This window comes from Crinia signifera, chromosome 8 (assembly GCF_055691185.1).
Source record: "Crinia signifera chromosome 8, ASM5569118v1, whole genome shotgun sequence".
Taxonomy (NCBI): Eukaryota; Metazoa; Chordata; class Amphibia; order Anura; family Myobatrachidae; genus Crinia; species Crinia signifera.
In genome coordinates this window covers 25,981,298-26,228,386 of record NC_139224.1, presented here as the reverse complement: position 1 = coordinate 26,228,386, position 247,089 = coordinate 25,981,298, and the positions used below count along the sequence as shown (strand labels likewise).

The window sequence follows — 247,089 nt, the reverse complement described above, 5'->3', positions numbered from 1 at the left end:
CGCTGCTGATGGAAGGTAGTGATCGATTCATAAACCAACATTTAAGACCATGTACATCATAATTTTTCTATAAGACATTTAACTATTGTTAGACATTTACGCACCATTGCAAATCATGTTTAAATACATTTTAAAGGTGCGATCGCCTTATATATCAAATACCTTAGTGCAAATGATCCATCTGGAAACAGGCGTACGCACAACCACCGGTGTAGATGGCAGTTCCGTCAACACACGCTCTCAGAACTATGTAATTAGTGGTGCCGCAGGGCCCTGGTAAAAAAAGGGGTGTGGTCAAACAACACCTGTAAAAAAAAAAAAAAAAAAACTTAGCAGGGGGTGCAGGCAGCTCAGGGGGAAAGAGGATAGGCTGTCCCTGTAGCTGCCTCTCTCCCCCACTCAACACATGGCACTGCTCAGTGTGTGCTGGGCTGGGGAGAGAAGCTGTGCTGCAGCGGCAGCTTGTCCTCTCTACTCACACTGCCCTGTGTGGAGGGGGGAAGTGGGACCCAGGCCGCTCCATCGGACCCGAGCCCGGGTAAAAAGTACCCTCCCCCCATCTCAATGCCACTGTACATGATGACACTCTGTTACATCCCAGTCCTGCCTACTCCAAGCAGCAGCACGTGTGCAGACTCTGGGTGGGCCCCCTCCTCTCCATAGTACCGTAGACTCTGGCTTTTTAAAGTCTACTGCCCATGCGCAAGTGTCCGGAAACATGGCACCCGCCATGTTCCGGAGACTGAAATCGATACTGCGCATGCAAAATGTTGGCGGCGATTTTAGCCGTGAATGCAGCGGCTGCTTCGAGACTCTGGTAGAGGTATTAAAACATGGGTGCAGTGTGTGCGATGTGGGGCCCATGTACACCGCACACATTGCATCCATTATAGAAAGCCTTTGACTCCACCATCAGTGGAGATGCAATGAGATGAGGCTTGCATCAGCTCAGATGCAAACCCCATTATTCTGGGATACCCCAGATGCCCTTTAACACTTGCTCTGAGTATAAAATAAAATAAAATACAAAGAGATTTATTGGTAACCAACAAAAAGGAAGAAGTTAATCGCACAGGAGAGTGATATGTGTATATCTAGAAGGTGGACCCCAAGGTACTAGTTCAAGGATTGATGGAGGACCTTAATGAGTGGGGTGTGCTACCACTGGACATAAGTTTTAGGCAGAGAAATTATGCAAGAGCAAATAAAGAAATGTCTCTATGTGGTGCACCTAAGAACTGACACATTAATACATAACTTTTAATTGTATTTGTATTAAAACTTAAGCGAAATAAAAGAAACAAAGTACATACAAGACATTCAGACACGGACATGTATTTTAAAAAAAAGGATAAAATATCCTTACAACATGGGGCTCCAAACCCAAATATAATTATTCAGAATTATTGTGTAAATATAATGTTCTTTTGACTGTAGTGATCACAATAAACTTTGCAGTGGTGGCGCGTTCTCTTACACGTTTACAGAGTTAAATCGGATATGATGTCCAATATTTCAGCTTTTATTAAGTGGCAGGTTGGCAGATTGGAGCGATCTTATAGGCAATCAAGATAAGATCATGCATGTATAGCATATGGTAAAGACCCTTATTGTGCCAGTACTAATAACTCTGACCCGACCCGCTAAGTGCAGCATGGGTACGGGAGAGCCGGCTGCGCCGGGTAGCAGCGTCACTCGCTGCGCCCGGAGGGATTGCTGATGGTGGCTACTTGTAGTTCCACTCATACACCCGCTTAGCCAGAACTGAGTCGTCACAGTGTGTGTAGTAGCACACCGTGATTGTTAGCGGTGAGACTCACTGAGTAGGAGCCTGCCGGCATGCACCTCTGCTGTCATAAAAGTTTTACACTAAACAGATCAAAATGCATAGATATGTGGAGAGGGGATGGAGCTCACACACGAGGTGTACGGTCGGCGTATGCTTCGCTAATGAGCGTCCTGAAGAAGCTCATTAGCGAAGCATACGTCGACGGTATGCTCAAAAGAGCATTATATTTACACTACTACAAATAATTCTGAATAATTATATTTGGGTTTGGAGCCCCACGTTGTAAGGATATATATATATATTTTAAACACATGTCCGTGTCTGAATGTCTTGTATGTACTTTGTGTCTTTTATTTCACTTAAGTTTTAATACAAATACAATTAAAAGTTATGTATTAATGTGTCAGTTCTTAGGTGCACCACATAAAGACATTTCTTTATTTGCTCTTGCATAATTTCTCTGAGATTTATTGGTACTTGTGTATTTTCACAGCACCACTGCCCGTGGATCGCATCGTATGCAAATTGCATCAGCGCACGTGGATTACTTGACGTGTATTCCACGCCCCCACATGGGGCAAGCTGCAATCGCAAAGCTTCGGGTTAATTTTCCGCAGCCACACGCAGGGTTCGGTGGCTTGCTGTGCTCACCACACTTTATACAATCAACTCCACGGTGACGTGGATAGTGGGTGTATGAACAGGTTGGGAGGATTTAGCACACCCCCACTATCCACATCAGCCCAAAGCATGGCGAGCGGACGCTGTACGCGTCCTCCCGAGCTGTTCATACCCCCACTATCCACATCGGCGTGGAATGGATTTTATTAAATGTGGCGAGCGTAGCGAACCACAGAGCCCAAAGCATGGCGAGCATCCGTGGAAAATTAGCCCGAAGCATGGCGAGCGTCCGTGGAAAATGAGCCCGAAGCGTAGCGGTCAACCTTACGTATGTTGACCTTTATACTGTCGACCTAGCAACCATAACCCGCTCTAGGCTTTGTGGTTCCAGAACTCATAGCTGCATAATTTTGTAGCATTGGCAGTTTCCAGGGCCGCCACTAGTAATGTTGGGGCCCGGGACTGACCTTAAGTCCGGGCCCCCAGTGGCACCCCCCCTCGCGTGCGCCGGCACCCCCCCTCACGCGCTGGCACCCCACCTCCCCCTACCCCCCAATTACTATTACATACCAGCAGCGGCGCAACATCTCCCAGGCTCAACATCTTCGCAGCATCTTCTCCCTCCTTTATGTCGGGATTCGGAGCGCTCACTGCACAGCGCCAAGCCCCTTTGTATCCTAGGCTCAGCGCCCTGCAGGCTGCACTGTGTATTGTGCGTGCCTGGCCGCCGGCATCGGGTGGGGGATGCATTGTGCGGGTGGGGGGTGCAGTGCCACTGTGGGCAGCTGCCCGGGCCCCTCCAGAGGCCGGGTCCCGGGACAGCTGTACCCCTGGCACCCCCCTGTCGACGGCCCTGCCAGTTTCATCACAATTTCCCCTTTAAATACGATAAATGTAATTAATACCAAATATTTTCTAAGCTCAGATTCAGGTTTTTTTTCCCTTTCAAGAACTCGTCGGTGTATTTGTTCCAGCATTATCATGTAAGATATGTCTGATTGTCTTTAGAGAGATCGATACATAAAAAGTCATTGTCTTTCTATTAAATTTTCTTTCTTGCCTCATAATCAATTCACAAAAGAATATAATTGGTTTTATAAAAATAAGCGATGCATGACATTCCATTGTCAGCTCTTCAGCGTCTTCCTCAGCATCCGAGGAATAGCCGGCAAATTAAAGATCATTATTACGGCATTATAATCCAGAACACAAACATGCCGCTCTAGAGATAAATTCTCCAAAAACACAGCCAAACAATATTAAAAGCAAAGGACAGGGGATTCTTATATTCATTACCAGTCACAGGTTATTTTTTTTAATACAAATGTAATCAGTGGGTATCAGCCCAATTGTAGCAGATTTGCAGAGTTACGGTAATTATATTCTAATAGCAGCAAAGGATTTAGATTTGTCTTGGAAATACAACATTTTGGAACTCATTAAGATGACATAGGTCGAGGGACCCATTTTGAAAATACTCTTGTAACAAGGGCTACGATAAACTTTTGAGTTTCAAGATGTAACTTATACCGCTTTCGCACTGCCAAAACTTTTCTAAAACCGGTATTTTTAAACGGTATTTAAAACGGGTCTGAGCCTTCACATTACAGTAGATTACCGTTTTAAATACCGTTTAAGTACCATTCACATCAGTCAACCCGTTTTATCCCCTGAACATGTTTCAAGGCAGAAACATAGAAACATAGAATTTGACGGCAGATAAGAACCACTTGGCCCATCTAGTCTGCCCCTTTTTTTAAACATGTTACCATACCTCCCAACTTCTGTGTTGGGGAAATAGGGACACTCGCGCGCCTAAGCCGCGCGAGCGCCCGAAAAGGGGGTGGGGCGTATGCAAATGAGGGTGCGGCTTATGCTAATTAGCCGCAACCTCATTTTCATACGAGAATAGACGCGGTGCGCATGCGCACAGCGTCTATTCTATTAGATTGGGGGGTCTCCCAACTGCCACCCCCCGCAGCGGGACAATGCCTGCCGCGGGTGGGACAGCGGGACAAGACCCGAAAATCGGGACTGTCCCGCTGTAATCGTGACAGTTGGGAGGTATGATGTTACCTCAAACCATATTTGATCCTTATTTTTTTGTAAGGATATCAATATGCTTATCCCAAGCATGTTTAAATTGTACTACTGTATTTGTGTCTACCACCTCTGATGGTGGGCTATTCCACTTATCTACTACTCTTTCTGTGAAAAAATTCTTCCTCACATTTCCCCTGAATCTTCCTCCCTCTAGTTTCAGTGCATGTCCTCGTGTTCTGTTGCTCCTCTTTCTGTGAAGAATGTCTCCCACCTGTACCTTGTTAAAACCCTTGATATATTTGAAAGTTTCTATCATGTCCCCCCTTTCCCTTCTCTGCTCTAAAGTATACATATTAAGATATTTTAGTCTTTCCTGGTACGTTTTGTGATGTAGGCCATGCACCATTTTAGTTGCTCTTCTTTGTACAGTCTCTAATGTATTTATATCCTTCTGGAGATATGGCCTCCAGAACTGAACACAATACTCTAGGTGAGGTCGTACCAATGACCTATACAGTGGCATTATTACTTCTTTCTTTCTACTGCTGATACCTCTCCCTGTGCAACCAAGCATCTGACTTGCCTTCTTCATTGCTTTGTTACATTGCCTACCTGCTTTTAAGTCCCCTGAAATAGTGACACCTAGATCCCTCTCTTCCTCAGTAGTTTCCATTATAGTGCCATTTATACTATATTGAGTCTTTGGATTTCTGAGACCCAAGTGCATGATTTAGCATTTTTTGGCATTAAACTGTAGTTGCCATTCTCTTGACCATTTCTCTAATCTACCTAGATCCTCAATCATTTGTTTTACCCCTCCTGGTGTGTCTATCCTGTTGCATACCTTTGTGTCATCTGCAAAAAGGCACATTTTACCCTCAATTCCATTTGCAATATCACCAATAAAGATATTAAAAAGCACCTGTCCAAGTACAGATCCCTGGGGTACTCCACTTGTAACCTTTCCCTCCTTTGACTGTACTCCGTTTACTACAACTCTAGGGGACAGCCTATCACAGGTCTGTAATCTGTTGTTTTTACTAAATACCGTTTCAGGGCCATTCTCACTGCATAAAAAACGGCTCTGAAACGTGTAGGACTCTGCTTTTTAAACGTTTTGAAATACCGGTTATCTTTAACCGGTAAATCAACTCTGGCGCTTTCCACTGCAGCCTTAAACGTTTTGAAATGTGAAAAAAACCCGTCAATATACCGTTTAACAAGTGCCGTGTGAAAGGGGTATTATTTGTTCAAACAGCTTGACCTGGAATTTGTACTACAATAGGTCAATTCCTTTAATCCTTTGAGTGTCAACGTCTCTGTGAGAGATGCACAAAATATCTGCTAAAATGCCAACCTTGCTCACATTTGTTTTTTAAATTTAAATAAAAATGTTGTGTAAAAAAAAAAGATTATATTTCCTATATAAGGTAACATTACAGGTCATTATGATGAATTAAAAAAAGTTTGCTTGGCAATTTTCACACCTATTCGGACAAATTCACTTGGCACAAAAAGGGTTAAATTGGGACTGTGCAGCAGAGCTCAAGATTGTGGGTCATGGCGCTGATGTGGTGCATACGCATCACGGGCGCTAACAAAACAACAAGAGAGGACATATATGTAGTATAAAGGACATCTAACCAAATTGATTAATCTCAAAACATCTTAAAGAGAATTTAAAGGGGTTCTGCAGTTATATCTAGTAAAAAAAAATCATATTGATAAGTAATAAAAGAAAATTACAATTATCTCTTTTGACTAGACCCCTTCTGCTTTCTGTATAAAATGTCTTTATAATAAAATTAATTTTGCTTAATATTGCAATCATAAAATATTTTTGTTTTTGATCATTTTTTCCATTTTAATGTTGTTGTTTTTTTCTTGTGTCCCCGATATATTTCTATGTGCCCCCTTCATGGATATTTTTTATGTTTTATCTCCAACCCATCTGTTCTTTACCAGATAGTCTTCCCCCTCCAATTGCCATATTTTGTTGTAGACTCCCATACAGAGGCAGATTGGGAACTAAAAGTGTCCCTGGAAATTTGATGGAAAAGGGCCTCATGTGGGCAGCACCAGAAGAGGGTGATTACGAGATTCAGTGGGTGATGTGACGACAGTTAGCAAAGCAAGGGAGAGGCAGTGGGTATGGAAAGGGAAAGGGTTATGGGGAATGGCAGTGGTAGACAGGGATAGGCAGAGGGTGATGGAGAAATAATGGGAGATGGAGAGACAATGGTTGACAGGTGAAGGCAGAGGGTGACAGAAGAGGGTGACTGGTAGGAAGTCGCCGATGACCATTAGTGAGAGGGAGACATGGAGAGGATGACAGGGAGAGGGTGAGGCAGAAGGTGCCATCTGGGAGAGGCAGTGGGTGATAGGGAGAGAAGAGTAGGAGATGGAGACACAATGGGTGACAGGGAGAGGATATGGGTGGAAGGAGATTGTTACAGGGGAAGCAGTGGGCAAGAGGTTGACAGGGACGGGGTGACGGTGAGACAGAGGTGGACAGGGAGATAAAGTCATGCTGTGGAGAGGCAGATGTCGGTATCTGGGAGGAAAAGAGAGTATACAGAGGTGATGTCTTGGAGAGGAAGTGGGTGACTGAGAGAGGCAAAGTGTTACTGGAGAGGGGTGTTTCCCCATGGTAACGAGGTGAAGCAGGAAGTGCTATAGCGAAATGATATGTGTCATATGTCTCCCAGAGTCTAGTTAAAGACCCACAATATGCCCTGAAATAATGTCATTTAGTATTGACGGTACTTGTTTCCTAGCACAGCGCCCATCGCATCGTATACCATAACACTAAATAAGGTATACGATGGTATGCGATGCAATGTTGTACAATAAAATATCGCATCGCATCGTATGCCATACAATGGCATACGATGCTATCATATACGATTTTTGATTGTACAAGCACCCTGATGGGTCCTTACAATGTGAAATGGCCCCCCATAGTCAACGCCACCCCCAGGATCAACGCCAACCCGAAGCGTGGCAAGCACAGCGAGCTCGCTAGGGGCGGCAGTACGCGTCCTCTGATCTTTTCATACCCCCACTATCCACGTCGGCGTGGAGTTGACTTCAGATAGTGTGGCAAGCGCAGCGAGCCACCGAGCCCGAAGCGTGGTGCGCGCAGCGTGCCCCGCGAGCGGACGCGGAATACGAGCCCGAAGCGTGGCGAGCAAAGCGAGCCCTGCGAGGGGACGCGCAATACATGTAAAGTAATCTGTGTCCGCTCACCACGCTTCTGGCTCGGTGGCTCGCTGCGTTTGTCACACTATCTAAAATCAACTCCATGCCGACGTGGATAGTGGGGGTATGAAAAGATCTCCCTCGACCTGGGGCTCCATGCAAGATCTCACCTCGCGGGGTATCAATGATCTAGAGAACGGTGAGGAATCAGATCAGAACTACACGGAGCTGGGACCACAGTCACAAAGGTTACCATTAGTAACACACTACGTCATCATGGATTCAAATCCTGCAGCACCCGAAATGTCCCCCTGCTTAAGCCAGCACATGTCCAGGCCCGTCTAAAGTTTGACAAAGACCATCTGGATGATCCAGAGGAGGATTGGGAGAATGGGTGCTGGACAGGGCCCTGACAGTCGGGATCCCGACAGTCATTTACTGGACGTCGGGATCCCGACAGTCAAAACCCGACACAAGGGGGCCCGACGGCCACTGGCTATTCTCCCTTGCGCTCACCGTGCTGTCAAGGTCCGGCCAGTCGGGATCCCGACGTTGGGATATTGACTGTCGGAATCCCGACTGTCGGAACCCTATACCACACCCAGGAGAATGTCATGTGGTCAGATGAGAGCAAAATAGAACTTTTTGGTATAAACTCCCCTTGCCGTGTTTGGAGGGAGAAAACTGATGAATGGCATCCCAAAAACACCATACCCACTATGAAGCATCGGGGTGGAAACATCATGCTTTGGGGATGCTTTTCTGCAAAGGGGACAGGATGACTGAGAGGATGAATGGGGCCATGTATCGTGAGATTTTGACTAAAAACCTCCTTCCCTCAGTGGAGGGAAGGTGGAACGTGGCTGGGTCTTTCAGCATGACAATGACCCAAAACTAAGGAGTGGCTTTGTAAGAAACATTTCAAGGTCCTGGAGTGGCCTAGTCAGTCTCCAGACCTTTACCCAATCGCACTGTGGGGGGAGCTGAAAGTCCGTGTTACCCGGCGACAGCCCCAAAACATGACAGATCTAAAGAAGATCTGCATGGAAGAGTGGGACAAAATATATGCAAACCTGGTCAGGAACTACAGGAAATGTTTGACCTCTGTAATTTCCAACCAAGGTTATTTTACAAAGTATTGGGTTTTTGATTGTCCAAATATTTATTTTCCGCAAAAATATACAAATACATTTTTTTTAAATCATACAATGTGATTTTTTTTCTCCACATTCTGTCTCTCACAATTGAAGTGTACCCATGATGGTAATTACAGACCTCTCTCATCTTTTTAAGTGGTTCAACTTGCACAATCGATGACTGTCAAAATACTTTTTTGCCCCACTGTATGCAATGAATCAGCAGCGGCTTCTACTTACATTGAGCAGCGGAATGTTGCTACCCTCATGCCCACAGAGGTGACAGCTGCCAGCATTTTGGGGGCCAAATCCGGGGATCCCACCGATCCGGATCCCAGGATTGGCCACCCTACACGTGACATATCGAGAGAGCTGTACTTAAATATCAGATCAGACTGAAAGAACAAGTATCAGTGGTTGTCCTTACTTTTGCATTTTTTTTAAATAATAAGATGACTTTGCCTTTTATCCCTAATACAAGTGAATGTTCCCTGGCAGCATGTAACAGATACATGCCAATTACAGGTGTGGAAGGGCCGGGGAGGTCCCGGGGAGGTACCGTATCATGCAGATTGGGAAAGTTTTCGGCGTGATTCATTTTATCATTGCTGTTTTTTTCCTTAAAAGCTGATGCGGGGGGGGGTCTAGTCATCGCAAGGTAAGGGAGGAGGGTGCCAGGATGCCTAGCCTAAATGAGGTGACCCTGGCTATGGCATTTGTGGTCTACAGTGTCTAGGTAGACAGTCAATAAGTCAACACCAAAAGGTGGGCTTGCAATAGATCAACACAGACAAAAGGTCGACATACAGTAGTAGAAAATTGACAAAAGTTCATTGTGAAGCTGGTCGACACTGGCAAAAGGTCGACGCAAGTAAATTGTTGCCATGACAGTGGTTGACACATGAAAAGGTCAGCATGGCTTTTTATACTTTACCATCCACGTGGACAGTAAAGTGTGGTGAGTGAAACGCCAGCAAAGTGAGGCACCAGGCCCCAAGCACGGAGAGCGTACTCGCTACACTAATTGGGGGTCCATGTCGACAGGTGCTGACATTGATACAAAAAATCTGTAAAAACCTAGTCGACCTTTTCCACGTTGACTTTTTGCTTGTGTCGATCCTTTGACCATGTCAACCTATTGCATCTCGACCCCTTGACTGTGTCGACCTAGTGCAGTGAAGGCTGACCTTGACACTCCAGATGTTGTTGAACTAAACATCCCAGCATGCCCTGTTAAAGTTTTGCTATTTGGCCATGCTAAAACTGATGCAGGGGATGCTGGGATGTGTAGTTCTACAACAGCTGGAGTGTCAAGGTTAGCCATCACTGCCTTAGTGCATGTAGACCTTCTTTCTGTCAGGAACAGGGGGGGGAGGGGGGGGGCATTGGCTTAACTAGCTTTTCTGCGCCCCCCTCCCCGAATATTTTTTTACCGCCCCCCCCCCCCCCCCCCCCCCCCCCATGCCCATACCTGCCCAGCCACATCTCCTGTCACAGTCCCGTCTCTCCCGGCGCGCCGGCTCCTGCTGCTATAATGAAAAGGGACTCTTAGAAAATGGCTGCCCCCATACTGCAGACAGAAAAAGCCATTTTCTAAGTGTCCGTTTTTATTATAGAAGCAGGAGCCAGCGCTGGGAGAGACGGGACTGTGCCGGCACGCAGGGAGGTACCAGCAGACAGCGGCGAGTAACTATAGCCCCGCAGACCCCCGGCACCCAAACTTTCTCTGCACCTCCCCGCAAGCGCGGGGGCTGCGGAGCTATAGTTACGCCACTGGGGGGGGGGGGGGGGAGGGGGGGGAGGGGGGGGAGGGGTTGGGGAGTCAGGACTGGCTGCTGCCCTTGAGTGGTAAGTATTGGACAAAACTGCCCTGGTAGGTTTGTCCTGTCCCAGCAAATCCCACCACTCAAGAGGTTAATAGGATGAAAGATTCACAAAGAGAGAGGCTTGGTAAGAAATCTCCAGTTTTTTTAAAGCGGTCAATCATTTACACTGCAAAATCAATGGGTTTGCAGTGTAAATGATTGCAATTTAAAAAAATAAAAAAGTGGAGATTTCTTACTAAAACTCTCACTTTCTGAATCCTTATCTTATACTATTACATTTCTCCCAGTATGCCCCCACTTCCTAGCTGCACAGAACTGTCTGCATGTCCTAGCAGCAGCACTGTATGTCCCAGCAGCTGCAGCAGCACTGTAAGTCCCAGTAAAAGCACTACATGTCCCGGCATCCCTGATCCCTCCTCCTCCAGCTGGTGACACATCACCCAAAACACCGGGAGAAGCTCCACCTTTTCGATTCCAAAAGGAGAACTACATTTCCCGGCATCCTCTACGGCGCGCCACCAATCACATCGCAGACCGGCCAGCTGGAAGCGCTATGATTGGTGGCGAGAAACATCCGGGCTCTGTAAAAGGAAGTAAGTGACGTTTTGTGCTCAGGCTGGAGCCGGAGGAGCAGGATGGCAGCGGCGCAGGGAGGTGGGTTACTAGGGGTGCTGGGGCTAGTGGGGTACGTGCTGTGACGGGGTGGCAGAGCTGAAACAGTTGATATGTTCGGGTGTTACTCGCTGGCAGGGTTGTGTGTTACTCTCGTAGCGTCTTGTGTCCTTATTACATGTCTCTCATATCCAGCAACGCACCCTCATATATCACCTCTATGCAGGAGGGAAGCCATGTACTGTTCTATCCACTGCACCCTAGGGCCTTCTCCCCAATGTCCATATCCCCCCCCCCCCCCCATGTCCTGCCAAATAGTCCCTCATACCACTCTCCCCAGTGTCTATACCCCCCCCCCCCCATTCCTGCCAGTGGTCCCCACGAGGTATACCTTCCCCGTCGTGCCAGGTGGTCCCCACGAGGTATACCTTCCCCGTCGTGCCAGGTGGTCCCCACGAGGTATACCTTCCCCGTCGTGCCAGGTGGTCCCCATGATGTATACCTTCCCCGTTGTGCCAGGTGGTCCCCATGAGGTATACTGCCCTCGTCGTGCCAGGTGGTCCCCACGAGGTATACTGCCCCCGTCGTGCCAGGTGGTCCCCACGAGGTATACTGCCCCCGTCGTGCCAGGTGGTCCCCACGAGGTATACTGCCCCCGTCGTGCCAGGTGGTCCCCACGAGGTATACTGCCCCCGTCGTGCCAGGTGGTCCCCACGAGGTATACTGCCCCCGTCGTGCCAGGTGGTCCCCACGAGGTATACTGCCCCTGTCGTGCCAGGTGGTCCCCACGAGGTATACTGCCCCCGTCGTGCCAGGTGGTCCCCACGAGGTATACTGCCCCCGTCGTGCCAGGTGGTCCCCACGAGGTATACTGCCCCCGTCGTGCCAGGTGGTCCCCACGAGGTATACTGCCCTTGTCGTGCCAGGTGGTCCCCATGAGGTATACTGCCCCCGTCGTGCCAGGTGGTCCCCATGAGGTATACTGCCCCCGTCGTGCCAGGTGGTCCCCACGAGGTATACTGCCCCTGTCGTGCCAGGTGGTCCCCACGACATATACTGCTATTGTTATGGTAGCTGCTGCTGAGGATCTCTAGCGTTGTGCTAGGTGCTCCCCCAGGTTCTATACTACTTTATTTTCAGTATAACTTCCCCCCCCCAATATTCATGCTACTTCTCTATCCTTCTAGCTGCTCACAATCTGTATTACCACCTCCTGCTAGCTGCTCCTCCGTATCTACAGTCCCTTCTCCTGCTAACTGCTCCCCAATACCCAGTCTGCCCTTTGTCCTGATAACTGCCCAGAATGCTGCTTTCATACTGACCATGATCTACATAGGCCTGTCCAACCTTTAAAAAAAAAAAAAAAAACCCTATCAAAAGGCTGGCCGCGGATTGGCTGAGAGAACTGTCAGCCAATCGGCTGGCCAGTCTTTTGAAAATGTTTTTTTTAAATTCTGTCGCTGCCCGCTCAGCCCCTCACCACCGCCTGCACATTGGTGTGTGCCAGCAGTGCTTCACTGCTGGCACACACCTACAGAATTGGACACCATACATAATGGGTGCTAAAAAGCACCCGCAATGTGCTGCTTATGGGTCCAATCCAATAGACTTTTATGTGCAGGAGGTTTAATCTGTAGGATCTGATGTGCTCGGGAGCCGGCATCAGATCAGATGTGCTGTCAAACATATGCAATTTGGTCCAATTTATCAGCCCGGAATTGGGCAAAATCACACTAGTGTATGGGCACCTTAACATACTTTGGGAGTTATTCTGGTTGATACGCAAGGCTGCAAATTCGCAGCCTTGCGAGTCCACCCAACCCCGCCTTGCGAATGGTGGCCTTGCCACCACCATTTCGCAGTGTGTGTTTGCACGCACTGGCTGTGAATGGATGTTTTACATAAAAATCCATACGCAGCCTGCAGAGGAACACCCACATCATTTGATGGTTGCGAAAGGCGCACGCACATCTAAGTTTGCTCAGAGAAACCTTAGATATGAGTGTCCACTCTGAGGGAAGTGGGCGGGCAGCTGACATCCGGAAATGTCAGCTGCCGCACCCACGTCATAGGCCCATTAGCAAACTATGAAATGTTGAGTGTTCCCATATGCAAATAGAGCGGACCTTCCACCCCCCACCCCGCCCGCGCACTTGTGCGAAATCTGTTCACCCAGTGTGTGCACATGCGCAGAAATGACCCTGCGCATATGCTCACCATCGATGCCCTTGCGAAGATTCTGTTCCATGCGAACAGACCAGAATAAGGGCCCTTATGTCCTGCTGGTGTCTTGGTCACCATCTCTATCCTAGCTCATACATTCCAGTGCCTTCCCAGCTCTTATCTGCAACTTGTGCCCCCATCCTAGCAGTTCCGTGTACTACGACCACAAACCTTTTCTATCTGCACTTTGGTCATTTTGACACCACAACATTCTAGCACCACTACTGTACTGATTGTGTTTCATGCCCGCGGTGGCCTTGTTCCTCGCACCAAGCTTTGCCTAAACTTGGACATAGAGGGCTTCTGTGATTTTAAAAAGTCTAAGCTCCAGCTAACATTCCAGTGGGAAGTACAGGTTATTCTAGCTTGCCTGTCAAACTGTCTGCGGGTAGCCATTTTGGCTGATTGAACACCATAGTCTTAAGGCCCATACACACGGGGCGATTTCAGCCCAATTTCAAAGCAATCTGAACAGATTGCTTAGAAATTTGGGCACGGATCGCTATGTGTATGCCCTGGGTGGTCCCGCGGGTCGCCAGTGCTCTCACAAGAGAACACTGGTCAGTACACATCGCTGGTACATAGCATGTGTCACCGATGTGTGCTATACTACATTGCTCACTGTGGGGGGTGTGTGTGTCTTTAATTGTGCTTTTAATAGCATTTCTATTTATTGGTGGTCATTCTAAAGCTGATGAACTTGCGTGAAGAATTGTTTTGCAATGAGCTGCTTGTACATTGAAGTGTAGAGGTGGCCATACACACGCAGATCTGTCTGGTTGGAACAAAATCCTGGTTATGGATGAGAGCAAATGACAGTTGACCATTTGCATGGAAATGCTGGAAAACTGACAAACTGTCACTCATCCATAACCATGTTTTTGTTCCAACCAGCCAGATCTGAAGATAAATCTTACTAGTGTATGGGCACCTTAAGTGTTTCTTAATTATCTTTGTTTTTCTGTTTTAGAAGTAGCCAAGTTTTTACCAATGCAAAATGGGATTTCCTCGACCAGTCCAGTTAGCAGTGGGATGGACCCTTACCATGCCTGCAGTATCCTCCAGCAGCTGAAAGCAATGTACGATGAATGCAAGCTGACAGACATTGTTGTAGAGGTGGATCATGGAGAACACTTTTCTTGTCACCGGAACATTCTTGCAGCAATCAGTCCATACTTCAGGTATTGTATGCGCTCTCCTACTCTACTTAGAGGTTTTTGAATGTCAGACTGGGGCATGAATTGATTACCAGGACAGTGCTGTGGTAAGCGACCATGCCTAAGGGGTGTGGCCAGCCATTACGGAAGACATACAGCGCATCCAGAAAGTATTCACTGCAAGTTACTTTTTCCACCTATTGTTAGGCTACAGCTGCATTCCAAAAGTCATTTTTTCCTTTGACCTCAAATTGGGGTGACTGTGTACATCTTTCAGCAGGACAACGACCCTAAGGCCGGTTTCACACACTCCGGCTCCTGCCAGACGGTGAAATCCGGCGCGGCAAGGGAGCCGTGCCGCATACAGTAGATTATCATGGTGGGGATGGCCACAGCCCGGCAGCCGTGCCTTCCAGTGGCGGGATCCGGCTGCAACCGTGCGGCCGGGCTGTGGCCGTCCCGTGTGAATGGACACAATAGTGTCCATTCACAACTAATGTGTGCGGCACGGCTCCCTGGCCATGCGGGATTTCGCCGTCCGGCAGGAGCCGGAGTGTGTGAAACCGGCCTAAGAACACAGCTAAAATGTCTGAGATGCTTCAGGGCAACTCTGGATGGGGATTAAGTTCCAGCCATTTAGCTCCTTACTGCCATGTTACAGGTTGTGTTTGAAAAATGACAGGAGCTTTTTGGTTGGTACTTTATCTCCGTCATTATTATTATTATTATTATTATTATTATTATTATATATATTTTTTTTATTTATTATTATTGTCCAAGACCATATCATAAAGGTACGTAGTATCCCAACTTCTTTTGACTAATGTTGGCTGATTCACATTTACATTGAGTACACTTCCAATCCCATGCCTACTGTCTAGATCAGGGGTAGCCAACTCCAGTCCTCGAGAGCTACCAACAGTTAACATTTTCTATGTCTCCTCACAGAATCAAACGTGAAGTAATTTATCTCCACCTGTGGATAGTTTACAATGTATCAGTCAGTAATGAGTGCACCTGTGTACCTGCAAGGTGAGCAGGAGAACGTAACCTGTTGGTAGCTCTCGGACTGGAGTTGGCTACCCCTGGTCTAGATTATATGCTTGCAATCAAGGCCTTCCTACCGTTTTGTTTTAAACTACCCAGTTTGTTTTACAACTGTTTCCAAATGTAAAGCGTCACAGAATTTGCTGCACTAGTTAATACTATTAACATGCAGGCAATCTTCAGCTTACATTATGTTGCTGTCATTCTTGCTCCTTCTGTGGTCTATCCTGACCTTGTATCTCATGTATTGTTACCTCCCTGCGCCATCTGTTTTGTCTCCTGTCTGTTCCCAGACCACCCCTGCTCCGGTTTTCTGTCCTGCTCCCCCTCCCTATAGTTGATTGGCTCCTTTCCCCTACTACTTGTCATATTTCTACAGAGAAGCAGAAGGTTTGTGGTCTGTGCTGCTAGGTCTAAAGCTGGTCTGACTTGGCCACTTTTCACCTAATTTCCTACAGATCAGGCCAAGAAATCTGATAAAAAGTGGCCAAGTCACAGCTGTTTGACGTAATCCGATGTGCAGTCCCGTGCGCATCGGATCCGAGTCCTAGGTCGAATCTGCTTGTATGTCCGACTCAGACAGCCTCCCTTCAGTGGGGAATAGGATCGCATGCGATCTTGGTGGCTCAGGAACAGCTGCGACTTCTCCAGGGCAGAAGTCGCAGTGGTACTTTATATACTGTTTGTCTCTTACAAGGGATAGACGAGAGGCAGGCAGCAGCCAAGTGTGCAAGTCAATGGACTGCCACGCTCACTCCTTACTGGTACTTACCTGGAGGGTCACACATTAGTGATAAGGTGACTGTAATATAACAAAAGCTACAGCCAAACTGTGCACTACCCATGCTGTATTGCGCTTCTTTGTTAGGAATTGCATATTGTAACCGTTGTGATCTGTTCTCTTGCTCCACAGATCTATGTTCACTAGCGGCCTTACAGAGAGCACACAGAAAGAAGTGCGTTTAGTAGGGATAGAAGCAGAGTCCATGCAGCTTGTACTGAACTATGCATACACCTCCAGAGTGCAGCTGACGGAGACCAACGTCCAAGCTTTGTTCACGGCAGCTAGCATCTTCCAGATCCCTCCCCTCCAGGACCAGTGTGCCCAGTACATGATCAGCCGGCTGGACCCTCAGAACTGTATAGGCGTCTTTATCTTTGCAGATCACTACGATCACCAGGAACTTAAGGACCGCTCTCAAGAATATATCCGGAAAAAGTTCCTGCACGTCGCCAAAGAGCAGGAGTTTCTGCACCTGAAGAAGGACCAGCTCATAAGTATACTGGACAGTGACGACCTGGATGTGGAGAAGGAAGAGCACGTCTACAACAGCATCATCTGTTGGTTCGAACACGACAAAGCCGAAAGGGAAACGGACCTTCCAGAGATATTTGCCAAATGCATCCGTATGCCCCTGATGGGGGAGGAATTTGTGGAGAACATTCCTCCCATCTTCGCTCGGGCTTTGCCTAAAGACCACACACAAAAGGGAAAGATTAGTGCCAATAACTGTAATCAGCGCCTCGGCATGACCGCCTTGGAAATGATTATCTGCTTCGAAGCCGCCAACAAGCACTCAGGGAAGAAGCAAACTGTGCCTTGTCTGGATACACTATCAGGAAAAGTGTATAAACTATGCAAACCCCCTGGGGACTTGCGAGAAGTCGGGATTCTTGTGACGCCGGATAACGAACTCTACATTGCCGGCGGCTACAAGCCGAGTAACAGTGACTTGTGCATAGACCACAAAGCCGAGAGCGACTTCTGGGCATACGACCATTCGAACAATAGGTGGCTTGCAAAAGCGCCTCTGCTCAGGGCACGGATAGGTTGCAAACTAGTTCACTGCTGTGGTAAGCAATATGCAATAGGAGGACGTGTTTACGAGGGCGACGGACGTAATCCGCTCAAATCCGTTGAGTGCTATGACGCTAGGGACAACCGTTGGACGGCTGTGAGTTTAATGCCTGTGGAAATGGAGTTTCATAGCGCTGTAGAATATAAGGACAAGATATACGTCCTCCAGGGTAAGATCTGTTGGTAAATGTAGAATTGGTGGTGGTCATGCTCAACCGTCTGTCAAAATACAGCTGGTATTATTTTAAGAAAACTGGCAGTTTTCCAGCAGGATATGTTGGGGGTTTATTTAGACCTGATTTACGTGTCTGTGAATTTGCAGGCCGGATTGATAATCGATACACTGCGCATGCTCGCAGCAATCCTGTTTTTAAAAAAAATAAATAAAATATATATATATATATCACATATATCACTGCCCGTATGTGAGGTGATTGAAAGGTAGCCAGCTGGTGTTTGTCACCCGGCTGTTTTGGTCCCGCTCACCCTGACATCTATTGCACCGGCCGGGATACGGTCACTAGGTCGACACAAGCATTAGGTCGACATGTATTTCATGCCTTACCATCCACTAGGGCGTGGTGGGAGAATAAAATAGCGTGCCGGGCGTAGCGAGGCACCATGCCCGAGGGGATGCGGTGCACTTTAAACTGTGTCCATGTCGACTGTGTTGACATTCAAGTGAAAAACCCCATGTCAACCTTTTCACTGTCGACCTAGACCCATGTCGACCTAATGGCTGTCGACCATCATGCTGTAGACCAAATGATCCCAACCTGCAAGGAAAAAAGGCTGAAGCCCAGAGCTATCCGCAGCACCCCTGGGCTGTGACTAGGGGAGTCATTCTGGTTGGTTCACTGCTTAGTGAGCCTTCTAACTTGCGAATACCCTCCCCCGCCACACTCTGAACATCAACGCTGCTTTGCGAATGGATATTTTGACAGCCATTCGCGGGGTAACATATGGGGGCAAAATCATTGGATGGTTGCCGACCGTCTAATAATTTTTCCCATTCTCGCAAATCTACTGTAAGTCGGTCTGGGCTACACTTCATTGTCCATTTCGACTCAAAAAAAGTGAAAAACCCCATGTCGACCTTTTGACTGTCGACCTAACGCTTGTGTCGCCTTTCCCGTTATGTCAACCTTAATGCATGTCGACCTAGTGGTGTTGAGCCGTACTCAATCGGCGGAGTAGGTCCTGGGCTATGCACACACTGGAAATATCATTTGATGGTGAGTTCCGAATAGGTTTGCAGGTCTGGCTAAATGGCGATTTACCTAATCGCGGGGCTCTGCAAATTATCAGCTGTGCAATCCGATCTGAATAACCCCCAATGTGTGACAATCCAGGGACCCACAAGATATGGGCTGAGGGCTGGAAAACCTGAGAGGTTCTTCTTGAATGTGATCATGAATCAGCCTCCGCTACAGGTGTGTCCTTATACACTGATCGTTTTTGCATCCTAGTGCACAAGCCCCAAAGAGCGACTTTTGGTCTTATTTCTGAATTTCGCATCCTATACACATAATGGTTGCATCTATATTCTCTTATGGTGTCCCTTGCAGTTAGGATCAGTGTTTGGTTGCTCTTGCCTCTGTGCACAGCAGCTGCATGCGGTGCCATTGTCCAGGGCGGTCATGCATTGTAGGTTTGATGCAGATAAGAAGCGTTACTTATACAAGAGTGTAGCAGGACACCTGGTGCTGCTTACAGACCATGGGCAACCAAACATGGCCGTACAACATAAAGACAGGTATATGGGGCTTGGCGACTGCAAAATAACCAGGTAGGTACTTGTTACGGCTTATCAAATTCCAGGGTGAGATTTAATGGTAATAAAAATTTTGACTATTTAATGAGATGCAAATTTGTGCCCAAAAAAAATGCGATATGGTGCAAATTTTAGTCATGAAAATGAGCGATTTTGGAGACGTGGTAATATGCGTTTTTGTGTTGCAAAAAAAAAAAAAAAAACCCCAGGCTCAAAGCCGGCCCTGATTAAAAAAAAAAAAAAAAAAAAAAATCATGGGCCAAATGAAAGTCTCCCTTGAAATTAGTTTTTTTTTTTTAAACCAGCATCAGGCTCAAGGGCCGGGCCTGGTAGGGGTCCCCCGTATTTTGCACATTTCAAAAAGCCAACAGGGTAATGTCACAGCCGGAGGAAACTTATTACGCAAGTTCCCCCGGCCAAAGCATTCAGCCCTGTGGCTGGTCAGTCCCGGCAGGGACCCTGGAGGATTGGGGACCCCCAATAAAGGGGTGATCTCTGCCCATGCTGAAGCCCGGGGCTGTCCTCAATGCCCCTTGGATGGTTGGCATCGGGCTGATAAATGGTTAAAAGTAGAATACACTACTGTGTATTGTTGAACTACAAGTCCCAGCATGTGGGGCAGTAAAGGCCCAATGGAACATGTAGTTCCACACCAGTACAAATGGTGAATTCAAAACACACACATACACACAATAAGAGTATAACTATATTACACATTGAGCCCATTCATACAGATACTTACCTACCTTGAGATAGATAGATAGATAGATAGATAGATCTATCTATCTATCTATCTATCTAATGGGGGGGGGGGGGGGGGGGTTGTTCTGGACAATTTAACAGTCATAAATGGCTGAGTTATTCTAACTGCAAAGCTCCAGCACAGAATTACTTTCCGATCACAATTTGGGGTGTCTTTCCTGTATTTCCAACTAGCATCTAGTGTGTGTGTGTGTGTGTGTGTGTGTGTGTGTGTGTGTGACCAGGAGCTTTGGGGAAGGGGATTCATATGTAAGTAGGTGAGAGGTACATATACAAGACACATGATTCTGTGTGGAAAGAGCTCCCAAAGGAATGTTCAGGGTAAGAAAAACCTTTAACACTTGACATGTGACGTCACTTACAAGCGGGAGCTTTAGAAACCGTAGTGCATCTGCCCTCCCACAGGCTCCTGATAGTTACAAGTAGTTTCTATTGCTGAAAAATGGCTCGGTTGTGAATACACTGGTTTTATTGAGCCTTAATAGTGAGACTTAATAGTGAGACTGCATTACTCAAGCAAATATTTTTAGATTTGAATTATTGATTTAATTGGACATAGGCTGGGCATATACACCTCCTTCTTCTGCGGCATTTCCCCTCCCCACGTTATGACCAACTGGCTATCCTCCCATCAGTATCCACACACTCTTAAACTTGTGTACCCCCCACCCCCCTCAAACCTCCACACATTTTACTAGACTGAATGCTCCACAAGAATGTTGCACTTATGTATGAAAGTATTTCTGTTTACTATATTATAAAAACAATTGACTATCCTAGGCGGAGAGCTTCCTAGTGCGATAATTAACAAAACAAAAATTTGAAATTGATGTGTATCTTTTTGGTTCAGTTATGTGGTGGCGAATGTGGCTGCACTAATGTTTGTCCACGTACTATACTTACAACAAGAGCAGCAAGCACTTAAGATAGGAAACATTGGAGGGGATGGAGAGTGTGCGTGGGTTTTGTAGTATAGGAAAGAAAAAGGAGGGGAAACAGAGTGACTGAAGCTCCATTGAGGCATACACCAGGGAAGCCCACACACAGTAGGTAGACGAGGCACACAAAAAGTTAGAGATGGGCGATTTAATACAAATTTGGAGATGGACAACTGAAGGAGTAGACAGGATGGGTAAGGAGTGGAGGGCTGGATTGGGTAACTTGGGTTTTAAATTTTAAGAACCTGACCCTTTTATAGAGAGTGGGATGATTGTCCTGTCTGATCGTTCTTAGTGTCTCATCACTGGTCCAGTTCCTAATGTAACAAAGACCTGTAACAGACCCTCATCGCACTGGTCCCCGTTTATCTTATTTTTATGAAACCTCTACTCATTTGAGTTTTGAGTAATTCTATGGAAACCGGTCAAATTAAGTAATAATGTGTCTAATTATTAAACTCTAACTCCTATTTCAAATTATGTTCAATTTTCATAATCCAAGGTTCTTACATCTCTGTCCTTTTGAAACTAAATCTTTGTACTTTCCACACAGGAGAAATCTTTCTATGCTACGATCCCGTGAAAGATTACTGGTGTTACTTGACACCCATGACTGTACCGAGAGTTCAAGGGATGGCAGCCGTGTACAAAGATTCCATCTACTATGTAGCTGGAACGCTGGGCAAACATCGCGTGCTTACTGTTGAGGCTTATGACGTGGAACAGAACCGGTGGACTAAAAAGAAAGATCTTCCATGTGAACCGTCTTCAAACCCATACATCAAACTCTTGGTGCTGAAGGGTAAACTCCACTTATTCGTTCGCGCCACCCAAGTCAGCGTGGAAGAGTTCGTTTTCCGAACCAGCCGCAAGAATTGTCTTTACCACTACGACGAGGTGTCCGACAGCTGGAACAAAGTCTACGAATCTCCAGAGAGGCTGTGGGACCTGGGCCGCCACTTTGAGTGTGCCGTGGCCAAACTCTATCCTCAGTGTCTTCAGAAAGTCTTGTAGACTGTAGAAATATTGGCAGCTTTATGTCGGTGGGAAGAAAAAAATTTAAAACTGAAAAACCAACTATTTGTCAGTATTTAATGTTTGTTATAAAAAAAATAAGAAAATAGGGGACATCTTCCTGTACTCGTGGACTGGTGCTTTCATAGTTGCCGTAATAAGATTGTGTAAGGGTGCGGCTAGTTTAAGTTTCTCACCACTGTTTCAGTGAAACCTGAGTTTACAAAGTGCAATTATCAGCATTATTTTCATAGTGTACATTGAATCATGCCATTCTGTCGTTTTTTTTTTTTTTTTTGTAGGAATTGTTTAAAGTAATTTATTGATTTGCTCTAGCAAAATTGTTATCTATGCATTGTAGTTGGCGAATCCACGATGGGAAAAGAATCTGCAGACACCAAGGGTTCTTGATCGTGTTGGGACTTTTGAAACCTACTTTATATTGTATGGGGCAGTCTTACTTGATTTTACTCTAGCAGTTTTTGTTTTTTTGTTCTTATTCTATTTAAGATGTGTATGATATGACTTTTTTTTTTTTTTTTTTGAAGCCCCTTTTCAACTTTGCTCAGCTGCCCCCTGTAGTTTTTTTGCTCTTGCATGAATGCAGTCAATGCTGGTTTTCTAAATCCTATTTAATAGAAAAATCTCACGTGATGCAGACATTTTAAACTATGTCCAAGCGGTACTGCATCTTAAGTTTGAAGACTTAATACGGGTAAAATCTGTGGCAATATCACTAGGCTTTACATTTTATTTTCTTTATTACTATAAAACACTAGATATTGAAACATCTACTCCCACCCCGCAAGATCCACATACTTCAATCTCCTCCCATTGTCTCAGAACTTACAATACACTTTCTCTAGTGCTTTTTGTTCCAGGCTGACCAACCCCCCCCCCCCCTTCAGTATGGCTTTCAGTTCCATAGATTACTTACTGTATGCCTACATTTAAACTGTTGGAAAAGCACATGTTAGAGCAGGCTATCGTTTGGTCACATGCTTTAATTCTGTATTTCATTGGTGCTATTATTATTATTATTTTTTATCTAAATAGAGCACAAACTAACTTCAAGCTCTACTAAAATAACTTTTTTTTATTTTTTATTAAAATTTAAGAAGTCCACAATAGCTTTGACATTGTATGAACGTGTAAGTGTATGTAGGAACACGTTGAGCGTGAAGCAGTCCTTTTAAAGCTTGGGTTTGATGTGATCTAGATTTACACTATTCTAGGAATGTGTGGAAGAAAGTCTCTAAAGCTGTAGGTGTTTGGTTGGGCAGCCTTGCTAAAGAGGTTGACGTAGACTTGATCCCAAAAGCTGTCTTTGTAGTCGGTGTAAAAGAGGTGTCCTTTAATGTCACTATTCTATATAGCTTGGTGCTAAATTAGGCGTTTGGAAAAGTGTTCACAGTTGCAGTAAAAAGCCCATAATACTTTTCATGGGCCTGTCCGGTTCCAGATTATTTAAACAAGAAGCTACTGCAGAAGACCTTGTGACGCCACAATTCGGCATACTGTACCTCTAAAACTACTTCTACAGGAAGTTCTGTTTGGTGCTTCATAAAGGCATTCGTCTTAAAGATTATCTAGCCACGCTGAAACGGCTGTCTAGGGTTTTTCTTCTAGGCTTGTGGCGTTGCCCCAACACCAAATCCTTTTCCTACAAATTGTCCCACCTGCCTCCTCCTTAAAGCATCCTGGAAGTTCATATTTAATAGCTGCAAGAGTCAACTTCTGCACTCGCTTGCATTGGTGGCCATATTGAACGCATCTGGTTATTGGATTGTTGCTCTCTGAGAACTCCGCTGAATGGATCTAATCATTGCTTGTAGTGAGAGTTCAATGGTTTCTATCCTCTGGAACATTCAAGCTGAGGTCAATAAATGTATGCTAACGGATCATCCATTGGGCTCCCCTATTCCTTTGGCGGATTATGGGTGAAGCTACTGGTTCTAAGTTTTCCTTTTTATGTGTGGTTATTGCTTTATAAAATGTCTTTAACTGGAATTGGGATACCTGCTATACTGGAGGCTTATTAAATTTTTTATTTTTTTTATTTCTCCAGTATTAGGCGTCTCTACCTTCCAAGTGTCGTAATAGGGTGTGCTGTGTCTGCAGGGTGGGTGGGGTTCTTGTAACGGCTATCTGCTTTTGTTATGGATCATACCCACTGGTTGCATCGTTTACCTAACTCTTCTATTTAGACACATTAGTTGGCAAGTTTGGTTCTAAAACACCAGTGTGTATGTGACCATCTAAGTGTGTGTGATGGAGATATATCACACACTGTATAATCGCCTAGTTTTTTGCACAAAACCATACTGTGAAAGAGCTTTGACAATTCTCATACCTCATCCTTTCTCTTCTGAACGTTGTGTGCTGCATAAGAAGCTGCTGGCGCTCCTCCCCTCGTCTCTTGGCCACATGATTCCGCCATTCTCCGAGATAAGTGGTTCCCAACTCTGCACCTCCTACAGGTTACGTTTTCCAGGTCACTTGTGGGTTTTGTTTTATCTAAATGACCGTTGGTGACACAGTGTACCGGGTGGGTGACTTGGAAAACCTGAACTGTTCCAACCTTGGCCCTCAAGTACCCCCTATCATAGACTGAATGCTTTTGGGATGTGGTGTTTTGCGACCTTCCTACACATTGTGTAGGTTTTGAATCTCTCGCTTCTGGACAATCTTCTGTTCGCTGGCATCTCTCTCCAGTCCATACGCTGTTGCCAATAGTACTTGAATTCTGGGGTGCATCATATGATTTGAGCTACTTCCTGAGTGTGTTTATTTTTCACTTTATACAGATACATTATTTTATTTTTGAGCCTCAACTTTGCTTTAATTTAGTTGTTAACCACCAGTTATTTTTTTTAAAAGTTTTGGTTTGCATAAACAAAGTGATGTCCTATGTATGTGATTGGGTGTATATAAAGCATAGATAAATAATAATAAAAAAAGTTCAGAAAACAACTTGCATTTGTAGAGCACCGTTACAGGTTGTTCTTCTTCCTCAAACTCCGCCCCGACTAATCTGGTGGAATGGGTAACTGCCAACTTTGCAATAATGTCTCCACTTGATGGCCCATGAACAATACACTGAATGCCATTTTAAAAGGAATATGTTGTTGGATGAATGAATGGATGTTTACGCACCAATTTAAATTTGTCTCCAAGTCTTCCTGCAATTACTTACCCATCTCCCAGTTGTAGAACTGGGTGTTTTGTAGTAGGTCTTCCAACTGCAGTAAATAAGCATGCATTGTTACCCGGAGGGGACAGGAGGGCAATATGTATTTTACTGTACTTTCTATTCCCTTTTTTTTTTTTTTTTTTTTTTTTCGCCGACAAAAAAAAAAAACACCCACCTTCTTATTGTTTTTATGAAAGCTTTTAGCTGTGATCTCAAAGAAAGACATTCCCCATATCCCTGCTAAATTCTGTTTCATCCAAAATTTCTACCTAAAATATATATTAATATAATTTTTTTTTTGTCCTTTTTACTTTGAACAACTTGTGTGTGTAATGTTCTGTGCTCAGGTATGTAGGGGTGTACTGTAGTGCAGTTACAGCAAATATTGAGAGGTGGTTTTTGGTGGGGTGGCCGTTGGCAATTAAGGTTTATTTTAGTATTCTGACATCTTGCACACAGCATTTTATGTGATGTTCCTTTTCTGAAAATAAATTGTTTTAACATTTTATACTTGTGGTTTTTTTTTACTATTTAAATAAGTTGAAGCAGTAGTGTATGATTGCTGGCGAATCGGCAGACTGTCTCCGCTGGCGATCCGCCAGCAGCGAGGTGCTCCATCTGACAGACGTGCGTCTCAGTTTCCGGGCGACGGGAACCTGTCCGTCTCCACTTCAGGGAGACGGACAGGTTTGGGGGGGTGCGGGGAGGCGGTGGGGCCCCGGGTGACAGCCGTCGGAAGGGGACGCGCGCGTCCCCTTTCGCAAATACAGGTGGGGGATGGCGGCTGGTGATTCTGCCGCCATCCCCTGCAAAGACCAGCCCGGCTCCATCTGTAACAATGGCTTACAAAAGTATTCAACCCTCTAAAGTCAACATTACTCTGTTTAACGAATGACTGGATTGGTAATTTTTTTTTTTTTTAACCTGGGGGTGTGGGGTTTGTTAGTTTTTGAGTGCCAAGTGAATTTGTCAAAATAGGTGTGAAAATTAGCAAACTAACATATTTATTCATCACAATGACCTGCAATGTTTACCCTTTTTTTTTTTTTTTTTATTATAAATGTATTTTTTTTTTCACAACCCTTCTTTTTTTTTTTTTATATAACAAATGTGAGCGACACAGGTGATTTTAGTGGATATTTTGAACATCTCCTGCAGAGATTTTTGGCACTCAAGGGTTAAAATTTTATTTTAAATTTGCATACATCTCCTGTGTGGGTGTGCCCAGGAAACCACTGGTCGTCCTCATGCAAATTCGGGCGGCTGACGTCACAGGATATCCCCGTTGAGCATGGCTACGGGAGATTGAATAGCCCCCTAAAGTTAGCAGAGACTGACTTAGATTTGCGAGCACTATAGAAATTATTCACTGGTTGGTGACCATCAAATTATTTCGGGTCCCCACGCTACTCTGCAAATGGATGTTTATGCAAAACATCCATTTGCAGCGCGGTGGGCATATTCGCTGGGGGTGGTATTCGTGTGGGCGGACTATAAAGGCTTACTAAACGGACTGCCGCTGCTTAGTGAGCCAATCAGAATCCATCCCTGTGTGTGGTACTTTTGCATACTATGTATCATGTGCAATCCTTTTCCTGGCTGCGGGATCTGGTGGATCCTTGGTGCAATGGAGGAGGAGGATGATGATGATATGAGACTGGAGTCACATATGACTGGGCAGTGTGATGAGTAAATCCTATTGTGTGAATGTACACTGACCTAGATACTAGGACAGTAAAAATTCTATGTCCTGTTTCTGGGTGGCTGCATCTAATGACCGGAGCGGCCTGACACTATCTAAGTTGCACAATATAAAACATAAGGACCCCATATACTTGTGAGGGGCAGTGCATGCGCCAACATCGCAGCTTTGTGGGGGCTGGATCATGTGCTATAGATCGTATGTAAACCTAGCAAGGGCGGGTCTGATAAATCTATAGTATGGTACTTGCGATCTGATCTGAGGTAAAACAGTATGCGGTTCGCTTTTTTCATCTGCTTTATTGACAGAAGCCTCGGACGGACGCGAGGGGCTGCGGTTCACTTCAAACTGTGTCCATGTCGACTGTGTTGACATTTCGGCCAAAAAAACAGTGAAAAAAACCATGTTGACCTTTTGACTGTCGACCCAATGGCAGTGTTGACCTAATGACATGTCGACCTAGACACTGTCGACCTAATGGTATGTCGACCTAAAAGCATGTCGACCTATTGAGTTGTCGAACTAATGGTGTTGACCTAATGGCTGTCTATCTACTTGTTGTCTACAAATAGTCCGGATACCCTGATTCAGATCTGATCGCTCACCTGCAAAGTTGACTGCGAGTAGGTAGCTGCCGCCCAGACAGAAGGAAAACCTGTCCTGTGCAAAGCTGTGTGCGCATTGTGAACATATCACTATCCGCTAGCCTGTCGCACATCCCCATACACACATTGCGATGAGATCTTTGTGATACTTTGGCTTGCACACGCGCGCTACGATCCATGCGCAGAAATAATCATTCGCTAACCGAATGCATTGTGACTTTGCACATCTTCAGTAACCACCAGTGATGGGAGCTGCCGTAGCAGTCCCTGGAAACCGTCCGCATCTTAGTCCTGCGGAGTGTCAAAAATGGGCATTCAGGCCTTGAGGAAACTCACAACCGTGTAAAACACACCCACTTATTTGCAGCGATGCCCTGGGGGAAAAAATTGCAGACTTGCACGGGGTGGGATTTTACTCTGTCTGACTGGTGGCTATCTGACCTGAAGACTCTGCAAATTCTCACTGCAGCGATCTGGTCTGAATTAGGCCCATTATTAAACTACTTTTGATCCTAATACAGCTTTAAACAGCAGCTTAAGCCCCATACATACCCTTTATTTAATTTTAATTAATTAGTGTCTAGATCTTGTCACATAAGAATTAGAAAAAAAACAACGGTACTTGTGTAGTTTCACGGCGGCACTGCCCGGGGATCCATGGGCAGTGCCGCCGTGAAACGACACAAGTAACAAAAAAAAAACACACACACTTGTGGCGCTGCTTAAACATTGCTGTCCATCTGAAATATCTGCCTTTGTTTCGGTCTCCCAATTACAGCTTCAGCCACCCTACCACAACCAGGCTAAACTCTCGTCGTCCGTGTCCTGTGCATCTGACCCTCGGGCTTGTTATCTGTGTCCTTGCTATGACTTGTGTTTGTTTCGCAGCTAGGTTATCTTCTACCAGGCTTGTTATTGTTTATTGCACCTTGGTGCTGCGAGTACATGAAACACGCTGTCTGTGTACATCGCAGAAAGTCCGGAATACAAATAACTTCTTATTTATGGTCAACGCATTGTTGTTTAGCGGCTGTTGGCCGTAATTGTAGTAGACTGTGTTCTAATAATCTTCTGCAATAGTTACCAATGTTTTATAATAGCTTCTAGGGTTTCTAAGCAGCTGAGTGGGACCTACATACAAAGGACGGGCAGCTGACATCCGGTGATGGCAGCTGCACACCCACGTCACTCCGCCATTATTTGCATGAGGACGCCCATGAAATGCTGGACGTTTCCATGGGCGTGACCCGTGGCTGCCGTCCCACGCCTCCCACCCGCACTGGTCCGTGCGAGCGGGCTGGCCACTATGCAAGGCGCCGCATCCGTTTGCAAACAGTGCATGCGCATAAATGCTTATTCGCATGCGCAGCAGCAAAACTTTGCTTCCCCTTGCGATTGTGCGGGGGGGGGGGGAATAAACCAGAATGACCTCCTAGGTGTACACGTACATTCGATAAGCATGCACATTCATTTGCAAGGTGGGATTTCACTGAAGCGGGGCAGTGTCTTCCTGATCGCTGGGCGCTGCAAAATAAAGTACATTGAGAGTAAAATCCAAGCATATCAAAATGATTCAGATACAAATTTTATAGTTTTAGATTAAAAAAGATTACACCATAATTGAACAGCTAGAAATAAGAAACAAAAATAACCATTTTCTATAGCGCAATTGTCATTTCTGTTGTTGTAAGTTCAGGAGCATTAAGAGCTTTACACAGTTATGTCCTGGGAGCTGTAGGCTGCTCATGCACTTGCATTGTAGTTTTACTTTAATCAATTATAGGTACTTCTTTACTTTCACGGCGCCACTAGATTAGGACAGATAGGATATCGCGGTCATCGCGGGCATTGAATGCACTAAAAAATCGGGTGCGACGCGATGCCCGCGATTTCCCATAGGGACCAATGTTAAATTTCTCAATTGACACGATTTTTCTGTTCAATGCCTCAATTGACACGATTTTTCCATAGGAATCAATGTTAAATGGCCCACAGAGGCCAAATAGACACCCTGAAGTGTGAAATGGCCCCCACAATTGTTAACGCCACCCCACGATCAACGTGAACCCGAAGCGTGGCGAGCGCAGCGAGCCCATGAGGGGCGGCGGTACGCGTCCTACGACCTTTTCATACCCCCACTATCCACGTCGGCGTGGAGTTGAGAATAGAATAGTGAGCACCGAGCCCGAAGCGTGGCGAGGGGACGAGGATACCTGTGAAGCCCGCGAAGGGACGCGTTTACCTGTGAATGTATCCGCGTCCTCTCGCCACGCTTCGGGCTCGCTGCGCTCGCCACACTATTCCATTCTCAACTCCACGCCGACGTGGATAGTGGGGGTATGAAAAGGTCGGAGGACGCGTACCGCCGCTCGCCACGCTTCGGGTTCACGTTGATCGTGGGGTGGCGTTAACAATTGTGGGGGCCATTTCACACTTCAGGGTGCCTATTTGGCCTCTGTGGGCCATTTAACATTGTTTCCTATGGAAAAATCGTGTCAATTGAGGCATTGAACAGTAAAATCGGGTCAATTGAGAAATTTAACATTGGTCCCTATGGGAAATCGCGGGCATCGCGTCGCACCCGATTTTTAGTGCATTCAATGCCCGAGATTTCTAGTGGCGCCGTGAAAGTAAAGAAGTACCCAATTATACTTTATTTCACTGGATTCAGTATGAAATCCCGGTGGTCTGAATCCCAACGGTCGAAATATCGGCGCCGGCATCCTGACCGCCGAAATACCGACAAGGGGTGGTTGTGGATTGACCCCCCTTGCGGGCTCGCCACGCAGCGGGCACACTCTTTTATATTCCCTCTATGGGTGTCATGGACACCCATAGAGGGATAAATTGCGGTGGTCGGGATTCCGCCGTCGGCATTTTAACTGCCGGGATTCTGATAGTGGGGATTTTGACTCCATCCGGTAGTGCCAGTTACATATCATGTCCCCAATAGTGCCAGTTAAACATCATGTCCTCAGTAGTGCCAGTTACAGATCATGTCCCCAGTAGTGCCAGTTACAGATCATGTCCCCAGTAGTGCCAGTTACAGATCATGTCCCCAGTAGTGCCAGTTACAGATCATGTCCCCAGTAGTGCCAGTTACAGATCATGTCCCCAGTAGTGCCAGTTACAGATCATGTCCCCAGTAGTGCCAGTTAAACATCATGTCCCCAGTAGTGCCAGTTACACATCATGTCCCCATTATTGCCAGTTACACATCATGTCCTCAGTAGTGCCAGATACATATCATGTCCCCAGTAGTGCCAGTTACATATCATGTCCCCAGTAGTGACAGTTACATATCATGTCCCCAATAGTGCCAGTTACAGATCTTGTCCCCAGTAGTACCAGTTACAGATTTCCCCAGTAGTGCCAGTTACAGATCATGTCCCCATTAGTGCCAGTTACAGATTTCCCCAGTAGTGCCAGTACATGTTCCCCCACCTGTTTATATTGTTTATACTGTATGTTGTTTACTTGTTACCCACCCGGCTGCTGCACAGCAAACCGGAAACACATTCCTAGTATACGCAAGTATACCTGGCCAATACAGCTGATTCTGCTAAATAACAGGAGCCTTTAGTAACTAATCAGCAGCTGTTGGAGCAGTAGCACAGGGGGGACAGATATGACCTGTGCTGCCACAGTCACTGACTGATCGTTTTACCTTTCATTTTATATAAGATAATGCCAATACAAGAACTGAGTAATCAGCTCCTGCTACAAGCAGAGGACAAAACAGAATATCTTACTGTGCTTAAGGCAATATGTATTTATAAATGCTTACATTCCGTATTTACAGTGCATGTCCGTAACGGAGTATTGCAGGGACGGTTTCTCAAAGGGGAGTCTGGAACTACAACTCCAGGCGGCCTCCACGTCAAAATAGTCCTGTCACCATGACAACATGATGATGACAAGCTGCCAAGGTATAAATCATAAGCATTACAATTCTAGTTCAATTTTACTCGGAAAAAATTAAGTATTTAGGGAGGCATTGGGGCCTGGAGGTGGACATGCACACACATTGCTGGAGGATGAATTTACAGAGCCACCAGGGATATACAATGTCAGGCTTCCCTGAGAGGGTCTACCCGTTGGTAGGTGTGGTTATCAGATGGAGGGGGTGTGGTCATCCCACCATGGATGGTTTCACTAACCGATGGTCACTCCTGCTTTAAATATATATAAAAATGTTTCCTATAGTAAATTTTCATACCTCCCAACAGTCCCGATTTTATCGGGACAGTCCCGATTGTCAGGGCCTGTCCCGCTGTCCCACCCGCGGGCGGCAGTGTCCCGCGGTGAGGGGGGCTGTTGGGAGTCCCCCCTGTCAGCTGCTAAGCAGCAGGGAATAAACGCTGTGCGCATGCGCACAGCGTCTATTCCCGCAGCCAGGGGGCTGGGGGCATGGCTAGAGGCTCACAGAGCCTCTGGGTCATGCCCCCATAGCGGCAAAATGGGGGCGTGGCCTCGCGGAAGAGCCGCGAGTATAGGCCACGCCCCCCGAAAATTTCGGAACGCCTCCGGCGCGCAGCAGCATCGTCCCGCATCCTAAGGTGACAAAGTTGGGAGGTATGTGTTTTAAATATAATAAACCATACATACATTTAGCACATTATACATGTGGTAATTCATAGATATAATACATCATACCAGAACCTAAAGCAGGGTTGCCGACCCTCCCGGAATTTGCGGGAGTCTCCCGAAAATCGGGTCCTTCCTCCCGGCCCCCGGAAGGGTGGGCAACCCTCCCGGAATCAGGGGGACCCCCACTGAGCCCCCCGATCGCGGCATTTATATGCCGCAATCCGCGGGTCTCAGGGGAGGGGGCGGAGCTAAAATGGCACAATCGTGACATTTTAGCTCCGCCCCCTCCATGGAGAACAGTTATTTCGGCTATTTGTCGTTATGGGGGCGGGGCTTAATGATGTCACAGTTAAGCCCCGCCCCCAAAACGCGTAATGCAAGATTCCTCTCGGCAACCCTGACCTAAAGACTGTCAAACTTTTCACTGTCGACCATTCGGCCGCATACCGCAGTACGGATGGTGTAATGTTAGCATTACTGCCTCACAGCACTGAGGTCAGGGGTTTCCACTAAGGCCCTAACTGTGCGGAGTTTGTATATTCTCCCCGTGCTTGCGGGGGTTTCCTCCGGGTACTTCGGTGTCCTCCCACAATCCAAAAATATACTGGTAGGCTAATTGGCTCCCAACAAAAATTAACGCTAGAATGTCTGTGTGTGCATGTACATGTGGTAGAGAATATAGATTGTAAGCTCCACTGGGGCAGGGACTGATGTGAATGTTTAAATATTCTCTGTAAAGCGCTGCGGAATATGTGTGCGCTATATAAGAAACTGCTAATAAATAATAAATAAATAAAACCAGAGTTGGTGGCTGCCAATCAAAAAATCTGTGGGCAAACAGAAGCATATCTGGCACCATCCTTCCTGGGGGTGAATAGGCGGCAAGCGCAGTGAGCCCTTGGGCTTGAATGCACTCGCCCCCCTGTCAGGCTCCTGACAGTTGGGATTCTGTTGTCTGAGAAACCACAGTCGGAATCGCAACTGCCGGCGGTTATACCATAACCCCTGGGGGTGCAGTGAAAAATATTCTGATGCTCAACAAAAAGTTTAGGACCCACTGCATTTAGTTACAGTAGAGAATAGTATAGAAGGAACCTGCAAATCTAGAATTTCCAGATAGTTGCAGAATTGCGTCTTGCTCTGCCTCTTAGAGACTTTGTGAAGGAATCTCCAATAAATGACGGGTACATATATGCAGGGCTATTTTTCAGCAGGCTCCAGCAGGAACTGTGGCCCTTATTCTAGTTCACTCTTTCTGACAAAATATTCCTTAGATGGACAAAACCATGTGCACTGCAGGTGAGGCAGGTGTAAAACCCCACCCAAATCTAATTCTCTCTGCACAAGTAACACCTGCCTCACCTGCAGTGCACATGGTTTTGTCCATCTAAGAAATATGTTGTCAGAAAGAGTGAACTAGAATAAGGGCCTCAGTTCCTGCTGGAGCCTACTGAAAAATAGCCCTGCATATATGTAACCATATAGCACTCTTATTATTACTGACTCCTTTTGTTACAAACATGTGCTGGGTAGGTAGTTAGTAACTAGGGATAAGACATGACAGATTGCATTGGTTACTTCAATGGTTCAGCAGCAACACACTCTTCTGCAGCTGCTGCAGAACCTCTTGGGTCATCTCCTATATATTTGGCTACATCTGTCACTCAAAGTGGGTGTCTGTGTCTATAACGCTCTGTTCCTGGACTTTCCTCTTAATGTGTGATTGCCTTCATCTGTGCTGAACACCTTTCTGAGAAATTAACCTGTTTAAAACAGGTGATGGCAATCATACATTAAGGTGAAGTCTAGAAACAGAGCATTGTGTCCCTCCTAGAGAGGGTCATGTTGGGAGGTATGTGACAGAGAACCAGCCCAGTGAGCCCACAGACAGTGCCAGACACCCACTGCCTTCCCATGTTCCCCAGCACTGCTACTCCACAGCCACCAGGTGAGCGCCCCCCTCCCGCGATTTGCGGCAAACACCCCCCCCCGCGCCCCCCCCTCCCGCGATTTGCGGCAAAAATACCCGCTCCCCCGCGACCCCCCCTACCGCGATTCGCAGCAAAAAGAACCCCCCCACGACCCCTCCCGCAATTCGCGGCATAACCACCACCCCGCGACCCCCCCCCCCGATTCGCGGAAAAAACACCCCCCCCCGCGACCTCCCTCCCGCGATTCGCGGCAAAAGGGACCCCCCCCCGCGACCCCCCCTTGCACGATTGGCGGCACCCCCCCTGCGACCCCCCTCCCGCGATTCGCGGCACCCCCCCCCCCCCCCGCAATTCGCAGCAGCCCCAGGATTAAATGGCACATGCAAAACACTGACATGGCTATGGTCGACAATGAAAAAGGTTGACATGAGTTTTTGAAGATTTATTTTTAATTTTTTTAATTTTTTCATATTCATTGTCATGTGTCGACATGGACACCAATGAAGTGGCACACTTATGTCAACATTTACATGTGTTGACCTTTCTGTGTTGATTTTTTCTTGTGGCGATTCGCGTCACACCCCCCGCAACCCCCCCTCCCGCAATTCGCGGCACCCCCCGTGACCCCCCACCTCCCGCAATTCGCGGGAACCCCTGTGAACCCCGCCATCCCGCGATTTGCGGCACCCACCCCCGCGACTTCCCCTCCCGCAATTCGCGGCACCCCCCCCCCGTGACTCGCGGCAGCTCCAGAATTAAATTGCACATGGAAAACACTGACATGGCTATGGTCGACAATGAAAAAGGTTGACATGAGTTTTTGAAGTTTTTTTGTCATTTTTTGAATATTTTCATATTCATTCTCATGTGTCGACATGGACACCAATGAAGTGCCACACTTATGTCAACATTTACATGTGTTGACCTTTCTGTGTTGATTTTTTTCTTGTGGCGATTCGCGTCACACCCCCTGCAACCCCCCCTCCGGCGATTCGCGGCACCCCGTCACCCACCCGCGACCCCCCCCCCTCCCGCAATTCGCGGCAACCCCCCACCGGAACCCCCATGAACCCCGCTCTCCCGTGATTCGCGGCACCCACCCCCCGCAACCCCCCCCCTCCCGCAAATCGCGGCACCCCCGCGATTCGCGGCAGCCCCAGGATTAAATGGCACATGCAAAACACTGGCACGGCTATGGTCGACAATGAAAAAGGTTGACATGAGTTTTTGAAGATTTATTTCATTTTTTGAATGTTTTCATATTCATTGTCATGTGTCAACATGGACACCAATGAAGTGGCACAGTTATGTCAACATTTACATGTGTTGACCTTTCTGTGTTGAGTTTTTCTTGTGGCGATTCGCGTCACACCCCCCCGCAAACCCCCCTCCCGCGATTCGCGGCACCCCCCGTGACCCCCCACCTCCCGCAATTCGCGGCAACTCCCCCACCGGAACCCCTGTGAACCCCCCCTCCCGCGATTCGCGGCACCCAACCCCGCGACCCCCCCCTCCCGCAATTCGCGGCACCCCCCGTGATTCGCGGCAGCTCCAGAATTAAATTGCACATGGAAAACACTGACATGGCTATGGTCGACAATGAAAAAGGTTGACATGAGTTTTTGAATTTTTTTTTTTCATTTTTTTAATGTTTTCATATTCATTCTCATGTGTCGACATGGACACCAATGAAGTGCCACACTTATGTCAACATTTACATGTGTTGACCTTTCTGTGTTGATTTTTTCTTGTGGCGATTCGCGTCACACCCCCCCACCCCCCCGCAACCCCCACTCCCGCGATTCACGGCACACACACACACCCCCGCGATTCTCGGCACCCCACCCCGTGACCCCCCCTCCCGTGATTCACGGCACATCCCCCGCGACCCCCCCTACCATGATTCGCCGCAACCCCCGCCCCCGTAACCCCCCTCCCGCGATTTGCGGCAACCCACCCCGCGACCCCCCTCCCGCGATTCTTTGCAATCCCTCCCCTCCCGCGATTCGCAGCATCCACCCCCCCACAACCCCCCCTCCTGCAATTCGCGGCACCCTCCGCAACCCCCCCTCCCGCGATTCGCGGACACCTAAGTTGCAATACAGGGCATCTTTCATACAATTCTAACCATATTTCTCATATACAAACGTTCACAAATTAAGGGGGCGCAGCCCCTTACGACGGTGTGAAGAGCGCCCGTAGGGCGCGATGAATCACCTAGTAATTAATATGTCCCTGGAAGCAGCTGCAGCAGTCCCTCCCCCCCCCAAGATGTTCTGCAGCAGCTTATTTATTATTATTGTTGTTTTGACTGTAATATATGGAGAAGAAGTTGCATGAGGTATGCTGATGTCTGCAGCTGCTAACTGGACCAATCATGCTCCATACCCTTGGCCCCCCTTCCAAAAAAGTTTTACAACAGCCTGCCCCTAGGTGAGAGAGGAGAAGCCTGGCTCCTCCCTGCATCCTGCCTCCTCTCTTCAAGTTCACATAAGTCCTGCATCTGATTATAAAGTGCTGCAAGCCGGCTTCTCCTCTGCATGTTGCTGGCACCTCCGTCCACGTCACCCAGCAGCAGCCCCAGGTAAGTGCATAGGGGTCCCAGCGTGCAGCTTACTAGACCTTGCTGTAATAGCGTGGTGACTGTGCAGCACACGTGGTGAGGGCAGCCTGCTCAGACAATGGGCACTGTGCCAGGTCCCCTGCACGGGACCGTCCTGGGGGCATTAACTCCATCCTGGATGACTATGGCATTAGTAACTATACACTGTAGGATGATTTGGGATGGACTCTGTGCCAGTGTAGGATCTGCAGTCTGACCCCTGTCTGCCTTCCTGGTGACTATATCCTTGGTGTCTGCTGTGACTTCTGTGCCATTAGTTTGATGTCTGCTGCATCCCTTCCTCTCAGTGATATGTAGATTAAACACGAAATATATAAATTGAGAAATAACAAAAGATGAGCTGATAACTGTGCTGTCACTGTGCAGGAAGCTGGGATGGTACAGGATAGGATACTACTGGTTCCTTCCCACAGCTTTTCATTGTACTGTAGTTATTGTTTGGTTTCATTGTTATCTTAATGTAGGAGATGTACTAAGCCGTGGGAAGAGTTAACGCACAGTGATGTATCTATAATGGGTGCAGTGTGAATGATGCACCCAGCTGGGCCCTTTAGTCTCAGGGGGGCCCACGCCGCATACGCTGCACCCATTTTCCAAATACTTACCCTCAGAGTCCAGCAGCGGCGGCAGGACTGCTAACGAAATTGCTGGAAAAATGACGTGGCAGCCATCTTTCCAGCGATCTCCACAACGCTGCATACTGTACCTCCCAACTGTCCCGTTTTCTGTGGGAACGTCTCGTTTTTTGGTGACGTTCCGGTCTCCCGCCCGGGTCTGGCAGTGTCCCGTGGCAGGGTGCAGCTGGAAGTCCCCGCTGCCTCCTGCTTGTCAGCGGTGTATAGATGCTGTGCGCACAGCTTCTATTCCCCGCAGGTAGAGGAGCAGCAGCGCCAAAACAGGGGCGTGGCCTCGCATGAGTGACGCAATTTGAAGGCTTCGCTACGGAGCCAATTTTGGGGGTGCGTGAAGGTCCCGTTGAGCAACCAGTGAAAGTTGTGAGGTACAGGTTGAGTATCCTGTATCCGTACATCCCTTATCCGAATTATTCCAAAAACCGTGTTTTTTGGAATCATTCAAATTTTTTTTTTTTTAACCCCCCTAACCCTCTTCATACTTACCAAGTCCCCGGGCGTCCACAGCAGGCCTCCGGCATCTTCTCCAGGGTCTCCAGCGGTCCCAGGAATGCATTGCGCGAGTGTGCGCGCGCGCCGGTGACGTCACCTGTATGACGCTGCATTGCTGCCGGCAGCCGCGATATGAAAATTACCAGTAAGATGTCACTGCACTATTTTTCAGGAGATTTGCGCATTCGGAGTAGGGATTGAGCGCTATTGTGCTCAGATCCCTACTGCTCCCATCGCTGCACGCGGTGCGTCACTCTTAAAACATCCCCAATAATTCACCAGCCAAACAGCTCCTACCTGCCATGTCACAGGCTGTGTATGCAAAATTACAGTATTACAGTAGGGAGCTGATTGCTTGGTAGTTTATCTCTCTCCACTTTATCACTGTCCATGGCTTAGTACATGAGCCCCAGAAGCTCATAATGTAAAAATGTTTACAAATATATATATATATATATATATATATATATATATATATATATATATATATATATTACATGTGCAAGACCGGCAGACCTACCCCCAGTGCTGCCACAGCCTAACCCTGACGCTTCCCCTAATACCCCCCTTTTTATTGTCTAAACCTAACCCTTCCTCCCTGCACAGTGACCTGAACTCTCGCATCTGTGTCTCTAACCCCCCATATGCCTAAATCTAGGCCCCCAGCTGTGCGCTAAGTGATTGGGATTCTGGCGTTGGCATCTCCGGGGATGTCGGAATTCTGACGCCGGTGTTGTGGCCATTGGTCACAATTCTGGCACCAGGCTTTCAACCGCCGGAATGTTAATTGCCCACATGCGAAATGTATCTATCTATATATGAATATGCTGCATGTATCATTCATGCCTGTGTGAGAATGCAAAATCTATCATGCGATGTATGTATACATATTTATATACCGTATACATTGCAGAAATAATAATCTGTGTGTGTATTACATGGAACATAGCATTTGACAGCAGATGAGAACCATTAGGCCAATCTAGTCTGCACATTTTTGTTGGGAGCCAATTAACATACAGTAGGACCAGTATATTTTGGGATTGTGGGAGAAAATAGAGTAAATCAAACCCATGACCTCAGCGCTGAGAGGCAGTAATGTAACCATTACACCGTCCGTACTGCCCCGTATATATAACACATGGTGGGGATAGAACCCATGACCTCAGCGCTGTGAGGCAGTAATGTAACCATTACACCGTCCGTACTGCCCCGTATATATAACACATGGTGGGGATAGAACCCATGACTTCAGCACTGTGAGGCAGCAATGCTAACCATTACACCATCCGTACTGCCTCATATATATAACACATGGTGGGGATAGAACCCATGACCTCGGTGCTGTGAGGCAGTAATACTAACCATTACACCATCCGTACTGCCCCGTATATATAACACATGGTGGGGATAGAACCCATGACCTCAGCGCTGTGAGGCAGTAATGCTAACCATTACACCGTCCGTACTGCCCTGTATATATAACACATGGTGGGGATAGAACCCATGACCTCAGTGCTGTGAGGCAGTAATGTAACCATTACACCATCCGTACTGCCCCGTATATATAACACATGGTGGGGATAGAACCCATGACCTCAGCGCTGTGAGGCAGCAATGCTAACCATTACACCGTCCGTACTGCCCCGTATGTATAACACATGGTGGGGATAGAACCCATTACCTCAGTGCTGTGAGGTAGTAATGTAACCATTACACCATCCATACTGCCCCGTATATATATAACACCTGGTGGGGATAGAACCCATGACCGCAGCGCTGTGAGGCAGCAATGCTAACCATTACACCATCCGTACTGCCCCGTATATATAACACATGGTGGGGATAGAACCCATGACCTCAGCACTGTGATTAAGTAATGTAACCATTACACCATCCGTACTGCCCCGTATATATAACACATGGTGGGGATAGAACCCATGACCTCAGCGCTGTGAGGCCATGGGTTCTACACCGTCCGTACTGCCCAGTATATATAACACATGGTGGGGATAGAACCCATGACCTCAGCCCTGTGAGGCAGCAATGCTAACCATTACACCGTCCGTACTGCCCAGTATATATAACACATGGTGGGGATAGAACCCATGACCTCAGCGCTGTGAGGCAGCAGTGCTAACCATTACACCGTCCGTACTGCCCAGTATATATAACACATGGTGGGGATAGAACCCATGACCTCAGCGCTGTGAGGCAGCAATGCTAACCATTACACCATCCGTACTGCCCCGTATATATAACACATGGTGGGGATAGAACCCATGACCTCAGCACTGTGAGTCAGTAATGTAACCATTACACCATCCGTACTGCCCCGTATATATAACACATGGTGGGGATAGAACCCATGACCTCAGCGCTGTGAGGCAGCAATGCTAACCATTACACCATCTGTACTGCCCCGTATATATAACACATGGTGGGAATAGAACCCATGACCTCAGCGCTGTGAGGCAGCAATGCTAACCATTACACCGTCCGTACTGCCCCGTATATATAACACATGGTGGGGATAGAACCCATGACCTCAGCGCTGTGAGGCAGTAATGTAACCATTACACCATCCGTACTGCCCCGTATATATAACACATGGTGGGGATAGAACCCATGACCTCAGTGCTGTGAGGCAGCAATGCTAACCATTACACCATCCGTACTGCCCCGTATATATAACACATGGTGGGGATAGAACCCATGACCTCAGTGATGTGAGGCAGTAATGTAACCATTACACCATCCGTACTGCCCTGTATATATATAACACATGGTGGGGATAGAACCCATGACCTCAGCGCTGTGAGGCAGCAATACTAACCATTACACCGTCTGTACGTCCAGCATACGGTCATTTGGTTTACAGCATGATGGTCCACAAGCATTGGGTCGACACCATTAGGTCAACATGGGTCAAGGTCGACATGGGTTTAGGTAGACAGGTCATTAGGTCGACACAATCATTAGGTTGACAGTGTCTAGGACGACAGTCAAAAGGTCGACATGTGGTTTTTCACAGTTTATTGAGCCGACATGTGCCGACAGGCGGTATTTCATGCCCTACCATCCACTAGGGCGTGGATGGAGAATAAAATAGTGTGCCGAGCGCAGCAAGGCACCGGGACCGAAGCCTAGCAGCAGCATGTCAACTTTTGGGGGCACTGCAAGCGGTACATGGTCGTTAAGTTGACACTATTAATGTCGACATACAGTGGATAGACCACCGGAGGTCGCCAGACCTTAGGTCGACACATGGAAAAGGTTGTCTCTCAATCTTTAGGTCGACATTGGAAAAGTCTGTAGTCAAAAGGTCGACAAGGCTTTTTCGGGGTTTTGTTGAGCCGACATGTGCCGACAGGCGGTATTTCATACCCTACCATCCACTAGGGTGTGGAGGGAGAAGAGAATATGCTCGGCACCGAGCCGGAAACATGGCGAGCCACGCGAGGGGACGCAGTGCACTTTTTCTGTCGACATTAGGGACAAAAGAACGTGGAAAACCTTATCGCCCGTTTGACTGTCGACGTTCCCAATGTCGACCTAATGCGTCAACTTTTTGACACCATCGACCCGGCTTGGACATGTCAACCTTTTGACCCTGTCAACATTAGACATGCCAACCTTTTTCATGTGTCGTCTCAATGTATGTCAACCTTAATTTGTTTGACCTGAAGACCCGTTCCCCTGGAAGCATCATCGGAGCCCTGTTCCTCCACATCCACAAATCTATGCGGCAATATCGTTGTTTTACATACATCTCAGAATCGGCCCCAACGTGCGGTTAGTTGTGTATTGAGGTACACAGAACAGAGCAGTTGCTGCGAAAGCGACCACGGAGGAAGCACCGGTTACATGACCCGATCAGACCGTACAGACAGTACATTTTATCAGCTAAAACTGTCAGTGTTCTCTAATATCGCTTTGCCCTAACTTGTCTTGGATTCAGCTGAAAGGTTCCTTTGTGCACAGAAGCCACCAGCGTCTTTCCTGTGTCCCGGCTTATTACATTTGATTTGAAACGATTTACTGGTAACATGTGACCGGGAGCTGTAACGTTGCTCAGCATTTACTGTGACCTGTTCAGCGTGATCACAGGGGCCGTCCCAGTGCCAGCTTTTGGATTATGTCCTAACTAATTCAGATGGGATTCAATCACAGCCGCTTTGCCTGTCACCAGAGTATAACTGGGAAATAACAACTCCCCAGGAGGACCGGTAACACTGGCCCTTATTCTGGTGCGGTAATATCCGCGTGCGTTCGTGCCGCCGATGTTTTGTGTCTGCGCATGTGCAGAGGCGTCTCTGCGCATGTGCGAGCGGGGCGTACGGCCAAATCCCGCATGAAATGTGAACACTCCAGACAGGGGGTGGAGAGGGGCGTGAAGGGCTATTTGGGCTCAATACCATATGCATACGCCCCGCGTTTCATGGGCGTTCCCATGCAAACGCTGGGCGTACGTATGGTAATGCGGCCGTGACGCAGGTGTAGGGGGCGGACATATGACATCGCCGGATGTCAGCTGCCCGCCCAGATCCCTGCTTTTGCACTGAAAAATGTCCGTGTGGTCTGAGGTTGCGGGAGCTGGCGGACCACTCGGTCCTGCATTCGATGGTCTGCAACCATCGAATGATGGGGGAGGTTCCCTGAGATGGAGGAGGCGTATTCCATGAAAAATACACGTGCGGTCCGTTCGGCCAGCTTCTTACCGCGTACGGACGGAGTTGGCGATCCGTATGGAAGGCGGGATTCTGCACGCACGGTCCTGGCCGCATATTCGGATCCAGCCGCACCGATCAGAATAAGGGCCACTGAGCAGTCATATAGCAGCAGCTTATTCTGAAGCTCTTATTATAGTTCTATTTAAGCATATAGGGGTCAATTACACATGACGTCAGCGCCCCCATATTCGGAGGACAGTGGCAGCATGCGCAGTGCGAAAATATCGGTCCCTGGTGTGAATAGGCCAGGGACTGTGCAAACCTGAATCAGGCACAAAGGGCCTTATTCTAGTTCACTCTTTCTGACAAAATCCTTCTTAGATGGACAAAACCATGTGCACTGCAGGTGGGGCAGATGTAACATGTGCAGAGAGAATTAGATTTGGGTGAGTTATTTTGTTTCTGTGCAGGGTAAATAGTGGCTGCTTTATTTTTACACTGCAATAGAGATCTCACTTTGAAGTAAAACCCCACCCAAATCTAATTCTCTCTGTACAAGTAACATCTGCCCCACCTGCAGTGCACATGGTTTTGTCCATCTAAAAAGGATTTTGTCAGAAAGAGTGAACTAGAATAAGGCCCAAAGTATCAGCCAATCAGCTCCTAGCTTTCTCCTAGCTTGATTTTTCAAGCACAGCCTGTAACATGGCAGTTAGGAAGTCATTGGTAGGCACTTTATCTCTCTCCAAACTTTGCTTTTGTTTTTTTCAGCTCTAGATTATAAAAAGAGAAGAGAATATCCAATCAGATTTTAACAGATAATTATAAAAAATTATTTTGTTTATTAAGAAAGCGGCGAACGTAGTTTTGGGGAGTGTTTTTTTTTAATAAAGTTTATTTTAAAATGTGTGTGTTTGAAAGTGTTCAACATTCCTACTTATGGGGCGCAAAACATTCTTTTTACAATTCGTTGGGACGATCCTCAGTACTTTGCACTATATATTTATCGCATAGCCAAGCCTCCAGCGAACTGTATACGGTGTATCCTATCAAGGGCGTAACTACCATAGGTGCAAGAGGCACAGCTGTTATGGGGCCCAGAGCTGAAGGGGCCCATCTTTGCTGTCTTAGTAATATGTTTTACATACTTTTATCACCATCAGTTGCTTAGGGGCCTACGAATATCTAGGTACGCCTCTGCATCCTATGTAGTCCTCCCAGCAGGGCCGCCAATAGGGGGTGCTGTGGGTACAGCTGTCCCAGGCCCCGGCCTCTGTAAGGCCCCGGGCAGCTCATTTTGCCCACCACAACCCCCCCCTTCCTGACTGCCTCCGCTCCGCTGAACAAAGCAGGTCCCGGAGCGCAGGCTTATTAACCCAGGATGCCAAAGGCCAATTAAAATGCTGCACCGGCCTTTGAGCCAATCAGAATTCTCGTACCAGCAGCCAATCGATTGCCGTACGCGAGCTCTGTGCTACATTTTAATTGGCCGTCAGCATCCTGAGTCGAAGAAGCCTGCTCTCCGGGAACTCTGGGCTGCAGCTCAGTGGAAGAGGAGATGGGGGAGCAGGAGCCGGGTTATGGTAACAAGTGAGTAAGGGGAGGGGGGGGGGCCCGGGGCCTGGACTGAAAATGAGTCCTGGGCCCCAAAATTCCTGATGGCGGGCCTTCCTCCTGGGCGGTTCAAGGGGGATCACAGGTGACTTCTCCCCTCGTTACTCTAGTGCATGGCCACCTTTTTATTTCTGCACATGGAAAGGGTTGTATGGAAGTGTCAATGTCAATGATCTGTAAAAGATTTGCTACATAATGTGTAAAACATTTTTTGGTACTACGTTTATAATATATTTACAATGCAGTGTTAATGTCTTTTAGGTCTATGAAAGCAGTGTCTTCATTTTAGAATGGCTGCAGACTTGGGGTACACCCCCCCAGATGGAGGCTGGGGGTGGGTGGTCGTTCTCGGAGCCTTTATATCGATGGGATTCTCCTATGCCTTTTGTAAAGCTGTGACTGTTTTCTTCAAAGAAATCCAGGAATATTTTGGAGCCTCTTATAGTGAAATAGCCTGGATCTCCTCATTACTGCTGGCTGTCATGTACGCTGGAGGTAAGTCTGTCTGAAAACCAGATACTCTATGGTTTGTACAGTGGTCTATCCCAGCAATCCATACTCTATTGTTAATGATCACAGCTATATCTCCAGGTTGTTCACAGTTCTATAATGACCTGTTATTTGTCTATACTTGTCCCTATTTTCTCTTCCCATCTGTCTGCCCCTGCTCCGCCTATCCGGATCATGCAGTGACATAGTGATTGGGAGGGTGAGTTGGTGATTCCTGCAGTAAAGGTGCCCATATACTACTGTGATGTATCGCATGTGACCTGCTCCCCGCTGCTGGGAGGGGGGCCGAGTCGGAGGTAGGACGAACCTGAGGTAGAGTTACCACCTTTTGTGTTGAGAGATTCCCGGACAGTGGCCCGCCCATAGACCCGCCCCATCCCTGCCCCTAGACCCGCCCCATCCCCTCCCCTTGACCCACCCTATCATTTTTTTTAAACTTTGCTTCAATTCCATTCTTGATTTTGCACACCGTAATGCCAGTTACACATTACATCACACACTGTAATGCCCATAACACTTTTATGCCACACACCGTAATGCCCATTACATGTTACACCATACACCGCAATGGCCATTACACGTTATGCCACACACCATTCTGCCCATTATTGATTGTTGAGCCGCCCCTGCCCCCCCCCCCCCCCCCCTTCCTCAGCCACAGGCTAGCCCGCCCACCATACTCCTGATCCTTTTCGAGATTCCGGTGCCAGCCTTCTAAACGCTGGTATCCTGACCGCTAGAATGCTGACCGCATCCCTTGTGAATAGCGCACTCCAGCATAGGACACACAACATACAGGATTATGCCAAAGATATATATATATATATATATATAAAATGATCACATTGAGTGCCAACGTTGCTATGAACGTTGTGCAAAATAGCTATCCTAAACCAAGCACACTCATAATATATTAGTTGTAGACTGGCACTGCCTAATCAGTGTTGTGGTCTTACGCTCTGTCTGTGCCACAGAGGAAGGTCACCGATTTGGCCAGGATCATATTTAGCCGAGCGTGGGACTTGATCTGTGCATCCTCTTGGGAATCTCAGTGCTATTGTTTCATTTTCACTGTTGGTAAATGCCGCGCTGCATATAATTAAAAGCTCTAAAAACGACTAATACACCCCAAAATGTAAATGTACAAATATCAGCCATGGAGTTAAACCTGGCTCTCTGTCTAGAGGTACAGAATTACCCCTCCCCTCTTATACCCTTTTCACACAGCACCCCGAACCTGGTAAGTGCCGGGTCGCTGGCGTGTTCACAGAATAACCCGGGTCGACCAACCCGGAAATTTGACCAGGGTTATAAGAAGGGTTAAACCCGGGTTGCCCTCTGTATAATGGGCGACCTAGGTTTAATGTGAAAGCGCCATTCCCGGGATCGAGATCCTGGTTCTGACCCTGCAATAGTGATGTGAAAGAGGTATTATTTAATTAAATTTATTCATTTCATTAAGGCACAACAGAAATTCATATTTAAATAGTAGATTTACTTTAACAATAACATTGCTTTATGTCTAGAATTTGAAGTAAGAAAGTAATACATTAATTCAGAGTGGGGTCATGGCCTTGCACATGTGGTAAGGTTGGGATCATTTGGTCTACAGCATGATGGTCGACATGGGAAAAGGTCGACATGGGTCTCGGTCGACATGGGAAAATGTCGACTTGGTTATAGGTCAAAAGGTCATTGGTTCAACAGGTCGTTAGTTCGACAGGTCATTAGTTCGACAATGTCTAGGTCGACACACAAAAGGTCGACATAGGGTTTTCCACTGGTTTTTTTACCTGAATGTCAACACAGACGACATGGACACAGTTTAAAATGCACCGCATCCCCTCACATCGCTCGCTGCACTCGCGATGTGTCGGGCACACTATTTTACTCTCCCACCACACCCTAGTGGATGGTAGGGCATGAAATACCGCCTGTCGGCACATGTCGGCTCAAAAAACAGTGAAAAACCCCATGTCGACCTTTTGACTGTCGACCTAGACATTGTCGAACTAATGACCATTCAACCTTTTCCCATGTCGACCTAATGGTGTCAACCTAATGACTGTCGACCATCATGCTGTAGACCAAATGACCGCATCCCGTAAGGAGGGGCTGGCACCCACCTCCCCATCTTCTCTGTGCCTTCATTCATTCTGTCTCTCAATGTTGCTTCACCTTAGACTTTAAAACCATACATATCTTTGGGCTCAAGAACGGTTGGATGTCAACAAAATTTACATCCCCACCCCCAATACCCCCTCCCACCATCGCACAAATTTAGTTTGTTTTTTTCTAACACTACTTATGTCCCAAACGTTCTTAGGTGCCTTCTCACAGACCTTAGAGGAAATGTAATAGGGTCAGAGGTTGCAAGATGCCAGACAATCTTTGTGTTTTTTTTTGAAGTGGCAAACATTGACAAGGCATAGTTTTCCCACCTTGTCAATGATTGCCATTTAAAAAAACTTCTAAAATCGGCTATCATCCCTCCTGTGAGATGCATTTTTCACTTTCACTAAGGTGGACAGAACACGTCCTTGCTGGCCCAGGGGGTCCTGTGCTCTGGACTTGAACCTTCAGAATGTTAGGGGCCCACTTGAGGAGGTCACCTGGCTGTTGTAGTTGAGCCCATATTTTTTTGCTAAGAACCTCAATTTTACACCATATTAAGTTGGAGAGTTTTTATAATTCTTCTGATTATCAGTGTACTTCATGCTTAGAGCGTGCACCTGCATTTTCTCTTTCTGTGTAACCTTAGGTGGAAGATGGTAGCGATGGTGATCCGATGCTTCTGCATCCAAAGGTGCATCTGCGATGCTCACTGCATCCATCTCCGAGTCACGCCCTGAAATATTTCATGTCCTCATGCAATTTCATCCCCGTAAGAAGAAATTTTATATCCAAATATAAAATCTTTTATTTTCTCGTTAAAAATCACATTGCCCATATAGTGAAACATAAATTCCAACATATAAATTCCTCTGTCTAACAGTCTTTGACATTTTTTCCTTACAAGTTAAACTATTTACATGTTAAATCTGTAAGAACATAAACTGCTATAGACAATCATTCACGGGCGTGTGTCTCTACTGAATACGTGGGTCACCTTTGTTTCTCCTTCCCGACTTTGTCAAACCCTTCTGCATAATCAGTCTACACAGAACCACATGACTTAACCCAAAAATCTCTGGATTGTCCGTCCTACAAAGAGGGAACAAATTCTGTTTAGTTCTTCCTGTTTTCTTGAGCTTGACCTCTGGACCTCCAGGTTTAAAGGCTCCTGTTGTTGGTAAAGTGTCTACTCTTCCAACAGCATCTCCATATTGGCCAGCCCTTTTCATCAAACTTGTCAGAAGAATTTGAATATATCGTCTAATCAAAGATTCCTATTTTGGTCCGCATTCTCTTTCTTCCCTTATGAGATGCTCCTTTAAGGTTTCAAGATCTTCACATGTTCTACTCATTATTTTGAGCCAAATCTGCAATTGACTCTTTCATTAAGATGGCCGTGCCATAGGTTTCTCAAACATGCACTGCACACTAGCGTAGACACTATCTGACTCTCGTCACATTGTCACATTGAAGAGGTCAGCTTTAGTCACAAAGTTTTTATGGCGCTCACAGAGGCCACCAAAGAGCCATGATCTTCTGTGACTACAAGAGTGGTCCGCAACTGCAGGAAGGATTTGACCAACACGAGCTACCTTTGGGCAGGAAGCAACATCCCTGCATTTGAGTGGTTTGCAGAATTTTGGTGTGGAAGACAAGGAGCGCTGCAGCTGACCTGTGCCCTCCGAGCACATTGTTGATGCTTTGCAGGCCATAGTTGATGTGAATGCCAGGGTGTCCATGGCCCAGTTAGAGAATATGATCTCATGGGGGTCAATCCACTTGATACTAAATGAAAAGCTTGGTCTAAGCAAAATTTTTGCATTCTGGGAGAGCAGAAGGAGGCTTGGGTAACTTCCTGCCAAAACATGCTAGACATGCTGGCCAGATGTGATAGTGGTCGCTCAAACTTTTTGTGGCACATCATTAGTGGGGATGACCCAAGACCAAACAACAGTCGGCCCAGTGGACTCTAGTAGGAGGTGTGCTGCTACAGAAGTTTTAATGTGGGTGCATCATGGCCAACATGATGGTTGCTGTCGTCCAAGAACTCTTGCTTGTGGTGCTCTTCTCCATAATGACAGTGCACCTCCCCACAAGTCTAGCAAAGTGGTGGATTTTCTGGCCCATGAATGCATCTAGGAGCTTGGTTATCCACTGTACAATATAGTCCTGGTCGAATGCGATTTCTTCGTGTGCCCGCAAATCAAGCGCAAGATGCGCAGGATTTGTTTGGAGTCACCGGAAGCTGCAGTGGAGACCTTCATCCTAAAATGTCAAAGGCATACCTGATTTGTAGAGTTCGGGGGTGTGACTCTGCACTTGGTTTTGATGAACCAGTCGTATAAATACGTTGCTGCTCACTGAAAGTGGGTGTATACTTCAAGATACCCCAAGGTAACAATGTGGGTGGGTTGGATGACCTTCCAAGTACATCCTGTATTGGTTTCCAAGACTTTGCGTGCCCCATTTGTGGCACTGGACATAGTGAGCATGTGAGATGTTTACGTGACGCCTTCACGGCACGCCGGCGGGATAGATTGATGTGGCTCCATCTGTATATTACTAAAACATTAACTGCTAGTTATTTGCATATTAATGGTGGACATAAATTCTTCTTATGGGAATCCTGGAAGCTGAGTTTCTGAAAAGTAAAACTATTTACTGTTACGGATTATTTGACATGATATATTGATAAATGGATGTTGCCCATAGCAACCAATGATATTATATCTATTATCTTCTAGAAGGTGCTAAATAAAGAAGTAGAATATGATTGGTTGCTATGGGCAACATCCCATCTTCAATAGAACTCCCATCTTAGTAAATTTACCCCAAAGAGAGAGGAGACGTCTACAGGTGATATCAATATGAGCAAATGCTTATCAGCATATTAAATGCAGACATTAGAGTTTATCTTGGGGAGGTAAGGAGCTCATACACTATTGGGATTTGGGCCTTTACGATCCAATCCGGTCCCGTATGTCGTATCCAGAGATTGTCACCGCTGCAGTAAGTATGTATCATATCCTGGATCGGTAAATGGGATTGCATGCGACGCAGCATTTTAAAAATGACTGCATACGATGTATCACATTCGATCCACCTGCCAAGGAGCTGCCGATGCTTCGCATGCAAGGCTAGCATGCGATAACTCGGCCTAGTGTATGGGGGCCTTTACACATACATTTAAGTTAACAGGGTCCTGTTCTGCATAAATAAGAGAAGCAGCATGATTGACATGCTCTAGTGTTTGGGGGGAAGTCTTCCGTGTGTCGGTTGCGATGTCTGTTGATGATCACTGATGTGGCTTGTGCAGTTATGTATGACCTGGTTGGAGAGTCTGTGTGTCGGTTGCGATGTCTGCTGATGATCACTGATGTGGCTTGTGCAGTTATGTATGACCTGGTTGGAGAGTCTGTGTGTTGGTTGCGATGTCTGTTGATGATCACTGATGTGGCTTGTGCAGTTATGTATGACCTGGTTGGAGAGTCTGTGTATCGGTTGCGATGTCTGTTGATGATCACTGATGTGGCTTGTGCAGTTATGTATGACCTGGTTGGAGAGTCTGTGTGTCGGTTGCGATGTCTGTTGATGATCACTGATGTGGCTTGTGCAGTTATGTATGACCTGGTTGTAGAGTCTGTGTGTTGGTTGCGATGTCTGCTGATGATCACTGTTGTGGCTTGTGCAGTTATGTATGACCTGGTTGGAGAGTCTGTGTGTCGGTTGCGATGTCTGTTGATGATCACTGATGTGGCTTGTGCAGTTATGTATGACCTGGTTGGAGAGTCTGTGTGTTGGTTGCGATGTCTGCTGATGATCACTGTTGTGGCTTGTGCAGTTATGTATGACCTGGTTGGAGAGTCTGTGTGTCGGTTGCGATGTCTGTTGATGATCACTGATGTGGCTTATGCAGTTATATATGACCTGGTTGGAGAGTCTGTGCGTTGGTTGCGATGTCTGCTGACGATTACTGATGTGGCTTGTGCAGTTATGTATGACCTGGTTGGAGAGTCTGTGTGTTGGTTGCGATATCTGCTGATGATCACTGTTGTGGCTTGTGCAGTTATGTATGATCTGGTTAGAGAGTCTGTGTGTTGGTTGCGATGTCTGCTGACGATTACTGATGTGGCTTGTGCAGTTATGTATGACCTGGTTGGAGAGTCTGTGTGTTGGTTGCGATGTCTGTTGATGATCACTGATGTGGCTTGTGCAGTTATGTATGAAATGGTTGGAGAGTCTGTGTGATTGGTAGAAACACAGGTTCTTTAGAAATGATTGTCTGCAGAACGCCAGGAGGTTTACTAAACAGGTGACATAATGTACTATATAAACCACAACATTGACACTGAGTATCCTCAGGCTACAAGAAATGTATAAATGTTACAAAAATAGGCCAGAGAGCTAGAACTATGGACCCTATTCAGGTCCATCCGCTCCTCTGCGGGTTCGCGCCGGGGGAGTGATGGCCCGCGGGGGGAGCGATGGTGTGCGACTGCGCATGTGCATAAACCGTTATGAGCATGTGCAGCCAATTGGTGCCAGTGGCCATGACAAATTGAATATTTGATGGCCACTCACACACAGCACTGTGGGTGGGGGGCGGGGGCGAGCGGTCGTGCCCATGGGAACATCCAGTGTTTCATGGGCGTTCCCCTTAGAATGCTGGGCGTTCCCATGGAAATTCAGCAATGATGCGGGTGCGGGGGGGGGGGGGGCGATGTCAGCTGCCTGCCCGCTTTCCACACAGGGCACCCATAGACCTAAGACCACAGAGGTGTCTTAGGTCTGCGAGCGCCTTAGAAATCATTTAATTGTTGTCGACCATCAAATGATTTCCTCCCTGCACGCAAGCTGCGAATGGATGTTTATGCAAAACATATGCAGGGAATCGCGGCGTGCGAGGGGAAGCGGGCGGCTGTGCGAGGGGGAGCGGGCGGCTGTGCAAGCAGGCAGCGTTTTTAGCACTTTAGAAGCTGCTGTGCTGCCCCCAGCCTCCGGCACAAGCTTTTACCCAGGCAGCGCTGCTGTCTACATAGCAGTGTGCTGTGTCGCCCGAGGAACATTGCAGTTTGAGAGATATGGGCACACTATAAATAATTCCTTGGTCAGACGACCCGGGTAACCCATTTACATTGCCCCTTAACTCAGGTCCAGCCCTGGTTGCTACCCAGGTTGGATTCCTGGGTAACTGGGAATCACTGAGCAAACACCCGCTTTCATGTGCACAACCCGGATTTTTCCAGTGGCGGCACCAGAGGTGTTGCTGCAGCACAGTCCAAAATTGAAATAGGGGAGACACCCCAACCAGTGCCCCTATGTGAATTTTGGACTGTGCTGGAGCCGCCACTGATTGCGACAGACGCATTTCTAGATAAAAAAAGTTTGACGCCAGCCAGCAGTGTTCCATGCGAGCGGAGAGAGCTTACTTGGCGCAAGTGCAGGTACAATGAATGAGGACACATCTATAGTCTGTCACCTTATGTATTTACAAAGATAAACCGACCTTGTAAATAATTGCCGCTTCAAAAATACGTTCAGATGCGCAGAAATTCCCAAACAGACCGGACCTCACAGGCTATTACATATTGGGGGTTATTCTAGTTCACTCTTTCTGACAAAATCCTTCTTAGATGGACAAAACCATGTGCACTGCAGGTGGGGCAGATGTTACTTGTGCAGAGAGAATTAGATTTGGGTAGGGTTTTACTTCAAAGTGAGATCTATATTGCAGTGTAAACATAAAGCAGCCAGTGTTTACCCTGCACAGAAACAAAATTACTCACCCAAATATAATTCTCTCTGCACATTTTACATCTGCCCCCCTGCAGTGCACATGGTTTTGTCCATCTAAGAAGGATTTTGTCAGAAAGAGTGAACTAGAATAAGGGCCATTGCCCCTTAAGTGTAGCTTGCATTCCTGCACCTGTGAGCGATTCTAGTGTGGTTTCTTTCATCACACATGGTGGTCACACATCACTGAAAATTATAATCATTGGTCCCTACAGGGAAAAAAACGTCGGAAGTCTATGGGCATTTTTCCAGCTGTGGACAGCCAAACATCACAGCATGGATCAAAGCTCTCAGTTGTTTGCCTGGCCAAACTTTGGAAACCACAGTAAGTTTGCAGATGTTAATGAAGCCGTAATTATTAATAATTAATTGAGGTTATAAAAATTCCAAGATTCAAGCTGGTGTCACAGTTACCTCTGTGGTAAAGGTCCCGCGGATGCAGTGGTGTAGCTGGTATTTGAGTGTTAAAAAACAAACAAACTCCAAATAGCAAAAAAGTAATTGTGTGCAGTTCAATACAGCTGACCTGTGCGGGGAGGAGGTTGGGAGCAATTATCCGACAAAGCCTGGTCATAACAAAAATCACTCAAAAAAGGGATCTAAAAAAAAAATTGGTACTTGTGTATTATCAGAGCGCCCAAGATTTCCATCGTACGACATAGTTTTGGTCGCAGCAACAAGGAAAGGAAAGAATGTCACTATGTGGTGCACAAGAAGGTTGACTTGATCTAAAATCTAACTTTTATTAGGATTTTCTAAAATAGTAGCGAAGTATAAGACACAAACATCACAGAACATGAAACATAGAGTGATTTTAAAAAGGATAATATATCCTAATAGGTGTGACTGCAATACTTTTCTCCTCTTATTGGACTGGTTTATTAGATGTCAGTCTCCACGTCTGTATAAATTCAATTGGTGCCTACCCCCTAAACCTGTCTCAAATAGTTTTGGTCGCATCGCATGCTATCCGATCGCATGCTACCAAATTGAACCCGATTTTTAATTGAACAGGCACCCTGATGGGTGATTACTATGTTAAATGCACCCCCATTGTTAACGCCACCGCCACTATCAATGGCCACCCGAAGCGTGGCTCGCGGCGGCGGTATGCGTACTCCGACATTTTCATACCCCCACTATCCACGTCGGCATGGAGTTGATTTTAGATAGTGTGGCGAGGGGACGCGGAATACGAGCCCGAAGCGTGGCGAGCAGACGCGGAATACATGTAAAGTAATCTGTGTCCCCTTGCAGGGCTCGCTGCGCTCGCCACGCTTGTGGCTCGCTGCGCTCGCCACACTATCTAAAATCAACTCCTCGCCGACTTGGATAGTGGGGGTATGAAAAGGTCGGAGGATGCATACCGCCGCCCCACGCGGGCTCGCTGCGCTCGCCATGCTTCGGGTTGCCATTGATAGTGGGGGTGGCGTTGACAATGGGGGTGCATTTAACATTGTAAGCACACATCAGGGTGCTTGTACAATTAAAAATCGCATTGCATCGCATGCCGCTATATTGCATGCGATGCGATTGTGTTTCCTAACATTGTGATATGCAATGCAGTCGCTGCGGGTATGGATTGGTTGATCGACCTAAAGATTGTCGACAGTCATTAGGTCGACATGGGACAAGGTAGACAGGTCATTAGGTTGACACAAGCATTAGGTCGACATGCTTTGGGCTGTTTTATTCTCCCACCACGCACTGGAGGATGGTAGGGCATGAAATACTGCCTGTCGGCACATGTCGGCTCACAAAACAGTGAAAAACCCCGGTGTCAACCTTTTGACTGTCGACCTAATGCTTTTGTCGACCTAGTGACCTGTCCACCTTGTCCCATGTCGACTTAGACCCATGTTGACCTTGCAGTATGTTGACCTAGTGATGTCGACCTAATGACTGTCAACCAACAGGTCGACCATCAGTCCGTATCCCGTGTCTGCAATCTAAAACATGTAAAACATACAAGTATTGATTTTGCCATACATATGTGTCCCAGTACATGTGTGTACTTTTAAACTTACATAGGACAGCATTGCATATCACATTGCATGATGTTCTCTAAAATGTGTGCACGTGTGTTTCTGTAGTTTAAACCAGTGTATGCTGTTACCAATGTTTACATTCACCCTTACCCATTATGCCCCTATTTGGACACATGACACACTACCTACAGTAATAATATGTTTCAATTTTGGCTAATGCAATAGCAAACATTCAGTCATTTACCATATGTGCCCTTTACCCTAAAAACACACACACGCACACACCAACATGTATTCATTACCCTGCACTTTTGTGCACATATATAAATAATATTACACATGTGTATATGCACCTATTTACAACTCCATTACAAAATTATGTTACATATTTGTGCAAAACTCAGACAAATTCTAAATGTCAAAAAACTTTATTTGCATAAAAAAAAAAAAAAATCAACGCAGCAGGATCCCGCAGCTGGCCAACAATATTTGCTGCTTTCTGGAGGGTGTTCTGCAGCGCCTCCAGTGTTCTCTGGACGGCCTCTTGCCTTGTGTACAGGTGTGGGCATGCTGTTGGGATGGAAAATGTTGTTGTGAATTTGTGTAGGTTACTGAAAACTCATTTTAAGTGATAAAGTTAAAATTAGCTGTAACTGAAATATGAAGACAACACTCATTTAAGACCAGGAGTGAAGGGGAACCTGCTGTGAAGATGTTACAAACTACTACGATGGACACACACACACACACACACACATTACATGCATTTAAATCAGGTGGGCTTCAGCTTCTTATCAGGATGTACGCAGGCCAAGATGGCCAAGGCTTATGCCAGGGGAAACAGGACAAACCTCAGACGTAAGCTATGCAGTGGAAGGCTGATTACATTGTTGGCCCTAGCCAGTTTCAACCTTCACAAAGGCCCTTATTCTGATTGAGTTGGACGGCTGAGTGTTCGGTCTGACGGCCGATGTTTGGTATTTGGGCATGTGCAGAGGCATATCTGCACATGTGCGAACGCCTCACACGTCCGAACACGACGTGAGGTCCGTGCAGAAAAGGATCATACGGATCCACCCGAGCAGGGGGTGGAGAGGGGCGTGAAGGGCTGTTTGGGCTCATTACCATATGCGTACGCCACGTGTCTCATGGGGGTTCCCTGGGCGTACGTATGGTAATCCGTCCGTGACGCACGTGTGGGGGGCGGACAGCTGACATAGCCGGATGCCAGCTGCCCGCCCATATCCTGGCTTTAATACGGAAAGATGTCCGTGTGGTCTGGAGCACTCAGAGCTTTCTGACTGCTCGGTCCATCATTCGATGGTCGGTGACCATTGGAGGATGAGGGAGGTTCCCACAGATGGAGGAGGTGTTCACATGAAACATCCACTCGCGGTCCGTTCGCTCGGCGTCTTACCGCAATCGGGTGGTGTGAGTGATCCGTACGGTAGGTAAGGCTAAGAACACTCAGTGGCCGTCCGAAAATACGCATCCATCCGAGTCAACTAGAATAAGGGCCCAAGTGTGGCAGAGTGTACTGACGTAAGGTTTGGGTTTCATTGAAGGGGTTCTGCCTGGCCACACACAGGCTATACCAAGTGACCCAGTGTTCCTGGAGGAGGACCCACAACAGTCCTTGGGGGAACCGGAGCGGGACGGAGGGACTACCAATGGTTTGGAGTGTGCACATATAAGGGTGAATGCAAATACAGATGGCCTTGTATGTGAATGTGAGGAGTGTAAAGAATGTTCGTAGTGAAATGTGTGACACAATTGAGTCTAAGTGGAGTGGGTGAAGTGGAGCTGTGTGCGAGGAAGATAATGGTGGGTGTGGAATGTTGGCCAGATAGAGCACATGTGCCATGGAGGCAGCAGAGTGATGACAAATGTGCTTTAGAACATCAGGCATATTGGTTTCTTACGGCTGTCATCTCCTTCCGTGATGCGGTCTGTTGGTCGACCTAAAGATGGACGACAGTCATTATGTTGACACCACTAGGTTGACATACTGCAAGGTTGACATGGGATAAGGTCATTAACTCGGCATGGTCTAGGTCGACAGTCAAAAGGTCGACATGGGTTTTTTCACTGTTTCTTGAGCCGACATGTGCCGACAGGCAGTATTTCATGCCCTACCATCCACTAGGTCGCGGTGAGAGAATAACATAGTGTGCCGAGCGCAGCGAGGGGATGCGGTGCACTTAATCCTGTGTCCATGTCAGCTGTGTCGACATTCGGGTAAAAAAAACAGTGAAAAACACCATGTTGACCTTTTGACTGTCAACCTAATGCTTGTGTCGACCTAATGACCTTTCGACCATGTCCCATGTTGACCTTGCAGTTTGTCGACCTAGTGGTGTCGACCTAATGACTGGCGACCATCTTTATGTCGACCATACAATCCATACCCCTTTTGTGGCCGCGCCCGTCCATACGCCCATGTTACGCCTACTCTGCACGAGTTCGTTCCCTAGCGTATTTCTACTCATAAGGTCGCGAGAATGATTCACTACCTGGTGCTTTAGATTAGAGGCGCCCAGCTCTGAACAGGGTGGGCAGCTGACATCCAGTGACACCAGCTGCCCTCCCACGGAAGGCTAGTCTCTGTCCCCGTTCACATAGGGACGCCCAGCGTTTTCATTTGAACGCTCAGGAAACGCAGGGCACTAGGTTTAGGCACTAGCAGGGAGGGTTAGGGTCAGGCTGCAGGGTTAGGATGCTAGACGATAGGGTTAAGGTTTGGAGGCGGCAGGGGGAAGGGAAGTATATTTACGGGATTCCTTCCTCCGGTATGCTGGCGTTGGTATTCTGAAACCATTAGCTATGTGCTAATGAGCGTTACATAAATGAAAACTATGGAGTGTGCGTCTGCATTTTGTTCTTTCCAAGGGCGGTATCCAATTACCTGCAATCATCGACCGCGGTTAATTGGCTCTCTGGGGGCTATTCAATTAGCCCCAGTACGCCGACACATCTGAGGCAAATTAAATCACACAGGTTTCCCTGAACCTGTGTGTTTACAGGAGAAAATATGTCTTTAATTGGGGGATCTTATTGGATAGCCCGATAAAAAAAGCATTGGGCAAAACATCAAGTAGCACTTGCAGGAGGGTTCCCCTCTATAAATCCCACTGTGACTTACATGTCTCGTGATTATCGAGACACATGTGACTACTATGGAAGAGGGGCGTGTCTCTGTGTACGTCCTGATTGGATAGCTGCAGTGCCATCCACTCTGGATCTTTGGGGGTTCTTTTCTTAAGCCCCGTACACACGGTACGATTCATTTTCTATTTAATCTGGATTTGATCGGGATCGAATCGCACAGCGCTGTGTACACATTCCATTTGGACTATGTAGCACAGATATGTACTAAATAGTCTAGCCGGCACAGTCTATTTTTCTTTATGATTTCGAGGCAGTGCATCGGGATCGAATCGGCACCGAATGAGGCTGAAAACTGTTCAATGTCTATTCGATTTTAACTATATAGTCAACATTGAATCGAAACCTAACCCTTATCGCACTGTGTATACGGGGCATTACCCCGGTGCGGGAAACAGTGTTAATTAGGAGGTAGAAGCCTACAAGCAGTATAGGGTGAAGTGTGACATCAGGAGCAGGTTATTAAGTCACAGTGACATAGTTACTAGGTTATAGGGCATGTCACATAGTATATTGCTTTGAGCCTAAAGGTTATACAATATTACAGCACCAATTTCTGTTTTATATGTGATTTTTATTGGTTCTTTTATATAAGTGCCCAAGGTCATATGCGAGTACAGTAGCACTCCCTGTGGTCCTCTGACCTTCTGTCTAACACTTGTGTAACAGATGCAGTATACTCACCCTCACCCTGCCCCACCTAGCCCTACCCCCCCCCCCCGCCTCCTAAACCTAACCCCCCAATCCCCTGCTGCCCGCTCTCTAGCCCGGTTACTCACCGATCGGCGTGCCGGCTGTCAGTATTCTCACATCGGCATCTGAGGGTGATATTTAATAGGATGAGAGATTCAGAAAGTGAGAGATTTGGTAAGAAATCTCCATTTTTTTTTTTTTTAAAGCGGCAATCATTTACACTGCAATGAGTAAGTGATTGCCGATTTAAAAACAACTGCAGATTTCTTACCAAATCTCTCCCTTTCTGAATCTCTCATCCTATTAAATTTCCCCCATGATCTATTCGGAGTTCCAGGACCGGTTTCCTGAGGGCAGTTGAGATTCCAGCATCGATATATCGAACGCCGCCATCTTGACCGCCGGGATGTTAAACGCGTCCCAGTCAGCTCCGAACGCTCATTTTTCTAACGAGCCTGTAACACATCAGTTTAATAGCTGAATGGCTGCAATTTTATCACTCTGCACGGCTTAGTACATCTCCCCTAATGTCAATAAAAATTGCTCCAATTGCTTTATGCCAATCACATGTTCTCTCCACTATTTACACAGTGTTTATTTTAATGCTCACAACCAGCATACGTATAGAAGAGCAGCACGTAGACTGGAATACTTCAGCTGCTGATTTCAATCTCTTTTTGCAGAGGACATGTACAGTATGCGGATAATGTCACCTTGGCTGTTACAGTCCTGTATAGCGGCACCTGACATGTGACACAAGACTGTAATCAGGATATAGGGCAGTAATAATGCATGCAAGTCTCCTACACGTAGGGCTGATTCTGGTTCACTCGCAAAAGCAAGCTCATTCTTTAATAGACAAAGCCATGTGCACTGCAGGTGGGGCAGATGTAACATGTGCAAAGTAAAGGTGCCCCTACACGGTACAAATAATGTATACAGTATCGCATCTCGTTGCATCTCGGTTTTGCGACGAGATGTGATCTAGTACAATAAGAATGTGCTGCACATCATAAGGTCGACATTTACATTGTCGACAATTCTAAGTTCAACACCATGATGTCGACGGGCCTTTTCTTCATGCTCAGCAGGCCCCCTGTTTCCTCCGCATGTGATTATCACATGCAAATTTATCACATGCAAAATTTATTTCATGCAAAACTTGGTACATGAGGTTGCCTAATCGCGTGTGACCCTCCTGGGAAGCTGCCGGGACAATCAGGTCTAACATGTCCTTAGGACAAGTAGGACTAATGTATGGAAGCCTTTAGGTACAGTACACGCTATAAGGGACTGTATCTAATGAGCAAATCAAGTTCTTTTATCGTTTGGTGAGTGTGCAGAACAATGGGCAAGTATTCTCAGCTATCTGAACACGTAAGCTGCAGACACACTAGGCGATAAAGGCAGACAGTGATATTGTTACCGATTTCTCTTGAACTCTGAACTATTGGGGTAATTCAGACCTGCTCGCTAGGCTGCGTATATTCAGAGCCTAGTGAGCAGGTCAACGTCGCACCGCCGCACGAATCCCATCGGTACGCTGCGAGCAGATGTGTACACTTATACATCCGCTCACAGGCGCCCACGCAGAGGATTCTCACCACTTTTCCTCCGTTCGCAGCTGAAAGGTAACGCAGGACGTTTTGGGCTGCACGTTGTGGTACGAATTGGGGGCGGGTGCTGATGTCAGACAGACAGGGGAACGCCTGCGTTCCATGAGGCCCGTCCATGTTTCTATGGGCGCGCCCACCGTTTTTTTGTTCACACCCATATAAACGCTTGGTGTCCACCCCGGATCGCCCCCTGGCTGTCAATCACTGTGTGGACTCCCCGGCAAGTGAAAAATCTCACCGAATATGTTTGCAGGTATGAATTGGCCCCAATATGCACCTATAAGTCATAAACGACATGAGCAAAATTTGCCTGCATGTACAGATGAGAAAGGGGGTCGCTAAGGATCCACGGGGGCGCACATCATTATTGTTTGTACACACCGAATGATATGCACTATAATATAGTTAACGATATCACTATCGCGCATATCGTCTGCCTTTATAGTGTATTACAAACATGACCATTGGGTTGTCAGGTTGTGTTGGGACTTATAAGGGTCATTTACTAAAATGGGGGTTCTATAGAATATAGGATGTTGCCCATAGCAACCAGTCAGATTATTTTGTATAGCACCTTCTAGAAGATAATATATAGCATCTGATTGGTTGCTATGGGCAACATCTCATTTTCAATAGAACTCCCCTCTTAGTAAATTTACCTAGTCCTATCGGTTATCCCGATGCGAGACAAGGGCCGCAGCTGGACGCACGTCTTGCTCCTGCATCCTATGAAGTAACTTATCACAATTTCCCAGCACCTTTTGCTCCTCAGATCATGTGACAGATGAGTCCGTCCGCGTGCCACAAATCAGTATTAATAATAGGCCCCGTACCACCAGAGCAGAAACGGAAAGCGTGAAATCCTCAATGATCTCAGCCAATGATACGTGACGTGTTCTCCTCATGAATAATTGCCTGGGAAAAGCCTGGGTGACCAAAGTGAAAAATAGACGGGTTCAGTGATTTAAAGAGCCTGATATGTCTAAACTGCGTGTCCTGGTTATTAGCTGCGTGACTGCTCATTGCTGCTCACGACGGCTGATTGTAAGCGACGCTAGTAATTATGCAGCTCACTAAACAGGATAAGCACAATTACATTCAGCGCTAATGGCCCTCGAGTCAGTAGAAATGACACAGCACCAAGAGGGACAAACAAACGCGGTTTAGGAAAAGCAACAGTTAATACGCCCGGAAAATGAATATGATCATTCAGCGACTCCGGCTGCCAATATATCACATAATGAATTATCTGACCTTTGGACTGTCGTATAAGCTTTTTCATTGAGTTTGATAGAGCACCAAAGGCCAACTAGAGAAACTGAATGTGGTGGGAAGGTGACAAACATCATAGTTGACCTTAAAACAATGAAGATCAACTAGAAATTAAAAGGCGAGTCAAAGAATTATTGGGCGGTACGCCTGTGTATATTACTGACTTACAGAACAGATACGGAGTAATGGAAGTACTTGCATTCTCCAGCATGCTGCCTGCTTAGAAGAGAATTAAAGGGGAGTAGGGTTCAGGGTCAAAAGGTTGACAAGGGCAATAGGTCGACATTGAAACAGTTGACATGAGATATAAGTCTGGCAGCCTTATCATCCTGGCCCCCTGGAGCTCTGAAACCCCTTGCACTGCCCAGGGCTGCATCTGATCCCTCTGCCGCTGCCCTGACCCACTGACTGCAGAGGCTGCAGTCCCTTCCCTTCTCACTGCAGGGGAAGCTACAATTCGTTGCCACCAAAGCTCCTTTTGCCAAAGTGCCATATATATCTATTCAATATATGGCAGCTATCTGCTTCTGGTGAGAATTTGTCTCCATCCAGTGTCCACAAGCTGTTCCTGCACCCATAAGTCAGTGCAGATCACAGCAGGAGCTCCCCTATAAGTGTGAGTGTACACCTGAGATCACCTGGACAGGCTCACCAATGTGAGCTGGGAGGGAGACGGCGGCCAATTCATCTTACACTATCACCTTGAGCTGGGAGCGCCGTGGGAGTCGACACAGTTCTCGCCACCTTAGTACACCTCCATGTTACACAAAGTACACCCTGGTGTGCTGACGACTAAGGTTAATCACCCTGCCATGCCTGAATAGTTTCCTTCCCTGGTGTCTCCTGCCTCCCGTTTTCCAGCAACTGATCTGTGCCTGGCCTGCTGGACATACTCTTAATAAGCCTCGTCCCGCTAGTATGAGTGCTCACTGCTGACCTGCTGAACCTACGAGCCCCGCGATCCGCACTGTCCTTATGTAAACCATAGAGTCTACCCTGAATGTGGTTACTCTGATTGATTTATTTTGAATATCCCTGACTCAACCTGCCTCTCCTCTGCAACTAAAAATCTACTTCGGTTGGCCCTATATATTGTTATACTAGCCAGTATGCCTTCCAAGAGGTCCAAAGTGTCCAAGACAGTACCCCAGGTACCCTTCTTCAAACCATCCCCCAGGAGACCCGAGGGCGGGTTAGTAGCTAACACCCTCTCTACACGACCCCCGGCAGACTCGCCCCCTCCACAGGGTGCCCCATCGGGCCCCCCAGCCCGTTCAGAGATCCCGGACGACGCTGCCCTGACTGTGGGTAACTTGAAGATATTGTTAACACAAATGAGAGATGATGTAATGAATGAAATTCGCACCTCCATTCAGTCCTGTCAACGGTCAATTGACAATCTGGGGGAACGTACGGACGCACTTGAGACCAAGATGGGTGAGATGGTGGGCTCTCATAACGAACTAATAGACTCCCACGCTGCTCTGGAGGAAGAGGTTGCGACACTCAGGGAGAAACTAGTCGACATGGAGGACAGATCTCGGAGGAATAATATCAAAATCCGAGGCATTCCTGAAAATGTCTCCAACAGTAGCCTCCATGATTATGTTCTAGACGTTTTCAAGAAACTGCTCCCATCAGTTACCCCCGCTGACCTCTTGTTAGATCGAGTGCATAGACTGCCCAAGGCTAGAACGGCACCGGAAGAGGCTCCAAGAGATGTGCTAATGAGGGTACATTACTTTCATATTAAGGAGGCCCTTCTGAAAGCAGCAAGGCCCTCGGCGGAGTCCGCCTCTGCCCTAGGGCCCCTACAACTCTTTGGAGATTTCTCCAGGGCGACCTTACTCAAACGACGCTCTCTACAACCCGTGACACAGGCCCTCAGGAAGGCGAACATCTTGTACCGCTGGGCTTTCCCAACCCGACTCCTGATCCAACGGGAAGGGTCCACAGTATCGGTCTCATCTGCAGAGGAGGGGATGAAGCTCTTGACAAAATGGAAGCTGAATGAAACAACCCAGGGCGGGTCTCCCGCACAGCGACTTCAGCAGGACTGGTCGCTGGCGGGATGATGGCCCTCTATTTCTGACCAGGGACAGACGGTCTAAGTTAACGTGTTGGGTTTTCCCCTTCTGCCTATTTATGTGTAACCTAACTAGCATTTCGAATAAGTTTTCGTTACAGCTTTACGGATCTTCAGCTGGCCGTGTTAGGCTGAACTGACCCAGACAAGCTAAGTTATATTGTTGTTTGCATTAATAGGCCGGTAATAGACCACAATTAATCTATATTGCTTAAGTTATAAGTCTAAGTACTTAGATCCTGTTTGTCTATGGACACTCTCCAATTGCATATATGTCTAGAGTCAGGTCTCTAACAGAGCCGTCAAACTTTAAGAACTGTATGGGACACTATGTGACCGTTATCTAGCTCAAGACATTTTAGTCTCCAGAATATATTGATCCAACGGTCACTACCCTTATATAGGATGGACTCATTATTCACTATTCTACTGTTAAATTGTGAGGCGGTGGGCGCAGTGCTGATTGCGGGGCCAGGGCCCACTACCCCCCTTGATTAATGGTTGAGGTAACCCCGGGATGGTACCTCACTTCGACCCACTCATGGGTCGCTAGCTATGTTTTCTTTTTTCTTTCTCTCTTAACTCTTCTTCCCTCTTTGTCCTCCCCTAATGTGTCCTGTCCTGTCACCTCTTTGCCCCCAGAGAACTCACACAGCTCGACACTCCTCTCTTGCATAGTCCTGGAGATGTTACTAAGAGGTTTCTTAGGCATTAACCAAAATTTCAAGGATGGTTAAGATAGTATCATTGAATGCCAAGGGCTTAAACTCACCCCAGAAAAGGAAGCTGGCGTTGGCTTATTTTCATAAATTGAAAGCACATGTTGCTGCTGTGCAAGAAACCCACTTCACCAAAATTTCCCCTCCAAAGTTCTATGATAATAGGTACCCACAATGCTTTACAGCAAATGGTCCCCAGAAAAAAGCAGGAGTGGCGATACTGATATCTGCTTCTTGCTCTTTTAATGTAGGTTCACAAATCGCTGACCCTGAGGGCAGGTTCTTGATTTTAGTAGGTCAACTAGAGGGAATCGAGACTACCCTAGTCACGTGCTATGCCCCGAACACCAACCAAATAGCATTTAGCAGGAAGCTCCTCTCGGTAGTACAGAAACACTCTAAAGGGGCCCTTTTGATATTGGGAGACTTCAATCTAGTTTTAGACCCGGTTATGGATAAAACAGGCTCACCTAGACGTGGTGTTCGCCGCCCCCCTGACCACTCAAAAAGATTTAAGCAACTTATTAACGAATACGACCTACAGGATGTTTGGCGAGCGAAGCATCCTGGTACTAGGGACTATACCTTTTTCTCGCATCCTCACCGGACGTACTCGAGAATAGATCTGGCTTTGTCCGACAAATGGACTCTGGCTTCTGTCAGCAAGGCCGAGATATTGCCCATTACATGGTCAGACCATTCCCCGGTGCTGTTGGTGTGGGATCTGAGATCTTTCCGAACCCCCCCTGGCCCATGGAGGCTGGGAGGCCTGGCATTGATTCACGCAGAATCAAGGAGGGCTATACAAGATGCTCTTTCATTATATATGTCTACCAACAACATAGATGACACTGGAGCTTTCAACCACTGGTGTGCTCTGAAGGCTGTGGTGAGGGGTTCCGCAATTCAGGCAGCGGCCAGATTAAAGAAAGCAAGCGCTAGGGAATTGGCTAAGGCGGAGGAGGACCTTGTTAGACTGGAGGCAGAACATAAGGCTAATCCTTCTGATAGAAACATCTATGCGGCCCTGACTCAAACTAGAGATAAGATCAATGCTGCTTCTCTACAAGAGGTACAGAAAAATATCTCTAAATTGAATCAACGCTATTACCTACTGGGCAACAAGGCGGGGAGACTCCTGGCTAGGAAACTGAGAGGGAGGAGGGCCAGGGCCAAAGTTGACCTCCTGGTCAACTCCAGAGGTGCTAGAGTTGTAGACCCCTTTCGTATAGCAGACACCTTCGCGGAATACTACGCTGAACTTTATAACTTAAATAGAGATTCGCACACTTCTCAACCGACTAAGACGGATATTAATGCCTTTTTAGATAGCATCAATTTGCCTGTGTTAGACTCTGGGACCTGCCGGGCCTTGGATAATCCCTGGACGTTGCTTGAGGTTGAAGCGGCAATTGATAGCCTGCCAAAGGATAAGGCCCCCGGTCCGGATGGTTACCCATCAAATTTTTTTAAATGCTTCAAGAAGGAACTAGGCCCAATTTTGCTTAACGTTTTTAATAAAGCCTCTCTGACAAAAAGCTTTCCTAAAGAAATGCTTGAAGCCCGAATAGTAACGATCCCGAAACCTGGAAAACCTCCCACCTCAGTGCAGAACTTCCGCCCCATAGCCTTATTGAACACGGACCTGAAATTATATGCCAAACTGATAGCGAACAGATTGGCCCCTCTATTGCCGTCACTCGTAGGTGACGACCAGGTGGGCTTTGTCCCGGGCAGGCAGGGCCCAGACAACACACGAAGAGTGTTTGATGTTGTTGAAGTGTGTGAACGTAATAAAACTCCACTGCTACTGCTTTCCCTGGACGCCGAGAAGGCGTTTGATAGATTACATTGGGAATACCTGAAGGAGGTGCTCTTAAAGTTCGGCTTTGGGGGGAGATTTCTGGACTCTATACTCGCGTTGTATTCATGTCCTTCCGCGAGGGTGTTTGTGAATGGTTGTCTCTCCTCTAGTTTTTCGATTTCTAACGGCACTAGACAGGGGTGTCCCCTGTCCCCGCTTATTTTTGTCCTGGCCATGGAGCCTCTTGCGGCTAGAATCAGGGCAGAAAATCGGATTGTTGGCCCGATTATTGGCGGCTTATCTCACAAAATATGCCTGTTTGCTGACGATGTCCTCCTCTGCATACAAGAGCCTGAAGGATCTCTGCCAGTGTTGCACGAAGTATTGGAGGCATATTCCTCAGTCTCCTATTATAAGCTAAACACGTCTAAGACAGAGGCTCTGCCGTTAAATATCCCTATTGCCTCTGTAGCTCGCATGAAGGACCTTTACAGATATGCATGGCAGGCGAAAGCAATTAAATATCTGGGAGTGTACGTCACCAAAGATTCATATGTAAATGAATGTAACTATATGCCACTCCTGGGAGCACTCAGTAAGTTAATTTCGGAGTGGTCTATGCACGAAATCTCTTGGCTGGGTAGACTGGCGGCCTCAAAAATGATCCTCCTCCCTAAGCTTATTTATCTATTTAGAGCAATACCTAGGAGACCCCCCAGATCCCTGTTCTGCAAATTTAACGCCCTGTTCACTAAATATATCTGGAAGGGCGCAAAACCCAGAATATCCAGGAAAATTATGGCTCTACCAAAGGTCCTGGGAGGAGTCGGATACCCCGATGTGGAAAAATATTATTCTGCCTGTAGATTGAGCCAAGCTAGGGACTGGCTGGACGCCAAGAAATTGAAACCCTGGGTAACCCTAGAAAATTCGTTAACATTGGGCGTCCCTTTGGGGGACCTCCTCTGGATTCCCCCTCGGGCCGTACCTAATAAAAATGAACTTAGCTCGGCCACTAAGACGACATTGGAGGTGTGGTCGGAGGTGCTGGGAGACTACGGGGAGGTCAGCCTACCATGTGCTGAATTATCGCTATCCGCTATCTCTACATTTATCCCAAATTTAAGACTAGATACCTGGCTGAGAGCGGGGATCACCTCTTTGGGGCAGATGGCACGGGAGGGACACCTGCTGCAGTTCTCCACACTGCAGGAGGAACATGGGCTACCTAAAAATGACTTTTATAAATATCTCCAGATACGCCACTGGCTTATGTCCATACGTACTGGCCCCACGGTGATTCAACCTGCCCCCAAAATCCTCACCTCCAGACTGTTACGCCAGACCCATAGGGGGGGGATCTCCCGATGGTACGACCACCTCATATCAAACACTAAACAGGGTAAGCTCCCAGCCCAGTTGAAGTGGGAAATAGACCTAAACGTTACATTTACTGAAAAGGAATGGGACTCCATATTACACGCGGGCTTCAAAATGTCCAAATGCTTGACTCACGCCGAAATGTTTTTTAAGTTATGTCACAGGACATATTTCACACCTACTAGATTACACGCCATCTGGCCACATGTTTCGCAAATGTGCTGGAGACAATGTGGAGGAGTGGGAACCATACTACATGTGTTTTGGGATTGCCCAAAGCTGAGCCCATTATGGAATGAAATAACTTCCCTTATTAACACTGTCCTTCGAACCACGGTGCGGCTAGACCCAACGCTGGCACTCCTGCACCGCTCTGATTTGATTTCCGGCAGCGACCTGTACATCCTGAGACATATACTAATCTCTACTAAAGCAGCTATTGGTCAATGCTGGAAATCAGTAGAGGTCCCATCGGCCCGGCAGATAGTTGATAAGGTCCATAAACACTTCCTTTTCGAAACCACAAATATCCACTATACCTCAGCAGCCACTTCGATCCACTTGAAATGGCTCAAGTGGAGTGAGTATAGAGAATCCCAGGGGATGTCCCTTGCTGAGGATGACACCTGGACCGTCTTGACCTTGAACTCTCCGAACCACTTATAACACTCTAGACCTTACTCTCTGCTTTGAAAGGTCCCTATACACAGAGTGAGTGCTGTCTTATGGAAATTGCTCTTTATATGCATTCCCCTATATGTCTGTCCCTCTCTCTCTCTCTCTCTCTCTCTCTTTCTCTCTTTCTCTTTATCTCTCTATACTTCTCTTCCCTTGTTTAAAGTTCCCTAAGTAATTCCTGATAAATATAGGTCATAATATATCTCGTATGAGCATTGTTATCAAATTATCTCTAATTTCAGAACAATTGACTGAATTACATGTTTCAATGCCTAACATATAGCTACTTGTATGTACTATGTCTATATGTATATCTGACCTAATAAAAATTTATTATATAAAAAAAAAAAAAAAAAAAAAGAAACAGTTGACATGAGTTTTTCATGATCTTTTCCCGAAAACCAACTTGTTCATTCTTTACCACCCCAGTGGGCATAGAGAGAATAAAATAGTGTGCCGAGCGCAGTTCGCCATGCGAGGAGATGCTGTACACTTATTTGGTGTAAATGTCGACATAGACACCAAAACAATGTGAAACACTCATGTTGACCTTTTTCACGTCGACGTGGACGTGCTGCTCATCCGACCTCTGACTCAGACAGCTTACCAGCAGCGGGGAATGGGAACGCATACGATACCAAATACGATATATCGTAGGTGATCCTGCCACCCAGGAAGCTTTCGGGCGGTTCAGAGGCATCAAATACAAATTCTCCCCTCTGAGAAGTCGCATAGTGTATGGGGGAGGGGTGCCGGACGCGTTCCCGACAGTCGGGATCCTGACAGTCATTTACCCGACGTCGGGATCCCGACTGTCAAAACGCCGACAGCCGGGTGCCCAACGGCCACCCGCTATTTTCTATCGTGGGGGTCCACGACCCCGTGGCGAGCGTAGCGAACCCGCAAGGGGCTTTTTTGCGCTCGCCATGCTGTCTGGGTCCAAGCAGTCGGGATCCCGACGTCGGGTTAATGACTGTCGGGATTCCGAATGTCGGAACCCCATACCACACCCTGGGGGATTTATAATAACTGTTACTCCCACCAGTACCCTGCTAAGATGCTCTAAAGCAGTGGTGTCAAACTCATGACCCTCCAGCTGTTGTGGAACTACACATCTCAGCATGCCCTGCCACAGAGCATGCTGGGACATGTAGTTCCACAACAGCTAGAGGACCATGAGTTTGACACCATTGCTCTACAGATAGCGCCTTAGCACATTGGGATGAGCAGACTCATCTTGGATGTTTAAGCTTATTTTTAACCTTGAATATCTAACTTTTGTTGGATTAGGAACAGTGAAAAGCACCTGAAAGTAAAATATTTCACTTTTGTTGAATTTCTGAACTTTGCACTAATTCAAACGGATAATACAAAGCCGACTAAACTCGACGTGACGTTTGACTTTGGAAGTAAAAGTTTGACTTCAGTAAAAGTTTTACTTGTGCAACTGAGGAACCTTCTGACTTGCCAAGCTGATTAAAGGAAACTACAGACGAGAGACGCTCTTTACATGTGTTCTGTACATGTATAGCGATGTAACTGAGCATAATGCTGCTTTGCTTTAAAGCTGACCACTCCTGACCATAAGTGACTCAGTCTGATTTGAGGGTCAGCTGTTGGCTGTGATGATTACAGACACCGGAGTGTTTTTAATAGTAGAGAGGTCTAATTAAGATTTGTACTGGTTGAGCTTTCATTGTTATGTTTAAAGTTTAACTTGGTGGTGGCAGCTACTTAAACCGGTTATGTAATGAAAAAGTAGTACAGTAATGTAGGAATGGCCAGCAGGGGGAGCACTGCCTCCGCCACCACCGCGCAGAATAAACGCACAGCATGTAGACTTCCTCCAGATACATCATTTTGAGAATCAGATTTGTTTTCACACTAGAAGGCTGGTTATTAAGGACCAATCAGGCTCCATACGGGGGTTGTATGGGACCCTATCTTGGCAGAATGCATCGTTAATGATATTGAGTGTACTTACTATTACTCTTATATATTTGGCTACATGTGTCAATCATCCTCAGAGTGTGTCTATAACGCTGGGCAGGGTCACACATGAAACTCCACCCCCCACCCAGCCTTATACATGCACACCAAATATAACATGTTGCCAAATGTAGCCACATATATAAGAGATATTGCCCCTGCACTACACCCCCCCCCCCGCGCAATAACGCACACCTATAATACACCCCCCGCAATAAACACACACATAAAACACAGACACGATCACTCTGCCCCGGCACCTGAGCTCTGGGAAGTCTTGCGGGATCTTGTGCTACCGCACACGCACTTTAAAGGCAGCACAATCCAACTCTCGCGGGAACTCCCTGTGCCACCCCAGCACACGCTCCGCACAGACAGTGCAGACCCATGCGCCCGCTGTTTCCTACTTCCTCCTGCGCCATCCCGAAGCGCTCATCCCGGCACAGGCGCCTTTACCCTGCGCCCGCTGCCTGCCACCCCCTCCGGCCACAATAGTACTGTGGCCGATGCCTGCCACCACTGGCCGCCGCAGACACTAAGCTCCCTCTCCCCTCAAACCTGCCTGTTCGCCGACACCAGCCCAGCACCCAAGAACAGAACACTGGCCACTATACCACCAACAGATACCTTTTTGGCTATATTCTAACTAAGCCTACACTGTGCACATATGCTACCTAGCCTGCACCACAACAACTAACACCCCTTAATGGTCCCACAATCCACCCTCCATACAAAACTAATACCACACACCCACTCTCTTTCCACCACTATACCACCAACCCATGCACTTTACACCTACCTAAACTTACAGCACAGCAACAAAATCCATAACCCAACATACCCTCCTCCACAACACCACACCCCCACCACCCCCACACACAATTCAACCACACACTATCTTTCAATCACTGTAGCAACAACGCTTCCACTCTACACACAGCCAAAGGCCCACATTTATCAATATCGCATTTACAATGCAATCTGCCCAGAATATTAACGCCCACGATTGCATTGTAAAATGCAAGCATTTTGGCCCAATGTATAACCTGCTGGGCACAGGGACAGGGAGCCCTGTCCCTGCGATGCCCAGAGCCTGGGGCTCTGCGCATGCGCCGTTACGCGCTGAATCCCACCCCCCTCCCCCAAACCCGCTCACCGCACTGCCCCTCGCCCACTGCCATGTGTAGCCATAGGCTACAATGGCCTATACCCATCCCAGAATGCCGATAGCCCCGGGGTGCAAAGCCGCCCTGCCCGATGTTCATACATCGGGCAGCTTCGCATCTCCCATATAAACCTATGGGGGATGCGTCCACCGGCGCTGCAGGGGGGATACTTTATACCACACACCTATAATTTTGCTACATATATAACTATCGCTCTTCCCCGGCACCTGCACTCACCCCTGTCTTGCGGGATCTCGCCCACCACCCACACGTTTAAGCCTGCACTATCCCACTCTCGCGGGAACTCCCAGCACGCACCGCACACACAGTGCCGTCCTGTGCACCCGCTGCCTAATACATCCTCCCGCCCCCATCCCCAAACCCTATTTATACCAATAAAACAAGCAACAACCCATTGCCAATGATATTTCATTACATCTTTTAATATTTCTTCTCTCACTACAATAGACATTATACAGATTCAGACACAAAATACAAACATAATTCCAAAATAAAATTAGTTAACGGTGTGAAGAGCGCCGGTAGGGCGCGATGAATCACCTAGCATTGTAATATATAACTCTCAGACAGCCCTTTCTGTGCAGTATCTTCTACTCTATCCTAAAGGGCGGGATGTATTAACATACATCACCCCCCTCACCACGCCCCTTCCACGATGCTAGCGCATATGTACTAACATATGCGGCTAACATCACGGTGCGGTGACGGAGGCCCCCCGCGATACCTGTGATGTGGTGTGGGGGGTCTCCATTACCTCCTGGGCTCTGCGGCGGTCCCCGGCGTCTCCTCCCCCCCCCCCCCTGTAGCTGGAAGGACATCCCGGCTGTGACATTCTGCTGGGTGAGGAGGAGCAGTTGCACGGAGGACGGGGAGGAGGGTCTGCATCTGCGGCATGCGACGGATGCCCATAGGCTTCTATAGGGTATCGCCACCCCAAGGTACATTAGAAAATGCGGTAAAACCCCCGAAAACAGGGGTTTTACCGCATTTTCCAATTAGCACATTCCGCCCCTAAGGTGCATGGGGCTATACACGATCTTCCCCATCTGATCAATTTGGAATGCAGATAAAGGTGGACATTACTTTTTTATGATTATTATTTTTAAAAGGCTTGTTCTTCACCGCACATGTTGGCACAGAGGGTGAATACAATAGTGTGCGGGGCACTGAACCCGGAGCATGGTGACACTAATTGGGGGCCATGAAAAAAACCTCCTGTGTCTACCTTTTTCCTATCGACATTTTTACCCTGTCGACCTTTCCCATGTCGACCTTTTGACCATGCCGGCCTATAGCATGTCAACTTTTTGGGGTACACCTACTGACTGTCTATCCAATAATCCACACCCAGCCTGCACACGGGCACTCTCCTCTCTTAAAGCGCCTCCTTCTGCTTGGCATAATATGCATTGGGGGCAGCGCTAGACACATCAGTTGTTCTAGATGCCCCCTTGGTACAGATTATCCCTCTCTTTTGGGCAGATGTATCAAAGCTTGTATGTATCAACACATTGGCTCCTAACTGTCATTTTTCAAACACTGCCTCTAACATCATAGTGTGATGCTGAGTGGTTGGTTTATCTGTCTCCAGTTTATATCTCTGCAAGCCTTGATACATCTCTCCCTAGGTTTTTTGGGGACATCTGCTGAGATGAGCCTTACCTGGGGAGTGTTGCTATAAACGTACGCCAGGTTATACCAGCACTCCCTTATCTAGGAGTGCTGGCCTGAAAAACTTATACCAGGTTATACCAGCACTCCCCTCATCTAGGAATGCTGACCTGACAAACTTATACCAGGTTACACCAGCACTCCCTCATCTAGGAGTGCTGACCTGACAAACTTATACCAGGTTACATCAGCACTCCCTCATCTAGGAGTGCTGACCTGACAAACTTATACCAGGTTACATCAGCACTCCCTCATCTAGGAGTGCTGACGTGACAAACTTATACCAGGTTATACCAGCACTCCCTTATCTAGGAGCGCTGACCTGGCAAACTTACTGTATACCAGGTTATACCAGCATTCCTAGATGACCTGACAAACTTATAACAGGTTACACCAGCACTCCCTCATCTAGGAATGCTGACCTGACAAACTTATACCAGGTTACACCAGCACTCCCTCATCTAGGAGTGCTGACCTGACAAACTTATACCAGGTTATACCAGCACTCCTAGATGACCTGACAAACTTATACCAGGTTACACCAGCACTCCCTCATCTAGGACTGCTGACCTGACAAACTTATACCAGGTTATACCAGCACTCCCTCATCTAGGAGTGCTGACCTGAAAAACTTATACCAGGTTACACCAGCACTCCCTCATCTAGGAGTGCTGACCTGACAAACTTATACCAGGTTACACCAGCACTCCCTCATCTAGGAGTGCTGACCTGACAAACTTATACCAAGTTATACCAGCATTCCTAGATGACCTGACACGTATACCAGGTTAGATCAGCACTCCCTCATCTAGGAGTGCTGACCTGACAAACGTATACCAGGTTACACCAGCACTCCCTCATCTAGGAGTGCTGACCTGACAAACTTATACCAGGTTACACCAGCACTCCCTCATCTAGGAGCGCTGACCTGACAAACTTACACCAAGTTATACCAGCACTCCCTCATCTAGGAGTGCTGAGGTGACAAACTTATACCAGGTTACACCAGCACTCCCTCATCTAGGAGTGCTGACCTGACAAACTTATACCAAGTTATACCAGCATTCCTAGATGACCTGACACGTATACCAGGTTAGATCAGCACTCCCTCATCTAGGAGTGCTGACCTGACAAACGTATACCAGGTTACATCAGCACTCCCTCATCTAGGAGTGCTGACCTGACAAACGTATACCAGGTTACATCAGCACTCCCTCATCTAGGAGTGCTGAGGTGACAAACTTATATCAGGTTACACCAGCACTCCCTCATCTAGGAGTGCTGACCTGACAAACTTATACCAGGTTATACCAGCACTCCCTCATCTAGGAGCGCTGACGTGACAAACTTATACCAGGTTATACCAGCACTTCCTCATCTAGGAGTGCTGACCTGACAAACTTATACCAGGTTACACCAGCACTCCCTCATCTAGGAGCGCTGACGTGACAAACTTATACCAGGTTAAAGTTCATGTCGGGCAGCTTGCTAAAACCCAGAACAAACTAAAGTGTTCCTTTGTCAAACACAGATAAAAGCAAGTAAACTAAGGAAATATGAGGAGTGAATATTGAATACCCCCTTCTGTCCCGAGTATTGCTCCCGCTAGGTGTGTGACAAGGCTTGGCTGCTGTCGTGTGTGTGACTCAGCGTCTCTGCGATCGATCAAGTTATAGTTTTTCCTAAAAATAGCTATTATTTAATATTCAATAAATCCTACTGGAACTGTTTAAACTGTCTCCACACTGTGTAGGCAGACATATTGGCCTGGTTCAGAACTGCAGGTAAACCGATGTGTGCGCTTACACATGCGTCCGCACGGAGGCAAAATAATCATTCGATGGTCTCTCACCATTGTAATGAATTTTCCTCCCTTCGTGGATAAGTCTATACTTACTTTTATCCTGGATGGAGATGGCCGAAATGGGGGCGGGAGCTAATGTCATGTGACGTCAGCCGCCCTTCCCAAGCTGCCATGGACATGCCTGCGTTCAATGTGCGCGCCCATAAAATGGTGGGCACCCCCTGCCATCCCATAACCTCCCACATGACCCATTCCATTAGGTACAAAATGCTCTGTCCCTGGACTTCCCTGCCAGTGGCAGTTACAGAGGTTGGACTCCAGCACAGTCCAATATTCAAAGAGGGGGAGTCCTAGAACAGTGTCGACCTGTTCTAGGTCACTGTTCTGGGACAAGGTTGACATGGGTCTAGGGGGACAGGGGTTTAGGTCGACAGGTCAATAGGTCGGCACAAGCATTTGGTTGACAGTGTCTAGGTCGACAGTCAAAAGGTCGACATGGGGTTTTTCACTGTTTTTTTACCCAAATGTCGACACACTCGACATGGACACAGTTTCCAGTGCGCCGAATCCCCTCGCACACAGTATTTTATTCTCTCACCATGCCCTAGTGGATGGTAGGGCATGAAATACCGCCTGTCGGCACATGTCGTCTCTAAAAACAGTGAAAAACACCATGTCGACCTAATGCTTGTGTCGACCTAATGACCTGTCGATCTAAACCCATGTCGACCTAGAACCATGTCAACCTATCCACAATGTCGACCTAACGGTGTTGACCTAATGACTGTCGACCAACTTGCTGTAGACTCAGTGACCGTATCCCTCTGCTCCTACCCTAAATCTCTGTCTTCACAGCTCCATATCCAGTAAGTTTGAAACACATCAGTGTCCCTGCAAAAATTGCTCTCACTTTCTGTTATGACACCTTTTAGCACGCAAAGAAGTCATTTGGTCCGTCAAGTGGCCTCTACTGGTCACTGGGGGTACTTCACCTCATAGAGGTGAGGAGTAGTTAGCCATATATATATATATATATATATATATATATATATGACCGAATGAAGGGCACACAGGGTCTTCAGATAGGTGAAAACAAACGGACTGGTTTATTACACAGTCATAGGTATGTCAACGTTTCGGGGTCGCCCCCGTCGTCAGGACAAGTAAAGGTGAATGAATGTATATATAGATAAGTTGGCTGATGGTGAGACCCCTTTAGTTGCAATCCACAAAGAGTTTTATTTTTATATTGTCATCGACATCGCTGCACATTTAATTTTGCTTGAAAATGTATGGTTGCGCTGTTGTTTTGTAGCCATAATGGCTTCCCCGCGCGGCTTTCAGATTTAGTACAGAACCTCCACAGGATGATAAACAATTTCCATGTATCGCTTCAGAAATTAGCCTCTTCCTCCCCTATCGTCTTTCTCTTCCGGAAATAATCCTGTCAGGTTATTTATATTGGTTTTACCTTGGTGAGAAAATTTCTCTTTATATATATATATATTCGGAAAAATTGTGCTTTATTTGTTTGATACAGAAAGGCCGCTTTATTTCTTTAGTAGTAATCTGGCGTATCGTGTTACATTGCTGAGTGCAGAGGGAAAAAGCCATCTATTGTGTGGGTAATGGGGCTTGGCTTGTATCACCGCGGCATTTAGGCCTAGTTACTATCGGAAAACCTTTAACTTGATTTGATTTCTGCAACTTCTATCTTGGTAAATTGCATTCATGTTTATTAGTTTTTTACACTGGAAAAATTTTACCAACAGGAGAATACAGGAGAACGGATGTACCATACATACAGTGGCACCCATTGGGGGGGGAGGGGGGGCAGGGGGGCAAACCCTATTGGATGGCACCAGAGCCGAATTTCCCATTAGGCACGTGCCTAGGGGCGGCACAAGTTTGGGGGCGGCACTTGGATGCCTGTGATGGTACTGTCAGCCCGAAATGTACCAATAACTGCAAAATATCCACTGTACTGTACTATATTCCATCTCAAATAGAGTGTAAATGGATGGGACATGCAGATACTGCCCCTGTAAACTGTCCTACTTAGTAAATATGTATTCATAATAAAAGAACATGTCACAGTTAGTGGCTTTTTTAACCCCTTCCCGACATTTGACGTACATTTACGTCATGGTCGGGAAGCACTTCCCGACACATGGCGTAAATGTACGTCATGGATTTAAACTGTCACCGCGTCCCTGACAGCAGACATGTCCCTGCATGCCCAGGGGGGGCTGCGATGCCGCCCCCCCGTCGGCGATCGCTGTGATTGGCTGTTCAGTGTGAACAGCCAATTACAGCGTTTTCCTGTGTCACCGGCGAATAACGTTCGCCGGTGACACGGGATCGGAGGTGATTGGTGCTGTAAAGTACAGCACCAATCACCGCGGGGTGTAAGGGTGACACTGGTGTCACCCCACCTCACCCCGCCCGCCCCCAAAGGCCGTGATTGGCCCGTCGGACCGACGGACCAATCACAGCCATGGAGGGGGGTTTAAACTAACGGTGACTGCACTGCAGACGCCATTCCGGTCTGGAATAGCGTGCAGTGCGGTCACCGTGCCACCTGCCGCCATATACTGACCAGAACCTTGCTCCATACTTACCTGATCACTGCTTCATCACTGCTTGATCACTGCTTGATCTGTGCTTGTAGTGTGCTGGATGCTTCCTGGATCCTGTTGCTACTTGTGCCTTCCTGTGCTGTGAAATTGTGCTGCTGCAGTGTAATAGCTAGATAGAGAGATAGATAGAGATAGATAGAGAGAGATAGAGAGAGAGATAGAGAGAGAGATAGTGTCAGAGAGTGCTATATTTTGTGCTGCTGCAGTGTGATATAGTTATAGATAGAGAGAGAGAGATAGAGAGATAGAGAGAGATAGAGAGAGAGAGATAGAGAGATAGATAGAGAGGCCTAGTGACAGAGTGCTATATTTTGTGCTGCTGCAGTGTGATAGTTATAGAGAGATAGAGAGAGATAGATAGAGAGAGATAGTGACAGATTGTGCTATATATTTTTTATATAACTGACTGCTGCCCCCTCCTTTTGTGCTGATCAGTATAAATTAACTGATCAGCAACTTTTTGGGGGCGCAGGTTTTTTTTTATATATAGATATACCTGTCAGTGCTGCTGCTGTAGTGTCATAGAGTGATAGATAGTGATAGATAGTGAGAGATAGTGAGAGATAGAGAGAGATAGTGACAGAGAGTGATAGAGAGTGTATATTTTGTGTCTGCTACCCCCCCTTTTTGGGGGTGCAGGTTTTTTAGTGTCCTAGAGTGATAGATAGTGATAGATAGTGATAGATAGTGATAGATAGTGAGAGATAGTGAGAGATAGTGAGAGATAGTGAGAGATAGTGACAGAGAGTGATAGAGAGTGACAGAGAGTGCTAAATTTTGTGTCTGCTGCCCCCGCCTTTTGTGCTGATCACTATATCTGAGGTGATCAGCAACTTTTTTGGGGGTGCAGAGGTTTTTTTTTCTCTATATATACCTGTCAGTTGCACTGTCAGTTGCACCAAAGGTTGTGCACCTGCTGCACCTCACTGGTAATCAGTGTCGCATCACTGATCACCTTTTTTTTTTTTTGTGAGTGCTGTGGGGTCTTTTTTTAATTTTTTTTTTACACACACTGTGATTTTGTGGGTGTCCTGTGGCCACTGTGCGCTGATCAGTGACGTACATCACTGATCAGCTTTTTCGGCACAGGGTTGATCTATTTTATTTTATTTTTTTGATCAAATTCCTGTTGCCTTTGAGCGCTGTTCAGTGACAGACGTTACTGACCAACATCTGTGCTCAGTTTTTGGCGCAGGACCTTTTTTTTTTTTTTTTTTTAACCCCTTCAATTTTTTATTTTTAACCCCTTCATTTTTTTTTTTTTTTATTGGTATAAAGTATTTATTTTTTTTCTGCACTACATACACACTACATACCCCCCGGGTTGAAATAAAGTTTGTACCCCCCCCTACACTATACACGTGTTGAAACATTTCACTACCAGTAACACAAAAATAAAAATGGCATCCCAAATGTCCTCCCAAATGTCCTCCCAAATGTCCTCCCAGTCATCCAGGAGAATGTATTCAGCGGAGGAGGCATATGCCCTGCTTGCTTCTGACTCTGACACAGCCAGTGATGCAAGCGGGGAATTTGAAGGATTCGCCTTAAGCTCCTCTTCCTCCTCTGATGATGAGGGACCCCCTCAAAGGCGCCCCCGTAGAGCAGCTGAGACCCCCCCCCCAACAATTGAACTCGTATGGACCCCACCACCAGACAATTTTGAGCCCCAGGTTCCTGAGTTTTTGGCCATGCCAGGAATCCAATTTGATTCCACAGGTCTCAGAGAAATTGACTTTTTCAAATTATTTTTCTCTGATGATTTTGTAAATTTAATGGTGGACCAAACTAATTTATATGCCCAGCAGTTTATTGCTCAAAACCCCACGTCATCATTTGCTAGGTGGACCCCTGTAGATGCAGTAGAGATGATGACGTTTTGGGGTCTGGTGTTTCATATGGGCATAGTAAAAAAGCCAGAAATTAGGCAATATTGGAGTACAGATGTTCTGTACAGTACTCCATTTTACCGTATGGCCATGACCCGGACTCGATTTGAGACAATTCTTAAATTTATACATTACACCGATAATGCACAGTGCCCACCCAGAGATGATCCCACCTTTGACCGGCTATTCAAAGTCAGGCCGGTCATTGATCATTTCAGTGCCAAATTTGAAGAGGTGTACATCCCTGAAAAATTTATTTGTATCGACGAGTCCCTTATACATTTTAAAGGAAGGGTTAAATTCCGCCAGTACCTTCCCAGTAAGAGGGCAAGGTATGGCATAAAAATGTATAAACTGTGTGAAAGCACCTCAGGGTACACCCACAGGTTTAGGGTTTATGAAGGGAAGGATTCAAGAATTGAACCGCCAGAATGCCCCCCCTCCCTCGTAGGTGTTAGTGGGAAAATTGTCTGGGATTTAGTGCACCCCTTCCTGGATAAAGGTTATCACCTCTATGTGGATAACTTTTACACTAGCATCCCCCTGTTTAAGGCCCTTGGTTCAAGAGGTACAGCAGCTTGCGGTACTGTGCGCAAGAACCAAAGAGGCCTCCCAAAAACGCACATTGCCCAAGTAATGAGAAGGGGTGAAAGCAGGGGAATATGCAACGAAAATATGTTGTTGGTCAAATATAAGGACAAGAGGGATGTCCTTATACTGACAACAATTCACGGAGACAGTACCACCTCCGTCCCTGTACGAGGTACCAGTACCCACACCTCAAAACCTAATTGTATCCTGGATTACAATAGGTACATGGGCGGAGTGGATCTTTCAGATCAGGTACTGAAGCCGTACAGTGCCCTGCGGAAAACAAAAATCTGGTACAAGAAGGTGGCCGTGTATATCATCCAGATGGCACTGTATAACGCTTACGTGCTATTCCGTTCTACCGGCCAGAGGGGGACATTTATGCACTTTCAAGAGGAAGTCATAAAGGGCCTAATATTTGGGAACCAGCAGGCAGAGGGCCCCAGTACTTCTAGTACTGGCCCCCGTATTGTACCAGGGCAGCATTTTCCTGATGAAATCCCCTCCACTGGAAAAAAGGGCAGGACACAAAAAAGGTGCAAAGTTTGCTATAAAAAGGGAATAAGAAAGCAAACTATTTTCCAGTGTGACACTTGCCCCGACAAACCCGGCCTATGTATAAAGGAGTGTTTTAAAATATACCACACATCTATGGAATATTAGGTTCATAATTTCACCGTGCTTCGGGGGTCTTGCTAATGCCACATAGCACCCACCATTCATTCCACCAGAATCTGAGCCGCAAAATCCAAAAATCACTCCTTCCCTTCTGAGTCCTGCCATGCACCCAACTGGTATTTTTTGGTCACATGTGAGGCATTGCCGTACTTGGGAGATATTGGGGCACAGATTTTGGGGTGCTTTTTCTCCTTCATTCCTTGTGAAAATGAAAAATTTTGAGCCAGAACTGCATTTTTGTGTAAAAAAATGTAATTTTTCATGTTCACTGCCCAGTTTTATCAAAATTGGTGAAACCCCTGGGGGTTTGAAATGTACACTATACCCCTAGATGAATTCCCTGAGGGGTGTAGTTTGCAAAATGGGGTCACTTGTGGGGGGGTTCCACTGTATTGGTGCTTTGGGGGTCTTGCTAATGCGACATAGCACCCACCATCATTCCACCAGAATTTGTGCTGCAAAATCCAAATATCACTCCTTCCCTTCTGAGTCCTGCCACTTTTTGGTCACACATGAGGCATTGCCGTACTCGGGAGAAATTGGGGCACAGATTTTGGGGTGCTTTGTCTCCTTCATTCCTTCTGAAAATGAAAAATTTTGAGCCAGAACTGCATTTTTGTGTAAAAAAATGTAATTTTTCATTTTCACTGCCCACTTGTATCAAAATTGGTGAAACCCCTGGGGGTTTGAAATGTACACTATACCCCTAGATGAATTCCCTGAGGGGTGTACTTCGCAAAATGGGGTGACTTGTGGGGGGGTTCCACTGTATTGGTGCAACATAGCACCCACCATTCATTCCACCAAAATCTGTGCTGCAAAATCCAAAAATCACTCCTTCCCTTCTGAGTCCTGCCATGCACCCAACTGGTATTTTTTGTTCACATGTGAGGCATTGCTGTACTCGGGAGAAATTGGGGCACAGATTTTGGGGTGCTTTTTCTCCTTCATACCTTCTGAAAATGAAAAATTTTAAACCAGAACTGCATTTTTGTGTAAAAAAATGTAATTTTTCATGTTCACTGCCCACTTGTATCAAAATTGGTGAAACCCCTGGGGGTTTGAAATGTACACTATACCCCTAGATGAATTCCCTGAGGGGTGTAGTTTGCAAAATGGGGTCACTTGTGGGGGGGTTCCACTGTATTGGTGCTTGGGGGGTCTTGCTAATGCGACATAGCACCCACCAAAATTCCACCAGAATCTGAGCTGCAAAATCCAAAAATCACTCCTTCCCTTTTGAGTCCTGCCATGCACCCAACTGGTATTTTTTGGTCACATGTGAGGCATTGCCGTACTCGGGAGAAATTGGGGCACAGATTTTGGGGTGCTTTTTCTCCTTCATACCTTCTGAAAATGAAAAATTTTGAGCCAGAACTGCATTTTTGTGTAAAAAAATTTAATTTTTCATGTTCACTGCCCACTTGTATCAAAATTGGTGAAACCCCTGGGGGTTTGAAATGTACACTATACCCCTAGATGAATTCCCTGAGGGGTGTAGTTTGCAAAATGGGGTCACTTGTGGGGGGGTTCCACTGTATTGGTGCTTGGGGGGTCTTGCTAATGTGACATAGCACCCACCAAAATTCCACCAGAATCTGAGCTGCAAAATCCAAAAATCACTCCTTCCCTTTTGAGTCCTGCCATGCACCCAACTGGTATTTTTTGGTCACATGTGAGGCATTGCCGTACTCGGGAGAAATTGGGGCACAGATTTTGAGGTGCTTTTTCTCCTTCATACCTTCTGAAAATGAAAAATTTTGAGCCAGAACTGCATTTTTGTGTAAAAAAATGTAATTTTTCATGTTCACTGCCCACTTGTATCAAAATTGGTGAAACCCCTGGGGGTTTGAAATGTACACTATACCCCTAGATGAATTCCCTGAGGGGTGTACTTTGCAAAATGGGGTGACTTGTGGGGGGGTTCCACTGTATTGGTGCAACATAGCACCCACCATTCATTCCACCAAAATCTGTGCTGCAAAATCCAAAAATCACTCCTTCCCTTCTGAGTCCTGCCATGCACCCAACTGGTATTTTTTGTTCACATGTGAGGCATTGCCGTACTCGGGAGAAATTGGGGCACAGATTTTGGGGTGCTTTTTCTCCTTCATACCTTCTGAAAATGAAAAATTTTGAGCCAGAACTGCATTTTTGTGTAAAAAAATGTAATTTTTCATGTTCACTGCCCACTTGTATCAAAATTGGTGAAACCCCTGGGGGTTTGAAATGTACACTATACCCCTAGATGAATTCCCTGAGGGGTGTAGTTTGCAAAATGGGGTGACTTGTGGGGGGGTTCCACTGTATTGGTGCAACATAGCACCCACCATTCATTCCACCAAAATCTGTGCTACAAAATCCAAAAATCACTCCTTCCCTTCTGAGTCCTGCCATGCACCCAACTGGTATTTTTTGTTCACATGTGAGGCATTGCCGTACTCGGGAGAAATTGGGGCACAGATTTTGGGGTGCTTTTTCTCCTTCATACCTTCTGAAAATGAAAAATTTTGAGCCAGAACTGCATTTTTGTGTAAAAAAATGTAATTTTTCATGTTCACTGCCCACTTGTATCAAAATTGGTGAAACCCCTGGGGGTTTGAAATGTACACTATACCCCTAGATGAATTCCCTGAGGGGTGTAGTTTGCAAAATGGGGTCACTTGTGGGGGGGTTCCACTGTATTGGTGCTTGGGGGGTCTTGCTAATGCGACATAGCACCCACCAAAATTCCACCAGAATCTGAGCTGCAAAATCCAAAAATCACTCCTTCCCTTCTGAGTCCTGCCATGCACCCAACTGGTATTTTTTGGTCACATGTGAGGCATTGCGGTACTCGGGAGAAATTGGGGCACAGATTTTGGGGTGCTTTGTCTCCTTCATTCCTTGTGAAAATGAAAAATTTTGAGCCAGAACTGCATTTTTGTGTAAAAAATGTAATTTTTCATTTTCACTGCCCAGTTGTACCACAATTGGTGAAACCCCTGGGGGTTTGAAATGTACACTATACCCCTAGATGAATTCCCTGAGGGGTGTAGTTTGCAAAATGGGGTAACTTGTGGGGGGGTTCCTAAATTTTAGCATCTTATGGTGCCTAGAAACCTACATGGTGCCTAAAAAATAATCTCATAAAAAGGAGGCTCCAAAATCAAGTAGGTGCTCCTTCTATTATGAAGCCTGTGGTTTGGTCAACGTGCACACTAGGGCCACATATAGGATATTTTTGAAAACAAAAGAATTGGGGGAATCAATTTTTAGTCACATTTCTCTAGTAAAATGTACTGTGTTCCTTAGAAAAATGTATTAAAATTGCAAATCTGCAAAAAAAATGAAATTTTGAAATTTCACCTACACTTTGTTTTAATTCCTGTGAAACACCTAAAGGGTTAACAAACTTCCAAAATGCTGTTTTGAATACTGTGAGGGGTGCAGTTTTTGAAATGGCATCATTTATGGGGGTGTCTCACATACAAGTCCCTCAAAGTCACATCAGAACTGAACTGGTCCCTAAAAAAATCAGTGTTTGAAATTTTCTTGAAAATTTGAGAATTTGCTATTCATATTGTAAGCCTCCTAGTGTCCCAAAAAATTAAAAGGAAGTTGAAATAATGATGGAAACATAAAGTAGACATATGGTCTATGTTAGTTATTAACTATTTTGAGTGGTATGATTATTTGTCTCACAAGCAGAAAATTTAACATTTTGCAAATCGCTAAATTTTCCATTTTTTCACGACATTTTGGTATTTTTCACAAAAAAACACAGACTGTATCGACCCAAATTTACCACTAATTTGAAGTACAATGTGTCACGAAAAAACAATCTCAAAATCACTGGGATAAGTAAAAGCAAAAAAAAGTTATCCCCACTTAAGTGAGACATGTCAGATTTGAAAAAAATGGCTCTGTCAGGAACGCAAAAACTAGCTCTGTCAGGAAGGGGTTAAAATAAATCCTTTATATTGGCTATTATCAAATAAAAATAATATAATTAGACAGGGGGTGGGGGGCGGCGTTATTGTTGTGCCTAGGGGCACCGTCATCCCTAAATCCGCCCCTGGATGGCACCAAATTAGCACAGCTGCTCTGCTAGTCTGGTGTCACACCCTTGGATAATGGTGCCTATTTATTAAGCAGTGGAGAGAGATATAGTGCCAACAATCAGCCAATCAGCTCCTGACTGCCATGTTACGGGCTGTGTTTAAAAAATAATAGGAGCTGGTTGGCTGGTACTTTTTCTCCATCTATCTCTCTCGAAAGCTTAGTAAATAGACCCAAGTGTCACCAAGCAGCAGTAATGGATGGCACTGTGCCAGGAGAAACTGGGGGCTATCCTCCGGTGAGCTGGGCACACCCTCAGCCTGATGAGATTGGTGCAGGACTTGTGGACACGCCCCCAAAGCATCATCCATTGAGGGGAATGGCTTAGTGGACACAGGCCTATTGCCCTGGTGATTTCTGTCCTCCCTGATCTCGCCTTATGGCGCCTGCCTTATGATTTGACAGGGGTACCGCCTCAGTCAAACTCCCCACTGGAGCAGGCACAAAGCCACGCCCCATTTCATACACATGGTTTGCACCAACCCTATTATTATGTGAACCACCATATTATGTTGGTGCCTTGAGTTCATTGTGTAATAATCATCATGTTTAACATGTTGTTTTAGGTCCCATCAGTAGTATTTTGGTAAACCGGTATGGCAGCCGGCTGGTGGTAATCGTTGGGGGCCTCCTGAGTGGAACGGGCATGATTTTAGCCACCTTCTGCACAAGCATCATACAGCTGTACATCTGTGTCGGTGTCATTGCAGGTAATGAACCATTATTTCCTCATTTACGGTATTTAATCTCTCTTAACATATGGATTTGTTGCTAGGCAGGTGACATGCCAATCAATGGGCTGACTGGCAATGTGCGTTTTACGATAAGGGAAAGACTCAAGGTTACAGTCGGTAGTCACCATTTCATTTCACATTAACGTATGACGTAAAGGTTGGGTCAAAAATGTGTATTTTACGGGTGAAATCTACTAAGATGTGAAATACACTTCACAGGTCATGTGCTATGGGCAACCAATCACATCCTGTCTACTATCTTCTAGAGGGTGGTAAATAAATAAGAAGTAGCTTCTGATTGGTTGCCCATGGCAACATGACCTGTGAAGTGTATTTCACATCTTAGTAAATTTCACCCAAAATATCAACCAATCATTTCCCAACTGTCATTTTTCAAAAAGAGCCTGTAACTATGACATTTAGGGGCTGATTGGTTGGTACTCTCTCATGGCTCATTGGCTTAGTACATCTCATGCAATAACATGAAGTAAATCGTGAAAAATATGTAATACCCTATGCTGTAATTAGGTGGACAGCTTTCCTTAGCCGGACACTACAGGAAAATATTGGGAGCAGGGTCACAAACGTTCATCTCTTTCTATGTCCGCAGGCGTATGATGCTGCACATTTGCAGTGACGCCTTGCTCAGGGTTTTGCCTGAGCAGCAAAGCGATCAGTATTACTGCGCACCCTTCACCTCCATGCACCATAGTCCTGACACCCATTGCAACAGTGATAAGTCTTCGTCCCCCTCCCCCCGGTCGACAGGCATTGGGTTGACTACTGAAGATCAACAGGCTTTAGGTTGACACCTGACATAGGTTGACATGGCTATGGTCGACAGGGTTGGAAGGTTGACACAAGCGTTATGTCTTCAATGGGAGGGTCAAATGGTCGACATGGACAGAGTCAAAGTGTACCACCCCACTCGCCCTGTTTCGGACGCGGTTCCTCGCTGCGCTGCCTGCAGTTTCCCAGTGGTGCAGTCCTCACCCCCTGAAAGCAATCATGGCTTCGCACATGCTCACAGAAGCTGAGATCAGTCGGCGATCCGATGGGCTTTGGAATCAGTGTCCAACGGTTGATATCTGTCCCAAACTTTATATATATTTGGAGACATTACTTCCATCTAATTAGGAACATCAGTGATTGCTAACCACCTGTTACCGATGTTCACCCCTAGTACAAGTGTATTATACTCTGCTCAATCTTACTAAATAAATATGTATGTAATTCTGTAGAATGCTAATAAATAAATCATGTATTAATAACTAGGTTCTATGCATGTGTCTCTTATATACAGCCGCTATACGAGCCTACAGACTCCAGGCAGTCAGTCAGGGATAGCTATAGTTAATATGTGTAAGGCAAATGTGACATCATAATAAGGTGATTGTGACATCATAGTGACATCACAGGCTTTGGAACCCTGGAACCCTGTGAGTGTTCCACTGCCAGTCATTGCTCACTTAACCTTCGGTTAGTTCAGCAGCTTTTCGTTCTCTGTTACTTATTGTTCAGTTGAACCGCGATTTATTCCAGGACCATGAGTTCCTGCATTATTATTATATTGATATTCCTCCTGGTACCTGGGGAGCTCTATGCCAGGCCTCTCCCAGCAGGACGGACACAAGACCCAATGGACGAAGCCGCCGTGGAACAACTTAATGAGAAGACTCATGAACATCAGGAGCTTCATCATGGAGGCCATCAGATTCGGCATTATGTGCGCCACCAGGAACATCACCATGGGCGCCATCAGATTCGGCATTATGTGCGCCACCATGAACATCACCATGGGCGCCATCAAGAGAGACATCATGGGCGTTATCAGGAGCATCATCACGGGCACCTCCAAGAACAGCATGAGGTGCGCCCCAAGGAACAGCGCCAGACACGTGGAATTGTCCAGAACTTTGTGTATGGATTGCTGAAGTGGCTCCTGATTTCCGGGGCAGTCTACATTATATTTATTTGCCTGAGCATCTACTGCGGCTACAAGTTCCTGCACAGGTATGGAGATCAAATACCAGCCGGCATGTTTTAAGGATGAATGTAAGACACTCCTACGTCCACCTGCGGCTCGTCCATCTGGCAGATACATCAGCAAAGGGTCAAGATCAGAGCGTCTGCGTCACCAAGCAAGACTCCAGCAAGCAGCATCATCTGACTGCAGCATCTCAGCATCGCCCATGATACATCTCAGCGGTGCCTCTCACCTCATTGCCCCAGCAGCACCTCAGCAGTGCCTCAGTGATGTCTCTCACGTTACTGTATCTCGCTGCCCCAGCAGCATATTAGCAGTGCCTCCCGTCACATTGCTCCTGCAGCATCTCACATCGCTGCCCATAGGAGACTGATCGGCATCTGCAAACTCACATTTACCAAAATAAAATGGTTTATAGATACAGTAAAAGGCAATAATGTGTGTGTGTGTGGTTTTATTCATTGGTTAGGGTTAGGTAGCTAGACAGGAGGGTTAGGGGGGGACAGGGGGTGGTCATGCGTATGTATCCCTTTTGTCTTAAAGTTGAAAGCTATATAAAAAATCAAATGTATACAAAGAGTGATAACTATTCAATGCAAATATTTCCCTACAACACAGATGATGACAATGGCAGGTATTCAATGCCGGTGCGAGCGGCCGGCGAGGGGGTTAAACAGTGAGGATTGCTGAAAACCAGCGTTCCTCGCTGTTTAACCCCCGCGCCGGCCGCTCGCACTATGCAACGTTCTGGGGAAATCCTCGCCGTCACAGGACGGCGAGAATTCCCCAAAACAGCAGCCTCTGGAGCCGCATCCGCCAATTCCCACTCGCTCAAAAAACGGAGCGAGGGGAAATTGGCGTATGAGGGGGCTGTGTTGAATGCTGTCAGGGTGAGTGGTGACAGCGAGCAGGAAGCCCTGCTCGCTGTCACCACTCGCCGAGAGCATTGAATACCTGCCATTATGTATGTTGTACTAGAAATATCTCACACAGGCTTAATGACGTTCCTCCTGAAGGACCTATTTTTCCTAACAGGTAACTGGGCAACAAAAAAGCGGGAGCCGGACGTCTCACCGACAGTCGAGATTCCGACAGTCATTACTCCGACGTCGGAATCCCGACTGCTCCCTTGTGGGGGTCCATGACCACCATAGAGGGAGAATAAAATAGGTGGCGAGCACAGCTCGCCACCGTGCTTCATTGCGCTTCATTGCGCTCCCCCCGATGTGCAGTCAGGATTCCGACGTCACGCAAATGACTGTCAGAATCCCGACTGTCGGTGTGTTATACCACACCCCAAAAAACCATCTTGGAGTCTTATTTGCAAGAAGAATTTTTGTTACGGACCTAAAATTACTCTAATGACAAGTCAGCAAGAGGAGAGCTGTGTACGAGCGATCACATCCTCTAATTAATGCTAGTAAAATGAAATTATAATAAATTAGATTTGTGCCAGTGGAAAATTAATGATGAGATAATAGGGAGCTGTAATTGATTATCACCTAAATGGGTAGCTGGCGTTCATCCGTAGGCTGCGGAAGATGCTTTTTGCCTGGGAATGTACCCTGTCTATCTGCATACCAGATCATGGGATTAGGCTGCCAGTGTTTCCCTTATACAGAACCTGCAGCGCTAAGGATGCCAATCCCGGGTCATTATTTCAATCCCAGGACTGAAAAAATTCTCAATCTCAGGATTCCCGGGATTGAATTGTTCAATGAAAATGAGTCATTGCGTTCAACTGGGATACGGTCATTAGGTTTGTGCAGACTTGTCTGCAGGGTCGCAGTCACTACAGGGTCGCAGTCACTACAAGGTCGCAGTCACTACAGGGTCGCAGTCATTACAGGGTCCCCGTCACTGCAGTGTAGGATCGCAGTCACTACAGGGTCGCAGTCACTGACGTGAAGGGTCGTAGTCACTGCCGTGAAGGGTCACAGTCACTACAGGGTTGCAGTCAATGCACTGTAGGGTCATAGTCACTGCAGTGCAAGGTTGAAGTCACTACAGTGCAGGGTCACAGTAACTACAGTGTTGCAGTCACTGCCGTGCAGGGTTGCAGTCACTGCCGTGCAGGGTTGCAGTCACTGCCGTGAAGGGTCGCAGTCACTGCCGCGAAGGGTCGCAGAAACTGCCGTGAAGTGTCGCAGTCACTACAGGGTTGCAGTCACTGCAGTGTAGGGTCACAGTAACTACAGTACAGGGTCTCAGTCACTACAGGGTCGCAGTCACTACAGGGTCGCAGTCACTACAGGGTCGCAGTAACTGCCGTGCAGGGTCGCAGTCACAGCCGTGTAGGGTCACAGTCACTGCAGGGTCGCAGTCACTACAGGGTCACAGTCTCTACAGGGTCACAGTCACTGCGGTGCAGGGTCGAAGTCACTGCAGTGCAGAGTCGCAGTCACTACAGGGCATAGGTGCCGATTCTGTGGTTGCTCAAGGGCCCGAGCACCCACGGAAATTGATGAGCACCCACGGGCCCGAGTCCTGCTGCTGGGCCGCCATATTAACTTGCTAGGTTGCGGCCATCTGGGAAACAGTATGCCGGGAAGAGTGTATTCTGTCCGCGGAGTACCTGCACTGTGGGGGTATTTATGTACCTGCAATGTGGGGGCATTTATGTACCTGCATTGTGAGGGCATTTATGTACCTGCACTGTGGGGGCATTTATGTACCTGCATTGTGAGAGCATTTATGTACCTGCACTGTAGGGGCATTTATGTACCTGCACTGTGGGGGCATTTATGTACCTGCACTGTGGGGGCATTTATGTATTTGGAACTCTGTTGCCGTAATTTGAATATTGGAGACAACTGTGCTCCGTAATATAAATTGGTATTATTTTGTGGCCACACCCCTTCCCCATGAAGCCATTCCCCTATATTTTTGGCTTGAGCACCTACACAGTCACTACAGTGCAGGGTCACAGTCACTACAGTGCAAGGTCTCAGTCACTACAGTGGAGGGTCACAGTCACTACAGTGGAGGGTCACAGTCACTACAGTGGAGGATCACAGTCACTACAGTGCAGGGTCTCAGTCACTACAGTGCAGGGTCACAGTCACTACAGTGCAGGGTCACAGTCACTACGGTGCAGGGTCTCAGTCACTACAGTGGAGGGTCACAGTCACTACAGTGCAGGGTCTCAGTCACTACAGTGCAGGGTCTCAGTCACTACAGTGGAGAGTCTCAGTCACTACAGTGCAGGGTCTCAGTCACTACAGTGGACGGTCACAGTCACTACAGTGCAGGGTCTCAGTCACTACAGTGGAGAGTCACAGTCACTACAGTGCAGGGTCGCAGTCACTACAGAGTTGCAGTCACTGCCGTGTAGGGTCACAGTAACTACAATGCAGGGTCTCAGTCACTACAGGGTCTCAGTCACTACAGGGTCGCAGTCCCTGCCATGCAGGGTCGCAGTCCCTGCCGTGCAGGGTCGCAGTAACTGCCGTGCAGGGTCGCAGTAACTGCCGTGCAGGGTCGCAGTCACAGCCGTGATGGGTCGCAGTCACTACAGGGTCACAGTCTACAGGGTCACAGTCACTGCTGTGCAGGTCGCAGTCGCTGCAGTGCAGGGTCGCAGGCACGGCAGTGCAGAGTCAGTCACTACAGGGTCCCAGTCACTGCAGTGCACGGTCACAGTCACTACAGGGATGCAGGCACTGCAGTGCAGAGTCACAGTCACTACAGGGTCGCAGTCACTGCAGTGCACGGTCACAGTCACTACAGGGTTGCAGTCACTGCAGTGCAGGGTCGCAGGCACTACAGTGCATTGTCACTCACAGCACCCAGCAAGGATCAAGTCCTCCATCCGGGCTCCAGTCATCCTCCAAGCAGAGGTCATCCTCCCCAACCCAGTCCTGCTCTGTGGCATCACTGCTGCCCCTCAGCCCCACACATAAGACAATCCTCCTCCACGCTTAAATAGGGGGCGTGTTAGCATGGGGCTATGCCTAGTGACCTCTGATGTCATCAGAGGCTGTGTGCCGTGGCACCTGAGCAGCGCAGCGTACATCAGAGGCTGTGTGCCGTGGCACCCGGGCAGCGCAGCGTGCATCAGAGGCTGTGTGCCGTGGTACCCGGGCAGCGTCTGAAGCTGAGAGCTGCACCACACGGCACCGCAAAGCATAACCATGAAATCCCGGGACTGAGGCATCCAATCCCAGGATTCAAATCCCACTGATTTTGGCCTCAAATCCTGGGATCCCACCGATCTTGGGATTGGCCAGCCTATGTAGAGCATCTCCACAACATACTCACATCCATAGTGTATTGTGTTTAAAAGTGTTTCATTATAACAAGAATTAAAATCATTTTGCAGAAACATCCCATAGGTGGGACCGAGCGTGCGGGACGGCCTCCTCGCAGCCTAGCGCAGGCAGTTGGAGTATGGCGAATCCTCCCTAAACTACAACTGGTTTTGAATCAGGCCCATAGTCTGCTATAACATTCGGTCTGTGGTTTTCCAATGTATTGTCTTATGTGACTAATGTCCTATGGAGAGGACATAGAAAGGCCAGGTAGAACCCTAAAGAGTATTCCTGCGCACCCTTCACCTCCATGCACCATAGTCCTGACACCCATTGCAACAGTGATAAGTCTTCGTCCCCCTCCCCCCTGTCGACATGCATTGGGTCGACTACTGAAGATCAACAGGCTTTAGGTTGACACCTGACATAGGTCGACATGGCTATGGTCGACAGGGTTGGAAGATTGACACAAGCGTTTTGTCGACAACGGGAAGGTCGACAGTCAAAAAGTCGATACGGACACAGTCAAAGAGTACCGCCCCAATCGCCCTGTTTCGGACGTGGTTCCTCGCTACACTAACTGCAATTTTCCAGTGGTGCAGTCCTCGCCCCCTGATCAGGGCTTCGCACATGCTCACAGAAGCTGAGATCAGTCGGCGATCCGATGGGCTTTGAAACCAGCGTCCAACGGTTGACAATCATCCCAAACCTTATATAATTTGGAGACATTACTTCCATCTAATTAGGAACATCAGTGATTGCTAACCATCTGTTACCGATGTTCACCCCTAGTACAAGGTTATTATACTCTGCTCAATCTTACTAAATAAATCTGTATATAATTATGTAGAATGATGATAATAAATAAATCATGTATTAATAACTAGGTTCTATGCACGCGTCTCCTTTATAGGGGATACACTGGCTTACAGACTCCAGGCAGTCAGTCAGGGATAGCTATAGTTAAGGCAATTGTGACATAATAATAAGGTGATTGTGACATCATAGTGACATCACAGGCTTTGGAACCCTGGAACCCTGTGAGTGTTCCACTGCCAGTCATTGCTCACTTAACCTTTGGTTAGTTCAGCAGCTTTTCGTTCTCTGTTACTTATTGTTCAGTTGAACTGCGATTTATTCCAGGACCATGAGTTCCTGTATTATTATTATATTGATATTCCTCCTGGTACCTGGGGAGCTCTATGCCAGGCCTCTCCCAGCAGGACGGACACAAGACCCAACGGACGAAGCCGCCATGGAACATATTAATGAGAAGACTCATGAACATCAGGAACTTCATCATGGAGGCCATCAGATTCGGCATTATGTGCGCCACCAGGAACATCACCATGGGCGCCATCAGATTCGGCATTATGTGCGCCACCAGGAACATCACCATGGGCGCCATCCAGAGAGACATCATGGGCGTTATCAGGAGCATCATCACGGGCACCTCCAAGAACATGAGGTACGCCCCAAGGAACAGCGCCAGACACGTGGAATTGTCCAGAACTTTGTGTATGGATTGCTGAAGTGGCTCCTGATTTCCGGGGCAGTCTACCTTATATTTATTTGCCTGAGCATCTACTGCGGCTACAAGTTCCTGCACAGGTACGGGGATCAAATACCAGCCGGCATGTTTTAAGGACGAATATAAGACAGTCCTACGTCCACCTGCGGCTCGTCCATCTGCCAGATACATCAGCAAAGGGTCAAGATCAGTGCGTCTGCATCACCAAGCAAGACTCCACCAAGCAGCATCATCTGACTGCAGCATCTCAGCATCACCCATGATACATCTCAGCGGTGCCTCTCACCTCACTGCCCCAGCAGCACCTCAGCAGTGCCTCAGTGATGTCTCTCACGTTACTGTATCTCGCTGCCCCAGCAGCATATTAGCAGTGCCCCCCGTCACATTGCTCCTGCAGCATCTCACATCGCTGCCTACAGGAGACTGATCGGCATCTGCAAACTGACATTTACCAAAATAAAATGGTTTATAGATACAGTAAGAGCAATAATGTGTGTGTGTGGTATTATTCATTGGTTAGGGTTAGGTAGCTAGACAGGAGGGTTAGGGGGGGACAGGGGGTGGTCATGCGTATGTATCCCTTTTGTCTTAAAGTTGAAAGCTATATAAAAAATCAAATGTATACAAAGAGTGATAACTATTCAATGCAAATATTTCCCTACAACACACATGATGACAATGGCAGGTATTCAATGCCGGTGCGAGCGGCCGGCGAGGGGGTTAAACAGCGAGGATTGCTGAAAACCAGCGTTCCTCGCTGTTTAACCCCCGCGCCGGCCGCTCGCACTATGCAACGTTCTGGGGAAATCCTCGCCGTCACAGGACGGCGAGAATTCCCCAAAACAGCAGCTTCTGGAGCCGCATCCGCCAATTCCCACTCGCTCAAAAAACGGAGCGAGGGGAAATTGGCGTATGAGGGGGCTGTGTTGAATGCTCGCTTTCACCACTCGCCCAGAGCATTGAATACCTGCCATTATGTATGTTGTACTAGAAATATCTCACAAAGGCTTAATGACGTTCCTCCTGAAGGACCTATTTTTCCTAACAGGTAACTGGGCAACAAAAAAGCGGGAGCCGGACGTCTCACCGACAGTCGAGATTCCGACAGTCATTACTCCGACGTCGGAATCCCGACTGCTCCCCATAGAGGGAGAATAAAATAGGTGGCGAGCGCAGCTCGCCACCGGGCTTCATTGCGCTTCATTGCGCTCCCCCCGATGTGCAGTCGGGATTCCGACGTCACGCAAATGACTGTCGGAATCCCGACTGTCGGTGTGTTATACTACACCCCAAAAAACCATCTTGGAGTCTTATTTGCAAGAAGAATTTTTGTTACGGACCTAAAATTACTCTAATGACAAGTCAGCAAGAGGAGAGCTGTGTACGAGCGATCACATCAGGGGCGGGCTGGGCCGGGGGGCAGGGAGACATGTGCCCCCCAGGCCGCTCTGGCACGAGTGAGGAGTCAGCAAGAGGAGAGCTGTGTACGAGCGATCACATCCTCTAATTAATGCTAGTAAAATGAAATTATAATAAATTAGATTTGTGCCAGTGGAAAATTAATGATGAGATAATAGGGAGCTGTAATAGATTATCACCTAAATGGGTAGCTGGTGTTCATCCGTAGGCTGCGGAAGATGCTTTTTGCCTGGAAATGTACCCTGTCTATCTGCATACCAGATAATGGGATTAGGCTGCCAGTGTTTCCCTGAACCAGATTCTGCAGTGCTAAGGATGCCAATCCCGGGTCATTATTTCAATCCCAGGACTGAAAAAATTCTCAATCTCAGGATTCCCGGGATTGAATTGTTCAATGAAAATGAGTCATTGCGTTCAACTGGGATACGGTCATTAGGTTTGTGCAGGCTTGTCTGCAGGGTCGCAGTCACTACAGGGTCGCAGTCACTACAAGGTCGCAGTCACTACAGGGTCACAGTCACTGCGGTGCAGGGTCGAAGTCACTGCAGTGGAGAGTCGCAGTCACTACAGGGCATAGGTGCCGATTTCTGTGGTTGCTCAAGGGCCCGAGCACCCACGGAAATTGATGAGCACCCACGGGCCCGAGTCCTGCTGCTGGGCCGCCATATTAACTTGCTAGGTTGCGGCCATCTGAGAAACAGTATGCCGGGAAGAGTGTATTCTGTCCGCGGAGTACCTGCACTGTGGGGGTATTTATGTACCTGCACTGTGGGGGCATTTATGTACCTGCATTGTGAGAGCATTTATGTACCTGCATTGTGAGGGCATTTATGTACCTGCACTGTGGGGGCATTTATGTACCTGCACTGTGGGGTCATTTATGTACCTGCATTGTGAGAGCATTTATGTACCTGCACTGTAGGGGCATTTATGTACCTGCACTGTGGGGGCATTTATGTACCTGCACTGTGGGGGCATTTATGTATTTGGAACTCTGTTGCCGTAATTTGAATATTGGAGACAACTGTGCTCCGTAATATAAATTGGTATTATTTTGTGGCCACACCCCTTCACCATGAAGCCATTCCCCTATATTTTTGGCTTGAGCACCTACACAGTCACTACAGTGCAGGGTCACAGTCACTACAGTGCAAGGTCTCAGTCACTACAGTGGAGGGTCACAGTCACTACAGTGGAGGGTCACAGTCACTACAGTGGAGGGTCACAGTCACTACAGTGGAGGGTCACAGTCACTACAGTGCAGGGTCACAGTCACTACAGTGGAGGGTCACAGTCACTACAGTGCAGGGTCACAGTCACTACAGTGCAGGGTCTCAGTCACTACAGTGCAGGGTCTCAGTCACTACAGTGGAGGGTCACAGTCACTACAGTGGAGGGTCACAGTCACTACAGTGCAGGGTCTCAGTCACTACAGTGGACGGTCACAGTCACTACAGTGCAGGGTCACAGTCACTACAGTGCAGGGTCTCAGTCACTACAGTGGAGAGTCACAGTCACTACAGTGCAGGGTCGCAGTCACTACAGAGTTGCAGTCACTGCCGTGTAGGGTCACAGTAACTACAATGCAGGGTCTCAGTCACTACAGGGTCTCAGTCACTACAGGGTCGCAGTCCCTGCCATGCAGGGTCGCAGTCCCTGCCGTGCAGGGTCGCAGTAACTGCCGTGCAGGGTCGCAGTAACTGCCGTGCAGGGTCGCAGTCACAGCCGTGATGGGTCGCAGTCACTACAGGGTCACAGTCTACAGGGTCACAGTCACTGCTGTGCAGGTCGCAGTCGCTGCAGTGCAGGGTCGCAGGCACGGCAGTGCAGAGTCAGTCACTACAGGGTCCCAGTCACTGCAGTGCACGGTCACAGTCACTACAGGGATGCAGGCACTGCAGTGCAGAGTCACAGTCACTACAGGGTCGCAGTCACTGCAGTGCACGGTCACAGTCACTACAGGGTTGCAGTCACTGCAGTGCAGGGTCGCAGGCACTACAGTGCATTGTCACTCACAGCACCCAGCAAGGATCAAGTCCTCCATCCGGGCTCCAGTCATCCTCCAAGCAGAGGTCATCCTCCCCAACCCAGTCCTGCTCTGTGGCATCACTGCTGCCCCTCAGCCCCACACATAAGACAATCCTCCTCCACGCTTAAATAGGGGGCGTGTTAGCATGGGGCTATGCCTAGTGACCTCTGATGTCATCAGAGGCTGTGTGCCGTGGCACCTGAGCAGCGCAGCGTACATCAGAGGCTGTGTGCCGTGGCACCCGGGCAGCGCAGCGTGCATCAGAGGCTGTGTGCCGTGGTACCCGGGCAGCGTCTGAAGCTGAGAGCTGCACCACACGGCACCGCAAAGCATAACCATGAAATCCCGGGACTGAGGCATCCAATCCCAGGATTCAAATCCCACTGATTTTGGCCTCAAATCCTGGGATCCCACCGATCTTGGGATTGGCCAGCCTATGTAGAGCATCTCCACAACATACTCACATCCATAGTGTATTGTGTTTAAAAGTGTTTCATTATAACAAGAATTAAAATCATTTTGCAGAAACATCCCATAGGTGGGACCGAGCGTGCGGGACGGCCTCCTCGCAGCCTAGCGCAGGCAGTTGGAGTATGGCGAATCCTCCCTAAACTACAACTGGTTTTGAATCAGGCCCATAGTCTGCTATAACATTCGGTCTGTGGTTTTCCAATGTATTGTCTTATGTGACTAATGTCCTATGGAGAGGACATAGAAAGGCCAGGTAGAACCCTAAAGAGTATTCCTGCGCACCCTTCACCTCCATGCACCATAGTCCTGACACCCATTGCAACAGTGATAAGTCTTCGTCCCCCTCCCCCCTGTCGACATGCATTGGGTCGACTACTGAAGATCAACAGGCTTTAGGTTGACACCTGACATAGGTCGACATGGCTATGGTCGACAGGGTTGGAAGATTGACACAAGCGTTTTGTCGACAACGGGAAGGTCGACAGTCAAAAAGTCGATACGGACACAGTCAAAGAGTACCGCCCCAATCGCCCTGTTTCGGACGTGGTTCCTCGCTACACTAACTGCAATTTTCCAGTGGTGCAGTCCTCGCCCCCTGATCAGGGCTTCGCACATGCTCACAGAAGCTGAGATCAGTCGGCGATCCGATGGGCTTTGAAACCAGCGTCCAACGGTTGACAATCATCCCAAACCTTATATAATTTGGAGACATTACTTCCATCTAATTAGGAACATCAGTGATTGCTAACCATCTGTTACCGATGTTCACCCCTAGTACAAGGTTATTATACTCTGCTCAATCTTACTAAATAAATCTGTATATAATTATGTAGAATGATGATAATAAATAAATCATGTATTAATAACTAGGTTCTATGCACGCGTCTCCTTTATAGGGGATACACTGGCTTACAGACTCCAGGCAGTCAGTCAGGGATAGCTATAGTTAAGGCAATTGTGACATAATAATAAGGTGATTGTGACATCATAGTGACATCACAGGCTTTGGAACCCTGGAACCCTGTGAGTGTTCCACTGCCAGTCATTGCTCACTTAACCTTTGGTTAGTTCAGCAGCTTTTCGTTCTCTGTTACTTATTGTTCAGTTGAACTGCGATTTATTCCAGGACCATGAGTTCCTGTATTATTATTATATTGATATTCCTCCTGGTACCTGGGGAGCTCTATGCCAGGCCTCTCCCAGCAGGACGGACACAAGACCCAACGGACGAAGCCGCCATGGAACATATTAATGAGAAGACTCATGAACATCAGGAACTTCATCATGGAGGCCATCAGATTCGGCATTATGTGCGCCACCAGGAACATCACCATGGGCGCCATCAGATTCGGCATTATGTGCGCCACCAGGAACATCACCATGGGCGCCATCCAGAGAGACATCATGGGCGTTATCAGGAGCATCATCACGGGCACCTCCAAGAACATGAGGTACGCCCCAAGGAACAGCGCCAGACACGTGGAATTGTCCAGAACTTTGTGTATGGATTGCTGAAGTGGCTCCTGATTTCCGGGGCAGTCTACCTTATATTTATTTGCCTGAGCATCTACTGCGGCTACAAGTTCCTGCACAGGTACGGGGATCAAATACCAGCCGGCATGTTTTAAGGACGAATATAAGACAGTCCTACGTCCACCTGCGGCTCGTCCATCTGCCAGATACATCAGCAAAGGGTCAAGATCAGTGCGTCTGCATCACCAAGCAAGACTCCACCAAGCAGCATCATCTGACTGCAGCATCTCAGCATCACCCATGATACATCTCAGCGGTGCCTCTCACCTCACTGCCCCAGCAGCACCTCAGCAGTGCCTCAGTGATGTCTCTCACGTTACTGTATCTCGCTGCCCCAGCAGCATATTAGCAGTGCCCCCCGTCACATTGCTCCTGCAGCATCTCACATCGCTGCCTACAGGAGACTGATCGGCATCTGCAAACTGACATTTACCAAAATAAAATGGTTTATAGATACAGTAAGAGCAATAATGTGTGTGTGTGGTATTATTCATTGGTTAGGGTTAGGTAGCTAGACAGGAGGGTTAGGGGGGGACAGGGGGTGGTCATGCGTATGTATCCCTTTTGTCTTAAAGTTGAAAGCTATATAAAAAATCAAATGTATACAAAGAGTGATAACTATTCAATGCAAATATTTCCCTACAACACACATGATGACAATGGCAGGTATTCAATGCCGGTGCGAGCGGCCGGCGAGGGGGTTAAACAGCGAGGATTGCTGAAAACCAGCGTTCCTCGCTGTTTAACCCCCGCGCCGGCCGCTCGCACTATGCAACGTTCTGGGGAAATCCTCGCCGTCACAGGACGGCGAGAATTCCCCAAAACAGCAGCTTCTGGAGCCGCATCCGCCAATTCCCACTCGCTCAAAAAACGGAGCGAGGGGAAATTGGCGTATGAGGGGGCTGTGTTGAATGCTCGCTTTCACCACTCGCCCAGAGCATTGAATACCTGCCATTATGTATGTTGTACTAGAAATATCTCACAAAGGCTTAATGACGTTCCTCCTGAAGGACCTATTTTTCCTAACAGGTAACTGGGCAACAAAAAAGCGGGAGCCGGACGTCTCACCGACAGTCGAGATTCCGACAGTCATTACTCCGACGTCGGAATCCCGACTGCTCCCCATAGAGGGAGAATAAAATAGGTGGCGAGCGCAGCTCGCCACCGGGCTTCATTGCGCTTCATTGCGCTCCCCCCGATGTGCAGTCGGGATTCCGACGTCACGCAAATGACTGTCGGAATCCCGACTGTCGGTGTGTTATACTACACCCCAAAAAACCATCTTGGAGTCTTATTTGCAAGAAGAATTTTTGTTACGGACCTAAAATTACTCTAATGACAAGTCAGCAAGAGGAGAGCTGTGTACGAGCGATCACATCAGGGGCGGGCTGGGCCGGGGGGCAGGGAGACATGTGCCCCCCAGGCCGCTCTGGCACGAGTGAGGAGTCAGCAAGAGGAGAGCTGTGTACGAGCGATCACATCCTCTAATTAATGCTAGTAAAATGAAATTATAATAAATTAGATTTGTGCCAGTGGAAAATTAATGATGAGATAATAGGGAGCTGTAATAGATTATCACCTAAATGGGTAGCTGGTGTTCATCCGTAGGCTGCGGAAGATGCTTTTTGCCTGGAAATGTACCCTGTCTATCTGCATACCAGATAATGGGATTAGGCTGCCAGTGTTTCCCTGAACCAGATTCTGCAGTGCTAAGGATGCCAATCCCGGGTCATTATTTCAATCCCAGGACTGAAAAAATTCTCAATCTCAGGATTCCCGGGATTGAATTGTTCAATGAAAATGAGTCATTGCGTTCAACTGGGATACGGTCATTAGGTTTGTGCAGGCTTGTCTGCAGGGTCGCAGTCACTACAGGGTCGCAGTCACTACAAGGTCGCAGTCACTACAGGGTCACAGTCACTGCGGTGCAGGGTCGAAGTCACTGCAGTGGAGAGTCGCAGTCACTACAGGGCATAGGTGCCGATTTCTGTGGTTGCTCAAGGGCCCGAGCACCCACGGAAATTGATGAGCACCCACGGGCCCGAGTCCTGCTGCTGGGCCGCCATATTAACTTGCTAGGTTGCGGCCATCTGAGAAACAGTATGCCGGGAAGAGTGTATTCTGTCCGCGGAGTACCTGCACTGTGGGGGTATTTATGTACCTGCACTGTGGGGGCATTTATGTACCTGCATTGTGAGAGCATTTATGTACCTGCATTGTGAGGGCATTTATGTACCTGCACTGTGGGGGCATTTATGTACCTGCACTGTGGGGTCATTTATGTACCTGCATTGTGAGAGCATTTATGTACCTGCACTGTAGGGGCATTTATGTACCTGCACTGTGGGGGCATTTATGTACCTGCACTGTGGGGGCATTTATGTATTTGGAACTCTGTTGCCGTAATTTGAATATTGGAGACAACTGTGCTCCGTAATATAAATTGGTATTATTTTGTGGCCACACCCCTTCACCATGAAGCCATTCCCCTATATTTTTGGCTTGAGCACCTACACAGTCACTACAGTGCAGGGTCACAGTCACTACAGTGCAAGGTCTCAGTCACTACAGTGGAGGGTCACAGTCACTACAGTGGAGGGTCACAGTCACTACAGTGGAGGGTCACAGTCACTACAGTGGAGGGTCACAGTCACTACAGTGCAGGGTCACAGTCACTACAGTGGAGGGTCACAGTCACTACAGTGCAGGGTCACAGTCACTACAGTGCAGGGTCTCAGTCACTACAGTGCAGGGTCTCAGTCACTACAGTGGAGGGTCACAGTCACTACAGTGGAGGGTCACAGTCACTACAGTGCAGGGTCTCAGTCACTACAGTGGACGGTCACAGTCACTACAGTGCAGGGTCACAGTCACTACAGTGCAGGGTCTCAGTCACTACAGTGGAGGGTCACAGTCACTACAGTGAAGTGTCGCAGTCACTACAGAGTTGCAGTCACTGCCGTGTAGGGTCACAGTAACTACAATGCAGGGTCACAGTCACTACAGGGTCGCAGTCCCTGCCATGCAGGGTCGCAGTAACTGCCGTGCAGGGTCGCAGTCACAGCCGTGAAGGGTCGCAGTCACTACAGGGTCACAGTCTACAGGGTCACAGTCACTGCTGTGCAGGTCGCAGTCGCTGCAGTGCAGGGTCGCAGGCACGGCAGTGCAGAGTCAGTCACTACAGGGTCGCAGTCACTGCAGTGCACGGTCACAATCACTACAGGGACGCAGGCACTGCAGTGCAGAGTCACAGTCACTACAGGGTCGCAGTCACTGCAGTGCACGGTCACAGTCACTACAGGGTTGCAGTCACTGCAGTGCAGGGTCGCAGGCACTACAGTGCATTGTCACTCACAGCACCCAGCAAGGATCAGTCCTCCATCCGGGCTCCAGTCATCCTCCAAGCAGAGGTCATCCTCCCCAACCCAGTCCTGCTCTGTGGCATCACTGCTGCCCCTCAGCCCCACACTTAAGACAATCCTCCTCCACGCTTAAATGGGGGCGTGTTAGCATGGGGCTATGCCTAGTGACCTCTGATGTCACGCAGCGCAGCGTGCATCAGAGGCTGTGTGCCGTGGCACCTGAGCAGCGCAGCGTACATCAGAGGCTGTGTGCCGTGGCACCCGGGCAGCGCAGCGTGCATCAGAGGCTGTGTGCCGTGGTACCCGGGCAGCGTCTGAAGCTGAGAGCTGCACCACACGGCACCGCAAAGCATAACCATGAAATCCCGGGACGGAGGCATCCAATCCCAGGATTCAAATCCCACTGATTTTGGCCTCAAATCCTGGGATCCCACCGATCTTGGGATTGGCCAGCCTATGTAGAGCATCTCCACAACATACTCACATCCATAGTGTATTGTGTTTAAAAGTGTTTCATTATAACAAGAATTAAAATCATTTTGCAGAAACTTTCCAGAGGTGGGACCGAGCGTGCGGGACGGCCTCCTCGCAGCCTAGCGCAGGCAGTTGGAGTATGGCGAATCCTCCCTAAACTACAACTGGTTTTTAATCAGGCCCATAGTCTGCTATAACATTCGGTCTGTGGGTTTCCAATGTATTGTCTTATGTGACAAATGTCCTATGGAGAGGATACAGAAAGGCCAGGTAGAACCCTAAAGAGTATTCCTGCGCACCCTTCACCTCCATGCACCATAGTCCTGACACCCATTGCAACAGTGATAAGTCTTCGTCCCCCTCCCCCCGGTCGACATGCATTGGGTCGACCACTGAAGATCAACAGGCTTTAGGTTGACACCTGACATAGGTCGACATGGCTATGGTCGACAGGGTTGGAAGATTGACACAAGCGTTTTGTCGACAATGGGCAGATCGACAGTCAAAAGGTCGATACGGACACAGTTAAAGTGTACCGCCCCAATCGCCCTGTTTCGGACGTGGTTCCTCGCTACACTACCTGCAATTTTCCAGTGGTGCAGTCCTCGCCCCTGATCAGGGCTTCGCACATGCTCACAGAAGCTGAGATCAGTCGGCGATCCGATGGGCTTTGGAACCAGCGTCCAACGGTTGACAATCGTCCCAAACCTTATATAATTTGGAGACATTACTTCCATCTAATTAGGAACATCAGTGATTGCTAACCATCTGTTACCGATGTTCACCCCTAGTACAAGGTTATTATACTCTGCTCAATCTTACTAAATAAATCTGTATATAATTCTGTAGAATGATGATAATAAATAAATCATGTATTAATAACTAGGTTCTATGCACGCGTCTCCTTTATAGGGGATACACTGGCTTACAGACTCCAGGCAGTCAGTCAGGGATAGCTATAGTTAAGGCAATTGTGACATAATAATAAGGCGATTGTGACATCATAGTGACATCACAATCATTGGAACCCTGTAATCCTGTCAGTGTTCCATTGCCAGTCATTGCTCACTTAACCTTCGGTTAGTTCAGCAGCTTTTCGTTCTCTGTTACGTATTGTTCAGTTGAACCGCGATTTATTCCAGGACCATGAGTTCCTGCATTATTATTGTATTGATATTCCTCCTGGTACCTGGGGAGCTCTATGCCAGGCCTCTCCCAGCAGGACGGACACAAGGCCCAATGGACGAAGCCGCCGTAGAACATATTAATGAGAAGACTCATGAACATCAGGAGCTTCATCATGGAGGCCATCAGATTCGGCATTATGTGCGCCACCAGGAACATCACCATGGGCGCCATCAGATTCGGCATTATGTGCGCCACCAGGAACATCACCATGGGCGCCATCCAGAGAGACATCATGGGAGTTATCAGGAGCATCATCACGGGCGCCTCCAAGAACAGCATGAGGTGCGCCCCAAGGAACAGCGCCAGACACGTGGGATTGTCCAGAACTTTGTGTATGGATTGCTGAAGTGGCTCCTGATTTCCGGGGCAGTCTACATTATATTTATTTGCCTGAGCATCTACTGCGGCTACAAGTTCCTGCACAGGTATGGGGATCAAATACCAGCCGGCATGTTTTAAGGATGAATGTAAGACACTCCTACGTCCACCTGCGGCTCGTCCATCTGCCAGATACATCAGCAAAGGGTCAAGATCAGAGCGTCTGCATCTCCAAGCAAGACTCCACCAAGCAGCATCATCTGACTGCAGCATCTCAGCATCGCCCATGATACATCTCAGCGGTGTGTTAATGGTGATTAAAATATAACCAGAGTGACGATAAGTGAAAAGCGTTGGTTACGTAATAAGTCCGCAACCAACGTACCCTTTATACCTAACTACGTGCGAACAAAGCGTAGCGCAGCGTAGCGTACCTTTTATTGTATTATGTATACCAAGAACCAATACCTTATTCAGAGATTCCTTCGCAGTACTTTGTCTCTAATCTGCGAATAGACCTTATCGGACTGTGTCCGCAATATACCTTATCGCTATTATGCGAATAAACAGACACGACCACTGAATAGGAATAAGGAGATTAGAACTCCGTAAAAGGTTTGTATTTAAGTCCCTAATGGACAAAAGGGGGTTACAGAAATAAGAATAAACAGGTATAACAGGTGATACAATATACTAACAATGAATACTAAACAGACTCTGCTAAGGGGAGAGAAAACAGATACAAGACACAATCAGCCAATCAATACAATAAGGATAAATACCGTTAATGCAACCGTTTACCCGTCTCATCAAATATGCGAAGCGCAGTCCGGTCAGAGCTCACTATCGTTCAGGAATGAACTATAGTCCGGTAGGAAGGTCCAGGGAAAGTAGATGTGCCGAAGAGACTTTGGCTGCTCTGGGTCGCCTATCTTATAGGGTCAGAAAGGGGAGGTCAAAGGCCGTTCTCATTGGTCAGGGGTCGAATGTCCGGTCCACTGTGATTGGAGGTTAGACGCTGTACCTGGTCTGACCAGGTGCAGGGGAGTGAACTTTAAGAGTCCTTTGTTCTGTGGTTTCGGCGTCAGCAGTGATAAGAACTGGTTTCATCTAGTTTCCTTTGTTAACTACTTTCAACAGAAACTGTCTCTGAGTTATGGATTATGTCCATAACTATCGGGCAGTGTATATTGTGATATATTCGCAATGACCGGAATACTTCGCATAATGAGCTGAACGGAACGGTACTAAACACGATACAAATAGATGTATGCAGGGCTAACTAAGCTATGTGTGGCGTTCTAAACCTTTTAACTATATTTTACTTAGTGTCAGTATGTATTTATGAATTTATGTGTGATAGTATGGTTACTCTTCTGGTCCACTTTGCCACGCATACTCGGGTATGGAAACTTTATTTGCGCAACTCTGCGAACCAAAATGGCGGCCATACTATCCTAAAATGGCGTGTGTGTAACTCGACTTCCATAGTCCACCCTTTAACAGTAATTACAAAACTGTTACAATACAAAACATTTCACACGAAAATACAGAAATTCATAATCCTAACAGAGAAATTGGGATACATGAATTAAACATATAAGGGGAGTAAACCATCTGCTCTCGGCCGATCCAGGATCATGGATAAACGATGGGCCGCATTTATCGAACAACCTACTCAGGGTCACGAAGGATAATGTACAATTTTGGGATAAAAATAAAAACAGGGGTGGTTACAACATATACACGTTCACAAATATGGTTTCTTTAAAGGGAGGTGGTTTCGATTTTAGGGTCATATACCAAACCCTGGTCTTCCTCTGTATCTCTCGTTCTTACACTCATGATTTCGGTACGTTTTGTCTTTCCCCGGGTCACCACCTTTATACATTTGAACAATAGCACAAAGACTATGATGGCACCACCGATACAGAGAAGGAGTTTTCCTATGCTAGCTATGATCCCTTGCGCCCATTCTCCTAAACCAGAGAACCAGTGCATTGGATTCAACCAGGAGGTCCATTCACTAACTTTGTTACCTATTTCTGCCAGGCTGATATTATGTTCCCTTCTAAATTCCCATTTAAGCTGAAGAATCTCATCCATCCGATGATCGATGATTTCTTCTGGGTCTTCAGTATTGTTGGTGATATATGTACAACATTTCACCCCAAACTGTGTAGAAAGGGTGACACAATATCCTCCTGTCATAGCTGTCAGATAGTTCAACACCATCCGATGTTGGACCAGCTCTCTTTTGTATGCTTGCAACTCTTTTCCAGTGTATCTAAAGGTGTCATCATAAATCTCAGTGATGTTATCTACCAAGCTAGCTAATGCTTGTATATATTTAAAATTTATGACTCCTCTGGCGGTATGGGTGATGTCTAAAGCAATGAGGAGTTGGATACCGAACGACTCGTGTATCATTTCGGAAGCTAGGGGTTCTTTCCTGATGGTTAAATCCCTTTTATGGATTTGGTCATAATGGGTATGAGTGTAAGGAGGAGAAATACCTCTGTGTATGTTCATCATCTCATCATGTGTGAGGGTCATCACTTCCGGTAACACTCTGCCTAGATAACAAATACCAACGTAGTTCATGGAGAGCCATTTGTACGCCCTCCTACCACAAATATAATAAACATCGTCAGGGAGAAAATAAGGGACAGAGTATTTCATGATCTTGTCACACATTATCCATAAGAACATCCCCGTCCCCTGTTCCCTGACTTGTTCCTCACAGATTTCTGGCTGTAGGGTTACATTACAGTAGCCGGCTGATACTCTGCCGGCCATCATTTTACTTCTCTTCACCGTGTAGACATATTTATAGTGTCTCCCACTGGTTCGGATTTTTAACAACAATTCTTTATCAATAGGCTCTCCATCTGGACGCTGGGAGTAAGTTATTGTCTGGTTATGCCATGTCACTTCCCAAGTACCAATCGCTCTGGAACTTGAAAAGTTCATACATACCAGGGATTTATCCACTTGGTATGGGTGTAATCTAAGACTAGGGGACCTGGTATACAGGTATCTCTTATCCAATGGCCTCCCCTTATTTAATACGCTTATCTCTGAAATATTAAGCGGGTATGGGACTAGGCCTACACTACTCCTTTTATGTAGCACTTGTGAACACACCCAGCATTCTGTTTGGTTTAAAACCTTACCCACTAGTGAGTGGTAATCACTCAAGGGATGTCGGCCGGTAGTTGCCTTACTTGTCGACTGACATCGCTGGATGCATTCTTCTTCCATTTTAGGTTGACAATATCTACAGACACAGTACTCACCAGACAATAACTCATCACATAGCCCTTGAACTACGTTTCCCTCATACCTTTTACCTTCTCCTGTCATGGGCAAAGTGTCAAGCTGGTTTAGGGATTCTACCTCACCCATATCTGGGTCCATTATTACACTGTCAGAACTCCGCTCCGATCGCTCTAGGATGTGGCAGCCACCGAGTATCTTTGGGTGAATAAAAGAACACAGAAAGAAAACAAAGACATATATGCATAGCTGTGAACCTTTTGCTTGGAGTCCTTCCATCATCTCTACCAGGGGACTTTTATTTTGCTCTGCTCTTAGACCTTTGTTCGCTCAGGTTGCTCGACCTTGGCTGCTTCTCAGTGTTCCCGAAACAATGCTTCTAGCGACACTTCTTCTCTCTCGCTCTCTGCACACTGGGACTCTGGGTTACTGGCTTTCTTGCAGTGGGACGAATGTATCCAAGTCTCTCTCTCTGCGACTTTAATTGATGTAGTGCTGGTCAACAAAACTTGGTACGGTCCTTCCCAACGGTCTATCAAACAACCTGAGCGTAAAAAATTTCGGATCATAACAAAGTCTCCTGGTTTAAGATTATGACAATTCTCTGTAGGCATATCAGGGTTCAGTAATTTCAGCTGCTTTTGTTGCTCCCTTAGCTGTTTGTTTAGCTTTAGGAGATACTGTACAGTTAGCTCATTGTTACATTTGAGATCATCCTGTGGGTCTATCATGATGTGTGGCTGCCGACCAAACAATATCTCGAAGGGGGACAAGTTGAGCGGAGTCCTGGGAGTGGTCCTAATGCTATACAGCACAATAGGCAGTGCCTCTGGCCATAACAACCCTGTTTCAGCCATAACTTTACCCAATTTGTTCTTAATAGTACCATTCATTCTCTCAACTTTGGCGCTCGCCTGGGGACGATATGGAGTATGAAGTTTACTATTAATCCCCAGGAGTTTACACATGATTTGGAAGACCTCTCCTGTGAAATGAGTGCCTCTGTCACTCTCAATGACCTTTGGGATACCATACCTACAGACAAACTCCTGACATATTTTCTTTGCTGTAAAGGTAGCAGTGTTGGAGGCAGCGGGGAAAGCCTCCACCCAGCTAGAAAACATGTCAACACAAACTAATACATATTTCAAATTCCTACAGGGTGGTAACTGTATGAAGTCGATTTGTATTACCTGGAAAGGGCCTTCTGTAGGAGGGATGTGGGATGGCTCTGTTGGGATGGCTTTTCCAACGTTCTTCCTCAAACAGGTGAGGCATGACATTGCCACTCTACCTGCTTGAGAAGCGAACCCTGGTGCACACCAGTAGGCCTTTACCAGCTTGCACATACCTTCCTTCCCAAGATGTGTCAGCCCATGGGCCGCCTCGGCTAGACTAGGAAGGTATGCTCTGGGGGCCACTGGTTTCCCGTGTCCATCTCTCCAAAGTCCGGTAGACTCTTGGCCACATCCCTTCGACTTCCATACTGCTCTTTCCTGTGGGGAACACAAATTCTGCATGTCTATCAGTTTGGATGTGGATACTATGTTCAGTGTACAAAGGTTGGTAGGATGGGTGAAAATATTTACAGGGCATGCGGCCCTTTTCGCTGCCTCATCAGCGCGGCTGTTACCAAGTGACACCGGGTCCTTCTCTGATGTGTGAGCTTTGCACTTGATAACAGCCACTCTGTCTGGAAGCTGAATAGCTCCCAGAAGTCTCCTAATATATGTCGCATGCGCCACTGGTGTGCCAGCCGCCGTCATGAAATTTCGGAGGCGCCATAGGGCTCCAAAATCATGGACTACTCCGAAAGCATATCTGGAGTCGGTATATATGTTAACTGATTTTCCTTGGGCCAGTTCACATGCTCTGGTCAGTGCCACCAGTTCCGCTACTTGTGCTGAGTGAGGTGGTCCCAAGGGTTCAGCTTCCACAATACCTTCTCCATCTACTACTGCGTAACCTGTGCACAGCTCTCCCGTGTCCGTCTGTCTATGACAGCTACCATCTGTGAATAAGGTTATGTCTACCTCACTTAATGGGCTGTCGCTTATGTCAGGACGTGCTGTGAAGGTCTGATTCAGGTAGGACATGCAATCATGTTTGTCCTCACTCTCACTAAACTCTGCTTTACCATATTCAGCAACATTCCCATCACCCTCCACCCTTTGTGCCTTGGAAGGCACATGAGGAAGGAATGTGGCTGGGTTTAGTGTGTTGCATCTTTTGATGGTAATATTTACTGGGGCCATCAGCGCCAGTTCCCACTTAGTGAACCGTGCTGAGGACACATGACGTGTTTGGGCAGAATTTAGGAGGGCAGAGACAGCATGGGGAGCATGAACAGTTAAATCGTGTCCCAACACTACGTCCTCACTCTTACTTACTAGTTGTGCTATTGCAGCCACACTTCGTAAGCAAGTTGGGAGTGAGCGTGCTACTGTGTCCAGCTGGCCACTGTAGTACGCTATTGGTCGGTTGGCATCACCATGTTTTTGTACAAGCACTCCTGCCGCACACCCACCTGATTCAGTTCCGTACAGTTCGAAGGGTTTCCCATAATCTGGCATTCCCAGTGCTGGGGCCTTTGTTAGGCTCACCTTTAGTTCCTCGAAAGCCAGTTCAGATTCCTCAGTATGAGAGACCCGATCTGGCTCAGTTGAGGAAACCATCTCTTGTAGTGGTAATGCCAGAATAGAGAAACCTGGGATCCAATTGCGACAGTATCCACACATGCCTAGGAACGTACGGATCTGATGCTGGGTCTGTGGCAGTACCATATTCTGAATCGCTTGGATTCTGTCGTCGGTGAGGTGTCTCAGCCCTTGGGTAAGGCAGTGGCCCAGATACTTAACCCTGGTCTGGCATAATTGCAGCTTATCCTTTGATACTTTATGTCCTGTCTCTGAGAGATGCATCAGCAGCTGTCTAGTGTCATCCACTGATGACTCCAGTGACTCAGAACACAACAATAAGTCATCAACATATTGTATCAGTATCGAACCACTCATGGGTTGAAAAGATTGTAAACAATCATGCAAGGCCTGGGAGAAGATGCTGGGGCTGTCTATGAATCCTTGGGGGAGTCGTGTCCAGGTATACTGTACTCCTCTGTAAGTAAAGGCGAACAGATACTGGCTGTCAGGATGCAAAGGGACGGAGAAGAATGCTGAACACAAATCAATGACTGTGAAATGAGTACAATGAGGTGGGATTTGCATTAGGATGACAGCTGGGTTTGGCACTACGGGGAATTTGCTCTCAACTACCTTGTTTACCCCTCTTAAATCCTGCACTAGTCTGTAGCCCCTCCCCCCGCTCTTTTTCACAGGAAAGATGGGACTATTGGCCGTGCTGGAAGTTCTAACTAGGATTTCCTGTTGGAGCAATCGTTGGATCACTGGAAATATTCCTAGCTCAACTTCAGGTTTTAAAGGGTATTGCGGTATTTTTGGGGCTATCCTGCCTTCTTTTAAGTGGATTTCTACTGGTGCTACATTTGCCATTAGCCCAGCGTCCTGTCCATCTTTAGTCCAAAGGGAACTCGGTATTTGTGCTGTAATTTCAGCTACCCTAGATGGATTTGATTCTACAACAGTGGAATACAACATTAGCCTCTGAGGACTGTCCAGCATATCTTGCACTTCTTGTGTAAGATTTTTAGGAGTGTCCAGGAATACCCCATCGGGGGTGCAATAGATGACACATCCCATTTTGCATAGTAAATCTCTACCCAGAAGGTTAGTCGGGGCCGCTGCAGCCAACAGGAAAGAATGTTTGGTATGCAAAGGCCCGATTGTAACCTCTGCTGGTTTCGTCAGTGGGTAATGTTGTATTTTTCCTGTTACCCCAATTGCCGCTACTGATTGGTTAGTGAAACCCAAGTGAAGAGGAGTGTTGAGAACAGATCTGGCCGCCCCTGTATCAACCAAAAAGGTTTGCCTTACTCCAGCTATATCAACCTTCACCTGAGGTTCCTCTCCAAGGTGTTGTGTTAGTCTAACTGGCTGTAGGATACAGGTATGACCTGTTTCCTATGGTCTGACCTGGGTTGCCCTTAGCACAGTGTCAGCCATCAGATGGGGAGGAGGCATGTTGCGTGACCTGTCTGTCTCCTCCCATTGTCTAGGGGCTGGGTATCTCCGTGTCTCACCTCTGTGAGATTCCCATTCTCGCTTATGTGTTTGGTAACTCCTGTGGTTTCCTAACCTACAATGAGCTGCAATGTGTCCCTCCTTATTGCAGTTGTAACAGATAATTGGCTTTCTACCTGTGTCCCTGGTGTTTCGTTGGTATGCAGCTTTGTTTGGGGCATTAGTAAGGGCTTGGATGCTAACCATCATCAGTTTGTCAGTTTGCAGTTCCCTGTGCTTCTTAATGTTGCGGTCGTGGTCCACAGCAGATTCCCGTAGGGCATCCACTGTCATTCCACGCCAATTTGGAAAAGAAGTTTGGACTCTGGCTCTCAGGTTTTCCCTAAGCCCTTCCACCAGCACAGAGACAATCATCTCCCTCAGGTGGGGGTCGTCCTTAGGCTCGGAGACACCAGTGTACTTTGATACCTCCAGTAAGGCTTTTGTAAAATAATCAGCAGCAGTTTCGCCATCTTTCTGTTTGATGGTGAAAATCTTGCTATATTCTACTGCCGCGGGAAAATATACTCCCAACTGTAAGTTAATCAGGCGTATATTCTCCTGGTTGATCTCATCATTTATCTCCTTGTCCACTTTCAATCCACTATCCTGAATGAATTTCGGGATGTCAATGTGAGTGGGGAGACAGGCCCTCAACATGATTCTCCAATCCTTGTTGGTGGGCTCATCAGAGTTTCCTAGATCCCTTACAAATTTCCGGCACACTGCCAGATCTTTCCTTGGGTCAGGGAAATCTGTAATGATGGACCGCAGCTCTAACCGTGTCCATGGGTTTAGCATGGTCATCTTTCTGGTAGGTATCACACCCTCTCTGTCTGCCTTACCATAGGGAACCTCCAGTGTGCGTACAGGGTATGTTTGTACCACATTCGCATTACTGGGACCTGCTTGGGAGTCATTTGTGTCTGTGCTGTGTGGTGCATCATTACCTGAGTCCGATACTATGCTGTTGGCATCAGCCGTCTCCTCCTCCTGTGCTGGGGCCTCAACAGCGGGTTGAGCTTTTCCCTCAATCATATTAATTGCATGAGAGACGGCCAGTGCCAACAGCTGCTCGTTTTCCTCTCGGGTTTCCTTGTAAGGGGATAAGACAGGGTACAGGTTAGCAACGGATACATTATTACTTATTCCTTTCTTATGCGTCATTATCCCCTTCGGCACATATGGGGGTGGGGGAGCTGTTTCTATTGTGGCGGCGGTTGCATTTATATTGTGGCTGATTGCGTCAGGTATTGCCAAACCTCTGCTTCCCCATTGTTCCTGTCCTTCCTTCTGCCACAATTTAAGAATATTTATATGCTTCACTCTCTCCTTACGACTGGAGAGTAGGCATATTTCATCTTTTACTGCCGATAAGATTTCCGGATCGAAGCTACCAACACTGGGAAATTCTAACTTGCTGCCTTGTGTCATTTTTCTCCATTTATTTTGGTAAACAACTGCGAGTTCACCGTGCTTCTTGCACATAATAAAAGCAGCCGATCCTTTTGGCCGGCTTGCTTCCTCCCTAACATGCACGTTATCACAGCGTGACCCGTTATTACCCATAATTACAGGAATAAACGTTCACAGCTTAATAGATAATCGGTGGGTTATTACTTATCTGAGAGCTCCCCAAACACTCACTTCTACAGCTTCCTAGAACATCCCACAGTCAAGCAGGTGCGAAGGATACGAGGTATGATACTCAATCACCAAGTCTTTCAACTAGCAGCGAACTTCTAGCCAACTTGCTTGGCGCGGCACAATTTTTCCAGGGTATAACAAACTTGTTTTCCTATACCCCCAAAAATCGGATTTCTAAAGTAGCTAATCGGAAACAAGTGCGTTCCGATGTATCTTCTTGTACCCTCCTAGCGGAATCAATTCCACTGAAGGGGCAGTTCCTATGGGCACGTCGTCACGTGAACCCTAACCTTGTCCTACTTGGACTGTCCTACACTGGACTACACTGCGCTTGAGTCGTGTCGTCACACACCCGTTCGCCTCAGTTATTTTTCACACTGGGCGCTGGTTACACCTTGGTCTTATGCATATATTTGAAATATTTCTGTACAGAAAATCTTCCCAAGTTGGTAGCTTTTCACTGGATACTTATGCAGGTATAAATCCCTTATAACACTCTATAGGAATCTATTAAAATAATGCTTGCGTTGCTTGTTTAAAAAAAAAATGAACAAAAAGAAAAAAAACTTATTTTCTTTTATTAATCACCGCCTCATTCGCAGTATATTGCTATACTGTTTAAATAAAACTGGTGGTTAAATACTGTTCACCTTTGAGTTCCTATGTGTGCTGCATGTGCAGTACCAATGAACAGCCACGTGTGTACATGCACTGTTCACAGGCCGCCGATGAATCGGCCACCCACGTGTTCTATAGTGTATTTGCAAGGTTGCACTCGGGTTTCGCTATACGCAGTAATTGCGCTTAAATGTGGAATAAATCCCTTAACTCCGTCCGAAAGTTACGTATCAAGATGCGAAATAAATCCCGCACTTAATCCGTAAATCACGTACAAAGATGCGAAAATTTCCCGATATGGGCACGTGCGCGCGCACCTTGCGTAATACACAATAGACGCTTTAAGTTACTGCAAAAAGGCCCAGGACTTGTCGCCACGTGGCTGAGTCCCTGGTTTTGCAGTAACTAACAAAAAGTTATAGCTTTGCACAGAGGGGATCCTCTATGTACTATAATAAACACAGACTCCACGTGTGCGAACCTTATCGCACGTGGTACATATACTATAATAAACAAGCAGCCCAAGACACTATACCCCGTTAAACTACTTGTGGCAGGCAGAAGTACAGTCTACTAAACACTTAGGTATGATATGCTTTAACACACGTGGCTTTCACTTATTGTACTCCGGGTTCAGCGCTAGCACTTCCCGAACCCCGCACCGCCGCGGACTCGGCCTATCCAGCAATGGAAACAAAATAAATACTTCCACCCTTTTGCTGGTATAGGTCGGGTCGCACGCCTGGTACTGAGTTCTGGAATGTGGAGCGGACGGACGATGCCCCCAATTGTTAATGGTGATTAAAATATAACCAAGTGACGATAAGTGAAAAGCGTTGGTTACGTAATAAGTCCGCAACCAACGTACCCTTTATACCTAACTACGTGCGAACAAAGCGTAGCGCAGCGTAGCGTACCTTTTATTGTATTATGTATACCAAGAACCAATACCTTATTCAGAGATTCCTTCGCAGTACTTTGTCTCTAATCTGCGAATAGACCTTATCGGACTGTGTCCGCAATATACCTTATCGCTATTATGCGAATAAACAGACACGACCACTGAATAGGAATAAGGAGATTAGAACTCCGTAAAAGGTTTGTATTTAAGTCCCTAATGGACAAAAGGGGGTTACAGAAATAAGAATAAACAGGTATAACAGGTGATACAATATACTAACAATGAATACTAAACAGACTCTGCTAAGGGGAGAGAAAACAGATACAAGACACAATCAGCCAATCAATACAATAAGGATAAATACCGTTAATGCAACCGTTTACCCGTCTCATCAAATATGCGAAGCGCAGTCCGGTCAGAGCTCACTATCGTTCAGGAATGAACTATAGTCCGGTAGGAAGGTCCAGGGAAAGTAGATGTGCCGAAGAGACTTTGGCTGCTCTGGGTCGCCTATCTTATAGGGTCAGAAAGGGGAGGTCAAAGGCCGTTCTCATTGGTCAGGGGTCGAATGTCCGGTCCACTGTGATTGGAGGTTAGACGCTGTACCTGGTCTGACCAGGTGCAGGGGAGTGAACTTTAAGAGTCCTTTGTTCTGTGGTTTCGGCGTCAGCAGTGATAAGAACTGGTTTCATCTAGTTTCCTTTGTTAACTACTTTCAACAGAAACTGTCTCTGAGTTATGGATTATGTCCATAACTATCGGGCAGTGTATATTGTGATATATTCGCAATGACCGGAATACTTCGCATAATGAGCTGAACGGAACGGTACTAAACACGATACAAATAGATGTATGCAGGGCTAACTAAGCTATGTGTGGCGTTCTAAACCTTTTAACTATATTTTACTTAGTGTCAGTATGTATTTATGAATTTATGTGTGATAGTATGGTTACTCTTCTGGTCCACTTTGCCACGCATACTCGGGTATGGAAACTTTATTTGCGCAACTCTGCGAACCAAAATGGCGGCCATACTATCCTAAAATGGCGTGTGTGTAACTCGACTTCCATAGGTGCCTCTCACCTCACTGTCCCAGCACCTCAGCAGTGCCTCAGTGATGTCTCTCAAGTTACTGTAACTCGCTGCCCAGGCATCATATTAGCAGTGCCTCCCGTCACATTGCTCCTGCAGCATCTCACATCGCTGCCCACAGGAGACTGATCGGCATCTGCAAACTGACATTTACCAAAATAAAATGGTTTATAGATACAGTAAAAGGCAATAATGTGTGTGTGTGGTTTTATTCATTGGTTAGGGTTAGGTAGCTAGACAGGAGGGTTAGGGGGGGGACAGGGGGTGGGTAAGTATTCTTACCTGACCCCTGTCGGAATTCCCTCCTTCGTGATGCCAAAGTCCTGACCGCCGGTCATGCGTATGTATCCCTTTTGTCTTAAAGTTGAAAGCTATATAAAAAATCAAATGTATACAAAGACTGATAACTATTCAATGCAAATATTTTCCTACAACACAGATGATGACATTATGTATGTTGTACTAGAAATATCTCACAAAGGCTTAATGACGTTCCTCCTGAAGGACCTATTTTTCCTAGCAGGTAACTGGGGAACAAAAAAAGCATCTTGGAGTCTAATTTGCAACAAGACTTTTTGTTAGTAACCTAAAATTACTCTAATGACGAGTCAGCAAGAGGAGAGCTGTGTACGAGCGATCACATCCTCTAATTAATGCTAGTAAAATGAAATTATAATAAATTATATTTGTGCCAGTGGAAAATTAATGATGAGATAATAGGGAGCTGTAATTGATTATCACCTAAATGGGTAGCTGGCGTTCATCCGTAGGCTGCGGAAGATGCTTTTTGCCTGGGAATGTACCCTGTCTATCTGCATACCAGATCATGGGATTAGGCTGTCAGTGTTTCCCTTATACAGAACCTGCAGTGGTAAGGATGCCAATCCCGGGTCATTATTTCAATCCCAGGACTGAAAAAATTCTCAATCTCAGGATTCCCGGGATTGAATTGTTCAATGAAAATGAGTCATTGCGTTCAACTAGGATACGGTCATTAGGTTTGTGCAGGCTTGTCTGCAGGGTCGCAGTCACTACAGGGTCGCAGTCACTACAAGGTCGCAGTCACTACAGAGTCTCAGTCATTACAGGGTCCCCGTCAGTGCAGTGTAGGGTCCCAGTCACTACAGGGTCGTAGTCACTACAGGGTTGCAGTCACTGCACTGTAGGGTCATAGTCACTGCAGTGCAAGGTTGAAGTCACTACAGTGCAGGGTCACAGTCACTACAGGGTTGCAGTCACTGCCGTGCAGGGTCGCAGTCACTGCCGCGAAGGGTCGCAGAAACTGCCGTGAAGGGTTGCAGTCACTACAGGGTTGCAGTCACTGCAGTGTAGGGTCACAGTAACTACAGTACAGGGTCGCAGTCACTACAGGGTCGCAGTCACTACAGGGTCGCAGTCACTACAGGGTCGCAGTCACAGCCGTGTAGGGTCACTGCAGGGTCGCAGTCACTACAGGGTCACAGTCACTGTGGTGCAGGGTCGAAGTCTCTGCAGTGCAGGGTCACAGTCACTACAGGGCATAGGTGCCGATTCTGTGGTTGCTCAAGGGCCCGAGCACCCACGGAAATTGATGAGCACCCACGGGCCCGAGTCCTGCTGCTGGGCCGCCATATTAACTTGCTAGTTTGCGGCCATCTGGGAAACAGTATGCCGGGAAGAGTGTATTCTGTCCGCGGAGTACCTGCACTGTGGGGGTATTTATGTACCTGCACTGTGGGGGTATTTATGTACCTGCACTGTGGGGGCATTTATGTACCTGCATTGTGAGAGCATTTATGTACCTGCATTTTGAGGGCATTTATGTACCTGCACTGTGGGGGCATTTATGTAACTGCACTGTGGGGGCATTTATGTACCTGCATTGTGAGAGCATTTATGTACCTGCACTGTAGGGGCATTTATGTACCTGCACTGTGGGGGCATTTATGTATTTGGAACTCTGTTGCCGTAATTTGAATATTGGAGACAACTGTGCTCCGTAATATAAATTGGTATTATTTTGTGGCCACACCCCTTCCCCATGAAGCCACTCCCCTATATTTTTGGCTTGAGCACCCACAGCAAAAACATAAATCGGCACCTATGCTACATGGTCGCAGTCACTACAGTGCAAGGTTGCAGTCACTACAGTGCAGGGTCTCAGTCACTACAGTGGAGGGTCTCAGTCACTACAGTGGAGGGTCACAGTCACTACAGTGGAGGGTCACAGTCACTACAGTGGAGGGTCACAGTCACTACAGTGGAGGGTCACAGTCACTACAGTGGAGGGTCACAGTCACTACAGTGCAGGGTCTCAGTCACTACAGTGCAGGGTCTCAGTCACTACAGTAGAGGGTCTCAGTCACTACAATGCAGGGTCTCAGTCACTACAGTGGAGGGTCACAGTCACTACAGTGGAGGGTCACAGTCACTACAGTAGAGGGTCACAGTCACTACAGTGGAGGGTCACAGTCACTACAGTGGAGGGTCACAATCACTACAGTGCAGGGTCTCAGTCACTACAGTGCAGGGTCTCAGTCACTACAGTGCAGGGTCACAGTTACTACAGTGCAAGGTCTCAGTCACTACAGTGGAGGGTCACAGTCACTACAGTGAAGGGTCACAGTCACTACAGAGTTGCAGTCACTGCCGTGTAGGGTCACAGTAACTACAATGCAGGGTCACAGTCACTACAGGGTCTCAGTCACTACAGGGTCGTAGTCACTGCCATGCAGGGTCGCAGTCCCTGCCATGCAGGGTCGCAGTAACTGCCGTGCAGGGTCACAGTCACAGCCGTGAAGGGTCGCAGTCACTGCCGCTAAGGGTCGCAGAAACTGCCGTAAAGGGTCGCAGTCACTACAGGGTTGCAGTCACTGCAGTGTAGGGTCACAGTAACTACAGTACAGGGTCACAGTCACTACAGGGTCGCAGTCACTACAGGGTCTCAGTCACTACAGGGTCGCAGTCACTACAGGGTCGCAGTAACTGCCGTGCAGGGTCGCAGTCACAGCCGTGCAGGGTCGCAGTCACTACAGGGTCACAGTCACTACAGGGTCACAGTCACTGCGGTGCAGGGTCAAAGTCACTGCAGTGCAGGGTCACAGTCACTACAGGGCATAGGTGCCGATTCTGTGGTTGCTCAAGGGCCCGAGCACCCACGGAAATTGATGAGCACCCACGGGCCCGAGTCCTGCTGCTGGGCCGCCATATTAACTTGCTAGTTTGCGGCCATCTGAGAAACAGTATGCCGGGAAGAGTGTATTCTGTCCGCGGAGTACCTGCACTGTGGGGGTATTTATGTACCTGCACTGTGGGGGTATTTATGTACCTGCACTGTGAGGGCATTTATGTACCTGCATTGTGAGAGCATTTATGTACCTGCATTGTGAGGGCATTTATGTACCTGCACTGTGGGGGCATTTATGTACCTGCACTGTGGGGGCATTTATGTACCTGCATTGTGAGAGCATTTATGTACCTGCACTGTAGGGGCATTTATGTACCTGGACTGTGGGGGCATTTATGTACCTGCACTGTGGGGGCATTTTTGTATTTGGAACTCTGTTGCCGTAATTTGAATATTGGAGACAACTGTGCTCCGTAATATAAATTGGTATTATTTTGTGGCCACACCCCTTCCCCATGAAGCCACTCCCCTATATTTTTGGCTTGAGCACCCACAGCAAAAACATAAATCGGCACCTATGCTACATGGTCGCAGTCACTACAGTGCAGGGTTGCAGTCACTACAGTGCAGGGTCACAGTCACTACAGTGCAGGGTCTCAGTCACTACAGTGGAGGGTCTCAGTCACTACAGTGGAGGGTCTCAAGCACTACAGTGGAGGGTCACAGTCACTACAGTGGAGGGTCACAGTTACTACAGTGCAGGGTCTCAGTCACTACAGTGCAGGGTCACAGTCACTACAGTGCAGGGTCTCAGTTACTACAGTGGAGGGTCACAGTCACTACAGTGAAGGGTCGCAGTCACTACAGTGCAGGGTCACAGTCACTACAGTGCAGGGTCTCAGTTACTACAGTGGAGGGTCACAGTCACTACAGTGCAGGGTCTCAGTCACTACAGTGGAGGGTCACAGTCACAACAGTGGAGGGTCACAGTCACTACAGTAGAGGGTCACAGTCACTACAGTGGAGGGTCTCAGTCACTACAGTGCAGGGTCTCAGTCACTACAGTGGAGGGTCACAATCACTACAGTGCAGGGTCACAGTCACTACAGTGCAGGGTCTCAGTCACTAGAGTGGAGGGTCACAGTCACTACAGTGAAGGGTCGCAGTCACTACAGAGTTGCAGTTACTGCCGTGTAGGGTCACAGTAACTACAATGCAGGGTCACAGTCACTAAAGGGTCTCAGTCACTACAGGGGGTGTAGTCACTGCCATGCAGGGTCGCAGTCCCTGCCATGCAGGGTCGCAGTAACTGCCGTGCAGGGTCGCAGTCACAGCCGTGAAGGGTCGCAGTCACTACAGGGTCACAGTCTACAGGGTCACAGTCACTGCCGTGCAGGGTCGCAGTCACTGCAGTGCAGGGTCAAAGTCACTACAGGGACGCAGGCACGGCAGTGCAGAGTCACAGTCACTACAGGGTCGCAGTCACTGCAGTGCACGGTCACAGTCACTACAGGGTCGCAGTCACTGCAGTGCAGGGTCGCAGGCACTACAGTGCATTGTCACTCACAGCAACCAGCAAGGATCAAGTCCTCCATCCGGGCTCCAGTCATCCTCCAAGCAGAGGTCATCCTCCCCAACCCAGTCCAGCTCTGTGGCAGCACTGCTGCCCCTCAGCCCACTCACCAGCCCGCTCAGCCCTACACATAAGACAATCCTCCTCCACTCTTAAATAGGGGCCGTGTTAGCATGGGGCTACGCCTAGTGACCTTTGATGTCACGCAGCGCAACGTGCATCAGAGGCTGTGTGCCGTGGCACCTGGGCAGCGCAGCGTACATCAGAGGCTGTGTGCTTTGGCACCCGGGCAGCGCAGCGTGCATCAGAGGCTGTGTGCCGTGGCACCCGGGCAGCGTCTGAAGCTGAGAGCTGCACCACACAGCACCGCAAAGCATAACCATGAAATCCCGGGGCTGAAGCATCCAATCCCAGGATTTAAATCCCACTGATTTTGGCCTCAAATCCTGGGATCCCACCGATCTTGGGATTGGCCAGCCTATGTAGAGCATCTCCACAACATACTCACATCCATAGTGTATTGTGTTTCATTATAACAAAAATTAAAATCATTTTGCAGAAACATCCCATAGGTGTGACCGAGCGTGCGGGACGGCCTCCTCGCAGCCTGGCGAATCCTCCCTAAACTACAACTAGTTAGATCATCACAGTCTACTCAGTGCTAACCAACATGGGTTCGTGAAAAATCGTTCATGCCAAACTAATCTACTAGGGTTCTATGAAGAGGTTAGCAAAAACCTCGATAATGGAAATGCTGTAGATGTGATTTTCCTAGATTTCGCTAAAGCATTTGATACTGTCCCACACAAGAGATTGATTAATAAAATGGAGAACCTAGGATTGGGTGAAAATATCTGCAGATGGGTAGGGAATTGGCTATGTAATAGAGAACAAAGAGTGGTTGTGAATGGTGCCGTATCAGATATGATACCGGTACTAAGTGGAGTGCCCCAGGGTTCGGTTTTGGGGCCCATTTTGTTTAACATTTTTATTAACGATATTGGGATAGGGTTACTCAGCAATGTATCCATCTTTGCGGACGATACAAAACTACAAAGCAAAGTCATCAAATCATCAGAAGATGTCACCATGCTTCAAAATGATCTTGCAATTCTAGATTAGTGGGCAAAAAAATGGAAGATGAGGTTCAATGTAGATAAATGTAAGGTTATGCACCTTGGGAGACACAACCAGTGTGCAAGTTACAACCTTAGCGGAGAGGAACTGGGTAATTCCATACTTGAAAAGGATCTAGGAGTCCAAATAGACAGCAAACTAGGATGTAGTGCCCATTGTAATGTAGCTACAAAAAAGGCCAACAAAATTCTGGCATGTATTAAGAGGGGAATGGAAACGAGGGACTCGAGGGTAATTATGCCACTATATAAAGCATTGGTGAGACCTCACCTAGAGTACGGAGTACAGTTCTGGGCCCCACACTATAAAAAGGACATCATAGAATTAGAAAAAGTCCAAAGGCGAGCAACAAAGCTTATTAGGGGAATGGAGAATTTAAGCTACGGGGAGAGATTAAGCAATTTGGGACTATTTACATTAGAAAAGAGACGTTTAAGGGGGGACATGCTCAACATGTACAAGTATATCAAGGGCCAATATAAGGAACTGTCACGCACCCTCTTTTCTACTAGAAAGGAATCTAGGACGCGAGGGCATGAGTATAGATTAGAAGAAAAAAGATTTCATTCAGCTAGTAGAAAGAATTTCTTTACGGTCAGAACAGTCAAACTCTGGAACTCTCTTCCCAGAGGTGGTAACAGCAGGCTCATAAAATGCGTTCAAGGCAAAGCTGGACAAACATTTACTGGAGAAAAACATCCATGGGTACAAATAAGAAATATAATTTGTCTGTAAAATACCAGAACCTACCAAATCAGCAATGGATATCTATACCAGGTTGAACTAGATGGACGCAAGTCTTTTTTCAGCCTTACCTACTATGTAACTATGTAACTGGTTTTGAATCAGGCCCATAGTCTGCTATAACATTCGGTCTGTGGGTTTCCAATGTATTGTCTTATGTGACTAATGTCCTATGGAGAGGACATAGAAAGGCCAGGTAGAACCCTAAAGAGTATTCCTGCGCACCCTTCACCTCCATGCACAATAGTCCTGACACCCATTGCAACAGTGATAAGTCTTCCTCCCCCTCCCCCCGGTCGACTTGCATTGGGTCGACCACTGAAGATCAACAGGCTTTAGGTTGACACCTGACATAGGTCGACATGGCTATGGTCGACAGGGTTGGAAGATTGACACAAGCGTTTTGTCGACAATGGGAAGGTCGACAGTCAAAAAGTCGATACGGACACAGTCAAAGTGTACCGCCCCAATCGCCCTGTTTCGGACGTGGTTCCTCGCTACACTAACTGCAATTTTCCAGTGGTGCAGTCCTCGCCCCCTGATCAGGGCTTCGCACATGCTCACAGAAGCTGAGATCAGTCGGCGATCCGATGGGCTTTGGAACCAGCGTCCAACGGTTGACAATCGTCCCAAACCTTATATAATTTGGAGACATTACTTCCATCTAATTAGGAACATCAGTGATTGCTAACCATCTGTTACCGATGTTCACCCCTAGTACAAGGTTATTATACTCTGCTCAATCTTACTAAATAAATCTGTATATAATTCTGTAGAATGATAATAAATAAATCATGTATAAATAACTAGGTTCTATGCACGCGTCTCCTTTATAGGGGATACACTGGCTTACAGACTCCAGGCAGTCAGTCAGGGATAGCTATAGTTAAGGCAATTGTGACATAATAATAAGGCGATTGTGACATCATAGTGACATCACAATCATTGGAACCCTGGAACCCTGTCAGTGTTCCACTGCCAGTCATTGCTCACTTAACCTTCGGTTAGTTCAGCAGCTTTTCGTTCTCTGTTACTTATTGTTCAGTTGAACCGCGATTTATTCCAGGACCATGAGTTCCTGTATTATTATTGTATTAATATTCCTCCTGGTACCTGGGGAGCTCTATGCCAGGCCTCTCCCAGCAGGACGGACACAAGACCCAATGGACGAAGCCGCCGTGGAACATATTAATGAGAAGACTCATGAACATCAGGGACTTCATCATGGAGGCCATCAGATTCGGCATTATGTGCGCCACCAGGAACATCACCATGGGCGCCATCCGATTCGGCATTATGTGCGCCACCAGGAACATCACCATGGGCGCAATCCAGAGAGACATCATGGGAGTTATCAGGAGCATCATCACGGGCGCCCCCAAGAACAGCATGAGGTACGCCCCAAGGAACAGCGCCAGACACGTGGAATTGTCCAGAACTTTGTGTATGGATTGCTGAAGTGGCTCCTGATTTCCGGGGCAGTCTACATTATATTTATTTGCCTGAGCATCTACTGCGGCTACAAGTTCCTGCACAGGTACGGGGATCAAATACCAGCCGGCATGTTTTAAGGATGAATGTAAGACACTCCTACCTCCACCTGCGGCTCGTCCATCTGCCAGATTCATCAGCAAAGGGTCAAGATCAGAGCGTCTGCGTCACCAAGCAAGACTCCACCAAGCAGCATCATCTGACTGCAGCATCCCAGCATCGCCCATGATACATCTTAGCGGTGCTTCTCACTGCTCCGGCAGCACCTCAGCAGTGCTTCAGTGATGTCTCTCATGTTACTGTATCTCGCTGCCCCAGCAGCATATTAGCAGTGCCTCCCGTCACATTGCTCCTGCAGCATCTCACATCGCTGCCCACAGGAGACTGATCGGCATCTGCAAACTCACATTTACCAAAATAAAATGGTTTATAGATACAGTAAAAGGAAATAATGTGTGTGTGTGGTTTTATTCATTGGTTAGGGTTAGGTAGCTAGACAGGAGGGTTAGGGGGGGACAGGGGGTGGGTAAGTATTCTTACCTGACCCCTGTCGGAATTCCCACCTTCGGGATGCCAACGTCCTGACCGCCGGTCATGCGTATGTATCCCTTTTGTCTTAAAGTTGAAAGCTATATAAAAAATCAAATGTATACAAAGACTGATAACTATTCAATGCAAATATTTTCCTACAACACAGATGATGACATTATGTATGTTGTACTAGAAATATCTCACAAAGGCTTAATGACGTTCCTCCTGAAGGACCTATTTTTCCTAGCAGGTAACTGGGGAACAAAAAAGCATCTTGGAGTCTAATTTACAACACGACTTTTTGTTAGTGACCTAAAATGACTCTAATGACGAGTCAGCAAGAGGAGAGCTGTGTACGAGCGATCACATCCTCTAATTAATGCTAGTAAGATAAAATTATAATAAATTATATTTGTGCCAGTGGAAAATTAATGATGAGATAATAGGGAGCTGTAATTGACTATCACCTAAATGGGTAGCTGGCGTTCATCCGTAGGCTGCGGAAGATGCTTTTTGCCTGGGAATGTACCCTGTCTATCTGCATACCAGATCATGGGATTAGGCTGCCAGTGTTTCCCTTATACAGCACCTGCAGCGCTAAGGATGCCAATCCCGGGTCATTATTTCAATCCCAGGACTGAAAAAATTCTCAATCTCGGGATTCCCGGGATTGAATTGGTCAATGAAAATGAGTCATTGCGTTCAACTGGGATACGGTCATTAGGTTTGTGCAGGCTTGTCTGCAGGGTCACAGTCACTACAGGGTCGCAGTCACTACAGGGTCGTAGTCACTACAGGGTTGCAGTCACTACAAGGTCATAGTCACTGCCGTGAAGGGTCGTAGTCACTGCCGTGAAGGGTCGCAGTCACTACAAGGTTACAGTCACTGCAGTGCAAGGTTGAAGTCACTGCAGTGCAGGGTCGCAGTCACTACAGGGTTGCAGTCACTGCCGTGAAGGGTCGCAGTCATTACAGGGTTGCAGTCACTGCAGTGCAAGGTTGCAGTCACTGCAGTGCAAGGTTGCAGTCACTGCAGTGCAAGGTTGCAGTCACTGCAGTGTAGGGTCGCAGTCACTACAGTGCAGGGTCGCAGTCACTACAGTGGAGGGTCACAGTCACTACAGTGGAGGGTCACAGTCACTGCAGTGCAGGGTCGCAGTCACTACAGTGGACGGTCACAGTCACTGCAGTGCAGGATCGCAGTCACTACTGGGTCGCAGTCACTGCCGAGCAGGGTCGCAGTCACTGCCGTGAAGGGTCACAGTCACTGCCGTGAAGGGTCACAGTCACTTCAGGGTCGCAGTCACTACAGGGTCGCAGTCACTACAGGCTTGCAGTCACTGCAGTGTAGGGTCACAGTCACTACAGTGCAGGGTCACAGTCGCTACAGGGTCTCAGTCACTACAGGGTCGCAGTCACTAGAGGGGCCTTGTCACTGCCATGCAGGGTCGCAGTCACTACAGGGTCACAATCGGTGTAGTGCAGAGTCACAGGCACTGCAGTGCAGGGTCGCAGTAACTACAGGGTTGCAGGCACTGCAGTGCAGGGTCGCAGTCACTACAGGGTTGCAGTCACTACAGGGTCGCAGTCACTACAGGGTCGCAGTCACTACAGGGTCGCAGGCACTACAGGGTAGCAGTCACTGCAGTGCAGGGTCGCTGTCACTGCAGTGCATGGTCGCAGCCACCGCAGTGCATTGTCACTCACAGCACCCAGCAAGGATCAAGTCATCCATCCGGGCTCCAGTCATCCTCCAAGCAGAGGTCATCCTTCCCAACCCAGTCCGGCTCTGTGGCAGCACTTCTGCCCCTCAGCCCATTCACCAGCCCACTCAGCCCCACACATAAGACAATCTCCTCCACGCTTAAATAGGGGGCGTGTTAGCATGGGGCTTTCGCCTAGTGACCTCTGATGTCACGCAGCGCAGCGTGCATCAGAGGCTGTGTGCCGTGGCACCGGGGCAGCGTCTGAAGCTGAGAGCTGCACCACACGGCACCGAAAAGCATAATCATGAAATCCCGGGGCTGAAGCATCCAATACCAGGATTCAAATCCCACTGATTTTGGCCTCAAATCCTGGGATCCCACTGATCTTGGGATTGGCCAGCCTATGTAGAGCATCTCCACAACATACTCACATCCATAGTGTATTGTGTTTCAAAGTGTTTCATTATAACAAAAATAAAAATCATTTTGCAGAAACATCCCATAGGTGGGACCGAGCGTGCGGGACGGCCTCCTCGCAGCCTAGCGCAGGCAGTTGGAGTATGGCGAATCCTCCCTAAACTACAACTGGTTTTGAATCAGGCCCATAGTCTGCTATAACATTCGGTCTGTGGGTTTCCAATGTATTGTCTTATGTGACTAATGTCCTATGGAGAGGACATAGAAAGGCCCGGTAGAACCCTAAAGAGTATTCCTGCGCACCCTTCACCTCCATGCACCATAGTCGCCATGATTGCAACAGTGATAAGTCTTCGTCCCCCTCCCCCCGGTCGACATGCATTGGGTCGACTACTGAAGATCAACAGGCTTTAGGTTGACACCTGACATAGGTCGACATGGCTATGGTCGACAGGTTTGGAAGATTGACACAAGCGTTTTGTCGACAATGGGAAGGTCGACAGTCAAAAAGTCGATACGGACACAGTCAAAGAGTACCGCCCCAATCGCCCTGTTTCGGACGTGTTTCCTCGCTACACTAACTGCAATTTTCCAGTGGTGCAGTCCTCGCCCCCTGATCAGGGCTTCGCACATGCTCACAGAAGCTGAGATCAGTCGGCGATCCGATGGGCTTTGGAACCAGCGTCCAACGGTTGACAATCGTCCCAAACCTTATATAATTTGGAGACATTACTTCCATCTAATTAGGAACATCAGTGATTGCTAACCATCTGTTACCGATGTTCACCCCTAGTACAAGGTTATTATACTCTGCTCAATCTTACTAAATAAATCTGTATATAATTCTGTAGAATGATGATAATAAATAAATCATGTATTAATAACTAGGTTCTATGCACGCGTCTCCTTTATAGGGGATACACTGGCTTACAGACTCCAGGCAGTCAGTCAGGGATAGCTATAGTTAAGGCAATTGTGACATAATAATAAGGTGATTGTGACATCATAGTGACATCACAGGCTTTGGAACCCTGGAACCCTGTGAGTGTTCCACTGCCAGTCATTGCTCACTTAACCTTCGGTTAGTTCAGCAGCTTTTCGTTCTCTGTTACTTATTGTTCAGTTGAACCGCGATTTATTCCAGGACCATGAGTTCCTGCATTATTATTATATTGATATTCCTCCTGGTACCTGGGGAGCTCTATGCCAGGCCTCTCCCAGCAGGACGGACACAAGACCCAATGGACGAAGCCGCCGTGGAACAACTTAATGAGAAGACTCATGAACATCAGGGACTTCATCATGGAGGCCATCAGATTCGGCATTATGTGCGCCACCAGGAACATCACCATGGGCGCCATCAGATTCGGCATTATGTGCGCCACCAGGAACATCACCATGGGCGCAATCCAGAGAGACATCATGGGAGTTATCAGGAGCATCATCACGGGCGCCTCCAAGAACAGCATGAGGTACGCCCCAAGGAACAGCGCCAGACACGTGGAATTGTCCAGAACTTTGTGTATGGATTGCTGAAGTGGCTCCTGATTTCCGGGGCAGTCTACATTATATTTATTTGCCTGAGCATCTACTGCGGCTACAAGTTCCTGCACAGGTACGGGGATCAAATACCAGCCGGCATGTTTTAAGGATGAATGTAAGACACTCCTACGTCCACCTGCGGCTCGTCCATCTGCCAGATACATCAGCAAAGGGTCAAGATCAGAGCGTCTGCTTCTCCAAGCAAGACTCCACCAAGCAGCATCATCTGACTGCAGCATCCCAGCATCGCCCATGATACATCTTAGCGGTGCTTCTCACTGCTCCGGCAGCACCTCAGCAGTGCTTCAGTGATGTCTCTCATGTTACTGTATCTCGCTGCCCCAGCAGCATATTAGCAGTGCCTCCCGTCACATTGCTCCTGCAGCATCTCACATCGCTGCCCACAGGAGACTGATCGGCATCTGCAAACTGACATTTACCAAAATAAAATGGTTTATAGATACAGTAAAAGGCAATAATGTGTGTGTGTGTGGTTTTATTCATTGGTTAGGGTTAGGTAGCTAGACAGGAGGGTTAGGGGGGGACAGGGGGTGGGTAAGTATTCTTACCTGACCCCTGTCGGAATTCCCTCCTTCGGGATGCCAACGTCCTGACCGCCGGTCATGCGTATGTATCCCTTTTGTCTTAAAGTTGAAAGCTATATAAAAAATCGAATGTATACAAAGAGTGATAACTATTCAATGCAAATATTTTCCTACAACACAGATGATGACATTATGGGGGACATTTACCAAAATGGATTCGTAGAAAAAAGGTGTATTCGTAGGGAGAAATACACCTTTTTTTTACGAATTTGTATTTTCGGGATTTACAATCCCAAAAATACAACAATTCGTAGTCCTAAAGATGGAACATTCGTATTTGTAGTTACAAATACGAATGCCCTACACCATCGATAGGATACGACAGAAATCACCATTCAAAAGAATGGTGGTTTCTGATTTACTAAGCAGCCGTACTGATAATACGGCTGCTAAGTGGTGTGAAACACCCATGCAAATACGACAGGAAAATAGAACACCATTTTCATGTCGTATTTGCGTTTTTGCCTGCACGGATCAGTCAGATCCGTGCAGGCTTCGGTGTAAAAAAATAGAAAAATTAAATAAATAAAAAAAAACGGCGTGGGGTCCCCCCCACAGCCATAACCAGCACCAGGCTGACGGAGCCGGGGCCGGTAATTAAAAATCAGGGAGCCCGACAAATAGGGTTTCCCCGATTTTTAACAACCAGCCCCAGGCTCCTGCTCTGGGGCTGGTTCCCAAAATACGGGGGACAAAATGACTAGGGGTCCCCCGTATTTCAAGAACCAGCCCCAGGCACAACCAGCCAGCGGGTAATGCCACAGCCGGGGGGAGACTTTTTATACAAGTCCCCCCGGCCAAAGCATTCATCCCTACCGACCAGTCAGCCTGGCCAGGGGCCCTGGGGGAGTGGGGACCCCCCCAATAAAGGGGTCCCCCCCCTCCAGGACTTACCTGACCAGGCTGAAGCCTGGTGCTGTCCTCGATGCCCCTGGGCGGTGGGCATCGAGCTGATGGTTTTGTGTAAAAAATAGAATAAAAACCATTGTTTTTTACTGTGGCACTACAAGTGCCAGCAAGCCTCCCCAGCAAGCTGGGACTTGGATAACCACAAGTCCCAGCCTGCTGGGCATTAAAGGGCCCGCTGGGTCTTGTAGTGCCACCGTAAAAAAAATAGTTAAATAAAACACACTGACACCCGTTTTAAATAAAAGTTTAATACACACATTACATACATACTGATACTTACCTTTCTTGATCCCGTAGGTAGCCCTGGTCCTGATGTCCTGTGTCGTCCTCCAGGTCCATGTCGGCTGTCTGCGTCGTCCTCCAGGTCCATGTCGACGGTCCGTGTCGTCCTCCAGGTCCATGGCGGTGTCCGGGTCCGAAGAAATCCATGTTGGAGCTGTGGAAGGAAATCCTACTCACCTGGTCCTGCGCTGAAGAAGTCTTCTCTTGATCCGACGTAGTCCAGGTAATCTTCATGCTGTCGCCGGTCCCCGCTGTCTGCGCTGTCCGTGCATCGCGCTGAGGAGAGATGCTGAAGTTTCATATTCGGCGCCTCTCCTCAGACTGAATTCTATTGGCCGCCTAGCAGGCCAATCAGGAGTCGAGAAAGTCGGCTCCTGATTGGCCTGCTAGGCGGCCAATAGAATTCAGTCTGAGGAGAGGCGCCGAATATGAAACTTCAGCATCTCTCCTCAGCGCGATGCACGGACAGCGCAGACAGCGGGGACCGGCGACAGCATGAAGATTACCTGGACTACGTCGGATCAAGAGAAGACTTCTTCAGCGCAGGACCAGGTGAGTAGGATTTCCTTCCACAGCTCCAACATGGATTTCTTCGGACCCGGACACCGCCATGGACCTGGAGGACGACACGGACCGTCGACATGGACCTGGAGGACGACGCAGACAGCCGACATGGACCTGGAGGACGACACAGGACATCAGGACCAGGGCTACCTACGGGATCAAGAAAGGTAAGTATCAGTATGTATGTAATGTGTGTATTAAACTTTTATTTAAAACGGGTGTCAGTGTGTTTTATTTAACTATTTTTTTTACGGTGGCACTACAAGACCCAGCGGGCCCTTTAATGCCCAGCAGGCTGGGACTTGTGGTTATCCAAGTCCCAGCTTGCTGGGGAGGCTTGCTGGCACTTGTAGTGCCACAGTAAAAAACAATGGTTTTTATTCTATTTTTTACACAAAACCATCAGCTCGATGCCCACCGCCCAGGGGCATCGAGGACAGCACCAGGCTTCAGCCTGGTCAGGTAAGTCCTGGAGGGGGGGGACCCCTTTATTGGGGGGGTCCCCACTCCCCCAGGGCCCCTGGCCAGGCTGACTGGTCGGTAGGGATGAATGCTTTGGCCGGGGGGACTTGTATAAAAAGTCTCCCCCCGGCTGTGGCATTACCCGCTGGCTGGTTGTGCCTGGGGCTGGTTCTTGAAATACGGGGGACCCCTAGTCATTTTGTCCCCCGTATTTTGGGAACCAGCCCCAGAGCAGGAGCCTGGGGCTGGTTGTTAAAAATCGGGGAAACCCTATTTGTCGGGCTCCCTGATTTTTAATTACCGGCCCCGGCTCCGTCAGCCTGGTGCTGGTTATGGCTGTGGGGGGGACCCCACGCCGTTTTTTTTTTTATTTATTTTTTTTTCTATTTTTTTTACACCATGCAGCCTGCACGGATCTGACTGATCCGTGCAGACTGCTAGAAATAATTCGTATTAGCAGCCGTATATACGGCCGCTAATACGAATCATTACACCATCGGAGGGTTACAAAGCAGTCGTATATGACTGCTTTGTAACTGATCCTCCGGAACACGACTTTGCATACGACTTAAACAGTCGTATGCAGTCGTAGGGAAAATACCAATACGAAAAACTAGGTTTTTCATATTGGTAAATTTCCCCCTATGTATGTTGTACTAGAAATATCTCACAAAGGCTTAATGACGTTCCTCCTGAAGGACCTATTTTTCCTAGCAGGTAACTGGGGAACAAAAAAGCATCTTGGAGTCTAATTTGCAACAAGACTTTTTGTTAGTAACCTAAAATTACTCTAATGACGAGTCAGCAAGAGGAGAGCTGTGTACGAGCGATCACATCCTCTAATTAATGCTAGTAAAATGAAATTATAATAAATTATATTTGTGCCAGTGGAAAATTAATGATGAGATAATAGGGAGCTGTAATTGATTATCACCTAAATGGGTAGCTGGCGTTCATCCGTAGGCTGCGGAAGATGCTTTTTGCCTGGGAATGTACCCTGTCTATCTGCATACCAGATCATGGGATTAGGCTGCCAGTGTTTCCCTTTTACAGAACCTGCAGCGCTAAGGATGCCAATCACATACCTCCCAACATTACCCTCTCCAGGAGGAACACATTGCTCTGTTTCTGGACTTCTCCCTTAATTAATAACTGCCAGTACCTGTGTTGAAGCACCTTTCTTATCACTTAACCTGTGTGAAACAGGTGATGGCAATCATACATTATGAGGGAAGTCCAGAAACAGAGCAATGTGTCCCTCCTGGAGAGGGTAATGTTGGGAGGTATGCAATCCCGGGTCATTATTTCAATCCCAGGACTGAAAAAATTCTCAATCTCGGGATTCCCGGGATTGAATTGGTCAATGAAAATGAGTCATTGCGTTCAACTGGGATACGGTCATTAAGTTTGTGCAGACTTGTCTGCAGGGTCGCAGTCACTACAGGGTCGCAGTCACTACAGGGTCGTAGTCACTGCCGTGAAGGGTAGTAGTCACTACAAGGTCGCAGTCACTACAGGGTCGCAGTTACTGCAGTGTAGGGTCGCAGTCACTGCAGTGCAAGGTTGAAGTCACTGCAGTGCAGGGTCAGTCACTGCAGTGGAGGGTCGCAGTCACTGCCGTGCAGGGTTGCAGTCACTGCAGTGAAGGGTCACAGTCACTGCAGGGTCGCAGTCACTACAGGGTCGCAGTCACTGCCGTAAAGGGTCGCCGTCACTACAGGGTTGCAGTCACTGCAGTGTAGGGTCACAGTCACTGCAGTGTAGGGTCACAGCCACTGCAGTGCAAGGTTGCAGTCACTACAGTGCAGGGTCGCAGTCACTACAGTGCAGGGTCACAGTCACTACAGTGAAGGGTCACAGTCACTACAGTGGAGGGTCACAGTCACTGCAGTGCAGGGTCGCAGGCAGTGCAGGGTCACAGGCACTACAGCAGTGGTTCCCAACCTTTTTTTGTCTCCCGTACCCCTTGATTAGGCTTTTCATTTATGAGTACCCCCTCGTGAAATTTTAGGGGGCGTGGCCTAAAAAGGGGTGTGGCTTAACAGGGGCAAGTCATACTGGCAATGACGAGAAAAAAAAAAGTGCAACCACTTGACCACAATATAAGCTCAGCCCATTCTGCGGACAGCATATTAAATAAAAGAACACTGTCAAATCTCTATTACTGAAGCAACAGACATTCCAACGGATCACGTTAGCCTTCCAATAGTGCCAGATACACATATGCTCCAATGGTGCCAGGTATGCCCACACAGTGCCAGAAACGGGAATGCCACCACGGTGCCAGGTATGACCCCATAGTACTGGGTATGCGCCCACAGTGCCAACAATGCCCCTACAGTGCCAGCAACAAGTATGCCCCATAGTGCCAGCAACAAGTATGCCCCACAGTGCCAGCAATGCCCCACAGTGCCAGTAACAAGTATGCCCCACAGTGCCAGCAATGCCCCCACAGTGCCAGCAATATGGTATGCCCCCACAGTGCCAGCAATGCCCCCATAGTATTTCCCAGCAGCAGCACACTCACCATTGATGTTGCTGCCAGGGAGAGGACAGTCCAGTGTCCCCCTGCCGTGTAGCTGCCGCCACTGCTTCTCTCAGGGAAGGAGAGTACAGCACACTGCGTATCTCTCCTTCCCTTCACTGTGACTGGGCTGCCCGTCAATCAAAGTTCGCAGGCCGGCTCCTGATTGGCTGCCGGCCCGCAAGCTCTGATTGGCGGACGGGCGGCCAGTCACAGGGAAGCACACTGAGGGATAGGAGAGATGCGCAATGCACTCTCCTCCCCTCCAGCAACCTGTCTGACTGCCGCGGTCACCATTACAGGCCAGGCTACAGCGTACCCCTGAGCGGGTGGACACGTACCCCCAGGGGTATGCATACTACAGGTTGGGAACCACTGCACTACAGGGTCGCAGGCACTACAGGGTCGCAGGCACTAGAGGGTCGCAAGCACTGCAGTGCAGGGTCACAGTCACTACAGGGTCGCAGGCACTACAGGGTAGCAGTCACTGCAGTGCAGGGTCGCAGTCACTGCAGTGCAGGGTCGCTGTCACTGCAGTGCATTGTCACTCACAGCACCCAGCAAGGGTCAAATCCTCCATCCTCCAAGTAGAGGTCATCCTCCCCAACCCAGTCCTGCTCTGTGGCAGCACTGCTGCCCCTCAGCCCACTCACCAGCCCGCTCAGCCCCACACATAAGACAATCCTCCTCCACGCTTAAATAGGGGGCGTGTTAGCATGGGGCTACGCCTAGTGACCTCTGATGTCACGCAGCGCAGCGTGCATCAGAGGCTGTGTGCCGTGGCACTCGGGCAGCGCAGCGTGCATCAGAGGCTGTGTGCCGTGGCACCCGGGCAGCGCCTGAAGCTGAGAGCTGCACCACACGGCACCGCAAAGCATAACCATGAAATCCCGGGGCTGAAGCATCCAATCCTAGGATTTAAATCCCACTGATTTTGGCCTCAAATCCTGGGATCCCACCGATCTTGGGATTGGCCAGCCTATGTAGAGCATTTCCACAACATACTCACATCCATAGTGTATTGTGTTTAAAAGTGTTTATAACAAGAATTAAAGTTATTTTGCAGAAACATCCCAGAGGTGGGACCCAGCGTGCGGGACGGCCTCCTCGCAGCCTAGCGCAGGCAGTTGGAATATGGCGAATCCTCCCTAAACTACAACTGGTTTTAAATCAGGCCCATAGTCTGCTATAACATTCAGTCTGTGGGTTTCCAATGTATTGTCTATGTGACAAATGTCCTATGGAGAGGACACAGAAAGGCCAGGTAGAACCCTAAAGAGTAAAAGACCTTATGTGTTTGTTTCACTTGCTGTAGCATTGCAGACTTTCAACCACTCAATGGGCCTGATTCAGAAGCAGTTGCAGTTTTGCAAGGCTGCCTAGCTTGTGGTTCTCAGTAATGCAGTTGCCATTTAATTGCAGTCGCATCGCAGAACCAGGCATTAAGGGTAGCCCCCTGCCTTTGCAGCCTTTTGCCCCGCCATCATATTTCAGGTAGTATCAGCTGCGTGTGATGCTGCATATATTGTACTTGTACGTTTAAAAGATACGTTTTAAACATACTAGACATGGATGTAAAGTGTAAGGGAATCAGCCCTGGGGAAAAAAACAAACTAATCAAATAAGCCTACAGATGTGTTCACATACATCCTCCGTGTTAATCAAGTCACATTATATATAACACGTCAGCTCCTTGTGGTTCGGTAGCGGCAGGAGTCTTTTTTGCAACCTTTTCCGGTAAATAGAATCTTATTTGCTAAACAAATAAGACCAAAAAGCAGCTTCTGCTGATTAAAATGATATGCGGCATGTCTATATTCAGTGCGTAACTATGGCGGTATCTGCATACCTAATGCTTCATTCCAGGAAAACACTGTAACGTTCCATTTTTTTCCCCAGGAAAACATTGTAATGGTCTAATTGTAATGCAGACATGGGGTACTAAGGGGAAAATGCGGTAAACCTCCCCGTTTTACCGCATTTTCCTATGCATTAAAACCCCGCCGCCACGTTACCGCATTGTAGACAAGTGTATTATACTCTGCTCAATCTTACTAAATAAATATGTATGTAATTCTGTAGAATGCTAATAAATAAATCATGCATTAATAACTAGGTTCTATGCATGTGTCTCCTATATACAGGGGCTACACTGGCCTACATACTCCAGGCAGTCAGTCAGGGATAGCTACAGTTAATATGTGTAAGGCAATTGTGACATCATAATAAGGTGATTGTGACCTCATAGTGACATCACAATCATTGGAACCCTGGAACCCTGTGAGTGTTCCACTGCCAGTCATTGCTCACTTAACCTTCGGTTAGTTCAGCAGCTTTTCGTTCTCTGTTACTTATTGTTCAGTTGAACCGCGATTTATTCCAGGACCATGAGTTCCTGTATTATTATTATATTGATATTCCTCCTGGTACCTGGGGAGCTCTATGCCAGGCCTCTCCCAGCAGGACGGACACAAGACCCAATGGACGAAGCCACCGTGGAACCACTTAATGAGAAGACTCATGAACTTCAGGGACTTCATCATAGACGCCATCAGATTCGGCATTATGTGCGCCACCATGAACATCACCATGGGCGCCATCCAGAGAGACATCATGGGCATTATCAGGAGCATCATCACAGGCGCCTCCAAGAACAGCATGAGGTGCGCCCCAAGGAACAGCGCCAGACACGTGGAATTGTCCAGAACTTTGTGTATGGATTGCTGAAGTGGCTCCTGATTTCCGGGGCAGTCTACATTATATTTATTTGCCTGAGCATCTACTGCGGCTACAAGTTCCTGCACAGGTACGGGGATCAAATACCAGCCGGCATGTTTTAAGGATGAATGTAAGACACTCCTACATCCACCTGCGGCTCGTCCATCTGCCAGATACATCAGCAAAGGGTCAAGATCAGAGCGTCTGCGTCACCAAGCAAGACTACACCAAGCAGCAGCATCTGACTGCAGCATCTCAGCATCGCCCATGGTACATCTCAGCGGTGCCTCTCACCTCACTGCCCCAGCAGCACCTCAGCAGTGCTTCAGTGATGTCTCTCAAGTTAGGTGCCCATACACATTAAAATTATTGTATACAATATTGTATACAATATAGCATCTCATTGCATCTCGGTTTTGCGTTGAGATGAGATGAGATCAAGTACAAAAAGTATGTGCAGCACATACTTTTTGTACTAGATCTCATTTCATCTCATCACAAAACCAAGATGTGATATTGTATACAATAATTGTAATGTGTATGGGCACCTTTACTGTATCTCGCTGCCCCGGCGTCATATTAGCAGTGCCTCCCATCACATTGCTCCTGCAGCATCTCACATCGCTGCCCATAGGAGACTGATCGGCATCTGCAAACTCACATTTACCAAAATAAAATGGTTTATAGATACAGTAAAAGGCAATAATGTGTTTGTGTGTGGTTTTATTCATTGGTTAGGGTTAGGTAGCTAGACAGGAGGGTTAGGGGGGGACAGGGGGTGGGTAAGTATTCTTACCTGACCCCTGTTGGAATTCCCTCCTTCGGGATGCCAACGTCCTGACTGCCGGTCATGCGTATGTATCCCTTTTGTCTTAAAGTTGAAAGCTATATAAAAAATCAAATGTATACAAAGAGTGATAACTATTCAATGCAAATATTTTCCTACATCACAGATGATGACATCATGTATGTTGTACTAGAAATATCTCACAAAGGCTTAATGACGTTCCTCCTGAAGGACCTATTTTTCCTAGCAGGTAACTGGGGAACAAATCTTGGAGTCTAATTTACAACAATAATTTCTGTTAGGGACCTAAAATTACTCTAATGACGAGTCAGCAAGAGGAGAGCTGTGTACAAGCGATCACATCCTCTAATTAATGCTAGTAAAATGAAATTATAATAAATTAGATTTGTGCCAGTGGAAAATTAATGATGAGATAATAGGGAGCTGTAATTGATTATCACCTAAATGGGTAGCTGGCGTTCATCCGTAGGCTGCGGAAGATGCTTTTTGCCTGGGAATGTACCCTGTCTATCTGCATACCAGATCATGGGATTAGGCTGCCAGTGTTTCCCTTATACAGAACCTGCAGCGCTAAGGATGCCAATCACATACCTCCCAACATTACCCTCTCCAGGAGGGACACATTGCTTTGTTTCTGGACTTCTCCCTTAATTAATAACTGCCAGTACCTGTGTTGAAGCACCTTTCTTATCACTTAACCTGTGTGAAACAGGTGATGGCAATCATACATTATGAGGGAAGTCCAGAAACAGAGCAATGTGTCCCTCCTGGAGAGGGTAATGTTAGGAGGTATGCAATCCCGGTCATTATTTCAATCCCAGGACTGAAAAAATTCTCAATCTCGGGATTCCCGGGATTGAATTCGTCAATGAAAATGAGTCATTGCGTTCAACTGGGATACGGTCATTAGGTTTGTGCAGGCTCGTCTGCAGGGTCGCAGTCACTACAGGGTCGCAGTCACTACAGGGTCGTAGTCACTGCCGTGAAGGGTAGTAGTCACTACAAGGTCGCAGTCACTACAGGGTCGCAGTCACTGCAGTGTAGGGTCGCAGTCACTGCAGTGCAAGGTTGAAGTCACTGCAGTGCAGGGTCACAGTCACTGCAGTGTAGGGTCGCAGTCACTGCAGTGCAAGGTTGAAGTCACTGCAGTGCAGGGTCACAGTCACTGCAGTGCAGGGTCACAGTCACTGCAGTGTAGGGTCGCAGTCACTGCAGTGTAGGGTCGCAGTCACTGCAGTGCAAGGTTGAAGTCACTGCAGTGCAGGGTCACAGTCACTGCAGTGGAGGGTCGCAGTAACTGCCGTGCAGGGTTGCAGTGACTGCCATGAAGGGTCACAGTCACTGCAGGGTCGCAGTCGCTACAGGGTCGCAGTCACTCCCGTAAAGGGTCACAGTCACTACAGGGTTGCAGTCACTGCAGTGTAGGGTCACAGTCACTGCAATGCAAGGTCGCAGTCACTACAGTGCAGGGTCGCAGTCACTACAGTGCAGGGTCACAGTCACTACAGTGGAGGGTCGCAGTCACTACAGTGCAGGGTCACAGTCACTACATTGCAGGGTCACAGTCACTGCAGTGCAGGGTCGCAGGCAGTGCAGGGTCACAGGCACTACAGCAGTGGTTCCCAACCTTTTTTGTCTCCCGTACCCCTTGATTAGTCTTTTCATTTATGAGTACCCCCTCGTGAAATTGTAGGGGGTGTGGCCTAAAAAGGGGTGTGGCTTAACAGGGGCAAGTCATACTGGCAATGACGAGAAAAAAAAAGTGCAACCACTTGACCACAATATAAGCTCAGCCCATTCTGCGGACAGCATATAAAATAACAGAACACTGTCAAATCTCTATTACTGAAGCAACAGACATTCCAACGGATCACGTTAGCCTTCCAATAGTGCCAGATACACATATGCCCCCAAAAGTGCCAGATACACATATGCTCCAATGGTGCCAGGTATGCCCACACAGTGCCAGAAACGGGAATGCCACCACGGTGCCAGGTATGACCCCATAGTACTGGGTATGCGCCCACAGTGCCAACAATGACCCTACAGTGCCAGCAACAAGTATGCCCCACAGTGCCAGCATCAAGTATGCCCCACAGTGCCAGCAATGCCCCACAGTGCCAGTAACAAGTATGCCCCACAGTGCCAGCAATAAATATGCCCTCACAGTGCCAGCAATATGGTATGCCCCCACAGTGCCAGCAATGCCCCCATAGTATTTCCCAGCAGCAGCACACTCACCATTGATGTTGCTGCCGGGGAGAGGACAGTCCAGTGTCCCCCTGCCGTGTAGCTGCCGCTGCTTCTCTCAGGGAAGGAGAGTACAGCACACTGCGTATCTCTCCTTCCCTTCACTGTGACTGGGCTGCCCGTCAATCAAAGTTCGCAGGCCGGCTCCTGATTGGCTGCCGGCCCGCAAGCTCTGATTGGCGGATGGGCGGCCAGTCACAGGGAAGCACACTGAGGGATAGGAGAGATGCGCAATGCACTCTCCTCCCCTCCAGCAACCTGTCTGACTGCCGCGGTCACCATTACAGGCCAGGCCGCCGCGTACCCCTGAGCGGGTGGACACGTACCCCCAGGGGTACGCGTACCACAGGTTGGGAACCACTGCATTACAGGGTCGCAGGCACTACAGGGTCGCAGTCACTGCAGTGCAGGGTCGCTGTCACTGCAGTGCATTGTCACTCACAGCACCCAGCAAGGGTCAAATCCTCCATCCGGGCTCCAGTCATCCTCCAAGTAGAGGTCATCCTCCCCAACCCAGTCCTGCTCTGTGGCAGCACTGCTGCCCCTCAGCCCACTCACCAGCACGCTCAGCCCCACACATAAGACAATCCTCCTCCACGCTTAAATAGGGGGCGTGTTAGCATGGGGCTACGCCTAGTGACCTCTGATGTCAAGCAGTGCAGTATGCATCAGAGGCTGTGTGCCGTGGCACTCGGGCAGCGCAGCGTGCATCAGAGGCTGTATGCCGTGGCACCCGGGCAGCGCCTGAAGCTGAGAGCTGCACCACACGGCACCGCAAAGCATAATCATGAAATCCCGGGGCTGAAGCATCCAATCCCAGGATTCAAATCCCACTGATTTTGGCCTCAAATCCTGGGATCCCACCGATCTTGGGATTGGCCAGCCTATGTAGAGCATCTCCACAACATACTCACATCCATAGTGTATTGTGTTTAAAAGTGTTTCATTATAACAAGAATTAAAGTTATTTTGCAGAAACATCCCAGAGGTGGGACCCAGCGTGCGGGACGGCCTCCTCGCAGCCTAGCGCAGGCAGTTGGAGTATGGTGAATCCTCCCTAAACTACAACTGGTTTTAAATCAGGCCCATAGTCTGCTATAACATTCAGTCTGTGGGTTTCCAATGTATTGTCTATGTGACAAATGTCCTATGGAGAGGACACAGAAAGGCCAGGTAGAACCCTAAAGAGTAAAAGACCTTATGTGTTTGTTTCACTTGCTGTAGCATTGCAGACTTTTAACCACTCAATGGGCCTGATTCAGGAGCAGTTGCAGTTTTGCAAGGCTGCCTAGCTTGTGGTTTTCAGTAATGCAGTTGCCATTTAATTGCAGTCGCATCGCAGAACCAGGCATTAAGGGTAGCCCCCTGCCTTTGCAGCCTTTTGCCCCGCCATCATATTTCAGGTAGTATCAGCTGCGTGTGATGCTGGCATATATTGTACTTGTACGTTTAAAAGATACGTTTTAAACATACTAGACATAGATGTAAAGTGTAAGGGAATCAGCCCTGGGGAAAAAAACAAACTAATCAAATAAGCCTACAGATGTGTTCACGTCAGCTCCTTGTGGTTCGGTAGCGGCAGGAGTCTTTTTTGCAACCTTTTCCGGTAAATAGAATCTTATTTGCAAAACAAATAAAGACCAAAAAGCAGCTTCTGCTGATTAAAATGATATGCGGCTTGTCTATATTCAGTGCGTAACTATGGCTTCATTCCAGGAAAACATTGTAACGGTCTAATTGTAATGCAGATATGGGGCGGAATGTACTAAGGGGAAAATGCGGTAAAACCCCTGTTTTACTGCATTTTCCTATGCATTAAAACCCGTCCGCCACTTTACCGCATTGTAGGGTATCGCCACCATTGGGTGGCAATACCCTATAGAAGCCTATGGGCTTCTTTTCACCGCCCGACGCCTCCACCAACTTGCCGACCCCCCCTCTCTCCCTCCCTCTGGCTTACCTTAGTCCAGGTCCTCCTGGACCCAGAAGGTAAGCCCTTACTCCTCCTAGTAACGCAGCCGGACGTCCTTCCGGCTGCAGGGGGGAGGAGGAGGCGCTGGGGACAGCCACGCTGAGCTGTCCCCGGCGGGAGGGGAGAGAGGCAGGCGGCAGGGAGATGACAGAGGACCCCCCCTGCACACCACAGTACAGGTATCGCGGGGGGCTCCGTCTCCGTCACCGCGATGCCAGCCGCATATGTTAGTACATATGCGCTGGCATCGCAGCGAAGGGCGGCAATGTATTTCAAACCAGTTTGATTTTGCAGTGTAAATGATTGCCACTTTAAAAAACCCTGGAGATTTCTTACCAAATCTCTCACTTTCTAAGTCTCTCATCCTATTACATTTCCCCCGTAGCGTCAGTCACACACTGACATGCCATGTATCATTCCCCCCCAATAAATGTTTATTCAGATTTTCACATACTGTAACTAACATTATGAACAAGTGAATTAGGTCTCAGCTATAGTACAAAAATAGGTACTCTTTACTTATCACGGCGCCCATCGCGGGCATTGAATGCACTAAAAAATCGAGTGCGACGCGATGCCCGCGATTTCCCATAGGGAACAATGTTAAATGTCTCAATTGACCCGATTTTCCTGTTCAATGCCTCAATTGACCCGATTTTTTCATAGGAAACAATGTTAAATGGCCCACAGAGGCCAAATAGGCACCCTGAAGTCTGAAATGGCCCCCACAATTGTTAAACGCACACCCCACGATCAACGTGAACCCGAAGCATGGCGAGCGCAGCGAGCCCGCGAGGGGCGGCGGTACGCGTCCTACGACCTTTTCATACCCCCACTATCCACGTCGGCGTGGAGTTGAGAATAGAATAGTGTGGCGAGCCCGAAGCGTGGCGAGCCCAGCGAGGGGACGCAGATACCTCTGAAGCCCGTGAAGGGACGCGTTTACCTGTGAAGGTATCCACGTCCCCTCGCGGGGCTCGCTGCGCTCGCCACGCTTCGGGCTCGGTGGCTCGCTGCGTTCGCCACACTATTCTATTCTCAACTCCACGCCGACGTGGATAGTGGGGGTATGAAAAGGTCGTAGGACGCGTACCGCCGCCCCTCGCGGGCTCGCTGCGCTCGCCACGCTTCGGGTTAGCGTTGATCGTGGGGTGGCGTTAACAATTGTGGGGGCCATTTCACACTTCAGGGTGCCTATTTGGCCTCTGTGGGCCATTTAACATTGTTTCCTATGGAAAAATCGGGTCAATTGAGGCATTGAACATGAAAATCGGGTCAATTGAGACATTTAACATTGTTCCCTATGGGAAATCACGGGCATCGCGTCGGTCGCATCGCACCCGATTTTTAGTGCATTCAATGCCCGCGATGCCCGCGATGCCCACGATCAAAATCGTGGCCGCCGTGCTAGGTAAAGAGTACCCAAAAATATACCGCAAATAGAAAGGACCTGAAGTAACGACCCAAATCCGGCTTAAACAGTACAATTGTATCATGTAAGCAAATAACAGAAATATAACACAAGGGAGAAAATAGAAAAGAAAGATAAAGAGGCAAGAGAGGGGGAGGGGGTTTGTGTGGCCTTCCTATGTACCCAAACCCACATTAAACATACAGGGCGGGATGTATTAATATACATCGCTGCCCAGCCACAGCGATGCTACCGCATATGTACTAACATATGCGGCTAGCATCGGGGTGCGGTGACGGAGACCCCCGCGATACCTGTAATGTGGTGTGCGGGGGGTCTCCGTCACATCCCGGCGGCTGTCAGTGTCCACCTTCGATGGAGGAAGGGAGGGGGGGGGTCGCGCGGATGGCGGGCAGCGTTAGAAGCCCATAGGCTACTATAGGGTATCGCCACCCAGAGGTGGCGATACCCTGCCAGGCGGAGACGGGGCGGACGGGTAATGGTACAAAGGAAAATGCGGTAAAACCCCACGTTTTACTGCATTTTCCCTTTAGTACATCCCGCCAACAGCCAGGGTATCCTTTTATTCAGCAGAAGCTGTTTGTGCATCCAACCCTCTCAGTTTTGCACATAAGATGTTATTTAATGAAAAGGGTCACAGAAAAGACACCCGGAGCTACCGAGTGACGGTATGGTACGACTAGAAGTGCTGTTTAACATGAAAGAGGCTAAAAGTATATGGACACATCTGTGATTATTGTAATACCTTTCGTTTGCATCTATTATTGAATTTACATTTTTTGTTTTCATAGATCACATTTAATTTCTGACTCACAATAAAGCCCCGTACACACCGGGGAGATATATTGCTCAGCCATATATTGCTAGCAATATATGGCTGAGCAATATATTGCTCAGTGTCTCCTTTTCATCAGCGACCAGAGATGGTCGCTGATGAAAAGAAACCTCTGCCGGGGGAGCCGCAGAGGTAATTAGCTGGTCGCAGGAGCAAGCTCCTGCGACCAGTGATTAGAATGGGGCTGAAAACGGAAGCGTGCACCCTGCGATTTATCGCCGGGGCACACTCTCATCACTGGCAATATGGTCGCCAGCGACCATATTCCCAGCGATTTCAGCCCCTATCGCCCCCGTGTGTACACAGCTTAAGGCAGGCATGTCCAAACTATGTCCCTCCAGCTGTTGTGAAACTACAAGTCCCATCATGCCTTGCCACAGTTTTGCTATTAGGGAATGCTAAAACTATGGCAAGGCATGCTGGGATGTGTAGTTTCACAGCAGCTGGAGGGCCACAGTTTAGACATGCCTGGCTTAAGGGATCAATATGGGTTATAGAACACGTTTCAAGTCTTGTTACAGCTGCTTAAAAGTTGAAACCAAGTTCAAGCTGAAGGCCAGACCCAGGTTATTGCTGGGTCATCTCTAAGCTGTTTCACACTGTGGACTACCTAGCTTGTTGCCAGGTTATACCATGGTTGGGACATTGAGTCAAATTCCAGGACGGAACCAGTGTAGTCCCCTTCACACCAAACCAAGACCCAAGTTACTCTGGCAATATCCAGGTCAAAGGCTCAGTGTGAAAGGGTTATTATGGTGGTATAACAGCATGACATGTCTAGTTTGACAGTAGGACGGTGCCAAATGGTCGACATGCTCAAGGTCGACAGACAAAATGTCAACATGAAATGGTCAACGTGATTTTTCTTGACCTTTTTTATTCCAAATTTTTATTCTGCAATATTGAGCTATGAGGGGGGCAAGATGAGCTGCTGCTGACGGTGTTTCTGTGCCATTACGCTGGCAAATCGCCCCCTTCGCAGAATATTGAATCAACCCTTATGAGGTATTGCAAAATTGCTGCTTGAAGTCATATTTTAATCATTTATTGTGTTTTTGGCTCCTGGAATAGGCTGCGAGATGTAGACACAGCTGTGATTCCGCAACCTGGATGATTCCAGGAAAATCACTAAACAACAGTCTAGCACCAGCCTCCTGAATGAGCCAATGACACTCAGAGTTAATTGTCACTAGCCGTGATCACTGCAGCTTCTAATTACCATAAGGGATGTTTGAAACCCCAAGTTAATAACCAATAGAGAAAATAAGTGCTGTCAGCCACTTGACCTCTATTAAATGAATAACACATGTTAAAAACACGTGTACAATTCACACGGACGGTGTATTCTATAAACAATGAAATTATCAGATATATGCATTAAAATTTTTTAGACAGGTATAAGATATTTTTAATCAATCAGCCTGGTTTTTCTTTTAAAATTATTGCCACTTTAAAAATAGTGCCTCATTCGCCAGAATAGCGCCTGTGTCTGCCTGTCCTGCCGCAGACTATTACATAATGCCCTTACGGGCTCATTTTGGTCGATGTTTTTAATCTGCGCCTACGCATTATTTATAAGCATGTGCAGGGTCTCTGGGGGAACAGACTCAGTGACTTGCATAGTTGCCGTGCCTAATAGTACCTTCCTGATATAGGGGTAGATTTATTAAGCTCGGTGAAGTGATAAACTGTCTGGTATTTATCACCGGCCAATCAGCTCCTACCTGTGAAGTTACAGGCTTGGTTTGAAAAATGACAGGTAGGAGCTGATTGGCCGGTGATAAAAACCAGACAGTTTATCACTTCACCGAGCTTAATAAATCTGCCCCAGAGTTACAGTAAAAAGACCCCACCATATGCAACACCTCAATCTTTTTATTGCTCCACCCCCTGTTCTAACTGCTGCACTTCTTGTCCTTCTTTTCCCTGCTCTACTTTGACTTTCCCGTGCCCTCCCTGTTCTGATTTCCCCCAGCCCTTCCCCCTGCTATGTTCCTTTACAAGCCCCCCCCCCCTCTCCCCCACTCCATTCCACCCCATAATCCACACCCAAAATTTTCACCACCCCCTCCATTAACCACTTGGCTTTGCTCTGTCGAGCCTACCATATCCCCTCTTTTGCACTGTCCCATTGTGCCCATGCTCTGTTCCACCCCCTGATTCCATTCTTGCCCCATTCCTGGTGGATGGACGGCCCTTTCTTTTCGGCTGCACTATGCTTGTCCCAGCTACCTCTTCACATACATGTTGGAGATGTGACCGACCTTACACAACTATATACTGAAATTATATTTTTCTTTCCTAGGGTTTGGGTTTTCGATGAATCTTCAGCCGTCTGTCATCGTGGTTGGAAAGTACTTTCAGAAACGTCGACCCATAGCTAATGGCCTTGCAATGGCTGGAAGTCCTGTGGTACTCTCAACACTCGCACCTCTGAACCAGTTTTTGTTTGACAGGTACGGGTGGAGGGGCAGCTTCTTAATCCTGGGAGCCCTGCTCCTTAACTGCTGTGTTGCTGGTGCTCTGTTTCGACCTATTGGACCAACGTCCCCAAAAACAAAAAAAGAGAATGAAAAGCCAATAAATGAGAAAGACCCAGAAAAAGTTAACATAAGTCTAATGGAACCAGCTAAAGTGGCTACACCGGAAAAGAAGGAGAAGGAGAGTTGTCTGACCAGGTTTAATAAAGTCCTGGACTTAACACTTTTTAAGCACAGGGGCTTCTTGATCTACCTCATTGGAAATGTCTTGATGTTCATTGCCTTTTACGCACCTATAGTGTTTCTGGCTCCTTATGGAAAACATATGGGTGTTGACGAATATTCAGCTGCTTTTTTGTTGTCTATACTTGCCATCGTCGATATGGTTGCCCGACCAGCAACTGGGATTATTGCCAACACAAAGTGGATAAGGCCAAGGATCCAGTACTTCTTTAGTTTTTCTGTGACATTTAATGGCATCTGCCACCTCTTGTGTCCTATAGTTACAGGTTATGCCGGCCTCGTTGTCTATTCGGTGTTCTTTGGCCTGACTTTTGGCATGGTTTGTGCTCTGCTCTTCGAAACTCTTATGGATCTTGTTGGACCTAAACGATTTTCAAGTGCTGTTGGTCTAGTCACCATTGTGGAGTGTGTCCCTCTTCTCCTTGGACCCCCAATTGGAGGTAATTTTCCTATCCTTTTAAGCAATCATTCTACAAATTTTTGAAAGTTATATTTACTGTGTGTAAAAAAATCATTAATTTGATCATTTAAATGCATAAAGTGAAAGGATTTGTAAAACTAATAATAGTATTTTTTTTAGAAAATTAGGGGGGTTGACTTATGTGGGTTATACATCAGTGCCTCGAATTACTGATCTGATGATCAGAAAATGCAGATAGGAGGCCATCGATTCTCCAGGGAATCTTGGAAATTCTGCTTGTTAGAAATCCCAGATATTACCATCCCAATTATTTTTGGATTGGAATCAGCATGTTGGGTTCCCCCGACTCCATGAACCTGGCGTCGACAGAATGGGAAATTAGGACGATCCATCGTATATATATGGACTCCATTAGATGTTTTTGAGCCAAGTGGTTCTTTTTGTCTTCTGTATTAAATAGGGTGGACAATGTCAAGTGCCATTCCGACCTTGGCCTGATGATTAATCAAGACTGCATGATGCGCCACTATGATGGACATCTGCATTTGGGACACCTGGAATCTTAAACAAAGGAATGCCTTTGGCCGGTCCTAGTGTTGCAGATATGGAGATTACAGAGAGCTTCTCAGCCTGATCTGGACCCTACCCCTACAATAGGAGGTGGGGCCATCAGACAGCGGGGCCCACCAGAGATTTACCTTATTCCCTGACAAGGCCATTCCAACCCTGTCTATGCGTCACATTTTTGAGTAAACCCTCTCTAAATTCTATTGTTCTAATTTTTTGTATATGTTTATTATTTACAGGCGCGATCGTAGACACCTTCGGAGAGTACAAGTATATGTTTATTGAATGCGGGACCATCTTGGTGTTTGCTGGTATCTTTCTCTTTGTTGGTAACTTTTACAACTACCGAATGCTGAGGAAGGAAGCGCAGGCGGAAACACAAGACCAAAAGAAAGAGATAGAAATGACGGAAGGTCCCAGACTCCAAAAAGAGGACAATGATCAAGTGGCAAAAAATGGCAGCGAAATTCCTTCCGCCAAAAATGAGACAGAGAAGTCTGAAGAAGTGAATGGATCGGGTTATACAAGTTAGAAGGACCTGGGGATAGTTGAACAGACATCTTCATTTATAGGCGTGGCTTGCCTAGGGCACAGTTTTGAACTCAGTCCATATGAGTGCATAGTTCAAGCTCCACCCCTTTGCCTGACATCATGAAGCGGACTAGTTCCAGGAAAATTACTTTACACTGAACACAGGATTAGGATAAAGGACAAATATCATCTCTATGTAATTTATGTTGATATACTGTATCATGCCGTACTACATACAAACAGTTTGCAAGAAGGATAAAAGATGCCTAAACTGTTTACACCTTCTCAGATTCCATACTCATGAAGAATTGTATGGTAAAGCATGTGTTTACGAGCACATGCCTGATTTTTATTTACAAATGAAGTGGTGCTAGAGGGCTTCCTGGCACATATCTTAATTTTAAGATCTAAAGACACGTTATATATATCAACAGTGATGACTCTTAGTAAATCAAGTCGGTACTGTGTGTATTCCAAACTCTCTTTTTTATGTGTTTGGCAGGACCCAATAGGTACCCCTGATGTTTGCGCCCTGGCAATGGGCCGAGACATTTGCTTCCACCTAGACCGTATCACACCCGCAACAGGATTGCGATCCCCCAGATCACCATGTCTCGATGCAACGAGGGCAGAGGCAAATACAATACTCACACTGAATATTCCATCACTCCGCCCATGATACCATGCCCTTATTATTTCTACAACCACCTGTGGGTAATTCCAAATTAGCCACGCCCCCCCCTGATAAAACAGCAACTGTGATTTGTCAGAATTAGTAGAACAAAAGTCGTTTTAAGGGTTTTTTTTTTTTTACTTGTGGACATATTAAATTAGCGTATCCTGTTTTCTACACATAAGATAGAGGATACCCCCCACCTGTGATATCAAACAGTAATCAATAAAAAGATACAGTGTAATCATGGTGATCTAATAGTTACATCAAAGACTGGGTTCTGGAGCATATATGAAATAGACTAAAGCACAGGTTCTCAAACTCGGTCCTCAGGACCCCACACAGAGCATGTTTTACAGGTCTCCTCACAGAATCAAGTGAAATAAGTAGCTCCACTTGTGGATCTTTTAAAATGTGTCAGTGAGTAATGAGTGCACCTGTGGGGTGATCTGGAAAATATGAACTGTGTGGGTTCCTGAGGACCGAGTTTGAGAACCACTGGACTAAAGAATATATACACAAGTAGTCCAATGCGTAGTTACATAGGGCCTTATTCTGGTTGGTGCGGCCGGGCCGTACGCGTACGTTCCGGGGTTTTTCATGATCTGCGCATGCGTACAATCGCCAATGCGCAGGCGCAAACACTCCACAACGCTTACGGACTGGTCTCTCCGTGCGAAAAAACCTGTACGCGAGAGTACGGGCATTGGGGGCGGCATAGGGGCGTGTTGAGGGGAGCGGCCGAAATAATGAGGGAAAATGGGCGTAAATATGGGCGTACACGGGGGTGTGCACCAAAAATGAGCGGTGCAACTACCGCACGATCGGCTAAAGCACCGTTCATTTCGGACACAAAACAGGCGCCCGCCAACCGCCAGCTCAGACCACCCCTACAGATACCGCATGCCTGCGTGCGCCTGGGTTTGCTAATTAACGCTGATTACTACTCAAACACATACACCTGAATGTAATAAGCAATGCTGCAGTCTATTAAGTCCAAACCATTATTTCACTACCTGCAAGCCTACACACAGCACTAGAAACACATTGGAAGCTTATCTTTCTATACTTCTCTACATTTAAAGGTTTGTTTAATTTAAGGTAAGAATCTTTGTAAGACCTGCTTATATATGCTAAGGTAGGTATTTGTTAAACAGTTATACACATTCACTACGTGCTTTCATAGACTTTACACAGTAGCACACTCAATCTACACAAGTCGACATGTGTCAACGTGTTCACTCTAATACAAACATAGGTTTTGTATTTATGATACAATAACATAAACCACATCTAACACCTACAAAGGATGTTTCAGCAATGTTTTAAGCCCATGCCCAATATTTTGCACATTAATTAATTCAATCAATTAATTAATTTTCATAATTATAGTTGAAAGGCAAGATTTGCAGGTCCATACATGTGAAGGGTATGCCAGCGTACACGGACGTACGCTCACTCTCACGAGCGGTGACATAAGCTGAGTTTTCTATTGAAAACAATAGTGACCCGTCCGTGCAAGCTGGCGTACGCTCAGATAGCCGCAAGAAGTCGGTGGGAAGACGGACGAGAGACGTCCGTAAACGGTGGCGTACGCTCTGTTGTACGCCAGTTGTCGGAGTGTAAGGGCTGGTCCGTCCGTGTACGTTGGCGTACGCTCAATTGTACGCCACTCCCCTTCGACGTTGTTTCTGGCCGTACGTATGCGGCTGAGTTGTGGGTGGACTTAACCCCAACGGCCGCGTACGGATAGCGTACGTTAATAGTGAACGTACGCACGTTTGGCCGCTCCGATCAGAATAACCTCCATAGTTACATATACAAAAGGGTTACAGTGTTCCCACCCTTGAGATATTATTGCCAAGTCTCTGCTGACTGGCAATCAGTTAATTTAATGTAGGTCCACCCCAGAGCTACACGCATAACTTTTAATTTAAGTAAAAATAATTGTACATAATTTTCCCTTTGTAATTACTTCATTCAATAATATATGTTCACACTAATCTCCATTATTTAAGTTATTTTGGGGCAGATGTATTAAGCCTGGCGAAGAGATAAACTGGAGATGAAGTGCAGAAAAAGTGGAAGGAGATAACGCACCAGCCAATCAACTTCCAACTGTCATATTGTAAACACTGCTGATTGGTTGGTGCATTATCTCCTTCCACTTTTTCTCCACCCAATACGAGATGTAAATACGACTCACTGTGATGTGGAATTGGGTCGATACCTAATTTCTCTAAAACCATACTGCCAAGTGATATACAAATCCCACAAAGCTGTGCATATATTTATATGATTTTGGAAGCTCCCAGCTATCATAGAAATATAATTTTTAAGTCAAAACCAGATAAAATATGGTTATGCTTTGATCTCTGCTTTATGTGTAGTCACACCTGGGTGACACAACTGAAACCACATTTTGCTAGCTGGAAGTTTGTTAACTCACACTGTGAATGTCCTGTAAGGTAGCAGCATCTTCCTGCGGACAGAATTACCATCATTTAATGGGTATTTAAATTGGAACTACCCAAGACCACTTGACCAGCGCTTCCCGAGGAACCAACTTGCTAATGAAAAATTTACAAGTGGGCACTCAGATTACTTGTCCTCAATGACTTTTAATTAACAAAATTATTATGAGTGGGAAATCCTAATTATCCTAATTATTTTGCTGGGCATTTCTACCAGATTCTATTAAATTCACAATGGTGTGACAGTCTAGGTGCAAGCTATTGCTGCTAAACTTTGGTGATACTTATTCCTTATTTTCTCATAGGAAAATGAAATCTCAGTACAGGAATCTCTCCACCAATGCTGTGAATGGCCACTGACACTATCAGACCCGGAGACCTCTGAGCTGGCTATTGTGGCATTTAATAACTACTGAGCAAATATTTAATGGACTTAATCAATAAACGTAGCCACAGGGTAATAAAATATATCTGTGGGTCCTGCTCTTATTTAAATGTTGTTATATCGCTCCTTACAATGATTTGTTACTTAAATCTTTATTTGTCTGTTAAAGATAGTATTGATTCTGCTGCAGATTAGTCGCTTCCTGCCCAGCTGTTCTAACTGTGTGCAATATGTTTGCAAAGGTGGAATATTGGCCTGCGCTCCGTACTTCATACGATGCCTCTTATGGTAACAGCTTTCTTCGTGATGGGGGGGGGGGGGGGGGGGTGTCAATGAACGGAGAGGAAAAGTGGGTTAGTGGAGAGGTTTCCCTTATCAACCAATCAGCTTTGAGGTAGCATTTATACTCTATACGTTTGGTTCCTATACTATCTACTATCATTACATGATACAGCAACCACTAAGTCCTCAGAGTGCAGTTTTAATCAAACTATGGATGCCCATCTCCTGTGACTACAGTATGTGATGTCACAAGGGTCTTTAATAAAGAACTTGGCTATATGTGCTTTGCAATTGCTGGGTACAGCTGCCATCTTTGAGACCTGCTATACACTTGTAAATTCTATACACACTATGACCCCACAAATGCTGAAGTAGGTGGAGTCTCTTCCAATGAATTGACTCCACCCACTTCCTAATTGGCATAGTAAAGTTTGAAATGTTATCATCTTGGGAATGGGGGCGTAGCTACTACTGGTGTAACTGGGTGCAGCGCATGTAATTTGTCCAATTCCTTTAAACAAATCGAAAGTCAGAATATTTTTTTCTGAGTAGTAGAACAAAGGTCTCTGTAAGAGGTTGTTAACTATTTTAGATTCTTCATTGTTGTATCCTGCCCCCAGTGCATTAGATAGGGGATACCTATGGCTCAGTTTAATGCACCACCAATTCCTAATCAGTAGTATCTGTATTATAGGTCTATGGAAGAAAAATTTTACTAGAGGGATTGTAATACTGGGCCTTTGCGAGCAAAGCAAAAAATAACAAGCAACTGGGCAAAACCATGTGCACTGCAGGTGGGGCAGATGTAACATGTGCAGAGAGAGTTATATTTCAGTCGTGTTTGTTCAAAGAGTGGGTCAGATTTATTAAGCCCCGTGAAGAGATAACGTAGCTGATACTTGATCGCCCCCAAGTATAGGGAGAGTGGGGGCATTCCCCAATTGTCATTTTTTCCAAACCCAGTGTGTAACTTGACAGTTAGGTGCTGATAGGCCGGTGATAAAGTACCAGCCACTTTATCACTTCACTGAACTTAATAAATCTTCCCCTGAAATCTAAATTGCAGTGTAGAAATATACCTGTCTAGCATCTGTGGGCTACATGTAAAAGCAGCCAGTATTTACCCTGCACAGAAACAAAATAAATGTATTTGATCTCATTGCATTGCAACATGGTGTGTTTCAGGCACAAAGTTACTTTCTTTTTTTGGTTACAAACACAATGGCCTCACAGCTTTAGGTAATAGATTTAGCTGGAGAACCCCTGTCTGTGTCCTAGTTATATGTTGGGGGGGTTATACTGAGTACTGAGGGGCAGATGTATGAAGCAGTGATAAGGGAGAAGTAAGCCAGAGTGGCCAATGGAAACCAATCAGCATTGAAGTAACATCTATTATTTGCATAATATAATATTATACAGAGCAGCTGATTGGTTGCCATGGGCTACTTCTCCTCTGGCTCACATCTCCCTTATCACTGCTTCATACATCTACCCCTCAGTTCAGAAAGTGCATAACCATTAGGATCAGCATTCGCTAGGCCTGAGGTTACGCCACCTACTAGAACACTTTGACCTGTGTGGAGGCTTAGAGCGTAGTAATGTCCGGGGCCTCTATAGCTGTTACTATGTGTCCATAGGCTAATGACAAGAAATGATCTTCTGATTACAGCTGCATCTCATGCGGCAGAACATAGCCCTATGTGGCTTTTCCAATCTCAGGGGAAATTATAGACAAATTGAACTTTAATTCAGCAAGGTTGGAGGTTTGCATGGATTCCTCTTCAAATACACTAAGTTATACTTGAAAATGCTTTTTCAGTATTAACTTTTCCAGACCAAGTATAGGGGTTGATTTAGCAAAGCTTGGAGATAAAGTGGAGAGAGATGTAACTCCGCCCCCAGCAATCCCTGCTAGTCCCCACACAGCACATCAGCCTGGTTCTGTTGCGCTGGGTCTCACCACAGGAAGATCTTCTGTAGTACCCCACTCCAGGGTACCTCTGGTGTGCCCCTGTGCCCCAAAGGACCTAAACATTGGCAGCCAACGCTGCCTAAGAAGACCCCTGTCCACTGTCCAGGACAGGAAGGGTTAAACAGCCAAAGCAGGAGCTAGGACCCTGCTGTATCTGTCCCTACCTGCATTCCTGAGGGGGGAGCACTCTAGTGAGGAGCATCAGCAGAGTGTGACAGGAAGAGAGAGGTCAGAGGTGATCCCAGCAGCTTGGAAGGAAGAGAAAGGTCTGGCACATGCAGGAGCTGAGAGACTGAGTGCAGACTAAAAGACCCATGCAGCAGAGAGACGGGACCCGCTGACAGTGACCTCTGGCACCTGGGCAGGAGAGAGTAATACAGCAGCCGGGAGAGACCAGAGAGGAGCCGCTCACAGCCGCAGCACATGGCAGTGATTGACAGCTGCACAGAGAGAGGAGACAGGGATCAAAGGAGCTGCCGCCCAGAGCAGGGAGAGAAAGCTACCGCTGGGGAGTGATGTCCAGCCAGTGCTGGCCACACAGAGAATGCAAGAGGGAGGCCCTGCAGGGTGCCAGCTGTGAAGCCAGGGAGAATGCTGCCAGAGGAGGTTGCCAGCGCCGGAGGAGGAGCCAGGCCAGGAGCCGCACAGCGGGAGTCGCTTCCGGCCGGAGCCGGCACCTGCAGCTGCTTTTAAGGTACCGGGGTGCCCTATGCCCCAACGATTGGTCTGCACCACGCCAGAGACTATCCCTATTAAGTCAATCCCACAGATTGCTCCTTAGTACAGAGCATCATTAGCCTCAGTCTGACCCACGCTATTCTGTCACAGCAATCCCCAGTTACCCCCCGTTACCAGTGAGGAGAGCCACTGGAGAGGCCCCTCCATACCCAGGCCACCTATCTAATAACACGGGTACTATCCCCTGCTCCAGGGACTGAGCTGTTTGCTATTGAGCAGGACAGTGATAAATGTGGTTGTACCAGAACATCCTGTGGCTACTGACCCCTACAACCTGTTTGCTGTATTCCCTACAGGGAGCCACCCCAGGGAACGGGGGCTCGCCTGTCCCTCTGGAGAGAGAGGACTGTTCACCTTTGTCCGTTTTTTTAATCAGTTAGTGTGCACACTAAGATAGGGCCTAACTCTTTATTCGTGAGGATCTTCCTTCGCGGGACCATTTCTGAGTCAATGACTTTTGCTTAAGGCAGAGACTGTAGTTCAGCATCCACAGGGTGTGAAGCGCCACCTGGCGGACATTTGGTGTTACCGTGTCACATGTACAGTACAGTGTTTTTAGTGACGTAATATTGCTTTCTCTGATATGGTTTTCTTTAAATGTATTTGTGATTATTGAGTGTCTAATGCCTTAAAGTAAATGTTTACATGCTGCACCTCTTTCTTATTGATTTCTGCATATGTGTACAAATGCATCGCAGTGACCAGCACAGGTGTTTCGTTAAATAAATATTTGTCACTGCTAAATTGTAGTAGTGTCGCTTCTGGGGGTTCTCCTTGGGTTGTGCCATCCCCTGCCACAGGTTCTTCCGAGAAGAAGCCGTGAAGATCTGAAGTCGGCAAGTCCAGAGTCCAGGTACACCATCGCACGTCACCCCTCCAGGGGCTTTGTCACACGTGGCGTCCACGAACAGGATCGGAAACATGTCGGAAACCGGCACTCCACCACCGTCCCCCCGCAGACGTCTTCCGCTACTACCAGAGGACAGAGAACCGCCGAAGACAGCGGCGGCACAGATCACGATGCCCTACTACTTCGGAGCCACGTGGCTACTCACATTCTCGGGAGATACGCGGACGAAAGGCACAAGCACTTTTAAGGCATTCAAGGACCGCATGAATTCAACGTTCACCCTATACCAACTGAACGAAGAACAAAGCAAAGAAATATTGCTGGCGCAACTGAGAGGGTCCGCCCTGAGAGAAGTCAAATCATGGTCAGAAGGCGACAAGGAGACGGCGGACAAGATATTGAAAAAACTGGCAAAGATCTTCGATGCCAAAACCGTGCCAGTGCTGAAGAGCAGGTTATATGCCAGGAAGCAGAAACAGGGAGAATCACTGCGTGATTTCGCACTGGCATTACACGAGGCCATGAAGGCAGTACAAGCCGCAGACCCGAGAGAAGTACCACTAGCGGAGGAAATGCTGATAGACCTCTTCGTAGAAGGGGCAAGAGAAGAGACCACCCGCGCCCAGCTCCGAATGATAAAGCGGCAAGAACAAGGCTGCACATTTGAGGAGCTAAAGGAATCGGCACTACAGGTGTTGGAAAAAGTCCAGAATGAAGAGCCAGAAGAAGGAGCTACGGCGGAAGAAGAAGAGACGGAGGATCACTGGGAAGCCAAACGCCAGGGACCTGGTAGTGTAAAGAAGAGAACAGTACTTCAAGAGGTGCAATCACCAGTAGGCCCAGACCCATTGTCCGCCATTAACAGTAAGCTCACAGAACTGGCCTTAGATCTCGCCCGAATGGGGCAAAGACTGGAACAGAGCGAATCCAGACACCAGAAATGGCGTCCACGAAGGGAGAGAGGAGGCCGACCTCGGAGGAGTATGTATAGAGAAACGGGAAGACGCTCTACCGGTCAATTCGACGAGGAGGACCGACCCTCGGGAAGAGACCCACTACTAGGTCAGCGAGAACTCATGCAAAGTCAGACCACGGCAAGAATACCACCTGACACTGAGGAGCGGCAAGTCAGAACAAGAAACTTGACCGGCCAAGTATCGTGGTTCAGTGTAGCACGTGGCTATGGCTTCATAAGGGCAGACAATAGGAGAACGGTATACGTGCACTATACCGGTATCCAGAAGACCCCTAGGAACAAATACTTCCGAAGCCTGGAAAAAGGAGAATGGGTCGAATTCGAAGTGACCAATGGAAGGAGAGGTGTTAAGGCAACCAACGTAACAGGCCCCGGTGGTGCTGCAGTAAGAGGCAGCAGATATGCAACTATCCACAGTCAACATCGACGCTTCATGCACCAGCCATATGGTCAGCACCACCTGAAGAGGAGAAGGTCGCAGGATGTTTGTAGCGAGATTGACCGGCCCATCAGTAATCACCCCCGGCCTGACCAGATGCCACGATCACCAGAACCTAAAGGCTCAATGAGAAAGGGACGGCTGGAGATCAATGAGAGAACAGACGTACGGAGTCAGAATGAGGCAGTGCAACAGTGCCATGGAAATGCCATTAGACTGCAGTGTCCTCCAGAACCCACTAGGCCACCGTCTCAACCTAATGGCTCTGTGGAAACCTCAAGGAAAGCGGAGAAGGCCGAAGCTCAGCCTAAAGAAGTGAGGCCAGGAACCGACAAGGAGTACACCCCAAGAATGGTAAATTCGGGTGACCAGACAGCAAGCCTCCAGCAGACAGATGCCAGTAACGCTGAACGGAAGAGATGCCTCGAAGTTGTGGCCCACATGACCGTGGCAAAGAAAATGGAGCCATTGGAACTTGAAAGCCCAAAGGCAACTATACCACCGCCCAAAGCAAAGGCCACTATGGAAATCGCAAATACAACTGAGAAGGCCGAGACCTGTTTCACCGAAGTGAGGCCTGTGACAAACAGTGAATATATGACCATCTCTGGAGAAGAGTTTGTCTTCAGGATACAACAGGCGATACAGAGGTCCAAGAGGCGAGACCAAGAGGCGAGACGTGTTTAGTGCCAGTCGCACTGTGAGAGTGGGCGACATCCATGCTCATCATTGAAGCACCTGGACCGCAGAGGGATGGGAGTCCTGTGGCGGAGGGATGGTTGACCCAGGGAGCCCACTTTAGATAGCCAGGTGGCAGCAGAAAGGTATTAACGTGTATTTGTCATGTAATGTATAATTGGTTGCATCTGTTTTCTTTCATTGGTTCAATGTGGTGTCATGGACATTGAAAGGACTTATTGCCCCTGTTGTTTGCCTGAGGACAGGCAAATTTCCAGCGGGGTGGCATGTAGTACCCCACTCCAGGGTACCTCTGGTGTGCCCCTGTGCCCCAAAGGACCTAAACATTGGCAGCCAACGCTGCCTAAGAAGACCCCTGTCCACTGTCCAGGACAGGAAGGGTTAAACAGCCAAAGCAGGAGCTAGGACCCTGCTGTATCTGTCCCTACCTGCATTCCTGAGGGGGGAGCACTCTAGTGAGGAGCATCAGCAGAGTGTGACAGGAAGAGAGAGGTCAGAGGTGATCCCAGCAGCTTGGAAGGAAGAGAAAGGTCTGGCACATGCAGGAGCTGAGAGACTGAGTGCAGACTAAAAGACCCATGCAGCAGAGAGACGGGACCCGCTGACAGTGACCTCTGGCACCTGGGCAGGAGAGAGTAATACAGCAGCCGGGAGAGACCAGAGAGGAGCCGCTCACAGCCGCAGCACATGGCAGTGATTGACAGCTGCACAGAGAGAGGAGACAGGGATCAAAGGAGCTGCCGCCCAGAGCAGGGAGAGAAAGCTACCGCTGGGGAGTGATGTCCAGCCAGTGCTGGCCACACAGAGAATGCAAGAGGGAGGCCCTGCAGGGTGCCAGCTGTGAAGCCAGGGAGAATGCTGCCAGAGGAGGTTGCCAGCGCCGGAGGAGGAGCCAGGCCAGGAGCCGCACAGCGGGAGTCGCTTCCGGCCGGAGCCGGCACCTGCAGCTGCTTTTAAGGTACCGGGGTGCCCTATGCCCCAACGATTGGTCTGCACCACGCCAGAGACTATCCCTATTAAGTCAATCCCACAGATTGCTCCTTAGTACAGAGCATCATTAGCCTCAGTCTGACCCACGCTATTCTGTCACAGCAATCCCCAGTTACCCCCCGTTACCAGTGAGGAGAGCCACTGGAGAGGCCCCTCCATACCCAGGCCACCTATCTAATAACACGGGTACTATCCCCTGCTCCAGGGACTGAGCTGTTTGCTATTGAGCAGGACAGTGATAAATGTGGTTGTACCAGAACATCCTGTGGCTACTGACCCCTACAACCTGTTTGCTGTATTCCCTACAGGGAGCCACCCCAGGGAACGGGGGCTCGCCTGTCCCTCTGGAGAGAGAGGACTGTTCACCTTTGTCCGTTTTTTTAATCAGTTAGTGTGCACACTAAGATAGGGCCTAACTCTTTATTCGTGAGGATCTTCCTTCGCGGGACCATTTCTGAGTCAATGACTTTTGCTTAAGGCAGAGACTGTAGTTCAGCATCCACAGGGTGTGAAGCGCCACCTGGCGGACATTTGGTGTTACCGTGTCACATGTACAGTACAGTGTTTTTAGTGACGTAATATTGCTTTCTCTGATATGGTTTTCTTTAAATGTATTTGTGATTATTGAGTGTCTAATGCCTTAAAGTAAATGTTTACATGCTGCACCTCTTTCTTATTGATTTCTGCATATGTGTACAAATGCATCGCAGTGACCAGCACAGGTGTTTCGTTAAATAAATATTTGTCACTGCTAAATTGTAGTAGTGTCGCTTCTGGGGGTTCTCCTTGGGTTGTGCCATCCCCTGCCACAGGTTCTTCCGAGAAGAAGCCGTGAAGATCTGAAGTCGGCAAGTCCAGAGTCCAGGTACACCATCGCACGTCACCCCTCCAGGGGCTTTGTCACACTTCCATGCTGCCTAGAGCCTAGGGATGGCCATCGTTGCCATGGCAATTCTGCAACAGGCCATTGATAGTGCTAAACTATGCAATGGATGACCATCGATATTTTTACATATCGATGGTCATCCATTGTGTTTGATTGATTGGCCTGTGGGCCAATCAAAACACAGGGGCGGGGCTTCGCGGGTGTCAGGGGGCGGAGCTATGCTCCATGTCCCGGCACTTTGGAGAAAAAAAAAAAGCAAAACGTCGTTTTGCCGTTCCATCGATGGAGGGAAAACATCTAGTTCTCCCCCATCGATGGCAAAAGTATTCGACATTGGCCATGAACAATCAATGATTTTGAAACATCGATGGTCGATGACCATCCCTACTAAAGCCAGCAGCAGCTACGATGAAAGGTGATGGCTGGGGTGTCTGGGCAATGACACGGGAACAGTCAGTGCCTATGACCGGTCATAAATTGCCCAGGCACATTGGTAGCAGCACTTATAATGACAGGGACGCATAGTGCCCCTGACGCTTGCCACACTTCTCCTCCTTCATACATGGGGAGAAATACTTTATGTGCGCTGATACCACATTACCCCGTACTAACCCTTTAAACATCTACCACAAAGTCCCAACCAATCTGCGCTTGTCAGTGTTCAGGCTTTGGGCCAGATGCACTAAGCTTCAAAAGTGATAAAATGGAGAGTGATAAACAGCCAGCCAATCAGCTCCTACCTGCCATGTCACAGACTGTGTTTGAAAACTGTCAGGCAGGTACTGATTGGTTGTTTATCACTCTCCATTGTATCACTTTTGAAACTTAGTGCATCTGGCCCAAAGGTTTATCTCTCTCCACTTTAGCTCCACCCAAACCGAGCAAAATCTGCCCCACAGCACACTGTGAAGAAGGAAAACTATATATGAATATAGCAGTCCAACAACATTTCTGGTGGCTATAGTTACAGTATGTACATCATGAGCAAGATGTAGCTGTTGGGAAAACGACTGTACTGTATGTTCACGGACATTGTATTAATAAATGTGTATTTGCAATTACAGTATATTGCTTCATGCCAATGTTATTTATATATATTCCCCTGCAGAATAAGTAGAAAATCAGGACAAATTAGGCTTTACACCACATGTAGTTATATCCAGGGCTGCTATCATCAGGGAGTGGCATGGCTCCAGTCCGGACCCAGTCAGAAAGGAGGCCCAGGACTTCCAACTCCGGTCCGATGTGCACAGAACCATGCATTGGATCGGATGTCATAAACAAGTGATTTAGACCGAACTACCCGATTTCTCAGCCCGATCCACCGAAATCGCATAGTGTATGGGGGCCTTTAATGAAGACAGATCAGTCTCTACCCTCTCCTCCCCTCCCTCATAGCAGTAGCCCAGCAGCCATTCCTCTTGATGCTCTGCTGCTGAGCATGCTGCACATGTGCAGGGCAGCCGAGAGGAATGCCGAGCCCCGGTAAATTTTTGGGGGGGTGGCCTAAGTGCTGGAGGTGTTGCCACCTCCTGCGCTTAGGCCACACCCCCACAATGTTTAGAGGGGGTGAAAGAAAACTCTAAACTCAACAGCAGCACATACTGTATGTGTGCTGCTACTGATGCCGGGAGGGACGGAGGGGGTGGACCAGGGCCCCTCCAGCAAGCCCGGGCCCGGGTAATTAGTACCTGCCCCCCCCCCCCCCTCTCGGCTGCTCTGCACATGTGACTGTGCACTGGAGGAGCCAGCAGGCATGGCCAGAGGAGCAGCCCTGCAGCCAGCCACACCAGCACAGTGTCAGGGATGTGATGGGGAGGGGTGTGACATGTTAATGTGTCCTTGAGGGTTGAAGTGACATGTTGATGTGTGCTGGGTAGGGGGAGTAGTGTCATATTACACAGTGTTCATGCTAGGCTGTTCTAGGCCCGTCCCCGCCACCACGTGAATAGAGTCACAACCAGTTTGTTTGAGGGAAGCCCAGCAGGCCCATCCCCCCACTAGGTCGACATTGAAAAAAAGATGACAAGCAAAAGATCGAAGTGGCAATGGTGGACGAGAGTTTTTTGTGAATTTTTTTTTCCTTTATTTTTGGGGGCTTCTTTTATACATTACCCTCCACGCAGACTCCGATTGTGTGGAGCGCAGCGGTACGGGAGTGTGGGTACATGCTACACTAATTTCAGGTGCAGGTGCTCAAGTGTCGACATTGATAACACCGTGAAAAACTCCCAACGACCATTTCATGTGTTGCCCATTCCGATTTAGATTTTTTGCTTGTGTCGACCTTTGTGTCTATCTTTTGTCATCGTTGACCTTATTCATGTCAAGCTTTTGCCACTGTCGACCTAACGACTGTCTATCTAGACATTGTCGACTCTTTGATCTGGAGCGGCAACTTGGCTCCATTTTAATTCAGTTTTTGATTTCCTAATGAAACAATTCCTTTAACAATCAGCTTGGGCCTGGCCTGTGCTAACAGGGAAACTCCCCTGGGATCTGATAACTTTGTATTTCTGCCTGGTCACATTCTCTTAAATAAACACACCATGCATGTAATACAGTATGTAGGTGTGAGCTGTACAGTGCTCGGTATATGTGTACATTGGCCTGCATAGATCCATATATGTAAAAGGCCAATTGTGTACTATTATCAGTTTACCACATAGCTGCCTCCCCTCCTGCATTCTGCAGGAGACTCCCTGACATAGCAGCAATCTCCCTCTCTCCCTCATTAGTCTAGCAATCTCCCTCATGTCACCTAGCCCACATTACACTGTTACACCATAGTTACCTCCCCTCCTGCATTCTGCAGGAGACTAACTGAAATAGCAGCAATCTCCCTCTCTCCCTCATTAGTCTAGCAATCTCCCTCATGTCACCTAGCCCACATTACACTGTTACATCATAGTTACCTCCCCTCCTGCATTCTACAGGAGACTCCCTGATATAGCAGCAATCTCCCTCATTAGTCTAGCAATCTCCCTCATGTCACCTAGCCCACATTACACTGTTTCATCATAGTTACCTCCCCTCCTGCATTCTGCAGGAGACTCCCTGACATAGCAGCAATCTCCCTCTCTCCCTCATTAGTCTAGCAATCTCCCTCATGTCACCTAGCCCACATTACACTGTTACATTTTTTGGGGAAAAAGGAATGAGAGACAGATACATTTACACTGAATCATCAGCACCATTTCCCAGCACGTTACCAAGTATAGTAGCTCTTACTAACTGCTTTGGGGCTCATCTACATTTGGATATAAGTCATTTTAATTTACACACCTATGCTTCTAGGTGCCATGTTCACAATCTCTTTTCACAATCTCTCTATATATGGAACTAGACACGCCCTTTGGGTGGAGCATGACACGCCCCCTCAAATGGGGCGCTTTGCAAATTTCTATTACCAACTATAATCTCCCTGAAACTAGTTTTCAAAAGTAGGCAAGTATGGTTAACCACTACTAAAATATTCTACTTATTTAAACAACGAGCCAGAAAAAGAAAATAACGGGGAAGCACGCCCCCATTCTCCGATACGCTGCCTGTTGCCGCCTCTGAAGAACCGTAGCCTGTCAATCACAAGAATATGCCTACAGTATGTCATGTGCTATTACTCTGTCATACCATAGTTAATACTTATTCAAAAATGTATACAACATATAAAAAAAGACAGATCCATGATCTCAGTGTTTTCATTAAAAAAGTTGGGCTTCCATTTATTTCCTGCATTTATTCTCTATGAGCAGTGTTCTGACTATGAACAGCTGACAAACTGCAATGAAAAGGCAATGGAAGAACATGTCACCATCTGCTGTCCACAATTGGTACTGCAGCAAATAACAATTTTTTTCAGTGTTTTGTACCAAGGGGGTTATTCAAATTTGCAAGCTTGGCAATTATCAGTAAGCTGCACATGCGTATCGAGCGTAGTACACATGCACATGGCCATCCTGCAATAAAATCCTACAAATCTCAGGCCGTATGCAAGTTGATTGGGATGTTTTCTGGGAGTGTCAGGGAAAACACATGCATGCCCAGGCATTTGAGGGAAAGACGTGTGACGTCAGCTCCGGCCTTGATCAGCCTGATTCTATTGCAGCTGCGAGTAGGTCCTCCACCGCACACACTGAGAAAATTATACTACTGAACTGAGCAGAGAGCTGCTGTTACTGCTCAACTGCAGTACTGCCAGGAGCCACTAGATGCCTCTACCTTCATGGAGCTATCTCTCTCACCTACCAGGACTTGGATCTGTTGAGTGTTGAGCCCACAGTGGAGCTCAGGACGAGTAGTAGACACAGCCCGGAACCCTAGGAATGGGATGAGTTTTGTTTTTGTTTGTGATTATCTTTCTCTCTCTCTCTCTCTTTCTCTCTCTCTCTCTATCTCTCTTTGGCCTCCAATATAAGCACTCTGAGACTGAAATGGCATTGAAAAAGCTTTAGTCGTTCAAAGTGTCAAGATGATATCTATCAGGATACAAGAGCCAATGTTACAATACCAATACTTATTCCTAAAAAAATATATAAAAAAACTGATTACCTGATGTGACTCAGCTGCGGTCGCAAACCTTCAGAGTTCTATGGCATACGTGCGATGGGAGCAAGGCTATTGTAACATTGGCTGTAGTTTCCTGATGACTGTTATTACCCCGAAACGTTGAAAGACTGAAGCTTTTTGTAAAGTCAGTTCAGTCTCTGAGTGCCGCCATTAGGCTAATTATTTCTAGTGCAAAAAATGCCTGTTTGCGATTTTTGCACGGGAGCGCAATGTTTCGTATCTACCTGTGCGCATTTCTGTGCGGGACTGTGTGCGAGCAGCGACGGCATGTTCGCGGGCAATCGCACATAACAGTGCAGGCACTGTGTGGGGTGGCGGGCCAGGGGATGCTTTGCATTCTTATGGAAATAACCCGATGGTACGGGTGCCGGAGCGGGCAGCTGACATCACCGGATGTCAGCTGTCCGCCCTGTACTCGCACAGGACATACGCAAGCCTGACACCTGAGAGTGTCTTAGTTTTGCGTGTGCGCTCACCAACATTCAATGGTTGGTGACCAACGAATGATGTGGGTTTGGCCCCGTAGGCTGTGAAGAATGGATGTTTATGCAAGACATCCATTTGCAGCTGTGACGGGGAATTTGGTGTATAAGGGGAACTACTGTGTGTTGTATCATGAATAAGGGGCACTACTATGTGATGTAATATGAATCGGGCACTACGTGAAATGTGAATAACATTGCTACTGTGTGGCCTAATTTGAATTGGAGTTACTACTGTGAGGCCATGCCCCACACAATTTTTGCGGCGTGCTTTTGCCTCGCAATGTCCCTTTATTATGGGAGTGGGCAAATTTCAAGTTTGCAGGAGGGCGCCGCATACCCTTGCTCCGGCCCTGGCAATAATGAAGATTATTGTGGCAAATCAAGTTACAAAGTCCCTGCCCTCGGGTTCCAAGAGGCTGCACTGTTCTATAATGCGACATTCTGGGAAAGTAGACTTAAAGTGGGCTTATTGGTACCTGGTGCCATGATTTTTTTGTTGAAATGCTGGGAGGTAACCTATAACCTATCAATTTTATTTATACCTCACCCTTAAAGTACATTTGTAACACGTTCACAGTGTATTCAGCCATTTTGTGCAAGACAGCATAGAATTGATAGGCTACATTCATGAATATGCGCTCAGCCCACAAAATGGCCGCCTCCGTTTTTTATAGGTGGAAAGTGCACTGTTTATTGCTATGGTTTAGGGAGCGATCTTTGCATCATAGAAAAATGTAATTAAATCAAGTGCGGTACAGAATTTCCTATTCTAGAACAACGTGAAAGTCTCGAGTCCCATTCTGCACCTACATCCAGTCCTGTCATTGACGGGAGAATACAACGGCTCTTTTCATCAGTCATTCTGCTCACATGCCCGGATGCCAGAAGTGAATCTATTAATGAAGGTAATTAAACATCCATCTATAATTAATTTCACACACTTCCCTGCTTCTGACAGACAGTCTGGATATAAAATCTCTGAAAACACAGACGTGGGGTATTACATTGCCCAAGTATAATGCCTAGCAAACAATATTGTGATCATCAGTAGTTTCATGTGTAAATCTCCTTAATCCTTAAAGTTAACCTGTTATTTCTGCAGAAAACGGCATTGAACAAAAAAGTCAAAACACAAAATCTTTTGTAAAATAACTCTGGTAATATTATTTCTGTCTATCATAGTGCAGTGTTTTTTTTTACACTATGAGAAAGCCAGCTGAATCTGTCTTCTCATTTGCATACTATAGCCACGGGATTAAGGCCCCCATACACTAACTCAATTTGGGACAATTTCACCTGTTCCTGAGGGTATGGGCTGAGACATCGACCCAAATTGGGTCACTGTGCTGTCCACTCAGGTCCGATGCGCGGTCCCATGTGCATTGTACCTGAGTCTGAGGTCGGACCGGCATGCAGGTCTGACCTCGGACCTGGCGGTGGCGGGCCGGGCGGGGAACAAGGGTTGCATGCGATCCGTCACAAGTAATACCGCTTTCAGACCGCACTCTAGACCCGGGTTATTGTCGTGTCCTTGCAGTCCCAACACTGGTCGAGGTGTGGTCCTAATGGGCCACCTCGGGTCGAGCAAGACGGGAGTTCAACCCTTGGAATTCAATGACGAGGGTTGAACACGGCTCTGACCTGTGTCAAGTGCAGTGTGAACGGGTGCCTGGGTCGAGCGACCCGGGTCCTGTTCACAGTATGGAGAAGGCAGCGCTGTCAGCTCCAAGTGCTGCCTCCTCTTAAGCCCCCAGTGACGCGCCACCGCTCAGCTCCGCCCCGTGTGACGTCACTGACCCGGCAATAAGTCGGGTCGGGCACAGAGCTTTCAGACCGCAAATCCCGGGTGTGACCCAGCATTTGCGGTCTGAAAACATTATTAAAGGACAACTTGTGATGGATTGGATGTGACCTTGCCGCCCGGGAAGGTCCCTCGCGGCTTGTTGGTGATTGGCTGGGCGTACACTGAAGCGAGAAATCACAGTAGTGTATGACTAACTTTAGACTGACCACAAAATAAGAAAAAAATATAATTTCCAGTACCTATCAACAAGCCGTTTGGGGCATGGTTATGGTGTGGTCAGCATTGTCCAGAGCTTAGTAGCTGATTGGTTGGTTCTTTGGGCTAATCGCTAATGTAACGGGGAAGAGAAAGCCGCTGCCAGGCAGAAAGAAAATTTCAATTGCGAGTGAATTACGAATGGATCGCTAATCACTCTCCACTCGCAAGTCCATAGCAATTCCTGTGTTCATCTGTGCAATTGTGAGTAATTCTGAGGAATCCGCTAATCTGCGACTGAGGTAGGGTGCAAGTGGTCAGTGCTGACATCACAGACCCTCCTCAGAAACGCTTGGGCCCGCCTGCATTTTTTCCAGCACACCCAGAAAATGGCATGGGGAGGACATCAAAGTACCCGGAAGAAACCCACACAAGCATGGGGATATTATACAAACTCCACACAGTTAGAGCCATGGGGGGGGGGGGGGGGGGGGGGAATTTAACCCAACGCCTTAGTGCTGTGAGGCAGTAATGCTAACCATTACACCAGCCGTAAACTGATTGGATGACTGATGTGTCTAAAGCCTCGTATACGCTGCTGCAGTCTGTGTCCGTCTATCAGCATCTGTGTGTCAACGTCTTTCAATGTGTCAAAGTTTGTGTGTCAATGCCTGTGCCTCATAGTCTGTCCATGTGTCAGCATTTGTGTGTCAGCGTATGCATGTGTGTTAGTATATATCTATGTGTCCGTGTCCATATCTGTATGTCAGTGTCTGTGTGCCAGCATCTGTCAGTTTGTCAGTGTATATGTGTCCATGTGTCAGCATATAAGCGTCTTTCAGTGTCTGTGCATCAGTCTGTCCATGTGTCCTGCATGTATGTCAGCATCTCTGTGTCAGCTTGTCAGTGTCTGTCCATGTATTAGCATATGCCAGTGGGTCAGCATCCATCTGTTTGTGTTGTGGGTTATTTTCTGTGTGCCTAAGAGGGCTGTAGTCTGGATTGGAGAGGGGTCAGGGTCAGAATTAAACAGTAAACCACCCCCCTAAAGGAAAATTCTAGATCTGCCACAGCCATGATGTGTAGAAAGTTCCATGGAGTAATGGAAAAACCATGGATACAATGATTCAGCGGACGCTCATTCAACACTTCAGACTGCAAGAATATTGTACGGAGAATAAGATTATTTTTCAAGTGTTGGAAATGATCAAGTGTTTGGGAAAACATGAGGCTATACTGCAGCTGTTGGAGTCTCCCCCCCCCCCCTCCCCTATATGCGCAAAGAGAAATCTAATTGTGATTTGCATCTGTAGAAAGGGCTCAGAGGACACGAAAACATTTAACTTCCTGAACGATGATGAGACAGTGAGAGATGTCCCCGATTAATAGCGGTGTCAGATCACATTGCCGTTATCTGGTCATTTCTCCCGGATAAAAGGTTAATGAGTAAAGTGTCTGTTTGTAATGGAGTGGTCAGATAGAGAGGTTTCTGCTGTCTCGTTAGATCAATCCTCTACTGTTAGCCGATTGGCACAATGAGCTGAATACATTGCCGCTTCTAGGACATATAAATGGTAATACAGCAATGTAGCACACATATTACATATTTAATGTGAGCCATAGAGAAGGCCCCGTGCGCAAATAACGCCATTGAAAGCTAGCTTAATTTGCGCTCAAGGCATACTTGCCCATTCCACCGCGATGGGCGTGGGGCTCCTGAAAATCGGGTGGTACTCCCAGCCGCCTAGGAAAGTAGGCAAGGCTCCTGCATCCTGCCCCCTGACTGCACTGCCGCACCCCCATACTGGCACTCAGTTGGAAGAAGCGGCCAGGCCGTTCAATCAAGTCATTGTAGCCCAGCTGCCCACTTTATAATGCCGGCAATGTGGGCATCGTAAAGCAGTGGTGGGGCTACGGTGATGCATTTGTGTTACCATGCCCCCTCCTGCAGTGGCGTAACGACAAGTTTTGCGCACCCCGCTTGAACATTATGTCACTCTTCCTGCGGTAAAGTTAAGACACCCCCCCCCCGCGCCTTACCCCTCAGCGTCTGTGGCCGGAATCCACAGATCTACTTGTCTGCACCTCGGCGCTCCTCCTGTCTCATTATTATTTATTATTATTTATTAACAGTTTCTTATATAGCGCAGCATATTCCGTTGCACTTTACAAAAGAAGACAGTGAGACAACAAACAGGGTATTTACAGACAGTCAAAAGGTAGGAAGAATGTCCTTCACAAAATGGCTGCACCTAACAGCAGACCGCTTTTAAGGATGTTAGAGGAGGCCGCCGCCACCACCTCCTCTAGCATCCTCAAAAAATGTCTGCTCTAAGGGGGCGGCCATTTTGGGAGGGACATTTTTCATAAGGAGCCAGGAGCAAAGCCGGGATGCAGACTAGTAGATCTGCGGGTCCCAACTCCCAGCCACGGCGGGATAAGGCAGGTCCCGGCAGGCGGCAGCATAACAATTGCCCCGCAGACCCCCGGTGCCCACACTTAGTGGGTATGCAGCGCTATTGTTATGCCATTGACCTCCTGAATAACATGGCAGGTAGGCAGACATGGCTCAAGGGGGCAGATGTATTACGCCTGGTGAAGAGATAAAGTGGAGATAAAGTAGAAGGTGATAACGCACCAGCCAATCATCTATGTTAAAAAATAACAGTTAGGAGTTGATTGGCTGGTGAATGAACACCTACCCCTTTATCTCTTCACCAGGCTTAATACATCTGCCCCCAAGGTTTGCTATGGCGTGCAACACCATATTATATACTGTACCTCACTATGGGCCAGATGTACTAAGCATTGAAAAGTGATAATGTGGACAGGGATAAAGTATCAGACAATCAGCTCCTACCTGCAATGTTGCAGACTGTTTGAAAAATGACAGTTGGGAGCTGGTTGGTAGTTTATAGCTCTCCACTTTATCACTTTTCAAGCTTAGTGCATATACCTTTTTCTACATACTGGCCACAACCTCATATGTCCTGCAATGCTGTAACCTACCCAATTGGCCCCGATAGTGGCCGGGGCCAAGCTCCGGAATGCTTACTTTTGGTAAATCCAGCGGCACAGCAGCCCCCATTAAAAAACCAATCATTCGATGGTTACTCACCATCGAATTATTTTTTTCCTCTCTTCGCACATAAAAGTATGCCTGGACTTACCTTTATGATTGCCGTTCTTGTACGAATTCGGGGTGGGCGTCATGTGACGCCATCCACCCACCCCAAACAGGCAGGGCCAAGCCTGCATTCGCAGGTGTGCGTCCAGCGTTTCCATGGGCGCACCCAGCATTTTTGCGAACGGTGTGAATCAGCCCCAGGGTGTCCACCTGAATTGGACAACTCCATGAAGGCCCTTGAAGAGTTCTCTGTGATAAATGTACCCATCAGCTTGGTATTGTGCTTGAATTAAACTCGTTCTCCCTGTTTTGTGCTGTGCAATCAGCTTTTTTCCATTAATTAATTTCTCCTAATGTTTGTGAAAACACGCTGACAGAAAGTAGCAAATCGCGTGTTCATTACAGTGAAATAATTAGGTAATGATTTTCTGCCACAAAAGCTCCTCTGGAACACATCATTATGCACGCAGTACACAGGATTGGCCACTAGAGGCCAGCCTTGTACTGCAGGTGAAATGTTTCAGCAGACAACACAGGACTGTCCTCTTCTTTTTAACAGTTTGCTCTTCTCATTCACCTGATTAGATTCCAAGTGATTTTACTTACGCTCGTAATTACATTTCTAACTAGCAATAATTAAATAGACATTGATAAGCTCTCGAGCACTGTATGTGGCATTGTTTCAAAGGGGTAGAAGGGTCTAATTACATGTTATATAAGCTGCGCTCTGTGCACAGATTTGACCACTGCGAGTCTGATGCAGTCATGTCCACAATTGCGCCTTAAACTGCAAATCGCAATCACTAAAATCCCTGCAATTGGGGCCATAAGAATGCACAATTTAACTATATTACCATATGTGGCAGTTGGCATGCAGAAACATAAGTGCCTTGGCAATAACCACATTTCCAGGGGGGGAGGGGTTCACGCACACGCAGGTGGACGGCACTGGGAAGCAGCACAGACTCGCCCTCCCTCTGACATGTTTGCGGAGATTGATGCAGCATACATGAAACGGATCCTCATGGGAAGGAGACTCCGTGCGCCTGCTGGAAACACAATTTCAGCGAGCGCCTAGCAACTAGAGAAGGGGCAGCTGCAGCGCCCTCTAGTGTGGTGCACTACGCAGCCTGCCCTATCTGTGCCCCGCCTCCTGGCGTCTTCCCTACCACAAACTAATTGGCTCTTTTAAAGTACACCAGGAGGAGGATATTGATGTAGCTGGCGCTGAGCAGGAAGTAGAAGAGGAGGATGCTGATGTGGTTTGCTTAAATGTGGCACTGGGGGGGACAGTTGTTGTCCATGGGATGAAAAAGCCCATTGTCATGCCTGGGCAGAAGACCAATAGATCCACCGGTCTTGAATTATTTTTATCCAAGTCCAGACAAAAAATGTATTGCCATATGTACCTTATGTAAAGCTGCAATAAGCAGGGGTAAGGATATTGGCCACCTATATACATCACCTGAACCTTATACATCACCTGAAGACCCTTCATAATTCAGTGTTTACTTCAGGCACTGTGGCAGTCCAGGGACACCTAAATCCCTTGGTCCTGTTGTATCCAAGCACCTGGAAAGCAAACCAGCAACTCCCTCCTCGTCAATTTCCTCCTGAATCCGGATCAGAGGTAGTCCTGCAGTCCATGTCACTGGCATGACTGACTCCTCTTCAATCCGGGATTCTTCTGGAGGATCTTGCAGCGCTATGCCTACTACCGCCGCTGCTGCTGCTGGGAGTCGGTCATCTTTCCAGAGGGGAAGTTTAAAGACCACTACATCTTTCACTAAGCAACTGACCATCCAACAGTCGTGGAGGACGAAGTACGACAGCAGTCATCCTATGGCAAAGGGGATAACTGCGGCCTTGACAGCTATGGTTGTGTTAGACGTGTGTCCAGTGTCCTCCATCAGTGGAGTGGGATTTAGACGGTTGATAGAGGTATTGTGTCCCCGGTACCAAATCCTGTCTAGATTCCACTTCACTAGGCAGGCGATACCTGGTATGTACAGAGAAGTACGAAAGTGTCCTAAATGTTCTGAAAAATGCGGTTGTACCCACTGTCCACTTAACCACGGACATGTGGCCAAGTGGTTCAGGGCAAACTAAGGACTATGGGCAGGATGTTGTAACATCCGCGGCCCATTATCGCCCCCCTTTGCCGGCCATCGCATTATTAATAACGGCATATCCTCTAACATATGCGGTTATTAACGCAAGGGACAGCTCTTGCGATAAGAGCTGTCCCTTGCGATGCGGTGCCGGCACTGGACTTCTGGGTCTGTGACATGTGCAGAGCACGGCGCCGGCCGCAGGGCATGCGGTAAGCTTTTGCTGGCGATTCCCTCCGCAGAGCTGCCACTGCGGAGGGCCAGAGAGCATACATAAATGCGGTAAAAACCCAGATAACGGGGTTTTTACCGCATTTCTGCATTAGAGAATCTCCCCCGATATGACTGTGACAGCCCACTTGGTAAATGCTTCACCTTTCGCAGCAACAGCTGCAGCATCTCCAAAATGCCAGCTCCTTCCTAGGCAGGCTACACTGTGTATCACCGGTTTCAGTAAGAGGCACTGAGCGACCATATTGCCAGCGATTGGAGTGTGCACCGGCGATAAATCATTTTTAGCCCCCTTATGATCGCTGGTCACAGGAGCTTGCTCCTGCGACCAGCTGATTCCCTCTGCGGCTCTCTAGGCAGAGGTTCCCTTTCATCGGCGACCATCTCTGGTCGCTGATGAAAAGGAAACACTGAGCAATATATTACTGAGCAATATATTACTGAGCAATATATTGCCCCTGTGTGTACACAGCTGAGGGAAATTATCTCGCAGTGGCTTACTCCACTTAGACTCTCCTGGGGATCTGTGCCAGTAACATTGTGCAGGCATTACATACTGTGTGGGCAGTTTCCATCATGTGCCATGTTTTGCCCACACGATAAATTTGGTGGTGCAGCATTTCATCAGAAGTGACAGCAGCGTGCAGGAGATGCTTGTGGTGGTCTGCAAAATTGCGGGACACTTTCGACATTCTGCCACTGCCTGCTGAAGGCTGGAGCGGCATTAAAAACTCCTCAATCTGCCCTGTCATCACCACAAACAAGAGGTTGTGACATGCTGGAAAGCCACCCTCTATATGCTGCAGAGGATGGAGGAGCAGCAAAATGCCATTCAAGCCTACACGGCCACCTACAACATAGGCAAAGGAGCAGGGATGCACCTGACTCAAGTGCAGTGGAGGCTGATTTCCGTGTTGTGCAAGGTTCTCCAGCCGTATGAACTTGCCACATGTGAAGTCAGTTCTGACACTGCCAGCTTGAGTCAGGTGATTCCCATGATCAGGCGGTTGCAGAAGCAGCTGGAGAAAGTGAAGGAGGAGCTAATGCATTGCAATTCCGCAAATCATGTAGCTCTTGTGGATGAAGCCCTACATACGCTTTGCCAGGATACAAGGGTGGTCAGTCTGTTAAAGTCAGAGGAATACATTCTGGCCACCGTGCTCAGTCCTCGGTTTAAAGCGTATGTTGTTTCTCTGTTTCTGGCGGACACAAGTCTACAAGGGTGCAAAGACCAGCTGGTCAGGAGATTGTCATCTGAAGTGGACCGTGACTTGGCAAAAAAAAAACATCTCCTCCTTCATTTTCTCCCACACCTGTGGCTGCGAGGAAACAGCTGCGATTTCCCACACAACCCACTGGCGGTGATGCAGGGCAGGCAGGAGGGAGTTTGGATATCTGGTCCGGACTCAAGGACCTGGCAATGATTGCTGACAGGTCTACTGTCACTGCATACTATGCTGGCCTGTCACCATTAAAAAAAAAAAGGTGGAGGATTACTTTGGTGACATCCAAGTAGACATGTCAGACAGTCCGTACCTCTACTGGCAGTTTGGAAGCCCCTGTACAAACTGGCTCTATTTTACCTGAGTTGTCCCCCCTCCAGTGTGTGCTCCAAAAGAGTTTTTAGTGCAGCGGGGAACCTGGTCAGTGAGTGGCGTAGGAGGTTGCTTCTACAAAATGTGGAGAAGATGTTCATAAAAATGAATTATCAATTCTTTAATGAAGACCAGCAATTGCCTCCAGAGACTACAGAGGGACCTGTGATTGTGGAGTCCAGAAGGGACGAATTGATAATCTGTGAGGATGAGGAAGTACACACTGAAGGGGGGGAAGAATCTGAGGATGTCGATGACATCTTGCCTCTGTAGAGCCAGTTTGTACAGGGAGAGAAAAAAAACTAAAGAAAAAAGCAGCACTGATGCCACAATGAACAAATGACAAAAACCAGGGTAAATAATTAAACTTTTCCTAATTCCAGTATGCAAATATAATGGCCACTTCAATGACATACATAAAATAACATATTAAAAGAAATAAATGGAGGAATGAATAAAAGGGTAACATTGCAGCAGGACTCTCACCAAATAGGTTTGGCCACAAACAAATGTGGACAAAAGGGCATGAGATGGTAACACAATACAGGCGTCCCTGGTATGCAGAGCCAGATTAAGGTCTAAATGGGCCTGGAGCTGAAAATGATCAATGGCCTATTATGCACAATAATAGGGGTTGCGGCCAGCACCTAATAATGTGGGGGGCGTGACCAGTGTTCTGTTTGGGTGGTCTGCTCATGGGTGTGTCTGTATTTGTGTAAATTCTTTCAACTAATTATATATGCCTGGAAAAGGCAGGGGGCTGGCATAAGAAAAATACAGGGAGATATATTGGCGGGTGCCCTCCAAAGGTGCACATGCAGGATACCGATGTTCTAAGATACTTGCAGGGCGAGGCAGCATTCCAGTCATAAAAAAATACTGAAAGCCGAAACTTATACAAATCATGCAACACAATAGTAACCCAATTATACTGTACTTGCCTCTTACACATTGTGCCACATGGAATGAGCCAAAACACACAGATTGAGTCAGATTGTGTGCCAAGGCACACAGATTGAGTCAAAATTCACGTTATGCCACACAGATTAAGGCAAAATACACATTTTGCCACATGGATTGAGCCAAAATACACATTATTATACCAAACAGATTGAGCAATAATGCACAATATGCTTCATAAATAGGGGCATTGCGCGCTGAAGGCGCGCATTAAAAATTTACACCATAATGCCCATTACATGTTAAGCCAAACACCATATTCTACATTACGTATTATGCCAAACACCATAATGCCTATGAAAAATGATGCTACTTAAGTGTTGCTTACCAACATGTTCATTGCCAGGGATCCATGCTTATTGCCAGGGGTTCCATGCTCATTGCCATGTGGGATTACATGCTCATTGCCAAGGGGGAATACATGCTTGCGGTAACTGGGGGATAGCCGCCGCCGGGCAGAAATGACAGCCATTGACAGCTGGGCAGAGAGCAGGGGGCTGCCTGGCTGTATTCAGAGCACTGCATGTCCCGACTATTTGTAATAATACCCCTTTCACACCAGAAAATGCAGGGATTTACCCGGGAATATGGCCCCAAGATCATGCAGGGACATTCCCGGACTGGACCGTTTTACACCAGCCTAGTCCCTGCATTTTTTTGTGTGAGGGGGAGAGAAAACAACCCCCGTCCCCCTTTAAACAACCAGCTACATCTTCGGAACCAACTGACCGATTTACATGTAGGCTTCAAATGATTTTGGTCCCGTGAAACTGGGCCATTTGGTTCCAGAGAAATCTTTAAAACAACATGAACAGCCATGAAATTACATTTCAGAAATGAAAAAAAAATTTACCCGCAATATCTCTAGAACCACTGAACCCATATGGACCAGGTATCAGATTGAAGGCCCAGCGATTTGGGTTCGACTGAGATCAACCTCAAGCTTCTGTGATGCCGGAGGGGGAACTGGCAGCCGTTGGAACCCGGGTGGAGGTCGGAATTAGCGGGTCCCATGTTATCCTATGGGGAAAACGTTCCAGGTTTGCCTGTCGGTATCTCTGGTTCCCGGGGGGCTACCGACATGGGGCTGGGCTCGTTGGAAAGCTCTGGCCCTCAGCTACAGAATGGGCCTATTTGGAGAATGGGCCTGGAGCTGTAGCTCCATCAGCCCCATTGTTAATCCGGCCCTGCTGGTATGTTCCTCCTGGATTAGATCCACTGCGCAGTTATCTCCTACTGGCCTGAGAGTCCTGCTGCAATGTTACCCGCATTTTATTTACACTACATGATAATAGAATTCAGAGATATTGGTTACATATACCTGCGCAGGTGTATGATATGCCCCCAAGCCGCGTCAAGGCTTCTCTGTATATTGGGGGTCCCTAGCGCTATATCTAGGTGCAGGGTGCGGCACCCCAAAAACCATCATAAGCTGGGAAGCCCAGTGCGGCATGCCAGTGATATACTAAGTGTTAATAATTAGTGATAGGAAGCCGAAGCTATACATAAAGAGAGAGATAAATTAAATGTAATAAGAGAGAGATAGTGTTAGTGTTACATTTCATTTATCTCTCTCCTTATGTATAGCTTCGGCTTCCTATCACTAATTATTAACACTTAGTATCTCACTGGCATGCCGCACTGGGCCTCCTAGCTTATGATAGTTTTTGGGGTGCCACACCCTACACCTAGATATAGCTCTAGGGACCCCCAATATACAGAGAAGCCTTGATGCGGCTTGGGGGCATGTCATACACCTGCACAGGTATATGTAACCAATATCTCTGAATTCTATTATCATGTAGTGTTCAAGATTGGTTGCTAAAACTATTCAGTGTGCCGGGGGAACCAATGTCTTGTTACTTACTAAATATTAACCCCTCCCTTGCATGCACCTGAGTATTATTACTGAACTAATTTGAGCATCTACCACTATCTGTATGTATGTTGTGAGAGGCAGAGAGGAGCCTGTATTAGGCGGAGATGCAGGTTCTGGTATGCCACATGGAGTAGTCTGGGGTTGCTCCAAGGTAGGTAGCTCTTAGTTTGGATATATCAAGTAAGGAGCCATTATCATGTGGCTCCTTGCTGGTTAATCGTAGACCAAATTTAGGGTAACGGTGGTGTGGGGTGCGGTGCTCCTGGACTGGATGGGCTGGGTGGCTTTAGTGCGGCATGCCCTTACATTCTATTAATACTTTTCCCTCACTAACACTATCTATCTCTTATTTTAATTACATTTCATTTATCTCTCTCCTTATGTATAGCTTCAGCTTCTTATCACTAATTATTAACACTTAGTATATCACTGGCATGCTGCACTGGGCTTCCTAGCTTATGATAGTTTTTGGGGTGCCACACCCTGCACCTAGATATAGCGCTAGGGACCCCCAATATACAGAGAAGCCTTGACGCGGCTTGGGGGCATGTCATACACCTGTGCAGGTATATGTAACCAATATCTCTGAATTCTATTATCATGTACTGTTCAAGATTGGTTGCTAAAACTATTCAGTGTGCCGGGGGAACCAATGTCTTGTTACTTACATATCTAGTACAATCAGGTATGGATATGCCCGCATATCATCAATGACTGCATGTTCGGCGGGGGCTGATTTATGTCACTGGGTATGCACTATATCATTTACCTGGAAGTTTAAAGGAAATCATTGAAAAGGGAATCTCTTTGGAATAATTCAAATCTCTATTGGTATCAGTCTGTGCCCTGAGAGCCCATTGCCTGGTAGTGGTCCATAACACTGCACCTCTCATTAGTGGGGAACAAGATTTATCCCCAGCGCTTCCAAAGCGGTGAATGCATAAAAATATTCATTGTTGGGCCGCTGCATTGGGTGAGAGAGAACAAGAGCCTGTTCGTTGCTTTATTTGTCCGCCCGTAACATGACTGTTAGGAGCTGTTTGGCTAGTACTTTATCTCTCTCCACTGTTTGTCACTCTCCAAGCTTTGATAATGCTATTAGGTAAATCTTCCCCTAAGAACCAATCGATCAGCTCTTAACTAATTTTTTGACGAGCCGGTAAATGACAGAAGCTGATTGGTTGGTAAGTTGTTATCGCTCCAAATGTCATAAATCTCCCCCTAAGTGTTAACTATAGCAAATACTCAAAAGTTAAAAGTTCTCCTTGGGGCTTACATATATTTTTATCGCTAGCACTCAGTGCAAGGTGATTGCTCAACTAACTACCAAGTTTGCTGCTCAGTGAAAAGTGATGATACACTGAGGTTAGGAGAGAAACGTTGCAAAAATTATATGCGCCAGAAGACTTAAATCCAATCACTAAGGGCTCATCTATCATTATATATTTGTCCATTTTCCTGGAAAACACCCATTTTTGGAAGTTAGCTGCATATATTAAGTATCCCCTTTATGTATATATAGTTATTATAATTGTCTTACCTATCTCAAAACATCCATAGACACATTTTTCAAATATAAAACATTTATTAAAAAACACTTTTAAAACAAGTAGTTTTTCACACAGTAGTTTCTCAACAGAGGATTTTCTTTTAAATAGTGGATGAATACAAAAGCTCGACGCGTTTCGTCTCACTACGCGACTTCATCAGGGGTGCTTTATATATATCTTTATTGATCCGTATAGGGATTTTCAGTATTGGTATTACTGTTAGTGGCTCAAGAATGAATAAACTCTCCACTGGATGTGCTCTAACTTTAATATAAGGTCTGTTTACTTATCCATGTTCACTCTTCTTTTTTAAAAAAGACTGAAGAATATCAATTAATTATTTGATTTCTGGTATAGATTTGGTATTAGTGTGACCAGTATGTTTCCACATATATAGATGTCCAAGACCGGGACCGCAATTCAGAATTTTTTCTCCAATGGATAGATAATTTTATGATCCTTAGAGATTAAATTCAATTTTTTGTTCCTTTGAAAAATTGAGTGCCGCCTAGGACGAATATATATATATACATATATATATATATATGTGTGTGTGTGTGTGTAGTTTTCTTGAACTCACTGATTCTGCTTCTCCAATGTCATGTCTCCTCCTCTAATGTAGATCTTATGCACTGAATACCTGCAGTTGGCATAGACCGGTTCATTTCATGCAGAACTAAGTAATTTGGGCATTGTAATATAAGGGGAGCCCTGAAGATTTTTTCAAGTACATGCAACCAACGGGTTTTAATTTAATGAACTTGGATGACTCTAGAGAAGAGGGTGTTTGTATAATTATTACCAAGACAGGTGGTTTTAGATTTTGTACATTGAAGCCAAGTTGGAACCAGTCACACTTAATCAGTATCTACTGATGTCTGGAATCCTTATGCAAGGACACATCTACAGTACTGTGTGACTGATCCGCCTTTAGCGCAGCTACACCACACAAATCCAAGTCATTAAGTGAATCTGTTACAAGGTAGATTGTAATAATGGCTGCAAATTATGGCCCAAATGCTGTTTTTTTATTTGTGTACTGTATGTGTGTAATCAGGGCGGTTGTTCGCTTTGATAAATGCAATGCAATATGTGTGATTTAGTTCTTGCTGGCAAGAGATAGTGATTGGCTCTTAATAGACGGAATGTCAGCCAGCGAAGCTCGTTAGAACTGGGCGTATAATTCTCAGGCAATAATGAGTGGTGTTTTTAATTATGTTTTTGAGCAAACTTGCTATGGGCACTTAGGCCCTTATTCAGATCTGATCGCAGTACAAATTTGTTCTCAAAATGGGCAAAACCATGTGCACTGCAGGTGGGGCAGATGTAACATCTATAGAGAGAGTTAGATTTGGGTGAGTTATTTTGTTTCTGTGCAGGGTAAATACTGGCTGCAATTTAGATTTCAGTTTCAACACACCCCACCCAAATGTAACTCTCTCTGCACGTGTTACATCTACCCCTCCTGCAGTGCACATGATTTTGCCCATTTTGAGAACAAATTTGTACTGCGATCAGATCTGAATAAGGGCCTTAAAGTGAACATGCATTAACTTTAAGGATAGACAGATAGATAGATAGATAGATAGATAGATAGATAGATAGATAGATAGATGTTTAAAATGACTGTTTGGCTCCACTAGCGGCAGTGGCGTAAGTTTGTCCCAATTGCCCGGAGGTAAGATAAATATTGGTCCCCCCCAAGCCGCTCAATCAGTAAGGTGTCTGTCTCCAGTAAGGCAGGTAATGGGTTCTAATACCCATTATTAATATGGAGTCAACCACAGAAGTGATATCAATGGCTTTCAATGAACTGATTCAAACTTGTAGGGGAGGAGAGGTGCCCCCTTGGGAGTAGGGGCCTGGTGGCAGATGACTCCATTGTCTCCCAGAGTCTGTCTAGTCACTAGACTCTAGTGGGTAGCGGGGACAGAGCTATTTTCAGGAAAAAAACTGTTAATACAATAGCAATGTGAAGGTGTGGGGACAGGTTTTCTCTATGGCAGATGTTACCAACATCAGGGAGTAAACCAGATCACACAGCGGCCAATAATCTATACACTGCGCATGCATACGGCCCATAGTACACATGTGTGAGGCCGTCCTGCGTTGAAGTCCTTTATTCTCCTGCCCCCCCCCCCCCCCCGCCTGCAGCTTCCCCGGAGTTGCATGTGATAAATCACATTCTATTTATCTCATGTAAAAAATGGCACATCGAGTGCCAAATCATATGTGTGCCTCCAGGGGAGCTGGCGGGGGAGCTGATGGGAAATCTGGTCCGACTTGTCCTTAGGACAAGTCATAGAAACAAGTCGGACTAGTGTATGGGTCCTTAACTCTCCCTGCACATGTTACATCTAATGTTTATAATATTGATTATTAACGAGTGTTTCAGCCGGAGCCGTTACAATCTCGTCTGTCATGCTAATTGTGGTTACCTATGAGGGCCCTACAATGGTGCGCTTCCTCTGAAGTGTGTTAGGGTAAGTACATTAATCACCCTCTTATCCCCTCTCTTATCTGCTATCTGAAATCTGAATAATGATTGATTGTTCTCTCACTTTTACTGTCCTCTGGTTATCATTTACAGTAAGTCTGCCGGGTGACAGCCGCGTCTGAGATACACAGAGCTTTGATTTGTAGCAGTTACTTTTGTTCAGACCAGTAGCTACTGTAAGAAATTGTATTCATCATTTATGTAAGGCTCATGTATTACAATGTAGTAAGAAGCGGGATTAGTACATCACTACACCTGTGTCCAAGCCGTTGGTTTAATTATGCTTGGCCACCAGATAATTATGCTTCTGTGAAAAACCACAGTCCTCCATATTTCATAGAATACCCCACATCCCCCCAGGGGAAGATAGCATAGAAAAGCGGCCCAGGCAATGTATGAAATCAGCTCTAATGGGGCGGGGTCTGTTAGGGGGGGGGGTTAGGATAGGCAGTGGGAGGGGAATGTTAGGTTTAGGCTGCGAGAGGGGGAGGTTAGGGTTAGGCTGTGGGAGGGGAAGGTTAGGCTGGGAGGTGGTCATGCCTCCTGTGATTAGGCCACACCCCAACATTTTTACCAGGGCCCGGCATACCTCTACTACCCTAACCTCCCCCTAGGCACAGGGAGGGGGAGGTTAGAGTTAGGCTGTGGGAGGGGGAGGTTAGGGTTAGGCTGTGGAAGGGAGAAGATAGGGTAGGCTGCTGGTTAGGGAGGTTAGGCTGTGGGAGGGGAGGTTAGGGTAGGCTGTGAGAGGGCAAGGTTAGAGTTAGGGGGGGATAGGGTAGGCTGTGGGAGGGGGAGGTTAGGGTGGGCTGTGGGAGGGGGAGGTTAGAGTTAGGCTGTAGGAGGGGGAGGTTAGGCTGTGGGATGGGAAGGTTAGGGTTAGGCTGTGGGAGGGGGAGGTTAGGGTAGGCTGTGCGAGAGCAAGGTTAGAGTTAGGGGGGGTAGGGTGGGCTGTGGGAGGGGGAAGTTAGGGTGGGCTGTGGGAGGTGGAGGTTAGAGTTAGGCTGTAGGAGGGGGAGGTTAGGCTGTGGGATGGGGTTAGGGTTAGGCTGTGGGAGGGGGAGGTTAGGGTAGGCTGCTGGAGGGGGAGGTTAGGGTATGCTGTGGAAGGGGGAGGTTAGGGTAGGCTGCGGGAGGGGGAGGTTAGGGTTAGGCTGTGGGAGGATAGGGTAGGCTGTGTGATGGGGAGGTTAGGGTAGGCTGCAGGAGGGAGAGGATAGGGTAGGCTGTGTGAGGGGGAGGTTAGGGTAGGCTGTGGGAGGGGGAGGTTAGGCTGTGGGAGGGGGAGGTGAGGAAGGTAGAGTTATATGCTAAAGAAAGGAGGTTAGGCATCTGAAGGAGGGTTAAGGTATGGGATATATGGTAGGGATAAAGGAAATATGCTCACCTGAACTCTGGAGGACTGCAGGTCTCATCAAGAAGTGACATCACATGATCGCAAGGAACCGAATGATGATGCTGAACCGCTGAAGCCACAAGGAACAGATAAGTCACCACCGGGCCACCAGGATGAAATGTGGACATTCTAACCTGCCGATATGTCATTACTGTATACATGATAAAAGTCAACATGGTCACCGTCTTTATGACGATGAAAAATGAGCAGAAGTCAATTAGCTTAAGAACCACATCCAGGACACATCCATCACAAAGAACGTCTCGATACACAGCCTCTGAAGTTCCCACCCTGCATCTTTCTATTGCCTTCAGATAGCAAAATAGCTTCATCTGCTGCCCCGTACCTGTGCTGACTGTTCTCTTTGTGAAGAAGAGCAGAATTTGGCAGCCCCATTCACAATTACAAACTCTGCTGGCAGTTTTCTTTCTCAAAGTAACAGCCAAAACAGAGAAGCGTTTGCCAACACATTTAAAGGAAATAAAAACCGAATTTAATGACTTTCACTTTCAGTCAACACAATCTGTAACGCAGATGCAGATCCAAGTGTATCTCTGTTAGTCACAGAGGGGGTGTTTATTAATGGAGTTGCTGTGCACTTTGTTATTAAGTAACACTTGTCTTCTGCTTCCTACAAATTGCAGTTTTTTTCCCAATATGCCTTGCATTTGATGAAAGAGAAACGGATGTAGCAATGCTATATCACACTGCTATGCGCCTCAGTGCGGTGGAGATGCATCAAATGCAGTTTACTGAAATGCAGTTCTCAAAGAAGAGGGGGCGGATTAACGTGCAAAATATTCAGTGGGGGGGGGGGCAGCGAGCGTCTCTTACCTGAATGAACTAGAATCGGGCCCTAAGAGCCAATAATGAACAAATATGCCTCTATAAAAATACAAATCTCCTATATAATAGCCCAGATCTGTCACTCTGGCCCTTATTCTGATCGGTGCGGATATTCCCGCATTCTTACGGTGCGGTCCGCACGCCACGGTGTTTTGCCGCGTGCGGCCATCGTCCGTAGAAACGCCCACGTGTCCTCCGCATTCGGACGGACTCACTCTTTAAGAACAGGGCGTGTTTACGGACGACATACAAACCATGCGTGTGCGGGAGAAACACTCCGATTCTGCACGGTATTACTGAGTATTACAGAGTATGCTCGGAAATACCGCATCCGAACGGGAGCCAAGCGGTGCTACCGCCCGTAAGCGGAGTATTTACGCCAAACAACCCACTATTATGTCAATTCTGCAATACATCACATGACCCACTTATTCAATTACCTATCCTCATAAAAAACAGCTTATTTGGAATTGGAATCAATTAGATGCCAATATATCCTTACAAGCATGCCTAACACATCCATTGCACACATTAACCCTTACAGCAATGTAAGTGCAATGGTTTGTATTACACCCTGTGTAAAAGATTATAAACAATCTACACATATACTGTTTCAAGTGCAAATAAAACCAACAACTGTGAACTTGCATAAAGAATTTATTTTAAATCAACATTAACATAAAAAATAAAATATAAAATATAATAAATCAAAGCAGCAGATCGCGGATGTCCTGCAGGTCTGCTAGAAGGAGCCTTAAATGTTGCTCCGCTCGCAGGACGGCCCCACGCACCCCCTCATCTGCCGGTGTGGTGTCATCTGTGGGCATGTCAAAGGGGCAAAAATTAGTCATGTTATTCATGCATACATTTCACATACTGCGACATAAATTGCACAAATGCTAGGTGACATGTGTGTATATATATATATATATATATATCTATCTATGTAGAGAGATAGAGACACACATAGATAAATAGATATGACACATACATATATACATACATGCTAACTTATTTACTACATACTGTCTTTTTTGGCCTCTACCCTTTACTCTGCAGAAGACATAACAGTCATATTGTTTCTTCTCAGTCACAACCCACCCATGACTAACCAATGACAAGCATGTCATGGCCTCCGTCAATAAGAACTTGTCACAATCTGCTCAGTCTAAGTTCAGTGATGGTTCGTGGCATGGGAGTTATGCAAATGTCAGGAATGCACAGTACACATCCTCAAAATCATAATTCTGTCTAAACCAACCTACAATTCTGTGAGGGCAAAAAAACAATCTGAACTACAGGGGGTGTTTAGGTAGAGGAGGCTCCTGGGACACTGGCAACTTCTGACTCCATTCCAAGGTAGGCCGGCCCATACTCCATTTATAGCATACATCCTATAGTTTAGAAATAACATTCACCAACAATATAGATTCCACTATTTGATGGGTCATAATCAACACTTGCAGCAGGTGAATTTCATCCACAAATGATCCACTCATCCCTTTACTCCAGGATCCTGTTTAACTACTACGGTTATGTGGCAGTCAAAATGGAGCTCCAACCCATCCCACAAACCTGTGTAATTCAGAGGTGTCCTGGATGAAAGGGATGCCTTGGACACCCCATCTAACCCGTACCTGTATCTGTAGCTACCCACTTTGGGGTCTATATGAATAGTATGGGCCAAAAATTTGTTATCACCAGTGCTACATAACAAATACCAGTACAACTACTTCATTAATGATGCATTATGTTAACATACCGATCTGATGGTACTCCGGGGCCTGGCACGTCTCCTCCCCCTCGTCATCAGACTCCTCCGGGGCAACCGTGGCCTCCTCAGCCCCCTCCTCCGCCAGCTCCTCTGCCACAATAACCTCCTCCTCCAACTCCTCCTCCACCTCCTCCTCCTCCACCTCCTCCTCCTCCTCCTCCTCCTCCACCACCACCACCACCTCCTCCACCTCCTCCTCCGCCACCAACACCTCCTCCTCCGCAACCAACTCCGCTTCCACATCCTCCTCCACCACCTCCTCACGCACCTCCTCCTCCTCCACCACCATCTCCTCCTCCTCCACTTCCTCCTCCTCCACCCTTGCCGCCACCTCCTCCTCCGGGTCTTGGGCCTCCTCCTGGCCCAGGGCTGCCTCCGCCCAGTGTTCCCTCTAAGCTGTGCGCACGTGCGCGCGCACACAACTCCACGAGCATGCGCACAGACATTACAACAGAGCGCACAAAGCAGCAGTGGTCCCTTTTTGCAGTTGTGGACTCAATTAATGTGTGTTTCACCCATTAACTACATTGTGTGCTGTGTTTTGAATGATTAAATGTTTAATATCATTTTGAAGTAAACTTAACACAAATGCTGAACGTCATTTTCCACTTATATATGTGACGCACAAAATTTTTAAATTCCTTCCAAAGTTGCACAGCCAAAATCTTTTGCAGCACACAGCCTTCGTAAAATTAGAGGGAACATTGCCTCCGCCTCTTCACGGGCCTGTCGGGCTTGGGCTCGTGCTGTGTGGTAGAAAAAAAAATCATGGTCAATGTCGGGTCATTGGGGCACATGTATTAATCCATAACAAGACATACATGGAAGGGTGATAATGATGGCAAACGATGCAGGAAAGTAGCTCCTTACTGTTCATGGATTCCAAATTGTGACATGTAAATTATTATGTGATTGTTAGTAATTTGTTCACACATTACAACCCAGGCATTTATCAATGTGTAACACATATTAGATCTGGCACATTGTATGCATCAGAATCCTCAATGCTATGGCATTACATATAAAAGCCACATGACTGCATGTTAACCAGGAAGAAGCACACATAACAGTCTATGGACTTTTAAACCCATGGACACCCAGTTATCATGAGACACATTTTATTGTTTATATATGCTATGTTGTAAGTGCGAAATTTCATAGCTAAAATACTCACAATCAGCAATTTCGCTCCTGAGTTGCTGGAGCAGCTGGGGCTGGCGCCTGCGGAGGTCCGACCACCGCCTCTCAAGCTGCCCGAGGGACCTCCGCACCCGAGTGCGGGCGTAAATTCGGCGCCCTGCCGCAGCATAGGCCCTCCGCTTATGGCGGTTTGTGATAAACGGCCCCGCACGGCCCAGCCTTGTCTCCATGACGGAGACAAGAACCCTCAGCTCCGCATGTGTGAAGGGTTCTGCCCTTCGTGTCTCCGCCATGTTGACAATGGCATCTATCAACCAATCAGGTGGTGGCATTGGTTGATCACAGTTATTTGTGTTAATAACTTTATTGTTCATCTTTACATGAACAGCGTGTCTGCGCCAACACAAATGGTGACAAATTCGCATGCCTTCAAAACAGTAGTGTTGATGTATGGCAATGAACAAATCTGATATATATAAAACACAGTGTGTATGCACTTAGCAAATCCAATGACGCCTCGCTCCGCCAAGCAACGCGTGCTATAGCTTAGCAACGCCTAGCTGTACTTAGCATTATTTACTCTATGCATCTATGTGTATGCGTACATTTATGTGTAAAAGACACATACACACACTTGCAGGTATCCTGAGACCAGCATTATACACCAGCCCTGCCTGCCTGCCTGCCTGCCTGCCTGCCTGGCTGCCTGCCTGCCTGCCTGCCTGGCTGCCTGCTCCTTGAAATGTTGAAACATGTGAATAAATTCTAATAGCATATATATATATATATATATATATATATCTGCAAACAAATCAGACATCAACACATGAAAAAATCCCAAACACATTACAGAATAAATCAATGTACTCACCAGTCATCAGGGATAGTATCAACTACAATAATGAAGATATAACAAACACATAAGATCCCTTGAACAAGGTATAATAATTAGCACCTATATTTAACTTCCCCCAAAACTAAGCACATATGATAAATATCTCCTATTTCTTTGCCATTAGGAGGGCAGGCTGGCTAATTTTCGTGTTGTAACACTGACAACTAACACACTGTACTTATTTGAAGGGGTGATTTTTACAATAATTGGTGTGTTCTGTCAACTCGATAACATGTACCTGAAGTATCTTTGCGCCACAGAGTCCCGCAGCTGGTATCCCCTCCGGCATTCAGGGGCGCGGGATGGGCGCATGGGCGGATCTTGCGGCTCAGATGGTACCTCCCACTCATCAAAGGGTATCTCACGCCGCACAGCAATGTTGTGGAAAAATATACACAGGCCCACGATCCTCGACACCATTTCAGGCGCATATTGTAAGTCACCACCAGTGCGGTGGAGCACTCTAAATCTACCTTTTAAAAGGCCAATTGAGCGCTCCACCACTTGCCTGGTGGCAACATGCGCCCGATTGAATGCCTCCTGTGGGCCCGGTGCTGGGTAGCTGTACGGCGTAAGTAGCCAGGGCGTACATGGGTAACCGGAGTCACCCAGAACCCACGCATCACGGCCTTCCAGCTCTTGGAGTCTTTGCCATATCCCGGTTTGTCGGATGACATGAGAGTCATGGGCACTTCCGGGAAACTTCGAGTTGAAGGCGAGAATCTCCATGGATGGGCCACATACCACCATCACGTTCAGTGAGTGGAACAATTTGCGGTTCCTATATATCTTCTCACTTCGAGATGGAGGCACAAATGGTACATGGGTGCCATCCACAGCCCCTATCACATTAGGGAAGCCAGCAATTTGATGGAAGGCCTGCTGGCTTCTGCGCAGGGTCTCGGTGGCAAATGTCATGGCCATGAAGTGCCCCTTGCGCCTGAACATGGCCGACGTCACACGCCTCAGGATTCGGCAGAAGGCCGGCTGAGATATTCCAGCAAGTACTGCCACTACTTGTTGGAATGATCCTGAGGCGCAGAAATGCAACACCGCCAGCAGCTGTGTGTGAGGCGGAATTGCTGTCGTGATCCCGTGTAGAGGTTCCAGATCGCTCTGAATTAAGGTGAGCAGATCCAGAATTACATGTGGCGGTAACCGGTACCTAGTAAGTACCTCATCATCGGGCATAGCAAACAGAGTCACCCGTGTGCGATAGATTCTAGCACGTCCTGGCCTCCTTGGCCGACGAGTGGGGAGAGCCGCAAGTGCCCTTAGCCTCCTCTCCATGTAGCGCATAATAGCTTCAGCAACCTATAAAGAAATGAACATAAATACTGATGCACCTATGCACATAATGGCCATATCCCACTACAAATAGATTTGTAGCCTTCAATACGTACAATAGATGGCCGCCCCGTGAAATCCCGCAGATCCATTTGACTCTCTAATGATGACACTTTAATATGAACTCAATACACACCGTCCAAAACACACAGATAAAGGTGTCAGCATTTTTTGCCGACATCATGTACTATGACACATTTCATCTATTGCTGGGACATGTTGTCCTGCAATAGATGAACCCACACAGGTTGAAGACCTGTGAGTGAAATAGTGAACATGTGACATGTTGCAATAATGATACACCACTTTGCTGGCCCAACAATCTGTAGTCAGTGAGGCAATGGTGCATACATTCATACACTTACATTGTTAATGGATATCATATCTACAAGGAGCATGGAAGAGCTTACCTTAGACCCTGACAAGTCCAGATCTGGAGACAAATGATTCTAGCAGGAAGTCACTATTTATAGGGCTCTCACATGTGTGGTCTATAACAGTAGAGATGAGTATTGCATGACTTGTGGGCTGGATTCTCTAAGGGATTGGGCTACTTTTAGCTTGCACTAAAACGCCACAATACCACAGTAGTCATGAATGAAATGTCATGTCATGCTAGCAAATAGCATGTGTATTGTGCAATAGTCACAGGTGTATCAGAAGATTCTATGCAATGTTAGCATTGGTGACCAGTATTTCATGTAGAACTTTCGCCAGGTTTTACACAATGGAATTTCCGCCACCGTATGCGGCGCGAAAAAACAGCGACGTACGCTCACGCACGGAACGCAGCTGCCGCTGATGTCCGCCAAACAGATTACACAAACAGTATATAAAGGTGTATTAGAAGGTGACAATGTTGTTGCTAACATGTCTGGATCCCAACCAGAGGTGGACCCAGTGCTGCAGCAACTATTTGACCAGATGGACTCCAGCACCACCTATGTGCCACTGCACATGCGGGCAGTGGGTAATGAGGAGGCTGCTGCCCCTTCTACAGCAGGGGAACCTGCACCTGACCATTCTACAGCAGGGCAACCTACACCTGGCCCTTCTGCAGCAGGCCAACCTGCAGCTGGCTCATATCCACCATCAGCAGAATTGTTTGGAACACAACAGGGGACTTCACAAGGTAGTACCATGGCCAGCACTTCAAGTGCAGCGACTGGTGCCAGGGGGCGTGGCCAGGGACGTGGCAAGGGGCGAGCCAGTGCAACAGCGGAACCACCCAAAAAAAATAAGGCATATGAAGCACAGGAGCTGGCCATCCTGGTTCCCCGAGCACGTGATTGGATAGAGTGTCCATCCGAGAAGCTGACACACACACGCAGATGGAAGATTTGGGAACAGATAACGGCAGAGATTAATGAAGTAGCGCCACAAGTTCGTGAGACGGACCATGTGAAGAAGAGGCAAGTTGTTTTGTGATACATGTGGCCAGTAATAGCCAAGTAATGATTGAATTGATGCTTAGATGCATTTAGCAAATGGGCCGTGAGGTTGTTACGATACACATACATTATTGCCATGTTATTTCGTTGAGAGTTAGAGTAGGGTGATTGTGAATGTGTATTGTAACGGTTGATATCATAGTTGCATGTAATATTATATATGGGACATTAATCACATGTTGTAATATGTAGCACAGAGCAATGGCTGCAACAGCTAACATTGGGAGTGACATGTATTAATATGTCAACTTACATTGCAGGTGGCAGGACTTCAAAACCAACCTGAAGAGGAAGATGACCAAGCGGTGGGAACACAGCCAGACATCTGGGGCCGGCCCCATGCCATCAGGGCTAGAGCTCACCCCCCTGGAGGTGATGGCCGAGAGCTGTATATCAGTTGAGGAGATCAGGGGGGTGAGCACGATGGATAGCGAGGCCCCAGCTGAAGTGTTTGCGTCTTTTCTGGAAGGTAAATATTGGTCATGCCATAAACTTGTGCAAGTAATTATCGTAGAATGTCTCCTAATTGTGTTTATCTTTTCCCACAGACACCCCACCGCTTGGTGACGACTCTGTTCAGGAGGTGGAGGAGTCCGTGCCACCTGGCCCCAGAGGTAGGCCTGTGCAGCAGCAGGCATCGGCCCAAGCCGATTTGGGCGCCTTGGCCCAGGTGCTTGGGGACATCAACCAGCAGGGAGACTTGGCATCAGAACGGGTGCGTAGGACCGAGGAGATCCTGGCGAGCTTGGTCAGCACCCAGCAGTCCATGGCTGCGAGCATGCAGGCCATGGCTGCAAGTGCTCAGGTGCTGGCCGAGCAAGCCACCCGCCAAAATGATCTCCTCCTCCACCATAATGAGCTTATGGTGGAGCTGGTTACCAGCAACAGGGTCCTAATGGCATCCGTTTCTGGTGCATTACCACCGGCAACACTCCCTGCTGGCAGGAGGGGTAGACCAGCCAACCCCTCCACATCATCTGCTCCACCTGCCCCAGCATCTGGCCGTCCCCGAAGAGCTGCTGCACAGGCCAAGGAGCCTACCAAGGCCAAACGTGGTCGGAAATGAACTTGTGGCTGCATTAATCTCCGCCGTTATGTGTTCCCAAATCTTCCATTGTGCTGTGTGTGTCAGCTTCTTGTGTCCAATCACGTGCTGAGGGTAACCAGCTGAGCCCTTGCTTCATATGTCCTTTGTGGTTCCCCTGTTGCCCTCTTTTGCCTGCCATTACTGTCAGCTGTACTTGAAGTGATGGCCATGGTACTATCTTGTGAAGTCCCCGGTTGTGTTCCAAATGATTCTGCTGATGGTGCATATGAGCCAGCTGCAGGTTGGCCTGCTGCAGAAGGGCCAGGTGTAGGGTGCCCTGCTGTTGAATGGTCAGGTGCAGCTTGCCCTGCTGTAGAAGGGCCAGCAGCCTCCTCATTTCCCACTGGCTGCATGTGCAGTGGCACATAGGAGGTGCTGGAGTCCATCTGTGTGCAATTATATTTGTTTTGTATTATTATTTATTTTGCTGCATTCCTGCCATGTTGTTTATTGTTTGTATGTATTATTTTATGGTCATTGCATCACACTGGCATTGACTGTGACATGAATATAAATAAATGTGTTTACTTTACCCAAAATGTGTGGTTTCATGAGTACATGTCAAATACACATGTGTATTGCTAGTATTAATATTCTGTCATGTCCATTGTTAGCAGTTTGAAAGTGTCTGACAAGTACAGCATATGTGGGGGACTAGTAAGGTTTCCTTGAAGCAGCAATGGTTTCAATTAAAGCACTGACAAGCGGCCTATTAGTGAGTAATGAGTAAAGGAGTAGATTCTATTGGGTTCAGGTGTTAATGGTTGTAGTCATTAGGCGTACGTTCGCCTACCGCATGAACGAGTGGTGTCCGCAAAGCAATAGTACACTTGTGGACACCGCACATTTCTGCCCTTTTTGATCGCGTGCATTCGGAGTGGTTTCCGAATGTACGCCCCCCAACATAAGTGTACTCCCCCGTGTCCGCCCATGTTTCCGCCCCGTTTTGCCCACTTTGAAACTACGCCCATGTGTCATTCCGCATGACGCCCATAATACGCCCCTATTTCCCGAATGATAGCGGTGAACAGTTCTGGACGGGATCTGGCCGAACTGGTACCGAGTCAAGGCGTGGCACATGCGCGTTGCGTTCTCCACGCATGCGCAGACGCCGTAAAGACGCGATCCGAAAGTATGCGGTAAAGTCCGCGTCAATCAGAATAAGGGCCTCTGTGAGTGTGTGTATAATGCTGGGCAGAGTCATAGAGTGAAAGATGGTGAGGTAGTACATCAGTGTGATAGAGCGCAGGCCACAGGATGAAGGATCTTAGTGCATATGCGATTATTATCTATGCGGTAGCCGGCGATGTGCGGCGGAGAGGGGCTGCGGATGTTAGTGCATATGCGATTATTATCTATGCGGTAGCCGGCGATGTGCAGCGGAGAGGGGCTGCGGATGTTAGTGCATATGCGATTATTATCTATGCGGTAGCCGGCGATGTGCGGCGGAGAGGGGCTGCGGATGTTAGTGCATATGTGATTATTATCTATGCAGTAGCCGGCGATGTGCGGCTGAGAGGGGCTGCGGATGTTAGTGCATATGTGATTATTATCTATGCGGTAGCCGGCGATGTGCGGCGGAGAGGGGCTGCGGATGTTAGTGCATCCCGCCCCTACACTCTTATTGGTTATTGGAGGCTGGAATGGTGATACTCCCACAAACACCATTGAGTCTTAAGATGCTCGTGAGGACAGATGGGTTAATGTTACATGTAATGTGGAGACCCCCAGAGTTTATCATTGAACGGCAAACTTGAAAGGCTATGTGTACATCATTGGGGTTTAGAGTTAATCATCTGACAGCGATGAGGCTTTCAGTCCTCCAGCCACACCTGGCGCACACCTCTATGCGCAATCCATGCAGAAACTTTAGCCTTAAGGTAGCGGGTGATCTGTTTGTGGTGAAGGGCTTCGATGGCTTCACCACCACCGACAATGCTGAGTGTGAGGATGAGAAGAACGATGAATAGTACGGTGCCCCTGACATGGCGGTCTATAGTGGCGCCCTCAGGTACTGTGTGGTGCCAGGGCTTAGCAATGATCGGGAGTATACTGCCCACCAAACCCAATATGGTGATGATGATACGGTATCCTCCTGCTGATAGTATCTTCAGCCTCAACTGAAGATACTATCTATGATAAGATGTTGGGTTCTAGAGGTGGGCAAAAGTGGTCAATGAGAAATTTTACGTGGGTTACTCAGATGTGCGACGTTCTGCAGTTGAGCCGATGCTGCGTCCTTGGATCAGAGAAGTCATCAGGAGGCATCTTACACGGCTTAGCTGTTTTTCTGTATAACTCCCACTGCTGAATCAGCCCCTAGTGTAGACCCCCAAAGGGGATATGTATGTTTCCTGGCTGTCAACTCCATTGGGCAGGATGCACTAAACTCCGATAAGAGTTGTCCTTTTGCGATGCTTACTCTGCTCTGAACTTCTGGGCCCAAGAACCAGGAGTCCCTCTGCACATGCGCAAAGTGATGCTGGACGCTGTGGGGCATGTTGGGGTGGAATCTGTGAAGGATCTCTCAACCAGTGCTGCAGAGTGAAGCCCTTAGGCTCCTATAAGGTAATGGCAACTACAGCTGGCATTACCCATCGCAACGTGCGGGCTTTAGAGCATACAGAAATGTGGTAAAAAAAACCAGTGGTTTTGCTTTTACCTTCCACAGTGCTCACAGAGACATGTTTCACTCTTACAGAAATAAGTATGGCCAGTTGCTATACAGGATTCGGTATGGAATCCCAGCGGTCAAAATCCCGACGCCGGAATCCCGACCACCGAGGGGACGTGGATCGCCCCCCCCCCCCCTTGCGGGCTCGCTGCGCTCGTCACTTATTTATTCTCCCTCTATGGGTGTCGTGGACACCCACGGAGGGAGAAAGTTTCGGGATTTCGGCAGTCGGGATTTTGACCGCCGGGATTCCGATCGCCAGGAAATTGACCGCATCCCGCTGTATTTACTGTACCTCTAACTTCTAATGTGGCCGCGCAGTGCTGAGGGATGCAGTGTTGTGTATAACTGCGCTGTCAGTGCCATTTCTGACTAGGTATCTGCAGAAGAAGATTAATTAGAAAGTCTAGTGGTCTGGGGATTTATACGGTGATTAATGAGGCTTTAACCAGCAGTTCATTTGTAAGTCACAAATTAGCCCCAGCCCATCAAACAAAAAAAAAACCAGACTTTTATTTTTACCTCAGTGTTGGCAAATGAAGTTAAGAGAAATTTGTAATAATTACCTTTACATGTTCACTTGGAAATCAAAATTAATTTTTGTAATTCTTATAAATATTTTGTAATTGGATAGTAAATTAGCTGGTCTCTCTTTAGGGTCAGATGCACTAAGCTTCAAATGTGATAAAATGGAGAGTGATAAACAACCAACCAATCAGCTCCTGCCTGACATTTTTCAAACACAACCTGTAACATGGTAGGTAGGAGCTGATTGGCTGGCTGTTTATCACTCTCCATTTCATCACTTTTGAAGCTTAGTGCATCTAGCCCTTAGACGGATCTCTCCTGAATCCTAGTTTACTTGTGTACATTTGAGGACGAATTATCCCCATCCCCATCTGAGGATACGGATGTAAGATAGACAGTAATTAGGTCCACACCAGATGGCTATCTGTCGATAGAGTGTCATGGGCTTATGCCAGCATGGTCAAAATGTCAACATGCAAATGGTCGTCACAAAGAAATTGACACATTGATGTAAATTTACTAATATGGGAGTTCTACTGAAGATGTGATCTTTCCTATAGCAACCAATCAGATTCTACTTCTTATTGATTTAGAACAGGCCTTGCCAACCCGTGGCTCTCCAGCTGCTGTGATTAGCAGAATTCTCTAATACCAATACAATTTTGGTATTAGAGAAAGCCAAAACTGGGGCAAGGCATGCTGGGATGTGTAGTTTCACGGTATCCGGACTATTGTTAGACAGCACTTACATAGACAGCCATTACATCGACACCATTAGTTCGACAGCTCAATAGGTCAACATGGTTTTAGGTCGCCATACCATTAGGTCGACATGTCATTAGGTCGACAGCTCATTAGGTCGACAGCTCATTAGGTCGACATGTTTTTAGGTCGACGCTATCATTAGGTCGACAGTGTCTATGTCGACAGTCAAAAGGTCGACATGGTTTTTTTCACTGTTTTTTGAGCCGACATGTGCCGACAGGCGGTATTTCATGCCCTACTATCCACTAGGGCGTGGTGGGAGAATAAAATAGTGTGCCGAGCGCAGCGAGGCACCGTGCCCGAAGCATTGCGAGCGAAGCGAGCGATGCGAGGGGCTGCGGTACACTTCAAACTGTGTCCATGTCGACTGTGTCGACATTTCGGCCAAAAAACAGTGGAAAAACCCATGTCGACCTTTTGACTGTCGACATAGACACTGTCGACCTAATGGCAGTGTCGACCTAAAAACATGTCGACCTAATGAGCTGTCGACCTAATGAGCTGTCGACCTAATGACATGTCGACCTAATGGTATATCGACTTAAAACCATGTCGACCTATTGAGCTGTCGAACTAATGGTTTCGATGTAATGGCTGTCTATGTAAGTGCTGTCTAATATCCGTCCCAGACCCTAGTTTCACAACAGCTGGAAAGCCACGTGTTGGCCAGGCCTGATTTAGAAGATAATAGAAAGAATTTGACTGGTTCCTATGTACAACATCCCATCTTTGTAAATTGACCCCATTGTTTTTCAGGGTTTACTTTTTTGAGGGTTAGGCATGGGCTTACGGTTTAGGGTTAACGTTAGGCTTGGGCACTTGGGGGAGGGTTATCATAAGGGTGCCAGAGGGAATGGTTAGTCATGGTTAGGTAACTGGCGAAGGATTTGGGATAGGCACATAAGGGATCGTTAGGTTAGGGTTGGGCACTTGGGGGAGGGTTAACATAAGGATCCCAAAGGGGACGGTTAGGCATGGTTAAGTTACTGGCAAAGGATTTGGGATAGGCACCTGGGGGATCATTAGGTTAGTGTTAGGGTTGGGCACTTGGGGGAGGGTTTAACATAAGGATGCCAGAGGGGATGGTTAAGTACCAGGGAAAGGGTTAGGGTTAAGCACTTGGGGGATCATTAGGGTTAGGCTGCCAGATGGAATGGTTAAATGGTTAGACACTGTCCTAGGTGCGTGCACGGGATGTGCCCAGGCACACCCTAGTGTCTGACACTTCCACTAACACACCTACAGACTGGGGGTTGTTCCGGAGACCTGTGATAGATTTGCCCTATGTAAAGCAGGAGAACTGCTGCAGTTATAATTATGTTGGCATACAGTACATGCTTAGAGTTATTTGTTCCCGCAATTGTTTAGATCTTTTTAATGAGCTGTATAAAGGCAAATTGTCATGTTCTGTCTGCAATGTGAAATGATGTGCCTGTAATGAGCAGGGTTGGTCATTGTCATTTCACATGTGTAATAGTCTGTCCCAGGAGGTGCATTATTTTGCCTGAGGATTCCGTGACTGGTAAACAATCTTTTATTTAGGATGCCAAAATATTTTGGTTCTTAGTAACACGTAAATCACTGGTCTTTTGCTCTTCCTGTGTCCTGTATATCTGGAATTAAAGTAGTATGCGGACAGCCTAATTAGGCATCAGAAAACATTTCTGTGTTGCTCCTTGGTAGGATGGGGTGGGTCACAGCTGGATTATCCATTAGGCAAAATAGGCCCCTGTGGACTGCGAAGTCGATATGAAATCTTCCTTACCTGGGGGTGGATTATTAGATAGACAGTGTCTAGATAGACAGTCAATAGGCCTACCCCAAAAGGTCGATATGCAATAGGTCGAAAGGGTCAAAAGGTTGACCCAGCCTTGCTCCATTGGTTCCAGCCCGATACTCTGCTCCTTCAGTTCCAGCCCGATACTCTGCTCCTTCGGTTCCAGCCCAATATTCTGCTCCTTCAGTTACAGCCCGATACTCTGCTCCTTCAGTTCCAGCCTGATATTCTGCTCCTTCAGTTCCAGCCCGATACTCTGCTCCTTCTGTTCCAGCTCAATACTCTGCTCCTTCAGTTCCAGCCCGATACTCTGCTCCTTCTGTTCCAGCTCAATACTCTGCTCCTTCTGTTCCAGCTCAATACTCTGCTCCTTCTGTTCCAGCTCAATACTCTGCTCCTTCGGTTCCAGCCCAATACTCTGCTCCTTCGGTTCTAGCCCAATACACTGCTCCTTCGGATCCAGCCCAATACTCTGCTCCTTCGGTTCCAGCCCAATACTCTGAACCTTCAGTTCCAGCCCAATACTCTGCTCCTTCAGTTCCAGCCCAATACTCTGCTCCTTCAGTTCCAGCCTAATACTCTGCTCCTTCTGTTCCAGCCCAATACTCTGCTCCTTCAGTTCCAGTCCAATACTCTGCTCCTTCAGTTCCAGCCCAATACTCTGCTCCTTCTGTTCCAGCCCGATACTCTGCTCCTTCTGTTCCAGCCCAATACTCTGCTCCTTCAGTTCCAGCCCAATACTCTGCTCCTTCAGTTCCAGCCCAATACTCTGCTCCTTCGGTTCCAGCCCTATACTCTGCTCCTTCGGTTCCAGCCCAATACTCTGCTCCTTCTGTTCCAGCTCAATACTCTGCTCCTTTGGTTCCAGCCCAATACTCTGATCATTCAGTTCCAGCCCAATAATCTCAATAGCCGTGCAGGCAAATTCAGCGAGCGAGGGGGGGCTATACAAGAGGCATTAAATCCATACGTAACGCTGCAAACTTGCGTGGACCAGAATAATGTCCAAAAGGAGAGCAGAGGGAGAAGGAAACCAGGGAAAGAGAAGGAGAGCTAATACAGAGGAGAGCTGAGAGAGACAAGGAGAGCAAAGACAGAGAAGGAGAGCGGAAAGAGAGAAGGAGAGTGGAGACAGAGAAGGAGAGCGGAAAGAGAGGAGAGTGGAGAGAGAAGAAAAGGAGAGCTGATAAAGAGAGAGAAACCAATAGTGGTTGACCTTTTGACTGTCGTTACTAGACACTGTTGACCTAATGAACGCATAGTTGTCAACAGTTCATCACTGTCTACATGACAAATGTTGACATTATGACTGTCGACATTTCCTAACCGAAGCATTGGAAGTACTGGCCCAGGACATCCTTGCACCATAATACAGCAGCTAGCTGGTTACAGTTTTATCTAAATTAATTCCATAGAAGTGACAAAAATGGAGAATCTTCTAAATGTTTTCCCTGATTTACATATTTTTAAGTTATTGCTGTTATCAGTGGAAAAAGTGTCAATCCAGGCTGGTGACATGGGAATTCAACCCAGCCAACTTGCAGGGTTGGACCTGGAAAGGACCCAGGTTAAAGGGGTAAGCTGGGTCATCTGATCCGGCTCACGATTACAGCATTGGGAGAATGGCGATGCACCTGACTGCTCTCTGCTGTGATGACAATATCCGGGGGTGGGGCCAGTGATGTCAGGGGGGGCGGTGCCAGAGCCTACTGCAGCTGAGACTCCCAGCCGCTACTGCACCCGTGTACAGTGTGATCCGGGCTGATCCCTTGGAAATGGTGCTGTCCCCGATCTAGCCGGGTGTGGTACAGGGGTCCGACAGTCGGGATCCGACAGTCATAAGCCCGACATCGGGATACCGACTGGCTGGACCCAGACAGCATGGTGAGCGCAACAAAGCCCCTTGCGGGCACGGTGGCTCGCTACGCGAGCCAACTATTCTATTCTCCCTCTATGGGGGTCGTGGACCCCTACGAGGGAAAATAGCAGGTGGCCGTCGGGAACCCGGCTGTCGGTGTTTTGACAGTCGGGATCCTGACGTCGGGTAAATGTCGGATAGCGTTCCAAATCTCGGTCAGACCTAGAAGCGGTATTATATAACAGTCTCCCTTTGGTAAATACCAAAAAATAATTACGTTAATACTGTATATAAGTTTTAATTGCACAAGAGAGAGAGAATCTAGAAGCAGATTATTACCTGTCACATTGTTCACTGATTCTCTGCTGACATCACAGCCCTGCATTGCCGGATAGCGAAGGTTCATTTATCATTTGCTAATCCGCTTCTGACTTCACACTAAACTACAATCAGCTGTCATTAATTATTCAGATCAATTGCAATTAACTTTAAAGTAGATTAATTCAGGAAGGAGAACACTGGCAACTGGCACATATGCAACACCCAGACGCTTGTCCATGGCACTAAAAATGGAATGGTCACAATCATTGCAAAGTTAAGTTGGTTTAAGGAACGAAAAGTGAGAATGAAGCCTGTGCTAACGTATTAATGTATCTGATTACCATACAATTATTTATCACCATTTAGGCCGTTGTGCTGTGTTTGCCAGGTTTGCCTTGCCACATGTTTACTTTACACTGGTTTCAGTGTACTCTCCATCTGCTACTCTAGTTAATGCATGATAAAGGCTTTTAAAATATGACAATTGGTTTCTATTTATTTAGTTTCAAAGTATTTTTCGGAATTCTGATGCAAGGTTGGACTTTTAGAAGCTGTATTGCTGAGAGGGACATTTCTAATGCTAAGGGCAGGGATGTCTTAGGAAGAGGAGGCTCGTGTGAAGACTCTGCCGGGAGTAGCACCGAGAGCATGCACAGTAGGGTCTGAGGGCTAGAGCACTCAGGCCCTACTGCCCATGCGCAAACCTCCACTGCGCATATGCAGATTGTTGGAAAAATGGCCGCCGCGCCATTTTCCGGCGGTTTCTGCAGCGCTCCTGCTGATGTATTCCAGAGGGTAAGTATTACCAAAATGTGTGCAGTGTGTACGCAGTGTGTACGGTGTGGGCACCCCTGGAACTCAGGGGCCTTTGTGCACTTTGTACTCATTAGATACAACACTGCTAAGGGGACTAATTACTAAAGCTTGTAGAGAGACAAGGTAGACATAAAGGGCCTTATTCTGGTTGGAGCGTCCGGGCCGTACGCGTACGTCCCGGGGTTTTTCATGATCTGCGCATGTGCAGATACGCTAATGCGCCGGCGCGAACACTCCACAACGCTTACGGCCGGTGTCTCTACGTGCGAAAAAACCTGTACGCGAGAGTACGGGTAATGGGGCGGCATAGGGGCGTGTTGATGGGAGCGGCCGAAATAATGAGGGAAAATGGGCGTAAATATGGGCGTACACGGGTGTGTGCACCAAAAATGAGCGGTGCTACTACCGCACGATCGACTAAGGCACCGTTCATTTCGGACACCAAACAGGCGGCCGCCAACCGCCACCTCAGACCACCCCTACAGATACCGCATGCCAGCGTGCGCCTGAGTTGGCTAATTAACGCTGATTACTACTCAAACACATACACCTGAATGTAATAAGCAATGCTGCAGTCTATTAAGTCCAAACCATGATTTCACTGCCTGCAAGCCACACACAGCACTCAAACACATTGGAAGCTTATGTTTCTATACTTCTCGACATTTAAACGTTTGTTTAATTTAAGGTAAGAATCTTTTTATACGCTAAGGTATTTGCTAAACAGACACATTCACTACGTGCTTTCATAGACTTTACGCAGTAGCACACTCAATCTACACAAGTCGACATGTGTCAACGTGTTCACTCTAATACAAACATAGGTTTTGTATTTATGATACAATAACATAAACCACATCTAACACCTACAAAGGATGTTTCAGCAATGTTTTAAGCCCATGGGCACTATTTTGCCCATTAATTAATTCAATCAATTAATTAATTTTCATAATTATAGTTGAAAGGCAAGATTTGCAGGTCCATATATGTGAAGGGTATGCCAGCGTACACGGACGTACGCTCACTCTCACGAGCGGTGACATAAGCTGACTTTTCTATTGAAAACAATAGGGACCCGTCCGTGCAAACTGGCGTACGCTCAGATCACCGCAAGAAGTCGGTGGGGAGACGGAGGAAAGACGGCCGTACACGGCGCCGTACGCTCAGTTGTACGCCTGTTGTCGGAGTGCAAGGGCTGGCCCGTCCGCGTACGTTGCCGTACGCTCATTTGTACGCCACTCCCCTTCTACGTTATTTCTGCCCGTACGTAAGCGGCTGATTTGTGGGTGGACTTAACCCTAACGGCCGCGTACGGCTAGCGTGCGGTAATGGCGAACGTACGCACGTTTGGCCGCTCCGAGCAGAATAATGCCCTCAGTACCAGCCAATCAGCTTCTGCCATGTTACAGGCTTTGTTTGAGAAATAAGAGGTAAGAGCTGATTGGTTGGTACTTTATTTTTTTCTCCTAGCATAGTCAGCATGTAATACAGGTCGAGTCTCCCTTATACGTGTTTCCAAAAACTGAAATATTCTGAAAACCGGCCCCCAGCATTTCAAATAAGGGATACTCAACCTGTAACTGCATTTGGCAGGTGTGTAAAAATTGCTCACGCTTTATATGTGACTTTCTCCCATGACGTCAGAATAGGCTGTGGGTCTGATCATATGGAAATGCTACTTTCATCCTACCCCTTGAGTTTAGCGTGTAATACTTGAGACACCCACTTTCAGCAGTGCTTAAATATAGTACGAACATGGGGCCACGCATGAACAGACTTACCTGTGGCTGCCGTCTTGGTTAGTTACAAGTGCTTCCGTTGTAGTGCAACACAGAGGACAAAGTGGCCCACTCCATATACCAACACAATCCACAACCAATCAGTGAGCATGGGAACTGCTGCAAACTGACCAATCAGCACTTTCTATTCTTCTAGTTTGAAAAACAATAGCTAATGTTCTATTGTCAGTGGTTCCAGTGGATTACTATTGCAAATCCGCTGGGAATCAACCGTAAAACCTAAAACTGGCGCTTAGTAAATATGGGGTCTATTTACTAAACTTTGGAGAGAGATAAAGTACCAGCCAACCAACTATTGGCAATTTTCAAACATAGCCTGTAACAGGACTGCTAGGACCCTTGTAGCTAGTACTTAATCTCTCTCCAATGTTTAGTAAATAAACCCCTATATCCCATTATATGCATCTAGGTAACCCCTATGGGCTTCTAACACAATCCCCCGCCGCCCCGCACTGGGGCAGCACAGAGCTGTGCTGCCCAGACCTATGACCTCCTCCTCCCTGCGCTTTACATCCTCTTCCGGGTGCAGGAAGCAGGAGAGCCAGCCCCCTTGCAGCAGCAGCTTCTCAGGCCGGGTAAGAGAGGGAGGGGGGAGCCGCCGGGTCAACGCAAAAGACAGCTGTTAACGCAAGAGCTGTCTTTTGTGATAATTATCCCATATGTTAGATCATATGCGATAATTATGTTTGCGGTAGCCGGCGATGGGCGGCGGTAAGGGGGCGCGGATGTTAGAGCATCCCCCTGCCCATTAGATTGCTCAAGTTTAGAAGACTATAATGAGAGCGATATGCAAGATAAAAAGCACCAATCATTTTATACAGGAGATCGGAAGGTGGTGAACAATTGAATTCCCCCTATTAGTCATGAGAGCTCTGGGATGGCTCATGAACGCTCAACTTGCTGAAGCGCAACTTTACAACTTTTGTCCTGATACAGACGCGTCAGCATCAAGTACTGTAGATAAAGTTTGGGTATTACCTGCAACTAAGTTTTTTTTTTTTTGTGAAACTAATTTTTTATTTTTTTTGCTTGAAATACTTTTTATAGATTTCATGTCCAGATTTGAAGATCGGGAAATAGAGAAAGTTATGGAACTGGAAAAGACAGTGCGAAGGGGTCAGCAGAGGGCAGCGCTGGTGTGGGAATAATTTAGAAAAATAACTGTGTGGCTGGGGGTGTCTGACAGATCACTGCCTTTTATTCCATGTGGACGAGCCTTGCGTGCCAGGGAAGATGTTTTCCGGCTGCTGACTGAGGCCTGTGGGGAATATTCTGATCAGAGCAGAGATTACACGAGTTTACAGGGTCAAGTTGCAAAGCTCTCTAGTTTTTTTCCCCTCTGTACTCACAATCTTTCTACATTATCACTCAATAATCATCATTAATAAACACACACGTGAAGTGCGACTACAGAATCCATTTGGAAGTGCAGCCCTAGAAACGAAGGGTAAACTCCAATAGTTGTTTTCATTATGAAAGCTGCGTGCTTTGTTCCGCTGTAACATGGTGTAAAATATAACCATCCCATTGTTCCTGTACACAGCTGTTTCGATGAGAAGTTGATGTACCTACAAGTCTATGGAGGACCGTATTACGTGTTGCTGAAACTGCATTTAAATTTTTTTTCGTGCCATTGCAGTTGTCTACAGATCAATCCAATTGCATCTACATAACAATTTGTTTTGCCTGAAGAAAAATACAATTAAAAAAATCAGATTCTATAATTTTTAGAACGCAATAGAGAAATGATTGGCTTAGCGCAGTGGTTCCCAAGCTGTGTGCCGCGGCTCCCTGGGGTGCATAGGAACACTTGCAGGGGTGCCACAGGTAGGTTGTCCAGGACCAATTCAAATTAGTTATGATCAATTATTTATATACAAAACCAGTGCTGCCAATCATAAATATGTGTACAATCAGAAGCAAATCATGCCCTTTAACACATACGTGAACCTCAGGATCACATATAAACACAATCCATAGTTGCCTAACCTCCTGCATTCTGCAGGAGACTCCCTGAAATAGCAGCAATCTCCCTCTCTCCCTCATTAGTCTAGCAATCTCTCTCATTTCACCTAGCCCACATTACACTGTTCCATTTTTGGGGGAAAAAAGGAATGAGAGATAGATACATTTACATTAGATAGATACATTTACATTGAATCATCAGCACCATTTCCCAGCACTTTAACAAGTATAGTAGCTCTTACTAACTGCTCTGGGGCTCATCTACATTTGGATATAAGTCATTTGAAAAGATTCCTCTCAGATATAGCAGTACACACCCACGCTTCTAGGTGCCAAGTTCACAATCTCTTTTCACAGTCTCTCCATATATGGAACTATACACGCCCTTTGGGTGGAGCATGACACGCCCTCTCAATGGGGCGCTGTGGAAAATTCTACTACCAACTATAATTTCCCTGAAACTCATTTTCAAAAGTAGACACGTATGACAAAATATATTTAATTTTATATATATTTTGTTGGGCCTAGGGATGCCGTGGAAAAATTCTGTTATTCTAGGGTGCCATGAATCGAAAAAGATTGGGAACCCCTGGCTTAGCGTATGATAGGCATGGCTTTGTGGGCAAGGGGGTTTGGCTTCATTGCCCAACACTAACATTAACTAACATCAGCAGGCCTTTACCGCCCCCCCTCCGCCAGCTAACACAGCAATACTAATCGCATATGCTCTAACGGAGCGCAGGTTGGTCCGAGGACCGGGAAATAGGCAGGCGAGTCCTCCCTGGGGTTAGGGCGGCATGGTGTGAGGATAAAGTCAGGCACAGTACACATTCGGAAAGGGGGTGTCCACACCCACTTTAACTGTGACCACGCCTACTTCACACATGGCCACACCCCCTTCCTGAATGTGTACCGATTTCTGCCCTTCAGATGTTGAAGGGTATGCTTTACTGCACCAGTGGTCACTAAGTAGCAGGAAGCCATAGAGACCAGCAGTACACACTGAAGCAGCGTTCACCGGACCCTGGGGAATGGAAACATAATTATTTATATCATCTATATATATGTCTAGTGTAGCACTGCCATCTGCTGGCAGAGAGTGAAACTACATCTCTTTCTCACACATGCGCAAACACAGAAGGTAGCAGACTAGCTTTCGAAGCTTTTGCTTACTAGTATATATATATATATATATATATATATATATATATATATAGTAGCATTATTTACATCTGAGCCTTACGATTTCCCACTTGAAAGGCTCACTGCGGTCTTGTTTTCACCTTTTTGAATTTTTTGTAAATTCGGCCAGATCGCATTTGTCATTATAAGTGTGAGAAATACGATCTGCGTTCTAAAAAAATGTGAAATAAAGGATTTGCAGCAGTTTTTTTTACAAAACCTGCTCCAAAAACCCTTCAATGCATTCATGTTAAACTAAAATATTATGAAAATTGGGTGAAAACACCCTTATTCACATTGTTTTAATGAATATAATATTAATAATTATATCCCTTAGTATTATGTTTTCAACATTAAAAAAAAAACATATTTTTAGTAAACATAGCCGATCCACAAAAAAGTGTGAGTGTGCTAAACGTGGTTACCGGTTACGCTGCCACAATGATCCTCGTAGTACTGTTTGATTACAGTTCAGGGAGGATTATGTTATCCCGCTTGGCACAAACATACATGTGGAATTTATCGAGCTCCTGTTAAATGAAGTCATTTACAAAGCACAATTTGTATACCGCCTCTCACCGTCTCCGCTCAGCAGGCATAACGGCCCATAATGGGGAAATATTGTACACATTTAAGTAATAAACAATTTACCCATAAATAGCTAAAAAACAATTTAGCTTATGTTTTTGGAAACAATTATTACCACACATTTTCCGTCTACGATTAAGTGCGCAGTCTATGATGCACCGCATATAAAATCTGAGAGAGCTTCTATTAAATTTAATGGAATAGCGATTGTTTAGGAATAAAGCATATTCGGATTAAGTGAGCCATATAAAAATAGGATTCTTATTATCCCAAATTAGTGCATTTGAATATGATGGTAATTGGTATATCTAGCTGGATATACAATCACAATAGTGATTTTGTAGCTTTGGGCATATGTTTCGATATAAAAAGTCATAACAACATTACTGGTATTGTATAATATTCAGAATGAGTACATTTAAACTTTTGTATTTTTCTTCATGTACTGGTATGAAATGAATTTAATAGTAAATATGTTTAAAAAAAAAAAAACTGTCCTTTGTAATGAGATTCCCTTTAAACCTGCATGGCCGTCCCAGATTTGGGAGATACTGGGAGGGATCCTATTGGATCCTTCTCCTGCAATAGGCTTCTATAAGGCAACACTTTTGAGAGTTGTTCTACATTTGGGAAATGGGGTCAAAACCTCTGAAAAAAAGCATTTTTTTTTTTTCGTTTTGATCACATTATAGCATTAGTACATTCTGCCCCATATCTGATGATAGGAAGGGGGGGGGGGGGGGGGGGTGTATTTCAAGGTGTTTTAACTTAATTACTGGGCTCTGTGGACTGATTATACTAAAACCACTGCCTGTCCCGTAATACCTTGTGATAGTGCCAGGGACAAACTAAAGGACACCTAAGCAGGGTTGGTCTGGCCCATGGAGGACCCCTCCCAGAAGGGGCCCTCTGCCTGGAGGACAGCTTACTCCTGTAGGGGTCAGATTTCAAACTGGAAATGTTACCAATTGAAACCAATCAAAACTTGGATATAGTTTTATTTAGAATGCAATAGAGAAATGTCAGCTAAAATCTGATTGGTTGCTATGGACACCACAGTCGCTTTATATTTCTAGAAGCTTTAGTATATGCAGTCTGATACTTAGTTACACATACTGTAACACATAAACAACACTGGACGCCCGCTGCCAACCAATTGCAAACAGAATTCTAATCGTACTAAGGGGGTGATTCAGAATTGATCGTACAGGGACGAATTTAGCTTTGTTCCGATGGCAGGGGGTCTGCACATGTTCAGACCCCGGGAGCGAATGGCTTTGCCTAGCCATTCGCTCGTGCGGGGGCATGCGGAGGTGGACACTGGGCCACAGCAGTGGAACATTATTATGGTGGCAGTCACCCCCAACTCTTACTAGGTGCAGGAGACATTATCGTTTGGGTGTGCACTTTACTTTAGAGTAGGCCACAACTGGCTCCTTGTTAAACCAACCTCCAGGACTCTACGCTCAGATGCTCCGGTCAGAAGAGCCCCCAGATGTGAAGCACATTTATATTCCAGTAAATCTCAGCAAGGCCAAAGACCTGAATGCTACCTTGGGCTATTTTCGTCCATCACTAGAGATGCGTAATGGGTGTCTCCTATGGCTTGCTTCCAGCTAAAAGGCTTTCGCTCGACTGCTCCACATCATGTAAGTTTGTTTAAGATGCATAATTCATGAAGTGTACATAACACCATCCCTGAATAACTTCTTACTCGCCACTTGCTTGATCAGAGTAAAAGTGACAGAGCAGAGGAGCTCCTGAAATCTGACATTATCACGCTATGCGTTGGGGGAGCCTTCGCTGGAGAGCAACCACATCTTCCTCTTACCCTTCCTAACTTTGCCGTCTTCTAGGAATCTCGTCTCGTACTTTCTTTTTTCTTTTTAGAATCGGTTATTTTTTCTATTAGAAATCGCATCTGTGGTACGGTAAACGGTACATATAAATAGATTTACAGATCTAAATGTAACCCCAGAGAGTTAGAAAATTAAAAAGGTTGGTACTTCTGTACTTTCACGGCGCCACTAGAAATCGCGGTCATCGCGGGCATTGAATGCACTTAAAAACGGCCGCGACGCGACCGACGCGATGCCCGCGATTTCCCATAGAGATCAATGTTAAATTTCTCAATGGACCCGATTTTACTGTTAAATGCCTCAATTGACACGATTTTTCCATAGGAAACAATGTTAAATGGCCCACAGAGGCCAATTAGCCACCCTGAAGTGTGAAATGGCCCCCACAATTGTTAACGCCACCCCACGATCAACGCGAACCCGAAGCGTGGCGAGCGCAGCGAGCCCGCGAGGGGCGGCGGTACGCGTCCTACGACCTTTTCATACCCCCACTATCCACGTCGGCGTGGAGTTGAGAATAGAATAGTGTGGCGAGCGCAGCGAGCCACCGAGCCCGAAACGTGGCGAGCGCAGCGAGCCCCGCGAGGGGACGCGGATACCTTCACAGGTAAACGCGTCCCTTCGCGGGCTTCACAGGTATCCTCGGCCCCTCGCGGGGCTCGCTGCGCTCGCCACGCTTCGGGCTCGGTGGCTCGCTGCGCTCGCCACACTATTCTATTCTCAACTCCACGCCGACGTGGATAGTGGGGGTATGAAAAGGTCGTAGGACGCGTACCGCCGCCCCGCGCGGGCTCGCTGCGCTCGCCACGCTTCGGGTTCGCGTTGATCGTGGGGTGGCGTTAAAAAATGTGGGGGCCATTTCACACTTTACGGTGACTATTTGGCCTCTGTGGGCCATTTAACATTGTTTCCTATGGAAAAATCGTGTCAATTGAGGCATTTAACAGTAAAATCGGGTCCATTGAGAAATTTAACATTGATCTCTATGGGACATCGCGGGCATCGCGTCGCGGCCGTTTTTAAGTGCATTCAATGCCCGCGATGACCGCGATTTCTGATCTAGTGGCGCCGTGAAAGTAAAGAAGTACCAAAAGGTTTTTCCCCTCGCAAGCCTTCATCAAAAGAAAAAGTAACCTGACTATTCCCGAGCCATCATTATTAGTTATGGTCCACCATACAAATGCATTAGGTCAACAGGTACAAAAGCTCGGCAGATGAAAGGTCATCAGTGGTTATGGTCAAGGTCAAGGGGTATAAAAAGGGTCAAAAGGGCTGCAACTAGTTCTGTTCACAGGCCGTTCGAAAGGTTATTGACAGGGAGTGGGTGTGTGGGGGTGGAGACTGACCGTTTTTAAGGGAGTGGTAAGAAAAACGTTGGGAGTGCCGGAAAAAAATGCTTGGAGTGTTAGGGAAAATGCAGGTGCAGAAGGTGGATCGGGTGTTAGCTCTAGCCCAGATGAGCCTGTTTTCATAACAGCGCTGAGTAAGGATTTTGGAAATACTGACATGGGTGCAAACGGATGCGCTACATCAACTAGCTTTCGAAGCATTTGCTTCAAGCGGGCTTACTAGTTGAATATATTTGTATTTATTCTGGATGTTTGGCACATCAGTGATTGACAGTATGAGCTGTTTGGGGGCAGGAAGGCGGCGGCAACATCGATGTCTCTCCGGCATTGTGAGTAAGGAAAGAGGCCAGGATCTCTGTCAGATCCCCCTGGCCTCTGTGTTGCAAAAGCAGTGGTCAGCTGTCCTGACCCCACAGGTCATGCAGCCACCGATGGTGTCGGAGTTGATCCGATACTGCATCCTAGGCCGTAGTTGGAATCAGTAATACTGCATGACCGTTCAGATAATTAAAAATACCATTTATGATTTTTTTTCCCTCAATCCAGGTTTTAAAAATTAAATAGATAATGTCTGCCTCCAAGTCCTAGAACTTTGGAGGCAGACATTACACAGTGTAAGATTATTTTGTGTGTGTTTCATTGCTGGTCTTCCGTTTAGATCACAGTAAGGACTCAGGGATGTGCTGCTTACTCTGTGCCTTTATTTGCTGCAGCTGTTTCCATCACAGCAGATGTCCACGAGCAATATAAAACTAGCTATTAGCCATGGTCACGGCTAAAATCAGAAGCAGACGAGTGATCAGCACTTATGGTTCAAAAGCTCATGATAGTTTAAATGGCATTTAAATGGTGGACATTTTGATAACGAGCGTCAGTCTCAGAGATGTCAACACAAGCGGCCTGGCTGTGGAATCTCTCTTCCATTTATCTCATTTTCCTCTATAGTTGAAAACAACAAAATGTTCCAGATCTGTTATTTGTTTAGTGTCGACTGAGTGCCAAACAGTGAATGGGATGCACTAATTTCAATATGAACCAAGCTCAGTAATGTAGGGCTTTGGTGCGGAGGCTAACTCCAGCTTTTCTGGCATTATCCTATAGAGGGGGAGCCTGTCTGCTGGAGGGTCCCGGGTCCCCCTCCCCTGCTGCAGGGAACCAGGCAGTGGGGAGAGAGATGACAGCCTTCCGCCGCAGCACAACCTCTCTCCTCAGCTCAGCACACACTGCTCAGTGACGTGTGCTGAGCTGGAGAGAGAGACAGCTGCAGCGGCAGCCTATCCTCTCTCTCTCCCTCTCGTTTATTTTTTTCACAGGGGGCGTAACCCTGCCCCCTCCTGGAGGCCCTGCCTCCACCCAGTGGCCACTCCTCCTCCATTTTACCAGGTCCCGGACAATATGTTGGCGCCCATGACTGCGGAAGCTAAGTACAACCTGCAAAATTCCAATTGCCAGTTCCTGAGTGACAGGCAGAGGTGTTCATGGGGAGGGATAGGGTGGAGGTAGCAATGGGAGCACAGTTTCCATTGCCTCACAAGCCAACCTGCGACAGCCGACCTGCGAGTATGGTTAGACTTACTTTGGCTGCAGTCGCAGAGAAACATCAAGACTGTTGGTTGAGATGTTGCTCTTAAACTGTGAGCGCATTCCCCTTCCCCCCTTTTTCCTTTATGTGTTTGTTGTTATTTTGGAATGATACTTAGATATTTTGCTCTTACGACAAACATTGAGTTTGACTGGAATGTGTCACAATGTAATTAGCTTTAATAATTTGATTTCAAGAAAAAAAAAAATGTTATCTCAATGTCAGCTTTTATTGTAATTCCTAATTTGTATAATTTGTGAAAAACAATAAATGTATTTATATATTTCTAAAAAGAAAAAAAACTGTGAGCGCAATATATGCACCTCCTCCTGTATTTGCATAGCTAAGGATCACATACACTACGGACAAAAAATTAGCCGATTTTGCTTAAATACGAATGAAAATCAAGGTAGAACACACAAGTATCAATAGACCGTCATCCAAATTCAGCAGGACTTTTCATAGGCATCAAGACAGCATAGAAATGTACTATTATTTGTATCAGCAAAGTCGGTTAATTATTGAGCTCAAAATATGAATCTAAAACCTTTTGGCTGCTCAGTTTACAAAAAGCCTGCATGGATCGGTGAGATCTGTGCAGTTCTTCTATATGTAAAAGTTAAAGAAAGGGTTAAAAAATGTAAAAAAGTGTCATTCTTGTTCCAAAAATATGAGGGACAAAAGATGTAGGGGCTCCCATGTATTTCTAAAACCAGCACCAGGCTCCACTAGTCAGTAAGATAATGCCACAACCGGGGAAAATTTATAGTGTCCCTGTAGCCGTAGCATTACCTCCAACTTGACAGCCCTGGCCAGGGACCCTGGGGGTGTGGAAACCCCCCAACCTCCCTCCTTCAGGGATCCCAAGGGCCAGGGCTAAAGTCAGGGGCTATCCCCGACAAACCTGGGTGGTAGGTGCCAAGTTGATAGCATTTGTTGTAAAAAAACAGAATAAATATTGTGTTTTACTGTGGAACTACAAGACGCAGAAAGCCTCCCCTGCATGCTGATACTTGGAGAACCACAAGTACCAGCATTCAGAGCATTAAATGGCAATTGTAGATCCACATTAAAACAAATATTAAAATAAAGACACAAACACACATGTGGCACCCCACTGTAGCAGTGCCCTGTTCGGAGCCCTGCACCCACCAACCTACATGGAACTGAACACTGGTGGCATAGGCTACCTGTAAAATCCTTCTCACTGCTGCAAGTATAGAAAGGGTTAATTCACACCCCAATGTGCACCCAGCTCCCTTGCACGTGAAGGGAGTCTGGTCTCACTGGGATTGGCCGACCATTGGCGCGAAAACGGAGGTCAGGGGTGGAGAGGAGGCTTTTTAAGGGCTGAGGAGGGCACGTGAGGGAGAGAAGAGACGGAGTAACTAACCTGAGAGCAGAGCGGTGCGCAGCGGAAGTCTGTGAAGCGCGCCGGGAGCCAGTGGACAGCGGTGACTGACAGCTGCGGGGAGACGCTGCCGGGAACGCTGCGAGACACGCCGGGTCAAGGAGAAACAGCCTCCAGCAGCAGACGTCCAGGCGGTGAGGAGACCGGCAGCCGCAGGAAGGAGAAGACCACCCCCGACGAAGTGAGTGACAGCGGAGACCGGAGCGCCCGGGTGACGTCACTGAAGACTGCCGGAGTCCCGGGAAGAAGCTGTCGGCGCCTAGAGGAGAAGATGCTGCTGACGCCTGAGGGACAGGAGAAGCTGCAGTGACCCCGCCGACCTGAAGGAGCAGAAGAAAGACCCAGAAGCCGGGAGCAGTGTCGATACTGGCAGGAGCTGGCAACGGAAGCAGTTTGCACAGGTACTCTTTCCCATCTGCCTAGCCTGCACCCTGTGAGCCCGAGCCCCTCCCTGAGACCTTGTCCTTTGAGGACATTAAATACAAGTAATCACCATCAGAGTCCCTGAAGTAGCTAGACTCACTATTAACGAAATATCCAGCAGCCCTGTTCTACCTTGGTGGGTCTCCCCTGCCATCCCCACCCACTGGGACATTACCCCGCCACAGTGTTTAAATAAAGGGGACACTTGCTTGTGCCACTGACCCAATTGCAAGGGGTCTCTGCTTTGCTAAGCCCAACCCTAGCGACAAGTTGCCGCAGTTCTAGCAGGGAGTCACCCAGGGAACGGGGGCTCGCCTGTACCCCTAAGGGGACCGTTATTTTGCCATAGCCTCTTCTGAGTAGTGTGCACACTTAAATAGATCTGTTACTCGCCCGGAGGTTCGAACGTCGTGGGACCTTTATTTGAGTTTAGGGACACAGACTTATGTCCGAGACTGTAATGTAAATGTATATGTAAGGTATATGGTGCCCTCTGGTGGACGTTCTTTATTGAAACAGTTTAGCATCTTTTTGTAATATCTATCTTTATTACAGTTCTTTTATTGCTGGTTTATTGGTCGCATTATTCTAACTGTCATTATCATTGTTGTGATCTTATGTGTCATCCCTTAGCCTTACGGTACCGTAGGTAGAGTTGCTCATGGCCAAGGCAGTCTGACCTTTGATACGGACTGAGGTGGTCATTGGGTCCTAGTCTGTTTTGCAGGGATATTTATTTATTCATTCATTTGTGCCGTTATTGTTGTAAGTGAAATGTTATTATATTACATTGAGCAAAGCGCAGCAACCGTGCATTATTTTTCCATTTAATAAATATCAGTTGCTGCCAGCTGTGGTTGTTTTGTGCTTTTGTTTGGTGGGTTCTCTCCTGGGTGTTCCATCCCCTGCCACAGGTGTGTCCTCATCAGCAGAAAGGGCCGTGAAGACTCCAGAGTGTACAGCCGTCGTCTGATCCAGGTACGCTATCATCTAATCGTTTGCAGGGACACCTGTCACAACTTGGCGTCTACGAACAGGATTGTCAAAGACCCCTGTGAACGGCAAAGATGTTGCAGCCACAGAACGCAGCGGACGCAGGAGACCAACAGCAGGCCGACCAACAGCAGGTCGACCAACAACAGCTCGACCAGCAACAACCTAATCAGCAACAGCCGGCAGAACAAGTACAAGGCAGGAGAAGGCTGCCAGATACACCGATGGCTCCAGCGGCTCAAATCACCATGCCCTACTTCTTTGGGGCACCGTGGATGCCGACATATTCCGGAGACTCCCGCACGCCTGGAACAAGCTCCTTCAGAGAGTTCAAGGAGGGGTTAATGAACACATTCCTGATGTACAGCCCCAGCGAAGAACAGAAGGCGGGAATGGTAATTGGACAGCTGAAAGGGGCGGCGCGACGAGAGGTCCGGTCATGGTCGGCGGAGGAAAGGAAGTCAGCTGACGGCATACTGAAGAAGCTGGCCGGCATCTTCAACGCACAATCCGCTGCAGAATTGAAACGGCGACTGTATGCTCGGAAACAGCAGCCTCAAGAGACCCTGCGGGACTTCGCCATAGGACTGCAGGAAGCGATGCGGGCCATTCAAGCAAGAACCCCACAAGACGTTACTCCAGTGGATGAGACGCTGATCGACATTTTTATTGAAGGAGCCCGAGGAGAGGCAATTAGGTCACAGCTGAGAATGTGGAGGCGACAGAAACCCGACTGCACCTTCCCGGAGTTTAAAGAAACCACCTTGACCATCCTGGGGTTAAATCAGAATGTCGATGAAGAAGGTGGAGCTGCGTCAGCGGGAATGGAGGATGATGAGGTGGAACAAGCCCAGTTCTTCCCAAGATTTGAACCCAGAAAGACCAAGCCCACAGTAACACAACAAGCCCAGGCGACTTCGAATCAAATGGAAACCCTCACCACGGCAGTCACAGAAATGATGAGAGAGCTACGGGACATGCGAAAGGAACAGAATGAAACCCGTCAAGGAGGATGGCAACGTGACTCAGGCGGAAGAGGCAGGCGACAGTGGGACATCCCACGAAGGTCGGGCAGGCGCTCCACAGACCAGTTTGATGCCCAAGGAAGGCCCATTTGCCGCCGATGTAAACTCAGCGGGCATGTCGAACGAGAGTGCGACAAACAGCCTTTAAACGACTCAACCCCGAGGCCAGGGACCGACCCTCGGGAGGAACCTCGCCAGTAGGTCCGCCAACCCAAGAGTGGTGGCCGCAGTTCGTTGGCAAGTGCCCCCACTTGAAGATCAAGGTGAACGGAGTGGAAATGGCAGCTCTCTTGGACACCGGGTCCCAGGTGACGACGATACAACTGGATGCGTTTCAACGCTATTGGAGAGAGGAAGAGATAGTGTCACCCCCGACCCCGTGGCTTAGTCTGCTGGCCAGTAACGGACAGCCAATTGAGTTCAGCGGCTATTGGGAAGCAGATCTCAACATTGGAGATGCCCGACTAGAACGTCAGGGCTGCTTGGTCACGTCCACCTGCAACGAACATCTACCCCCGGTCATCCTGGGAATGAACGTCCTAAAGAATTGCCCAGACGAGCTGGTGGAAGCTCTCCGGATCGAGATGCGGGCTGCCGCCCCGAAGGAGCGAAGAGCCATGCAGCAGACAGTGCACCTGATCGAAGGGCACAAGCGCTTCACCAACTCACAAGGGGAAGTGGGCAAGGCGAGGATCACCGACCGACAACCCATCCTTCTGCGCCCCAATGCCGAACACGTGATCTGGTGCAAGGCCAGGATTGGCCCAGGTGGGCGAGACTATGATGCCGTCATTGAACCATGTGACTTTGAGGGACAGCAGCCTTTTGCCGTGGCCAGGACGTTAGCCAGAGTAGAGCGTGGGAGAGTCCCCGTCCGCGTGCTGAACCCGCACAGCTACCCGGTGCGGCTGTTCCGACACTGCACAGTGGCGAACGTGGTCCTGGTTGACTTCCAGGATATCCTTGGAGAGTCTTTGCCGAAAGCCCAACCAGAAGCCGTGGTGGGTCAGTCGAGCCTGATCACAACTGAAACCGCGTGGTGGAAGGAGATACAGGTTGGCGACTCCAATACCCCAACAGAACAGCGTGAGGGCGTCCTTCAGGTCGTCTGCCGAAATGCCAGCGCGTTCAGCCAACACCCAGCCGACTTCGGACGTGCAGAAGGGGTGCAGCACCATATTCCTACCGGATCCAGCCCACCCATTAAGGAAAGACACCGGCCGCTTCCACCGGCCATGTACCAGCCAGTGAGGACCATGCTCGGGGAAATGCAGGAGGCCGGTGTGATCAAGGAGAGTCACAGCCCATGGGCTGCCCCGCTGGTCATAGTCAAGAAGAAGGACGGCAGCCTTCGCTTCTGTGTCGACTACAGGAAGCTAAACGCGGTCACCCACAAGGACGCGTACCCTCTGCCCAGGATCGAAGAGTCGCTGACGGCCCTGAAGACTGCCGTCTACTTCTCCACCTTGGATCTGACCAGCGGGTACTGGCAAATCCCGATGGCCCCCGAAGACCGGGAAAAGACAGCATTCACCACCCCCATGGGCCTCTTTGAATTTGACCGGATGCCCTTTGGGCTTTGCAACGCCCCTGCTACATTTCAAAGGGTCATGGAGCACTGTTTGGGCCACAGGAATTTTGAGATGGTCCTCCTGTATCTGGATGACGTCATCATCTTTTCCAAGACGTATGAGGACCATCTGAAGAATCTTGAAGAAGTCTTTGTGCAGTTGACGCGATGTGGCCTGAAGTTGAAACCGTCCAAGTGTCACCTCCTGAAGCCTCAAGTGCAGTACCTTGGACACATAGTCAGTGCTGAAGGAGTGAAGCCGGATCCCGAGAAGATCTGCGCGGTCCAAGACTGGCCAGCACCCAGGACTGTCAAGGACGTGCGGAGCTTCTTGGGATTCGTTGGCTATTACCGACGCTTCATCGAACACTTCGCCAAGGTGGCCGCGCCCCTCCATGAACTACTCCGTGGCAAGTCGGGTCAAGATAAAAGGAGCACATCCGTGGTCTCCTGGACGAGTGAACACCAGGCGTCCTTTGCCCAGCTCAAGCAGGCCCTGCTTGAAGCGCCCCTCCTGGCCTATCCTGACTACGAGAAGCCCTTCCGGGTCTACACTGATGCCAGCCACCGAGGCCTGGGAGCTGTGCTCTCGCAAGTCCAGGACGGTAGGGAGAGGGTGATTGCCTACGCCAGCAGGGGCCTCAGGAAGACGGAGCGGAACAGCGAGAACTACTCCACCTTCAAGCTCGAACTGCTCGCTCTCATCTGGGCGGTGACGGAGAAGTTTAAGAATTATCTGGTTGCCACTCCCTTCGAGATAGTTACCGACAACAACCCCCTGGCCCACCTGTCGACAGCCCGACTGGGGGCACTGGAGCAGAGATGGATGGCTCGTTTAGCCAACTTTCGCTACACCGTGGTCTACCGAAGTGGCAAATCCAACGGCAACGCAGATGCCCTATCCCGCCTGCCCACTGAAGATGTTGAGGAAGAGGAGCAAGACTGGTCCGAAGATGTTGAGACCCCGGTGTTCAGGCGACCCAAGGAGTGCAGAGCGGTTGTCACCTCCGATCCCGTAGTGGCCGCTATGGACGCCTCTCCTGAGTCGGACCCCAGTGACCAGTTGGGATTCGATTGGGAGCAGATACAGGAAGGGAGTTCGGTGATCAAAGGCCTGAAAGATCTTCTCCATCAACAGAAGCGACTCACCAAGGCGCAGAGGGTCGAGGCCGACCCCGAACTGGTCAAACTGCTGAGACATCGTGACCGCCTGAGCCTCCAACAAGGACTCGTCGTACGCACCAGCCTTGACCCTGGGACCCACCAGCCTGTCTACCAAATTGTGGTGCCAAGAGAACGAGCCAACTTTCTACTCACAGCCTACCACAACCAGTCGGGCCACTTCGGCACCCAGAAGACAGAAGCCACGTTGAGGAAGCGGTACTTCTGGATTGGGATGCGTCCAGACATAGAGAGATGGTGCCGAGATTGTGTGAGGTGCAGCCTGAAACGCCCGGTCGAGTCTTCTCAGAAAGATCCTCTACATCCGATCCCCAGTAGCCGACCGTGTGAACTTGTAGTGCTGGATCACGTCAAGCTAGAGCCCAGTCCCAGCGGCTTCCAGTATGCCCTCACCATCATGGACCACTACAGCCGCTTCCTGGTGGTGGTCCCAGCCCGTGACTTGACTGCAAAAACTACAGCCGAGCTCTTCATCAAGCATTTTGTCCACCACTACGGCTTCCCCAACAGAGTTCTAACAGACCAGGGCCCGGCATTCGAGTCGCAACTCTTTCACGAACTATGCCAAATGTATGGATGTCGCAAACTTAGGACTACGGCCTACCATCCGCAGGGGAATGGCCTATGCGAACGGGCCAATCAGACGGTGATCGGGATGTTGCGAAGCCTCTCCGCTGAGAATCGGGCCCAATGGCCCCGCCTTCTTCCAGACATGGCCTATCTGTATAACAACACAGAGCATTGCTCAACGGGGTTCACACCCTTCTACTTGATGTTCGGGAGGCAGGGTAAACTCCCCAAGGACCTAGAGCTGACCCCAGAACTCGGCGAAGCCAGTGCCCCACACACCGAGTGGGTGCAAGAACATCAACACCGCATTGAGACCGCCCGCCAGATCGTGGGAAAGCGCCTGGAGGTTGTGCATGCCCGCCAAGAGAGAGACTACAACTCCGATGCAAGGCCAGTCCCGTTGCAAGTTGGTGACAGAGTGTGGAGGAAGAAAAGTCGTCGAACCAGCAAGCTTGATGCGATGTGGGAGGATACGCCGTATACCCTTGTGACCGTCCCATCTGGTGACTCATATTCGTATCAAATCCAAGCGAAAGACGGCCGAATCGCCACTGTACCTCGTGACCAGCTGAAATTATGTACCTCCGCAGAACAGGAGCCCGCACTACAGGAAGCGGAGAGCTCTGTGGCAGAGGGATGGGATTCCTGGGGGGGTGTACCACTTAACGACCCTTTTAAGTTGATGATGTTCTTGGGAAATGCTGTTCCCAATCTCAGGGTCAGGAGCGCCGCTCCAGGGTCGTTGGAAGATGAACCCATTATTGAAGAGCCAAATCCAGTGCCAAACGTTGCTCATGCTGAGGCTGTACCAAATGTAATCGGTGTCAGGAGGTCAGAGCGCCGCACCAGAGGCGTTCTGCCCTCGCGCTACCGAGAATAATTTGGCTTTGTTCATGAAACGTATGTATTTGTTTACATGTTTTTTTTGTACCGTTAATTCTCCACAATGGACGATGGAAGGACTTTGTCCTGGACTCAAAGCCCTAGCCTGTTGCGTGCGGACACGCATTGTTCTAGCAAGGGGATGTGTGGCACCCCACTGTAGCAGTGCCCTGTTCGGAGCCCTGCACCCACCAACCTACATGGAACTGAACACTGGTGGCATAGGCTACCTGTAAAATCCTTCTCACTGCTGCAAGTATAGAAAGGGTTAATTCACATCCCAATGTGCACCCAGCTCCCTTGCACGTGAAGGGAGTCTGGTCTCACTGGGATTGGCCGACCATTGGCGCGAAAACGGAGGTCAGGGGTGGAGAGGAGGCTTTTTAAGGGCTGAGGAGGGCACGTGAGGGAGAGAAGAGACGGAGTAACTAACCTGAGAGCAGAGCGGTGCGCAGCGGAAGTCTGTGAAGCGCGCCGGGAGCCAGTGGACAGCGGTGACTGACAGCTGCGGGGAGACGCTGCCGGGAACGCTGCGAGACACGCCGGGTCAAGGAGAAACAGCCTCCAGCAGCAGACGTCCAGGCGGTGAGGAGACCGGCAGCCGCAGGAAGGAGAAGACCACCCCCGACGAAGTGAGTGACAGCGGAGACCGGAGCGCCCGGGTGACGTCACTGAAGACTGCCGGAGTCCCGGGAAGAAGCTGTCGGCGCCTAGAGGAGAAGATGCTGCTGACGCCTGAGGGACAGGAGAAGCTGCAGTGACCCCGCCGACCTGAAGGAGCAGAAGAAAGACCCAGAAGCCGGGAGCAGTGTCGATACTGGCAGGAGCTGGCAACGGAAGCAGTTTGCACAGGTACTCTTTCCCATCTGCCTAGCCTGCACCCTGTGAGCCCGAGCCCCTCCCTGAGACCTTGTCCTTTGAGGACATTAAATACAAGTAATCACCATCAGAGTCCCTGAAGTAGCTAGACTCACTATTAACGAAATATCCAGCAGCCCTGTTCTACCTTGGTGGGTCTCCCCTGCCATCCCCACCCACTGGGACATTACCCCGCCACAGTGTTTAAATAAAGGGGACACTTGCTTGTGCCACTGACCCAATTGCAAGGGGTCTCTGCTTTGCTAAGCCCAACCCTAGCGACAAGTTGCCGCAGTTCTAGCAGGGAGTCACCCAGGGAACGGGGGCTCGCCTGTACCCCTAAGGGGACCGTTATTTTGCCATAGCCTCTTCTGAGTAGTGTGCACACTTAAATAGATCTGTTACTCGCCCGGAGGTTCGAACGTCGTGGGACCTTTATTTGAGTTTAGGGACACAGACTTATGTCCGAGACTGTAATGTAAATGTATATGTAAGGTATATGGTGCCCTCTGGTGGACGTTCTTTATTGAAACAGTTTAGCATCTTTTTGTAATATCTATCTTTATTACAGTTCTTTTATTGCTGGTTTATTGGTCGCATTATTCTAACTGTCATTATCATTGTTGTGATCTTATGTGTCATCCCTTAGCCTTACGGTACCGTAGGTAGAGTTGCTCATGGCCAAGGCAGTCTGACCTTTGATACGGACTGAGGTGGTCATTGGGTCCTAGTCTGTTTTGCAGGGATATTTATTTATTCATTCATTTGTGCCGTTATTGTTGTAAGTGAAATGTTATTATATTACATTGAGCAAAGCGCAGCAACCGTGCATTATTTTTCCATTTAATAAATATCAGTTGCTGCCAGCTGTGGTTGTTTTGTGCTTTTGTTTGGTGGGTTCTCTCCTGGGTGTTCCATCCCCTGCCACAGGTGTGTCCTCATCAGCAGAAAGGGCCGTGAAGACTCCAGAGTGTACAGCCGTCGTCTGATCCAGGTACGCTATCATCTAATCGTTTGCAGGGACACCTGTCACACACACACCAACAGTAAAAGTTTAATAAACATACATACTCAAGCCCTCACAAAATACTAAATTTCCACATTGCTCTTTGGTCCTTTTCTTCAGTAGAATCCAAAGGGTACCTGTAAAAAAAAAAAAAATACTCACCTATATCCATTGCAGATCGGTCCTCTTCTTTCCATGTAGGCATAAAGGGGTTAACAAAACGCTTTTGGTGTTTTCAAACGCCAAATAGACTGAAGGGAACCCATGTGTTCACAATGCTGCCCACATCCTACCTAAGCTGGGACGCCAGATATGGCTAATACATTGCCGTAATAGAGGTAATTTTAGGAATCCCATTTATTTAAAAAAAATACTGCTGGTGACCAGTAAAAGTTTTCTGAGTGCTTCGCTAATTTGAGAGCCTTATTCAGCATGGATCGCTAATCAGAGAAAAAAGTACTTGCCTGCGAACAGATAGTCACCCAGACAGAAAGAAGAACCGCCCTGGGGAAATTTGCGGATGCATTGCAGATCCATTCGCAAATCCTGGAACATCCAGGAGTACCTAGCATCTGTGCAAATTGTGAATAAGTCTGAACCTTACACTAATCTGTGACTGAGAAAGGCTGGAAGTGGTCAGCGCCGACTTCACAGACTCACCCCGAAAAACCTGCGCACGCCAGCATTTTTTCAAACACACCCAGAAAATGCCATGTTTCCACCCCCAAATGTCAGTTTCCTCTTAATCAAACTGCGACCACTATGCGATTGCTAAGTGTTCGTCTTTTTCAGTCGATCATAGCTCGATTTGTGTTTTCTCTAATTAGCGATAAATGCTAAATTAGGCCCAGAGACTGCAATATATTCGGGACACCTCATCCAATCATTGCTGCACAGCACTTGAAACTTTTGTAAACGAGAGATAAAAACCCCCCACTCTAAAATCATTAATCAGTATCCAATTATCCGCGTACATTCCCATGGATCTTTGATTCGTTGTTAACTATTCAATTAGCCCCCCCCCCCCCCCCCCCACCTCCCGATGCCGGCACTTATTATTTATAAAAATATATCTACAAGTACTCAATATGTCATGGGGAATATGCCACCTAATATTGGCGCCGTGTATTTTTTTTTCCAATCTGAACCTCTATGAATATATTAAAAAGTTTGAAAAACGTAAAACAATTAACAATATGATGTTGCAGAACAAATAATGATTTTATGCACATTACACAAAGTGTGACTTTATTGGTAAGCAATTTAACTGACAAAATGATTTGTAATTTATGCACCTGCAATTACTGCCAAAAATTCCCCACAGAAGAATAACTTTCTAATTAACGGATCCAATCTTTTCGTCTTGGTAATACTTGAAATGTTAAAACTAATGTTCCATTTTTATGTGAGTCATTGAACGCTCTGGGAATTTCTGAACAAAAACCTTGATACGAAAGAGAATTGGATTTGAAGACTCTACAAGTGCGGTCTGTGCCCGGGTGGCAATGCTAAAACGCTAAGAGGGAATTTAAGACTTAGCACTAAAAGGGATAATTAAAATTCAGCTATTTGTATCTTAGGAAGGATGCAGTTGATATATATACCCATCTCGTGGCTTTCAAGGCTGTTTCCATTTTTAAAATATTAAAAGATATCGGAATGTATCCAGAGTTAGGGGGTGATTCAGGCAGCAGATACCATTCGATAGTCGGCGACCATCGAATGATTTATTATTATTATTATAATTTTATTTATAAGGCGCCACAAGTGTTTCGCAGCGCCGTACAAAGGAACAATACAGGGAGATTTCTCCTGCTACTAGCGGCTGCATGCGAGGGGAGGTGTTAGTGAACACCTTCGGGCGTTCAGCAGGGCGGCATTTATGGGCTTGCTAATGTACGCTCCCTAGCCAACCTGAATCAGGTACTCAATGCTAGAGATGCGCACAGGCCCCTGTGTTTTGGTTTTTGCTTTGGCAAAACCACCATCAAGCGGTTTGGATTCTGTTTTGGATCTAGATCCAGATTTCATTACAATGGATTATTATTAATATCAGTAACATTCATTACCAGTGTGAAATTGCCCCTGAAATCACAAGGGTGGGACTTGAATGTCATCCAAAGCAAAAAGCAAAAGTTTTTTAGGTCTAAGATAATAACTTGGCAAAATAACCCGAGGCGGAATTCGGTTTGAATCGTAACTCCAAAGTGACCCGGGCAGTGCTGCTCATCCCGACCAGGTTCTTCTCTATGACCCTGTATGCAAGCGGCTGAGCAGAACTCAGGTTTCTCTGTGTGGCGGGACCGGCTCATCAAGCCATCGGTGGTTCAGTTATTTGCCTGACGTGCCAATTGGCCTTGAATTATGTCCACTTATTGCTCTCTGGTTGATAGTGTCTAGGTCAACAGTCAAAAAGCCATCCACTTTTGGTCAATGGTCAAAAGGCCAACACATTAAAAAGCTCAACCTGGTCAAGAGGGCGCCAAGAAAAGGTCCACATGGGAAAAGGTTGATTTTTAAAATATTTTTTAATTTAAATATCGGAGGACGCGGTACATTTATACGATGTCCATGTCGACTTAGACACCAGAAAAACCTTTTGCCATGTCACCCTTTTTCACTGCGACATTTTGCGTGTGTCAACCCTTTGACCATGTCAACCCTTTTTCACATGTCGACCTTTTGGCCTTCAACCTTTGGACTGTTGACCTAATGACCCTTACCCGACTCTCTGACACTTTTCTGGTTCTGTCGTTGGTGGAAGACAGTTAGAGTCTTTGCGTACTGAGCCAAACAAAGACAGAAATGTTACAACAAACACAGTAGCACTAAAGAGATTGAAATATAAATCAATTGTGGTCCTAATAGATATCATAAAATGGCTCGCCTATTTATAAAAATAATAATAACAATCGAATATATATATATTTATTACTGTTAAAAGTGTTTATGAACAATAGATTATAAATAATACCCACATAATACACAGTGTATATATATATATATCTATATATATTTATATATATAGATATATATATATATAGATATATATATATATCTATATATATATATATATATATATATATCTATATATATATATACATACATGTACATGGAGATCTTTCTCGTTGGTTCCAGTTGTAGTTACCGGACCATAACCATAGGACAAATGATGTCAAACTCCTGATGTATACAGTAAGCATATAACAATCCAGTTATTCATCGATGGAGGATTAGGATAACACTGTCAGTTGGTTTATGATATGATAGATCCTCTCAGGTTGTACATGTGCTCAGGATGTTGTTCCAAAGGCCAAAGAGTCCCAAAAAGGTGTCCTAAATGGAAGACAGGTCCATATTGGTCCGGGTATGGTCCAAGCAGAAAATAAATTTAACGCATTTTGTGGAACTTCATAAAAACCTTGGAAACAGCTTTGGTAAGTACTGCAACCCCTACCCTCCCACCTAACTCGTCCCTCCTGCAGCCTAACCCTAACCCCCTCCCACAACCTAAGCTTAACCTCTACCTCCTGCAGCCTAACCCTAACATTCCCCTCCCCCCACAGCCTAACCCTAACATTCCCCTCCCCCCACAGCCTAACCGTAACTCTAATAAGTACCGGCAGAATATATTGGGATTCTGATATTCGGGATGCAGCTGCCGATATTGTAACCCTCTGCTTCCTGGCTGTTGGGATACTGACTACATCCCCATCCTACACAAGGGTATGAGCTGATGACATCATCGGGTGCTGCTACCTCATTGGCGACATTCAATAAAGGCCAAAAACCACAAGACTGCTTTATCTGCTGCCAGAAGTTTCCAGCATCCACAGATCATTACAGGGAGACAGCAGGTGGAATATACCCAGGGCCGGCTTTACCATTATTGGTGTGTAGCTGAATAACCTTGCATCAGCCCTGAATATAACCCTAATACAGTACCTCTTTGCAAACTCAGGTTGAGGTGTGGTGTGAAGGCACCACACACTGAATAACCTGGGTCGACCAACCCGGTAATTCGGCCTAGGTTATAAGGAGGGTTAAACCTGGTCGCCTTGTGTAAATTTGGCGACCTGGGTTTAATGTAAAAGTGCTGGAGTCGAGTTGGACGCGGCATCAGGGTCATCTTTCCCACTGGGTGGACTACTGCCCAGGGGCCCCACAAGCATAAGGGCCCCAGACCAGTCTAACACAGGGCAATAAAAAATAATCCCATCAGTGTTGGTTGGCACTCCTTTTCCTCTTGTCCAGTGGTCACACTGAATATTATCAATGAGGACCACTGAGAGAGGTGAGGCTGTTTAGGTAGGAGACCCACTGCACTGCTTTGCCCGGGGGGCCCATGATGCTGTTAAGACAGGGTTGCCGACTTTTACAGTTTCCTCTCTTGGAGAACTCCGGAGAGGAGACTGACAGCATCACTTCTGGGGCCGGGGCTGATGGAGAAATCATTGGTCCCTGCCCCCAGTAATGCAAATCCCGCAATTTGTGGGTTTCTGAGGAGGGGGCGGGACTAAATAGACACAATTTGCATATTTAGCCTTGCCCCCTTCGCTGAAAAGCCGCGAACCGCAGCAATTTAAATTCCGGTAGGATTGCCCACCTTTCCGGGGGGGCCAGGAGGGGGACCCTCCTGGCAATTCTGGGAAGGTAGGCAACCCTGTGTTAAGATGGCCCTGCCTGGAATAGCAATGTAAAAGCGGTATAATAAGATTCACTTATTATGGTGAGCACACATATTATCAAAATGTGGCAGAAAACACAATATTTTTAAACAAAGAGACATAGAAAATGGACAATAAGAAATGTACTCTTTGTGTGCGATCACCTTGCCTATTCTTCTAATCTGACATCTACAGCATGCTACCCGTACTGATAAGATTAGACATTCAGATGGGACACTCTGCAATGCATCTCCTTTGAGATATTTAAAGGAGGCCAGGTCACCGAGCTGTAGTTTATCAATGTCACTGACACTACAAAATGCAATTATAGTTTTGAAAACACGTATATTTCTATTGCATGCTGCGTTCCGAGCATTTCCTGGGAATTGGGTAATCTAGATATTTAAAGTCACTCTTCTACAAAGTTAAGCCTCTTGTGACTTGTCATATACTGTCACTGTCATTGGCCTGCATTTTATTTAAGGAAAAGAAGGTTTTATTTTGTTTTGGTGAACAAGGGCTTGTTTGTGCAAATAAAGTTTATTTAAAATTATTTATTTTTAAACTCCCGATGCCCCTGTCTGTTATACAAGGATCTGCCACTCGGTCATGGTATAAAAGGTCAACAGTCTAGAGGTCGAGAGTGTCTAGTTCAAACCCAGGTGGTCGACATGGACAGAAGGCCACAATGCGCCAAAAAAACATATACTGTAGATGGTCAACACAAGAAAAGGTACATATGTTTTTTTTTTGGGGGGGGTGGGAAAGTGTGGGGAAAAAAGCCTCATGTCGATCATACTGTATGTTGTTTTGACATTTGCCATATTGACCTTTTGAACGTGTCAACTACAGGTATGTGCATTTTGACAATATGGTGTTGATTCTCGACCGGACACCCTGTCACTCTAGGGCTCCCAAACTGGTTAAAAAATGCCTTAACGGACAGTGGTAGATCAATCCACACGATACAGCTAAACTTAGATATATCTAAAATAATAAGAAACATGGACACAGTTGTGGCTTTGGAAATGGTCAACTTTTTATCTAAAATATTAATAATGAAGTATATCTAGTGGTGACTGAAAGAGATGGACAGCCGACAGGGCCAAAGCCAAGCCAACTGAAAATTCTTGAAAAGCCAGTTGTCCATTTCAAAGGCAAGTACATAGGCCATCAGATACCTAACCAATACCCTAAAGGTCCAGACAGAAAACCAACGCTCCTGAAGGAACATACTACAGGCAGGGCTGGATTTGTCACAAGGTCCACGGACCTTGTGTCGGCAAGTATTATGGGCGGCAGATGTCAGTCCGAGTCACCGACTCTTATTATGTGCATGCAGGTCCAGGAGTTAAAGTGGTCTGGAACACTGCGTTCCATCAGTTCTAAGTGCAGGCAGAACCAGTTCCGCCTCCATCAGGCCACCTTTCCTGACCCCAGCAGCAATATTTATACCACATCTGGTTCCTAACATGCCAGCCCCATACCTGGCACCTCACAAACTACTCCGGTGCCTAATGTACCTGCTGCCCAGACTAGCACCCGCTTCAGGAAGCCTCACGCACTAGGAGGAGGATGAGGTGAGGACTAGCGCCGCTACAGTACTTCTGGCTTGAAACTGCTCTGCTTCCACAGCTGTCTTAGCCCCAGCTCCTCGCCATGACTGTGACATACAGTTATCGTCCAGCTACCTAAGGTGCCCCATATGGAGCTGACTCTGCTGGAAAGGCTACTGGGAGATCTGGCCAGACTGGAAGATGGAGGTCACCACCCAGGTACAATGGTGCAGATGTATTAAGCCTGGCGAAGAGATAAACTGGAGATAAAGTGGAAGGAGATAACACACCAGCCAATCAACTCCCAACTGTCATATTTCAAACACAGCTGATTGGCTGGTGCATTATCTCCTTCCACTTTATCTCCAGTTTATCTCTTCAACAGGCTTAATACATCTGCCCCAATGTGTGTGGGGTTGGGGTAGTAGGGTGCATGTGGTGGGGAAGCGTGATATAAGGTGTATGGGGGGATACAGGGGAAGTAGGGTGTGTAGCATTATGTTTGTAAGTGGCACTTCTGTGGTATTAATAATAATGAATATGTTAAAATACATGGGGGTGGCCAAAAATGTTGTGCCTATGGGCGGCCTGACCCCTAAATCTGCCCCTGCCTATAGGTATACTGTATTTCAAGGGAGTGAAGCTTTTGACAAGTCCCTTGGCTCAGGCTGCCTTTCTTTCCCACCACACTGGACACCCACAGGAGCTGAGGCCACCACGTTAACTCAAGCAAGCTCCTCCAAAACCCTGAAAAAAAAATCCAAAAAAACACCATCCAAAAAAGAGAAAGATGCCCTCAGCACTAAGGAGAACCAACCGTCCACCCAAAACAGATGAGTATGAGCATATTGGATAAGCAGATGCGCTGAACCACTTGAAGACCATGGAAGTGGATTTACTTATCAATGACACTCATACAAAACAGAAGAGTTCTGTGTGATCACATGGTCACTGCCCACAAATGCCATTTCATGGAAGGTGTGGTGAGTCGAGAAATGCATCAATCCACATTGTCACGCTTCTAAGTTTCAAAAAAGACTTTCTTACCACTGCAGTGTCACTGATGTCCATCCGCACTACACTAGTGCATCAGCCCCTGCGCCATTCCCTCTGATTACCAACGCACGCAAGTGTGGCGATGCCTGCTCAGCGCTGGCGACTGATGTCATGTGCCCCTTTTCTGTGATCTGCAGCTGGAATAATAGACACTCTAGACCAGTGGCGGGCAATTATGTCAGCTAGGGGCCACTTAATACTTCCAGCAGATATTCGAGGGCCGCACTCCGAGCGCAGCGAGGCACCATGCCCGAAGCACGGGGTTCATGTCGACCTATGTCAACATACAGACCCCAAAAAATATGAAAACCGTGTCTAATTTTTGACCTGTATATTGTAAATGTAGGTAATTTGACCTTGTTGGTATTTTGACCGTCAGGACTTTGATTGTAGGTAAATCATACCGCACCCCTCTTTTACACATCATGCAACACAATAGTAGGCCCCTTATACTTGCCCCTTACATATTATGTCACACAGAATGAGCCAAAAGTCACATTATGCCACACAGAATGAGTGAACTTTCACACTGAAGTAGTAAAAATTCACATTATTCCATGTCCCTCATATTTCCACACACCAGCGCCCCCTTAGTTATTCCACACACCTGCCCCCGTTAGCAATGTCACACACCTACCCCCATTAGTAATGTCACACACCTGCCCCCCTTAGTTATTCCACACACCTGCCCCTCTTTATAAATTCAAAACACCTGCGCGCCATCAACCCATGCAGTCACGGTGACCCACTCATCCTCTGCGGCGGCGCTGCGATTGTAGTGACATGCGGGGGCGGGCGGCTCGGCGCTGCTGTATGTGTGTCCGATGTTGGCTGGGTGTGTGCACGGCGTAGGCCTGCGGCCTTTCGGGCATGCTGCTACGCACAGGCTGAGCATCGGCTACACAGGACTACCCGCGCGCACACACACAGCCGCCATTGGACACACATACAGCAACGGCGGGCCAGTCAGGAGCTGTTCCCGGACCACCTGTTGCCCACCCCTGGTCTAGACTGACTGATTACCTAAGGGGAGACCATCGAATGATTTCTCTTGTTCGGCCTAGCGATCAGATAGGAATCAGGCCCATAGGATGTGAAAATACTGTAGTGTGGGATCTATAAACAAAAAAAAAATGTAAATGAATGGGATCATTATATAATAAATGTGAATAGTTTGACAGTTTCTCAGACAGCCGGCAAATCCGAACATTATTATTGAGCCCGATATTTTACCATTCATACTAAATAAGCCCCAGTTAAATGGAGCGTTTCCAACCAATTTCCTCATATAAATAGGCAGAGACATGTGTTACCATTATGTTATAAGCCTCCGCTGTCTGACTGTGTTGGAGAAAGACAGGGTGATTGTAAAAACAACCAATATAATACATTTGATACAATGGCGCAGACATATGACTGATGATTTCATGAGTCCCTGACAATGAGGATTAATAACATTGTCCATCAAAAGCACTTTTGTGACAGCCAAAAGTCAGAGGTGCAAATACAAAATGAGTGATTCTCCCGGCTTTTGTCAGCAGCCAGATACAGATGACTCCGTGCAGTGGAGCGCTATGTTAATACAAGCTCATTATATCCAGGCGTCATCCAGTCAGCTGGGGGAATGAGGCGCTAACATCCTGGAACAATGTGGGACAATACAGGGGGCTGTAGTGTATCACTAAAAGCTATGGAACATTGGCAGGTAGATATAAAATGCTGCAAAGTGCACAAATGCCCAGAGGTGGCTGCAGTGCCCACGAGTCGACCATATAATGCAAGGCAAATGCTTAGCATATATGTCATCATGTATGTCATATAAGTTCTGGATAGTTGCCTGGGAATCAGATGTGCTGACTGTATCTGGAGCTGTCCGGCTCCAGAAAATCAGCACACGGCTGTGTGGCACCCTGCAGCGGGTCCCACTAAACTGGTCCTATGAAAGTGACTCATCCGCAGAGAGGGGGTTAATTAAAATCCCCATCACTGCGGACGCAGGAGGAAAAGAGGCGAGACTTACCCAAGAGGAAGGTGAGAAGGAGCCCGGCAGGGATTAGAAGAGGTCGCGGTGCAAGAAAGGCTGGAGAGACCGGAAGCAGAGGAGGTCAGGGGTTGCAAGGAGGCGGGTGAGGAAACTGCATGAGGAGTCAGAGAATGGCACTGTCCGGCGGCACAGAGAAGAGAGACTGGAGGCGCACGTGGGCGTCTCCGGTGCCTTACATCAAGGCGAGTACAGTGTGTCCCCACCGCCACCTGATCAGCGCAGCTGGAGGGGGGACAAAGAGCGCGGCAGACCCGGCACCTGGTGGGGATTGATCATGGCTGCATCCCCAGGGGCAGGACAGCCCCGGGACCAGACTGAGCCACAGCACAGCTGGAGAGGGCTGCAATGGAGGACAGCGGTGATCGGCAGCATGGGGCTGTGTCGAGCGGCAGCTGAGCCGCATGAAGGAGAGGACTCGGTGGCGCAGCAGAGAGACAGTGTGTGCCGGGGATCAGAGAGGGAAGAACATAGACCAGCGTCGAGAGAGCGGAGCCTGCAACTGGCATCATGAACAGGATCCGGGTCAGGTTGGGAAGACAACCGAGACAGGAAAATGGAGCAACTGCAAGTGCAACTAGCAGCACCAGCGCATGGTGAAGCAATACCAGCACCAACAGGAGAAGCGGCACCGGGCAGTGGACAGCAAGCCGCCGCAATGCCGACTACACTGATCACACTCCCATAATATTTTGGGGTGTCGTGGTTACCCAGCTACAGTGGAGAGACGAATAAACCACCAGGAACCACATTCTTGGAATTCAAGAACAGAATGGAGTCGACGTTACTGTTATACACCCTACATGAACAACAGAAAATCCAAATCTTGATAGGGCAACTGACCGGATCCGCCTCCCGTGAAGTTATATCATGGCCACCCGAACACAAAAAAGAAGTAGAGCAGATATTGAAGAGACTGTCGACAATATTTGAGATGAAAAGCCTCCCGAAATTGAAACTAAAGCTCTACGGGACAAACAACAAGTTGGAGAAACGTTAAGAGACTACGCCCTCAGCTTGCAGGAGATGCGGAGAGCAATCCAAGTCATTGACCCAGAAGAAATGAAAAATGCTGACGAAACGCTGATGGTACAACTGACAGAGGGAGCCCTAAAGGAAAGCGTACGCACGCACTTGAGATTGCTCTAGACAAATGCAGAGGGCAACATTTGTAGATTTTAAAGAGGAAGCCATCGGGGTGGTCGGGACATACATGGGACAGGAGGAAGAATACCCCGAGCTGATAGGGTTTCGTGAACAACCGCACTCCTGAAGAACCATCTCTACCAGCCCTGATAGGGCAAAGAGGAACGAGGACACGGCAATACAGGCTGCAAAGAATCTACCAGAAGATCCATTCCAGATCCTGCAGAAACAAGTCGAGAACCTCACAGTCGGCATGGCCGACATGCAAAGAGAGATGCGCTAACGACCCAGACCACCAGCTTACACTGACAGAGAGTCCAGACAGAGAGCAGAACGACTCGGAGGAACAGGAACACCAGGAGTAGATCCAGACCCGGAGAAATGGTGGCCCCAATACGTAGGACAATGCCCGAGGATTAAAGTGCTGATCGATGGGATAGAGACGCTGGCCATGATAGATACAGGGTTGCAAGTATCCACAAGTATCCACAATACAATTAACTTCTTGAAAAGTACTGGGGGGGAGAAACACTACTCGCACCGCCCCCCACACAGTTGCAACTGGTCGCTAGCAATGGCCAGGAGATCACCTGTTCGGGTACTGGGAGGCCGACCTGAAGATCGGACAGACGCACTTACCCAAACAAGGGTATTTGGTGACTACCTGTGAAGAAGGAAAGGTGCCCCCCATCATCCTGGGCATGAACATCCTAAGATACTGCCCTGGAGAACTGATTTCAGCACTGAAGCAAGAACTGTTCACCCAAAATCCGACTGGGAAACAAACCCTGCAACACACCATCCAGAGGAGCCAGGCTGGGAAGAAAGAGCTGGTTACAAAGGTACAAGGTCAAGTGGTTTAATGCCCGAAGTGGGTATGGCTTCATCAATAGGAATGACACGAAATATGATGTCTTTGTCCATCAGACGGCCATAAAGAGCAACAACCCCCGAAAGTTTCTGCGCAGTGTTGAAGATGGCGAGACGGTGGAATTTGATGTAGTAGAGGAGAGAAGGGAGTGGAGGCAGCAAATGTGACCGGCCCTGGCGGTGTGCCGGTTAAAGGAAGCCGGTTGGCTCCCAAAAGAATTCTGTTCAGCAGATGTTTTTACCAACCAAAGGGAGAGAAGGCTACAGAATCTGGTGGAGAATGCGTAAGTATGGACCAAGTGAGCACAGGGGAGAGCGTGGAAGAGGCGTTCCCTCAGCAGAGACCCATCCAACACAGGCAGCCAACTCCATTCTTTTACCGATGCCGTTTTGGTAGGCAAAGCAGAACAGTGGACCATGAGTGCTCAAGTTTAATGTCGTCGCGTGAGGACATGGCCAAGAAAAGTGGGGTGAATGTGGCACCCTGCAACAGGTCCCACTAAACTGGTCCTATGAAAGTGACTCATCCGCAGAGAGGGGGTTAATTAAACTCCCCATCACTGCGGGCGCCGGAGGAAAAGAGGCGGGACTTACCCAAGAGGAAGGTGAGGAGCCTGGCGAGGATTGGAAGAGACTGCGGCACAAGGAAGGCTGGAGAGACCGGAAGCAGAGGAGGTCAGTGGTCGCAAGGATGCGGGTGAGGGAACCGCACGAGGAGTCAGAGAGCAGCACTGTCCGGTGGGACAGAGAAGAGAGACTGGAGGCGCACGTGGGCGTCTCCGGCGCCTTACATCACAGCAGGTACAGTGTGTCCCCGGTGCCGCTTGATCAGCACAGCTGGAGGGGGGACAAAGAGCGCGGCAGACCCGGCGCCTGGAGGGGATTGATCATGGCTGCATCCCCAGGGGCAGGACAACACCGGCACCAGCGGGAGAGGGCTGCGAGGGAGGACAGCAGTGATTGGCAGCAGGGGGCTGTGTAGAGCGGCAGCTGAGCCACATGAAGGAGAAGAGAGGACTCGGGCGCGCAGCAGAGAGACAGCGTGTGCCAGGGATCGGAGAGGGAAGAACAGAGACCAGCGTTGAGAGAGCGGAGCAGTTGCACAGAGCCGGCAGACCAGGCTTCAGAGACGGGTTCGTGACGGGCGGGAGACTGCAGCTGTACACCAGGGTGGCCAAACCTGTCCTCAAGATCTACCAACAGTTCATGTATTTCAGGTAACCTGTGGATCTATAGTAGGAATGGATGCAACAGGTTTGAAAATGTGACAGTTTTACCCCTCAGCAAAATGCTGGGATGCACCCAGGTTTTTGGACCTGGTTCCTACCTGCGTGTAACCTGCCGTTTGACTCTTACACTGATGCTCCACCCGTCATATTGTTGGGTGGGTGATGTCAGCGGAGGCGGGTCCTGAGTCAGTACTCCAAGCACCGGGAAATCGCCCAGCGATGCCAACAGATATGATGTGGGCAAACCCAGCACCTGGTAAAGATGAAAGGCTGCCCCCCAAGTTTCCGTGTGCCCCCAGCCTCCATTTGTGAAGTGAATGGATGGTGCATACAGGTATCCATTCACCTCCTCCCTGGCTCTGCTGCTGTCTGTATAGTACGCCTCCTGCCCAACCTCCAGACTGAAGGCAGGGTGTTATGGGAAGGAGGTAATGGGCTCCTCCCATTGGTGTTAACGGGTCCGGGGTCGGAGGAGCCATACCCCTTGTCAGCCATTAAGGTGTTAAATAGTTTTTTTCACTCCAGCCTGCCATCAACAACCCCCCACTCCCACACACATACATCCTAGCCACCACAGTTTTTGCAATTACTTCTAAACTGTAAATCATTCCTTTTAAAATCTTATGAAAAGGCAGCAGGTACAAAATTGACATAACACCACCGGAATATTCAATGCTGTATTTGATAACGGCACTTCCAGAATGTACACCCCCCCCCCAAAGCCTCCTTCTTCCAGACTGCAGAACACATGAACAGAATAAAATGGAAATCAATTTTCCCAAATTACAATAGTTGATACAAAGCCTCGGGAAATACATTTTCAGTCCTTTTGCATTTCAAAATGATGTTACTGACCCAGCCTTGTTCCTTGTCAGAACTATTTACAATAACACCGGGCCATCTTCATAGAAAGACAAGTTGGTCCTTTTGTGTAACCGTGGAAATAAGACGGGGTGTAAATGACACAGCGCAGGTCGGGACTGTGCAAGACATGGCTTATGATGCAAAATGCTCTATTCAAATTCTAGACAAATAATGTTTTTTTTTTCCCTTCTTCTTCTTATGCGGGTCTTACATATTGCTTCGATTGTATCTCCATTCGCAAACAGAGATTCCGACAATGAGAATAACAGAATGTGTTTCCTTTGTTCTCTAGTCCTGAATTTGTAAGCGTTGCTGTCACGCTGTATTAGACATCTGAGACCCTCTTCTGCTGTCGGCCAGTAATTTGTTTTGTCTGCGGTGTAGACACCGAGCACTTTGAGAATCTGATCCTGTCTGTGTTATTCCTCTCATATTATATTATTGGAGAAATGTATCAGATGTAATCTGGTGTCCGGCAAATACATAGAATAAACACAACGGAGGGGAAAATAGACACGAAACTAGGGATGCGCCATCCACATCATAGACTTTCTCACGCTTAACCAATAACTGGGGAGAACCCTTTGGATGCCTAAGACATAACTACAATGATACTTTCCTGATCCTATATAATGCACCATATTCGCTACTTTTAAGGTGCCCATACACTTATGCCAAATCTCCGAGGGGAGAAGTCGCGTAATATCTCCCTTGAAGTTTCCCGGCAGCAGGACTGCATACGATACACCATGGGGCCGATTCTAGATCACACACAGTGGTCCGAATTTGGCCCCTGCCCTGGTGGTCAGGGTTTGCCATCTGCATTTCTGCGCGTGTGCACACCATGACTGAGAGAAGCCGCGGCGAGTTACTCACTCACCAGGCCATTCCCAGCGGGGAAGCAGGGACGTGGTGGATGGCGGCGGCGCTGGGCCAAGGGAACACCCAGGGGGGAATTTACTAATATGAATTTGTGGTAAAAATTCGTATTTTCCTAGGAAAATACTATTTTTTTGGGTGTATTCGTATTTTTTGGCATTTACTATGCCAAAAATACAAATATTCGTATTCATATTGATGGGACATTCGTATTTGTATTTACAAATACGAATGCATACACCATTGTTCGAATACGACAGGAATCACCATTCAAAAGAATGGTGACTCCTGATTTACTTAGCAGCCCTATTGAAAATACGGCTGCTAATTGGCGTGAAACGGCCACGAATATACGGCAGGAAAAGACACTTTATTTTCCTGTTGTATTTGGCAGAAGCCTGCACGGATCAGTCAGATCCGTGCAGGCTTCAGTGTTAAAAAATCAGGAAACCCGACAAATAGGGGTTCCCCCAATTTTTTTAAACCAGCCCCAGGCTCCAGGTCCGGGGATGGTTCCCAAAATACGGGGGAAAAAATGACTAGAGGTCCCCCGTATTTTAAGAACCAGCCCCAGGCCAAACCATCCAGCAGTTATATAAGTTCCCGCGGCCAAAACATCACCTTACTGACCAGTCAGCCTGGCCAGGGGCCCTGGGGGAGTGCCCCCCCCCAATAAAGGGGTCCCCCGCCTCCAGGACTTACCTGACCAGGCTGAAGCCTGGTGCTATCCCCGGTGGCCCTGGAGCGGTGGCCACCGGGCTGATTGAGTGTAAAAAAATAGAATAAAAAACTATTGTTTTTAACGGTGGAACTATGAGTCCCAGCAAGCCTCCCCCGCAAGCTGGGACTTGGAGAACCACAAGTCCCAGCCAGAGGCTCCCCGCATTGGACTGTGAGAGGCGCAGAAATGTTTTATCTTCCGCGCCTCTCCATAGAATGATTCTATTGGCCGCTAGGCGGCCAATCAGGAGCCGACTTTCTCAGCTTCTACAAATAGGTCGACCTTGGAGGTCAAAACGATCGGTAGAGCGACGTCCTCTCCCCGGTGGGGTTGTTCTCCAATCGCTTCGCCCTTATTTATTGCTGGAACGCCATTCATTTTCAAACGACGGGTTATTGATTCTTTGCGTTAGTTTCTAAAGTTCCCGCTTAATCTCGTTCATACCTAACGTTAGGTCTTCTACCTGTCCTTTTAGAGTATATGCCAAATCGGTAGTTGGGGCTTGAACACTTTGGGGCAATGCTGGTCTTCTTTTCCCTTCCTCTATCACCAGCATACTATCCTCTCCACATGCTCCTTCCTGAAACCCTGGTAATTCAGGGAAATCTATTTCCTTTGGTCTCACTTTTTCCAACACTTTGATGGCTATGCCCTTAAACTCCTCAAAGGACTTCACACTGTTTTGTATCCTCAACATTTTCAACTGAATCTTGATCCTTGACTCCTTCAATGAACTGAGTTATCAAAGCCTCATTGTCTTCCTCATCTTCTTCTACATAGCTCTCTCCCTGTATATCGCGTAAAGCTTCCTGCAAACCCAGTGCAAAATCTCTCAAGGTTTCCCCTGCTTTCTGTTTCCTGTTATAAAACCGGCTTTTCCGTTCATGAAGTGTACTAGTGTCGAAGGTTATTGCCAGTTTTCAAAAGATTTATTGGTACTTGTGTACTTTCACGGCTCCCATCGCATGCCATATGTAGTGGCATGCGTTGGCATGCGATGCGATTTTCCCGTGTTTTTATGCATTTTTTATAAAATTGCATGCGATCTGATGCGATGCGATGTAATTTTTCACAGAAATTATGGACATGAGTTGACATCATGTAAAATGCACCCCAAATGTCATTTTCACACTGTACCACCCCCACTATCAATGCCAACCCGAAGCGTGGCGAGCGCAGCGAGCATGCGAGGGGCGGCGGTACGCGTCCTACGACCTTTTCATACCCCCACTATCCACGTCGGCGTGGAGTTGAGAATAGAAAGTGTGGCGAGCCCGAAGCGTGGCGAGCGCAGCGAGCCCCGCGGGCTTCACAGGTATCCATGTCCCCTCGCGGGGCTCACTGCGCTCGCCACGCTTCGGGCTCGGTGGCTCGCTGCGCTCACCACACTTTCTATTCTCAACTCCACACCGACGTGGATAGTGGGGGTATGAAAAGGTCGTAGGATGCGTACCGCTGCCCCTCGCGGGCTCGCTGCGCTCGCCACGCTTCGGGTTGGCGTTGATAGTGGGGATGGTACAGTGTGAAAAATGACATTTGGGGTGCATTTTACATGTTGTCAACTCATGTCCATAATTTCTGTGAAAAATGACATCACATCGCATCACATCACATGCGATCTCATGCGATCGCATGCGATGTGATTTTTCTCTGTACGATGCACATCGTGGGAGCCGTGAAAGTACACAAGTACCGATTTGTTCTGCTGTTTGTTTCTGCTTTGCTGGCCAAGCTGACACTTCCCTTTCGGCTGCTCCCTTTAGTTGGCACAATAGAATTTGTACCTGTTGTTGACTTCCCAGTTCAATTCTGTGCCTGTCTTTCTCTTTGCCGGAATACATAGGAAGCCATGGAGCACCGAAATAGTATGGAAGGTAATAGGATTTGCCCCTGGGCCCATGGGCTCTGTTTGCACACTTGATGACACTCCCATTACTTCATCTTGCTCGTCAGCCGACATCTTTTTCTCTCTGTCCGATCCTGTTCGTGACGCCAAATGTGACCTTATCTATCTAGAACTGAATTCCTGAATCCACTTTAACACAGTTTCACTTAGCTTATAATTGCTATTTTAAATAATTACTATTATATTATTGTGCAATAATTTGTTACCTTTACTAGACAACTCAAAGCGCTTTTGTTTTACAGAGTCCCTCCCGGAGGCCACTGTCCTCAACATTACAGTCCCCTTTCAACAATCCAGGATACAACTGAAGGTGAGTCACAGTTAATCTCTGCTTTTCTTCCTTCCTTATAGATTTATACAGTACAGCCTGTAATAATGAACTTTCCTTTGGGATAAAGCGATAACATTGTATACATGCTGCAGATACTGTTGATATAGAGGTTACTGACCCTGAAGTTAATAAGTATTTAACACAGTTCCATACCCAGCGGCTTCAGAAGATATTTTATACGTCTATACAGGCACACATAGCTTTCTGCAGATTAGACTAATTGGATACTCTGAGGCGCTGCACTCTCTGTGGTCATTCAGATAAATCTAGTAATAATGCTTCCGATAACACTAAAGGTGTGATGATGCAGATTTATTCCCCTCTGTGTCACTAACACTCTCACTAAAATGGCTGCTGCAACTGTCATTCAACTGCCTGCCACTAAGGTGGGACCGATAGCAGCTCTCCTCTTGCTAAATATGTGTAGCCTTTCTCTATCTCTGGAGGCCTCCTGATATATATCTGGCACTAGTTTGGAGCATCCCCTGGTGTTCCCACCGGGTTTAGCTCGTTACTGTGGTGCTCTTTATTTATTTAATGGCAGACTGACGACTCTGTATGGGCGTCCCCAGGCCAGGTAAGCCTGGTTTAGCCTGCCTCCTAAGGCGGAACTGTGGGTGGTTTTGCTGTCACTGATGGCTGCTTAGGAAGGCTGTCCTAGCTATCGGGGCAGAGTTAACACTCACCACTTCCCCAATCTGACGTTCAGCTCCTCCTTGTGCCGCCTTTCTCCAACTCTGCGGCTGCACCCCGCAGACTGTGAAGGCCGTCCCACCGAAAACGTCACTTCTCTGCTGTCTTGCGGTCCGGGACTACGTATAGCCGTCACGGCGGCGAAGACCTGGAAACAGCCTGAATCGCGGTAAGCTCTCAACCCTTCAGCACCACTTCTCCTTCTGCTATGCTGCGCAGCTCTGCCATGCTCAACTGCGCCACAGCCGTTAACGGAAGACCCTTTTAAACCTTTCACCATGCGCCCAGGGTTATCGCCTAGCAGCCACGCTCCCCAGAACTTTATTGACAGGTGTGATTACTAACACCCTTCAGTCCTCGAGCCGAAGGTTGAGAAACCAGGGGATTTAACATTAACCCTGGCAACACTGCGGTACATATTCCAGTGTATTTAAACAATCATATACCTATATAACAATTACCTATGCACCACATGAAAACTTAAGGGATGTCACACTAAATATCCATTTGCAAAGTGGCAGGGATATTCTCTGGGCATCCGGGGAGCGGGCATTTGCATGCCCGGCAGCTGGCATTATAAGGCTAGCTAAGCAGCTAAATACTAAGCGAGCCAACCAGAATGACCCCCATAGTGGCCTCCAGTGTTCTCTCTTATCTAGTCTAGTTATGGTTCTGCATGGAGGCCACTTACTAAATCCAGTGATACCTCCCTAATGTGCACCTCCCACCCCTACGTGTTCATTAGAATATCCTGCTCCACAAATGTGCTTTGCATTGGAGGGTTCTGTCAGACGCAACACTGCAGGTAACTTGTATTTTTACCAAGACGGTCTTTGCTATTTTTCACATTTATTTTTGATCTTAGGCGAGAGGTGAAATGGAATGCTGAAGAAATACTGCAGCGTTTCTTAAGCAACCATTTACTGATTTCACAAGCAAAACCAGCCGATCCACAGTATCAACGGGAAAGGAAAAAATCAATGCTGTTTGTCTTTATTGCAATGCAGAAACGAAACATTTGTTTTGTTTTAGTACAGGTTCTATTACAGTTGTATATTTCCCATTCATGTAAAAAGTATAAATATTGATCTATTGATATCATTTGTGGTTTATTAAGGCTTTGGATGGATGGCTTTAATCATTTTGCATGGATTGTGGTTCTAAGTTACAAATGATTGTGTTACGGGGGAGAATACAAGGACGTCAGCCAAGATGTTAAGCTGGCTGTGGCTTTTTTCCCAGGATTCATGTGTAATGTGGCAAATAAAATATTCTATTACATTATTTTCTAATTTCTGTCTATTTACCGTCGGGCTCCTGTTGGTATATTTTCCAGTAGTTCCCTGGCCGCCATCTGGATTCTCTGGACATCGGAGCTGGGATCAGATACCCGTGACCTGAGGACACCAAGCTGTCCAAACAAGTGCAGGAGACTGCAACAGGAACTTTTACCGAGAGATTACCAGATTAAAACATTGATACAAAAGCCTATCTCTGCGCGGTGTTTCCATGTCTATTACCGTGTTATATACAATATCATAAATGTCATTCTGAGCTATTGTCTACTCTATGGCATATTGGGCCTTATTCAGACCTGTTCACTAACAGGCAAATGCCCCACACCACCCGGCCGAAAGCCCGTCCACCCGCTGCGGGATTCCCCACGGATAAAAAAATAATTCGATGGCTGCTCACTATCGATGATTTTTCTGCTGTCCGCTAAAAAAGTCAGCCTAGTCTTACTTTTATTATGCCCACAGATCGCCCAATTTGGGGCGGGCACTGACGTCATGTGACATCAGCTGCCCGCCCCAAGAAGGCAACGCCCAACGTTTTTATGGTGACGCCCATAAAATGTTGGCCGTTCCCCTGCTGCCGCCCCCTTCCCTTCCCTCCCAGGCTTTGCGCATTCACATATTCATGCATGTGCAAACCCCAAACATCGGGGATGAATTTGGACCCTAACAAATGGGCCTGTATTAGCCTATTGTTTATTGGAGAAGCAGCGCTACAGCTGCACCAAGTCCTGGATTTTGCGGGTCTGCCACAAAGGGGCAGGGCTAAAATGACGCAAATCGCATCAGTACGTACCATTTTAGGCCATTTTAGTGCCTCCCCAATCCATGGACCTGTGAATTGCCGAGTTTAAGGGGCATGAGGGCGGGGCTTGGTGACATCAGCCTTATCCCGCCCCTCCTGGCAGCAGTAGCAGAGTAGGGATGGCCATCGTTGCTTTTGCCATCGATGGTTGCCATCGATGGCAAAAGTGCAACTAGCCATCGATAGTGTATAAATATTCAATGGATGACGATCGATGTTTTTACATATCGATGGCCGTCCATTTCCTTTGATTGACTGGTCTGTGGACCAATCAAAATGCGGGGCGGGGCTTCGGGGATGCTCCGTGTCCCGGCATCTTGGGGAAAAAGCAAAAACAAAACTATTCGTTTAAGCTTGACATCGACGGTGGGATACCATCTGGTTCTCCCCCATCGATGGCAAAACTATTCGAGATCGGCCATCAACCATCGATTTCTAATCATCGATGGTTGATGGCCATCCCTATAGCAGAGGAGAAAAAAAAGTAGGTAAGAATGATATACAGTACAACCACACTCACTGTTACAGTGACTGGAACAGCAATTGGGCGGAGCTTGTAGCTGAGCAGACGTGTAGGCAGTTTAACAGCCGCACCCGTTTCTTCTATAATTACCTCTCCGGAGTGCTGTGTCAGCAGATCTACAAAATCACCAAGGAAATGGTGCTGTGTATGCACATTACGAAAATCACCCTGGAAATGGCCATCATGAAACAAAGGCTTTATAGGGTCCGAGCTTGCCAGTGGCGTGGGATGCTAGGCCGATATCGAAAAAAACAAACTGGAAATTGATTGCTGCCTCTAGCAAACTCGAACACTATTATACCCCTTTCAGACAGAAAAAAAGACCCGGGAATTTCCCTGCTCTTGCCGTGTCGACCCGGGTTTTTCTTCTGTCTGAAAGGGTCAACACGGGTCTAAAGTTCCGGGACTTCGACCCAGGTATTTACCTGTGTTTTTCCCGTGTCAGACACGTGTTTGCGGCTGTGTGAAAGGGTCCGACCCGTGTTTTTCTCCCGACTATTGAAAAATCATGCTGATTGGCTGTGCAGCATGGCGCTGCGTGATTGGCTGATCTTTACAGCTTCCCTGATTGGCTGAGCGGGAGTGGCAGTGGCGTGCAGCGCAGCACTAAATGGCCATGGCACATTGGAAAGATGAGGAGATCCGTTTAATGCAATGTTTAATGTTTAATGCAATGCAGTGAGCAGACACCTCCCACTTTTCATGATCTCATCTCTGTGTGCCTTTAAAACTGTCCTTTTCTTATGACACACAGAGTTTTGCAGGAAAAAAACGGCTTCTGTGTGAAAGGGGTAGACACGGGAAATACCCGGGTTTTTGCTCCTATGTGAAAGGGGGTCAGCCCCTTGCTGCCTAGTTCTACCCGGGTTTTTGTATCCGGGAAATACCTGGGTTTTTGGGATTTTTCTGTCTGAAAGGGGTATTACATAGGCCTCATGATGCATCATAGAAATATATCGCTCATAAAAGTCTCCCTTCTGCTATTATATCGATGTTAAAAAAAAAAACTACTTTTAGTTTTAAGGATAAAATTTAGCTTTGAATTCAGCAGTATTTTAAAAGGCGACTTTCACAACCTGATCTCCCGCGGCAACATTAATAAAAAAAACAACAACGTTAAATTGGCCAAAACATTTCAGCCATCTCGAGCTGAAAGCCTGGGGGATGGAGTTTATCTGAAGTGAAATAGCAGGTAGCGTCTCACTTTCATTTACAGAGAAAAAGAAAAGATTTCAAAGTAACCTCTCACGGCTCAGTCCCAGCTGCAGTACATTAGTACATCAGTTGACCAATTCAATAATGCCATCACCATATTAACACCGGGTTCATAGATCTGCGCAGGACACACTAATTAAACGTCTACAAGATGTAAGAAAAAGGTAATTCTTATCTACCTATCCGTTTTCCCACCGGATTCCGAATCCGATACCAAGATCCTTGTTCTCGTTTGTGAAAGTCAAATAAAATTAAGTGGGACGTGAAATACCGTTGTGTATTTAATGGCTCTGTGCGATCAATAAAGAGGTCGGAGAGACACCTTCTGTACAGACACTTTCAGTTCATTTCCATTGATGAGGCGACAGAGAAACCACAAAGCAGATCTTTGTCTTCAGAGGACGATGCCACCCCTTTCCTATTACACCTGATCGGCTGTCTGATCTAAGATAAACATGTTACAAACAAAATATTGCTCACTGTAGAGAGTACTGAGCCTTGGACAGTGATAAAGTAGGAAGAGATAAAGGGGCCATTTGCCTGGGTCTGAATCGGACCAAAAATGAAACCTCCAACCTTACAGTACATCATTTTGAATGGTTTCATTGGGCCTAATTCAGACCTGATCGCAGGGGAACTTTGTTCTTGAAATGGGCAAAACCATGCTGCCCTGCAGGTGGGGCAGATGTAACGTGCAGATAGAGTTAGATTTGGGTGAGTTATTTAGTTTCTGTGCTGGGTAAATACTGGCTGCTTTAGTCTTACACTGCAAATTACCCAAATCTAACACAACTCACCCAAATCTAACTCTCTCTGCACACGTTACATCTTCCCCACCTGCAGTGCAGCATGGTTTTGCCCATTTTGAGAACAAAGGCAGTCCACAACTGCCATTTTTCAAACCCAGTCTGTAGCTTCACGGTTAGGAGCTGATTGGCCGGTGAAGTGACAAAGTGTCTGGTACTTGGTCACCAGCCAAAACTGCCATGTTACAGACATGGTTTGAAAAATGCCAGTTATGGGGCTGACTTTGTTCTCAAAATAGGCAAAACCGCGCTGCGCTGCAGGGGGGGCAGATGTAATATCTAGGGGCTGAGTGGCAGGTGATAGCGCACCAGCCACTTTATCACAACACTGGTTTTAATAAATCTGCCACTCTTCTCCGTCCCTTATCTAGCGTAAGACTGTTCATGTGTTTTGTGTTATTTCATTTTTTTGTACTTTATATTTTGTTACTGTTTCCTACATATATTTTTACTTCCGAGTGACATGGTCTATTATCTGCAATAAAGCATTTGCCTCAGCATGATACCACTTAGAAACACATAACGTGATCCCCACAGAGCTAAGTGACTATCAGACCAGAGTTACATCTTTATGCCATTTTGTGGCTCTTTAGATAAATGTATTATTTTAGTTTGTACTTTTATAAAATGCAGATAAGCATATCCTTAATAAAGGTCAGAAGTGACCAATAGCTGTAATAAGTCTGTAACAGTATCAGGTCCTCTGAAGTCTCCTAATTAACAGATAATTAACAGGCTCACTGGAAAAATGAATACAGCATTTAGATTTATACAGGGCACATATGACCTACACAAAGGTCCATGTATACTTCAATATTTTAATCAATTTCTACCAGATAAATTACATTTTTTGTTAGTGTGGCTCCAAAGTAAACTGTTCTTCAATCTCTTAACAACATAGAATATACAAATTAACCCTATTACATTCTAGGACGCATATTAGATTTAGGGGTGGATGTTCTAAAGGGGCATACATATGTAGAGATCTGTGCGGTACTTGTGTATTTTGGCGGCGCCCACGATGAGGATCGCGTCCATCGTGTGTGAAAAATCGGGTCCATCGCGTCCATCGCGTCGCGTCGTGTGCATTAACATGGCACACGACGCGACCGACGCGATGGACGCGATTTCTCCATAGGCTTCAATGTTAAAATATTTTAACATTGAAATCGTGTCGGTCGCGTCGGTCTTGTGCCATTATAATGGCACAAGATAAGATGGACTTGATAAAGTCCATTTTACATGGAATAAAATGGGAAATGGGCCAATATGGCCCATTTCTCATTGTATATGTCCCCGTCATGTCCAAATATAACTGCCCCCCCCATTGTGAGCGGCACCCCAGTATTGACGTCAACCCGAAGCGTGGCGAGCGCAGCGAGGCCGCGAGGGGCGGCGGTGCGCGTCCTCCGACCTTTTCATACCCCTACTATCCACGTCGGCGTGGAGTTGAGAATAGAATAGTGTGGCGAGCGCAGCGAGCCACCGAGCCCGAAGCGTGGCGAGCGCAGCGAGCCCCGCGAGGGGACGCGGACACCTGTGAAGCCCGCGTGGGGACGCGGATACCTGTGAAGGTATCCGCGTCCCCTCGCGGGGCTCGCTGCGCTCGCCACGCTTCGGGCTCGGTGGCTCGCTGCGCTCGCCACACTATTCTATTCTTAACTCCACGCCGACGTGGATAGTAGGGGTATGAAAAGGTCGTAGGACGCGTACCGCCGCCCCTCGCGGGCTCGCTACGCTCGCCACGCTTCGGGTTGGCGTCAATACTGGGGTGCCGCTGACAATGGGGGGCATTTATATTTGAACATGACGGGGCCATATACAATGGGAAATGGGCCATATTGGCCCATTTCCCATTGTTTTCTATGTTAGATGGACTTTATCAACTACATTTGATCTTGTGCCATTATAATGGCACAAGTCCGACGCGACCGACAGTATTTCAATGTTAAAAATATTTTAACATTGAAGCCTATGGAGAAATCGCGTCCATCGCGTTGCGTCGTGTGCCTTAAAGTTAAGGCACACGATGCCCACGACGGGCGCCACCAAAATACACAAGTACCATCTGTGCTAAGCAATTTTGCTAAGCAATTTTGCTGGTGTCAAGATCTAACATACACACGCAGAGATTTGTGCTAAGCAATTTTGCTAAGCAATTTTGCTTAAGCAAAAAAAGGCCGGGTAGTGGTTCAGAATGAGAGATTGTGATCAGTATCTATCATTCTGTACACACAGAGAGATTTGCAGTCATTTGCTAAGCAATCTGACTAGATTTTGACTGCATGCACTGATTTAGTTAGCAAGAGATATTTAATCTCTCGGAGCATACACACGGAGAGATGTGTGCTTACTTTCTAAGCAATCTAGTCAGATTGCTTAGAAAATAGCACAAATTTGGGTACTTGTGTATTATCTGGGCGCCCGATGTTGAAATTGTATGCCAGTACCTAAAGCAAATTCCCTAGAAGTCAAGATCTCGTCGCATTGTATGCTATTGTATGGTATACAATGCGACGCGACACGATGCGACGCGACGCGATTTGTGCTAAATGCCAACCATTTCTATATGTACAGGCACCCAGATGCCTGTAAAATATGTGAAATGGCCCCCCAGACGCCATTTTTAATTGTATACCCACCCTGATGGCTAAATGCCCCCCATTGTTAACGCCACCCCACTATCAACGTCAACCCGAAGCGAGGCGAGCGCAGCGAGCCCGCGTGGGGCGGAGGTACGCGTCCTCCGACCTTTTCATACCCCCCCTATCCACGTTGGCGTGGAGTTAATTTTATATAATGTGGTGAGCACAGTAATTTGCGTCCCCTCGAGGGGCTCACTGCGCTCGCCACACTATATAAATTCAACTCCACGCCAACGTGGATAGTGGGGGTATGAAAAGGTCGGAGGACGCGTACTGCCGCCCCTCGCAGGCTCGCTGCGCTCGCCTCGCTTCGGGTTGGCGTTGATAGTGGGGTGGCGTTAACAATGATGGGCATTTAGCCATCAGGGTGGGTATACCATTAAAAATGGGGTCTGGGGGGCCATTTCACATATGAAACATCTGGGTGCCTTTACATATAAAAATCGCATCAAATCACATGGCATCGCATGCACTATGATTGTATGCAATGCGATACAACGCGATTTTTAGGTGCGATGAAGAAAATCGGGCGCCCAGATAATACACAAGTACCCAAATTTGCTCCGTGTGTAAACCCCTTAAGCCTTGGAGAGTACCAGCCAATCAGCTGCTCTATATTCAAACACAGCCTGATACGAATGGTGTGGAGTGACTGCACGTTGTAGTTATCATTTAGACAGATTGGCCTTCTGGCTTCTTTGCTTGGTGGCGACTTCCATCTCCAGACCACATACTAGCAGAGAGGCAAGGGTTCTTCCCCAAGCACAGTTAATGTACTATTAGGCTAGCATGCAAGAATGGAATATTTAATGTATATGATAGCAGGCTAGAACTGTAATGGAGCAGCAAGATGATGTAATAAATTAAATTAGATGTGCAATAAGTTCACAATAAATTAAATGCAGTCTTAAAGTAACTGGTAACTAAATATAATGCGGTCAGCAACCTGGCAGTCACAATACCAACTTCTGGCATCACTACTAGTTCCAGAATATGAGGATGCCAGAGTCAGAATCCCAACTTGGGGCATACTGAGCATAAGTATGCAGGGAGTGTTTGAGTTAGACCAAGGGCGGAGGGGGGGGGGGGTATGAACCGAGCCCAAAGCGTGGCGGAATACATGTAAAGTAATCCGCGTCCCCTCGCGGGGCTCGCTGCACTCACCACGCTTCGAGCTTCGTAAGGTTGTTAGTTCGACAGGTCATTAGTTCGAAAATGTCTAGGTCGACAGTGAAAAGGTCGACATGGGGTTTTTCACTGTTTTTTTTTACCTGAATGTCAACACAGTCAACATGGACACAGTTTAAAGTGCACCGGCAATGGTGAGCTGATGCTAACTTTTGAGATCCCCTGCTACTGCGTACCCTCCAACTGTACCTTTTTGGCAGGTACACATGGCCACGCCCCCTTACCAATGGCCATTCCCCCTGTTTTTGCTGTTCAGATGTTGGAGGGTATGGTATTGCCCTGTACATTGTTAACGAGCCGCAGTGTGATTGGTTTATCAGTATACGGTGACGTTTCCTTGTAGTATCCCTATAAAGACATTGCCAAGCTGTGCACAAGTCTCCAGTAAAGGATTCTATCAGCTCTATGGATGCGTGTGCGCTGGAACTTCTCAGATGCAGAATGTTTTTTTCATGTTATTGGACCATTAGCCTTACAGCTCATCATGACATTTCAACACAGAATTCCATCACCCGCTCTGGAAATAGATAGATATTATCCACCTCAGTAGACATTGTGTTCTATGAAAAGTAATTTTCCGGTATGTTCCTTCTTTTTCATTATACATGTATGTCAACGATTTCATGGCCTGGTCTACAAAGAAAAGGAATAAAAACAGTTTCCATGAGAACCCAAAAATGTGTATGTATGAGTCCTGAAAATAGACTCAAAGGTCTAAGCCCGACCAGGGGCGTAACTAGATATTTATAGGCCCAATTGCAAAAAGGCAACTGATGGTGATAAATGTATGTAAAACATTACTTAGACCAGGGTTCGCCAACCCGTCGCTCGCGAGCGACGGGTAGCTCGCCGGGACCTTTCCAGTAGCTCGGGGCTGTTTAAGTGACCTCCTGCCGCGTAGCGGTACCTTGCTTGACGGCAGGAGGTCAGAAAGTGTTTTAATGCTGCGTCCTCCTGACGTCCCCAGCGCACTTTCTTCATCCTCACTTGGCGGCAAGAGGTCTCTGAATGTGACTTCATGCCGCGTCCTCCTGACGTCCCCAGCGCACGTTCTCATCGACGCCACGGCCACAGCCTCTGCTCAGCGTGATTGATGTTGCAGCCTCTGTCTGCTCCGGTCCTGCGCCACAGCCTCTGCTCAGACTTACATGAGGTAAAAAAAAAATGAAAACTGTGTGCGCACAGTGTGTGGGGCATATGTATAATGGAGCATCACAGTGGGGCACATGTATAATGGAGCATCACAGTGGGGCATATGTATACTGGAGCATCACAGTGGGGCATATGTATTATGGAGCATCACAGTGGGGCATATGTATTATGGAGCATCACAGTGGGGCATATGTATTATGGAGCATCACAGTGGGGCACATGTATAATGGAGCATCACAGTGGGGCATATGTATAATGGAGCATCACAGTGGGGCATATGTATTATGGAGCATCACAGTGGGGCATATGTATTATGGAGCATCACAGTGGGGCATATGTATTATGGAGCATCACAGTGGGGCACATGTATAATGGAGCATCACAGTGGGGCATATGTATTATGGAGCATCACAGTGGGGCACATGTATAATGGAGCATCACAGTGGGGCATATGTATTATGGAGCATCACAGTGGGGCATATGTATAACGGAGCATCACAGTGGGAAATATGTATAATGGAGCATCACAGTGGGGAATATGTATAATGGAGCATCACAGTGGGGAATATGTATAATGGAGCATCACAGTGGGGAATATGTATAATGGAGCATCACAGTGGAGCATTACAGTGGGGCATATGTATTATGGAGCATCACAGTGGGGCATATGTATAATGGAGCATCACGATGTGGGGCATATGTATAATGGGCATCACGGTGTGCGGCATATGTATAATGGGCATCACGATGTGGGGCATATGTATAATGGACATCATGTGTGTGGCATATGTTAAATTCAGCGTCACGCTGTGGGATGTTTGCATAATGGAGCGTCACGTTGTGGGGCATATGTACTGTATAATGGGCATATGTATAATGGGCATCATGTGTGTGGCATATGTATAATGGAGCATCACAGTGCGGGGCATATGTATAATGGGCATCACAGTATGCGGCATAGGTATAATGGGCAT

The 247,089-nt window shown here is 47.3% G+C and overlaps 2 protein-coding genes across 2 annotated transcripts; both read left to right on the top strand.

Moving 5' to 3' along the window:
• The first annotated feature begins 11,180 nt into the window (after nt 1–11,180).
• KBTBD8 (kelch repeat and BTB domain containing 8) lies at nt 11,181–25,702 on the top strand. The gene is made up of 4 exons (XM_083156027.1): nt 11,181–11,270; nt 14,422–14,632; nt 16,569–17,683; nt 21,541–25,702. The coding sequence occupies exons 1-4, from the start codon at nt 11,252–11,254 to the stop codon at nt 21,999–22,001; spliced, it is 1,806 nt and encodes a 601-aa protein (XP_083012153.1). The 5' UTR covers nt 11,181–11,251; the 3' UTR covers nt 22,002–25,702.
• Nucleotides 25,703–36,488: 10,786 nt separating this feature from the next.
• On the top strand, nt 36,489–148,459 carry LOC146025881 (monocarboxylate transporter 2-like). The gene is made up of 5 exons (XM_083156026.1): nt 36,489–36,606; nt 44,318–44,551; nt 84,991–85,134; nt 145,308–146,165; nt 146,953–148,459. Exons 2-5 carry the CDS (start codon nt 44,347–44,349, stop codon nt 147,243–147,245), a joined length of 1,500 nt encoding a protein of 499 aa, XP_083012152.1. The 5' UTR covers nt 36,489–36,606; nt 44,318–44,346; the 3' UTR covers nt 147,246–148,459.
• Nucleotides 148,460–247,089: the final 98,630 nt, after the last annotated feature.

Coding starts and splice junctions, on each gene's coding strand:
- KBTBD8 (XM_083156027.1), top strand. Junction 14,633..16,568: donor GCAATCAGTCCATACTTCAG/GTATTGTATGCG, acceptor CTTGCTCCACAG/ATCTATGTTCACTAGCGGCC. Junction 17,684..21,540: donor CAAGATATACGTCCTCCAGG/GTAAGATCTGTT, acceptor CTTTCCACACAG/GAGAAATCTTTCTATGCTAC.
- LOC146025881 (XM_083156026.1), top strand. CDS start 44,347: ATGGCTGCAGACTTGGGGTACACCCCCCCAGATGGAGGCTGGGGGTGG. Junction 44,552..84,990: donor GGCTGTCATGTACGCTGGAG/GTAAGTCTGTCT, acceptor ATGTTGTTTTAG/GTCCCATCAGTAGTATTTTG. Junction 85,135..145,307: donor CTGTGTCGGTGTCATTGCAG/GTAATGAACCAT, acceptor TTTCTTTCCTAG/GGTTTGGGTTTTCGATGAAT.